Source organism: Xyrauchen texanus, chromosome 11 (assembly GCF_025860055.1).
Source record: "Xyrauchen texanus isolate HMW12.3.18 chromosome 11, RBS_HiC_50CHRs, whole genome shotgun sequence".
NCBI lineage: Eukaryota > Metazoa > Chordata > Actinopteri > Cypriniformes > Catostomidae > Xyrauchen > Xyrauchen texanus.
Window position 1 is genome coordinate 21,439,465 of NC_068286.1, and position 288,358 is coordinate 21,727,822.

The 288,358-nt window shown below is 38.1% G+C and overlaps 4 protein-coding genes across 16 annotated transcripts in view; 2 read left to right on the forward strand and 2 right to left on the reverse strand.

The window, feature by feature from the left end:
- LOC127651287 (uncharacterized) overlaps positions 1-6,520 on the forward strand; it is a 44,326-nt gene extending 37,806 nt beyond the window's left edge. For all 5 annotated transcript variants that reach the window (XM_052137055.1, XM_052137058.1, XM_052137060.1 and 2 more), the window contains one exon: positions 4,079-6,520. The gene's annotated coding sequence lies outside the window, so the exon portion shown is untranslated. The remainder of the gene's footprint in view (positions 1-4,078) is intronic.
- Positions 6,521-18,983: 12,463 nt separating this feature from the next.
- On the forward strand, positions 18,984-67,174 carry LOC127651284 (FRAS1-related extracellular matrix protein 2-like). Of its 3 annotated transcripts, XM_052137046.1 has the most exons (25): positions 18,984-24,012; positions 24,175-24,264; positions 38,309-38,455; positions 39,037-39,267; positions 39,475-39,600; positions 39,862-40,113; positions 42,025-42,174; positions 42,288-42,497; positions 42,716-42,913; positions 43,567-43,731; positions 43,864-44,046; positions 44,215-44,345; positions 51,089-51,247; positions 52,103-52,406; positions 52,668-52,799; positions 52,921-53,252; positions 53,454-53,646; positions 55,492-55,596; positions 61,749-61,757; positions 62,142-62,269; positions 62,415-62,549; positions 62,687-62,813; positions 63,045-63,232; positions 64,335-64,481; positions 64,576-67,174. In XM_052137046.1, the coding sequence occupies exons 1-25, from the start codon at positions 18,984-18,986 to the stop codon at positions 65,095-65,097; spliced, it is 9,393 nt and encodes a 3,130-aa protein (XP_051993006.1). In that variant the 3' UTR covers positions 65,098-67,174. The 3 variants fall into 3 exon arrangements, with proteins under 3 accessions (XP_051993006.1, XP_051993005.1, XP_051993004.1); XM_052137045.1 differs by lacking the exon at positions 61,749-61,757 and having other exon boundaries at positions 53,454-53,652; positions 55,489-55,596; XM_052137044.1 differs by lacking the exon at positions 61,749-61,757.
- Positions 67,175-67,207: 33 nt separating this feature from the next.
- LOC127651285 (GRB2-associated-binding protein 1-like) lies at positions 67,208-216,275 on the reverse strand. 7 transcript variants are annotated; one of them, XM_052137049.1, is made up of 12 exons: positions 215,811-216,275; positions 215,594-215,715; positions 111,653-111,950; positions 108,062-108,272; positions 97,971-98,602; positions 94,034-94,128; positions 92,322-92,625; positions 81,302-81,385; positions 78,801-78,894; positions 72,905-72,980; positions 71,682-71,825; positions 67,208-69,157 (listed from the first exon to the last, which is right to left on the reverse strand). In XM_052137049.1, exons 2-12 carry the CDS (start codon positions 215,663-215,665, stop codon positions 68,999-69,001), a joined length of 2,169 nt encoding a protein of 722 aa, XP_051993009.1. In that variant the 5' UTR covers positions 215,666-215,715; positions 215,811-216,275; the 3' UTR covers positions 67,208-68,998. The 7 variants fall into 7 exon arrangements, with proteins under 7 accessions (XP_051993009.1, XP_051993010.1, XP_051993014.1 ...); XM_052137047.1 differs by lacking the exon at positions 72,905-72,980 and adding an exon at positions 77,888-78,014 and having other exon boundaries at positions 67,213-69,157; XM_052137048.1 differs by lacking the exon at positions 72,905-72,980 and adding an exon at positions 77,888-78,014 and having other exon boundaries at positions 67,217-69,157; positions 71,694-71,825.
- Positions 216,276-218,051: 1,776 nt separating this feature from the next.
- Positions 218,052-234,358, reverse strand: LOC127651624 (ubiquitin carboxyl-terminal hydrolase 38-like). The gene is made up of 11 exons (XM_052137550.1): positions 234,213-234,358; positions 232,845-233,574; positions 230,095-230,230; positions 229,625-229,754; positions 226,719-226,820; positions 226,156-226,314; positions 225,712-225,905; positions 225,393-225,486; positions 225,128-225,234; positions 222,845-224,132; positions 218,052-220,760 (listed from the first exon to the last, which is right to left on the reverse strand). The coding sequence occupies exons 2-11, from the start codon at positions 233,524-233,526 to the stop codon at positions 220,599-220,601; spliced, it is 3,054 nt and encodes a 1,017-aa protein (XP_051993510.1). The 5' UTR covers positions 233,527-233,574; positions 234,213-234,358; the 3' UTR covers positions 218,052-220,598.
- Positions 234,359-288,358: the final 54,000 nt, after the last annotated feature.

Sequence of the window (288,358 nt, forward strand, 5' to 3'; positions counted from 1 at the left end):
ACAGGCACTGCTGTCGGACTTGTTTGTTTGTGTGTGTTGTTTCGTTATAAAGCATAGCGAATGTTGAAACAGTATTTGTGTGTATTCTTGTTGCTCATCCATCATTGCAAAACTGCTGAAAAAACTCTACAACAAATAAATACATTTATCAAATAACCATTTGCAAACTTCCTGGTTCATTCTCAAAGTTGTTACTTCTGACGGAGTCTCTCCCTCATCAGTGTCTGACACCGGTTCAAACATATAGGGCTGAACGTCTTGGTTACTGTCGTAATCTACGTTCCCTGATGGAAGAACTAGGGGTCGCTCTTGAGAGCCCCCGAACACCTCCCATTCTTTGAGAATTGATGAGTGGAATTTGCATGCCACTCCCCTGGACATACGGGTATAAAAGGAGCTGGAATGCGATTCCATTTCAGCTCTACAAACACAGTGACTGGGGCAGAGAGAGCCTGCCCAAGGGAGACTCGGATCTGACGACAGGGAGACCGTACTGCGGAATATACATCACAGGGGTTACCGGAGTAATCGGCACCTGTGGAGAACCTATCCCAGTACAGGGCATATTAGACCCCGTCGTGGGGCTGACTGCAAACTCCTCCGCTGAGTTCATGAACCATAGAGCTTGGGAGGAAGGACATTCAGGGTCCATCGCTTCGTGAACTTGACTAGGGGTAAAATCGCATGTTTATGCCTCAGGGGAGGGGAAAGGTGCAATACACAAGCGATACATCTGGCCAGGTGTTCCGTATTACCAAACACTACCTGTTCATATCTGAAAAAACACGGACAAAACCAGCTCAACCCGGAGATTGTAAAATCTTGCAAAGTTATTGGGTGTTGCCCAGTCCGCTGCTCTGCAGATGTCTGCTAGAGAGGTGCCATTGGCTAGTGCCCATGAGGACGCCACACTCCTTGTAGAGTGTGCTCGAACCCGCAAGGGGGCAGGCACGTCCTGGGTCTGGTAGGCAATAAAATGGCATCTACGATCCAGTGGGCAAGCCTCTGTTTAGAGTCAGCGTTCCCATAACACTGTCCACCAAAGCAGACAAAGAACTGCTCAGAGCGTATAAAGCTCTGCGTGTGATCCAAGTAGGTGCGCAAAGCACACACCGGGCACAGCAATAACAGGGCTGGGTCTGCCTCCTCCCGGGACAGTGCTTGCAGGTTCACCACCTGATCCCTGAAGGGAGTCATGGGAACCTTGAGCACATAGCCCGGTCAGGGTCTCAGAATCATGTGAGAATCTGCCGGAACGAACTCCAGGCAAGAGTCGCTGATAGAGAACACTTGCACGTCCCCCACCCTCTTGATGGAGGTGAGCGCAATCAGGAGGACCATGTTTAAGGAGAGGGCTTTCAGCTCGACTGACTTTAGTGGCTCAGAGCATACACCTCCTTGGAATTTATATATGCTACTGTTGCTGTGTTGTTGTATTGGACCAACACATGATTGCCCTGGATCAATGGCAATAGCCTCTGCAGGGCGAGTAGTACAGCCAGAAACTCTAGGCAGTTGATGTACCAACCCAGTCACGGTATTGACCATTATCCGGCGGCTGCATGCCTGTTGCACACGGCGCCCCAGACCAGTTTGGAGGGGTCTGTGGTAACCATGACACATCTGGACACCTGCTGTAGTGGAACTCCTGTCTGTAGAAATGCAAGTTCTGTCCAAGGGCTGAATAAGTAGCGGCAGAGCGGTATGGTAGCTATGCGAAGTGTGCCACGGCGCCATACCTGTCTTGGTACTCAAGTCTCATATGCATCAACCCGAGCAGAGTGACTGCCGCTGAGGAAGCCATATGCCCCAGGAGCCTCTGCATGTGTTTCAGTGGAACCACTGTCCTCCACCTAAATTACTTCAGGCAGTTCAGCACTGATTTTGAGAGCTCGCTTGTGAGATGCGCCATCATTGAGACCGAGTCTAACTCCATGCCGAGAAAAGAGATGCTCTGAAGCAGGGAGAGCTTGCTCTTTTCCCAGTTGACATGAAGCCCTAGACGGCTGAGGTGCCTACGCACCAAATCCCTGTGCGTACACAGCAACTCCCGAGAGTCTGCTAGAATCAGCCAGTAATCAAGGTAGTTGAGTATGCGGATGCACACTTCCCTTAATGGGGCAAGAGCTGCCTCTGCGACTTTCGTGAAGACGCGAGGGGAAAGGGACAGGCTGAAGGGGTGGACCTTGTACTGATATGCCTGGTCGTCGATGGAAAACCGTAGAAATGGTCTGTTGAGCTAGAACTGAGACGTGAAAGTACACGTCCTTCAGGTCTACAGCCGAACCAATCTTGATGCCAGACACACGTAAAAATGTGTTTCTGCGTCAGCATCTTGAACTGGAGTCTTTGTAAGGCACAGTTCAGAACTCACAGGTCCAAGATTGGCCGCAACACACTGCCTTTTTTTAGCACGTTAAAGTAAGGGCTGTAGTCCCCTTTCCCCATCTCGGCTGGAGGGACAGGCTCTATCGCGTCCTTGTGAAGAAGGGTTGCGATCTCCGCACGAAGGGTTGCGCCGTTCTCACCCTGCACCGAAGTGAAGTGGATGGTGCTGAACCGGGGCAGGTGCCTGGTGAACTGAATCGTGTAGCTGAGCCACCGCGACAGGTTGGAAAGCGTTAGTCCAACCACCAGGCAAGGAGCACTAAGGGGACCGGACGGGAGCAAAGAAGCGTGCTGGGGAACGGGGAGGTCCGCAGGGAATTATCCATCGAAACCGCACCAATTCAACTCCCCAAATCGCCTCCAGCGCCAGTCGGGCCGGCCTCATACCCGTGGGTAGAATCCGCAGCACAGGGGGGCCGGCTTGAGAACATGAACCATCCACAAACACTGCCTCAGTGTGATTGCTGTCCAGACACGTGAGGCAGCGCCCATGGCCATCGGAAGCGGAGAGATAACGACCACATCCAGGAATCACACAAAGACAGAAAGGCATCTTTATAAATACATGTCTTTAAAAAGATGTCAATGTGTGTGCTCTAATAGATAAAATATAGGAATATACACTCTTTTAGCACTGTCGAAGCACCCAGGGGCGAAATCTGCACTCCAGAACTTCTGGAAATGTGTTATATATCCAACAGCACATGCTTCTTAAGAGGTGAATGGAACAGCAGTAGTATTCAGTTCGCTGATAGTACAACCGCTCGGCTCCGAAGAAAAGATCTGAATGGAATCGCATTCCAGCTCCTTTTATACCCGTATGTCTGGGGGAGTGGCATACAAATTCCACTCACCAATTCTCATTGGCCTTTTCTCAAAGAGTGGAAGGTGTTTGGGGCTCTCAAGAGCGACCCCTAGTGTCACTATATCGACACAACGTCAAGTGAGTGACAGAAGGGAACACCACTATTTTCACGATCAGTCATATTGCTTATGATGTCTAGTTATCCAAAGCAGAGATGTCAAAGCTCAGCCCTATTCTGGATACGGGGTGGGGAGCACCAGCTCATTTGCATTTAAAGACACACAAACAAAAACAGCTAATTTTTATTCCCACCCAAATATTGGCATTTTCAACAATAATAAAATAATAAATTATCTGTAGGGTATTTTAAGATTAAACTTCACAGACACATTCTGGGGACACCAAATATTGAAATGACATCTTGTGAAAAGGGGCATTATAGGTGCCCTTTAAAGGTTCAAGGAAACATTAAGCATATCTATAGAAGTCTCATGAGTTTGGTATTTAATGCAATATTTCAACTCACTGAACTTATACCATACTGAAAAACTATGGCTGGTTTATACCAGGGATTGACACCTTTATAAATTGTAGGTGCCCAACTTTACTCCTGTCAAACAGATGTTTTAGTGTCATGTAAAATGTCATGCCAAAGGTTAAATAAATACAGGAAAAACAGAAGGTAAATCAATGGATGAGGTTATGAAAGCTGGCTTTACAACTAAAAACAAGTGAAACATAGAAAATGGCTTTGATCGTTTTAAAGCCAATTCTAATGCTTTGTCAGCTTATTTGTGTACTTTTTTCTTCTTACATTAACTGAATGGCAATGAATCATAACTACAAATTGTGTGAGTAAATAATAATCAATGCTTTGTTTAACAGATCTCTGAACCTGATAAATGGATTTTTGAACCTGGAAGTATGTAAATGAATGTCTGTTGCAACAAGGAAAAAATAACTCATTTTCATCATCATCATAACAATCATCAAAAATCATTCATTTGTAAGTTATGAGTCATTGTTTTAATTATGTTAGTTGCATATGTATCTTATCTGTTATATTTCAGTATTTTAAACATTTCAAATTAGTGGTCGACCAATATGGGTTTTTTATGGCTAATGCTGATATCCAGAAAGCAGGGTGGCAGATATATCACACAATTTCAAATAGTAAATAACATAAACATAATATTGCTGAAAAAAGTTATAAACTCTTATTTAGCACTATATTTACTCAATTTCACAAAAAAACTTTAACTTTGTAAAAAAATATCAAATAAAATAATATTGTATTTGAAACAGTAAATAGCAGTTCATATTAATAGCAGTTTCTTCTGATTTCTGTTTAGTCATCAGATTTTAGTATGTTAGTAATTTACTTGCACATTGTTCATATATTAGGAATAAGGAAATAACAGTACACACAGCAGTCCAGCAACCATGGATGACATGTCCAGAATCAAACCAATTGTACATACAGTAAATAAGATATTTACTTAAAGCACACGTGAAGTGCATTTACTTTGATGTTGCACTCATGCACTCGTGCAGATCCAGCATTAGCAGCAATCTCCTGACAGTTTAAACGGCCTGGATCGAATATTGGATTGTCACGGACTGACCTCATTATTTGTGAATCAGAATCAGCTTTATTGCCAAGTATGTTTACACATACAAGGAATTTGTCTTGGTGACAGGAGCTTCCAGTGTACAACAATACAAACAATACCAAAAACAGCAGCAAGACATAGGTAATTAAAACAAAAAAGAATACAAAAATAAATAATTATACATATACGTACACACACACACGTAGTGCAAATCTATTACAATCTGTTATATAAAGAACAAAAATACAGTATTTTATGTAGAGCACAATGTAAGTAATGGCAGAAGTGGATATGCTGGATAATATAAATAGACTTAAACTGTGTATTGCACATAATTATTGCTCAATGGGACAATTTAATTGTTCATTAGATGGATAGACTGAGGGAAAAAAACTGTTCCTGTGTCTGACGGTTCTGGTGTTCAGAGCTCTGAAGCGCCGGCCAGAAGGCAACAGTTTCCTCAATTTGATTCCTCAAATCAGAGGAACTTTTGCTCCGGATCCTGAAGTTTTGATTCTGCAGATGGTATATAATCTAAGTTTTATTTATATTTGCCTTTTATCATCATAAAATTTATTTAAAAGTGAACAAAACCCTCAAGAAACAAATCGGCCAAATGGGAAAATGTATCGGGCGATGCGATAATTAAAAAAGTCAATATATCAGCCGATTCAACAGACTTGCCGATATATCGGTCAACCACTATTTCAAATCTAATTCATGCAGCTTTAAAAAGTATTTTTTTCTCATTCCATTTAAGGTTACATTTTCATTATGTTTCACTCAATTTAATGTTGTTGTACATTTGAATACATTAATTAAAAAATGGATGTACATTTTAAGGTTATGTAAAGAATATCTCATAGTTTTGCACATCTGCCCACAGTGCTTACATTTTGCGAAGAGTTTAGAGTTCCTTTTTTGATGTCTGTTACATATGCCAGAACTATAATGTTTTGGTAGGCCATATAATTGGATGTACAGTAGGCTAATTCATCTTCCATCACTATGCTTATTGTGAATTTAAAGTAAAATTTGTCTACTGACTCTTTATGCATTATAAAATGCATGCTCGGTTTTAAATGGCCATTGCCATTTAAAACCAATGCATGCTCGGTTTTAAATGGCCATTATGTTTTATGAGCTGGTATCATTATGACTGGTTTTGTTAATTTGTAATAAACTGTGCTTTCTTAAGTTTGTGTATACACAGTCTTAAGGAAAATATTGTTGGCAGCAAAGTCTGTTTATAATTACTAGATTCTTCCATCCAATGTCATTATATCAGGTAATACTCAACAAAATGATCATGTGATTATAAATGGATTATATCATTCATTTTATTTCATATATACAGTATTTCTTTAAATTAAACAATACTTTATGTTTAAGCTATATTTTTGTATCTAATTGTAGATTTGTATTGTAATGTCATGCTCTTTTTTATTTTATTTAGCTTATTGCTGCAGATACAGTCCTACATTAACTATCACTACCACTGTTACTTATCTGTGCTGTTGGATCAAACTTTGTGTAATATTGATTTGAGCAAGAAGAGCATGTTCAGCCTGCATGTAATAAAACAAGTTTACCAATATTTTCACTTTGTGTTACATTTTGATCTCGATAGTTATTCAGTGCTTTACAAAATGAATTGCTCCAAGCAGATGTCAAAATAGATGGCTAGTTATGTCATATGCCATGCACAATAAAACTGCCTCTGTCTTATAATTCTGGTCGGAAGTTATTGGAATTGTATTTGATTAATTTCCTAACATGCTTTGATACCTGGTAAGAGAGCAACAGCTCTTCTTTAGTTAACTGCCTGTTAAGACTATTTCATCCTCAAAAAGTTTGTAATTTTGGGTATAATAAAATTCTCAGAATGTGTTTCTAATAAACATTTTTTTAAAAAAGGGCTGATGCAAACTTCCAGACTTCCAAAATTTGTGCCCCAGGTGAACACTGAAACACCTTGTACTGTGCGCTAAAAGACAAGAAGACAGGAATTAGTTGTCACCTCAGAAAAATTTTTCAAACACCTGAACATCGGAGGCCCCTTTAAAAAAAATTACCTGACATGTTCATGTAAACAAGAGGAAGAGGAATGTGAGGAAGTAGTAGATGACGCAATACAGTCATCCAAATAGTTTATACTACCTGTCCTATTTAGTATGTACTTGAAAGACCCTTCAGTTCAGAGTATTTGGTTTTTATTTGGGTTTTTCATCCATTATTCTTTCAAATCATTAGTTGAATATGTGAGAATTTTTTCAGCCAAACGTTGGGGGGTATTTTTTGTTTTAAAAATAAATTAGTATTAAAATATACAAATTATGTTAAAGGTAGAGTTTAAACTTTTTTTTGTGATCAACATACACTCATGAAGAAACATTACTGAGGGGACTTATTGCCTGCACCACCAAAACATCGCTCTTGGTCTGAATTTTAAATGCCACTCTGATGCTGTATTCAATTATATTGAAAATAATTTCAGAGCATTCCATTGCTTTACCCAAGGTTACATAAAGCACTCTAAAAATTATGCTTTCTTCTGATGCTGTGTGAGTGCCATGTGTGAGGAACAGATCTTACTTTAAGTCTTTATTGAATGACCAGTGTTCCCATCCACCATAACAATTTTACTCTGTTCCTTACACTGAGATTTCATGCAACTTCAGAGGACTTTGTTCATTGCAGTATTAGTCATTTAAAATAGATTTATTATGCTTTTTTGATATTTTTAATTAAAAACATATTGTGACTACGCTTGTATCTTCTTGTTATTGAGGAATAGTTCGGTTTAGCCATAAGGGTGGGTTAGGTGCTCAAAGATATCTGTGTTGTGTAAAAAAAATTATTGTGACTTAATTTACCTGTCATAAGTTTTATATTGTTGATTTGTGTCTGGTTTAAGACTGGTGTTCGGTTAGGGAATCTTAAATATCGATATGATAGTAAAATGTACCTAAAATAATGTTTTTCTAAGTATGATAAAACATAATGTGATTAATTAAATGAAAACACATAATAATCTAAAGATTCTGAGCCTGTAATGCAGGGATTCCCACACTTCTATGGCATGAGATCTACATTTTCATAATGTCGTTATAGTAAGATCTACAATGCATTATAGACAGTCTTGTCATAATATCAAAATATCAGTTTTCCACAACAATACTAGAAATATCTGATGATTCTCGACACCAAAATGAATATTTACAAACTTGTTAATTAAGTAAACATTTCTTTAAGTTCTTACGTAATTATTCAATACAAGGAAACAATCAGTAAAATAAATAAAGAAAAATAAGAAAATAAACAAATGAAGAAAACAGCAGTATCAAATATTCAAGTTAACATTTCGAAATAAAAATAAATTACATAAAACTATATACAGTAGATTACAAGTCTCCAATACATGATTATAATACATTCATATTAATATAATATATTAATATATAATACAATAATATAAGCTACATAAGTTATCCAGCCAAGAGTTATGAGGGGACTTATTGCCTGCACCACCAAAACATCGCTCTTGGTCTGAATATATTGAAATTATTCACAAATGCGTAAACGCTTATCCATCAATTCGATAAATGTTATACATGCATTTTATTATCCACACACAAATGCCTTTCAATTTGTGTCTGTGAAGTTCAGAATTAAATGACTGTGCACCTATTTTTACAAATAGAGATATATTTAATACAAATGTTCCCTTTTGTATAAATGTAACACAATTTGCATGTTTAACCAAAAGAAGACGTTCCAAATTAAAAACAAAATGGCCTTGTGAAGCACTGAACGTACATGTGTGGGTCAAGTGACACACGTGCATTCATTGACATGTTTTTGTGTTTTATTTCTTTGAATTTTGAGACTTTTGTTTAGCTGTTTTTACCATAGCTGACCCGCACACAGACAACTGCCAATGAATAAGTCCTAAATTCATCCATAATGTGGGCACATCTACCCACCAGTTTGGGAAAAATTCACAAATGCGTGTTATCTGCCTTATACATTTTTACTTGTGTATGTGTAATTTATTATTACATTTATGTGCAGCCTTTTGTACAAATAAATCACAGTTTGTGTATCCAATTAAATAAAGATGTTCTAAATTTAACACAAAATTACCTTTTGAAGCATCGAATGTGCATTTGTGGATCAAGTGACACGCATGCATTCATTGACATGTTTTTGTGTCTATACTGTTTTATTTCTTTGGATTTTGAGACTTCCTTTCTGCTGGTTTTGCCTTGCACGATCCACACGTAACTGTGTAATAAATTAAATAGCATCTGAGTTCAGCAGAAAGAACCAAAGGTTTGTCTCAATTTTTCTCATATACAACCAAGGATAATGTTCTGTCACATTGTAAAAGGCGACATTTTTTGAGTGTATGTCCTGGTGACAATATGTTTTTGTTACATGTCAGTAGTTTTTTAGATAATAGGATTCCAACACCTGGCTCACCAGGTCTTTGTTCCAGGTCAGCATTAGAATCAGCTACTTCAATGTTAACTAAGTTTCTAGACTGAAATTCCTGTCTACACAATGGGAAATATCTGTTTCTGTAGTCAAAGCATGAGTACAGTTCTTAATGTTTGTATCCAATAGAGCTGGGCAGAATGGATATATATATATATATATATATATATCATAGCGATGGAATAAAATGTCAATCGGAACAAATGTTTCTATATCGTGGTATGCAAATTTATGTGCATGCAGTGCTCTACTTGGCTGAAGGTGAGACTGATACTGAGACAAACAAACACAGAAATAGATAAACAAACAGAATGCAGGATGACTCCGAAACAAGTCAAACGTAGGAGGAATATATTTTTGCATTTAAGGTGTAGTCTCACGTTATTGGATGAGAGCCCTTTTTATCAGCTGTTGTTTATTACCATTGACACCTTCAAGCTTTGCTACCGACTGTTCTCCCGCAAGCACGGAGAGAGAGGAGATCGCAATTACATCAGGAATCAATAAATAACAACTCTGAAAACAGTGCATTTATATCAAGTAGACTATATTGTTACCAAAACTGTTTCCAGTATCTAATGGAAGGCAAAATCCAAAATAAAACAGTGATTGAGGGCTTTGATTCAAAATCAAAGCAAATGCTTATATTAAAATAGAAAAGAATATTTGTGGTTGTATTGAAAAGCAATGCAGAGTAGATAAAACAGATAAAATATTATTTTAATATTTATTTATTGATAAAGTTTTTCATTGTAATGGGCATGACAGGTCTTCCATTAGGTTACATTTGGGCATCATTTTAAATAAAAAAGGAACTTAATATTTTTTCACAAGTTTTTGAATCAATTCCATCAATTTGCAATCGCTTCCCTCTCCATGTTTGCAGGAGAACAGTCGGTATGAAAGCTTAAACGTGTCAATGGTAATTAATTAACAGCAGCTGAAGTGCACGCTCTGTCTACACGCATGTCATAAAAAGGGCTCTAATCCAATAACGTGAGACTGCACCTTTTAATGCAAAAATATATTCCTCCTCCTGCGTTTGACTTGTTTCGGAGTCATCCTTCTGTTTGTTTATCTATCTCCATGTTTGCTTGTTCGTCTCTCTAACTATCAGTCTCACCTTCAGCCAAGTGGAGCATTGCAAGCACAGATTTTACATACCATTATATAGAAGATTTAGAAACATTTCTACCGATTGACACTTTATTAAATCATCACAATACATTCCGCCCAGCCCTGTTGGATACTAGAGGTCAACCGATATATCAGTTTTGTCGGCACCGATAACAGATTTCTGGAACTATCGGTTATTGGCAAAAATCCACACTGATAGTTTTCCCCATTGCGTCCGGTACTGGAGCGGCTGGGAAGGGTCCACTGTTGTTATACAGTATGAGAGTGGCCTATAGAGGAGAAATAAAAACTTCAATGATGCCTTGTGGTGTTTGTTTTGACACGTGAGACTACACTGTGCATGGAGAACACTTCAGATGCAGATTTAAAACATCAACAACGGAAAGGTAAGTATACAGTACATTACAGTACATGTTGTCATATCATTATAAAGTAATTCATTTGTTGACTAGATGCTGCATTAGTAGAGAACAGCAGTATGTTTGCCGACAAGGCTGAGAGGACGCTAACAATAAAGCTAACCTCAAGTGGTTAGAACAATGTGGAAAAGTCCTACCTAAATTTATAAATTTCATCATTGTTACCATCTATTACATCTATTTGAATTAGTTTATATCCAGCTTGTCATGTTTATGCATTCTACTTAGCCTGCTAAGTTGCATATTTAAAGCTAGTGACATGAGAAAGCAAATGAATATCTTCAGACAGCTGAGAGAAACATATAAACAAATCAGACACATCTGATTTCAATAAAAAAAAATTATCCTCACTGTAATACGATGGCTTCAAAAGAAGTCCAATAACAGTGCGACAAATACAGTTTAACAGAACGAAGGTGTCTCAGTATGCTTTTAAAGTTATTTTTAATTAGACACGTCATCTAAAAAACAGCGCTCCTGCACGAGACGCTCAATAAAAAAAAACAAATATGTTCGTCAAGCGTGCGTTTACATAAAAAAAACAAATGGATGGTTGCAAAAGGATTCATGTGAACAGCCCGTTACAGTGGGTTGAGGTCTTTGTCCATTGTGTCTTGCTCTCTTATAAGCGTTTCCCAGATTAAGCATTGAGTTGTTTAAATGCTTTGTCAGGAAAGATGTTCAACTTGGAAATGTGTGTCTCAAGATCCTCGCGTTCGGTTCCAGTCTGTTATGTTCCATCTGTTTGAACAGCCCCTGGCCTGGGCTCTTAGTCTGAGCAGCTTCACTACTGAGTTCAGCCGAATACCACTGCTATCTGTGATATATTGCTACTCTACATACAACTGTACTAAATAAAAAACAATGTGGTATTTTGCAGATTTATGAAGCTTGAGACTGGAGTTGCAGGAATGATTGCAAGTGTAACACCAAGTGTAACACCATGTGAACTGTCTATTAAGATATATTAATATTTATATATTTATTTAATTAAAAATTTCAATACATTTTCATGGTTCAGTCAGTAGCCTACTGTTTATTTTTGTAATAAAGTTTTGCACTATTTTACTTTGTTATTTTTTCTTTCAGTATCAATTTTAAAAACTATTGGTTGATATAGTGGTGGTGGTGGTGTAGTGGTCTAAAGCACATAACTGGTAATTTGGTAATCAGAAGGATGCTGGTTCGCTCCCCACAGCCACCACCACCATTGTGTCCTTGAGCATGGCACTTAACTCCAGGTTGCTCCAGGGGGATTGTCCCTGTAATAATTGCACTGTAAGTCACTTTGGATAAAAGCGTCTGCCAAATGCATAAATGTAATGTAAATGTAATTAATCGGTTATAGACATCTGGGATGGCATGAGGGTGAGTAAATGATAAGATAATTTTTTCATTTTTGAGTGAACTATTTCTTTAAGTAGCACATGGGGGTGGGGGCACATTGTTCTCCTTTTGAGATCCAGTGTTCCACATTGATTTAGTTCTTGTATCTTTTAAGCCCAGAAATAGTTGTGTTCTAATTCGAATGCATGATGCAAAATTTACTGAAGTTTTTAACTGGTGGAATGTTCTGCCTGAAGTATTGCTGTACAAATGTTGATAATTTCTATCAGGTGTTTAAAAAAAAAAAAAAAAACGTGATAAAGGTTAAGCATAAATATAAAATATTTGATTATCTCTACTTTCCAGGTAATTTATTATATCAATTAACACACTCTCTACATCAAGGGTCGGTATTATTAAAAAACGAACAATATTTAAAAATATTATTATTAAAAATGTCACTGTTTTATTCTATTACATTAATACTTTTAAAGCTACTCAAGTTATTCAGCCAAAAGTTGTGAGTGGTTTTCTTGTTTCCTTGTTATTGTTGTTTGATTAATAGCCTTTACATGACATAGCCTACTAGACAATTCAGTTACATGTACACTTCAAGCCCAACATTTTGATGCAAATACACTTTTTGTCCCACTGTTTACATTCACTTTAGACCAAACCGACTGCGTTTACATTAATGCCTCACCAAAACGGGCACTGTTGGAATTATGAAGTGTATTTAGCACTCTCCGAGCACACGCGCATGTATTAGCCACCTGTCGATCAAACAGCATGCAGCTACAGACACCTGGAAATAAAGTTAATCTTTTATATTTTATCTAGATCAACCAACCAGTGGTTGTCTTGCTGTCATGATTGATGTAATAACAACCCCTGTTCTAGATGTAGAACATAGTCTAAGTATAGAAAATTACTCAAAAGTTTATCATCGATTTCGAGAACATCTTGATGCTATCAAATCAGGTAGAGCTTTCCTCATAAATATGAATGAGTATTCCCCTGCAATCCTACGTTACAGAAATCCATGCGCTGAGGAGCCTAAGTGAGGAAATAAAAAAATCTTGTTATTTGTTATCTTATTCTCTTTTCCATTTCCCCTTTGACCTCTCAACAGAATTGACCAGTGGTTTTCATGGTGGTGCACAAATATCATCGCTAGGTGATGCCTCGCTAATGCGAATGCCCAGTTGAAATAATTTATACTATTTCAGTTTAATGTGCAGTCAAATATAAGTGATAGATTTGTAGGCTGATTGCCCTAAAAAAGCTAACTGTAACTTTCTGGTGCTATCAAAACACTGCTCTTTTTGTTTGAGAATCCCAACCAGCCTGACACAGCAACACTGGCTCAACCAATAAAGTGAGTTTTGACCAATGGCAGATGGGGTGGGGGAGTGTTTGAGAAGCCTGTTTGAAAACTACACACTTCACCTTTAAGAAATCATAAATCATAACTTTTAGAAATCATACTGTCCCTGTGCGTACAGATGATGCTAATAAAATGATATTCCCTTGAACTTATCTTGCATTCATAAATAGAAAGGCAATAAAAACAGGGAGAGTGTGGTCCATCAGTTCACCTATGTAATGCTGTATGATTCCTGTGGTCAGCTGAAGGGTAGAGGGGAGTGTGGTTAGGACAGAGGGAGATGTGACCGCGGTGCAGGAGGAACGGTGCCACTGGGCAGGGCCAGGCAGAATGCCACCCCTCTCCCAGCTCACTCTGTGCTTGATGAAGAGGGGATATTATCCTAGGATCCTCTATTTATACTTTGAGTATATTTACAGCGGTGGATGATTGGGATGCTGCAATGTGTGAAAGCAATGTGAAAATGTTGCAGTCCTTTCTGGGAAAGAGTTATTCTAAGGTAGAGAGAGTTTTGGCTGATGCTGGCATAGCTGACTAACATAACTCCCATGACTTTGAGGGCTTGGTCTACTGAACCTGCCCTGAACTAAGCCAAAAAAAACTTGGATGAAATTAATTACAAGACATTCATGAAAAAATTTGCTTTCATAAGATTGTACTTGACAGTACATTTGAACTCTACACTGGTGTCTATTTTGTATAAAAAAGATATCTTATAAAAATGTAAAGCACAGCACATTCTTTTATAAACGGTTCACACAAAAATTTAAATTCAGTCATTATTTAGTGTCACTCCCATTTCTTTCTTTCTACTGTGGAACACAAATGGTGAATTTTTAAAAAGTCTTCACCATGTTTATTTGCCACAAGTGAATAGAGATTCTGTTTTGTCAAGCTTGAAAAAAAAAAAAAGGACAAGAAAAAACGTTATTCACTCTCAAATTAAAATTAAATTAAAATATTATAATATAAATGATATACAATACACTCTGTGAGGACTTTTTAAAAACACCCTTTGTTTTTCATGGAAGAAAGTAAGACATTCCGGTTTAGAACAACATGAAGGCGAGTGTATGATGTCTGAATTTTAATTGTAAGGTAAACTGTCCCTTTAAGTTCTCCTATAAAACACCACTATGTACAAAAGTTTGTCTGCTTTGCTTTTAAGTGACCTAATTTATATGCAAGTGCTGATTGACTAGCATATGGCTCTCAACATACTTGACAACATATCCACTTTATTGGAAGACATGTGGAGGCACAGTTCTTGTGCTTGACAATGACTGTATTAACATAGTGGCATGTTGTCTGTTACAATGCTTGACTATAGCTAAAGAGGTGAAGGGTTGAGTGCTGGTAGCGGTATTTGCCTGCAATCTATGTATCCCAAGACAGTGATGCATGACCACAACTGCTGTGCACAGCTGGATGCAGACATACTTTAACATGGCTATGGGTCATAAGGCTGGGAGATGTTAAAGTGTGATAAGGATACTGGACAAAAGAATAGGGATGTCAATAATGATTAATATTACTTTTTAATATGATTTTTTTTTCTCTAAGCAAATATAGATTGATACTCCTTGGTGCTAATATTTCACTCCTGAGGCCGATAGCATAAATCTCTTTTAGACTAGTCTTAGAAAGTAGTCTAACATTTTCTGTTGAGACTGGTCTTACCTTTAAAGTCAGTTGTAAAAGTTAATTGAATTTAAGTTTTAAATCTAATTAAAGACCAAAAAGCAAAACTGCAAGTTATTTCAAATGGCTCTCAACTTCGCGAATGGTTTGGCGACAACAAAATTACACAATTTGTGGCCCAACCCTTGTGTTTTTTAATATCATTGTAAGGAATTTGTTCAATAAAATGCATTTGGCTGCACTGTATTCCTCTAATGTGTCTTTCAGGGAAAACTGTGCCAACTGTTGGCACCATTTTGTTTTAAGTTGTTGCAACAAAAACAAATTGGTTGCTAAATTACATCAGATGGTGTAGCTTTTCTTTCATGCATTCTTAATCCCAAAGTATACTTAAGTTTTGACGTAAAAGCTTAGAGTCTGCAAAAACAAACAAAATGGAGAATAATTAATTACATTTTTTTTATTATTATTATTATCACAGCCTCTTCGTAAGTCTAACAAACTATATTATGCCTGAATGTAGTGGTTATAGTCTTGTGTCCTGTGCACAAAGTTCATATTAGGTTGATAGATCTGATATACACAGAAAGGGGTTGAAAGAGAGAAAGAAGAGAAAAAGTAAATACATTTTCTCTGTACAAAATGTGTGTACAAGACATGAGCTTGAAAGATGTAATTAAAAGAAGAAAAAGGAAGAGAGCAAGGAAGGTATTTTATTCTTAAAATATATGTAAAATATTACATCTCCTTCTAGCGCTTCTTCATGACAGCAACGGCTCAGCTGTGAGTGTTGCCACCTTGTGGAACCACTAATAAGTCAAAATAATTCCAGGCACATGATCATCCTGTGCATTCATGGTAAGCACAGTTTGAAAAATTGGGCAGTGTGAGTTCAGTGCTTGAACACTCTGAAAATTATGAAATTTGCATCACTCATGCTGTATGTAGACATCTAGTGTTCACGTCTAAACAAACTACAGTAGATGCATTGTTTGCTGTAATAAATTAACTGAATTTGAATTTGAGATATACATACAGTACATGTTTAGATGCATGTACATACATTTACATATATTGTACATACACAACATAATTTGATGGAATTTAATTTGATAGTGCTGTATGTACGGGCTCCTTTCCAATTAATCACTCAATACCTCACTAATTGTCCATTTTAGGTGCTTCACTGTGCATTAGTTACAAGTGCAACAAGGTTTATTTTAGCAAAGCAACATAATAGAAATTGAATCATCCAGCACCCATGGCATGCTGGGTATTCAGCGTACAGGGGTTTTTCACAAGTGTTGCTAAGATTGGTGTTGTGTTGTCCCAAACACGTGTCAGAATAAACAGTGTGCCCTTTATTTTGGTTCATATTTTTAAAGACATCATATAATAAATTAGCGGAATTGAGTTTCACAATTTTCAATAACTGATAAATCCTGTGTATTTTTACTATACAAGAAGATGTATGACCTTTGTGTTCTCAAAGAGATTTCTGGTTCACAGTGTGCTGATAGGCCTGGAACATATTAAATTCAATGAATCTATGCTTTGGTATTTTAGAACACTTCCTATTCATCCTGTTAAGGTCCATTGGATCAGAAAATAAATTGTAGAATTCATGACCTCTCCTTTAGTGTTTATATATGTAGAATTGTCTAAAGATTCTGTACTATTATTAAATAATATGTCTATTGTTTTCTAAACGTATAGTAATTCTGATTTAGAAATATTATTCTGTATACTGTGATGAACCAAGGCAAAATTAACCTCCAAAACATGTGTATTCTGTTACACATTTATTGAGTTCAGTTGAACTCAGTTTCTCAGTTCCCATAAACTAAGAAATGTCAAATATTTAAGAAAATGATGACCAAAACAAAAATATTATTGGTCATTTAATCGGATATGTAAGGTGGTATCAATTACCATATATCCATTTGAAACACTGCTCCATAAATGGAAAGAGGGTATTTATATCTAGATGCAACCACAAGGTTTCCATGCACAGTATGTAATCTCAAGTATCTACCCTGATTCTCACTTCAGCTGGGTCATGCTAAGCTGATGTCTCAACAAAAATACAAACAAATTGAAGTGGCTCTTCAATGCTCTCTTTTTCTTTTTTTAAATGGGATTCTTAGTGGCTCCACCACTAAGGTATAAAATGAAATATGTAAATAAATAAATGGGAATAAAAGCTATTTGTCCTTCTTTTTTTTAATTGATGTTGGATGCTTGTATTGTGCCTGAGCTCATGTTTCACATTAAGGGGTAAACTCGACATACTCCTGACAGCAATGGGGGATTTCCAAACCCCCGCAATATAATCGCAAAAGTTATATTTGGGCTCTCTAGAAATAAACTTATATGAGAGGATTTTTAGGCAGGAAGCAGGACATCACACCTCTTATGATCACTTCGAAGTATGCCATAAGTCAAACTGCTGATGTTCACAAATAAAGTGCCATTAAGAAATGTCTAAACACTCATATACTTTATATTTCAACAGTTTAGCCCTGCCGTTTATTTACACAGATTTTTGTTTAATTGGAATCCCATGAAATGGAAAAAATAACTAACAAACAAAATGGGTGAGGAATAGCAGCAAGAATTATTTTTATTATTTCATTTAATACAGGGTCATTGGGTGCCCTCTGTTAAACCAACTGGACAAAAATTTTGGGGCTTGACCTTTCAGCAGTCCCATAAGGTGACCCCCAAGTTACAAGCACATGAACGAGTATAGTAACTCAATAAACACATAATTTAATGCAAACAGAGCATGAGTTTATTGACTGTAAAATAATAATACAAAAATCAATTAATTACATCACATGTCATTGGAACTCTGGAACACATTGGAAAATGTAACAATTTAGAAATACTTTAGAAATGGCTACAAAATTTCTAAACTTTGTAGAAATCAGACAGGTGAATAAGATGGGAAACATTATTAATTTCAATCTCCAGATGACAGCCCCTAAAATGCCCTGAAATGATATTTAAGGGGCATTTTGTTTTTGCCACTCCAACAGAATGCGCTGTCTCTACTCTAATCAGCGATGTCTGCTGTTATTTTGTCTTTTGACAAAGTTCAAAACAAGTTAATATTTTTATGAAAAAAGTCATTTTTGTCACTTTGTCATTTTGAACAAAGAAATGCTCATGAAATAACTTATTCATGACAGTGGAAGTTTTGATGCCCTGGCCTTTATTCTTAAAGCATGAAAATAAAGCTCCACAAATCACAAATCAATAGCATGTAGAACTTTAGAATACGGTATGACAAAAGAACTGTGGCTTTCTCAGTTTTCTCAGTGAAGGTGTTTTTCCTTTTCTTTTTCTTTTTTTTTATCTTTCTTACAATTTTGGATCTCTAGAAAAGATAAGGGGCAGAGATTTCCTTACTCTGGTCCAAATTACGTTTATCCTCTAAGCCCCTACATTCAGTGGTTAAAGAGGCTATAGTGAATGTATTGCTTTAGGGGTAGGGGTGGGGGACTCTGCCTTAAATTAGCTGTGGGAGAGGTTGGACTGAGGGTGGAGCTTTGCAGTGTCACTATCTCCCTTGTTAAGTATTACCTGCAGTGTTTCAATAGGTTGGCTGCACTTGTGCTGTGTGTGGGGGGACAGAGAGAGAGAAGGGAGCATAGAACAAAGCCTTGAGAAATCAAGAGGACTCTCCTAAGTTTAACTTGGACATTGCAGTGCATCTGCTTTTGCAAGCTCCATTTAAAAGTGCAGTGCAACTAGCTGTAGATATGGCTGGTTGTCTGCAAATAGGAATGCTGCATGCTGCAGAAGCACATATGAAGTGCCTCTTTATATTGTATTCATTAGGATATTATCTCTCTATAGTGAATGCAGATCCTTCCAATGCAGCTTTTCACCACAGACTACAATCTGGACCTACTGCTGAAACAATCTTGGTAGCTAACAATGGGATTAGAGTTCCCTTTGGACGCTCTGTGTATCTGGACCCCATAAATGACCTTGTGACAGAAGTGCATGCAGGAGACCGATGTCACATTACAGTCCTGGACAATGACCCACTCGCCCAGAGACCTGGAATGCTAACTCCCAAGAAATTCCCGTGTGCTTTTGGAGCAGAAGAGGTGAAATACACTCACTTTGGTTCACGAAGCCCTAGCAAGGACCACATAAAACTACACTTGAGGTATGACTCCCACACAGACACTGTGGTGGTTCCTTTCCTTCTTGAAGTAGAAGTGGTATTTCAGCAACTGGAGATTCTCACTCGTAACATGCCTCTGGTTGTGGACAAGCTCAATGGGATAAGCAACCCAATTGACAAAAAAAACTTGGAGTTTGCTTATGAAGATGGTGTCACTAAATGCAAAGTGACTACCTTGGTTGGTGCAGGAAAATTTCCCAGGTATGGCACTCTTACAGATAACACAGTTAATGGCCAGATGATAAATTGCAATGATTTTCTCAGGAAGGGAATTCAGTATCAACACACTGCCACTACCAACTCTCCTAACAGAGACTACATTCCAATGCTAGTGGAAGTACAAGATAATGATGGTAATACTATTCAGCAGGAACATTTCCAAATTATGGTTAGAATAAAAGAGGGTACTGAAAATACACAACCAAAGCCTAGTTTTATATCTATGATGATGATGGAGATTGACCAATTTGTAATGACAGCCATTACGTCAGATATGCTGGCAGCTGAGGATGTTGAATCAAATTCTGATGAATTAATTTTTAACATAACATCTCCCCTGGGGTATCAGCAGGGCTATATAATCAGCACAGATGATCAAAACCAGCCAATCACCTCTTTTTATCAGAAAGACATGAAAGACCTGAAAATCGCTTACAAGCCTCCATCTGAGGATTCGGACGTAGAAAGAATTTTCCAGATCGAATTTGAAATTGTCGACACTGATGGAGCAGTTTCTGATCCTTTTGCTTTCATGATTGTTGTGAAGCCAATGAACACTTTAGCTCCAGTGGTGACCAAAAATACAGGACAGCTGCTTTTTGAAGGTCAATTAAGACCGCTATCCAGCTCACAAAATTTAGAGATTAGCGATGAGGACAATCTTGATGATGTGAAGATTACTGTAGTTGATGGATTGAAACATGGAGAGCTGACTGTGTTAGGGTCTCAAAGAAAGTTTTTCACACGAGCTGATCTGGATGCTGGCATTGTTGTCTACCAGCATGATGGAAGTGATACATACAGTGATAACATTATATTCAGAATGACTGATGGCAGTAACGATGTAGAGTTTTTATTCCCCATCACAATTGCTCCAATGGATGATGAACCTCCCATTATAAATGCAAACACTGGTATTGGGATTTTTAAGAATGAAGTAATGCAGATCTCCCCCTTTATACTGAGTGCCACTGACATTGACTCAGAGGATTCAAGCATTAAATTTATATTAGAAAAACCATACTCAACAATTGGTGAGCTGCTCCTCAAGCAGGTGGAGCCTCCTCCAAACCCATCTGTATGGAAGTTTAGTGCAACAGATGAGATGTTTGAACAGGTGGTGACAGAATGGTTTCAGCAAGATATTTTGGATGGGAAGCTGTTCTATCGTCACAAAGGACCTCACAGTATCACCACTGTGATCGACCAGTTTGTCTTTAGAGTCCAGGATGACAATGACCCACCAAATCAATCAGGAGAGAACTCGTTCACCATTAAAATCCATCCAGTGGATGACATACCTCCAGAGCTTTACCCTGGAACCACACTACACATGACAGTCAAAGAATATGAGCTGACATTTTTTAAGAAGAAGTTTATACGTTACACAGATCTAGACTGTGATGACAGGGACCTTAAGTACACCATCATTAAGCCTCCTACAGACACAGATGAAAACAATCCTGTTCCGCTTGGTGCCATTGTACTGACTGACACCCCTGACATTATCATTAGTGAGTTCACGCAAGCACAAGTCAACCACCATAAAATAGCATATAAACCCCCAGACCAAGAGCTTGGTATTACTCCAAAAGTAGTTCAGTTTACATTCACTGTAGAGGACACTGCTAGTAATTCAGTTGATGGACTTTTTACAATATTTTTACAGCCTGTTGACAACAAACCCCCAGTAATTACCAACACAGGTTTCACCGTTTTGGAGCATAACACCTTCATAATAACCAAAAATGAACTTGATGCCTCTGACCAGGACACTGAGGATGAGAATATTAAATTCACCGTGACACAGATTCCCAGATTTGGGCAGCTGCAATATCTAGGAATTGACATGTCTAATGGGGACACATTTGTGCTGGAGGACATTGAAAACAGTCGGCTGACCTACATCCATAGTGGTGAAGAATCTCTTCATGATGTCATTAAGCTGGACATTAGCGATGGCTTCCATGATGTGCCCATTGTTGTCAAGGTTAGCATCAAGCCTGTTGATGATGAAACCCCTACTATTATGTTACCAGCAGGTTTGTTAGGTGCCTCTATTGATGTACTTGAGAATGGTGCAACAGAAATCACCAGAAATGTCATCCAGGGTCGTGATGAAGACACAGATGACCTCATACTGACTTTCATAGTTGAGGAGCCTCCTAGACTAGGAGAAATAATGGTGAGGGGAGCCCCTGCTGAGCGCTTCACCCAGCAAGATATTATCAATGGCGTGGTTGTCTATGTTCACACTAGTGGTGAAATTGGCCCTATCAAAGAGCATGACTCCTTCAACCTCACCATATCGGACATGTCTGATGAATGGGTTGTTGGTGGAAACAAAGTCCAAGGGGTCCGTGTCTATGTTACCATCCTTCCTGTAGACAGTGTTCCACCTGTTATTAGTGTTGTTGGCCAGTTTGTAGTAGTAGAGGGTGAAAAAAATGTCATAACATTTGAGCACATTCAAACAGAGGATATTGATACTGATAATGATGATATCTTATGCACTATTATTGTTCAGTCCACATCTGGCTATGTGGAGAACATCTCCCCATTTCCAGGGTCTGAAAAATCCAGAGCAGGCACTGCCATTACTGCTTTCACTATTAAAGATGTTGGTCTTAACCACATCTATTATGTCCAAAGTATTCACAAAGGTGTGGAGCCAGTGGAGGACAGATTCACTTTCCGCTGCTCTGATGGCATTAACTTTTCAGAGAGGCACTTTTTTCCCATTGTAATCATTCCGACCAATGATGAAAAGCCAGAGATCTTTATCCATGAGTTTGTCGTCATGGAGGGGATGAGCTTGGTTATTGACACTCCTATTTTGAATGCAGCTGATGCAGACATCCCAGGTGATGAATTAGTTTTTGAAATAATTAAAAACCCCAAACATGGAAACATAGTTCAGCAGTTGAGCACTGGGGCAAATTCAGTGGTGAAGTTTTCCTTAGAGCTTATTAAGGAGTCCTCTAATATTGTTTATGAGCATGATGACTCTGAAACCAAGGAAGACAGTTTTAAAATTAGACTCACTGATGGGAAGCACACTGTTGAGGAGAAGATCCTCATAATGGTCATTCCTGTTGATGATGAAACCCCAAGAATGTCCATCAATGATGGACTGGAAGTATTGATTGGAGAAACCAAAGTTATTAGCAATAGAATCCTGAAGGCCACCGATTTGGATTCTGAGGACAAAGAGCTAATTTACATTGTCCGCTATGGCCCTGGCCAAGGATACCTCCAGCGAATTACCAAACATGGAGTCGTCATAGGCAACATTAGTGTTGGAATGAATTTCACTCAAGATGAACTTGACAAACAGTTGATTCAGTATGTTCACACAGGCCAGGAGGGTGTCCGTGACCTGCTAAAGTTTGACGTAACTGATGGAATCAATCCTCTCATTGATCGCTATTTCTACATTAATATTGGAAGCATTGATATGGTCTTCCCTGATGTCATAAACAAGGGTGTGACCCTCAAAGAGGGAGGTAAGGTCACCTTGACTACAGATCTTCTCAGCACATCTGATATCAACAGTCCAGATGAATATCTAAGTTTCAGCATCACTCGTGCCCCTAGCAGGGGTCACCTAGAAAGTACTGATCTCCCAGGTGTACCCATCTCTATCTTCACTCAGCTGCAGCTAGCTGGCAACAAGATCTATTACATTCACACATCTGATGATGAAGTGAAGATGGACAGCTTTGAGTTTGAGGTGACAGATGGCTACAACCCTGTGTTCCGCACCTTCCGTGTATCCATTACTGATGTAGATAACAAGAAGCCAGTCCTGACGATCAACAAGCTTGTGGTGGTGGAGGGAGAAACTAAGCTTATCACACCCTTTGAACTGACAGTAGAGGACCGTGACACACCAGACAACCTGCTGCGGTTTGTAGTAACTCAAGTGCCAGTTCATGGTCAGCTTCTGTTTAATGGAACTCAAGTCATTACAACATTTACCAAGCAGGACCTAAATGAGAACCTCATTACCTACAGACATGATAGTACAGAGACAAATGAAGACAGCTTCTCCTTCACAGTTACAGATGGAACTCATACAGACTTTTACGTTTTCCCTGATACTGTCTTTGAAACTCGCAAACCCCAGATGATGACAATTCACATCAACACTGTGGACAATGGGGTGCCTCAAATTGTTGTAAACAAAGCAGCACCCACCCTCAGGGTGCTTCAAACAGGGCACCTAGGATTTCTGATTACTAGTAAAGCTCTAAAGGCTGAGGACAGAGACAGCCCAAACAAAGTGCTTAAGTATTTTGTGGCTGAAAGCCCTCTTCATGGCTTTATCATGAATATTGCTTTGGGCAATGACAGCATCAAGTCCTTCTCACAGGGTAAGCTATGCTCATACTTATTTTTGTGGTCCAAACATATTAACAAAACAGCACATTTATTTTCTAATTGTGTGCAGTATTGACTAATGTATACAGTATATATCTGTCTTGTTATCTCAAATAATTATTCTCCAATTTATCATCTTTCCTCCCTATCATTAGCTGATATTGATGATATGAAGATTTGCTATGTGCTTCTTGATGGGTTCAATGCCACAAGTGACATATTCTACTTCACAGTGGAAGACAATGGTAAGAATGTCTGATATTTTTCTCTTCCTTGTCTCTCTCATTAACTGAAAGTGTCATGTGTCACTTAAGCTGGTGTTGGGATTCCAAAGCTTTCAGTTGATAATTTAAGTATATTTTACTGAAGGGGATTTTTAATTGTTAATTAGGAGAGTGTCTATGTAAAGTTTAGATTTAAAATGTATAGATATACATTTTACAATCTTTATTTGTGCAACCTGAAGACAGGACTCAAACTTATGTATGTATGGTCAAAATTGAACAGATGCAATTCTTCTTAATTATGCTATCTGGTCAAAATGCCTAACATGTTCTGAGTTTCTGGATTACATGACTCAAAGAGCTAAGCTTGAGCCCTAATATAAATTTATGAAACATATTCAGAAAACAAAATTATTAAATTATTGATCTGGTAAAAACAAATGCAGGTATGAATATGCTTTAGGGAAGGTTTCCAATAAATGTTTATAAGTAACCCTAATGGCAATGTTACTGCAACATTTATCCTTTGAAATCTCTCTTTGTAATTAAGTTTTGGCAAAGAAGATGGTTAAGGGCAGTCCAGCAAGAGAAAAGAACAACACATCTGTCTGAATGTATCTAAACGAACAAAGTGAAGGCACTGTGAATCCTTCAAATTTTAGATAGTCTATAAATTTGAATATGCATGGAGTAAAAATTAAGAATTTATTTAAACTCCTTTTGTATTGCTACAGTAGACACTCATTAGAGCCTAGGTGATCATTTGTGTAAGTAACTGTGTGAGGTTTGGATATGTTGCCTCAGCATGACAACTGTTCCTACAACAGAAGCTCTCACACACACACACACACACACAGAGAGAGAGAGAGAGAGAGAGAGAGAGAGACAAAGAAAACAATAATTAAACAAAGAATCATTTGTACTTGGATGAGTCTGGACAAGTTGGTAGAGCTTTGGTGGTCAGCAAATAAAAGCACTTGGCTGAAGTGCTTGGAGTGAGGATCAAGATTTTTTCTGACTGATGCGGTTTGAATTTCTGAGTGCTTCCCAGTAATTTCAAATGAGGCTGTAGTTTTGTTGTCTTGGATTTTATTTCACTTATTTTTCAAATTATTGTCAATGTCGTGATTCATATAATCAGCATAAATCAGTTTGATTGGTTAGAATTTGTTGATTGTAAATTGAAACAAGAGCTGATATTTCCTATTAGTAGTTTAATTGATGGCACATTAACTGCACAGGAACTGGAGCATGCACTAGGGCTGGCACTGCATTTCTTGGAAACATATCAGCTGGAGGCAGTCACTGCTATGAGAGCCAGGAAATTATACACAATACCAGAGGCCAAGCCAAGATGGTAGAGACAATACCATTCAGTGATAGAAAAGACTGAAAAGAAGCCACTATTCATGTATTTATGACTTTAATGAGGAGCAAGGGCCTAAGAAAATTATTATTGTTTGAGAGTACAATTTGCAAACCTCAGATATAATATAACTTCTGTATTGAAATATATGCTTAATGCAACAAGACATTTACTATGCCCAAAATTTTTATAGACTACAGTGAATGCAAAACAGGTTAGACATTTGAATTCTCAGATCTGACATCCTGTCTGGACATCCATTAAACTCACACTTATACAACTAACATGTTTACATGCAAACTGGGGCCTTGGAGAAAAACAAAAATATAAACAGGCACAATGGCTTATATGTTACAAAAGTATACATTAAAAAACATGTTCATGTATAGATCAGAGTTTCCAGGGCATGAGGTGTGAAGAGGGAGTTGGTGAAATGGATACTAGTAGAATGCTGTCCATAATATGAGAGTTGTACAGATGTACTGTCTATGTGCAGTGTGAAGCATATGTTAATATTTCAAACAGTGGCTAGTTTTTGAAAAGGTAACATTAATTATGGTGTTAATAGAGGGTAAGTCATGTGGCATTATTTAGTTAATTTCCCATTCAATTTGCGGCATTAAAACCAATAATACCTTAATTTGGACATCATTATATCTATAGTATACTACTTTATCATGTTTATTTATTTAAACAAATATTTTAAAGCAAGACCTACTTTCTGATTAGCTGAAAACATTTTATAATAATAATCATTAGTTTGGATTAAAGTTAGTAAAATAGTTAGGTCTCCAATTTGTTGACATTTTCAAATAATTATATATGAATAAAACTATGCATGTACTTACTTATCCCTATATATATATATATTAGGGCTGTCAATTGATAAAAAAATGTAAGCAAATTAATTACATGGTGTCCTGATTAATTAATCGTGATTAATCGCATATACAATTATTTGCTGAGAAAGCCCCTCATAGAAATATAATTCAATATATAATGATGAAATAATGATACATAGTTATCTTTAAATATAAAAATTATATATATATATATATATATATATATATATATATATATATATATATATATATATATATATATATATATATATATATAATTCACTTGTGAAATAGATTGCTGTGAACTGTATGACAATGATTGACTTATGATCAATAATATGGTAGTAAACAATACATTGTATTCTAAAGCCGCTTTTTGTATTGTCTTATCAATGATGAACTCTTGTGCCACAAGAATGTAATGCATTTTAATTATCTGATTATTTTTTTATATATATATATATATATATATATATATATATATATATATATATATATATATATATATATATATAATTTTAAATATTTAAAGATAACTATGTATAATTATATATTGATATAAATATGTATAATCATTATATATTGAATTATTGCTATATGAGGGGCTTTCTCAGCAAATATTTGTATATGCGATTAATCGTGATTAATTAATCGGGAGACCATGTAATTAATTCGATTAAAAATTTTAATCGATTGACAGCCCTAATTTAAAGATAACTATGTATCATCATTTCATCATTATATTTATATATATTTATATATATATAAATAAAATTAAAAAATATTCAGATAATTAAAATGCATTACATTCTTGTGGCAGAAGAGTTAATCATTGATAAGACTTTAGAACACAATGAATTGTTTACTACCATATTATTGATCATAAGTTAATCATTGGCATACAGTTCATAGCAATCCATTTCACAAGTGAATTTGTCAATCAGTTGGAGATTTATTATGAGGGCTTGTTTAAGGACCCGTCAATCTGCACCTGCGTCGGACATGCTTTTGTAACGTCTCGGGTGCGTTGCATCATAAACATACATTTTTAGGTCACTGTGTCAAGTTAAATATAGTTTAATATTTAGAACACATATTGAGATCCCTTAGTTTGGATTTGCTCTCCATCAAATGTTTTGAACGCAAGAATGTAACGCATGTCTGTGTTGTTCTGCGGCTGTAGGGTGTTTTTCTTCACTGTATAAACTGTACATTGCCACACAGCTGAAGTTTCACTTACTGCCCTCTGGAGTAAACAGGTGGTACTACAAGCTTGCATTTCTCAGGAATCTTCCATATTATTGTACGGGGGCATTGTGTTAATTTTAGTCAAATTAATTGCACTGAATTAACGCATTAAATTGACGTATATATATATATTCTGAGAATTGTCCCAAGCAAAGACAGGTCAATTACATTTGTAGAGGAGTAAAGCTTTAAATAGACCTTGCAAAAGTGCACGTAGAAGTCAACCTACGTTTTGGTTTGTTTTATTTCAATATCAATGAACATAATGTCTTTATGATTATTTGCTATAATAACAGCAACAGAAGTGTTTGGAGTTTTGAAGGTGCAGGTTATATTTTATGTTTTTAAAACTTCCATATGCTGTCAGCATTTTAATAATTTATTGGCCTATACAATACAAGATTAGGTATCATTAAAGGAGTTACATTGTATATTAGAGGCATAACTCATATGCAATGCAACAGTAAGCATGTAATATGATCTTTAGTTAGAAGGTGGAATGCATTTCCTCTGAGACTTGTGTCTCCAGCTACATTGACCTTGTGTTAGTGTGGAAGTTACTGCAGACAGGGATCTGTGTGTGTCAAGGAGAAGAAATCTGCAAACAGATCTCTTTTCAAAGTTCCCTCTATGCCAGGCTGTAACCCAAAGCCATCACAAGATATGTCAGAAACCTTGGGGCATTCCCTTGCCTAGTTCTTCTTTAGAGATGGAGTAGACCATGATGCTCAGTTGGTTTGGATTTTATTTCCCAATTTATCAGAAAATATGAAGACCAAAACTGTAAGTAAACAGTCAGGAAGCTTAAGCATAAATACGTTTTTGTTTTGGGTAAATCTAACAATATGAAAAAGAAAAAAGCTGTTAACCTTAGAGCCATGGAAATGGATTCAACAACTTTCTCTGGTTTAGCAGTTTCTTTTCATCTTCAATGTCAATCTTTGTGTTAGACATGTTAGCAGCCACCGAAAGATTTACTACTCTATGGTGCCAGTGACCACCACACCCACACTCAACACTGGAGTAACTTCTCTATAGGCCTAGTTCCTCCTCTGGATTACATGACTCAGATTTATGGGATTTTGTGAGAATGCTGGAGGATATGATGTATGGTTCTGGGGTTATTCTTATCTCTCACAGATGGCAAAGTTCTTCCTGTGCCCTGTGATCGGAGCTTTGAGATCACCCTATGGTGCCTTTCCCTCCTAGGAGTACTTTCTCTGAACTCTCTCTCTCTCTGCCTACCATAGACAAATTAGGCAACTGGTGTCAAAAGGGATGTGGCTGGTCTATCATGCCATATTTCATCTCTCTGCAGTTTGGGGATCAGGTGCCTGGCTTCCACAGATGTCAGTGGACAAGTACAGTACCTGACAGTGTCCAGTTGTCAAATATTTCCCTTGTGGAATGCCAAGAATTGCATGAGGCTCCTAACATACAGTTGAAGTCAGAAGTTTACATACACCTTTGCCAAATACATTTCAACACAGTTTTTCACAATTCCTGACATTTAATCGTAGAAAATATTCCCTGTCTTAGGTCAGTTAGAATCACTACTTTACTTTAAGAATGTGAAATGTCAGGATAATAGTAGAAAGAATTATTTATTTCATCACATTCCCAGTGGGTCAGAAGTTTACATACACTTTGTTAGTATTTGGTAGCATTGCCTGTAAATTGTTTAACTTGGGTCAAATGTTTTGCTGGTGTAACTGAGTCAGGATTGTAGGCCTTGCTCGTACATGCTTTTTCAGTTCTGCCCACAGATTTTCAATCGGATTGAGGTCAGAGCTTTGTGATGGCCACTCCAATACCTTGACTTTATTGTCCTTAAGCCATTTTGCCACAAATTTGGAGTTATGCTCAGGGTCATTGTCCATTTGGAAGACAAATTTCCGACTGACATTTAACTTCCTGGCTGATGTCTTGAGATGTTGCTTCAATATAAAAAAATTTTCCTTCCTCATGATGACATCTATTTTGTGAAGTGCACCAGTCCCTCCTGCAGCAAAGCACCTTCACAACATGATGCTGCCACCCCCATGATTCACGGTTGTGATGGTGTTCTTCAGCTTGCAAGCTTCACCCTTTTTTTCTCCAAATATAACGATGGAAATTATGGCCAAACAATTACATTTTTGTTTCATCAGACCAGAGAACATTTCTCCAAAGTAAGATCTTTGTCCCCATGTGCACTTGCAAACTGTAGTCTTTCTTTTTCATGGTGGTTTTGGAGCAGTGGCTTCTTCCTTGCTGAGCAGCCTTTCAGGTTATGTTGATATAGGACTCATTTTATTGTGGATATAGATACTTGTCTACCGGTTTCCTCCAGCATCTTCACAAGGTCCTTTGATGTTGTTCTAGGATTGATTTGCACTTTTCACACACAAACTCTGTTCATCTCTAGGAGAAGGAATGCATCTCCTTGCTGAGCAGTATGATGGTTGCATGGTCCCTTGGTGCTTGTACAGATTCAGGCATTTGGAAGTTGCTTCTAAGGACGAAGGTCCACATTTTTTTCTGAGCTCTTGGCTGATTTCTTTTGATTTCCCATGATGCACAGAGGCACTGAGTTTGAAAGTAGGCCTTAAAATGCATCCACAGGTACACCTCCAATTGACTCCAATTAGCCTATCAGAAGCTAATTGGCTAATTGCGTAAAGGCTTGACATAATTTTCTGGAATTTTCCAAGCTGCTTAAAGGCATTGTTATCTTAGTGCATGTAAACTTCTGACATAGTCAATTAAAAGTGAAACAGTCTGTCTGTAAACAATTGTTGGAAATGCCATGCACAAAGTAGATCTCATAAATTACTTGCAAAACTACAGCGTGCTAAGCAAGTATTCGTTTTAATGACTTCAACCTAAGTGTATGTAAACTTCTGACTTCAACTGTAAATTTCTAAGCTTGGATCACGCAAAAAGCCATTCATAGATGCAGAGGAAATGACCCAAGCATCTCAGGTCAGATATTAGATGTAAACCATTGTAAAGCGGTTAATGGGCAAGGAGGAGGCGAGAGCCGGCTTGGCAATATAAATAACAGTTTTAATAATAAACTGAATGAAAAACACACAAACATATATACACACAGAGCAGCTCATGTCATTCTCTCTCTCTCTCTCAAACCATCATCACAGGCCGCCTTTATCCCTCGCGTGCCCCATCAGGCTGATTCGGGACCGGGCGTGCGTTGTTCCAGCCCGGTCTCGCCCTCCTCCGCTCAACAACCATATTTGAATATCAGTTTGAATTGAATATTTTCAGAAGAATCAGAATCAGCTTTATTGCCAAGTATGCTTACGCATACAAGGAATTTGTCTAGGTGACAGGAGCTTCCAGTCAACAACAATACAAACAATACCAAAAACAGCAGCAAGACATAGGTAATTAAAACAAAAAAGAACACAAAATAAATAATTATACATATACGTACATACACTCACCTTCATACATACCCACATACACACACGTAGTGCAAATCTAATACAATCTGTTATATAAAGAACAAAAACCTGTATATTATGTACAGAGCAATGTAAGTAATGGCAGAAATGGATATGTTGGATAATATAAATTAAAATTAAAATTAAACTGTGTATTGCACATAATTATTGCTCAATGAGTAGTTTTTGAAGCATGGTCATGCATTAGGATGCTAGGCATTAGGGCTTGAGTTCAAACAGGGCAAGTTTAGACTTGCAATATCCCTCTGGTACTACATGTCCATCTCTTCTCAGCATTCTCTCCAATGCCTCAGGCTTTAAACATATTGCTATTTGGTTGACCTGTGGTGCTGAAGTGAGAATGGGCAGAACAATCATAATCTACTATATGATGACATCCTAAAATTTTGATAAAATGAATAGATTGTTGTAGACCAGAAATCATCAACACCAATTTGAATTTTGCATCCAAAAATTAGAAACAATGTAGTTATAATTTTGTTCCATTTTGGCCTTAACATTAGGAGATCAAGAAACATTGGCATCTTGAGAAAGAATATTGGCAAATCTCTTCTGAGGAGCTTTTAAAATGGCAGGGATAAAGCTGTCCAGGCCTGATGATAATAAAATTAGTGTTGTGTATGTGGCAAGATATTGCTCAAGTGTTTGAATAAAATGTTCAATTGTTTTAAAATGTTTAGACACAGCTGGGATTTGATCCAATTGTTTTCAGATTTATGAGACTGACAAATTAAGAATATACTTAAACAGATATACTGTATGGCCATTTTTGTGAGTCTAATGAAATTACATATTTAAGTATAATAGCAACAAACCTTTCTATCCTTGCAGAATAAATGTTGGCAATTTAAAACAGGTAGAATTGATGGTTGATAGAGTAAATGTTGGTTGTAAAGTCAGGAATACATTTTTTCAGAAGCCATAAAATGTTAGCTTCTATTAAGGTTAGTTCTGTTGTTCTAGCCTTTCTTCTTTTTTCCACAATATCAAAGGCTGGATTGACCCAAGTGGGAATGTGACCATTACTTAGCCCTGCATTCTTTCTGTGTAAAGGAGGTCATAAATAGTTCCAAAGCTTCAGACAACCAACTATTAAATTAGTTAGCACCACTCTTTGATGTCTTACTGGGCTTTACATATGCTTGGTTATCACAAAACTGGCATTATACTGCTATCTTTGAATCATAGTGAATAAAAAAATTTAATAAATAAGCATTCTGAGAAAACACTCTAAAAACTCATGAGATTACCTGCTGGTTTCACAGGGAGGCACTTTTGTGTTTTTTGTTAATCGTAGACACAAATTCCCCTTGAGTGTAGAATGAAGCAGAAAGAAACCATGACAGTGGGTTTGGGCCACCCAGACAATGCCTGCTGTCTGCCTCAGTTGTTGCTCCCATGCATAGATAAAAGTTGAAAAAGAGGACAACAAGGGAGGGCATGCGAGCAGGGAATGAGGATACACCTGTCAGTTCCCCGCTCTTAGAATCTGATAACCACAGATAAACTGGTGTGAGAAAGAAGAGGAAAAAAAGCACACAATCAGAGGACTGAGGTGGCCTCTATGGTTACTGCTAAACAGCACCTGCCTTCCAGAAATAGCAATAAAACAATTTAGAAAATGGCCCCAGGTTACGGTCAACTCAGACAGCTAAATTGACTCTGGAAACAACAGGATATCTTAGTGATAATGGGGATGTCCCAATGCCGATATCAGAATCGGATCTGATACCATAATAATGTACTCATTAGTGATGGCACCAATCTGATACCTGTATCGGTATCGGCTTCGATATTGGCGTTTTTAGACGGATCTGGTATCAGTCCGACGAGCCCTACTGTCAAGCTCCAAAGATGACATAAAAGAACAATAAAAACACCATAAATTTAGTTCATATGACACATGCATTTTATTCAAAGCCACATGCAGACGTGCGATAGTTCTGTGATTCACAAAAGCCTGTGTATAATAAGTACATATATAAAATGCATGTGCAGCGCTAAGCGTTAGTGAATGCCACTGCTCTGTTGACACACACACTTGCAGCTATTTTCAGCCTTCAGGTGGTGCGCAATATTTCAGCGCTACTCACGAACAACATCTCAGATGTAGATGCTCAACTGTTTGGTTCACTTATATGCATTTAGAACAGAGGAGCATTTTACCAGAATTTGAATAAGAAGCGAATTAAACTACTGTGATCTTGCCTACAAACAGACATATACAGGACTTCCTGGGGAGATGAGAATATCAAAGTAAATACCCTGAGGGTTTTAAAGTTAAATGTGCACGATTGAGAAATATTACTGTTGTTTTTAAAATTCTAAAAGTCAATGATAATTGTAATAATAATAATTTATTGATGAGCATCGCACGCTCCGTTTGTAGCAGATGACAGCGAACATAGACACATTCAATTTGTAGCGTGAGCACAATATTATGTTGACAATTATTAGTTGCATCTTCATTGGATAAAAGTTAATTTCATTTATTTAAACACCATTTTGATAAAATAATAATAATAATAATAATCTGTTGATATGGAGTTGTACAAAGCAATGTATCAGCGGAAAAAATAATAATAATTGTATCAGGACATCCATAATAATGTGTACTAGAACCAGACGCGGCGTCAGCCGATTTTGCCGGGGCTTCAGCCCCGAATGTTTTGAGTGTATCCACAAATGTATTTTGAAATGTTGACTGACAAATATGAAACCGGACAATAGCCTATGTAAACCCCCATAATCATAAATTGCCTTATTTCATTGTGCTTTGGCTTTGCACATACTGCATACAGACTGTAAAAATAGACATAGGTCTTAAAAATAATCTAGCCTATAGAATAAGTTTCTTTGCTGTCGGTAGCCTATGGTAAGAAGAGGTACTTCCTCTCTGTTGAATATGCAGCAGGTAGGGGAGGAGTTGACATCAACTAACGTTACTTATTGTCGAGTTAACAGCAGTTAGCAGGAAAGACAGCAAAAATGAAGCAAATGAGGCTATGGGGATTTTTCCAAAAGAAGTCGGTGGGTAGCCTGGAACACTAGTTTTATCCCACTGCACTTGTAACGAGAGCCAGCAGGTAGATAGCTGTGCCGTGTGTAAACCTCACTCTCCTGACCTCAAGAGGTGCACTACCGACTAACACTAAAGGCTGTAGCCTATAGACTCCTTGTAGTGCATACGCCTCTCACGCCGGGGACGTCAGTTCGAGTCATGTTCTGAGTGTACTTTTCTTGTTTATCATGTGTTGTTTTCTCTAAGGATAACCAATAAGCATTAACATAAAATGTATATGTGACTTGTTTTGTGATATTAGTTTGTAGTACATATACACTTTGATTTGATTAAATGGTTTTGTAGAGAGTAGCAAAGATGAGCTACAGACTGAGGAGCCAGCAGCAGCAGCTGTGCCAGAATCAGGCATGGAAACTGGTAACAATTAATAAGTCACTTTACTTTAGAGAAAGTTAAAAGTGAAACATCGTTTATCCAAATGCTCCTAATGAATGGATTTTGACAGATGAACATGGAGAATTATATACAGTTCGATGCCATGGTGTGTCAATGAACTTAGAATAAAGTCATTAATGTATTGCTTTAACGTAGGATCTTATACATCATTTTGACTATTTATGTCAAAAAATATCAATTATTTATATAAAAAAAAATTTTTTACCTCGCTTTACTCACTATAATATAACTCTTGTGATGACTTTATGGTAATGTACATGAAAATTCAAGAATCATGATAGATCTTAGGGCAATCCCACTGATCTGCTCTTCCCAATACATTTTCTTCAATGGTATTGGTCTACAATTTGAAATATGTAGCACTTGATGAATTAGTTGTTTGAAGCTGATTTGCAAGAAGTTATGTGCTGTATTTGTTCTTTTGCATCACAGATGATTCGGGGAGGAGAGAGGATGAGTTAGTCGAGGATAGTAATAGAATGGAAGATTTAGGAACTGTAGAAACAGGCCCCAGCCAGAGCAAAACTCAAAGAATACCCTCTCACCAGCTTTGGACTATGAGAAGTGGTTGCTAGTGTGAAAATACAATTGTCTGGGCTAAGCCCCGGATGTCCTTCAATGCTGGAAATGCCTCTGACTAGAGCAGTGACTAATTCAATGGAATAAGTATAGGAAATATTTTAGATACAATTGGAAAGATATCATACAAGACATCCTGTGGTACACTTCACTTTAGGCTGCAACATTTGTTTGTACACTGCAACTCCAAGAAATGGAGAACATATCTGCATCAGCTCTTTTACATATGCTTGGTTATTCAAATTTCTCAACACCTCTTGGGACAGCTGCTGCATTTAATTAAGGTAGTGTTAAAGGCTAAAGGAAATCATGCCACAGTTTTTGCATTACTTATATCCAACTGAGGTAGAGTGGTGGCTTATGGCAGCATATTTTCCTTCACATTCTTGCTATTCAGAAAAGGCTAAAACAAATTGCATTGTTAAACTTACAAGACCAAGTAAAAAAAAAATACTATAGTGTTTTTAAGCAACATTTATTTATTTTTTCTCACAATTATCCTTTCCTTCTAGGGAAGATACATGCTGAAGTGCTATTGAACACAGTATATTTCATCTACATCTAGATTTTTTGATGCTGCCACAGCTGTAGCGTCAATTTTCTCACGTTCTCTTCAAAGTGCAAAAACAGTTTGAGCTTGTTTGTGTTCCAACTCCCACTCAAGTGTATAGATGTATCAATTCATGAAAGAAACATGACTAAGAGGAGAATATGATACTCTTTAAGAAAATGTTTTTGGACCATTTTTCATGTGGTACAGACAGAATTGCAATATGAAAACGCAAGTTATTGATGCTAGTGATTGTTTCTTGATTCGTTTTTGTTCTTAGTTGTTCCTATTTAAATTGTGAAGTCATTATTATCACAGTATATGCTTGATAAATAATTTTTATACAGTATTTAAGGAATAAAAGGATATTGTCTTCATTGCAATTGGAACTATTTTCGATAAGCTTGTAGACAAAGTGCCCTTATCCAGGCCCAGAGAAATGTTACAAGGCCCTAGAATCTCACAGGTGACTGCTGGGTGCTTAACTGAAAAGGAGCTTTCTGTCTGCATGTTGTTCGTTTAATAATCCTCTGATACAGCTCCACTAAGCTCAATATCAGTTCATACTCAAACAGGGTAGTTTGCCTGAGAAAATTGTCTCCTGAAGACAGAGACACTTGGGCTGAGCTTCGATATACTTTACCATCCAAAGCCTTTGAAACATGCTTAATTTTCTTCAGCATGTAGATGTTGGGCCTTTGTGAGATATTTAATACAAAACTGTGCCCAGCTATATAGTTAAATCTTAGAAGTGGGGCATTACCTGTGTGCCTGAAGAAAAACTCTCCAATCTTACATGGAATGTTTTCATAATATATTAAATATTGTAGAATGTTCTTTGCACTTAATCTTACGTGAGTTCTCTTATATCTCTAATATAACATATATTGTGGTGTATTTTCCTTTGTATCACCTCTATTAATAAACAACAAGTTTTTTTCTTCACCAATTATTAATAACATTCCTATGTCTTTGTATCAGAATGCATTTGTATACCAAAAAAACATGTATTTCTGTGCAATTGTTAATGGTCGTTAGTATTATAGTATTTAATAATGGAATCTCTGGTTGAGCCACCTACTGTACCAGGGTAAAATGTCTTGTTGATTAAAGCCTCCTGTACTGAATGTACTAATGGCGGCCATGTGCATCGCTTTCTATGTGCAAGGGCCATTCGTCTTAAATTTGCCTCTCATAAACGCGTAGCCTTTGGTGTGAAAAGGCCTTGAGATGTACTGTATTTACACTTCTTTGAAAGCTTAACTGCAGGTAAAATATTTCATTTGTACGAGGCTCCCTTCTATGTCAATCTGCTTTAATGTGCTTGACGACACATCCGCAATCCAGGGCAAAGACATAAATAATAAACAAGTTCTATATTTTTAGCTAGAGCAGACACCTGAGCTTGGTCAAGGCCAATGCTGTCACATGAAGCTGAGCTACTTCCTAAACTGTGTATAGGAAAGCCAAAGAAGGATATGACGGTAATGCCACCATTTATTCCAATATTGTAATAAATCGATCACACAACATAGCTGCTATTTTGAATTGGTTTAAGCTGTGGCAGCTCTGTTGACTCCTTTGTCTGCTTTGAATAAAGTCTAAATTCAATGGCATATGAAGAAAATCTGAACAGTTGGTGTCAAGAAAATTTGTCCAGGAATGTTAAAGACCTTTTCTTTTTAGGGATAATCAGAGTCATGGGGTTGCACTACTGGATTATGGAAGGATGGGATTGAGAATCCTTTCAAAGTCATTACTTTTTTATCCTACTTAAATCAGCCCAGATTTGTGATTGTATCTCTGCTTTGCATTTAAATCATTTAGATTCTATGGACTTCAGGCATTAAGTGTTATAAATACTGCTTTTGATTCCTAATCTGTGTACTCTAATGTAATCTGATTAATCAAAAAAGATGACTGATCACAGATGTACTACATTATATGGAAGAAAAATGCTGAAATACTGTTGTGCTGAAATCATTATATATTTCAGGATATAGCTCTTTGTCTTGAAATCTGTACTTTTAATCTTGATTTTGGATCTGGTGGCAAGGCTCTGGGACAAAAGGTCAGGCTGACTTCTTCATGGTCCCTGCTGGTGTTTTAATAGCTAGTCATCACAGTGGTAACCAAACCATCCATTTTTTTTGTCTTATTCTGCACCAACCACAATACTCCACAACTCCAACTACTTTCTTTCACTGTCACAATCTGGGCTTTTGACACTAACCTGAAACCTGACTCGTCTTTACCATGATTTATCACCTAGCAATGAAAAACAGCAGCAAAAGACTGGGTGAACATGAGAAAATATTGTGTATTGGTTTCACAATAGTAATGAGGGAAAGAAAAAAAATAGATGGAGGGTATCAGTACAACAATAAACCAACCCAGGACATCTAAAACCAGGACTCAGGATCAAGTTAGGCTCATTTGGCCCCTTGTTAAAATGGTAATTCAATCAAGTTTTCCATGTAATCAAATACATACTTTGTCTGTTCTCATGAATTTTTCTTTATTCTGTTTGGGAAGGGGGCAACAAACTGAAGCCACAACCGTTCCGTCTGAACTGGGCCTGGATATCTCTGGAGAGGGAATACTACATAGTAGATGAGGATGCAAAGTTCCTTGAGGTCACCCTCAAACGCAGGGGATACTTAGGAGAGACATCATTTGTCAGTAAGTATTTTTCAAAGTTGAAGAGAAACTGTTACACTGAAGTTTGTTACAGTACAACAGAAAAAATAGCTTACAGTTCTCTGTTCTAAAATATTTTACTGAAATATTTGAAAGTTTAATTTAAATCAAGCATTGAAATCTCTTCAGATGAAACAAATAAGAGATCAACTGTGATTTGCGTGAACAAGATTTGACTGGCTACTTTTTGAGAAACAAATACAGGTCATGAAAAATTTGAACTCCAATAAAAATAATTTCAAACTTCTTTCATTGCCATGCTGGCATATAAAGAAAGATATGGGAACTTTATTTTGGAGCTGTTACAAGTTGTTGCCTCTGAGTTCGGTATTTTTACAACCCTGTAACTGGGACTTACAATGTCTTAAATTATACCTTAGTCTTTTTACTGTTACTGTTTCTTAAAAAGTATGGCTGTAAAGTAGCTTGCAGACATCTTTAAGCATTATAGAGTAATCCTCTCACAGCATTTGTCCTCTTAATTACCACACCACAAACTATTCAACCAATTTAAGCTAATTTTGTAGTTCAAGATATCTAAGCAGTGTTGTGCATTTCAAAAGGCATTGCCACCAAGGATGGCACAGCAAAAAAGGACAAAGACTTCCGTGGCAAAGCTCAGAAACAAGTGCAGTTTAACCCTGGCCAAACCACTGCCACCTGGAGGGTCAAGATATTCACTGACCAAGAGTTTGAAACTTCAGAGACTTTTGAAATCCATCTCTCAGAGCCAGTGATGGCCGTTCTTGAGTACCCTGATATCACCATAGTGGAAATTGTGGATCCTGATGATGGTAATTATACCATGACTTGAACAACACATTTTTCTACAGTATTGCTTTCAGAGCATGCACGAGAGCAGGCTTTTGATTTGCATTTCAGATGTGGCTGATATTTATATCCAGAGAAAAATCTTATAATCAAATATTTAGTAATACAAGCAACTTTGTTTTTACTGTATATATGTTTATGCTTAAGAATCTGGATTTATCTCTACTCAGAATCCACAGTGTTCATTCCTCAGGCAGAATATCATATAGAAGAAGATATAGGAGAACTGCTAGTACCTGTCCACAGGTCAGGAGATGTCAGCCAAGAACTCATGTTGATCTGTTATACACAGCAAGGTGAGATTTATGAAACAAATGAAATATTTTCTGCATTGCTTTATGAAATCATTGCAATCATGTGATTATCCAATTATCGTTATTCAAATATTGCCTGCCGGCTTGAACTTTTGAGTCCTAGCCAGTTAAAACTGAAGTACTTACATGACTGTACATCAGCTGTACTTTTGGTGTTGGCATCCTTCTATAAACCTGCATTATTTTTAACATGTTACTATTTAAAAGTTCACTTGTATGAAAATAAGCAATCTTTCAAAACAGGCAGTGCATCCGGCACCACCCCTAGCACTGTGCTCTCCTATTCTGACTACATCACAAGGCCTGAGGACCACACCAGTGTTCTGCGCTTTGACAAGGATGAGAGGGAGAAGTCCTGTCGCATTATTATAATTGATGACTCCCTATATGAGAAAGAGGAGAGCTTCAACGTGTCCCTCAGTATGCCTATGGGTGGCCAGGTTGGAGCCAAGTTCCCAAGCACTAAGGTGGTCATCTTGGCCGATAGTGATGATGGTAAGTTGGCTTTCATAAGAACTAATAGCTGTATTTATAGGATTCATAGGCATAGGTATGATTGTTCTCTTTAACAATTCCTTGGAATTTGTTCATTGTACATTAATTAATGTAATTATAATTTTTACAATACACATTTGTGATTAGTTAATAATTATGATCTGCTGAATTAACTAGTTTATTGAACAAGCTTAAAAGAAAGTAGCAGAATATGTCTTTAATGTGGGAACTCAGGAATCATGAAAACGGGTTGTTCCACCTTCTAGGCGGGGGTGGTGAAAAGGAGGACCTATACATAGTAGTGCGAGTCTATAATGCTCTAATAGATTTATAACCAACTATATTCTCTAGTTATTTTCCACAAACAAGTCTTTTCATGACCGTAGAAAATTAGAATCTAAAGAGTATCCTTTAATCCTCATAAAGACACAAAACTATCTCCTCCATGTTCTGTGGTTGTGTTGACATGTCAAATTTGGGTCTCACCTGTTCTTTCTTTCTTGCTGTTCTCTTTATTGCACATACTTTGAAAGGAGAGGTAGCCACAGAACAATCCATCTTTACTTTGTGGCCATACCACTTTTGTTCCTGGCTGTGTGGCAACATGATAACCCAAAACATGCTCAGAAAGCACAATTAAGGACCCATGACATCTGTAACGACCCGTAAATCTCAGTGAGGGCAGTGAAAGAGCTCTGTGAACATCCTCTCCATTCAAGCTCAAGATTTGTGTATTAAGGGATCAAGGCATTGTTCAAACAAAAGAAATAGTTTGCCATCTGTAAAATCGTTTCCTTCAAGACTTCACTAAGGGTTTCTTTTTAGAAGCTTATCCTGGAGATTTTTACAAAAGTAATTTTTTTTTTTTTTAACTTTTGAAAGATTAGCTTTATTTAGGAATAAACTGCATGTTTAGAAGAAAAAAAATTTTTGGTCAAATTTAGAATTAGAAGATTTTAAATAAATATCGTATAATAACATTTTTGCCAGCCAGTGGCTTCAGATAAACATTTATGTTTAGGAAGCTAAGAACAATTTAATTTATCAGTCTTATGAGTGGTGCTCATTCCAAAAACAAAAAAAAATAAACTTCAATAGTGGTAAAACCCACTTCACAACACCCTTCACAACAGCAATCACTTGCTCCACAATTTGCAGTTTAACCCCAAATATATTTATGTGTAAATAATGTATGATCATGTCTAGACCTTATTTGTCTGATGAAGCGAATTAAGATTCATGCGCACATTGTAGCTCAGCGTCTTGGTGGGTCTGGAAGGGCCCAGTAGTATATTTGTGTCTGGTTGCAGGAGGATGGGGACTCTGCTGGATTCACTTGTGGTCTGGATGCCAGCCAGAGTTGAAATCTTTTTGTTGTGTCTCTGACATGTTCTCGAAGGAGGTGTCACATTTCTCTTTCTCTTTGTGCCCCCCTTAAACTTACGGCCTCTAGTCCCTCCCTGGAAAGCCCTCTACCCTCCACATTAATTTATCATGAGCCAGATGATGCTGATATAGCTCTGGGAACCTCTAAGTCCCTCCAAACACACACAAAGAAACACTTACCCAAGTGCATTTTGACTGAGGTATTCGACTCAACTGTCTGGTTCCACCACACAGACAGGAAGTTGGAAATTATGTTATTTTTCCTGTGATCTTAAGGGGGTGATAACAGAGCCAACTCCGTGGGACAGATACAGCCTTTTGTAAGATAGAACATGACTCACTGTAACAATGCTTTAAACCTCATGTAGTGCTGGAAATGCATCTCTCTGCTTCTGATTGGTGTATACATTATGTTAGTGTAGCTTATACTATACTCTTGAAAAGGTGTTTCAGGAAAGTAAATAAAAAAAAACTTGAGTTTGAAAAAGTTGAGTCAGTTTATTAAAAATATTTCCTCTTGTACAGAGCCATCTTTCTATTTTGGAGAGACCGAGTACATGGTGGATGAGAGTGATGGATACGTGGAGGTGAAAGTGTGGAGGACTGGCACTGACCTTTCGAAGACAGCCACCATCACAGTCCGTTCCAGGAAGAGTGAACCTGTGTCAGCAGAAGGTAAGGAGAGTCAAAAACAGAATTACTTAAAAGCAAAATATCATTAATAATTTTGATATAGGACTTCACCTATCCTCTCTCACCCTACCTCTTGTTCTTTGCTCCTTTCCCAGCGGGCCTAGATTATGTGGGAATCAGCCATAACTTGGACTTTGCTCCAGGTGTGACAGTGCAGACTTTCCGGGTGACTATCCTGGATGACTTGGGCCAGCCAGAGCTGGAGGGACCAGAGACATTTGAGCTGGTGCTGCGTATGCCCATGAGCGCAGTTCTAGGAGAGCCAAGCAATACAGTCATTACTATCAATGACACTGTCACAGATTGTGAGTAATGGGTTAAAAACAAATCTAAAATGTTTTAACTTGGGCAAACAATTTCAGCTTATATTAAAAGATCTCATATGTTTTTACTTGAGTAGAGAGTGTAAGAGATTAAACAACAGATCAATTGATTATTAGAGCCAATGATAAATTCCATCCACTTTTCTTTATCAAATGAATGGTAGGCCTACAATTACTGTATCTTGGTTTTGTGCTTGCAGTGCCTAAAGTGCAGTTTAGGGAGGCAGAGTACAAGGTGGATGAGGCAGATGGAGAGTTGAGGGTGATGGTGTACCGTAGCGGTGACATCAGTCAGAGGTCCACGGTCCGCTGTTACACTCGCCAGGGATCTGCCCAAGTCATGATGGACTATGATGAGCGACCAAATACTGACGCTTCCATGATCGTGTTCCTACCAGGTCTGTTTTTTATTTTTTTATTTGTTCCTCAACGCACCCTTTCCTCGATCTACAGGATGCTCTCATGATCTTTTGTATCTAAGGGATACCATGGCTACTTGTCACATGGGGAAGTTTTCACAAAGGCTTTCAGTAATGATAAGATTTTCAGAGTCAGAAGTCCATTTGCACAAATGTTTGTTTTCTCTAGTCAAAGTTTTGTATGTTTAAAAATATCTAGTTCTTAATTTCTGTGAATTAATTACCCTTCAAATTAAATGTTTCCTATTACCATATTTTTTATGCAGCTCTTGGGTAAAGCGAACATAATGAAACTACACCGAAATTCATTATGAGAAGGGTCAGCTACACAATAAAGCAGATTTTCGCTGAAAGATTTAAATGTGTTCGCAAGGCAAAGGTATTTTTCATGAAAGTCGGATTTGGGGCAAGTTGTCATATAAGGTCAACCTGTGTTCAATGTATCCATGTGTATGTGTTGAACTGAATTTGTTTTCCTGTGCGATAATGCTAAAATATGTTTTAGCTTTTTGTAGCCAAGACTTTAAGGTATGTGGATATGCATGAATATAATTAAAAAAATAAATTATTGAGAAAAATATTGACCGGCGTAAAAAGTGCTAAAACTGTCTCCCCAATTTGTATGTTTACAGGTGAGATTGAGAAGCCATGTGTAGTGTCTTTAGTTGATGACTCAATTCATGAAGAGGATGAGGAGTTCCGCTTGGTTTTGGGCACCCCCAAGAGTAGATTACCGTATGGAGCTTCAGTGGGAGAACAGAAAGAGGCTTTGGTCACAGTCACTGACCAAAAGGACAGTGAGTATTTTATTATTGTTATATTTCTCCATGACAAACATCAGTAAAAAACCTTGCTGGGCATATCAAAGTATTGGTACTAATATTTTGATATTAATGTGTACTTGTTTTCTCTGATTCACATTCTCTCAGAATCCGTAATCAGGTTTGCTGAGATCAAATACAGCATTAGAGAGCCACAAGTTCCTGGAGAGATTGCAGTAGTGAAGATCCCTGTCCTACGCCAAGGTGATACCTCCAAGGTCTCTGTGGTGAGAATTCATACCAAGGACGGCTCTGCAACATCAGGAGAGGACTACAATCCACTTTCTCAAGGTCAACACAAGTCACAATACATGAAGGCTAAACTACAAATCCCATCACATGCCATAGTAATAGCATAAATTATTCTAAAACATGTAACACTACTACAGATTATTATTTTGATAAGCAGAACAGATGGATTACTCCTCTCTGTACTTCTTTGTTTGTTTGCCCTTATAGATGTGGAGTTTAAAGAGAGTGAGACAGAGCATGTGGTGGAGATCCAAGTTCTTTATGATGGACAAAGAGAGATCCGTGAAGCTTTCACCGTTCACATGAAGCCTGACGAGTATATGGTGGCTGAGACACAGGTCAGATACCATCATCTCTATAAATACCCCCAGAGACGCCACATCACACAGTCACATAGATGCACACTAACGTGCCTTGCTTGCTAAAATAGCCAAGCAGCAGCTGCCTCTGTCAGCAAGGGGCAATCACTGTCTCCAGTCTCTTTCAGAGGAGTCTGTATGATGCAGATTGGTCTCAATGGACACACTGACCTATAAAAAGAGTTATTCTATGAACATGTATACAGCCATGTTTTAAATGTGTTTGAATTGATCTATATTATTTATACAGGAGGTATACGGAAATTAAAGGCCCTGAATAAGCAATATCACCATTTTGTGTTAAACGTCTTGAGTGTTGGAGTCATGTGACGCTATGCGAGGATCGGATGTGTGAATGGTGAGCTCTGTGCAATTTGCTAGTTTTAACACTTTTAATTATAGAAACCAGTGAGATTCGATACACTCTGTTTCATAACTGTTCTAGGAGGACAATATGTCAAAGAATTCAAAATACTCAGGCTCTGGAGACATTAAAAACACTTACGTGCTCAAGTTGATACCCTCAAGAGGGCCATGAGCCAGGGAGCTGATTTAGTTGGAGAAATGCAGGAAGTGCTACGAGAGTTGCTGTGCATGTCGGCAATGCTGACGAAGGTCGTTGCTGACTTGGAGGATCTTGCTGTGGTACCTCAATCAATCACTGCCATGCAGGCAAAATTATCTGAGATGGTTACAAGAGTGGGGGATGTCGAGAAACGAATAGATTATCTGGAGTCATCAATATGTTCGTATTGTTGGAATTCCTGAGGATGAAGAGGGTCGGGATATGATGAAATTCCTGGATGGGCTGCTTCGGAATCTTCTCGACATAACAGTCCATAAGCTGGAAATCGAGCAAGCTCACATGGTTCTGTTGTGGAGATCCGTGGAGGGCGACAGGCCCAAATGAATTCTGGCCAAATTTCTGAGATCATCCAATAAAGATCTTGTGTTACGCGAGGTGAGGAGTAAATGAAGGCTTTCTTGGAAAAACCACAGCATTTGCTTTTTCCCAGACATTGTGAAGTCGACAAGAGAGAAACGTTATTGATTCAAGGAATGCAAGAAACTTTTACATCACGTCATCATTCTTTTTGCACTGATATTCCCGGCCAAATTAAGAATAGATGCTAAGGAGGGATGTAAAACATTCACATGCCCACAGCAACGATGTCCTTCATAAAGTCAAAGGATTGAGTAAGTAATTTTGGGGTACTCATTCTTTATAGTCGAATGAACCGGCTCACTGACCATTCACTTCGCTGTTTGAGGAAACTGAGCATTTCTTTTCTGCTGGCTCCGCCAAGCGGCTGGAGTTTATTTTGTAGAGTGGCACACCTTCTGGACAGTTTTATAGATGAATCTACACACTCTTTGAGTTTGTTCCGCCAATTGGCTGGATTTTTTTTATAGATTATATTTCACTGTGTAGTTTTGTCTCACAGGGTTTGTGTAGAAACACTGGATTGAGCAATCTGACGGCGAGGTTTTCGCAAGGGTCCTCGTAGGCATTCATGGACTGTTTGAGTTTGGAGGGATGGATGCCAGTTGGCATTGTCGTGCGTGGGGTTAAAACCTTTTGCTTTTTTCTGTTTATTTTGTTCCAGGGAATGTTCAGGTTTTAATGGTCGCACCGATGTTAAGAATGTGGTCATTATAATCTTGTTTTTACACACAATCTATTTTTTGATAGGGGTGGATTGTCTCTCTCCACTTGGAGTGTGGATGGGTTGGGGCACCTCATGGAAAGAAGGAAGGTTGTTTCTCTTCTTAAGCATAGGAGATGTGATATGGTTTTTCTTTGGGAGGTGTACCTTTCTCCGCAGGAATCAGATAAGTTTGGAGGGATATGGGCTGGACATTTTTTTTATGGTGCTGGCTCGAGTGAGAGCAGGGGAGTCATTGCAGTGATAGGGAGACATCTACAGTTCAAATGTCTCAGGTAGAGTGGAGATTGATTGGGAAGAGTCATTATTGTTTTGGCTGAAATTCAGGGGCAAAGTCTTATTTTGGCTAGTGTTTATGCACCTGGCACGGATGATCAGGGCTTTTTGTAGATCTTTAAAAGATGTTGCAAGCCGCTGGCACCCCTCGTGATGTAGTATTGGGAGGAGACTTTGGTCTTTTGATGGACCCGGTCCTTGATCATGTTGAGGCAAAGGTGTGCGGGCCCCCAGGAGCAGCGTTGATGCTTCACAGGATGTATGGATATCTTGGTCTTGCAGATATTTGGAGACTTTTGAACCCATCTTGTAGGGACTATAAAAAAATTTAGCGGTCCATAAGATTTGCTGTAGAATAGATTATTTTTTATAATAAGTCCCTCATTTCATCTGTTGTTGATTGCTCAATTGGAAACATTTTAGTCTCAGATCAGATGCCCTGGTGTGTTTTGAGGTGTTGCAACATACAGAGTAAGGGAAATCATATAGTCGGCATTTTGATGTGTCTTATGCAAAATCCTGACTTCCAACAGACACTGAAGTCTGAAATCAATGTCTATGTGGAGACCAACTGGGGGCCGGATCATGCAGTGTGCCTCATTCACCAGAAGGTCCGGGCACAAGAGCTCGTGAAATTGGAAGGGAATGTTAGGGGTGCCAAGGCGGAGCTGAAGTGCCGAGTGTCATCTGATGGCCTCGGAAAGTTGATCCGATTGAAATACAGATGTAGTGCTTGTAGCATCTGGACCAATCAGATACACATTTATTCATTATTTAATGAATAAGCCAACAGATGTCTCAAGACTGTAGCAAGGAGAGGCCCACGCAGGCTTCATTTATGTCTGATCCCCCACTGATTGTTATCAGCAAAGGAATGCAGAAAGTGTGATTCACTCCTTTCCCTGTATGAAATGGACACAAAGCCCAGAACAACTGACCTTTCATCATTAAATTATTTCACATATATATCCCCAGGACATTGTGTATTGGATCATTACTGTCTTGTAGAGTGTACTGTATACTGTTTTATGCATGACTTATGACAGGACTACCAGCTAATGTAAAATTATTTAGTATCATGTTTCCTACTAAATGCATCCTTGTGTGATACAATGGACAATGGTATATATATATATATATATATATATATATATATATATATATATATATATAAAATTCTGACAGCATTCATTGTATTCTTGCTATATTATTCAGAGCATAAAGGGGCTTAAACTAACCCCAATCATGCAATGAGTCAGCTTCCAAACAAAGGAACATTTCCCACTTGGAAATTGCGCCTTTCTCATTGGTCAAGCCAGACTCTGCAGGAGGGACCTCCAGCAGAAGTTAAAAGACACGTCCCGCCTCTTACTCACTCTCTTTCCCCTGGCTCTTTCCCCTGACTCTCTCTTCCCTCTGCTGCTGGTCGTGCTGACCACGAGGCCTGCGAGGCCGGCAGGTCTCAACTCCTCAATCCATGTGCAACTACCTCAACCATAGAGTCAATGAACATCCCAGTTCATTGTAATTTCTTCGTTCAACATGGAAGAAATCGATTGCAACTTTAACACGATCAATTCAAGGAACCATCAAGCCTTTCTCCTGCGACTGCATCCGGGCACTCTCTCAACAGCCAAAGCAATTGCAAGTACTGTACCAGTAGCTAACTACACCTATGTTTAGGATAAGAGGTAAACCCCTTTGTAACAAAAGGTGCTTTTAAAATAAGAGCGTGTGGTTCTCTCAGATGGTCAAAATGACTTTTCATAACTGCATTTCCCCTATTCTGATCCAGTTTCATTTTATTTTCCCTTTCCCATGTATGAGTGATTTTGTATGTATGTTTTTGTTTATATTAGTTATGTGTTCGTATTTTAGTTAAATAAACTTTTGTGTACATTCTTGCGAGTTGATTCTGGTCTGCTTGTAAATCAACGTAAATGTAACGATTCGATCTCAGCTCCATGCTAAGGAAGAGTTATTTTTGTGAGGCTATAAAAAATATCCTCCTTGAGAATTGATAGATGATCAATACAGAGTGTTCGCTGGACGAACAGATACATTGATTAATATTAATTCAGCTACATCAAGTTGATTCTATTAAGCAATCCAAATGTTCATAATTAATTATAATGTTTAATTAATTATTCATGTTTCCCTTTTAAAGATATTTTGGACTGTGGAATATTTTGATAAATAATCTCATCCCTGTTTCTAAATGATTTTGCTTCAAAGCTATACCTATATGTGTAATATTATTATCAATAAGCCATGAGAATAATATTACTCCAATAAGAGAGTTCATCATAATTCTCTTATTAAAGCTAATTCCCTACAGTAGAAATTGTGAGCTGATGCAACGAGACGTTGTATTACGATTCTAATGGTGGAGAATTTATTCAGACAAATAATCTAGTTATTTGTCATTTGTCTAAATTATAACGGTTGTCAAATGCGACTGATTCCATTATAAATTTCCTCACATAGTAATGTAGAAATAAAACAGTTTAATTTAATTCCTAGCTCCCACATACGGTTTCCCTTACAATGTTAATGTACACTACACTTTAAACTGTACAGTGTACATTTATCATACCAAATTCACTACATATATTGGTTTGAGAATCTGGGCACTTTAACTGATTACTGTTTATTTGTGCATTGCAGAACTTGTTTTTCATTAGTGTTGACCCAGATCCCAAATCACTGGTGTTGGTTGCTATGGCGACAACAGTTCAAGGGAAGTCCTAAAGAGACTCTTCCGGGGCAATCTACAGTGTATGCACAACCTGTCGATGCCATATTATAAACACAGTACAGCTAATCTAATAGCATGACACAACACCCCCAAATATGATACAGTGCTGTTTTGTCACATAGGGTGGAGTTTTGGCTATTCAGGGCAGGACGGTCATGCTTTGAGTCTGGGGTCAGAGCAGGAAGACTTCTGGCTAGATGTGTAAAACAGGGGGAGTCTTTTTCTACCATTCCTTCAGTGAAATATGCTGGTGGTGAAATGTTTACCTCCGCCATTGATATTGATAATGCTTTTAAAGGATTTTATCTTGATCTCTATAGTTCCACATCTTTGTCTACTGAAGAGGATATTCAAATCTTTGTGGAACCATTAGAACTTCCTAAACTAACGACTGATCAAAAATATTCTCTTGATTCTGAGATAACCTTGGAGGAGCTTGGCAAGATAATTAAGGCCTTGCCTACATGCAAGGCTCTGGGGCCAGATAGCTTTCCCGCTGAGATTTTTAGATCTTATGCTACACAGACTCCACTTTTGCTATAAGTTCATATGGAATCATAGAAGAATGGAACATTTCCGCCAACCATGACACAAGACCGGATCAGTCTGATTCTTAAAAAGGACAAAGATTCAAGTGAGTGTAAGAGTTTCCCTAATCCAGCTAGATGTTAGCACCAGTCAGGGTGGCCCTCTGTCCCCCTTATTGTTCTGTCTTTGCCCTGGAACCATTAGCAGCCGCGATAAGAAAGGAGGATGATTTTCCAGGGATGGTGGCAGGTGGCGTGGCGCATAAACTTTTGCTTTACGCAGATTATATTTTATTATTCGTCTCTGACCCTAGGAGATCTATGCCTTGCCAACACAGAATTATTCATTCCTTTTCTAAATTCTCAGGATACAGAGTGAATTGGTCTAAATCTGCAACTTTGCTCTGACATCGTACTGCCCGGTAACAGCTTTTCAACTGGGCGCCTTCCAGTGGCCCAATTAAGTATTTGGGTATTATATTTCCAGCAAATTTAGTTAGTTAATTTTGAACCTTTAATAGAAAGGTTTTTGAGTGATGTGGGCAGGTGGGCTTAATTACATTTATCTATGATTGGGAAGGTTAATGTTATTAAAATTCATTGTATTCCAAAATTCAATTACCTGCTAATCTCTCCCTATAGATGTCCTTCTCTCTTATTTCAAGCAATTTGGTATACAAGTCCTTCATTATGAATGGTAAAAATCCCAGATTACATTTCAGTAAATTCCGATCAACAAAGGTGGGCTAAGCCTACACAAGATTTTGTTTTATTATTATACATTCAGTCTCAGACATTTGGCTCATTGGTCACTTCCACCTGAGAGTGCCCCTCCCTGGTTTTGAATTAAACAGGAAGTTCTTGCACCTATTTTGCCATTGCAATCCTTTCTTTTAAACTAACCAGAGAAGTGAAGTTACACCCAGTGATCTTCTGGGTTTGCACTTGGTATGGACAAAACTGTCAAGAGTGTTTAATTCTGACATTTATTTAAATGTTTCCTCGAGCATATGGCTGAACCGAAAATTATGTATTAATAAGTCCCCTTTCTGCTGGTCAGAGTGGATTGTAAGGGAGCATAACACTCAGTGTCCTGTATGAGAGTGGAGTGTTGAGATTCTTTGAAAATATGGTTTAATATTTTGGGATTCCCAGGTTTCAGTTCTTTAGGTATTTACAGATGAGCCACCTGCTCTGTACTATTTTTGGGAATAGCATACACCCCCCTAAAGCGGCAGATACTATGGAAGTGGTGATTACAGCTTTTGGAAAAGCTGTAATATTCGGGGGAAAGGTTTAATTTTATACAATTTGATGTTGAATGGAATCAATAAAAATTGTTAATAATAAAAAACGTCTTGAAAGTATAACTTTCACAACATATGTTTTTACTTCCTCTTATGTTATTGTAGTATTGGTTCAGAGTTATCCCTTCTCACCTGAAATGGGATTGATGGTCTAAATGGTTGCCTTTTACTCTTCTACTTTCTTTAGATGAACAAGGCTATTGTCTACATCGAAGAGATGAATAGTATGGCTGATGTCACCTTCCCAGCTGTGCCTCAGGTGGTGTCATTGCTGTTGTATGATGATACAATTCGGGTTAAGGACAATCCCCACCCTCCAACTGGATATCCTGTTGTTTGTGTGACGGTGAGTGTCACCAATTACCACTTTTACATGCATACACTTTTTTACAGAAAGCAGCATTCTGAAACATCATGTAAACTAGAATGCCGGTTACATTAAATCCTTTAAGGGATTAAAAGCAGCTTAAAACACCAAGGTTTATCCCAGAGAATGCAGCTTAATGTGGGCATGTAAATGTATAAGCAGCAATCAAACGATTTTTCTGAGGAGTCTGCATGTGCGTGAACAGACCATATAACAAATGTTATAGGATGGAGCCCAATAACATGTCAACACAGCGGAAAGAAATTCAACATTTCTGGGAGTGCAGTGAGAAAATGACATACACTAAGTATACAAACACAGCAACAATTATGGAATGTCTGGAAATAAAGCAGGGAAAAAACTGAGAATAAAATATTCCTCGGATCCCATGTGTTATTTACTCCAGCGTCAAGGAGAAATTACACTGCTGTGGAGAAAGCTGCTTACTGAACAAGCCACATGTATATGGGAGTACAGAGAAAGCCGTTAACATAGCTCATGTAAACGCATACACTGATTTCGTGCATTAAGCAGCTTTCTCACAATAAACAGATTTCTGGTGTCCATGTAAACTAGCTCATTATTGCCCATTGGGCCTTTTCACAATTAATGACTTAAGTTTTTATGTCCCTATTCTTAATGTCACATGTTCATATGACCTCAACACATACAGTTAATAATAATAATAATAATAATAATAATAATAATAATAATAATAAAAAGTCTCAACAGAGTGTCTTCTGTCAAGTAATTGAAAGTTTGTTTTATTAGCCCCTCATTCTTCAAAAACACATCAACATTTCTGATTGCCTCCTTGTGTCTATGTTCCATCAGGCCTGCAACCCCAAATACTTTGACTTTGACAAGACCGGTTCCATTTGTGCAGTGGAGAACATCAACGATACACTAACTCAGTACCGCTGGCTGGTTAGTGCCCCCAGCGGGCCGGATGGAGTTACCAGCCCCATGCGTGAAGTCGACACCAACACCTTTTTCACAAACACAAAGTCAATCACCCTAGATTCAATCTATTTTCAGGCTGGCTCCCGCGTGCAATGTGCCGTCCGAGCCTTCAATGCCAATGGAGATGCGGGGCTGGAGCACAGCTCACCCATTGTGGTCATAAGCCGAGAGGAAGGTGAGGCTGATGTCACCTGCACAATTTGGCTTGCTGCTCAATAGAGTATAATTATTAGTACAACATTACAACTTCTTCTGTAGTGTCTTGGACAATACTTTAAAACTGCATTTGTTTTGCCAATAGAATGTGTTAAAAACAAATACAGTTAAGATAGAAAAAAACTTTCAGAAAAAAAAAACATTATGCAATACATCTGACAAGGAACAAACACTAATACTTGCAGATTTTATTTTATTTTATTTGCATTACTATGTGCAGGTCTGTGTCAGCCTCGTATACCTGGTACAGTGGGTGCTGAACCGTTCTCAGCTAAAATCCGTTACACTGGCCCAGATGACCCTGATTACCCCAATATGATCAAACTCACTGTCACTATGCCCCACATGGATGGTGAGTGAGCACTTCCATCACAATTAATGCAGCATTGAGTAAATGCCAACTTAAATGTAAAAAAATTACAGTATATTTTGTCCAATGAACCCTATTTTTTTGTGTTTATTTTTTTTACCAGGCATGCTGCCTGTAATCTCCACACGGCCCCTCTCCAACTTTGAGCTTACCCTGAGTCCAGATGGCACACGAGTAGGGAACCACCGCTGCTCTAACCTCCTGGATTTCAATGAGATTCAAACAGCACATGGCTTCATTACAGATTCCACAAAGAACCCAGAAATTATTGGAGAGACTTCGCCCTACCAGTACAGTGTGGCCATGCGTAGCGCCAATTCCCTTCGATTTTACCGCAACCTCAACCTGGAGGCATGTCTGTGGGAGTTCAGTAGCTACTATGACATGTCAGAACTTATAAATGACTGTGGGGGATCTATCGGCACAGATGGACAGGTAAGGAGTTCAGGAACTACAGGTTGTTAGGAATGTAATGATATATTTAGAAAAGCCTCTAAATAATGATCTTCATATAAAGATGAAATATCATAACCCTAGAAGAGGGGAAAACATATGCAGTTTCAACTCCAAAAACTCTGCTTGCTTATCCTTGTGTCTTGTGTGAAAATGTGTCTTCATGTGTACCTGTGTCTGCAGGTGCTGAATCTTGTTCAGTCCTATGTAACCCTGCGGGTGCCTCTGTTTGTGTCCTACGTCTTCCACTCTCCTGTTGCTGTTGGTGGCTGGCAACATTTTGACCTGAGGTCTGAGCTGCGGCTCACCTTTGTGTATGACACTGCCATATTTTGGCAAGATGGTATTGGAAGCCCACCAGAAGCCGAACTGCAAGGTAATATATAAGTACCATACTGCAAGTATTACAAACCCTGCTTTAACAACCAGTACAGTGATGCATCAGAAAATTATTGGTGAATTGAACCTTCGCTAAACTCCGCCCCTTGGTTATGTTTGCTCGCTCTGACAAGCTCTGCAGAACTCCCCATTGGAATGAAAGGGAGACTGCCGTGAAGGATGCAGTTTTTGGCCAAATATTCTTATAAATGTAATGAACAATATTTTTACGTGGGCTGGTATGAAGAGTGAAATTGTAATGCATACTTATCTGAAGTATTTTGTAAATGAAATTGTTAAATTACACAGTAGTTTCATAAAAAAAAAGAGACTGTGAATCAGAGTCAAGGCAAACAATTATTACAGTCACTTGAAAAGAGTAAAACTTAATTTAGTAGCATTTACATATCTAATAACATTAGTGTAAGTGAACAGAACTGTTTATAATGTTTCATAACACACTCATTTTGATGCTGTAAACGGTTTATTTGCTATTGCTTTTATTATCATCACAGTAGAGATGATAGTGGACTTTAGAAGGAACACCCAAACATTGACCCCGCTCACCATTCTGAACAGCACTGTGGCAGCAGTGGAGTCATTCAGGTACCTGGGCACTACCATCTCACAGGACTTTAAGTGGGAGAACGTCATTGACTCCATTGTGAAAAAGGCCCAGCAGCAGTTGTACTTCCTTCGCCAGTTGAGGAAGTTCAACCTGCCACAGGCGCTGCTGATACAGTTCTACACAGCAGTCATTGAGTCTGTCCTCTGCACTTCAATAACTGTCTGGTTTGGTTCAGCTACAAAATCAGACATCAGAAGATTACAAAAGACTTCCCTTCAAGAGCTGTACACTTCCAAAGTGAGGAAAAGGGCTGGAAAAATCACTCTGGACTCACCCAGCCCACTCCCTTTTTGAACTGTTGCCTTCTGGCAGGTGCTACAGAGCACTGAGCACCAGAACCATCAGGCACAGGAACAGTTTTTTTTCTCTCAGGCTATCCATCTCATGAACAGTTAAAACTGCCCCATTGAGCAATAATTATGAGCAATACACAGCTTAATCTATTTATATTTATCGAACATATCCTACCTCTTCTGCAATTACATTCCCTTGCACTATCTGTATATAACAGATTTGTATTGGTACATATGTGTATATATATATATCTTATTGTGCATTTCTAGATATACTTATATTTTCTATTCACTTTTTATTTTATTCTATTTTTTATTATCCCGGCCTTGTTTTTGTATTGTTTGTGCACTTGAAGCTTCTGTCACAGAGACAAATGCCTTGTATGTGTAAGCATACTTGGCAATAAAGCTCATTCTTATCATTACATAAATTAATTAACGTTCAGTTTTTAGCTTTCATTTGCCTATGAGCAAATGTAGGTGTCGTTGCAGATGTTATATGTTCATTTAGGAATGAGGGCTGATACAGTTTAATCCATAACATGCTGTTCTCCTGCTTTATTTAAAGATTATAATTTTTTACATAAAGAAAAATGCTGCAGGTATCATCTCTGGGTAACTCGTGTCAATTTTACAAATGACCCGGCAACAATGTGTTCTATTAAAATGAATGCAAGAGTGTTCCAAAGATGGCCGACGGTGGACTGACTTGCTAGAAAAACTTCGCGAACACAGGATTGGTCAGAAGCGCTTTTAAACAGGGGCTTAACAAAGGGTCAATTCAAGTACTCATTCATACATATTAGAGTTCCATAACAAAAGTTCCATAACTTTTAAAGCATTTCCTATGCATAAACCTGCAATCATAAGCAAAATCTTCTGTCATCTCTGATGTTATTATTTGTGCATTTATCATTTGTAGGTGCCATGTATCCCACCAGCATGAGGATCAATGAAGAAGGCCGTCTTGTTGTCAACTTCAAGACTGAGGCTCGATTCAGAGGACAGTTTGTAATGTCTCATCCAGGTAACCCTTAAAAAAAAAGCCTTTTACAGCCCTCTAGTGGTCATATTCTCTCAAATTATTTATATCCTTGCTAGTTGTCATGAGTGTCGGAATCCCCGCTCAGTACACTGGGAATGGGTACATATTTTCTTTGTTTGATTTGGTAGTTGGAATATATTTTTTTGCATACATTTTACATTGTCTCCGTTTGCATATCGGTCGCCTATAATAAGACTGTTTATTTTTGCGTGCTATTGAGGACTCTAATCACCATGTTGTCACAATCCTCAAACAAATATCTATGACGTGTTATTTATTTATTTTTAAATACCCGTCTTACAAATGACCTGATTCTGTGACACATTATCTGCCAGATAGCCACACTAAAACTGTGAAACTACAGATGTAGAATTCTTCAGCTAAAATTCATATTTTTGCTCCTCCATTTTCATCGTCCTCCTTATCTCTCTTCTCTGCAGTGCTCATAGTGATTTGTCGTCCATGAACAATTCGTTCATTTTGAACGAATCTTTTATATGACTGGGTATGCCCCATCGCACAAAAGAAGAAAATACAACAACCTTATACATGTGTACATAAAATCACCAAAATTATATGCACGAGGGACATACAGTTATGGCATAAAGGGAAAACAAAAAACAAACAAAACAAAAAACATATTAAAAGGAGGGAACCCTTATTCCAATATTGTATCTCTATTTATTATAGACTTCATAATCTTATTTAATATCTGGGATGTTTTAAAGGCTTTTTTTTAAGTTTGCACAGAGAATCAGCAAAACCTTTTATCTCAGAGCGAAATAAAATAAAGTTAGGTTTGGATGTTATTACTTTGGATTTGTGGATATTATATTTTCCCAACAAGCACAGGATTTTGGAGCAACACTGGTCGAAGTAAGTAATGTTTTTCTAATGTTGTTGCACTTACAATCTAAAAACATCTACTCCTATAATCAAACAAGGTGGTTCTTCCTTTAGCAGTGAGTACTGTAGCGATGATTTAATAAAATGAAGAAGTTTAATTGATATGCCATTAATCACCCTTGAAAACTCACTATGAGTGACATTAACATCATTATCTTTGATAAATTCTTCATAACTAATTGGATTCCTGCTATTCTCAATGAAGTTTGAGATAAAAAAATTGTTTTTTTAAATATGGTCCTGTTTCTATGCAAAACATACTGATTCTATGAGGTGAAAAGTTATGCTTGACTAATTCATAATTCATGGAAGCTAACTTCCATGAATTATGCTTGTGGAAATTATCTAGTTTGATGGGCAATTTGTTACCGTTCAAACTACAACCCAACAAAAATTTAAGCCACCACAACCATCAAATATTACATTTGGAATAAAAAAAACAGGGAGCATTACCACCTAACATGTTTAACCCAGTTGACTTTAAACACCTGGTTAAGGGTTGTGAAATCTATAGCATTAAAACCCCCATCGGCATAGTTTCTAATCATTGTCAAATGAGTCAAATGAAGCAGCTGTTTTAGAGTCAACATATAAAGATAGGGCAGGATAAACCATTCTTGAAACACCTTCAGCTTTGAGAGCAGTATCCTTCCCTTCATGGTTAGGTCCCTCAGAAGCCATCCATTGAAAATAGCCTTTGTTTTCTGCATCTTAGGAGAAAAGTTGTCATCCAGTCTTTCACAAGCCGTTTTGTTGATTGTGATTTCAAGATATTTCACTGATTGTTTGCCTTTCACTCCACAAAGAGAAGATTTGTTAGATTCATGAACAGTTAGTATCTCACACTTATCCATATTAATTAGAAGGCCGGAAGCTTTTGAAAAGATTTTCAGTCCATCCATAACACTCAGAACCTGGTTTTCATCTTTTAGAAAAATACATGTGTCATCTGCCAGCTGACTGATTAAGACAACATTTTCACCACTTCTTCTACCATCAGCACTAATACAATTCATTGTATAAAAGATTCAATAATTCTGCTGAAATCAAAAAGGGGAAATCGGGCAACCTTGTCGTATACTCCTAAGTACAAAACGTTTTGAATTTCCTCCTGCAAGGGCAACACTGCTATTTATACCTTTGCATATAGTTTGAACTATGGTTTAAAATTTTAATCCAAATCAAAATGTATCCAAAGCTGTATATATACAGGTGAAACTCGAAAAATTAGAATATCGTAAGTACTGAGTACATATGCATGATTATACTTTTCAGAGGGCCGACATTTCTGTATTTAAAATCCTTTTTTTTTATTGATTTCATGTAATATTCTAATTTTCTGAGATTCTGAATTTGGGGTTTTCATAAGCTGTAAGCCATAATCATAAAAATTATATCAAATAAAGGCTTGAAATATCTTACTTTGCTTGTAATGAGTCTATATAATATATTAGTTTCACCTTTTAAGTTGAATTACTGAAATTAATTAACTTTTGCACGATATTCAAATTTTTCGAGTTTCACCTGTAAATTCATCCTCAATAGAATCAAATGCCTTATAAAAGTCATAGAAACGAAATAATGGCACCATCTTCAACATGATCAGAATAGTCTAACATACTGTATCAACCCTTCATAAAACCTGACCTGAAATATTGAAATGATTTATTCCAGATAAGGCTTCAATCTTTTAGCAAAAAGAGAAGTTAATCATTTATAATCAGAATTTAGTAGTGTGATGGGACGCCAATTTTCTATATAAAGAATTTTTAATAAACATCTTTTAATAAGAGATCTTTATTTGGATTGTGTAAGAGAGTTTTGGATAATGTATGATCTAACTCTTCCAATGATAAGGGACTTTCACAAATATTTGAGAGATGAAAAATGTTTCACATGAATGAAGGTTTTGATAGAAGTTGGACTCATTTTATTTAGAATGAACTGAGCCATTTGGTTCTTGATCTTTTAATGGCTCCTCTCACTTTTTCTAAATACAGTTTGTCAAGATTCTCTTGTAGAACATGCTGTCTCATTAAGCAGTTTTCTGAGAATATTATTTTACTCAATATGTCTTTTTGAATATTTCTTTTTAGACTGTTCTTGACCATATTTAATTGAAAAGCTAATTCACTCATTTCTTAATAATTCCCATTTTAAATATATAGAGATATCAGTCATATCTTTGTACCTTTTATGATATCTTGTATTGCTACATAATAAGGGCTTTGATTTAAAAAGGAACAATTCAGTTTCCAATAACCTGAATATTTATTTTTTGCATTCTTAGCATTTGAAAGCAGCAAAGAAATTCCAGCATGGAGCTGGTTAGATTTCACAAGATTAGATGAAAGGAGTCAAAGAATTTGAAATCAACCAAAGGTCTATTTGTGATTTTTGTGACCTATTACTTTTAAATCAAGTAAATGAGTCTGTCAAGTAAGGGTGAAGAAACCGGTTATAAAAGGGGACTTTTCCTTTTAACTGAACAATCATACAGGAAAGTTCTAAGGAAAACAGTACTCCAAAAAATATCAAGCTATATCACAGTTACAATACATCTGCCCACTGATAAGAAATGAGATTCAAGTATATTTCCTTTAAAGTTTCTGTTAAATATAATTGCCATGCCACCAGAGTGATTAGTACAATGACAAAATAGAGCAACACCCCCCAATTGATTTTGCCAAAACTTTTTGTCCCTTTTACATGAGTCCATTGCATGAGGAAAGAAAGTATCCCTTTTTTGAGAATTACAAAATAAAAAATAATTCTTAGTAATGTCACGAGTCCCCATACATTAATTGAAAAACAAGAAGGTGAGAACATTAACATATCTAACTTTTAAATTATAAAGAGATCTGTTAAAGTGCAAAATCTCAATATTACACAGTACCATTTTACAATTAACTATGGTGCATAAGTGTACCATTATTACCTCCCACCCTTTTTGCTTCTTTAAACCCCTTCTTTCAGGACAAATAAATTAGGTATAGCAGCATCCAAGGATAAAACAAAACAAAATATTGGAAATAGTAGCTGCCCTTGAACGTTTTTGTCCAAAAGTTTCAACATTTTTAGATTGTATGCACATCCGGCATAAAATTTGTCCGTATTAAGAATGAATTAATGTTTTTCAACGTATTCAATGCCATCGGCTGTAAATGTTTTTCCATCGTTAATGACAAAGGGGCCTTTGAATCTTCTGCCGTCTGGCCTCTTCCAACAGAGGCTATAACTTACATTTACATTTATGCATTTGGCAGACGCTTTTATCCAAAGTGACTTACAGTGCACTTATTACAGGGCCAATTCCCCGGAGCAACCTGGAGTTAAGTGTCTTGCTCAAGGACACAATGGTGGTGGCTGTGGGAATCGAACCAGCGACCTTTTGATTACCAGATTACCAGTTATGTGCTTTAGACCACTACACCACCACCACTCTTGATATTGATCCTGTTTTGGTCTAAATTTAACAAACATCTATAAAAGATGTCCCGCACTTACAAGTTTAAGTTTTAAACAAGAACAAGTAGTCTAAGAGAGAGATTTGTTCATTTTGTCATAGCTGCACATGCGCAAATTTCGAGCTCGTGTTTAGATCATTTGACACGGGGACAGATGCATAGGCTCCGTAAAGGAAACAGATTAGTTCTCCGAGTCTTCGGGTAGGAGTCTTTCATTCATTTGACACATAACAGCCTCATAGGTACCTATAGGATCTGTACAGGAAACAGAATTGATTACTTCACCTCCCAAATCGGTCTCGGGTACAAGTCGTTCATTGACAGCTGCATAGGCTCTGTATTGCAAACAGAAGTTGCTTAATACCTCCCAAATTACTACTCCCAACAAGCGGTTTGTGATGCTTTATTTTTGACCTTACAGTTACACTTTAATTTTAGCTTCTTTATTTCTTACAATTTCAAAACTTTGTGAATATTTCTGTCATGATTATTTTTCCCCATAACATTGAATTTAGTAATAAAGAGTAATGTTTTAAACCTTGTATGACATTTATCTTCTCATCAGAAAATATCATAGACTCCAAGAGCCAAGAAAACCACATATTATTTACTTGTTTATAAATAAGTTGATTTGGAATAAACTGTCATTTATTTTTTCTTCATGATGCATCCCCTCGTTGTATTATTCATTTATTCTTATGTTCTTGTTGGGAACTGTAGACCCAAATCAAATATATATTATAGAATTTCCCTTTGAATTTACTGTTATTTATCTAAAACCATTTTACTTTAATTTTACACTTGGGAGAAAATATCGTGTCAACACTTCTTGCATTAAATACATGAAAATAATGAATTGTGACAATTCTTACGATTTTAAAATGTAATTTATTGCCATACTGACATGAACTGATCACGATAAACAACTGCAACACACTGACTGTGAGCTGTAAATAATAAAAAATAAATACAAAATAAAGAATGCTGAGTAGTAGTGATCACGTGACAACATAAAGAAGACCGACAAATCAATCTATTCATTTTTCTAAACTAGTCTCAAAGATCCAAGTCAGAGATCCGATCTTCCCATCAGTGCTCAGCATTGCTCACGCGCTTACCTTTATGCTCGCTGCCTTCTGATTGGTCGACAACAGTTCAGCAGAAGTTGCAGAAGGTGTAGATGTTTTTTGTTTTTGTTTTTATTTATCTAATTGTATAATAATATATATATATATATATTTATCTAATTGTATAATAATATATATATATATATATATATATATATATTTATCTAATTGTATAATAATATATATATATATATATATATATATATATATATATAACTGCATTACTGAACAATGACAAAGTCCAAAATTATCCTAGCAATAGCAACCAGGTGTAGTCAGAGATGTGGTGTTGGGGATGTTTTTTTTTATATAATATTTTATTTTTAAACATGGAACTATATGCCTTATAATGCCTCACGTGGAGCTGTGAAATATATCTTTTTTTCTTTTTACATTGATTTTTTTTTTTACATACGATTTTTACATATCTGTTGTGATTCTGAACCATCAGTGTGTAAAACTTGTGCCAGTGTTACGGTCACAATTACTTTTTGATAGTGACTTTTTGATAGCTCATCTGTTGATATCTTATCTCTACACTTTATTATTGATCAGGGGTTCATATCCTCTCTCGATGCTAGATACTTTCTCAATGTTCTTTCGCTGTAGGCTGAATATTCTTTTCTAAACGCAGAGCATGCACGTGAACTGAGGTTGAGATTGTCGCAACATACCAACAGCACGTAAACTCGCCAATCAATCGGTTTATAGAACATCCGTATGCACATAAATCCAACTGCTGATGGCAAGCGTGTCAGTCCTATTACTCAAAACACAGGGGGGCGCTAGAACATTTGTTTTGTGTCGCCAGAAAGCGTTTGAGTCACTTTTCAAATGACTCAAACGCAGGAGGAATAAATAATATTTATTTATTTATTTATAGATATTTTTTTTTGGTATTATTTTAAACATTATTTTACAGAAGTGTTGCTAAATCTAAAATAAAAAATAAATAAATAACATGTTTATTTGTAATACTAGTATAAAGTTTTTGTACAATAATAGTATTTGTGTTTTTGGCTTTCAGGAACCACTTTGTCCTCCATAATAATATCAGCTGACCACCCTGGACTCACGTTCACACTTTCCCTGGTCAGAACAGAGCCAACTTACAACCAGCCCATGCAACAATGGAGTTTCGTTTCTGACTTTGCTGTAAGTTCAATTTTTCTATGTAGTTTTTCATTTCGGAAATCATCAGTTTTCAGTTGGAAATAGACAAAAATGTTTACAACATTTTATGATTATAATTTATGAATATTAAAAATATACATATTTTTTTTTTCTTTCTGGGCATTAGGTCAGGGACTATTCCGGCACCTACACTGTGAAGCTGATTCCATGCAGTGCTTCACCTAATGGAGAGTTCAGCATTCCCCCTGTGTGTCATCCGAGAGAACCCATCACTTTTGACATGGACATTCGCTTCCAGCAGGTTGGTTACAGAGCCCTTATCGGCCATTTCATGAAACTGCAGATTACATGTTTATTATTGATTCAAGTAGCAAAATGTACTAAAAATGTAAGATATAAATAAAACGTAGCATTTGATACTGCTATGCTGTTTCTTAGGTGAGTGACCCTGTAGCAGCAGAGTTTAGTTTGAACACACAGATGGTACTGCTGTCAAAAAAGGAGCTGTGGCTTTCTGATGGCTCCATGGGGTTTGGAGAGGGCACTGACACAGCATTTGCTGAAGGTAATACTACTAGACATTCATGTACAATAATATGAATAGACATCATTTATATTTTATAAATACTATTATTAAATGCCATTTAAAGAACACTAAATACAGCAGTTCATTTATTTTTACCTACAGGATATGTATGCTATGGGTGAAATCAACTGAACTTAACATAACTGATTTAGTCATTATTATATAATGAAAACTACAAGATTGAGCTGATGCCTTTTGATCCCACTCTAGGTTCTAAAATCTATGGGCGTGTGATGGTGGACCCAGTGCAGAACCTTGGTGGCTCTTTCTCTTGCAGCATAGAGAAGGTGTTCCTCTGTACTGGCACTGACGGCTATGTGCCAAAGTACAGCCCAATCAATAAAGAGTATGGATGCCTGGCAGATGCTTCGTCTCTGCTTTACAGGCTCAAGATCTTGGTATGTGAGATATATATATATATATATATATATATAAAAACATCACATGTGAGCAAACTATCCTATCATTGGTCAGTATGTTTGTGTGCTGTTCCAGGATTTAGCGCATCCATTGATATACTGGTTAAAATGATATACCTGAAAAATTGGCAGTGGTCAAACTTTTCGACTACTGTTTATGCCACGGTTATTCAACACGTCACAACAGGTACAGAATGTGCATTCCAGTAAGAGGTTGCGCTGCAAATAAACATATCCTTCAGTTGTAGAATTAAAGTCATGGTTATTTTGATCTGTTATTTATTGTTTTTGCCTTATTTCTGCATTGAAAACTGCCTGAATTCACGGTCACAAAGCACTCTCTCTCCTGCACATGCGTGCGCGCGCACACACACAAACACACACACACACCCGAAAGAGTAAAGCCACGTTAAAATAGTTGAAGACATCCTACCTTTGTTCTGCTGCTGTCTGAAAGACAGAAGTGACCGTATTAAAAATTACCTCAGGAATTATGTATGCTATAACTCATATTTTAAACATACAATTACATTTAATATAGTCACCAAAATACTATATCCACATTTTGATTATGAATTACAGTGACCTTCTGACTCGCAGACCTACAGTCTTCTTTAAAGATTCATCAGGTATATTCATGGTTTTTATAGAGATATTGTTTGGTTCGTTGGTCCACTGGGTCGTGTTCATATGCCTAAACAAACCAAACTAAGGGAGAAAACGCACCAGGTTCCAAAACAAATGCTTCAAACAAGCCAGGTGTGAAAACAAGTGGTGCTCGGGAGGAGGTGGGTTTTAGTGTGAAAACTCTCATGACGTGTGGCAGTGTAACCAGCATACCTGCAAACAACTGAAGTAATTTACATGCTAGACAAAAAGGGTATATGCTAGTTGATTGCCAAACAGATACAAGTCAAAGGACCTATCAGCATGCACCATGCAAGCCATCTGGTTTACAGATTACACTTCCAGAGGCCCTAATAGCTTGCGCCATGCAGAGTTTCATGACTCTAATCAACTTACATCTCGAAATGGAAACAACAATGCTTAAGATGCTAACATGAGATTCTTTTAACTTTAGGACAAAGCCCAGCCAGAAACACAGGCTACGTCCTTTGGAAATGTACAGTTCGATGCCACGCTGGCTTTGGACACACCTGGAGCCCTGCCCTTAGTCCGACAACCTGGATCAGATGGCTTCACCCTGTCATCATCTCCTCTCTTTCAGGTCAGAGACAAGCCATTCTTTTAAAATCCTTGTGAAACCCAAAGAGAAATGTAGATTTTCTGAATCTTTAACCATTTTCACTCTGATTCTTCAGGTTGCTGCTGGCCGTGAATGGTTCATCCACATCATCTACACTGTCCGCTCTAGAGAGAATGCCAATCGTGGTAAAAGAAGCATTGAATACCACCATGGCTTATCCTCCGTCATACCTGACCCTGGCACACGTAGTCGACGTGCAGTGCCTGACCCAGAGGCTTTGGACATTAGTGCAGAGAACAACCGAGGCACCAACATCCAGCATATTGCCCTGGATCGCTCTAACCGACTCCGGGTGAGCCAGCCATGGGGTCGTGAAACCTACCTGGAGCACCCCCTGGTGGAGGGAAGCCTGGGTAAGGGGCCTGGCACAGATTACTCTCTTCCCGCCGGCATGTCCACACTGCTGGGGGTGGCTGGGCTTATCCTGGTGATATGTCTGGTGGTCATGCTGGTGGTTTTCTTACTGCGGTGCAAGAGGAAAGAGAAAAAGTATCCACCTTATTCCACTTCCTCCTCCACAGCATACAGCAAGGAGGCCACGGGCATGATGCACAACAGGGACAGCTCTGAGGTTTAAATAGCACCTCTTTCTAAAATCCTCCCCTGTTCTTTAAGACATTAACGCCTAAACTAACTTTCACCATGGTGCTTTCCTCCCAAGAAGCATAGCAGCTTAGGTTGAGGAGACAGATTGAATGAGAGACAATAACAATGCTGGGATCAGTTAAAATGACACCATCCCATGTGTGGATCTCAAGAAGGTTTCAACAGCTTCTGCCAAGTTACATTTACAATCTTAATTGTGAATTGCTAGATTGCTCATACAATCAGCTATGAAGATATCTTTCCTCCAAGATAAGTACTAGTGTTCATATAGCCTGGCCAAACCATGGGAGGTTGCTTGTTGCCTTTCTCCAAAGATTATTTTGAGCTTTGTAGTACTGATGTTACAGCATGTTCCCTTTGGCTTCCACAGGAAACCTGTGCTCAGACAAACAAGAGTGAATCAGTGGTTTGCTCTTACCACTTGCTTAGCTAGTGTCAAACTCAGATTATCTGAAAATGTAACATCAATTTTTCTGCATTATACATTAATCAAGTAAAATATAAAAAAAATTAAAAAAAAAGGTTACATAGTAAACAATAATGGCATGAATGACAGATTTAATGAGGATTATTGAGTGTAGTTTTAGTTTGTTGGTTTATCACAATGTTTGATTTTAATTAAATGTATAAACTTTTTCTGAGTGTGTTCGAGCGGTTTGGTAAGCAAATGAATGCAGAAACTGGCTTCTTCAAAGATTTCTGTAATAAATGTGTCTATTTTTATATGTTCTATAACATTAACTCCTATGTTCAAGAGCACAGATCAGTGTTCCCAGATGACTGATGTGTTGCTATGCAAAGGGAGTGTGATGTTTGATATTAATAATTCATAACTATTCAGAATGTACTTATTTTTATAAATTTTTCAGGACATGATTAAAAAGTGGTTCAGAATCACACAGAATTGTGTGTGTACATAGCTGCCTATTCTAGTGTCAACAAAAGGTGTTAGTGCACCCTGATAAAACTTGAAAAGTTATGAACCACACACATTTCAAGCATTGCTACATAGTAAATGCTACTTTCATGTTAAATAATTCTAAATTAAGCAACAAATGTTAAATATGCCAATTATACTTTGACTAAGGTGTTTGCTTTTTTTATTTTCCTAATGTTTATTGTCTAACATTGTTTATTGTACAACTATTAGTTCAAGTCATCTGATTGGACACTTGGCATTCCAAGTGTGCTGGTATTTGGTATGACAGTTTTGGGACATTTCACTCTTTGTGTCACTCCGCTTGTCTGAGTTCACACCATTCCAGACAGGCTGCCAGTTTGTGCATTGCTCTTCTCTGACTACTTTTGGAACCATTTTCAATATTAGAGCAAATATAGGCTAAATCGCTATCCATCTTGCCAGATGCAAACTTACACCTTTCAAAGACAGGCAGGAAACCAATCATAATCTATTATTCATATTTTTAATCAAGTTATTTAAAATTTTGGAAATAGCTAAACACAATGTCAATGTCATTATTTAATTTGTCTGAAATTGCTTCATTTCAAATGTACAAGAGATCCTACAGCCAAGAGATTTTTTATTGTTGTTGATGAAAATAACTGTTACTTGTTTCATTATAAAGTGCTTCTGAAGTGTTTAAAAGATAAAATGGCAACTTCTATTACCTGTGATGAGTTTTTGAGTTGAATTTTTGCACCATCTAGTGTACTCTACATGCAACAAACATGTTTCCTATATTGTTTCCCAAACTGCACTGGGAAACAACTTGCAGCAACAAAGCGATCAAGGTCAATCATTTTCAATGAAAGTTAGCAAAATGATCGATGGTGTTGCAACCAAATTGAGCAGAAATTAAATAAAACTACGCCTGTGTAAAGAAAAGCTAACAACAATATTGTATATGCCAGAGCTAGCTTCCATTCAGAAATAGGGTAAAGATGAGACTCTCCTGACTATCTACAGCATTGTTTAATTTTAAAGAGCTCACAAAGAAGTCATGTGAGGACACCATTTGTTTAGCAATACTAACCATTAATTCAGGTAAATAACAGATTGCAGCTCTGAGAAAAAAAAAAAAAATATGTATATATATATATCACAATAAAAAATACATTAAGTAAATTCCTGAAGTATCTTTTATTATATAGAGTTTATTTTAAAATGCAAATTTCTTTTGGATTCATTAAAAAAAGATGTAAAGCATCAGGTTCTGGGGTTTGCAAAGAAAAAAAAAATTAGTAGGAGGGAAACAAAAGAGGCACAGCTTTGAATCAAAAGAAGACATGCTTGAAAAGCCTATATAGATATATACAGCTAAAGCCACCAGTGGTGTTGCAACACATGAACTGTGTCTTCTTGGCTTATGAATGGTAGTAAGTAGAGCTTTTTTTATATATATATATATATATATATATATATATATATATATATATACACACACACACAGTTATGTTCTATTCTGATGTATTCTGACATGAGCAAAAATCACTTAACGGATGTTATTTACAACATTCAAAAAAGTTGCAATTGTAAGGCAATTAGTCTCCATGAGCTGTGGAACTCCATCTGCAATAAATTATGAAAGTGACAATAAAATGCTCTGATCCACCAGACACATACAGAATGTAGAAGAGAAGGAGAAAGAAAAAACATTCTGAAACTACTATTCCCCCCTCTGTGAAGGAATCTTATACAGCACAACACCTATAATATCTTGCATTGTAAGCAATTTCAAAAGGTTTCTGAGACCAAGTGAACTGCAAGACTAAAGATACTATCCATAGCTGCAAAATAAAATAAATGAAATCTGTGTTAAACTTTTCAGTAAGTACCTGACCTTAGCGCTTTTGTAAATTGATACCTTGGTTTGAAGAAAAAAAAAAAACATAAAATATGAAAAAACAAAAAACAAGAGAACTTATCTGTTAAAAAACAATCACAGTTCCTGATTCCACCATTAACATTTCATAGTTACTGATACCATCTTAGACCGTGTAGACTTCTATCCTGCAGAATCCACACTCTAGCCTTAACATACAAGATATTACATACAAATAATTTTTCCATGTACATAACACTTTATATAGTCTGTCTGCTGTCTGAAACGCAAATGAAATAAATTTTCAAACAAACTCTTTCACCTTAGTAGATTTGCTGTCCAAGCAATTCAAAACTTTTTGATTGTACTTCTGAATTACACGAGGCACAAAATTGAAAAGAAAAATGGAATAAAACGAAACCTAGATGTATTAAAATTTCAGATTATCATGGAATTATACACAAAGAATATTTAAAGGGCCATTCACATCGAATGCTTTCGAAAAGTGAGTATCGGAAAAGCTAGACACAGTGCAACGAAATTCAAGTTCTCATAACTTGACACGTTATCTTAAAAACATGCCATTCCTATGCATGTTTTCATGGAAAAATAATTAAAAAACTGTGCAGACTAATGTAAAAATGTTTTCTGTGTGAACGACCCCTAAGGCTCCTAAAAAGTATTACAAGAAACTCACCATGGCAGTTTTTGAACATCTTAAATAAAAGCAGTGGGGGGTATCAGTATTATGAATAATGCTGCTCTGTTAGAACAATTTTCACTTTCAAGGCTCGGCAAGTCCTTGAGCCCCTGTGCAGAGTACAGTCCATACAACTTAAGAGTCTGTCATCTTATACATGAGGTTCCCTCAGATCAGCTCTCCCTGGCATGGGTGCTGTCGTCTAGCAGGAAGCAGTGTAAACTAGCTGATCTGGGAGCTGTGACCTAGGCGCAGTCACACAGCTGTTTCTAAAAATCAAACCTGGAGGCGCAAAAGGGGAGGCTGGAGGTTCCAACTGTGTGCAGTGTCCTCCATTCCTCAGCCTACCGGGAGTCCTGATCGAGCCGAGAGGAGATAAGAGATGGGTGTCATTTGGGCCCTTTGGTCGGAGTGTCTGTCTCCGTTGACTGCCGTCCATCACTCCAGGCCTCGCGCGTGCTCTTCAGAGCTTGCGTTCGATGCTGATCCACCACCACGTAGTCGACCCGCTCATCTGACACAGAAATACCAGTCCCGTTACTCTTCTTCTGCAAGGTGGAGATATGGAAAAGTTGAAACAAAGAAACGTTGCAGACAACTATAAGTAAACCATAAATTTCCCTGAAAAGTGCAAGCACTGTGGCTCTCTTGCGTCGACATTTAAATGTCAACATTAATTGGAATTTAAAGAATACAGATATGAATATTTCTGCTGTTGAATAAATCAATCTACACTCAATACCCCATAATGACAAAGCAAATATATTTAATCAATATTGCAAGAGTACAATATGATTTAGGGCCATATAGCACGATTGCAAGTGTGATATTGCTTATATACATCACTTCAATGAACAAGTGCATTTTTAAAAAATTAGGAAAAATTGAGTAGTCATAAAAACGCATTTGTGCACGAAACTACATTCTTACGCGATGGACCAGAATCTGCCGTTTCTGGTTCAAACCAAATGATGCGTCCAAGCCTCCGTTAGTAATTCAAAAATGTCACTTCAGAAATAATATCATGGCTTGTGCTGTTTCTAACAAGTTATTGGATAAACAAGGATGTATGTGTGTGTGCATGCGAGTGTGAGAGAGAGAGAGCGAGAGAGAGAGAGAGAGTGTGTGTGATCACCTGTTGCCACACCTAAGCAGAGATGATGTCAGCTTTCTAAAGATCAGCTTTCACGGTGGAAATATAGCATCCAAGCGGGGGTATTTCTCCTTATTTCGCAGTACCCAGTGTGCAGGAGTCGATCACTATAGAATCGCCTCTGCCATTTTAAACAGCACCCATTGTGTAATTAATCAGTCTGTTGTTTCTCTCAGCTCTGCTGAGCAGTAATGCCAAAGTTGTTCATTTAAAGCCGGTTAAAGCACTTTCCTAGCTTTAATAGTAGTAATAAAAGTGACCACGAAGAGCTGTTTTATGTAAACACTAGCTGAAACGGATTCTCCTAACTGGCTCTTATTACACCAAAAAATATTATTTTGCCACCAACTGCTGTATTGCAACATATGAAGCTCATAACACATATGCACTTACACTATAGTTTAGAACGGCATGAACATAAGCGGAGTGATACACACAGTGAAGCATCGGAGTGCTGATGGTGTCAGACCATCAGTGCTCATGGAACGCCTTTCAAACTGTTGTGTGTATATATATATGTATATATATATATATATATATATATATATATATATATATATATATATATATTTATTCCACATTAGTAGATTGATGTGGAAAAAGTAAACAATTTAAATCATTTTAGCATAAGTCTGCAACCTACCAAATGTGAAAAAAAAAAAAATTAAGGGGTCTGAATACTTTATGAATGCACTGTATATCCAATACTTGCTCCAAAATTGCTCCAGTGACAAATCATCGGTAAGGACCATGACAAATCATTAGTATGATTTGTTTACCCTCTTTAGTATTTTTTGTTAAGTCACGTAAATCACTAATAACTGAGCAATTTCGAGAAGACGTCTTGGTGCTGTTGTTGAAGGTTAGCAGCAAAAATACATTATTACAGTTATCACGATGAACATACATCTCTGTTGAGCTTTAAATTTGGTTTTTCACAGAACAGCGATGAGTGACAAAAGGCTAATTTATACTTACTGTTCGCCTACAAATGATGACGCAATGCAGTGAATTTGTTGTTCTACCAATGTGTTCGTTTGGTGATATTTCTCCTGTTCGTACACATCTCTGAAATCCTTGTCCTAGGAGAACTTGGTTGGTCAAAGAGCATTGATGATTGGTTAAAACTAATCGTGGGTGTGGTTTGGAAGAGACGTTTTTTATTTACAATGGTGCGTGCCAGCTGAGGAGTTATCTAGGTAACTGCGCTAAAACGGATAACTTTGAAGCCCATCTCAGAGATTGTGCAGAAGTTTACTTTTTTACATGATTTGCAACACAAACTCAACCAAAACAGTGTGGACAAAAAAAAAAAAGAGTGGAGAGAGAAATTGAGTTTTTAAAAGTGGAAGGAGCCGTGAAAGTTTAATAAAGCAAAGAAGTGACACGGTGCTAAAAGCGGCAATCCATGGAGTGAAAGACATGCATTAATGCCATTATTTGTTGCTGGAACAGTACGTTAAAAACAGTGAATTCACCCCAAATTAAATAACTTTAAAATGACGTTGTGCATAGTATTAACGCTGGCTTTGTTTGCATAGGGTTCTTGAGTTTGTCCAGGAGAAAAAAGTTTGGCTTCTTCCATAGTATAAATCTGGCCTAAGCAGTGTGCATAAACTACACACACCGACTGACTGTTACATCAAGCATACTCATATTTATATTTGCAGCTTTTGATGTATTTTAATCCTTTATATGGTAGAGTTAGCGCAATTACTCTTGAAAATGGGCACATTGCTGTTCATATACATTAAATATTTATATTATTCATAAACCAGCATTAACACCTGAAACAGCAAGTCCCATCTGAATTGTAGAATTTGCAAAAGCGTTTTGGGAATTTTCTTATATTTCTTCAAAAATGTAATATTATTTGTTTGTATTCTGCATTAAAAGTCAAATAAAAGTTGACAACGTACATTTATCCTTACCTTCCGAGGAGGAGTTGATGATTTCCCAGGGTCTAAGTCTAGATCCAGATACTCCACCTGCTTATCTCCCTTAGGCTTTATCATGGGACTGCCACCTCCATCAGCATTCATTGGTGCACCTAGCTTCATGTTCTGAGACACCAGCAACAATAAATAAATACACAAAAAGACAGAATAATGTGAAGGGCAAAGTTAAAGGTCAACAATGCAGTCAGAATTAGTCAATGAAAATCTTATACTAGTGGTATATTAATCTACGACACTGCTACTGTGATGTCATTGAACAGTTTGAAAGATAGTTTAGTCTATCAATGACGTGGTTGTTCACCTAACACTTGTTCTGATGATTAGATCTGCATTGAGTTACGTCCACATTAGCACATCACCAGAACATGCAGAGAGAAATAGGCCTAGGTTCTCAGAAATGTTTAAAAATATACATTTACCTTTATTCATTTAGCAGATGCTTTTATCCAAAGTAACTTACAAAATGAGGAAGGATACAACTAAAGCAATTCATCTTAAGGAGACACTAACATAACAAATGCAGCAATACAAAGTTTCAATTGTATTTGAGAAGTACTAGCCAAGACAGAGTTAACAAAGGACATCATAAATCTGTATTATTTCTGCAGGAATTTGTTCAAAAACAACTTTCCCTTCTGTAAATTTGTATCCATCCTCTAGAAGTGTAATTTGCAAAGAAGACCTACAAGATTATGACTCTTGATTTTTTTTAAATGAATTTCTATGTCCATGAGTCATAAATGCAGTATAATAAACACAAATATAGTTTATTTGTATATGTTTATTACAATATTAAGATTTATTTCACTCTGCATGATTAACTCAATACAAACCAAATCATCAAGTGACTGTCAGGTAGTAACAGCTGATAAAACACTGATAAAAGTAATGCATACAAATTTGATTTTAAAAACAAACAAACAAACAAACAATACAAACTGGTCTACCAAATACAATCTATGCAAATTATTAGCTTTGAGATAAAACATCTGGACATAAACTTGAAAATAATTGTTTAGTTGAAATGCAACTGGATGAGTTTCACTTATGCTGGAATGAACATGAGTTTATTCCAATACATAGTCAAAAGTATTCCAATAAAAATTTATTTTCTGCCTAATGGTGTTCGCTGGTTAAATATAAAAACACATCCACGCAGTGTCCACTTCAGAAACCCTGCTCACCTCCTCCAGATGGTCTAGACATGACACTTCTCTTTTAATAGGAGTAATGGGAACTGTACAGTAGAAGGACTCCTCTCTGCAGAATGGAGGAACAAGGAGGAGTGGAGCAGCAAAAAAATTAAAAAGATTTCAAAGAGGAAAAGGAAACAAATGGCAAAGTCAAGGAGAGACTAGAAATTAAAAAGTGCAAACTACAGTACAGATGAGAGCTGAAAGTAGCCAGACAAAATGCTTCACAGAAGAATGCAATGAAAAGCTACTGTAAGTGCAGAAAAAGAAAACGGGACCCTTCAGTTATATAAATGTCCTTAAATATTTGTTGTCAAATGATGCATGCAAAGCAATAAAAGCCACACTGTGCAATGTTATCAACACAACAGATGTAAATGTGTTTGTTTAGCTATGTAATATTCTTGGCACAGACATTTGTGCTGCTGGCTTGACATGTTAGAAAGAAAAAAAACAAAAAATCCATGCGTTAAAACTTCATGCAAATTGTGCTTTAATACAGATAAGTATCACTTTAATAAAAACAAACAGGAAATTAGAGGCCCTTCATCTTCTGGGGAAACCATAAATCCAGAGAATGAAATGGAAGAAAGACACAGCGGAAAGAAATGAAAGATAACTGAAAAGCGAAGACAGGAAAAGCAGCGAGGGGTCCTTCTATTCACTCTTCTGACGGACCACAAAATGTCGCAACTTACATTAGTAGTTTTAGATACAGGTGAAACTCGAAAAATTAGAATATCGTGCAAAAGTTCATTAATATCAGTAATTCAACTTAAAAGGTGAAACTAATATATTATATAGACTCATTACAAGCAAAGTAAGATATTTCAAGCCTTTATTTGATATAATTTTGATGATTATGGCTTACAGCTATGAAAACCCCAAATTCAGAATCTCAGAAAATTAGAATATTACATGAAATCAATAAAACAAAAAAAGGATTTTAAATACAGAAATGTCGGCCCTCTGAAAAGTATAATCATGCATATGTACTCAGTACTTGGTTTGGGCCCCTTTTGCATTAATTACTGCCTCAATGCGGCGTGGCATGGATGCTATCAGCCTGTGGCACTGCTGAGGTGTTATGGAAGACCAAGATGCTTCAATAGCGGCCTTCAGCTCTTCTGCATTGTTTGGTCTCATGTCTCTCATCTTTCTCTTGGCAATTCCCCATAGATTCTCTATGGGGTTCAGGTCAGGTGAGTTTGCTGGCCAATCAAGCACAGTAATACCATGGTCATTGAACCAGGTTTTGGTACTTTTGGCAGTGTGGGCAGGTGCCAAGTCCTGCTGGAAAATGAAGTCAGCATCTCCATAAAGCTTGTCTGCTGAAGGAAGCATGAAGTGCTCTAAAATGTCCCGGTAGATGGCTGCGTTGACTCTGGACTTAATAAAGCACAGTGGACCAACACCAGCTGATGACATGGCTCCCCAAACCAACACAGACTGTGGAAACTTCACACTGGACTTCAAGCATCTTGGATTGTGTGCCTCTCCATTCTTCCTCCAGACTCTGGGACCTTGGTTTCCAAATGAGATGCAAAATTTGCTCTCATCAGAAAAGAGGACTTTGGACCACTGAGCAACAGACCAGTTCTTTTTTTATTTAGCCCAGGTAAGACGTTTGACATTTGAAGCCCATGTCCAGGACCCGTCTGTGTGTGGTGGCTCTTGATGCAGTAACTCCAGCCTCAGTCCACTCCTTGTGAAGCTCCCCCACACATTTGAATGGCCTTTTCCTGACAATCCTCTCCAGGCTACGGTCATCCCTGCTGCTTGTGCACCTTTTTCTTCCACACTTTTCCCTTCCACTTAACTTTCTATTAATGTGCTTTGATACAGCACTTTGAGAACATCCAACTTCTTTTGAAATTACCTTTTGAGGCTTTCCCTCCTTGTGGAGGGTGTCAATGATGGTTTTCTGCACAACTGTCAGGTCAGCAGTCTTCCCCATGATTGTGAATTCAACTGAACCAGACTGAGAGACCATTTAAAGGCTCAGGAACCCTTTGCAGGTGTTTTGGATTAATTAGATGATTAGAGTGTGACACTTTGAGCCTACAATACTGAACCTTTTCACAATATTCTAATTTTCTGAGATTCTGAATTTGGGGTTTTCATAAGCTGTAAGCCATAATCATCAAAATTATATCAAATAAAGGCTTGAAATATCTTACTTTGCTTGTAATGAGTCTATATAATATATTAGTTTCACCTTTTAAGTTGAATTACTGAAATTAATGAACTTTTGCACGATATTCTAATTTTTCGAGTTTCACCTGTATATGGGAAGTACAAACTTGCATTATTCTATCTAGTCTTGGACCCTGAAAAAAAAAAAAATGTACAAAAGTGGAAAGTAAAAATACTTAATAAGGGAACTTAAGAAAGAGAAAGATCAATGATAGATAGAGTTTATGTTTTCTTTTGAAAATATTACCTGGGAACACTTAAGAATTCTCTTAAAATATCTTCAAGGTCCACAGGAGGATCCCTTGTTTAATATTTTGTTAACTACAGTAAGGCTACAACAATGCTTTTGCATTCAGAGAGGTAGGGTACGACTTGGCAGAATATTGTAGGCTTCAATCATTTGTCCTTGCACTTTTACACAATGACCGCAAATGAAGTTCCGACTACTATGGCGCGTGTTATGCTACTTACTTGCTCTGGCCCCGTTTATACTGGTTTTAAGATGTGCTTTGGGTGATCCGTCTAAAACGGGACAACGTTTTGAGATTTTTCCCCTATCAACCACATTCGAAGGTGGTTGAATACGCATATGACCACGTTAGGCTCATAGATTAAATGATCAACAATTTGAATAGCAGCGAAGCACCACCCACTCACCTGTCAATCAACCACTACACTTAAAAGAAGTGTTTTAACTTTGCAAGTTATGCATGGGTTTTAAAAGATAATACCAAGTTCAGATCACTAAAAAATTCTGATTTTTTTGTGCTTTATTATCATGCAGTAATACCACTGACATAGTGATTTATGTACACTCACCGAGCATTTTATAAGAAACACCTGTAAAATTACTTATTCATGCGATTATCTAAACAGCCAATCGTGTGGCAGCAATGCAATGCATAAAATCATGCCGATACGGTCAGGAGCTTTAGTTAATCATAATGAGGAAAAAATTTGATCTCAGGGATTTCGATCATGGCATGATTGTTGAAAGGGCTGGTTTGAGTATTTCTGTAACTGCTGATCTCCTGGGATTATCATACACAACAGTCTCTAGAGTTTACTCAGAATGGTGCCAAAAACAAAATGGCAGTTCTGCAGACGGAAAGGCCTTGTTATTGAGAGAGGTCAACAGAGAATGGCCAAACTAGTTTGAGCTGACAGAAAGGCTATTGTAACTCAGATAACCACTCTGTACAATAGGGCTAAAAACGATTAGTCAACATTATTGACAACGGCGACAATAAAAAAATTGTCTACAAAAATTTTCGTAGTTTAATGTAATTTAATGTATCATGAAACAAATGATGGTGCACGAGAGAAGCACTAAAGCTCATGCCTGACTGAGGAGAGGAAGAAAACACAGCTCATAGTCCAGATGCACACTCAACTTTCACAGCTTCAGGTGATGTAGATCGCAAAGTATGGGAATTATACAAAAATACCAAAAAAGTAAATACAGAAGCACTCTCGTTGTGGAATAAGTGGAGCAGGAGCTGCTGCTCCGCTGAAGCAAAACTTGCATGCCGAGTGTCTTTGAAGGAAACACATGCGTTACATCTTTAATGCAGTTATATTTAATGCATTATAGCTTTATTAAAAGTTCAAATAATAAGCAGGTCATGTAAATAACTACAAACTCCAAAACTGGCAATTCTCTGCGCAGTCAGCGCCTCTTCTATATACCGTATCATAATACAGTATATATGTGTCTGTGCATTTCTTATCGTGAAGAAAATGGCAATATGCAGCTTTATTAATAAGAGCGAGGTTTTTTTTGGTGAGTTAAAGATGGATTGATGTGAACTAAAGGGTGAAAGAGGGAGTCTTCGCCCCATTATACACTGCAACAAAATACTTTTTGATTTGTTTTTGTTTTGGCTTGTTTTCCCATATAAATATCTAAATCTCCTTTAAAACAATGCACATCTAATTGAGCAGCTATAATACAGAAGAAAAAATTGCTGTCTGAGAATATTGAATATAATACAAAAAAATACAAATATTTTTAAATATCAAAAAATTCTTTAAAAAAGATGCATTTACCTAAGAAGCAGCATATAAGATATTTAGACATGCTTTTATTGTATTGTATTGTAGTGAGCAGAATAGCATCTCAGAATGCACAACATGTTGAACATTGAGGTGTATGGGCTACAAAAGCAGAATATCATGTCGGGCACTATATTAGGACCACAGTGTTCTTAATAAAGTGCTCAGTGACTGTATGTTGTCATGAAATCAGAGACCCTCCCCTTTAAATCCGAACACAAGTGGACAAAAGAGACGCATATAATGACCAGGTGTAAACAGTGATGTGTTTCGTCTGTCCACTTGTGATCGGATGGCCCAAAACACATTTTAATACCAGGTGTAAACAGGGCCTTACAATATATATTTCAGATATAGGTCTTATAGGACTTATAGGTTTTTACTATCAGTGACTCTTGGTGTAGCTAGTCCTTTCCACTCTGATATGATTGGTGATCACAAGTAACCATGGTTATATCTCAAACATCAGATTCATTCACGCAGATGAGCAGTGCTGAAGCACAACTGAAATTAAAAAACCATGTTCTCCTGCAAGTAACTAGCAATTTTATGTTGTATCCACAGCACAGAATTCTGTAGTGTTCCAATAATATTGTTGTTAACTTGTAATAATATATACATTCTGAAAGCAATATATAACGGCTCTTCTCTTTCCAAACCTGACTGCATATAATAGGATATAACTGGAGTGTAACAGTAGCTGTGGTGTTTGGTTTTACATACTGGTTCATCTGTAGACATATTAGGGTGTTGCATGGCTACGTAATGCTCATCACAGTCCTCAGAGTCGGTGCTGGAGGCAGTGCTATGCACCGAGGGCGGTCTGGGAGGGATGGCATACCTAGAAGGGCTGAGCAGCAGGACAACATTTACACTGCCGCTCTTGCGCACACACACAAAGAATAGCATCACAAACTCTCGTTGTCTGGATAAATGCATGGTCTTAGCTGAACATCCTTGGAGAGAAAGAGCCTGATTTAAAGTGCAGGTGATTCCACAACACACTGCCAGCAACAAGAATTTTACTGACACACACTCATGTGAACAGACAAGCACACACACTCACACAAATGCTTTCATCTGCTTTCTAAACAAATGGGCTTTGTGTCACCTACATCAACAACGTATAACAGATAGTTCACCTAAAAAGTAAAATTATGTCATCATTTAGTCACCCTCAAGTTGTTCCAAACCCGTTTGACATTCTTTTTTTCATGGAACACAAAAGGGGATGTTAGGCTGAATGATAGGTAATAACAATGAAAGTAAATGGTGAATGAGGCTAACATTCTAGAAGTAGGCCAAATGTGTCTCAAACAAATGAGGGTGACTACTAAATGACAGCATTTTTATCTTTGGGAGAACTATCCGTTTAATTTAATAAATAATTCAAGAACACAATTCATGGAATAATTTGATTGTCATCACTGCCAGTTTTATGTTTTTAGAGTTCTAGGTAGTGATGACAGTTCAAATCATTCATGAACACAATTCATAGTTATTTTATTTTACAATTATGGGATGCTAGAACAAGACTATAGAAATGCATGAGTGATTAGTTATTTAGCCTGTGGAAACCATGCAGTACCATGCCAGAATGCTAATTTTTTTCAGAGGAAACATGCCTGACACTTACTCTCTGGTGAAGGACCTGGTTACAGGAGAACGGATTGGTGCTTGAAACTCATCCAATTCAGGTAAGGGCTTGATCTCCAAAGGGGCAGGTTTTACTGCAAAAGAAGAACCAGTTTATTGCTGAAATAGTTTTTCTAGTGCTGTAATGACATCAAAAGTTCAGTCCAAGTACATAAATACTAGTCATTGTAAAACAAGGTTGTTGTGAATTCATTGGCTTTTGCTTCAAACTAAAAACATTAACCTTCACTGTCTATTTCAGAATTGTTAGGTTTGATTAATCAAGACAAACTTAGCATTATGGAAATAAACTGCATACTTTCGGCAGAGCACAGGTATCTCTGGAATTTATGATGCATGTTCCTGTGAGGCAAAATCTCAATGTGGAGAAAAAAATATTCCACTTTATTGGGGAATTCCATAAGCAGCTGATGTTAGTCACTTAGCCAGTAGAGGGCCATGTCTATCATTTCCTTTTAAAGACAGTCACACAGAAAAATTTTCGTCTGAGTTCAGAATGGCATACTACCATACTATTTGTATGTATAGATATATACAGCAAAAATAGTAAGAGTAGTAAGGAAGTATGTCTTCTGAACTAAACCAAAGTAAACTTCCTCAGCGGGACAAGTACACTTCACTCCATTTCATTGTTTTTGTTTCTAAAAACAGACTTGGATAAATAAGAATCAATGAAAATACATGACCAATGCATTAAAAATCACTCCTAAGGGAAAAGATGAATAGCAAGTGTGCTGTTCCATAAAGGGCAAAAATGAGTGATAATTACACACATTCTCTCTCTCATATCAACAGCATCTGATTTAGTTCTCGCAGCTGGCCCGAAACTCTGCTAAGCTGAGAAGTCCAATCTGGCAACCGAGGAGTAGCTGTAGCTGGCTAAATCACACACCAGCTGGTGCAAGTGTGTGAGGGAAGAGTGCAAAACTGGTATGCATTTCAAATCCTGACTGAACTTTTTGGCTGCATAACATGGCTTGTGGGATTTTAATCCAATTAAAACACATTCATCCACAGTTGTACTCCAAAACACTAGGTAGTAAATAATTAAACATCTATTTGGCACCACTACTGCATCACTATGCTTGTGAAAAATGTGTCTTGTGACTTTTGTATTCAGATTAATTCTTTTGGATTCGTGCTGTTTTTAAACATTAGAACGCATCCTTTATCTATGTCATGCAATACTGAATTGGTTGTTTAGGAAGAGAATACGAGCCAGCAAAACAAAAACAAGACGTTGATTAGTGCAACTTTAAGAAAATATCATAAAATGTATATATGATAAAGTCCAGAACCCTGTCAAGGGTGCTCACACCCATAAAAGGCAACCAGCAGTCCTTGGCAAAAATGCCCTGATGCTATTAGACAAAAGCAACATTAGGGGCTGTTCTCACATGACACGTTCATACATCAAAAAAGTGACAATGAAATTGATGATTGATTGCTCTACTGATTTAAAACAGACATTGATCTGTTGCAATTCATTTCAAACTATTTTTAAATACACTGACACAGAGCATTTAAAATGTGATGCTAATGGTGCGAGACATGCCATAACAGCTAAAGACGTCCGTACAGTGCATATTTACATAGACAAAAAATACAGCAGATGGTTGCAAGAAAGTGTCCTGTGTGAACGGCCCTTTGGGAAGCTACCAAGATTCACAGCAGACACCAGGTTTCCTCTTTCACACTGTCATGATAGGATTAATTCGCCTACAGTCAGCCCTTGTCAATATGAGTAAAAAATGCTTATGTAAATGGTGTTGGTTGAGTGTTTATGTTTGATAGTGAGAGGCGTTTGTAGAAACACAATGAAATTATGAGTGTGTCCAATCAAAAAAGTTAATTAGTAAGTTTGACCCGTAATTAAGCATAAGATTCCCTCCACAACCTAAAGTCAACATTGACCACATTTACTAACAGGACTAGTTCACATAAATGAAAATTATGTAATTATACATCAGTCATTCACGATACATTAGATTCCAGATTAATAAAATCAAAACCAACCTAACAAATTGTTGTTGAATATCCCGTTTCACTCAAATACTGTATGTCATATTGACAAGCTTCACTCTACCAGTGTCTATAATTTACTAACATAAACTGTATTTTCCATTAAAACAACCTGATCATCCTTTTTACAAACAAAACCCAAGTGTCTAAAGAAAGAAATCAATCTGTGTGCACAACAAAGACAACGAATAGACAGCATCAGTGGCTTAACTGTGAAATGAATTGAATTCCAATTTTGTCTCCACATACTGCAGGTAATTAACTTTTTTCATAATGTACGGTTCACTTGCATCAAGGTCATTTTACAGCTGCCAGGTATGCAATGGAGGCCACAATTTTTTTATTAAATATTCCTTTTGATATGTAGTTCTATAATACAATGTGTTGAAACCTTCAGAAGGTTGCACCTCAGTGCAGATAAGGTAGACAGTGAGAGAAGCGTTCCGTCGAGGTACATACCCTTACGTCGTCTTGAGAATTCACCTATGGTTTGGGAGTCGGTTCGCTCAAGACCGACAGCTCTGTTTATTTTAGGGCTCTGACCTGAATTGGTGAGAGAAAACTTTTTTGTTACATGAATTCTTTGAAAGATTTTTTTCCTAATCCTCACACCATGCAATGTAACAAAATCAGAACCACCTCCATCACAAATTTCTCTATTTTGCCACACAGATATGTGTTGGGCTGCTGTCATGGCAACAACTCTTCATGCATTTAATTCATGCAATGAACAAGACTCCCACACAAAGACGGACTTGGGCGAGACATGCACATTGGGTTAAACAGACAGACATGGGTGAGTACAGCGTTCACAGTAAACCAACCAACACCACAACACACCAGCATGTCACTCAGCCAGACAGCAGGGTACAGTCTTCTGAATTATAACAAAGACTGAACCGACTAGCTGCTTTTTTTTCTGCTAGTGTACCCACGTAGCCACAAAATGGCTACAAGTCAACAGTAATGATGGCTATAATTAAACAACAGACCCAAAACAAAAGAGCAAAACACCAAAAATTATTTTAGGATTGAATGAGAGGTGAATAGTCAGGGTTCAATACAGAGAGACACAAAGTTAGAAACCAGAGAGATTGGACATTTTAATTTAGCTGGAAAGTCAATATTAGAGCAGCGACTCAAAGGATATTGAGAGAGAACAACACAAACTAATACAGAAAATACCCAACAACTGTATTTATAATGTCACCAAAGCCATTTGAATCACACTATGAACATTGAAAACTTGAAAATACACAACAAATACAACAAGCTGAAGTGGAGGAAAGGACATAAACTCCATTAACAATAAGCTGGTATTGATCTGTGATGAGTGAACGGTGAGAATTGTGCTTGGCCCATGGTTAAAGTGGTTTTGCATTGCACTTGATTTTAAAGAAAAACTACAGTTGCTCAAAAAGAAGTTGGACACTTAAGCCAAATATTGCATTGACACTTTTCAAGAAAAAACTTTCATAAATAGAAATTTGTCTTTAATTTTTCATTAAGAGCTAGCAATTTCCAGCCACATGCCACAACAGTGACCATGGGCAATTTGAGGTGGGTGTGTCCTGCGACTGGACAAAGTTAAGGAAAGCTTAACTTCATGCTTATGAGTGACGTGACAGTAGCTACGTTTACTTCAGTGTTGGGGAGTAGCTAACTACAAGTAGCCACAAAACTAACTATACATTTTTCTGTAGCTTGACAGTAGCTCAGCTGCTTTTAAAGGGTCATGAAACACTAAACTACATTTTCTGAGATGTTACTAGATATTTAAGTATCCATTCATTTAATTTTAAGAAGAAAGTGGTTAATTTAGGGATTTTTTGTGCAATTTTCGTCTTACGGGTTTAAAATCAACATCGAGTCAACATCACATGATGCGACGTGTCCCTGTACTATAGTGTATCATCATGTCATCAGTGTCTCATAAATATTAATGAGATGTGTGGCCTTATCCTATGAGAAAAGGCTATCTCATGATTATTGATTAAACCACGTGACCGGTGCTTCAAACTCTCAAGTGAGAGTCTCAAATTGAGTTGATAGTACCGGGATGTACCCCATGCGCCACCCCTGCACACTGCTGACAGAGGGACAGAACAGTATTTAAATCATTGCCAAAATCTTTTAAATGTTTGTGTAGCACACATTTATTAACATGAGTGTTTTGAGATATGCGGTGAGGTGGACTGTCTATGAAAGGGGCTCATCTGAGACGCAAGTGTCCCAGACACAAACCATGTCGATTCATCCATCCATCATGTAAGTGTATAAACCAATCTAATCACTTATATTTGTGAATCAAAGTCTTGGATAAGTCTCAAAAGTTATTAAAGTGTAAAAAAAAAAAAATCATTTTTCAATACAGAGTACATGGCTTAGCATTTATTTGTGCATCAAATTACAGATATAAAATGACCAGTGTGTTTCTGTGCACAATATTGTGAGATTACAAAACAGTATATACATTATTTGAGCATTCTGCTATGAGCAATTTTGAGAATCTTTGATGTTAATTGCATTAATGAAATAAGAGTGACTAGATCAGACAGTTATTGTGTTCCTTCTTCCTTTAATCCAATGGCAGTATCTTTTGAAAATATGGTGAGAATTCAACTGTGCTGAAACAGGGGGTGTTGTGATCCTTCAAGAGAAAAAACGGATGGCCTTCAACATATTTAGTTAGACTTGAACTTTGCCAGCTTTACAAATCTTACAATTTGTCATACTTTATCCTGATATTTAGTTAGAGCCGGCATGGGCAACTGAGAAATAACAGATTGCTCCACTCTTTTTCCTCTGCCCCACCCCACACACAAGGGGAGGGAGGGGCCCTTGTTCTAATAGCTGTCCACGCCCAGTTGAGTTGGATTTTTCAAAACGGTTGTGAGGTGGACTTGAGCTGAAAGAGAGGTGTTTCCTTTAAAAGAGTGTAGCTTTTCCAGTAGCGAACAACATTTTCCAGCAAGTAGCGGTGTAGCTACATACTTTTTTGGTCAGATTATAACTAGAAGCCTTCTATACACTAGTACCCTTCTTCTACTAGTAGGCTCAACTGGATAATAAGAGGCTGTCTAATGGTTACATTAAGCAACCAACCACAGTTTGCTTTTTTTTTTTTTTTAGTTTTACAAGACGTACAGGAGTGGGCAAATCTGAAAATGATGAAAGGGCACCATTCTGTTCTTTGACATCTTCACTTAACTAATTCATAGGGACAGGCGGATCGATCCAAAAGTATCCACACACAAATTATATATTATAATATTGATTGTAAAAAAAATATATATTATTATTTGGTTACCATGAACACATATCACAAGCTTCAAATTGAAATAAAAATAATTAGGCTATATTAGCAAATACTTGTGCAGGATAGGAACTATTTCTTCTTCCGCTCATCTTAACGTGCATAAACACGGAAAGACACAAGTAGACAAGCACTTGCACCATCGTAACGCTCGTTCAAAAAAGAGGGAGCAGTGTCTTGTAGAGGTAATGAGAGATAACAGAGGTACTGCTTCTGGAGTAAATTCACACTAAATAAAAACATATCTAAAGGTGACATTTATTATAATGTGTTTGTGTGATATTTTTAAAAGTTTATTTAAATTAAAAGTTGTTAGAACTTTTGGTTCTATGCAGGAATGGTTCTCAGCAGGAAACCGATGGAGTGCGTACTCCAGGTAGGGAAGGAGGTTTTGCCCCAAGTGAAGGAGTTCAAGTACCTCGGGGTCTTGTTCACGAGTGAGGGGACAATGGAGCGGGAGGTTGGCCGGAGAATCGGGGCAGCGGGGGCGGTATTGCACTCGCTCTATCGCACCGTTGTCACGAAAAGAGAGCTGAGCCGAAAAGGCAAAGCTCTCGATCTACCGGTCAATTTTTGTTCCTACCAATTTTTAACACTAATGACTCAGACTTTGACTCGAGCATTGGGTGCATTTTGACTTTGAGGAGAGGACTCGTTAAACTGTTAACTTTTGCGTTGTGTCCTATTATGGCATCAGATCACATGCATGTCATGCCATGTACCGGTAGCGCGAGCGCGAATCTTTGCACTCGCATGCAGATTTCGCTTTCACTCAAAATTGGACGCGCACTCTCAAATCTCCCTGCTCTCGTTCAGAGTGCGTGTGTCACTCAAAACATGTCATGTGTACTCTGAAATCTATTATAACGCAAATTAAATCTGCCTCTGTTTATTCATACAAACATTCTTCTTCTGTAGACATGGTATAGCGAGGGAGACAACCGGAGTTTGAGGAATCAACTCACCATTTGGTCGGTGGTGCATAATACATGGTTAATGTTGTACTGTAAGAATGATATTCTGATGCTCACTTACAATGAAAGAGACATGAGCAAATCAAATGATAGAAACCGTTATCAAAGAACAGGTTTTCGACTTAAGTCGTCTCAACACTTTCACCACAGTCGAAAATTACCTGCACAAGTTTGTCTAGAACGCATAAAGGATTTTTCAGAATCTATGTGGTGGCACATACGTAGAACATTTTAAATGATGTGGAACAAAATCGCGAATCATTACTACGAGTTAGAATAATTCTAATGGGAACATAAGATCATGTCGACGTGTATGTTGACGAGAGTGGCTCGTGTGATGTGAGTTTATCACAAATGTAGGCTAAAAAGTTAAGTAATCCCATTGCTATAAGGACAAACATCCATCCATCCCTCCATCCATCCATGAAAAATCATGTGAATTTCTCCAATGCCTGAATTATAATGCATTTTGATAATATAACATTAGAGGACAATAACTGATAAAATAAATAAATTTCAGATAAATGGCATGAAGGCACTGATGTTTACAGTGGATAGTTATTTTTCTGACATCTCATTTTTTTATTCCCTTGATTATTGTATAGGCCTATATACAACATTGAGATAGAAGACAGGATTGTGATTTTTTTTTGCTTATTTTATGACATAGACAAGGACTCGTAACGACAGTTAGTGGTGACTCAACTAGGACACAATATTGGTGACTTGGACTTCAGAAGTGAGGACTCCGACTCGACTTGCTTACAATGCAAAGTCACATTTAATTGAACATTTTGACTATATTGAGACAACATCAAATAGCCTTTCCTTAGTCCATCAGATATTTGTAGCCCAACCTCTGTATTTGACCTGTAAAGCTGGCACAAGTCAGAAGATACAATGAACCATACAGATGAGGGCAGAAACAAGCCAGACTCTCTATTCATATATTATCCAGACTAAATATTGTGACAAAATGTCACGCCAAAGACAGTTTGTCATAAAAATGTGACCTTTAGGGAAGTAGGAGTGGGTAGGAGGATTGAAAAGTGTGAAGTATACCTGTAGAATAAAATACATATTTTTTTTAAATGGTGTTTAATGTCATTTTAATCTTTTCTGGTTTTTATTTTAATTTGTTTCATTTTATGGCCATTATAAAATGAATTATTGTTACTATTTATTACATGTTTATTGTATTTAATTAATACATTTATTGATTAATAAATGTTAGTGTAAATGTTGATATTATTATTATTGGTTTTATAGTAACATCACAAAAGTTTGCCTCATTAAGTAGCTTCAATGTATCTAGCTACTTTTTGAAAGTAGCTTGTAGTGTAGCTAACTACTTTTTCAAAAGAGTAGCTTGACTGTAGCTTAACTACTTTAAATTATGAGTAGCTAGTAGCTTTTCAAACTAGTTTCAAAGTGGCTTCCCAAACACTGGTTTACATGCAACCAAATAATCCGTTAATAATCTGACTGACAACTCAATCGGATTGAAAAGCCTTCAGTAAACACCTGAATCTGGGAAAAATTATCAGACTAAGCTTGATCCGAAATTGAAAGGTGTGGTGCAGATCTAAAATAATCTGTTTAAAAGAGGAATATTAGCCATGTAAATGTTTGAATCCGACAACTTTCTTATAGAGCCAGAATGATCTCAAAAACAATATATTTACTAAATACAATTCAGAAATGCACAGCAGAATTCACATTCACAAAATCTGATTCATAAATCCAAAATACAAGAACTAGAAAGATACATATTTGAAAAAATTATTGGAATTTACTTAAGTGAGAATTACTTTTTTGTGGGCAATTGGGGAAATATTTGTGCTCTTGACTTTTGTATTTATGAATTGTATTTTGGATTTATGAATCAGATTTGGTGAATGTGAATTGTGCTGTGCATTTCTGAATTGTATTTTTGTAAATATATTCTTTTTGAGATCATTTTGGCTCTATACCTTGTGCTCATGCGCAGTGCGTTTATTTGTTTATTACATGATACTCTTCGTAGGATCCTAATTTTTACAAAGCAATGACAAAACGCAAAGGGTATGGGGGCTCGTACTGAATATTCTGCAGTACACATACTGTATGTTCTTTCATGACATAATTTAACACTCCAAGTGCCCATTCACTTAGCAGTTTTAAATTACTTTTTACTTCTTGAATTATTAAATGCTCCATTCCTCTATCATTATCGCTCAGAGATTTTTGCATAGCATTCCGTCGGCAGCTATTGCTTTAAATCCCTTTAAATTTTTTTTTCCCACTACACATCTATACTCCTTTAATGACAACAAGGACAACACTCCCCTGCCTGTTTTTACTTTTTACTTGCATCCAGAGATGCCTGCGGTTATATTGGAGCAGGAATGGGCATGAGGCAAATATGGTTGAGCCAGACAGGATACTGGACTTTTTAGACACTTTTTCTAATTCTTCGTTTGCTGAGTAAAGTGAGAAACATAAGAAAAAAGCTTTTCTGGCATATTTTTAGATATCTCAACTTGTTCAGAATACATGGAATGGACATGTAAATTAATATTTGTATCGGATTGCAAAGTTTAGGGTACATATAAACAGTACATTCGGAATCTGCAATCAGATTGAATGTATTTCAATCATATGAAATACAGATTTCAGATTTATGAAAATTAGTGCATGCAAACACACTGACTACCATTAGGAGTGAAGAAAGTGGAAGACAGCTGTCAATTTGATGCATTATTTACAAAAGCTATGGGCAGTTATGCAGCACATGAATAATGTTAGTGACCAGCAGAAGAAATGCCTATTAGTGATCAACATTACAGCAACCCAGTTAATTCTGGAAAAGGTATGGCATCATTTGTTTGCAGATACATTTACATTTATTAATTTTGGCAGATGCTTTGATCCAAAGTGACTTATAAAGAGGAAACCGATGCCATTTGGTTTGATATTTTGCTGCAATTAGTTTAGATCAATAGTCCTTTCCAGCTGGCTGCTGATATTTCTGCCTGATTGTGCAAATTTCAGCACGTCCCCCTTTCTCTCTGACCAGACTGAAATTCCCCTCGCAGGTCCGGCTATCAAAGGGGTCTTTCACTAAAGCACAATGGGGACAGAGGTGACCGCTCCGGGCTTACAGCGCAGACAGTCTCCCTCATATGAAGGGCTCTAAGCCTGTAGACAATATCCTCTTTCATTAGTAAGGTCACATACTAAGAACTAAAAGGCAAAAGCCACCAAAACAGTGGTGCAGACTAGGTCTCCAAAGAAGTTGAAAGATCTTTCATACGTGTTATCATCCAATGATGACAGGCTAAGCACTCTGAGACAGAACTCGTCAACATTAGCAGATTAAAAAGTGTCAGGAATAAACGGAAGTGTAATATTCGAAAAGTGTTTTTTTTTTTTTTTTTTTTTTTATCAGCATGGGCCAGCACCTGTTGGTGAATAAGAATGTAATGAGCATTAAAAGATGTAAGCTGAATTTCAAAAGCATTTGGCAACATACACAACATGTATTCAATTCCACATAGAGCTGCACAATTAATAACCTAGTTTAGAATTATGGCTGCTGCAATTACATTTACTTGAAAATTGTTAACAACAGCATTTAAATTAGATCTAATCTTGTGAATCAAATCTATATTTTATATATATATATATACAGTGCATCCAGAAAGTATTCACAGCGCTTCACTTTTTCCACATTTTGTTATGTTATAGCCTTATTCCAAAATTGAATAAATTCATTATTTTCCTTAACATTCTACAAACAATATTCCATAATGACAATGTGAAAGAAGTATGTTTGAAATCTTTGCAAATTTATAAAAAAAATAAAATAAAATTTTAAATGTACATAAGTATTCACAACCTTTGCTCAATACTTTGTTGAAGCACCTTTGGCACCAATTACAGCCTCAAGTCTTTTGGAGTATGATGCTACAAGCTTGGAACACCTATTGTTTCTCCCATTCATCTTTGCAGGACCTCTCAAGCTCCATCAGGTTGGATCTCTCCAGAGATGTTCATTCGGGTTCAAGTCTGGGCTCTGGCTGGGCCACTCAAGGACATTCACAGAGTTGTCTTGTAGCCACTTCTTTATCATCTTGGCTGTGTGCTTGGGATTGTTGTCTTGTTGGAAGATGAATCTTCACCCCAGTCTGAGGTCCAGAGCGCTCTGGAGCAGGTTTTCATCAAGGATGTCTCTGTACATTGCTGCATTCATCTTTCCCTCGATCCTGACTAGTCTCCCAGTTCCTGCCACTGAAAAACATCCCCACAGCATGATGCTGCCACCACCATGCTTCACTTTAGGAATGGTATTGGCCAGGTGATGAGCAGTGCCTGGTTTCCTCCAGACATGACGCTTGCCATTCAGGCCAACGAGTTCAATCTTTGTTTCATCAGACCAGAGATTTTTGTTTCTCATGATCTGAGAGTCCTTCAAGTGCCTTTTGGCAAACTCCAGATGGGCTGTCATGCACCTTTTACTGAGGAGTGGCTTCCGTCTGGCCACTCTACCATACAGGCCTGATTGGTGGAGTGCTGCAGAGAAGGTTGTTCTTCTGGAAGGTTCTCCTTTCTCCACAGAGAAATGCTGGAGCTCTTTCAGAGTGACCATCAGGTTCTTGGTCACCTCCCTAACTAAGGCCCTTCTCCCCCGATCGCTCAGTTTGGCCAGGCGGCCAGCTCTAGGAAGAGTGCTGGTGGTTCCACACTTCTTCCTTTTACGGATGATGGAGGCCACTGTGCTCATTGGGACCTTCAATGCTGCAGACATTTTTCTGTACCCTTCCACAGATCTGTGCCTCGATACAATCTTGTCTCAGAGGTCTACAGACAATTCCTTGCACTTCATGGCTTGGTTTGTGCTCTTACATGCACTGTTAACTGTGGGGCCTTATATAGACAGGCGTGTGCCTTTCCAAATCATGTCCAATCAACTGAATTTACCACAGGTTGACTCCAATAAAGTTGTAGAAACATCAAGGATGATAAGTGGAAACAGGATGCACCTGAGCTAAATTTTGAGTGTCATGGCAAAGGCTGTGACTACATATGTACATGTGATTTTTTTTTTTTCATTTTATTTTTAATAAATTTGCTAAGATTTCAAAGAAACTTCTTTCACGTTGTTATTATGGTGTATTGTTTGTAGAATTGAGGAAAATAATGAATTTAATCAATTTTGGAATAAGGCTGTAACAACAAAATGTGGAAAAAGTGAAGCGCTGTGAATACTTTCCGGCTGCACTAAATATATATATATATATATATATATATATACACACACACAGGTCCTTCTCAAAAAATTAGCATATTGTGATAAAGGTCATTATTTTCCATAATGTAATGATAAAAATTAAACTTTCATATATTTTAGATTCATTGCACACCAACTGAAATATTTCAGGTCTTTTATTGTTTTAATACTGATGATTTTGGCATACAGCTCATGAAAACCCAAAATTCCTATCTCAAAAAATTAGCATATCATGAAAAGGGTCTCTAAACAAGCTATTAACCTAATCATCTGAATCAACTAATTAACTCTAAACACTTGCAAAAGATTCCTGAGGCTTTTAAAAACTCCCAGCCTGTTTCATTACTCAAAACCGCAATCATGGGTAAGACTGCCGACCTGACTGCTGTCCAGAAGGCCATCATTGACACCCTCAAGCAAGAGGGTAAGACACAGAAAGAAATTTCTGAACAAATAGGCTGTTCCCAGAGTGCTGTATCAAGGCACCTCAGTGGGAAGTCTGTGGGAAGGCAAAAGTGTGGCAAAAACGCTGCACAACGAGAAGAGGTGACCGGACCCTGAGGAAGATTGTGGAGAAGGACCGATTCCAGACCTTGGGGACCTCGCGGAAGCAGTGGACTGAGTCTGGAGTAGAAACATCCCGCGATTCCCCAGGTCAAGCCACTTTTGAACCAGAAACAGCGGCAGAAGCGCCTGACCTGGGCTACAGAGAAGCAGCACTGGACTGTTGCTCAGTGGTCCAAAGTACTTTTTCGGATGAAAGCAAATTTTGCATGTCATTCGAAATCAAGGTGCCAGAGTCTGGAGGAAGACTGGGGAGAAGGAAATGCCAAAATGCCTGAAGTCCAGTGTCAAGTACCCACAGTCAGTGATGGTCTGGGGTGCCATGTCAGCTGCTGGTGTTGGTCCACTGTGTTTTATCAAGGGCAGGGTCAATGCAGCTAGCTATCAGGAGATTTTGGAGCACTTCATGCTTCCATCTGCTGAAAAGCTTTATGGAGATGAAGATTTCATTTTTCAGCACGACCTGGCACCTGCTCACAGTGCCAAAACCACTGGTAAATGGTTTACTGACCATGGTATTACTGTGCTCAATTGGCCTGCCAACTCTCCTGACCTGAACCCCATAGAGAATCTGTGGGATATTGTGAAGAGAAAGTTGAGAGACGCAAGACCCAACACTCTGGATGAGCTTAAGGCCGCTATCGAAGCATCCTGGGCCTCCATAACACCTCAGCAGTGCCACAGGCTGATTGCCTCCATGCCACGCCGCATTGAAGCAGTCATTTCTGCAAAAGGATTACCGACCAAGTATTGAGTGCATAACTGAACATAATTATTTGAAGGTTGACTTTTTTTTGGTATTAAAAACACTTCTTTTATTGGTCGGATTAAATATGCTAATTTTTTGAGATAGGAATTTTGGGTTTTCATGAGCTGTATGCCAAAATCATCAGTATTAAAACAATAAAAGACCTGAAATATTTCAGTTGGTGTGCAATGAATCTAAAATATATGAAAGTTTAATTTTTATCATTACATTATGGAAAATAATGACCTTTATCACAATATGCTAATTTTTTGAGAAGGACCTGTATATATATTAGCAGTTAAGCATTGTAATCAATCACAGACATATTCGTAAGCAAATAATTATATCAGTAATGTTGAGACAAAACTAGAATGCTCCCATTATGAAATTACAAAAGTAATTAAGGAACATAGTTTTCAGTTTGTTTTTGGAAGTGTAGCCAATGCAAGAAAAGAACATGGCATGAAATAATTATTAACTGTGATTACAAATAATCAACCATTCTGATTAGTTATAATTGTGCTGCCCTAATTCCACATCCTATAAAACACATACATAGAGATGACACCCACCCCCCCATAAAAATAAAACCCCTCAGGGCTCACCTTTACGGTCAGGTTTGAGGTTGCGGTCAACAGGTGGCGGTTGGCATTCAGTTATGTGCATTGGTCTACGAGGCGGTGTCTTTGGACTGGAGCGGAAGCCCATGTGGGCTGGAGGGGGCACCTGTTTGCCGAGAGAGGAGAACTCCACAGTGCCTGGTGTCATAGGCACATAGTTGGGCTCTTGGATGGGCTCAGAAAGACTGCCAGAGCGGTGATGTGAAGAAGAATGGACACTCATGGGTACATAATTCTCATCCACCTCTTCAGTGGACACATTTCCTACTGGCATCATGCCTTTATTTTTCTACATGCATCAAAGAATAGAGAAAAACTGTTAGTGATCCTCAAGACACTTTCAATACAAGACATTCTAAATTTCATGAATTTTAGAACAAAATCTATCAATCCATTGAGAATCTTGTGTCTGTAAAAATCTGACAATTTTTACAAAGTAGTCAACATGGCCAATGTCATAAATTTGCTTATTTCGTGACCTAGGAAAAAGTGTAGAACCTTAAATCTTTCTTATTCTTTACATGTCATAATTCTTCTTTCTTTAAATTAGATTTTTTAGAAGTTAAATCCCAGATTTGCAATGTGGACTATTTGAATCCCATTGTATATAATATACACTGGCAGCCAAAAGTTTGGAATAATGTACAGATTTGGCTGTTTCTGAAGGAAATTGGTACTTCACCATAGTCATTCAACTGATCAAAAAGTATAGTCAGGACTTTACTGATATAAAAAAACAGCACTATCACTATTTGAAAAAAGTAATCTTTGATCAAATATAGACATGCCCCATTTCCAACAGCCATCACCTTATCCTTGAGTAATCATGCTAAATTGGTACTAGAAAATCACATGTCATTATATCAAACACAGCTGAAAGCTATTTGGTTTGTTAAATGAAGCTTACCATTGTCTTTGTATTTGTTTTTGAGTTGCCACAGTATGCAATAGACTGGCATGTCTTAAGGTCAATATTAGGTCAAAAATGGCAAAAGAAACCGCTTTCTCTTGCAACTCGTCAGTCAATAATTGTTTTGAGGAATGAAGGCTATACAATGCTTGAAATTACCAAAAAACTGAAGATTTCATACAAAAGGTGTACACTACAGTCTTCAAAGACAATGGACAACTGCTCTAACAAGGACAACAAGAGATGTGGAAAGCTAGGTGTACAACTAAACAAAAGGATAAGTACATTAGAGTCTTTAGTTTGAGAAATAGATGCCTCACATGTCCTCATTGAATTCTACCTGCTCAACACCAGTTTCATGTACAACAGTAAAGAGAAGACTCAGGGGTGCAGGCCATATGAGAAGAATTGCAAAGAAAAAGCCACTTTTGGAAGCATGGGGTGAAATGTCACCTGAGTATCTGGACAAACTGACAGCGAAAATGCCAAGGATCTTTAAAGCTGTCATTGCTGCAAGTGGAGGATTTTTTGATGAGAACTCTTTGAAGTAGTTCAAGTAGGATTTTTTTTTCCTTCAAATTGTAGTAATTTTTTTATGTTTTGAATGTCCTTACTATACATTGTGATAAGCTGAATGCCACTTTGGTTAATAAAAGTATACATTTCTTTCCATAAGAGCAAAATCTGTACTGTAAATATTAAGTGTGCTTTGTGCATCAATGTGATTTGCCTGCAAATATTTTTTAATTACTTCCTAATTCAATGGCATGGATTAAATAACACTTACAAAATAGCTGTTGAAGCTTTCATTAAAATCAAATGTGCAACTTTTGTCTGAGGGAAAGGGCCGGGGTATATCATAGCAGTCTTGAGATCCATAATCTGTGAAATAAATGCATCGATAAGCAAATGTTGAATACAGTCAAGAAAAAAAGATATGCATAATATATGCTGACATTATGCTCAGAAGTACAACAGAAATTCAGTATGTTTTCATTTTACTGTCAGTACAGATGGGTATCATTATGAAGACATTTGTGAGAAAGGGAGTGGATCTCTCACAAAAATACACTAGAGGAACCCACTCATGACCCTATTGTTGCAGCACAAACAGCGCTTGATGACCTAGTTAAACTATCCTGAGGCATTTTGCCACACGATAAGAAAGTGTGTAAAATCAAGATTTAAGGATAAAAAATGAAGATACCGATAGTACAGACATGTATTACGTATTGTTCACCATTAAACAGTTACTTGTAATCAAAGTAATTTGCAGTAGACTAAATTGCAATGAAGACCAACCTAGAGCAACCTATGCTTCAGAGCCATTTCAAAGGGCACAATGGTGACAGCACAATTGTACTTGGGATAGAACCTGCAACCTTTGTGATAGATGTCCAGACTCACTGGGCCTCCTCCACTTATGATTAACAGACTGAAATTTAAGTTTAGTTTTTACTCTCAATAAAATCAATCCTTATTGGTTCTTGCACATAACATTACTAAACATCATGAAGTCACGGCACATGAACATAAGTTTTATGTTACTGACATGTTACTGACATGTCACCATATCGGATTCAGCTCTGTTTACCTAGCTTATCAATTAATTGATTTGAAAAAGGAAAACAACTAAAATTTTGGTCTGTTTATGATTGTATCCTTTCAGAACTTCAGACCTGGAATATGACGCCTGGACCAAATCTATGACACTTGGGTGCTTATTAAGTGTTTAATTTAGTTACTGTCCACTGCCATTGTATTAAATCTAGCCAACAAGTACTGTATTCAATTATGAAATTATGTGTTCAGAGGAAAAAAAAAAATCAAATAGGTTTGGAAACGACATGAAGGTCAAACTATTCCTTTATTTATGAGGCTGAAATAGCTAGGGCTGTCACTCAGTGTTATTATAGTTAACGAAAACTAAAATAAAACTGAAATTATGTGAAAAACTAAACTAAAATACTTTTTCTTAACTCGAAAACTAACTAAAATAAAAATTATCTCGAATTCATTTCAGTTTTAGTTTATTTTTAGTTTTGGGCAAAGTAGGAGACGTTTGGAAATTGTACATTTCTTGGCACTTTTAATTATGATCCAAACACACATAACCTGACATTATGCCTTTGAAGAAAGGTTAGGATGAAAAAATTCTTAATACTGAGAAGTAGAACCTTTGAAGACCCTCTTTTGACCAAATCCCAGAGGAAAAATTATTGTCTAGAAAATATCTACAAAGTATTTAGAGATGTGTTTGACTTTCTTTCTTCTGCTGAACACAAGCAAAGACATTAGAAGGACATCTCAGCTCTGTAGGTCCATACAACACAAATCAACAGGGTCCAAAGCTTTAAAAAGCACTTAAAAGGTAACAAAGTAATTCTTAAGTGGTTTAATTCATGTCTTCTGAAGAAATCTAATTGGTTTTGTGTGAGAACAGACCAAAATGTAACTCCCTTTTCTCTATAAATCTTGCAATGCCAGTCTACAGGAAACATCGCCAATGATACTGCTGATGTCATGATTTACAGTAAAAAAAAGGATGCTGCCTTTGTGCTTTTTGGAGCTTCAAGGTTTTGTACCATGATGACTTGCATTGTATGGACCTACAGAGCTGCAATATTTTTCTAAATATCTTTCTGTGTTCAGCAGAAGAAAGTAAGTCATACACATCTGGGATGGCATAAGGGCAAGTAAATGAGAGAATTCTCATTTTTGGGTGAACTATACATTTAATTGTTTCCTTCCCAAAGATTAATAATAATCTAAGGAAATTAATGGATATAATGGGGATCAAGTTTAAATGTCTTTTATCACTTTACCCATATTCACCCTGCTATAAAATGTGCAACATTTAAAATCCAAATTAAACACAATAATACAAATAGATAGAGGTAACAACAAGACTGCCCTGAGAAATGTAATGATGCAAGACATTTTTTAATTATACCAGTAAATGCTTCTGCTTTGGCAGCAATGAAAAATAAAATAAAATAATTAAAATAAAAACAAACTAAACTGTAACTGAAAGAACAAAAATTAAACTAAAACTAAAAATCTGTGAAAACTAACGAAATCTAAAACTAATTTGGAATGACAGATTGATATAAAATAGAAATAAAAGAAAAAATTAAAAATCCAAAACAATAATAAAACTGCTGTCACTATCCATTAATTTGTTAATCTGATGATTGAGTAATCGTAAAATTATTTAAAAACTCATTAACGCATTCATTAGCCTAAATTTTCTGTATCCTACAACTGAATAATAACAACAAAACAATTGTGCAAACAACATCTAAAGCCAACAGACAAACAAACCAGATCTATAATATAAAAAAAATTACATATTAAAGTTGACATAGATTGGTGTGCCCAACTTTTTTTTTTTAACTAGTTCAACATGATCTACCCAGTTTAGTTTATAACTCAAATATGATAAAACTGGCCATGGAAATAAAATGTTTCATCTTTTCAGAAACCATGTCTGCCCACCAATTTTTTTGATTGAGGATGTTATATACATGGTTAAACAATTTTATATGGAGATAAAAGCAATTTTATTTGTTTGTTGCTTTTTTAACTATCACTTGCATGCAAATCGGAATACAACATTCACAGTATTCAAGTGAAAGATTTTCTCACTCGTGTCAACTGCAGCAGATGCGGGAATTGTTGCGCGTGTGCTACATGCAGATCGTAAAAGCTTGTAATTTGCCATGTACCATGTAAAATACCCTTAAGCATGTGAACATTCAGTTCCTTATTGAGTAAACACTGTAAATAATTTCACATGCAATGTATAGCCAGTTTTCCTTCAGGCAAGCCAAAGATTTATATTGCATCTGTGGGGTGCGAGATGCACTGCTGTGTCTTTAACAGCAGATTCACATTGAGCTTTGACTGACAGCAAACACAGCTGCGGTTTTATTCAGTAAAATAAGATCTCTAGATTACCACATTGAGTTTTACCTGTAATAATGGCCATACACTATAAAATATTAATCAGATGTGGGGCATTGTGATTATTTTTTAATCATAATCATTATGAAATCTAATTTACATGAGGAAAGATTGCATCTACATTCAAATGGTAATTAACAGAACTGAAACGATAATTTGCTGAAAATAACACTCTTCGTTCGCCTCGATTCGGTCAGATTTATTGAACATAACTTTTTTGTGCATCCGTAACTGCATGTGTAACTTTAATAAGCCTGAAGGATGTTTTTTTTGTGTATTTTATGTTGCTTCATTAAAGCCTTTATTGCAAATGATTGAGCATATAAAAAGGTTTAGATTGCATTCCAATGTTTGTTTGTTTTTTGCTAAGTTCAGTGAGTCCCGCGCAGCAATGAATAGCTCAATTTCTCTTGTACATCTGGATGCAGCACCACAAATTGCAAGCACTGAACCCACCGTGTGTGTTCAGTGGGTCTGTGAAAACTGTATATCATCTTTTAATTGCTGTTGCATTGCTGAAGTGATGTTTTTTTTTTAGGTCCTGTGTTGTTTTTCAAATCTAAAGTGAAGTGCTCTCACACAGCTGACACTTCTCATTGTTATGTGTTTGCACCATTGTCTGCGGACTGCATCACTTCCCATTATTTTTGATTTGTCGATTTAGCAATTTTGTAATTGAGGAATTTTTTTAATCGAGTAATAGGATTAAATTGCGTAATTGTGACAGCCCTAGAAACAGCACAGATGAAAGTCCCTACCTTTACGTAGCCGTGATGAATCCATTGTGCCAATTGTGTTGCTTCTCAGTGCTTTGGTACCTGCACTCGTTGGCACACAGTAGTTTCCATCAGTCTCAGACACTGACCGTGGTACCATATAAGTGTCCGTTGGTGACCGTTCAGGTGGGACTGATCCTGCAGTCAGTGAAGGCTTTGGCGGACGGGGAGGTGGTACCACATCTGTGGCCGCAGAAACAGGTTCCACACCAGCTGTACGGGGAACATGGTAGGTGCAGTTGCTACCAGGTGTGGGTGGGATATCATAGCTGACTGACAAGTTCCTAAACTGGGTTTCTATAGAGGGTTTGCGAGCAGGCGTGTTAAAGACATAGAGTTCACTGGTGTCACTGTCAGGCGCCGGGAGGGAGGATGCCGACTTGGGCAGCAGTACAGTGTCCTGAGAGTAACTTCGGGGCAGGCTTTGCAAATCGGCTGAAAAAGACTGTCCACGTGAAGGAGGGGAGTCGTAGAGCCCAGCAGCATGCTGGGAAGAGAAGAAGCCATTGACAGAGGCGTGTTTGGAGGAGGTGGATGTAGGCGTGAAGTGGGAAGGGAGGTTGTCATTACAGTCGGGCTCGGAGGAGGTAGACTTTGAGCAGTCGCCATGGGCCCTGCAGAGAAGTCAACTACATAACACTCATACAAATACAAAAGTATTCATAAACGCATTCCAGAATTATGCAGATAAAATTTGCTGTTCATACAAATCCACAAACGCATATGTCTTCATGCTGCCTGCTAATAGCCGTTATGAAATACAATACAAATGTATCTTATATGCACAATACAAATCTCGGTCTGAAGAGACAGATTATCCAAAACCCAAAATATAGTAATTGTTTTTCTTGTTATTCCAAAATTCCATGACCTTTTTTCTTCCGTAGAACACAAATTGAGATGTAAGGCAGAACATTAGGGACTGAAAGCCTTTTTTCTTTCAAATATATCCCCATGTTCCATAGAAAAAAGTCATACGAGTTTAAAAACAACATGATATAGTGAGTAAATGGTGACGGAACTGTATTTATTTATTTATTTTTGGGATTAAATTGCCCTTGAACTGACTGGTCCATAAAACACAACCATGCACACATCATCTAACTCAGTCCTTGTTAAATCAATCAGAGAATGTGAGTGCATTTTATACACACAAGTATGCAGAAAAGACAAAAAGCTCAGTAAATGAAGTTAAATATTTCTTATATGACTGCTTAAATGTTATTTCAGTAATTGTGCAAACACATTTTCAGGTAAAAAAAAATATTTGGCTGTTGGCCTTTAAGTATGTGGTTTAGTATTGCGTTCTTCACACTGGTGCTCTCCACTCACTGACTGTCAGGAGCACTCCTGGTCTCACACTCCTCCAAGAGCAGGTACTCCTGCTGCTCCTCCCCTTGAGCATGAGGAGCCACTGGACTACACCACACAGATATACACAATGAGACCCTTATCCAGGTCTTCACCCATAGCACAAAGTAGTAGCGATGGGTATACAAAACCTTATACACTTTTACCATGATATTTATCAATACAGTTATTTTGAATATAGTATAAAGTTATATTATACAATATTTAGTACAGTATAGAGGTCAACCGATATATCAGTTTTGCAGATTAATCGGCACAGATAACTGATTTCTGAAACTATCAGTAATTTTCCCCGTTGTGTCCGGTGCTGGAGTGGCTGGGAAGGGTCCGCTGTCATTATACAGAATGAGAGTGGCCTATAGAGGTGAAATAAAAATTATCACTTCACTGATGCCTTGTGGTGTTTGTTTTGACATGTGAGACTACACTCTGCATGGAGCACTTCATCAAGTATTACATGAAGTAAATAATTTGTTGGCTAGATGCTGCATTAGTAGAGAACAGCAGTATGTTTGCCAACAATGCTGAGAGGACGTTAACATTAAAGCTAACCTCAAGCCGTTCGAACAATGTGAAAAAATACACGCAAGTCCTACTTAAATGTTTAAATGTCATGATTGTTACCATCTAATAAAATCTATTTACATTAGTTAATATCCAGCTTGTCATGTTTATGCATTCGTTAGCAAGCTAAGTTGCATATTTAAAGCTAGTGATGTGAGAAAGCAAATTAAAATCTTCATGCAGCCGAGAGAAACTTATAAACAAATCAGAGGCGCATCTGATTTCAATTCAATTGTGTATCCTCACTGTAATACGATGACTTTTGATATATCACATTTTTGCGCTAAAAAAGGCTAGATACAGCACAACAAATACAGTTGATGTCTCAGAATGCTTTTGAAGTTCTTTTAATTAGACACATCATCTTAAAAAAATAAAAAGAGCGCTCCTGAATGAGTTGCCGAATAAACAAAAACAAAGGAAACAAAGAAGTTTGTCTAGAATGTGTTAACATAGAAAAACAAATGGATGGTTGCAAAAGCTTTCTGAGTGAACTGTGAACAGCCCCTTACAGTTGGTGGAGGTCTTTGGCCTCTTACAAGACGTCTTACTCTCTTATAAGCATTTCTCAGATTAAGCATCGAGTTGTTTAAATGCTTTGTCAGGAAAGATGTTCAACTTGGAAATGTGTGTCTCGAGATCCTCACGTTCAGTTCCAGTCTGTTATGTTCCATCTGTTTGAACAGCCCCTGGCTTAGGCTCTTAGTCTGAGCCGCTTCACAACCAAATTCAGCCGAATACCACTGCTATCTGTGATATATTGCTACTCTACATACTGTACAACTGTACTGAATAAAAAACAATGTGTCATTTCACTGTTTTTATGAAGCTTGAGACTGGAGTAGCTGGAATCAGTGCAAGTGTAACACCATGTGAACTATCTATTGAAGTGTTTTCCCCCCTCATTTTACTTTTAACATTTGAGAATATGGACCGACTAAATCTTTTTATTTATTTATTTTATGCACATTAGTTGAAAATGAAATGTTCTTTGCCAGTGTTTCCCAAACAGGGTTATGCATACCCCTGGGGGTACATGAGGTGAAAATGGGGGGTACGCAAATACAAATCTGAGATTTACCATTCTTTTAAGTTCATCACATTCTAAAATAACATTCAAACCCAGTTCATGTATTTCTCACTGCCAAAAAGTATTTTGTGTGCACTCTAGTGTAGAAACACCATAATAGTTGTGTCATAAGTGTCAGATAAATATGCAATGAAATAACCCTATTTTTTATTTGAAACATAATTTGTTTTTAAAGTTTGATGCAAAGGATGTTTTTATTCTAATCGTATAAGTTCATAAGCTTTGATAACAAGTGTCAGACATTCGGTGCGGCCAAATAATCTTTCACATCAACTCGCAGTAATTTTCACTCACATTTGCTTGCACGCTAGATACATAATAAAGCACCTTGAGCTGACCACACAATTTCACAGATCCTTACCCGCAATGTTCTAAGTTGGCCGGCAATGACGTCCCTGCAGTGATGCACAATTCCAGGCACAGAACCGAATGTTATTCTTGCGTACCGCAACGCCATGAGGGGGAGATTTCAAGTTATGCAGTAATATCATATCTAGCATACTCATCTCAATGTGTAAGCCATATATTTAATATGTATAAAACACATACAAACACAACATGTTTAATATAAGGGAGTTGTTTTACAAAGATAATTGTGTTAAATATACATAGTTTCAGAATGCCTTGTGTGAATGTTATCTATGCGTAAGAGAGAGGTACGCGAAAGGATGTTGTATGCTTCGAGGGGTACGCCACTGTAAAAAGTGTGGGAACCACGGTTCTATCCAATAATATAATGGTGCTGAATGGTGTATATATTTATTGCACCCTCTTGTGGACTAAGGTCTATTTAAAAATCAGCTGATTTCAAAATTTGAACATTAGTTCATATATAAAGTATATTGTGGAGCGGAGGGGGGCGGGGCCGGGCTAGAATGTTGCACGCCCGGTAACCGAATCGGCCTGATGGGGCGCGCGAGGGATAAAGGCGGCCGGTGACGATGGTTCGAGAGAGAGAGAATTACGGGAATGTCCGTCATGTGTGTGTTTATGTTTGTGTGTTTTGGTTTTTAGTTTAATTAAATATTATTTATATTGACAAGCCGGTTCTCGCCTCCTCCTTGCCCATCTTAACCCCTTACACATATATATATATATATATATATATATATATATATTCATATTTCTATATTTATTTAATTTAAAATAGTACAATACATTTTCATGGTTCAGTCAGTACTGTTTATTTTTGTAATAAAGTTTAGCACTATTTTAATTTGAGTGTTATTTTTTCATTCAGTATCAATATTTATCGGTTGATGAATTGGTTATCAGCAGGTACTGCCCAACTTCGGTATCGGTAAAATCCACTATCGGTCGACCTATAGTACAGTATATAAAATAACATAGAAATTCAACACCAAAAATGGTTTACATATTACAAAGCCTAACCAGTGATGCAGTAATGGCTATTTTTAATTCAGTGAATTAAATATTTTCTTAAGGTACTCAATCTCATTTGATTAATTTATTTTAAATGGAAACTAAAAGGCAAAATTAACAATCTCGCCATAAGTACAAAAAAAGCTGCTTCACATAACACTTTAGTTAAAAACAAGACATAGGGTACTATAGGCTTATTGTCATGAATCCCGCCTTTGTCGTTTCCCCGCTCACCACCAGTGGGCTCCATCACCTGCGGATTGGCTTTAACTCTCTGGACTCCATTTCCCATAATCCTCGTACCTGTCAATGATTACCTGCTCAGCTGTTTCTAATCCATTCAACTATTTAAGTCTCACTCTCACTCACTGTCATTGAGAAGTCCTATTTTGCCCTGGCTGACATTTCTGAGCGTTCTCTGTGTATTTCCTGTGTAAGACCCTTGACTGTTTACCCTGTTTTGACCCGTTGCTTGCCTGCCTACAATTACTGCCTTGTTTACCTGGATATTACCTGTGATTGTCTGCTGCCTGCCCTGACTTCTTGCCTGTTTATTGACTACCTTTCTGGATTACCTTGGATATTACTGTTGGACCCCCATCTGTATAACTACGCTTTTGTTATTAAGGCTGCACATGGATCTCAACTCCGTTGACTCCTCATTACACTTATATTCTAATTATGATTGGATGAGCCATGTTCAAAGGCATGTAAAAACAGGCAACCTGGTTGGTAACGCTTTCTATGAAGCTCAATTTTATAATGCATTTTAAAAGGCATTATACATGCATTAAACTGCATTCATAATGTCTCATAATACACTTTATAATACGTTATAACTTATAACTACAGTTATAATTATAATAAGACTTAACCAATTCATAGCTAAACTTCAAGATTATAATGCATTATAACACCAGCAACATCCAATTTGAATGCATCAGAAGCAAAAAAAAGTGAATTGTATAAGTGCTGTCATGCAAAAGCAGCATAGTGTAAACAGTTAAAAGGCTTTATTAAATGATTATATGTGCTCTGCATGCTTTACGTAAAGTACAAAAGCAATATCTTCTTATAAACAGCCATAAACTTGTAACATAAAATACAAGTCAAACTTATACAATTGAAGTGATTTATAAAATAAGTCTCCAAATAAGATCAACAAACATTGAAGTTATTGAATAGAGTGCAGTATAGAATCGGTTTCATTGTGTTTGTTTTTTTAATCTTGGGTGTGTTTACACCCAAGAAGATTGGCTACATGTGTGAACATACATACAGAGAGCGAGAGAGAGAGAGAGAGAGAGAGAGTGTTTCTGATATATTTTAGCCTTGTAGCTTCCCAAATGTTTTTCACAATATCTCAAAATTTACATTGAACGGATGCTATTTTTAATTTTGTGCATGTGTATTATAAACAACTTCCACCATGAGTTGTAATGACTTATAACCACTGAAAAATATCTTATGGATGTTTATAAGACATTGTTTTTGTCACTTAAAGATGATCTATTATATGTATATTACAAATATATATGACACATTATAACTTCTGCAGATAAAATTGGATGTTGCTGGTGTTTATACTGCATTATACTAATGTATTGTAATTGTGGTTACAATTATTTTTGCTAAATTATAACATAATGTGTATTATCAGACATTACTAATGCATTATAAATATGGGCTTCACAGAAAGTGTTAGCAAACACACTTTTCACTCTAAATCACACCACAGATATTAGGGCTGGGTGTTGATACAGATTTCCCTGTTTTAATTGGTTCCGATTCACAAGCTCTTATTTTGATTCTGATAAAAATATAGATTAATATGGGATTATTTCAGTTACAATATCCCTATTGTTTACATATGAAATACATTATCTCCCAGCTATGTTGTTAATTATGCAGGGGACCTAACTAGGTACATTAGGAAAATATAAATTTTACTAATTATATTTTATAATTTTTTTCATAATTTAGGTCATATTTTGGCTTTTTAAAAATGAACAAATCAATTAATTCAATCAATAAATAAGAAATTATATTTCATTTGTTATTTTTTGTTAAATATTTATTGTTTAATTGCATAATTAGTACCATTTACAAGCATTTGCATTGATTTGTTGAACATGTGCTAAAATCGGTCCTGTCTCTTTAACAAATCCAGTATGTCTGTAAAAAGCATCTGTAAATGAGCATGTTAACAACAGAGACTCCAATGGTTTTAGCTCATCTGTGCTATGTGTGATTAAAATTATATGTTGACTTTTTGTAGTTTGTTGTCAACAACCGAGCATGATCCAAGATGGCGGCATCCTCCGTATCCAAAATGGTGCTATTTTTATCACTTAGCCCGACTTTTACAGCACATGGACATCAGAGAAACCGGTGTTCGTGTCTACCATCGACACTGCAAAAATATAAGATTCATGCAACAACCAAGCTGCAAGATGATCTGCAGGAGAAGCTACACAAACTTGGCTTGCTGCGGAGACCAGGCCTCCAGTCCTCGGCGTCGCCTGATGCCGGTGACCGGGGGAGGGGACGTCGTAAGCGGTGTGCGAGGAAGCTAAAGCGTGCCAAGAGGGCGGGGGTCCATGCTAGGCTAAAAGCAAACCCTAGCCGGCCGGCTCTCCCATCTATCCTGCTCTCAAATGCTTGCTCCCTGTACAATAAAGTGGACTACATCCGACTCCAGCAGACTACGCAGCGTGAGCTTAGAGACTGCTGCGTCTTTGTTTTCATGGAGACGTGGCTCAGCGACAGGGTTCCGGAAGCCGCCATTCAGCTAGACAGGCTCGCCTCGTTTCGTGCCGACAGAAATGTAGCTCTGTGCAGTAAGACTCGCGGTACTGGCTTGTGTGTCTACATCAACACGGAATGGTGCAATAACTCTATGCTAGTCTCTAGTTACTGCTCATCGCTGGTGGAGCTTGTGACTGTTAGATGCAGACCTTTTTATTTACCACGGGAATTCACTAATGCAGCGCTCGGTGAACTGTATGGGGCTATTAGTGAACTGCAGAACGCTCACCCCGGCGGACTGTTTATTGTCGCCGGAGATTTCAACCATGCCAATCCTCAAGACAGTGCTCCCTAAATTCCATCAGTATGTGGACTTTGCAACGAGAGGGGTGAACACGCTTGATCTGGTTTAAATAAACATCCCAGGCACGCACCGGGAGGAGCCCTCCCCAACCTCTGCTACTCAGACCACATCTCTGTTATGTTAATTCCAGCATACAGACCACTTGTCAGATGCACAAAACCGATCCAGCAGCAGGTGAAAACCTGGCCAGCAGGAGCCATCTCTTCTCTTCAGGACTGTTTTGAGTGTACTGACTGGCACATGATCAGGGAGGCTGCAACATATGGCGACTCTACCAACTTGGAGGAATACACAGCATCAGTGACCAGCTACATCAGCAAGTGCATTGATGATGTCACCTTCTCCAAGACTATCACCACACGCTCCAACCAGAAGCCATGGATGACTGCGGAGGTGCATGTGCTGCTGAGGAGCTGAGACTCCGCCTTCAGAGCCGGCGACAAGGCTGCCCTAAGAACAGCAAGGGCCAAACTGTCCTGGGCCATCAGAGAGGCAAAGTGCGCACACGCCCAGAGAATCTATGGTCACTTCCAGGACAGCGGCGACATGCAGCACATGTGGCAGGGCATCCAGGCCATCACCAACTACAGGATAACATCAGTTGCCTGTGACAAAGATGCCTCCCTTCCAGATGCGCTGAACGACTTCTACAATCGGTTTGAGGCACAGAACGACATGGTGGCGAGGAAGACCACCCCCTCCTCCCAACGACCAGGTGCTCTGTCTTACCACGGCGGATGTGAGGAAAACTATACGTAGAGTCAACCCACGGAAGGCTGCTGGACCATACAACATTCCTGGCAGGGTGCTCAGAGGATGTGCAGACCAGCTGGCAGATGTTCTTACCGACATCTTCAACATCTCTCTGAGCAGCGCCGTCATTCCAACGTGCTTAAAGGCCACCACTATAGTCCCCATGCCAAAGAAGTCTTCATTGTCCTGCCTCAACGACTACCATCCTGTCGCACTCACACCCATCATCATGAAGTGCTTCGAGAGGCTTGTCATGAGGCACATTAAGACCCAGCTGCCCCCCCTCACTAGACCCACTGCAGTTTGCGTATCGTCCCAACCGTTCAACAGACGACGCCATTGCCACCACCCTCCATCTGGCCTTCACCCACCTAGATAAAAAGGACTCATACGTTCGAATGCTGTTCATAGACTTTATTTCAGCATTCAACACAATCATTCCTCAGCACCTGATTGGAAAAGTAAACCTGCTGGGCCTGGACATCTCCCTCTGCTACTGGATCCTGGACTTCCGGACTTGGAGACCTCAGTCAGTCCGGATTGGGAACAGCATGTCCACCACCACCACACCTCACCTGGTCCCTCAATACCAGCTCTATTGCAAAGAAAGCCCAGCAGCGTCTCTACTTTCTTCGAAGGCTGAGGAAAGCACATCTCCCACCCCCCATCCTCACTACATTCTATAGAGGGACTATTGAGAGCATCACTGCCTGGTTTGGGACTTGCACCGCTTCGGACCACAAAGCCCTGCAGAGGATAGTGAGAAGACCGCTGAGAAGATCATCGGGCTCTCTCTCCCCTCAAAGCAACCAGCATTGTGGATGACCCCACACACCCCTCACACAAACTCTTCACCCTCCTGCTGTCTGGCAAGAGGTACCGAAGCATTCAGGCCCTCACGGCCAGACTGTGTAACAGCTTCTTCCCCCAAACCATCAGACTCCTCAATACTCAGAGACTGGTCTGACACACACACACACACACACACACACACACACACACACACACACACACACACACGTGTCCTGAGTTCCACTTTTATTATTGTCACTTTATACCTGGCTGCTACCTCAATAACTGCTATGTCCATAGAACACTCATCTCCATCCATCCAGAACCATCTCATAATATGTTATGTTTACATTTGGCATTTTTAGATACTGTCATCTTCTTGCACTACCCATGTTGTTTTATGTAGCACCATGGTCCTGGAGGAATGTAGTCTCGTTTCACTGTGTAATGTACTAACTGTATATGGTTGAACGACAATAAAAACCACTTGACTTGACTTGTAAAGAACAGACAGAATATTAAAAGAGAAACTATTCAATGACAAATGAGTTGCATGGATCTTGTCTTTGGACACACATTACATGGAAAAACTTTTACTCTTAACACGCTGTTAAACTTCACTAATCTACGCAATTACTGGTGAGTGAAATGTAAACATTTAACAGCCAGATTTACATTTTAGTAGCATAGCGCAAAATGTTTTTGCAAATGCAAGTGATTTCCTCTCATTGTAGTATTAGAGTAAAAGATCGATCTTGGGATTTAAGAATCATTATTGAGATCATTCAAATGAAGATTGCGATGCTTTGGAAAATTAATATTTTACCATCCCCTAATGGATATACTGCTGAATAAACCATGTGGCAGAATCACTACCAGTTGATACATTTCTAATATTGCAAAGTATGATATCACCCAGCCCTACTTCTTAGTTTACCCACTTTCTAACAGTGTGTAAACACTACTTTATATCGCTGTCAGTCATTCCCCTCATTGTCATTGTTTTACCTGTTGGGCTCAGGTTTCTTGCTCTCACAGTTGACCAGCCAAAGGTAGTCCTGTGGCTCATCCAGACTGGAGTCGTCTAAGTGTTTGACGCTCACAGGATGGTAGGGAGGAGGCACGTTGGCTAGTGCAGAAGCTCCCAACCCTGCATTTGGGGCCACATCCACCACCAGACCCCCTCTCACATTTACTTGGTGCGAGACCTTCGCTGAGTCTGAAGGGAGAACATGAGACAGTAGGGGGAGAGAGAGAGAGAGAGAAGGCAAGAAGTTTACATTAAGATACTTTATGAGATCACAGACTTAGAGATAAAACTCAGTGTGTCATTGCTTTAATCAAAAGCTTTTACTGAAACCATCCATGTCCAAACCAATTACTATTGTGAAAGTGTCTCCACAGGCTGACTTCTGGTAAGCTAATGTACATTGGGGAAAAGGGGGAATAAACTAGAACAGCATGATTAATCATATCACAATCAACGATGTCAGCCTGTGTGATTATACGATGGCAAATGCTGTGATTTTTTTTTAAATAAATAAGTGCATGTGTGGACGTGACAGCCCATTCTCTCTGAGAGCTGTTTGCCCATTTTCTACAATGCTAATAAAAAGATGACCAGTCAGTCTCAGTTTAGGGAGTGGCTTGTGTGGTCATGAGAGTTTCAGGTGTTCAGCGTTGAAATCAGGTGAAGATAGATGATGAGCAGAACGACACTGAACTGTAGGTCAGAAAAATAACACAGAAACACAGATCACAGCTTGGCGATATGTCTTTATTTCATCAATAATTAAAGTTAATATAATATGGGAGCGTGCCATGTAAATAAACATACTCCAAAAATGTCATTCTCGGTGCGGTCAGAGCCGCTTCAACCAATCGCAGAAGAGACACAGTCTGAGCGGGAGTCGAGACGGGAGAGATTTAAAGTTCTGCCGGCGGATGCGTACTCTAACACGGAGACGCTTGTTTCTCATCCCCGCTGTCTGCAGCTTGCAACGTTTTCATAAGATCAATCTTATGTGAAAAATAAAATAAAAATTACAATAACAATAAAATGTGAGTGTGTGTGTGTATATATATATATATATATATATATATATATATAGTTAATTGACATAGTTATGACACACACACACACACACACACACACACACACACACACACACACACACACACACACACACACACACACACACACACAACACCCTCAAAATAAGACATTATTTTGATATATCTAATCCAATTCGGTCTCCAAAAGGGCTTAAAAAATTATATTCATCTATGATCACCCTCTTTGAAGACTTACTTTTAGGTTAGTTACACAAATCACTAATAATTAAAGATTTGGGAGGAGATGTCTCCACTTAGATTTTGCAGAATAAATCTTTTTCCTGTTATTACTGTTCACGCAGGGCATATACAGTATCTCTGTTGAGCTCTTCAAACGGGTTTGTCACTCGACACCTGTGGCAGTGATGAGTGGGCGTGGAAGAAAGACTCCCACACGATTCAGCAACATATCAATGCTGTAGAAAATAGACCTAAAAATTTATGCACATTAATATTTTTATGTGAGGAAAACATAACGCGGGTTACAAAAAGATGGTCCAGCCTGTTTAGTACCATACCATTAGAGTAATGCTAACATTTATTATGTTTTAGTATTGTGGCTATACTTTTGAAACTGTGTTTATTTAAAGGTGAATTTTAACATTTTGTGTTTGGAGCAGTTCCATTACACGTGTCTTACAGAACAAACTCATTTTCTTTAGAAAAAGAGTCTAAATTAATTGTCAAAATTGTGGTTATCAACATTACACCACAAATGCTTTCAATGGAGTTTAACTTATTTTAAGCCTGAAACACTCCTGGTAAGAATAAATATTCATACATTTATGTTAAGTCTCAAAGCAGTGCTGGTTTTGGTGGAGATGCCTGCTTGAGTGCTGTTCTCACTTAATTCTAAAAAGTTTAAACAAAACGTCAAAAACTTTGATTTGTAAATCGTCTTCACATGTTCACACGTTTGTCTCACGATTGATATTCAGCAAAGTGCTCCAAAATGATATGTTTTTGTCTCTCCACATTTTGATGTTCAGGCCATCTCTAACATGAGCGTGTTGTGGAAGTAAGTGTTTTCACTTTTTAAAAAATACTACTCTATTTCTGAGTGCACCCTTTAATATAAAATATCAAAAAAAATCATTGTAATCTTGGGCCAAATTTTTTAAAAGGTACAAATGAAGGTGAAGGCAGCCTTCCTATGCCGTGTGAAAGTGCAGAACTGCATAGAGAAGAACCTTGAACTAAAATCCTAATGAAAGCACCACTAATCCAGTTCTGGTCTCAGTTTTTATGCTCCATCTAGGATGCCCATCTTCTAAAGTGTTTTGTCTATGGTCTTTTAAAATAGCTTTTATTTCTAGCTTTTTATTTTTATCTCCATCTCTCTTTGAACAGCCTATTCTCAAGGTCAGCGGAATGCAGCTCACAGGGTGGTTGTGCATGTTTTAGTCTCTCTTCAAACTTTGCTTTTAGTTCCTCACAAAAAATGCAAACAAACATCACTTGTGCGCACACGCATTGACACCCTCACACACCCACTCACTCACTGGGTGCATTTGACATTCTAAGTGCAGGCAGCTCAAGGCTGAAGATTTTTATAAGAATATATCAGGTCTGTAGGTCCACTCAATTCAAGTGAATGGTGGCTAGAACTTTGAATCTCCAAAAAGTACTCCATAAGACTACACAGGTTAAATCCATATCTTCAGAAGTAATATGATAAGTGTGGGTGAGAAACAGATTTTATTAATATTTAAGTCGTCTTTTTCTTACAAACCTTTGACAAGCCCTGACCAGTAGGTGGTGATATGCACGAAGAATGCAAACAGGCGAAAAACAAAAGAAGAAAGTGAAAGTGGAGATATATAGATAAAAAGTACTGCAATATTGATTTGTTTCTCACTCACAACTATTACATTGCGTCATAGGATATGGATTTAACAAATGGAGTCTTATGGATTACTTTTATGCAGACTTTCAGATTTTTGGAGATTCAACATTCAATTCACCATTTACTTGCATTGTATGGCCCTACAGAGCATTTCATTTTGTATTCTGCAGGAACTATCCCTGTATTGCCTGAAACACTCAACTCTAATTGTGATAAAGCCTATTTGGGTTTGTGTGCTTTTTAGGGTAGGATACAAGTATACTGGAGTTATGTATAATGAACTTTCTAATTAAGTGCAACTGGTTAACATTTAGGCTGCACTTTATTTAAGAGTATGTGTACTTTCAGTATACTTACAGTGTACTTACCCAAGAAAGTACTGTAAGTCCACAGTGAACTGGTACCTTCTGAGATCAAAATGCAATTTTGAGTACTTAATAATTCTACTATGTTTTAACCACTTTATAAAAGCAATATGGCAGCCTTGACTTCTAACACATCCTGTTGTACCCTTTTGCTTAAATATATAGAAACATAACATAAAACTAGAAGCTGCTGTAAACATCCAAGCATTATTTATGACAGTGTCTGTCAGTATGCACGGGTGTACATGTGTGTGTGTATATGACGTGATTTACCTTCCGTATCGGTGGGGTTGAAGCCACAGATGTCACATATGCAGCGTACCCACTTGTTCATCTCCTCTTCAGTGTCGGCCACCAGGTAAAAGATCCGATCGATAGTCTTTATGTCAAAGATGAAGCTGTGCTCCAGGTCCTTTTTGTTGAAGGTGAGACCTGCGTCCACCTGCTCGCACAGGTTCAGATCAATCACACGGATGGGTTTCTTGGCATGGTCATTCTTGTAGTACTCCAGCACATCTGGATCTCCTGTCAGCCTCCCACTGCGCAGAACAAACCATCGCTTCTTCCATGCCTGAAAGGAGAAAGAGAAACCATTTTATTCATGTTGCATGTACTGCAAAATCACTTCAAGTCAAGTCAGTTCACTCTGTAACCATCTTAATAATCTTAATAAATGCCCCAGGGAAGTATTTTGTGTGTCGATAATCAGCATACAAGTACAGCTACTATGCAGTTGAATGGAAATAGATGCTAAAAATGTATATAATCAATATGGTCTAGCTAATGCACATGCACATTTTAGAGTAAACAAACAATATCTCTGTCAAAAAGGTGATTGGCTCTTTCAACTGAAAGGTGGGACATCCATTCATACAGTCACATATGAGCATTACATTTTCTCCATATTTTTTGTACAAGTGACCCATAGAAGAATGGTTCCTTTGATGTTCTGCCACATATTCAAAGAGAACACAGTCACATGACTTGATGGAGAAGCCACCTACTGGTTAAGAGAACTCTTCAATTGCTCTAAAATGCTCATCTCACCAACATGTACAATGCTCATCAACTGGAAGTGGTTTAGACAGAGCTTCCAAGATGCTCACATCCTTACTAAACTGACTGCTTGGCAGACACAAAGTTCATTAATCACACTGGGTTGTCAGGAATAAATAAATCGCTGTTTTGTAATAAGAATATAAGATAATAATAAGATAATTACATCAAATAAACAAACTAACTGTATGGAGAGCATTGTGAAAGGTTTTAGTCCTACAAAAGTCATTGCAGGTCATTTTGTAGCATTTGATCCTGTTGATCCAGCACAATGCAGTGGACACTGTAGGTTCTAACCATCTCACTTTGGCAAAACTTTACTTAAAACTCTTTCTGGAAATACAGCTTAAACCCTGAGCAGACAGACTTTGGTGTAACATCCCACAAAAGCATGCAAAGCACTCACGCTAAAAGAGGTAACTGACAATTAAATTGTGAATCTGCATGCTTTTCTCATTTAAAATGGAGGGGAAAAATGCAAATGCATCTATCGCATATAAAGCTGAGTTTAAAATGCCACACTGTGACAAAGCAATGAGGGCAGCAGAGTACATGACCTCTACATCAAAGGGGTGGAAACACTGCGGTAACAAAACAAAATAGGAAAGGATGATGTAAAAAATAAAAAGTACCACAAGAATGAAGTTACATTTAACAGTTAGAGAAAAAGTGAACAGGCATCACTTCAAACCAAAAGAAGCATTGCGTTGCACAAATACATATTTGTATAGTATATAGTATAGTAATGGTCAGTCTCTAAAGCCAAGTAAAAAAATAAATAAAATACATTATAGATAGGCTATATGTACATTATCAGATGTGATTAATTTGCCAATATTGACCATTTTGGCCAATTTGGATTTAACAGTGTCAGCCAATAACTCAGTCCACTTGGCCCATAAGTAGAAGTTGTTTTTCACTCGTGTGACTGTCCCGAATGCTACTGACAACTTTCTCAATGGATTATGTTTTTTTTAATTATTATTTTCTTTTTCTATTTTTAGTGGCAATTATAATTTTTTAGTTAATTTTAAGTAAATATTGGAAAATATGTTAGAATTCTGCAATTTTGTGTACATTACATTTGCTGCCACAGACAGACAAACAAACAGATAGATAGATACTGTAGATACAGGGCCCGAAATTAACTTGTTATCCCACCAGCCAAGGTGGCTGGTAGTTGAAAGAAATAATACTGTATTTATGTTTAAATGTGAACTGCATTTTTAAAGAATTTTATTGTTTTATAATTTATGAATTACAGTATTTAATTGCCAGATAGTCAAATTAGAATAATATTTAAGATTATTCAATTATTACAACAAAACTAAATTTGTATTCACTATAAAGAACTGGCTCAAGAATCATTCGTTTGTGAATCGGTCTACTGGTAGTGCTTTATGTCTTGTCTTGCACTGTAGATTCAGTAGCAGTGTTGCTGTGGCACTTAATAGTAATACAGGAAACACTGAGAATTTTAGTCCGGTTTTCCGTCCGCATCACCAGAATAATGCATGTTTAAGAAACATTAACGATACCGAACATGATGAAAATCATTCGGTTTGTATTATAGGGCAGTCATTACCAGATGGGTGATTCTCACGAAATCCAGATTTAGAAGGTGTCCAGCATCAGAATTTTTAAAATGCCCTTAAAGCCAATTTTCTTTTTGCACATATAAGATTAAGGTCTGAACTTACTATAACCATTATTTTTAGAAGATTTAAAAAAATATTTCCTACATAATTATTTACATTTTTAGATGACGTCCATAAAACATTATCATTACCGCAACATGACATTACATTAAATATATGGTTCAAAATGTGTATTTTTGGCTAATGTTAAAGTAGACTCTTATTACTCATGCTCAAAGCTATGTAAAACTCTGGAGAGATTACTTTTTCATATTTATTATTTTTTGTAATTTCCTTATTTTCTCTCATTACCGAAACATACGTGATGATTTACAATTTATTTTATTTAACTGTTTAACTAAAAGATAACATACAGATTTGTTATGTAGCAGACCTTAAATAAGTAGTGTTGTATAATATGTATATACATTTTAAAACAAAATATGATTATCTAATTATTACTTAATTTGTAAAAAAGATACATGTTGCAGTAATGAAAATGCCATTTCGGTAATGAGGATCAATGTTTCGGAAATGAGATTTAGCTCACACATTCACTGTTGACAAAGGGGTTTGATGCCTAACCATATTTTACATTTAAAACGCAATATGTCTCTGGCCTCCTCCCAGCTGGACGTGCCTGAAACACCTCCCTAGGCAGGCGGCCAGGGGGCATCCTTACCAGATGCCCAAACCACCTCAACTGACTCCTTTCGACGCAAAGGAGCAGCGGCTCAACTCCGAGCTCCTCACGGATGACTCAGCTCCTCACCCTATCTCTAAGGGAGAAGCCCACCACCCTTCTGAGGAAGTCCATTTCGGCCGCTTATACTTGCGACCTAGTTCTTTCGGTCATGACACAGCCTTCATGACCATAGGTGAGGGTAGGAACAAAAATTGACCGGTAGATCGAGAGCTTTGCCTTCCGGCTCAGCTCTCTTTTTGTGACAACGGTGCGATAGAGCGAGTGCAATACCGCCCCCGGTGTCCCGATTCTCCGGCCAACCTCCCGCTCCATTGTCCCCTCACTCGTGAGCAAGACCCCGAGGTACTTGAACTCCTTCATTTGGGGCAATACCTCCTTCCCTACCTGGAGTACGCACTCAATCGGTTTCCTGCTGAGAACCATGGTCTCAGATTTAGAGGTGCTAATCCTCATCCCAGCCGCTTCACACTCGACTGCCAAGCGATCCAGTGAGAGCTGAAGATCACGGACCGATGATGACATGAAGACAACATCATCTGCAAAAAGCAGCGATGAGATCCCCAACCCACCGAACCGCACACCTTCCCCACCCCGACTACGCCTCGACATCCTGTACATGAATATCACAAACAGGATTGGTGACAAAGCGCAGCCTTGGCAGAGACCAACCCCCACATGGAATGAACTTGACTTCGTGCCGAGGACACGGACACAGCTCCCGCTTTGGACGTACAGGGATTGGATCGCCCTAAGAAGGGACCTCCTCACCCCGTACTCCCGCAGCACCTCCCACAGTCTCTCCCGGGGGACCCGGTCATACGCCTTCTCCAGATCCACAAAACACATGTAGGATGGGCATACTCCCAGGCCCCCTCCAGGATCCTTGCGAGAGTAAAGATCTGGTCCGTCGTTCCACGGCCAGGACGAAAAACGCATTGTTCCTCTTCAATCCGAGGTTCGACAATCGGCCGAACCCTCCTCTCCAGCACCTTGGAGTAAACTTTACCAGGGAGGCTGAGAAGTGTGATACCCCTGTAGTTGGCATTCACTCTCTGATCCCCCTTTTTGAAGAGGGGAATCACCACCCCGTTCTGCCCTCTTTCTTCAGTTGGACGGCTTCCCTAACCACCAGTGTCCACCACGGTGTTCGAGGGTTACCACCCCTTGCGGCACCTAAAACATTGAGGCCACAGCTCTCCACCGTGGCTTCGGCAATGGAAGCTTTGAACATTGCCCACTCCGGTTCAATGTCCCCAACCTCCGCAGGGATGCCTGAAAAGCTCCGCCGGAGGTGCGAGTTGAAGATTTCACGGACAGGGACCTCCTCCAAACGTTCCCAGTTCACCCGCACTACTCGCTTGGGCTTCCCAGGTCTGTCCAGAGTCTTTCCCAACCCCCTGACCCAACTCGCCACCAGATGGTGATCGGTTGACAGCTCTGCCCCCCTTCGGCGCTCTGGTACCACGTACACTTATGAGCATCCTTATGTTCGAACATGGTGTTTGTTATAGATAATCCATGACTAGCACAGAAGTCTAACAATAAACATCCACTTGAGTTACTGTTTCACAGTAAAAATATTAAATAATATTAGATTTATAGTAGGTGGCCTATACTGCATTCATACTGCTTTTTGTGGAAGCACTTCATAACAATGAAAAATGAGTGACCCTTGCTGGGGGGGGTTGTAATAGCTATTTTGTTTACGCAATCTGTTCAAGAAGTGTTTAAGGCAAATATCAAGTTATATTGAAATGAGCAAGAGCTATAGTGCACGTCGCTCCTTCATAAGTCTGTTTCTCATCACCGAAACATTGAGTATCTCCACCGCAACAGGCCTTCAATTGTTGCGGTGAATGATAATGGTGTTGCGGAGGATGAGCGACCTTAAACATTCTTGCTAACTGTGGAAGCTAAATGAGGGTTAGCTAAACTTTCCCTCTCTTTTTATATTTAGACCATAATGGGGTATATAGTAATCAAAAAATTTAAACGGCAACATTTTTTAAAACTTCACAGACTCATGTTTCAGTAATGAGAACTAAAAAGTTGTGTAGGTACTATGACAAACAAAATTGTAACTTTTAAATGGAGAGAAAAAATAAGAGCTGCTTACATGGTAGCCATCTTGAGTGTCACAGTCAATTATGTCCCTTCCAACAAAATTTCTTGAAAATGTTAGTTCTTGAGGACTTAAACAATGATTGAAAATTGTTGCGGAGGATGAGAAAATTGGTCTTGGACACATTTATATTCCTTATTATTGTCACTACATTTACCAATGATCACCAAATACCACATGTTTCTTTACTGTAAATGTTTATAGTATAACATGCACTGAAGCTTTTTATTTTTTATATTTTTTAATTATAAATATTTCCATCTCAAAGAACACAAATCCAGTCATGGACACGTTGCGGTAATGAAACATTTCCCCTTAAATGTGGAAAAAACAACTAAATTGGTATTTATGATGTCATTTGAATTCATGTGCAAAATAGTACATGAAGAGATGTTTATAACTGTATCCTTCTTATTTTTATAGCATTTACTTTTATCATCAAAATGTTTCATGACACCTCATATGTCTAATTTCATGAGAATCACCCAGATAAGTTTTATGTGTGGTTAATCAAAACTTACTCGCACATCCACTGTAAACCCAAGAGTGGTATTCCCTTCATCACAATGGCATGAATGCTCCTAAACATTGCTTTCATTTTGCATCAAGGTGTACTGCTAACAGTATGTGCCCACTGGCGCAGAAGAAATCCACTCACCACACCAGATAACTTTATGGTGTGTTTGCAGTATACAAAGCCACTGTGTATTTTCTATTAGCTTTCAGTATACGAGCAATGACATCATCTTAAATAAGCGAAATTACAGTTGGAAAAATGCCAACATTTTCAAATGACCAAAGTATACATACAGTGTTGATTTATTAAACGTTTGCTTACCCAGCTATAGCATTGCGACAAAGAATGTGTGCAATAATAATTTGAATTCTGGAATAAAAGCACTGAATCCAGTTACCCCCATCACGCACCAATGGACACAGCGTTTGAGGCTTTTGATGAGCTGCGGGACTACAAGCTAATAAGAGCCATTTTATGTAAACCTCTGTGTTACTGACTGTACTGTAGGCCTACAGATGCCCCTAGAGGACAAAACTAGTAGGTGTTTAAATTTATTTTACAAGCTGACATAAACTTATAGAAAGCAAAAACCACCCACCAGAGTGGCCTGAGATGCTGCAAAATTCACCAGTCAAACAGAACATATACCCGAATTTGGCACATGGCGGGTGTTCATTTCTGACCCTGGATATATTGATAGGCCACCCTGCTCTCCATTTATTGGTGTCAGTCGGCCACTAGCAACAGTACAAGGCATAAACAACAGCTGAGAAAGTTACAAATGCATTCCCACTAGGGGAAAAGGTTTTTGCTTAACTTTGCCCTTAAACTTCAACAGAACACTTGCCATAAACAAGATAAAGAAATAAACCCTGAGGAAAAGATCACAGGCTACTATCATTAAACTGCCAGACTACCAGGAATGCTCAATCGGTATTGTTGTTGTTTATTTTTTACCATCATGTTTGAAGGGGATTAAAAATGCTGTACTTTAACCCCTCTCAGCTGTTTTTCCATCCACAGGGTTTTCTTTGTTAGAGAGCCAAGCTCTGGCCCTCTGGATATCACCCCACTGTACTACACCACAAGAGGCAAAAGCCCTGCCATGCCAAACGAAACACACACACACACATTATAACAGTATGTGACATAACCTACATTTTCCAATGAAATATCATCAGAGCATCATGCCACCCAAAAGGAGTTTGACACGCTCAGGTCAAATTTTTTTTTTTTTTATTGCAGTATAGATTCAACCTAAATAACAAAGACTTTAAAAAAAAAAAAATAATAATAAGAGTTAACGCTAAGAAAATTAAAACTAAAAACACATTTTTTTTAGGCTCACAGAAATAAACTAACATAACTGAAAAACATAAACTAAACGGAAATACATTTACATTAGAGGTTGACAGATTGTGAATTTTGCCGATACCAATAACTAATGTGGTGGGAAAGGCAGATAACCGATTAATCGGACAATAGTTTTTAAACCATTTGTAGAATCTCAATAAAAAAAAAATTGTATTCTTTCCTTACAAAGATGGGCACAGACAAAGAGTCCTAAATTAATTAAATCTCAGATCCAGTTCATTGTTCAATCAAAATCCCCCAAATAAGCAGACAAAATAAAGATTTGGTTAATAAATGTGGACATTTAAGTATAAACAAGCCCTAAATACACCACAGACTCTTTATTTTGAAATGAAGAAATTATGAAAACAATATTGGCAACTATTGGAACAGATTTTTTGCTGATATTGATAGTTCCATAAAGCAACTATCGGCACCAATTAATCGGTAAAACTGATTTATCGGTCTACATTAAAATTTACATCACACCAAAACTGACTGGCTAGAGTTAAAATGTCCACAGTTTAATATTAGTTTTTGATACATGGTATATTATACAATTTTAAATACTTTTACCACCCACCCTCAATACAATGAAAATGGCACGAGATAGTGATAACACTAGACAGCCCGGTGATATTTAACAACATTTAAATGATTTAAATCAGGTAATTTAATGCAATTTTGGCAGCCATAAAATACAATAACTAAAATAAAACTGACAGAGGGATTCAGAGGAACTGCTGTTTTTTATGACAGCAAAAGCCTTATAATTAACATAATAGCATTAGCTTTGTTTGTCTGATGTGGCTAAACCAACACAGAGACCTCTTTATCCAACGCTTCAAAACAAAGCACTCGCAGCTCAAATTACACAGATAGAGTGTGCATGTGTACGTTTACTGTCTGAAGAGAGCCCTGGCTAATCCATCACACGGATCCTCTTATGTGGGTTCAGTGACAGAGGTAAAGATCTTACAGAGAATTGTTTTGAGAACCGTCCATTCAGAGGACAGGATTTCTCATACAAAAGGAAAGCTGATGAAAAAGTATGTCAACAAAACATAGGGGAAAACAGTAATAAATGTATGTTTTACGAAGTAAACAAAACAAATATCTTATAGGCAGACCTATAAAAACATTGGTACAACCGATTACTGGTCAATCTCTAATGGTAATACCTTAGTACTTGATATACCAACTGAAATTCAAGTACCATGGTATTTAAATGGTACACCAAGTTGCTTCCAACAACACCATAGTAATAAAAACCTGTCCAAACTATACAAAGATTTCTATAATGTACCATGTCCACAAAAAACATGGCAATGCCAGGGCACTTCTTGTAAATGAAGTGTTTTAAAATACCAGAACAGGAAAATCATGGCACTGCAGCTGTAGTAGAGACATCAGAAGGGAAGACATGGTTAAAATGCATTTCAATTTTGAGAGCCATTTCTTAATTTTGGATTAAAGTGGCCAAGGATGACAAGTTGAGTGAGCCATAAGCACCACTTTCCCATTTGTGCATAAACACTTTCTATCTCTTTCTCTCACACAAACGCGCGCAACACTGCTGGTATCTAGCAGACACACTCACCTTTGTCAGTTAAGCAAGACGCCCCAATTTCAGAAAAACAAAAAAAAAACAACACCAATCCTGCTACGTCAACCTTATCTTAAGTTGAGGCTCCTGAATGCAGTGCAGGCACAGAGAGCATAGTGTTTAGCCACCTGTTGTGAGTGACTGCTCCAATGTGTTTGATGACAAAAAGTCAGCAGAAGTTCATATAGTCAAAAACCCTCGAAAGAAGAATGATCTGAAAATAGGTCCAAGAATGAACACACTGGAGACGCTCCGTTTACCAAAAATAAAAAATGCCCTCATACAAGTTTAAATGTAAGTCTGCCTGTCACAGAGTTACACAGTGGGCTGCTGCAATTCAAGACTCAAGGAGAAGTACGTAAAATGGGTGTGTTTGTGTATAAGGAGGGAAAGGGAGTGGGGACAGGGTAGGATGAAATTGAAGAGGCCCCTTCAAGTGTGGCAGCAGCTGTCTGCCTCTCTCTCTCTCTCTCTCTCTCTCTCTCTCTCACACACACACACACACACACACACACACACACACACACACACACACACGCAAGTGTGATGCATACAGGGGCATAGGGCCACAGTGTCACTGTCTTGGCTTAACAGAGTTGCCATTGAGGCTCAAACTATAGGGGAATACCATCTGAACTGAATCACTGCTTGTCAGTCTCTCTGTGGATAATTGACGCAATCAGGCTCAACAAGGAAGAGGAGATAGAAAGAAATAATGTTTCTCAAAAATGTGAAGCAATGCGAGACCACAAACTGTTGCTGCTGAACAAAACTTTGGCAAAATGCACAACTTGCATATTCTGTTATGCATCAGCACTTCTTTCCCTTTCATTTATCTCATGCCTTAAATTCCAAGTGAATTATCCTGCACTGTATTTTAAATAAGGTGCACAATCAGACAGAGCTTTCTGGGGCATCTGGGCATGCATCATTTTTGTGTTTCTCTCCTCTGTCTGATAGGAGTTCAAAAACCACAAGACAGAATGTCCCACTCCACACATTCTCTATAACATTTCTCAACACCACTGTCCTTCAAGGTTATTTATTTTTTATTTGAAATGTCTGAGACTTTGTCATCGAAATCACTTGCTTTTCACCATTTAGGGTTTTGAATATGGCATTTTTAGGTAGGACAAATAACAACTTAGTTCATTAAATTAGGTTAACTGTTAGGTCAACTTGAAGCTGCTGTGTAATTTCTTCCAATGTTAAAATACTTTCTCCTATCCCAGTTTAATATATAGACACATCTGAGGTTGTCTTTTTCAAAAAAGTTAATTTCCCTCTAAGGTGTAAACATTGAAGCTCTTCAGCACTTTCAACATTTGAGCGGGAGACAGGGAGTCATCAGAAAACCAGATCTTAAATCCGAATTTTTTGCATCTCTACAGAAAAGATATTTGTTGTTCTTCCACTCAAATAATTCAAGTAATGTCTATATTTCCTCATTGTTCGTAGGGGTCACACAAACTTCAGCTGTCACAAAACGCAAGCAGATGAACATATTAGATGTCCTTCATATATAATATTATTTTAGAAATATGTGTAATCAACGAAAAGTAATTAACTTAATTGAAAGTCAATAAATGTAATCTGATTACAATAATTTAAAATGTAATAAGCAATACTACTTTTTGTGCTAAAATGTAATTACAGTAATGATTTACTTAGTAATGAGATTACACCCAACACTGATTATGATCTACCAAGCATTTTATAATATGCTTAATGTAAATGTTTGTCACATGTTATTAATGTATATAAATAATCAATTCATGTGTTGCCTTCTCTTTTATTCCCTATTTATACATGATAATTTTATAAAATATTTGTTCTGTTTAATCACTATTTCCATCAATGATTATAAGGATTAGGCATAGAAATACACATATAGGCTATACTGGGATGAAACTAAAATTGGCAGAGAAATGTAAATAATACAGTTTAAAAACAGTGTACTGTACATCATGCCTCCTCCTAAATGCAGGATTTCAAATATTAGGTTGAGTTTTGAGATAAAATTGATATTTAAACAATATTGCTATTGCTCTTAAGAAAACCTGAATGGAAACGCTTGATATGTGCATAAACTCTCAATTTTGTTATAACTTTATGCGCTAGGTAGAGGTGGCTTTTCTAGAGTTCCGTGTAAATTAAAACGTGCTTTAAGGTGATAGAAAAGATGTGATTTGACCATTTGTGCATGTGTTGTGGGTGTGTAATAGCTTGATATGACTCTCTCAACGATTGGTCCAACCTTAACACAAAATTCTTTGAACATAGCCTTTGACATTCGGAAGTGTTTTACCCAAAGCTAGTCGTTAAAGTGGATCCTCACAATCCACCAGAACAGTTTCTGTGCTGCCACTCCCAGGTATAGGGAGGCTGGCGGCGTATTTGCGTAGCAGTCATTTCAGCCTTCATTACCTTTCCCCGCCAAACACGTAATTTTCCGGGTTTTATGAAAAAACGCTTCCCCGCCAAACACGGAATTTTCCGGGTATCCGTGTTTTAGGTGGTATACCGTAAGGAAGACCCGTGCGCATATTTTGAGAGAGTACGCAACTCTTTGATCAAAGAAACAGACTGCGATCGTCTCAAACGTGAAGTGGAACACCATACTAATACTAAAGCACTTGTTTGATAAAAATGCCTTTTTCCCAGCTTTTTGTCCGAAATGTTGTTTTTGACAAAACCTACCTCTGTTCAAGTGGCAATAAATAAAGAACAAATAAAGATAACATTAAATCGTTTTTTTTTGCCTAAAAGCAGAGGCTCAGATCTTTATTTTGATATATAGCATCTTCATATATTCATGGAAGAAAATATTCTGCGGGCCATTAAAGTTTAGCGAAAATCGTCAAAAACCCTGGCTGTGGCTGGCAATTTTTTTTAAAAACGCTGGCGGGGAAAGAGTTAAACTAGAAAATAGACTGCAGTTTCTCCTGGCAGCATTTCATAAAACAGTGTGTTGGCTCCATCAAGAAAAGGCACATGATGTAGTGGATGGGAATGCAAAATGATTAGAAGTTTCTTTAGTCAAAGTTATTGAAATGCCCTTAAAAATGCTAATAATTTGAATGGACATCCAGCTAGTGTTGTCAATCATAGCCAAATACAAATAATTTTCATACAGCAAAGATCTATTGTTCCCACGTGAATTCTACCCACATTGTTATACGTGTTATCAATATTACAATATGCAAAATCTTGTAAAAAATACTTTTTCCAATACATTTCCAGGACATATCACCCACCAGTATGTGAAAGTTGAGATGATTCTGTATTTGTGAACACTAGAAGACAGCACAGATTAGAACAGTGGTCTCTAAGGAGACCAGAGCTGGAGGGAGCGAGAGAACTGACAGTTGGATCATTTGTAAGTGTGAGATCGATCAGAGATGGAGGAAAAGCAATATGCGTTGCATCTGCCTGACAAAGCCACTCCATCCTGACTGTACACTGAAGAGCTCTGTACACCATATGTGTGCTCAGAACCCTCTCGTAAACAGACATAGGATCAGCTTTGCCAGAGAAAATAAAAACCGATCAGAGAAAAAAAAAAACATATCTAACAACTGTCTTTAGTGAGTGCACCTAAAGACCAAAACCTCTCCTCTCCACCAATATAGCTGGTGTGTGGTGGGCGTTATGGCGCACTATGGCTGCCGTTGCATCATCCAGGTGGATGCTGCACACTGGTGGTGGTTGAGGAGATTCCCCCCTATACTATGTAAAGCGCTTTGAGTGCCTAGAAAAGCGCTATATAAATGCAAGGAATTATTATTATTATTATTATTATTAAAACATATTCTATGCAAACAAGTTAACGCAGAAACATCTAGCTATGTAAGCTTGAGTTCATGTGTCAGTGTTTTGAAAAGTGTCAGAACTACGCATTCACAACATTGCCTCAAGATATTGCAGTCAGAACTGTGACCTGTCAGCTTCTAGGGGTGTAAATTGGACGTTTCCTCATGATACGATCTTACATAGATTCTCTTGGCCTGCGATCCGATATTTGCCGATACTTCAATGTCTGCAGAGTGCAGACTTGATTTTGATTCGATTCAGGGCCCTGCGATCAACATTCTGATATGATGTGCCTATTTTACATAATCATTTAAAAAATGTTTGTCCTCAAATGCAACCAAAATATAATTTTTATATTTTGAGCTCTCAGAAAAGTGCAAACTTAGTATCCACATTTGTACATCCACAACAAAATAAGTTACTTCAAATGTTGAAAAAAATAAATAAAAATAAAGATAATAATATAAAATATAATGTCACACACAAGTGAAAATCAATCATTTGATTACAGCTTATTTTTCAGTTTAAACCCAATTCAAAGTACTTACATACCCATGACTTGTTTCCACCTATCCGTGCTATACATGGTTTTCTTGGCTACATCTTCCACAGATGTTATGAAAAATGTTGTTGCTGTTAAATGTAAGGGTGTAAGGGATGAACAGGTGTTTCTCTTTCCCTCATTAGTGCTATTCAGAATGTCGGCATTGTCAAGACTGCATGAACTGCTCCATGGAACTTTTAAATAGCAAATTATCATGTAAATTTCAAATGGGTCGCATGTGCAAAGATTTCGATGGAAGCCAGAATTAATTGCACAAGTGAGCCGCTCTACGTTTGTCACAGAGCTCTCATTTTAAGGAACGCCTGGTTGATGTGCTCGCACTGATCCTGTCACTGGTCTGGAGCTTGCGTTTCACGGGAAGCTCAGTCGATGCACGCATGGATAGCAGAGTGCAAATATAGCTTCACGGACCCTGCACACATCCTTGTCCCACATGAAAAGCATATTTAGCACTCAAAGTGAAATAAATGTAATATGGTAGTGTCATCGCCTGACGGAAATGCGTACGGACGTGGCTGACATGAGAGTATTAAAATAAAGGTGCATCTTAAAAAAAAATTCTATATCGATATTTACGTGTTCCATTGATAACATTGGATCGATGCATGAATTGTTACCCCCCTATCGAATTCTAAGGTTTTTCTCTTTCAATTCAACAACTACGATGGCAGAGCAAAAGTTTGAGTAGAATACAGCCGAACCAAAAGTTCAAGACAATATACGTATTTACAGAAACTTATGTGAATAATGATTAATCTGATTTTATAGCACAATTTTTGGAAGAGAACTCCACCGCCCCCTAGGGAAGTAAGATTTCAGAATTGCAAGAATGCTAGAATGCATGTTGGCAATGCATACTTGTGCAAAGTATATAAATCGTATAAAGCCTGAATTTCTTTATGGGGGCCAAAAAAGGAGGAGAGAGGAATTTGATTTGTGGAACAACTTCTATAGGTTAAAATAATGGCTGAAACACTTATTTATTTCAGTGTTTCCCCTAGGATTTCTTTTCAGTAGCGGTGCTGTTGTGTCCAGTATTAATGCATGTTGGTCGAAGAATAGATTAAAACTGGGGTGTCAAATTCAATATCAGCCTGGGTCACATCAGAGTTTATTTTTGCCTTCAACGGGCCTGTTGAAAATGTGCCACCAGCACCTGCTTTGGAAGCACACATGTAAATAATAATACATTAAAATGCACATTGGACAATACCGCAATGATTTTGAGGTTGGGATGCAGACGATATCCAGAGAGCAGGGTGGCCAATTGGCAGATACACCATACAATTTAATATAGTAAATAACATATACATAAAATTGCTAATAAATTAATAAACTCTTATTTCGCACTATATATACTCAATTTCACACTAATCTAACTTTGTAAAATATTAATAATAATAATATTGAATTTCAAATAGTAGATAGCAGATTCTTCTGATTTCTGTTTAGTCATAATATTTTAGTAATTTATTTGCACAGGAAGAAATTGTTAATTTATTAGGAAGAAGGATATAACAGTAAATAAAGCAACCATGGATGGAATATCCACGTTAGCAATCGCATTTTCTCCAAAAATACAGAATCGAACCAATTGTATATAGTGAAAATGACATTTAATTATAGCACACGTGAAGCACTTTTACCTTAAATTTGCACACACACTCGTGCGGATCCAATGCAAGCAGCAATCTCCTGACAGTTTAAACTGCCTTGATTGCCTCCTTGGATTGTCACAAACTGACCGCCATGATTTGTGAATCAGAGCAACTTTTGATCCTGATCCTGAAGTTTTGGATTGTGGATGATGGAATACACGCTTCAGAGAAAGATATTAGATAAGCGCTCAAATTAGTGTTGTAGTAGTGTCTGAAGAGGTGAATTTATGAAGGACAAAAAAATCTCAATTCTAAATCAATGCTAAAATTATACATTTACCAGAATCTAATACATTTTAATGAAAGAATGTAATACTAAACTCTTAATTATAGGGGGAAATATAGAAATCCAATGATTTAGCACTTATTTTTGTAAAATATATTTGACACACAGTTTTGGGAACATGAGTAAATGGCACAGCGCAAAAGTTCAAAAGGATTTCAGTTATTTAAAATTTAGCTTTTAAGCCCACAGAAGTGTGAGACATTATAAAAACTCTTTATTCATTTTTAACAAGCCTATTAAAATAGTAATCAGTTTCAATTAAACAATATAAATACCACACACACTTGTACTGGGGACTTAAATGTCACCGAATTGTGAAATGACCCATTTTATAAAAGCGCTCCTTTACCTTGAAAAATAGCGAAGACGGACGAAAAAAACAAAACATGTTCAGTTTGAACGTAAACTACTAAACTTAAAATGAAAAACTCTTTTTAATACAATGACTAGGAAGATGAGAGAAAGAGAGAGAAATGGCTTAACGTGAAAATAGTGTATTTCTCATTGGATTAGTGCCATTGTTTTGGCAGTACAAAGGAAATGAAAGAAAATCATGAAATGTTTTAAATTAATAGTGCCCCCACACAAAAAAGAAATTTGATTTAATTACGGGACGCAGTTGTCCAGCATCTGCTATGAGCATCAAAAACAAATATCCAACTGCATCTGAAATGAATGTTCTGATTGGTGGATCAGCTTAGTCTGACTATTTGTCTTGCCTGTGCCATCAGTTATGCTTCTGCCTCCCACAGCTCTATGCATGGTTAGAGAGAATCTATGTACACTTTTTTCAATAATAATAATTAAAATCAAAACACAATTCACTCAACGGTGCCGCTGCATTGTGTTATTTGACTAGAAAAAGTTCCCGGGTCAAACGTCTACTCCTAGAATATGTGCTCCCAAGAATATGAGCTTCAGAGGAAGATTTATGAGCACTCCACAAGATGCTGGATCTGCTGAAGTTGTGTGAGGTTGGTTTATTACATCTGTTTAAATGAGATATGTGCATATTTGCAGAGAGTATATGATATTAGTTTGATTGATATTTGCCTTTTTATCATTAGACAGTTTAAAGTTAACAAGACGGTTTAAAGTTACAGGGAACTGTTGAGGAGAGAGAGAGGGAGAATGAAACAGATGAGCACTTTAAAATGATGTGCTCAAACGTGTCTGCTGCTGCTCTTTATGTGAACCGTTTAAATGAGACTGTGTTGCACACCAGTCTATTATTTTAGAAATATGATGGCACAATAAAACTTACCGTGACTGGTCGTTTACAAGTCTCAATTGCTTCGCATGCAAGAAGGCGATTCTCAGCACCAAACAGGCCAAACGCAAAAATGTATCATGCGATGCAATAGGTGATATATCGGTCGACCATATATATATAAACTACAGCAATGTCTTGGAGTTTCTGAAGGCAAACAAAACATTTTTGTAAGTGTTGTGATCTGTGATTTGAAAAGCCTTCTAATTTGTGTTTTATGTCAGTGCCGTTTTAAAGGTGGGGGCTGTTTGTTTTAAACTAGTTTCATCACTGAGACATAAGAGTTTTGCAAAAAGACAATTCTGCACCATATTCAAACGGGTTTTGCAATCCCTGCAGCGCATCTCACTGGTTCACAAGCGCATTTAAAATAGTCTGTGCGGTTGAGTCCGCAAATTATCGCACCTGCTCTGTCCTCGTGCTGCTATGATTAAGCAATGTTGATATTTGATTCATGTAGCGCCGTTTCATTCCACTTTAGAAACAAGCAAAATGCACTCCAAAAAATACAGATGACGGGAAGGCTCATATATATTCACGAGGAAAGCGCTTACTGATTGTTCAGTGAAACGTTGTGATCCACTGTCATCTTACAGAATGACAGTGGATAGAAATGTGTTAGAAATGAGCTATTAGGCCACTTGAAATGAAGCAAGTCTGACGTGTGTTGAAATGCAGTGATCTCACTGTGAGTAAGTGCATATATTTGTGGTGGGGTCTCTTTTGCAGTGTTCAAAGCATACAGCTGACTGGGGCTGGCACACGTTATGTTGCGTCAATGATATGAAATGAACCATGTGAAATCCCAACAGCGGCGCAGCACCACTGCAAAATGCATTATGGGGAAACACTGTATTTACCTACTTGATAGATCAGTGGTCAGGTGTAACCCAAAAATGCAAGTTTGGCTAATATGGCTAAGGCTACAAGGCTGATTCTAATATAATATTTGGTCTAGGTGTTTGTTCCATGAGTTAGACCATATTTCTGCTGTTGTTTATGCAAGTCCAAAATTGTCAGTTTGACTATTCACTATTTAACTATATTATTTTAATAATTTTGCATATAGTTGAGCCCAAGCAATTCATGGTAACATCTTCAATTTTAAATGTATCTTTGTTAATTTTGACAATTAAAACATTTTGGAACTGTATTGGGACATGACTTGATGCACACTCACTGGCATAATGCTGAATAGATATATAGAATTTATTGAAATATCGCAAATGTACATGTCACAATATGCATATTGCAAGGGCTTGCGATAACAGAATGAGTTTTCACATATGGAGCATGTCACATATGTGCATATGTAGCTGTAACCAGCTCTATCCTGTGATTCCACATTGTGAGTGAAGGTAATAGCAAGACCAGACGCCAATATACACACTTAAACTTGGCTTGTTTTTTGGCCACTGTGGATCTGTGTGGATATGTCAATGGATTAATATATTTTTTCAATGAATAAATCGGCCGTTAAAATCATTGCTCTTGGACTCATGTTCAGCGCAGACTGAGAACAAGCACATTAAACCAAAGCAGAAAGCGAATGTCTATGGGAAGCTCACCTGGACATATTTATTTGTCAAAATAAGAGTCCCATTTTGAATGAATGAATTATTAAATCAATTAGAAAATGAATTACAGTGTAAAAATAAACTAAAATATTTCCCAACACAGATTATTTAATATCCCACAAAATGGTGAAATTAACTTTATATTCATATGCTTTTTACAAAATAATATAAATATTTTAATATTAATTTTAATATCTCCTATAGCTAGAATAGAATCCTTTAGAACAGAATCCTTTATTTTTGGTCACACATTATACACATATTTTTTTTTGCATATATATAGTGAAATTTATTAGTTTTCACATATCCCAGCTAAGCTGGGGTCAGAGTGCAGGGTCAGCCATGATACGGCGCCCATGGAGCAGATAGGGTTAAGGGTCTTGCTCAAGGGCCCAACAGTGGCATCTTGGTGGAGCTGGGGCTTGAACCCCCGACCTTCTGGTCAGTAACCCTGAGCCTCAACCAGAGAGTTAAAAAAAGAGAGTACAGCCCTGTGTGTTTGGGTAGAAGACAGCAAAGTGCATAATAATAGAACTGCGCTGTCCAGACATGAAGACATGCATGTGCCACTTCCCCCTCACTGCCTACTGGCAATTTAAGAACTCTGCATGACATCATCCTCTCAAGCCTCAGCCCCATCCATCTCATCATGCTAAAGCCCCGTCTTTATTTCATACTGTGCACAGTAACTAGAGTCAGTACAAACATATTTAAATGTGATTTGAACAAAGAACAAAGTCAATTTTACACTCATTAAACGTGCAAATGAATAATGGAATCTAACCGGACGGCATTACATGAGTGACCTCCAGCAGATATATTGATGTACAGTGACCCCAAAAGTATTTAGACACTTAAGTCAGACTTAAAAATGTCTGAATATCATTGCATTAGATACTTTATAGTTAACCAAGTGGCATCTGCAAACAAATTATGCTACAGGAGATGTACTTCACTTTTCTAAGCCCTTTTTGCACTCTGCTAATACCAATTGCTATGTCAAAGTCATTTTAAGTAGATGTAGAAGTCAATTTCCCACCAGTTCACATAGGTGTTTTAGCAGTTACAACAGTTGGTCTGACAATCACAAAGCATCCAACATATCTGTGATTATTTGTCTTCATTTTGAACATTATACATTTGAAGTCATAAGCTTACATACACTTATGTTGAAGTCATTAAAACAAATGCTTTAACCACACCACAGATTTAATATTAGCAAACTATAGATTTGGCAAGTCGTTATGGACATCTACTTTGTGCATGACAAGTCATTTTCCAACAAATGTTCATAGACAGATTGCTTCAGATTATTTTACAGATTGTTGTGGGCGGCTGTGGCTCAGGTGGTAGAGCGGTCAGCTGCCAATCGAAGGGTTGGCGGTTCGATTCCCAGCCCACACATGCCGAAGTGCCTTGGGCAAGACACGGAACTCCAAGTTGCTCCCAATGGTAGGCTAGCGCCTTGCATGGCAGCTCTGCCACCATTGGAGTGTGAGTGTGAATGTGTGTGAATGGGTGATTGGGACACAGTGTAAAGCACTTCGGTAGCCTTCACTTTTTGGAGAAATCTTCTCTGGTCTAATGAAACAAAAACTGAACTGTTTGGCCATAATGACCATTGTTATGTTTGGAGGAAAAGGGTGAGGCTTGCAAGCCAAAGAACACCATCCCAACCGTGAAGCAAGGGGGTGGCAGCATCATGTTTTGGGAGTGGTTTGTTGCAGCAGGGACTGGTGCACTTAACAAAATAGATGGCATCATGAGGAATGAAATTCATGTGAATATATTGAACATCTCAAGACATCAGACAGGAAGTTAAAGCTTGGTCGCAAATGGGTCTTCCAAATGGACAATGAACCCAAGCATACCTCTAAAGTTGTAGCAAAATGCCTTAAGGACAACAAAGTCAAGGTATTGGTGTGACCATCACAAAGCCCTGGCCTCAATATGATAGCAACTTTGTGGGCAGAACTGAAAAAGCGTGTGTGAGCAAGGAGGCCTACAAACCTGACTCAGTTACACCAGTTCTGTCTGAAGGAATGGGCCAAAATTCCAGCAACTTATATTAACAAGCTTTTGGAAGGCTAAAACATTTGACCCAAGTTAAGCTATTTAAAGGCAATGCTACCAAATACTAACAAAGTGTATTTAAACATCTGACCCACTGGGAATGTAATAAAATAAAAGCTGAAATATATAATTCTCTCTATTATTCTGACATTTCCCATTCTTAAAATAAAGTAGTGATCCTAACTGACCTAATACAGGGAATGTTTTCTACGATTCAATTTTAGGAACTAAGGTGTTTGTAAACTTATGACTACAACTGTATTTATAATTTTATCTTTATAAAAAAAGTGGTCTTCAACATTTAAATAAGGGTCTGTGAACTCAATGGAATCACTAGCAGTAACAAAGGCTATCATGCTATCTATCTTTAAAATAAATGGCACTTGATTTTATTATTTTTGTTTATATAAAGCAAAGACATTTATACATTTAAAAGTGTGGCTTAATGTGTGGTGAGTCACTGTATGTGTGGGTGTTATGGTGACATTGGCCTGCAGTCAGTTTGTCAGCTTGTTAGTGTTAGATATCATGACGTTTACAATAACTGCTCAGATCTGAACCGTTTTGCTGCCAGATGTGGGAGATAAGAGGAAGTGTGCGCTATCAGATTTGGTCACAGAAATGACAAATGGTATGAGAGCATGTGCAAGTATGCATGTGTCGCAGTTCAAACACTCTAGCATAGACAGGGGTGTGTCGGGATGCCTTTCTGCCGAGAACACGCTGTCGGCTACATGTTAGGGCAAAGCCCAGGTTGGGTCACACCTGCCACTTGTCTGTTCATCAACTTCGACAGTACGAAACTACAAAACAGCCTGGATTACTTACTCTATAATGACAATTCAGATTTTTATAAGAAAGAAAGGAAACCTCAGTTAGAATGCTCTTTCCCCATTTCTTCCTCTACCAATTTTAAAAATAACAAACCTGAGAGGAATGCTTCGCTAATGAATGTAGTACTTTGCACAAAAGAGACCTGCAAGTTTTCATAAACATTTTAGTGACTAAAAGAAAACATAGAAATATATAAGGCTATTATTACATAATTTTCTAATTTCAAAATAGTAATAATCCATCCATCCATCTTCTAAAGCCGTTTGTTCTATGTTTGGTTATGGGTAGTGCTGAAGCCTTTCCCAGCTGTCTCGGACAGGTGGGCAGTCATTCACAGGGCAACACACACAGACATACACATTCACACTCTCACTCACACCAACAGCCAATTTAAAGACCCCAATTAACTTAACCTGCATGTCTTATGGATTATGGAGGAAACCAGAGCACCCGGATGACACCCACGCAAACCCTGGGACAACATAAACTCCACACAGGAAGGCCTTGAACCCAGGACCTTCTTGCACAGTGCCGCTCTATTAGTACTAATTATAAATATTAAGTTACTATAAGGTAATATTCAAAAAACACAACCTTGTGAAAGGGAAATGGGCAAAAGTGTAATACTTCAAAATTATTAACTTTTATAAATGTAATTCTACGCTAGTGCAATATTTGTTTAGAAAGTTACATTCATACACAAATTCTTAAGGTGTATGTGTATTGAGCTTATATTGTAAGTGACGTGAACAAATCATTAAATCCTCAATCATGATTATTTTTAACAAATTAATTATCAGCTAGAATGCTATGACCACGAAAGACGTTAATAGACATTTATTTTATATTTTGAACAATAGTGTGTTTGGGTTGCAGTGTAGAACCCAAAGTGTGCAGATTTGCTTTGTATTGTTTTTACTGTAATGCTGTGACAAAACATTCATCCATGCTGTTAGAAATGTTTATGAAAATCCAGAAACAACATACAGAGGAAAAAACAAATTAACACTACAGACAGGTATTAAACTGGTTTAAACAGAAACAAGTCTTTAACTGCAACATTTGCCTTTCAGAACAAGTCTTTCTTGCTCGGTGATCTCTGAAGCATCATATTGGAACAAGAACAATGTAAAACAACTTTGTGCTTGATGGCCTTATTTTGGCCTCAGCATTAATGGTTTTTCTAAAACATTTCTAATGGTGACCACATGACTCTCTCTTCCAAGCGCTTAAAAGCATGAGGGGAAAAAAGGAAAAACAACATCACATTCTATATTTTCAGCAAAGAGAAGAGAGGAAATAATCACTAGACACTTCACATATTAGACTCAAAATTATTCTACTACAAAAAGACTGACATAACAGGTGCAGAAAATAAAAGACCAAGAACGCTTGGTCTGCTAAATATGATTTTTTTCCCCATACAACTCTACAGATCATTTAAAACAAGAGATGTGGAGTGAATGAAAAATAATGAACAAACTATGAACACGCCAATAACAATAAAATTATGTTTCATTTATATAGTGCCTTTCTACAAACTCAAGAGAAATTAATGAGTGAAAAAAACCCACATAGATAAGAAAGAAATGACCAAATAACAACCCACTTACTTGCCATTAAAGCCTAGCTTTATATTATTAAAGACACTGAGTCTTGAGGATTGAGTAAAATTAAAAAATAAACAAAAAAACAATGCATCAATGTTGATGTGCTTCAGAATATTCTCTGGGGGTGCAGTGTGTAACCCTTCTCTTCTGATTTTATACTCTCCTGTAGCCAGAGTTACCTTGAAGCAAATTATGACAGTCAATATATGTTTTATAATATATTATGATGACCATTATGAATGCATGGATTAGCAATTTACAAATGAACTAAAAAAAGGTAAACGTTTCAAACGTTTTTGCTTCTATGCATGATTTTAAGTGTGCAAACGTGCACAAAAATATTACTGTGTACATCAAAAATGTTTGTTTACAAAAAAGTACAGACATACTCCATGAATAAGTCTATAAATAAATAATAGTTCAGCACAACTGGATTGCAAGTCACCCTAAAGTGGCACACTTGTTTTACTTCATTTTTGTTTCTCCGTCCAAAACTAGAAAAATTCCAAAAAGAGAACTGAGAGGCGCAGATTTGACAGTGCTTCTATTTTCTCCCATATTACACAAACTGTTTTGAATCGGTGACTTTGGTAAATCGCTATGTGGCATCCGTTCATTGTTGACATGATTTTGGTCTGGCCTCTTCTCTAGTGTCTATTACAAGAAGCCATCCAAGCTTAAATCTAAGATAATCTAGCACAATGGTTCTTAAACTTTTTTTGATGAACGCCCCTCTACAATACTCCAAGTCTAGATAAAGTTTTAATGCAAAGAGGATAAACACCCCCCATTTGTAACCTAACATCTCCCTCTCTACTAATTTGCGCTCAGCGCCCCCGGCATCCTTTGAACACCTCCATTGAGAAACCCTGATCTAGCATAACAAAGATGTCATAATACTCTCATAGGAAACCTTGTTAATCTAAATGTGTGTGCAACGTGAGATTGACTTGTGCGAGTTAATGTAAATGAACTGACTGTTAAATATACTGTTGTCATTTTCACAGATAGCATTTTTGCTAACTTAATTTCCAAATCAAATTTGATCGTCCACCCTCATCCTGCCTCTGCTGGTCTGATTTTACATACTTTTGCTTTTCTGAACTGCAGTATGGTTTGCAAATCCTTTCATCATCAACGTGAAAATCCTGGAAGATGTTCAACACCACAAATTGTAAAGTAATCAATAACGATTCCAGATTGTGTTTACATTAATCCCACATTTACTTAACTGGTACTGTGGTTCACATAAACCGAACCCAGATCTCCATGACCAAAGCGTTCCTAGGTGTTCACTAGTGGTCGGCCGATATGGCCAATACATTTTCCCCTTGGCCGATTTGTTTCTTAGGGGCGCTGAGAATCGCCTGCTTGTATGTGAAGCAACTGAGACATGTAAACGACAAGTCACGGTTCATTTTGTTGTTACATGCCATCATGTTACTACAATAATAGACCATTGTGCAACAGCGCCATTTAAACGGTCTGTATATCAGAGCCACGGCTGACGCGTTTGAGCTCATAATGTTAACTCTCTGGGGTTGCCGGACGCGCCAGTGCGTCCTGCTAGATTTTTCCGTCATTACAGCGGAAACAACAAAATTCTCCGTCATTTTGGGGCATACAGATAAGTGTAAGACATCATTAGAGACTATAAAGAGTCTACTTTTATTTGTGTACACTCACAATAACAACAAAACCTTGTGTTTTTGTAAAATGAAGAAAATAAAAAGGGTGAGCTGTCAGCAGTCTCTGGGTCCACGAATACTGATCACAAAAACATGAAACCATATGTCTAAAGAAAGCTTAAAATGTCTACTTTTAAATAAAACAATTCAAATTTAAAACAAATATTCTCCTGGAATGTAATCTGTATGAAACAAAGTGATGTACAGTTTTTACTGGCTCAGCTCATTTTCTCTAATGTGATCACACCCACGGGCAGAGGGCGCTATTCATACGATAATGTGCCTTAAAAACAAAGTCATTCACTTTTCTGCGCATTTGAAAGACAGCATGATACACAAGTGAGAAAACTCCTGGATAGTGACGAAGAGTTACAATTTTCCTCAGAAGAAGAGCGGGACTCCGATGAACGTTTGTATTTTGAAGAGAGACTTGATCCAGCTGAGGATACAATTTCGGACGAGTAAGTCATTTAGTTTTCATTAGTTGACATGCTATTTTATATAAACATATTTTACTAGTGGGACTGTTTCCAGACTCGCCAGCCAGGATTCAGAGTATTAAAATTTGAAATATGTCCTAATAAGCAAGTTTTAGTAACAAGGAAATGCTGTTTCGGCTAAAGCAGGTATTTAAATTGTATGCTGCATGATATAAATATGATATGTAATATGATATAAAATAATATGAATGTTTAGATTATATTTTATCTAGTGTTTATGCTGCCTCATTATCATCAACAAAGCTTGTGCTTGCAAATATGTGTTCAGGTTAAATGAGTAAAAATGCACTTTAAATATGCCCATATTAGAAAACTAGCATATTATAATGATTTCTGAAGTATCATGTGACACTGAAGACTGCAGTAATGATGCTGAAAATTCAGCTTTGATCACAAATGCATTTAACAATATATTCAAATAGAAAACTGTTCTTTTAATTAAAAGTTCAAAATATCACTGTTTTTACTGTGTTCTGAATCAAATGCTTGGTGAGCAGAAGAGACTTCTTTTAACAGTAGTGTAGGTCTAAAATTAAGTAATGTCTTTATGTAAAGAAAATGTATAGTCAGATTTCTTTTAACTTGAAACTTGATTTTGATCATTAAGTCACCTCACATTCATTCTCTTTCTGTCACATTCCTCATTGATAGGCCCAGGGGAGGGGTCTTTTGTCTCCTCAGGTGTGAATAACAATAAATATTCATTATAGTTCACGCCTCCTTGCATATGACCTAACACTAAAAGTGTCTTACAAAAGTTAAATTACTATATTGTTAATATATAGTATATTGAGTGATCAGGATGGTTTTCACATAATTTTGTACCAAAAACTCTAGGCTACAAGATCAAGTTCTCAAAAGGCTTGTGGACAAATGTTTAGTATGTGTTATATGACCTTATTTCAATGACTTAAATATTTTGTTTTTTCAAAAACCATGCATAAACATTATTTTCTTAAAAATACAAACATGTACACACATGTTGCTCACATATTATTTTAGCCCAGTTTGTGCTGAATACAGTGTTATCAGACTTTAGCCATTAATGTGTTTTTAAGCAACTGAAAAAAACCACAAATGCCAAGGCATGTCAAAACTTCTACAGGGCCCAAAACACCCTCAGACCCCAGAGTGTTAAAGTGCTCACCTGTGTCACTCTTCCTCTCTCTCAACAGTTCCCTTTTAAACAGATGTAATAAACCAACCTCACACAACTCGAGCAGATCCAGCATCCCCTGGAGTGCTAATTTATTTACCTCTAAAGCAATGATAATGATAAAAGGTAAATATCAATAAAACTTCCATTGTATACACTACTGTTCAAAAGTTTGGGGTCACTTGCCTGAAATGTTTCTCGTGATCAAGAAAACGTTTTGATCTGAAGGCATATGCTTAAATGTTTGAAATTAGTTTTGTAGACAAAAATATAATTGTGCCACTATATGAATTTATTTCATTATAAAACAAAAATTTTGTTTAAAAAAAAAACAAAGGTTTTTGAAATGTATTACTTGGACCGAATAATGAAGAAAAACAGCCACTAAGTAACCAGAATAGACGGGAACTCCTTCAATACTGTTTAAAAATCATTTTAAAAGGCCTTGGTTGAGAAAATGACAAGAGAACATTTCTGCAAAATCTAGACAAAATGTGGCCATTTTGAAGATGCTAAAATATTACGTTTTTTTTTCAATTTCTATTATTTCATAGTTGTGATGACTACAATTATTCTAAAATGTGGAAAAAAATAAAATTAAGAATGATTAAGTGACCCTGAACTTTTGAACGCTAGTGTACCATCTGCAAATATGTAGATATCTCATTTAAAAAGATGTAATTCACGAACCTCACGAAAATCCAGTGTTTTCTTCCCGCCGAGCGCTCATCTAATATCTTCCTCTGAAGCACATATTCTACCTGCCAGAATCCAAACTTTAGGATCAGGATCAAAAGTTCCTCTGATTCACAAATCATGGCAATCAGTCTGTGACAGGGGGTTGTTATGAGCCTACCTCTTCATGCTGTAAGAGGTAGGCTCATGCTGTTAAGTGTACTGCACGTGTTAAGTGTATTATTTACATTGCAATACCCATAAATGAAAACATAACTTAATTTATTAATATTTCTTAATTTTTTTATTTGTCATTTTATTACAACAAAACATCACAGTTTTTAACACTGGTACAAACACATAACACTGTGGTACAAACTAATTTAACACATTTATTTACAGTTCATTCCTTGAGCATCAATAACTGTCTCTCTTTTGTAAACATAAGTACAGTATGTTTTGTAAACATGAATATTGTGCTCACTTTTTTTTTGAAGTGTTGTAATTGTATGTGGCAGATTTTGCTGCTCTCAGTGCCCTCTTGGACGGAGTGTATTTTGAAACCAAACCGGTGTGGTTTATTTTGCAGGATAGGAGAGAGCAAAGAGTGCTGTTATTCATGCTCATGCGATTTTCTGTAACTCTCTGTCTGTCCTTTCGTGATGAAGGATGAGATCGCCTGTGTGCCCTTACTTGCCTCTTCTGCGCGATGGTGCCGCTGTGTTTTAATGTGCTGGCTAATGTCATTTTTCCCGCCGTGGCCTACATTAAAATCAATGCGACATATCTTACAAAAAGCGTGGAGGTTGTCTATATGACTGGGTAAGATGCACGTACATTGTTAGCGTCCAACATTGTTGAAATTTACAATTGTACTTCAGTTTCTTTGTGGGGACACCGCCTTCACCTGCCATCATGTCTATCGGCTCGCTTTGGGTTAAACTTTCCGCGACTGCGCAACTGGGTTATACTAGGTTGCCAGGTTGAGGTGACAAATGGGTTGAAATTGTAAATGGTGTGTGGATGTGTGAATATAATGCATTTAATACAATCTGGCAACTGATCAACATTAGACAAACATATTGGTCCGATTAATAATAATAATAATCGGCGATTATTCATAAAGGAGTTTGGGCCATGCAAATTACGGGAGTTTCCCGGGAGAAATAACAAACCGGGAGGGTTCCGGGAGATAGGGCTAAAAAAACGGGAGAAACCCGGGAAAAACGGGAGTGTTGACAGGTATGTTTTAAACTGTCAGGAGATTGCTGCTCGCGCTGGATCCGCATGATTGCAACTCAAAGTAAAAGCACTTCACATGTGCTGTAAGTAAATGTCTTATTCACTCAGAGTTGTGCCGCCTCTACTGTCGTGACATCATCTTAAACACAACACAAACTAAGCAAAACAATTACACGACCGCTAGCTGTTAGCTACTAGCTCATAGTGCTGCATAAATTGGTTGCATGGGGATTTTACACAAGTGTAACAGTTAAATTGGCCTGGTTGTTTTAGAAGCAAGCTTGCGGTAGCTGGTCAACTAAATAAAGTGAAGCTTTCAAGCAGAGTATAGAGTTAACATAACAAAACATACTATCCTCCAATGTGGATCAACAGATGTCCAGGGCACTCACCCTTCAATTTCTCACCAGTCTAGATAGCATCCATTGGTCGAACCACTTCCACTTTTCCTTCATAGTTCTATAGTCTCTTAAGCACTTTTCTCTACACTGTTGGTAGGTCCGTTGATAGCCGTGTGTGGCCAAAAGCTGATACACTTCCTGAGAGACTTTATCATTTCGCTCATCGCTAACGAGTGGACCGTCTGCACCTCGTTTATTGACCACGGCGTGGTTTTGCGCACAGCCATTTCTTTTTCACAATTCGAAAGTCGCGTGAACAAATGATACTGTTATCGCTGTTGCTAACTTTAAAACTAGCGAGTTGATGTCACATGTCGGAAATCCAGTCACGATGGTAGTGACGATTCTCCCTGAACAATCAGTGATCTGCAGGATTTTTACGTCACATTTAGTATCTGCTCGGCTCGCTTGGAACCTCGACCGAGGTGGTATTAAAAAAAAGTATCAGTTACCAGGTACTATCCACAGTGGAATACCCACAAAAAAGTGATCGGAGTCGAATTGAGTCGAGTCGTGCAGTGCAGTGGAAAAGCGCCATTATTTCCTTCTTCCTAATATATTGCCAATTTCATCGTGCAAATAAATTACTAAAAGTTAATGACTAATCGCATTAAAAAAACATTTATCGGTCAATCACTAGTGCTCAACGAGGTTCAGAAGGATTTCCCACTATTTCAATCAACCGAAATAATGATTCCACACCAAAAGCAACTTTTTTGATATAAACAAGCATTTGAAAGAATTCAAATGTGATACAAGTGGGCCACTATCTTTAAAAAAAACAATGACGTTTAAAAAATGTAAATCAATTAAATGTCTTCTAGCTTCTTAGAAACACCATACAATTTCCTGAGGAGTTTTAGGTTGCATAAAAGCTCTAGGGTGAGTCTCAGTACTGTCTCTCCTAAGCATTCTGAGCATGATCGCATGGTTTTAATGGTTGTAATTCCACATTATAACGATGCAAATCATGGTTTGTCAATAACTTGTATGGGCATAGAACTGTTGTTGAAGGAGTTTTACTCTGGAGTGATTTTTGGCCACCATGCCTTGGCAACACGGTGCTTGAAGAGAGGAAGACAGGAAAGAGGGAATCAACAAAGACCCTCTATGTTGGACCAATGGCTCTAGAAAAAACTGCCTTTGTTATCTGTGAGAAGGACAAAAAAAAAAAAAAACATTGCTGTTGTATTTGTAACAGATAATGATGGACAATTGATGTGCCTTACTATTGTCACAAAGCAACATCATAATTTCTGTCGTCATTTATGGCACAAAGGATGAGACCTTTAATTTACCATACTTATGCACCCTTGTGATGACTTCAAAAGCCAGTGTTCTGAAAGACACTGCTGGCCTTGTGGAATGAATAGTTGTGCAGACACTTCTTATAAAAACCTACACAGTATCGTTAAGGAGGGGAGAAGAGTTCCCAAGGTCTTTCTTGCTGCATTCCAACTGATAAAATATCTTTCAGTCTGCATTTCGATTGGGATGTTTTATGCTTAAAGACTTGCATACCTTTTTTAATTTTTTTATTTTTATTTACTTTTTTCAAAACGACCTGAAGGCAAAACGATAAATAAGAAAAAAAAAATAGTGACCAGTCACAGTATCTAAAAAGCACACATGCATTTTTTTCAGGTATGAGCTTTATTTACATAATCGCTGGCAAAGCTTAGAGAGACTAAACATGCATTAGCATCTGTTTGTGGGAAGTTGTTAAGCACTTGACTGTCAGGACTCCCTGAAGAGTTCATGGTTTCAGCAATGAGAAAAAAGATCCAACATGACAGAAATCAATGAGCTTTAACTGAAGAACTGAAAAAACAACAAGCCGATCTGTGATCACATTCAGCTGTAGTGCTGAGTAATAGGACTATATCCTATATCGTGGCGACAACATAAAGTTTCTATCGATTGAGATTTTGCTATATTGTGCTACATAAATCATGATATGTAAATATCCATGTGCACAGTGTGGGCTTATCAGCGAGCAGGACATCAGGAGACTGAAACATGAACGGGATTTTTATAGCATAAATATTTTATGGCAGCTATCAAGCAAATTTCATGACATTGTAAGTGTAATATGCTTCTCATCAGACACATCTCATCTTGTTTCATTTGAGTCTTGCGTGCGCTATCTCTGGAGCCCGCATGGTATTACAGAGTGAAGATTGGGATTCCTCACAGTACTCAATAATTTTTGACCCTGTAAAAAAACCTGTAAATACATCTCCACAAAATGGAATGACTCCCAAACAAGTCAAAAAAGTGAAGAGTAGCTTGTTATTAAAACGTGCGACATCTGTGGGGGCCTGGGTAGCTGAGTATTGGCGCTGACTACCACCACTGGAGTCGCAAGTTCGAATCCAGGGCATTCTGAGTGACTCCAGCCAGGTCTCCCAAGCAACCAAATTGGCCCAGTTGCAAGGGAGGGTAGAGTCACATGGGGAAAGTTCCTTGTGGTCACTATAATGTGTGGTTCTCACTCTCAGTGGGGCGTGTGGTGAGTTGTGTATGGATGCCATGGAGAATAGTATGAAGACTCCACACGCGCTACGTCTCCGTGGTAATGCACTCAACAAGCCACCTGATAAGATACGTAGATTGACGGCCTCAGACATGGAGGCAACTGAGATTAGTCCATGAGCGTCAGTGCACAGCCATTTTCAGATCTCTCCAGAGATGTTCAATCGGGTTCAAGTCTGGGCCAATCAAGGACATTCACATAGTTATCCCGTAGCCACTCCTTTGTTACCTTGGCTGTGTGCTTAGGGTCATTGTCCTGTTGGGAGATTAACCTTCAGCCCAGTCTGAGGTCCAGAGCGCTCTGGAGCAGGTTTTCATCAAGGATGTCTCTGTACATTGCTGCATTCATCTTTGCCTCGATCCGGACTAGTCTCCCAGTTCCTGCCGCTGAAAAACATCCCCACAGCATGACACTGCCACCACCATGCTTCACTGTAGGGATGGTATTGGCCAGATGATGAGCAGTGCCTGGTTTCCTCCAGACATGACGCTTGCCATTCAGGCCAAAGAGTTCAATCTTTGATTCATCAGACCAGATAATTTTGTTTCTCGTGGTATTAGAGTCCTTCAGGTGCCTTTTGGCAAACACCAGGCAGGCTGTCATGTGCCTTTTACTGAGGAGTGGCTTCCGTCTGGCCACTCTACAATACAGACCTTATTGGTGGAGTGCTGCAGAGATGGTTGTTCTTCTGGAAGGTTCTCCTCTCTCCACAGAGAAATGCTGGAGCTCTGTCAGAGTGACCATCAGGTTCTTGGTCACCTCTCTGACTAAGGCCCTTGTCCCCCAATCGCTCAGTTTGGCCGGGTGGCCAGCTCTAGGAAGAGTCCTGGTGGTTCCAAACTTCTTCCATTTATGGATGGAGGCCACTGTGCTCATTGGGACCTTTAATGCTGCAGAAATGTTTCTGTACCCTTCCCCAGATCTGTGCCTCGATACAATCTAGTCTCAGAGGTCTACAGACAATTCCTTGGACTTCATGGCTTGGTTTGTGCATTGACATGCAGTGTTAACTGTGGGACCTTATATAGACAGGTGTGTGCCTTTCCAAATCATGTCCAATCAACTGAATTTACCACAGGTGGACTCCAATCAACTTGTAGAAACATCAAGGATGATCATTGGAAACAGGATGCACCTGAGCTCAATTGTGAGTGTCATGGCAAAGGCTGTGAATACTTATGTACATGTGATTTTTTTTTTTCCTGTTTTATTTTTAATACATTTGCAAAGATTTCAAACAAAATTATTTCACCTTTTCATTATGGGGTATTTTTTGTAGAATTGTGAGGAAAATAATGAATTTAATAAATTTTGGAACCTGGTGCATTTTTCCCCATGGTTTGGTTTGTATAGTCATATATGAACTAGGGCTATAACATGCAAAATAAAATCGAAACCAGGATATGACCTTATGCGATTATTAATTGGCAAAGGGCTGTGATTTAATTAAATAAATAAATAGTCTTCTCCCTTCAAAGTGTATTTGCGCTGCTCTGTCCTGTCTATATTAAGTCGTAGCATTGTTACAGTGTTTTCAGAGCGGTTCTGTGCTGCACAACTCCCTCTCATGCTTGGAGTAACAGATCACCTTTGCACTTACAGTTTACCCCTAAACCAATACTGACAGCATAAGGGTAATAAACATATATAAATTCAGACTATACATAAAAGCTATCACATATGTATAATTTCACATCTTTGTTTAAAATAAAAAAACAAGTGTGAAAATTGGCTTTTTAGAAAATGCACTCTGCCTGTGTGCAGATTTCAAGCACATACAGGTTTGATAAGCTTCTGAGCTTCTCGTACTGCTTCGCATTTTCTTTACACCATAAATTCAGATTCTCAAAGTTGGTATGCATGACTCTAACAAGAACTGAATACCAATAAAGAATCAAAATTTTTCCACTCTTGGCTTATCATGAAAACACATGCCGTCATCTCTCAACCAATAACTCAACAATATCCGCACAACAACCACACCCCTCCCCCCAGGCAAATGTGTAAAGTTAAATAAATTTGCGATATTCAAGTAGTGTTATTAATAGTCGACAAGTTGGTGCAGAAAGTGTAATAGATTGACTATTCCTTCACATCCCACCTTAGAACTTGTTCTTTATACAGGCCAAAAACAGGCTTGTTCAATCGAACAACTGCTTCGCCACAACATTTTCTCAGTTCATAAAAAAAAATTTACCCAATACCTAAACATTTTTTTTTATTCAAACATCAAACAAGCTTTAGAAAATGAGCTGCTATTTAGACAGGAGAAAACAATTAGAAAGGTTTAGCCTTTCAGGTGCACCTCCATCCATTTGACAATCAACAAATCTAAGAATGTATACGAGTCTAATGTGCCAAAGCAGTGACTACTACCTGACTAGAGGACACTGCCTCAGCTGAAGAAAACAACTTCAACCAGCGTGTCCACAATGCACCTATAAAAGGTTTTTATTCAAAAGTAAGGCACCAAAAGCAAGCGAGCACACAACATTGAGTAAAATCATTCTTTACTCCAAAGAATTCATATAGAATGACCCCAGATCCCTAAACAACGCTTCCTTGGTCAACTTTAATGACTAGCAGTGAGCTTACATTTCTAGTGCCATTTCAAATGGCAGTAAAGGCAGAGCCGAGAGGGATGTGTCTGTTATACATAGCATGATTAAGTTTTTTATCAAGAATACCAGTCATTTTGCATGGATCTCAAAAGGGACCTCTCCCACCACTGACTTCCTGTGTATGGGTAATCAGGCCCTCTCAGAATCAAAATCACTAAATCAGAGGGGCTGTGTTGGACTCAACGCAGAAGAGAAAGGGTGTGTGTGTAAATAAACAAACACATGCACTCATGCTGAAAGAATACTTCAGAGAGGTAACAAAAGAAAGTGAAAGGAAAATAAACTCTCCCAAAAACTCATTGGGAATTGTCCTAGAGGCAGAACAATTAATTTGCACTGTATAAAAAAGGCTTAAATCTGAAGTGTGCAACTTCAGTACCACAAGTGTCACCAAACAGAATCGCAAAAATGATGATTGTATTCAAACAGGTTTCCAGAACACTCGCTTCGTCTGGTATTGGTCAAACAAACAGATTATCCAGCCCCGAGCTTGCACCATTTGTTGAGTCAATGTTGCAGTGTTAAGCAAGTTGGGATGCCCAAACAAATAGAAATTATTTGAAAGCACCACAGAACAACACTGTTTACACATTCGGAAAAATGTCTTACCGTCTCTGCAAAACACTTTCCTCTATTCCAGCTGAATACTCAATTAACAAAAAATGACACACTTGAGTTTTAAGGTAATATTCTATACAAGAAATAGCTGCCACTTTGCATTATCAATAATTAAAATCTAGACTTCAAACCAGAATCATTTTAAATATTTGCATCTCAGCACATTATAAAATGTAATGTTATTTTACTGGCTGCCTTTATAAATATTTGGCACAGAAACATGAAGCTCTTTTCAAAGCAGGGAACCCTCAATTGTTGCAGTCTTGGGAGATTCGCATGTGACATTGTGTAAATTGTGTTTATTTGTCCAACAAAAACCCTTCATATACCCCTAAAATAAACGTAACCCCTACCTTAAGCCTACAGCCAATTAAACAACCCAAGCTTGTCTTCTTTGATGGTTTGAGTCAGCAACAAGTTGGCAACTAATCTGCGACTAGGGCTGCATTTGATCATATCTGATTTTTGTTCAGAACCACATTTGGAAGTGGCTCAAATCGGATGCCAAAAAAAAAAAAAAAAAACATCACTGTAACTGGAGTCAAGAAGTCTCATATTGCAGCGTTTGGCCGTTATCAACTTGCTCCGAATAGTCATAGCTGCTACAATGGATTTTAAACCTGCTTGAAACCTGCCCAACAAGTGACCTGGTGTGTGCACTGCAACGGCGTGCAAGAGACTGGGAATGAACAAAAGTCAATAAAACATAGAGAGAGCATGAGTGGAGATCAATGCTTTGGGAATCAGGAGCAAAAAAACTAATATTTTGGAACTCAACTTTGGAAGGTGAATTTTTATTATTTAATTTTTAATGGGATAGTTCACCCAAAAATGAAAATCATCTGATTTACTCACCCTTATGATAAGAGGTCGACCGATTAATTGGTCGGTCCGATTTTTTGAATTTTTTTAACATAATCCGCATCGGCCAATATCCAAGTATATCAAGCCGATTATTAGGCAGGCGCATCTGTGGGCAGCCTAGTGTTGTTGTGGATTACGTGTTCGACGCACGCTGCCCCTAGAGTCATTTTCCAGCAGAGTGAGCAGACCTCCTCCAGTGCCTAAGGAAGGAGCTAAGTTCCTTGGAGAAAACGGTAAGGATTAAATTCTTATAACTCCTTTATATTTAATTTAAAACTTTTGATATGTTACTGCCAACTTCGAGAAAAAACGCGACAAACGCGATAGGTGACATGCTGTTCGCTACTTTGGATATTGATAGTGTAGTTGAAGTTGCATTATCACAGCAGAAGGGTTGCTATCATGTCACAATAAGTAAGCAAGAATGTTGCAATTACAGACAGTGACTCTGAGACTTTTATTTGTTCTGTTTGTGTGTCTTATATTTGAGAGGGTTGTCACTCAATGCAGATAAATATGTAATAAAAAAGATACCAACGCACTATTGGCTAGTGAAGGACTGGCTTTGGTAAGCTCGGACGTTACCGGTTCTGCTGTCAGTACTGGAGAAATTAAGAAAATACATTTATTATTGCTATAAAGAGAAAGTTATTTTATCTCGCCAGCCATATCTATGTATAATAGTATTAAACCATTTGTCTGTGATGCAATTTAGCCATTCGCAGTCAGAGAGGGAGAGAGAGAGAGAGAGATCTCTCTCACGCGGTGCCACAGCGAGCACAACACGAGCCCTGCTTAATGAGCGATGACAGAGGACAGAACTGGTTACACTTTAGATCTGTGATATTAGTCTGATTTTATTTTAGATTTCGCCTTTCAAAGATTATAAAAATAATATTTATACATAAGCCGCATTCTGTCTAGCACAACTTCCTTCCCTTCACAGCGGTGCACTGACATTTCTCCCTAAAACTCAAACTTAACGTCAGAATCAGCACGATTGGTGATTGTTGTAAAATGCAGTCTAGCTACTGTTGCTAAATTGCGGGACGCTTTTAATAATAAAAAGAGCGCAAGAGATACCGTTCCCAAGGCGGCGCGCGCTCTGCTTGTCTCGTTGCGGTCTGTTTCAAAGTATAGTCTACTTTGGGTTTCATGTGGGCGTGCGTCTAAACGATCAACTATACACAAAAATATGTCAAAACGACCGGCTTGGAGATTCACTTAAACACAGTTTATGTCTTAAATGGATGTAGTTATGGAAATAGTTGGGAGAAGATATGGTGCAACAGGAGCCTATTAGATCTGCACCGTAAAGGGGAACCAGTCTAATCAACATGCTGACGTTTGAGCCATTACTGCGAATCAAACAACAAAAGGCAAAGAGAAAATCACTTACAGCTCCTGAATGAATAACTTCTGCATTAATAAGCATTAATCTATCTACGATAAACTATGCAGTGTTATTTTACAATTGATTACTTTATTAGATTTCTTTTTAGACCACACCTGAACAGTAATGTTAGTAGACCTTCCTGAAATTAAATCACTGTGCCTATATAATGTTTATCTTTGTGTAATTGTTTATCTTTTGTTGCTCTATTGTTTAATATATATATATATATATATATATATATATATATATATACAAAAAGAACTGTTAAGAATACCGTTAAAGTACCGGATCGATAAACAGTATCGGTAAGATTGTAATACCATTAAAACCTTAACGATACCCATCCCTAGTTATGCCTGTGCTTCTCTTTGATGCTCTGAATATTGGATTACGTGTCTGGATTGCCCCTTAATTAAAGCTGCATTTGGATCTCAACCTTCGTGTCTCGGAAGTTTGTAACACCTGCTTCGTTTATTTAATATATTTGTTATACATTTTTTATACAATATGTTTATACATTATACATTTTTAATTTAAGTGTACAAGTGCAGATTGGTCAAGTGTTCAATAAATGTTTTTGTTGAGAAATTTTGTCTGAAGTAATTATTTGTGTTACATTTTATCTTTCAAATAAAAGGTTCAAATAAGAGGTTAAAAACAAGCACATATTGGGCAAAATAAATCGGCAGTATTTATCGGCCATCACCGACCCGGATTTCAAAAGATCGGCATCGGCATGAAAAAAACCCATATCGGTCGACCTCTACTCATGATATCCCAGGTGTGTACGACTTTTCTTCACCAGACCACATTTAAAGAAATTTAGAAACAAATCGTAGCTTATTAGGTCCTTGAAATGCAAGATAATTGAGCTTTCTCATTTGATGCTCCATAAATCACAGACAGAAAGCATAAACTTCATCCGTTTGGACTCCACCCTCTCATGTAGTGTTGGATTATAGTTATAGTTATAGTTATAGTAAATAGTTATCTTTCACACCAAAATTAATCGTGTCACTTTGGAAGAGATTCATTTAACCGCTCGTATGGATGAAGTTTTTGCTGACTGTCTGTGATTACTGGAGCATCAAAAGAGAAATCTCCATTAACTTGCATTTTAAGGGCATACTGAGCCAAGAAAATGTTTTCTGGTGAAGAAAGTCATACACACCTGAGATATCATGAGGGTGAATAAATAATTTCAATTTTTTTTTTGGTGAACTATCCCTTTAAGAATGATAATGTTTTTAATTGAAATATTTACATATTATATATATATATATATATATATATATATATATATATATATATATATATATATATATATATATATATATATATATATACACACACAACCATATGAAACAGCATCCTCAAAAAATTGTAACACTTTAAAGTAGTGCAATTCAGCACTAATTCATTTTTATTTTATTTTTTTTAAGACATTCATTAATAAAATACTTCCAAACTTTCACAGATTGAGGCATACCTTTCACACAAGACAAAAGTAGACAAGACTTGCCTTAGTTTTAGTTGCTTAGGAATAGCATTACATTTCGTTCACAACAACCCTAAAACATTTTCAGTTGCAATCATTTGTTCTGGACACAAACTAGTTTGGGCACACCAACTCTCATATTATTACTATTTTTCAAAACTTTAAATAATAGAAAAGTCGTCAAAACTATGAAAAAAAACAAATACTACAGGATGTAGTAAAACTAGCTCAAAGGGTAAATATTAACAATTAATTATGATTAATTGTAAATATTTGTATCTGATGCTAGAATTAGCTGATGTAGCAGAATTAGCATTAACGATCAACGATTAATGATTGTTTCATCCGCCGAATGTCAGGGCTCCAAACAACAAAAATGACTTGGGAGCCTTTGGCACATAAACTGTTATATTAAGGAGCCAAATGGCTGTCTTAAGTAGACAAATAACAGATTTTCTCAATTTAGAATGCTGTTAAAAAAAAAAAAGATAGAAAGCCAAAAGGAAGCCAGCTAATAACCCATTAATCAGAGGTTGAATATATATAAAAAATAAGTTTTTGAAATGGACCAAATTATTAAGAAAAGCAGCCACTAATTGCCCAGCATATATATGGGAACTCCTTCAATACTGTTTAAAAAGCATACCAGTGTGATACCTCAAGAAGTTGGTTTGACAAAATACCAAGAGTACATTTCTACAAAATATAGGCAAAGTGTGGCCACTTTGAAGATGCAAAAAAATAACATGGTTTTGATTTATTTTGGATTTTTTTTAGTCACAACATAATTCCCATTTCTATTACTTTTCTATTATTCTAAAATGTGATTTAAAAAAATAAAAAATGAATAAGTGACTCTTTGACACTTTTGAACAGTAGTGTGTATGTATGTATGTATGTATGTATGTATGTATGTATAGAGAGAGAGAGAGAGAGAGAGAGAGAGAGAGAGAGAGAGAGAGAGAGAGAGAGAGAGATTTAACCATTTTAAACCAGATGGCTACGGACACAGAGACTACAAGAGTGCAAACCAAATTAAATCCAATCAATAATTACCAGAAGAAAAAAAAGTGGTACACAATACAGGACATTTAATTATAATGAAATCCAAAATACACATGGTACTCTTATTTTGAAATATCTGTGCCCAGTTGTGAGCTCACAGACGGCTGGATTCGCTGAGAAAGTGAATCTGATTCAAACTGCTATCCTGAGCTCCTCAAACCCTCAGTTCTTTTCGGGTGATCATGAAAAAGATCCAGTTCAGAACTGGAATGAATTTAATTTGTTCACGCCTCTCACACACTGGGTTTGTTGTTGTGTGCGGTGCATCAAACTCGTCAGAAACAGAACGGTTGAAAAGTGCTGCGAGACACACTGGTTATATCTGACGAAAATGCATATGAACGCACACAACCCGATTGTCGGGTTTGAAATTATTGTCACAATCAATTATTTGCACCTCTGCTTGGTTTTGTGGCCCGGTTGTGGTGAGGGTCAGATTGGACCATTTGGCCCAAAAATCCTGGCATGAGGTTGAAGCTTTGATCTTTGGTCTGTGTGTTTTAGGAGGGGCCTTCCTTGTTGGGTGAGCTGGCTAGCTTAGGGGTGTTTTATGAGTGGGTTGTTTACAAGGCTCGTGGTAATGTTCAGGTTGCATTGATAAGCCTTGAACATAGTCCAGAGAGGAGGCTGATCTAATTTGCACTTCTTAGGGCTGTTTGGCTCAGCAAAAAAATTAAGATGCCCCCGTTTGTTTTAATGTGGGGACTTTGTTCTATTGATTAATGGGGTGAGGGATAAACTCATTTTGTTCAGTGAGGCCGTACATATTTCCCCCCCTTTTGGATGTCGATGCTCAGTATGCAAGCATCAACAGGCGATGGTCAACAGAATCAGTATGGGCAGGTCTCAGTTCACTATTGGTCATCTTCAGTGGTTCAGCACACAGGTAGAGGAGTGATTTTGATGGGGTTGTTGGAGTTTTCCAGCGCCTGTACCTTGGTCTCATCTGAACACCCATTGAAGGGCTGCCGTGCGCTTGGTCAAGGATTCCTGCATCCCATCAATTCTCCTGGAATATGACGAGAGTAAAAGAAAGTTCCTGCAGAGCAATGAGAATGGTAGTTGGGTCAGTTACTCTTGGACTGTGTGTTCCAGGTAGGGATCCAGGGCACAGACACCTTGGGCCATAGCTAGGTTTGTTAGGCATGGGTACAGAGGGAATTGTATTCCCATCATTATTTGGGGGAAGTATGAATTTTATCCTCTGGTTGACTGAGAGGAGGACAACAACAGGGCCTGGGCCTTGTCTGAATGCTGTGGAAGCCATGTTGTAGTCCCTGTTGTTGGGCTATCTTTGATTTCTGGAACTTCACAGTTCAATTCATGTGGGTTGGCAAAATGGACAGGCAAAGGTTCTAGCTTTACATGGTGTTCAATAGTGATTGCCAGATAGAGCTTTTGGCCACCCCCCTTTCGATCAGATCACCATGGAACTGAGAGACAAGGGCCTGTGTTGTGACTGCTAGCGATTCAGAGTCTGTCTCTTGTTGGTCATTAAGGAGGCAGATGGCTACGATGGCACTTTCTAGTATTTTGGGGCCCCGGTTGGTGGTCACTTGTGGTGTATCCACCTGGTTGGGGTTGCTTGATGCTGTAGAACACTGGCTGTGTACTCTGATCACCTGATGAAGTGGTTATTGTTTCCTTGTTGATGGTTTTCAGGGCTTGGTTGACTGCATACTGAGGTTGAGGGTTCCTGGCAGGGAGGTGTTCCAGGCAGTCGTGGGTCATCTGCTTCACTCCAAGTCATAAAGTGTCAGGTTTATCCTCAGTCCTCTGTGGATGGTTTCAGTTTAAAGAATTCCCTGAGGATTTTTAGCAGTTTTTATGCCTTGGACATGGATGGTTCATCTTGCTCTCTTGTGGGCTCAGCTTTGGTGCATGGGCCAGTTATCTTTAGGCCACCAGTTAGGTTCCCAGGAAGCTCCGCCCTTTGGGTTACCTGATGGGAAAGGCTTGTTCCACGATTTCTCCCAGCAAACGGTGCTTGGGCCAGGCTATGCTGTGGTGGCCCCTTTCTCGATCGGCCAGGAATTCTCCTGGTCTAACATTGAAGGGTCTGGTGTCATGCCTTAAATTGTCAGTACATGGTGTGGCATAACACTGGCCATGACAGCAGGTATTTTGGAGTCTTTTCTGAAGCTTCCTTTTGTTTGCCATATGCCTTGTGTGTAAGGACACATAGCTGTTGCATGGTCAGTCCCTAATGAGTAATTCATGGAGCAACTAGTAGTTAGTCTTGACATGATCTGTTTGTCAGTCTAAGAAGCTCCCACATCAAGGATGTAGGTTATCCTCAGTAAGTAAAGTCTGTCTCAGGTGACTGCTTGTGTTACTGCATGCTAATTAAAGTATATGACCTGCAGTTGAGCATGGATCTCGTGGCCCCAGCAGGGTTAGGATTAAACATGCTAATGTTTCTAGCCAGCTTGTCAAGGTCTTTGAGAGCCAAAGGGGGGCTTCTCTTTGTGGCAAGAGTTTCTCAGGAGCCAGCTGGTGAGGCTTTGATTGGCAGACTTCCAATCCATGTTTTGTGTGTCACCTCCCAGCTGGGGGTTCTGGGCTGGCTAGCTGAAGGAGATCCAGTGGAATCTGTCTCTTGTTTGGGCTCTGTTCATAGTTCATACAAGTGTTTTAACTCTCCTCTGACCAAGTCGAGTTTGACATTGTCACAGTACAATTTATCAGCCATGTTTTTTCCTCAGCTCTGGTTGACTCTAGGTGACCTTCAAGGGCCTTGAAATTTGATTTCTTATCCATAAATTCATCCCTGACCTTCTTTAACAATAATTCCGCTTCTTGGAGTTGGTTCTACAGATGCTCTCGGCATTCTTTAGACAGCTGCTCTTGGTGCTCTGCGTCCTTCTGGAAGGTCTCCAGGGCTCCTCGGACAGTCTTTATCTCTTCACTTGCTTCCTGCTCCTTTTGTCAGCCTCTTTATGCAGGTCTTGGGATTTAGTGGCTTGGCGTTGCAGGTCGTCCCTCTCTTGTTATAGGTGTTCTGGTCACTGAGTCTAAGCTGGGCAATGAGGATGTGGGCCAAGAAACCAGTGAGCTTGGCTGTGTCTTTGTGGTTGTAGCTTGGGTTTGGTCTTGGGTCATGCGCCTTGTCAAGTCATCATCCAGCTGCTCTCGTCTTTACTTCCATAGATCATCGGAGGCCTCGGGTAGGAGACTGCCCATCAGGGTAGTAAGCCGGGTTTCAAAATCCCAGTAGAAGGTAGGGCTGGACATCTGAGACACATTGGCACACTCGTTGCAAAAAAGAGAGAGCGGGCAGAGAGGGCAAGAAGCTGTACAGAGTTAGTAAGCTAACGGGTGGTGTGCACCTATGTGGGCTGTATAGGCTGTATCTAACTAGTACAGGAAGATAGTAGGGTGAGAGTTCTATAATTATTGATTTGGCCGTGAATGGCTGGGTGCAGGAAGAGGGTCTGAGTCAATTACTGACGGGCTGTTTGTATCATCAAAATAGTACTCGGAATTTACTGGTGGTTTTCAACAGGCTTTGGTCTCAGAGTTTGATGAAGTTAGTGAAAGAAAAGATAGAACAGATGGATAGAGGCAAGTGAGAGTGGTTAAATGCCACTGTTTGTGTTGTTGGCTTTATTGGGGGTGTTGGTTTTTATTGACAATGGCTATGTAACAGTCTCAAAAAGACATAATTAAAATGTCAGAACCACTAAAATTTTGTGAAAATGAGAGAGAGAGAGAGAGAGAGAGAGAGAGAGAGAGAGAGAGAGAGAGAGAGAGAGAGAGAGAGAGAGGGTGCCTGGGTAACTCAGCAAGATAAGACACTGACTACCACACCAAGTTCGAATCCAGGGCATGTTAAGTGACTCCATTAGGCTTCCCAAGCAACCAATTGGCCCGGTTTCTAGGGTGGGCAGAGTCACGTTGGGTTAACCCTTGCACTTTAATGTTATAGGGTAATAGGCCTTACAAGGAATTGTGTAGAGACCAATAAATCAAACCTATATTTTAGCTTCTTAAATAAATGAATCCATTATTATCTAAAAAAATGTTTTTAAGAAATAAATATGTAGCCACATGGCATAATGTGTATATTTGTCTACAAAACTACTTTCAAGAACTTTAGCATAAGCCTTTAGACCAAATTAGACCAAAAGACTTGTGAGATCATATGAAACCAATTTGGACAATTTTGTTCAAACTTTGACTGGTGTACATGCAAATGTTCAAGCATTTTCTAAACTCAAATCAAGGCAAGTATGTGCATGTTCACAACACTGATGTTGCCGGGAGTCTGGCCAAAGTAGCTAAAGAAATGTTTGTGTGAATACAATCAGACTGTAAAACCTGGAACTATAATGTCTCTTTTTCACCAACCATTTCAGTGCAGAGATTTATTTATTTTTTCTCCCAATTTGGAATGCCCAATTCCCACAACTTAGTAGGTCCTCGTGGTGGAACGGTTACTCACCTCAATCTGGGTGGCAGAGGACAAGTCCTAGTTGCCACCACTTCTGAGACGTCAATCCACACATTTTATCAAGTGGCTCGCTGTGCATGGTACCGCAGAGACTCCCAGCATGTGGAGACTCATGCTACTCTCCGCGATCCACACACAAATTACCACGCACCTCATTGAGAGCGAGAAAATCACGACCAAGAGGATGTTACCACATGTGACTATACCCTCCCTAGCAACCAGGCCAATTTGTTTGCTTAGGAGACCGGGCGCCACTCAGCACACCCTGGATTCAAACTCACGACTCCAGGGTTTGTAATCAGCGTCAATACTCGCTGAGCTACTCAGGCACCCAATGCAGAGATTTTTTTGCAGTAAAGTGAAAGCAGAGTTAAGTTTCTGTCAACACCTGGCACAGTTTGGTACATTTTATTATGTCTTTTTAAATAGTTCTTCAGAACATCTGAGAAAATGTATTGCACAGATGAGAAAATGGTAGATATAACCTTTTGTGAAGTTTAGACTAAATTCTAATTTAGTATAGTGGTCTGAAAGACAAAAGTGAGGTCCAGTGTTGGAATACAATGTCTTGCTCCCTCTGTTCATGGATAAATTCCTCAGACTCCCTCGTCTTCATGCTCTCTGACCTGGACTCTACATGGAAAGTAGCAAGCTTGAAGTTTAGAGAGATCTGAGGGGAAATCCAAAAAAAAAACCTCTCTGTCAGGACATTATGTGAGAGAAAGTGAAAAAGATAGTTTGCATATAAGAAGGAATAGGCCTGCTGACTGACCTTGATTTAAATAATTTTGGGAATGATTCAGGCAGCTGTGTAGACCTGCCCTCACTGAACACCCATCCTCATTCATTGTATTGTATAACAAGCCAAGCCTTCAGTAAGTTTATCCAGAAAGCTAACATGTTATTTTTCAACCCACACACACTCAAGAATAAACTAACTTGGACTATAAGATGGTAAATGTGCAAATACACTTTTAAACGTCACTGTCAGCTGAACATTTTATTGATTAAAGGAACGGTTCACCTAAAAAATTTAAATCTCACTCAAACGTGCATTTTCAAGGTGCCTTGATATCATTAACAACAATACAGCTGCAAGCCCAAGCACCATGGGTCCATTTCCACCCGGTGGCTTTCGGAAAACAATGTAAGGTGGACATTAGAGCTGCACGATTCAGGATATATTGAGATTCAAAAATTTTTTTGCTTAGAATAAAGATCACGATTCTCTCATGATTCTGAAGAAAAATGCCTATTTCAGTGATTTGCAAAACCAGGACAGAACGGTATTAAACAAAGTAATATATAATTTACTAGAGGTTCTAACAGTGTTCTCTGCTTCAAAGTTGTTAATCAAATATATAAATTCAAAATGTCCTAAGTCCACAAGGGGGCACAACAAAGACACTATAAACCAAACAGCACCTTGTGATTATTGCAAAAAAATAAAATAAATAAAAGATAAAAAATGCATAATAAATAAAAAACTTATTTGACCTGTTTCTCACATGCTAAGTAAAAAGCAAATCGAGCTGACAAAAAGCTTCATTAACAGTTCTATGTTAACTTTGTATTGCACGTGTAAGCAAATATGCAATAAAACACTGTTATTTTACAAAAAAAGGTTTAATAAATATTAACAATTTAAAATAAAACAATGAGGCCTTCAGTGTTTCTCTTATAAAACTTGCTTCAAGCTTGTCAAGGAATCATTCAAGAGCCAGTAATTATAGAGAACAGAGTAAGTGCTTTAATTTTTTTTAGCAACAGTAGCAATTAATCATTAAAATAAATATAATATAAAAACATTAAAAAGGTAATTTAATGCAAATGAATGTACTTAAATATATGACACTCTTTAATGTGATTATTAATGCCTATAACAGACATCAAGCAGCTTATATAAATTTAGACATCGCACAAATCTGACATTTTGAAGAATTTGTCCTGTCTGCTTATACATTAATGGCTGTGTTTGCTTTAATATCTCATCAAAACAGATTTAAGTACCACCAATTTAATACTGTCTGTATACACTGGTAATTTATTAACAGCTGTGTTAACATTAATATCACCTAAAGAGGGCTATTCTGATTCAAAACAGTGCACAGGATTATGGGAGAAAGATTTAAACTTGGTATTGTAGGAGGGAGTGTGGGCTAGGATTAAAAAAAAAAATGTCAAGTCTGCATATAGAGATGCAATTAAGCAATTCAAGATTTTACATAGATTTTATTGGACCCCCCTCTAGATTGTATAGACTTTGTCTTAAAGACACACCCACTTGCTGGCGATGCCGATTGGAGGTGTTTTTTTGTGTTTGTTTGCTTTTTTGCATATATATTCCTATGTGACCACAGGGACTTTTGTTGGGAGTCAGGGCGGGGTTGAGGATTGTGAGGGGTGTTTGTGGGGTTTAAATGTTGACTCCATCTATGTCATATATGTTCTGCTATTCTTTATTTAACGTAGGAATCAATAAAACAATTTAAATAAAAAGAAAAAACAGATCAGTCCCATACAGGAGCACTGCATTCATCACAAGTGCATGGGCAGACACACATGTGAGTTTTAAAAGCAGCCAGCTGTGATCAAACGGTGCACAGGTAGCAAATTTAGTCAGATCCTGGTAATGCCGGTATTTTTGTTGCATCGGTGGCTACTAAAATATTTAATTGAACAGAGATTATGTCACACTCCTAGCTAATCGTGGCTGCACCCTGCAGTTTGTAAACCACTGTGCTGGACAAACATCTTTGGCCATTGCGTTTTGGTTTATTCAGTGTCTTTTAACAAAATGATTGCTTGTACTATGTAAAAAATGCAGTGTAGCTGTCTGAATGTGACACTTGTCTGATTTACCTCCATGCTTGTGGGATTGATTAACATTCAGAAAACACCCCAATTACATTTTCACGAGTTGCACGAATACATGGATCGGCTTCTTTCAGCTCGTTGTTGAAAACGCATTTTTGCATTATTTTGGGCATTTGCGCTGACTGACAGGATGACATGGAACGCTAAGCACATGACGTCATTACCATGGTAACCAGACACATTTCAGCTGATTTGCTGAAGACCAGAATTCATGTATTGTCAAATCAAAGTGCAACGCAACAAAAATGTATTTTCTTCTCCGCAAACTATACCAGAGACAATAGCAAGAAGGACAATGAGGAGATTTAATTTAAGAATCAAAAAAAATCAGTGCCCCTACCAAAAACCAGGACTGTCCCATGTAATAAACCGGGACGTCTGGTCACCCAGTCTATAATTAAATTATAAACAAAACATTTTGCTGCCCAAAATAACGGTACTTCCAGCGCACAATCCCAAATCAATGCGTTTGCAGCGTTCTCCGATACAGCGTTAACTCAATATGTAGGTGCCCGTCGGCTAATTAATGCATTTTAGCCAAATGTGACTTCACCTCAACAACTTCAGAATGCAATCTGAGCTATTCAATTTTATTTTTTTTAAACTAAAATAAATCGAAAGTGTCAGCCCTAGTTAAAAAAAATAAATAAAAAAACATTAGCATGGAGCTTTTAGAGGTATGGTGAAGGGCAAGCCTTTCAGTTTATAGCAACTGAAATTTGTTCATCACTGAAAGATATCATACAGCTTTTTTGCAGCTCTGATACTCTTTAAAATATCTTATTTTGCATTCCACAGAAGAAAGCTTGGAATACAGTTTTGGCACAACATGAGGAGTAAATATTGTAAGAATATCTATTTTTGGGCTAACTATTCCTTTAAGGGAAACTGGCTGGTATTTCAAGCTTTCAGTAAAGACGCTTCTAAGTTCCTCTCTCAACAAAACAGCTGAATCTACAATAACACATCACATAAAGAAGACCATGACATCATACACAATGCATAGGATCTTTGAAAAACAAAACACCAGCACGGAGTCAGCAGAAACGGAAGACTAGATAGATGGCAGATCTATGTTAATGGTGAACAACAGGAGTATCTTATCCAGTCTTAAGAACAGGTCCAGCTGTATAAATAGTTTGTAGTTTAGCAAAATAACACCAGTAGCAGCTGTCAGAAGCTATGGCCTCAACTTGGAATAAGTCACTTTTAGGGCTGCAACTAACGATTATTTGAAAATCGATTAATGTAACGATTATTTGACCGATTATTTGACTATTCTGCGATTATTACACCACTTAACCATTAGCTCTTAACCGATTATTCAGATTGCATTAAACATGCTTACAATAAAGAGGACAAAATCATCTTTTAAAAATACCTCTAAAATGACATTTACTGAAAAGGACAATTTTCTTCACGATAAGGAATGCACATTGACACATATATTATGATTCAATAAGTCGCGAGCTTTCGCGTTATAATCTAGCTGCATTAAGTGTGCGCACTCGAGGGATGAGCACCGATCGGTGCCTAAATTTAGGGCCGCTATTTTGTGCAGCATGCAGGGAATCACACATACACTGCTACTCTAATGAATGAGTGCTTGCTCAGCCCTTCATGCATGACAGAATTGAGTTGTTTGCAATTCTAAGCATTCACGACTTTAAACTTTCAGACATGATTAATACAGATGAATATACCAGTTTGTTTTTAAAAATGTTTAATTACATGTATATGAATATTAATTTGCCCATTTTCTAGAGTCGTTACGGTACTAATTCTGACTCATTGCACAGTGAGCAGGAATAGGATTAAAGAGACAGTTAACGGGTATAAAAACAAATTACACAACAAATAAACACGCAAATATATGCCATGAGTTGTGACTATCAGATGTTGTGTTGAGCTATAAAGACTGTTTGAGCGATCATAATAGCTTTTAGCTTTACTCCCTTCAACATGAGCGCTCACTGTGTCAATCAAACATGCGCGCTCTGCGGGTGCTCTCAATATATCATCAGTCTCTCATCTCAGCGCTATTCTGTGAGGATTCCAATTTAAATCAGATGAATATTTGTCACAATACCACTAATAACAGATGTAACTGTTTAACCTTCAATAACAAAACTGTGTCTTCATGCATTTGCTTAGTTTGTGATTTTACAACAAGACACCAAAAGACAGTAAACAAATCATAGATATTAATGATTTCTCTATTTTTGAAATAGCCTTTCATAGCCGTCACAATGGCCTTTTGATATTGACATCAGAACTAATAATAACTGTTTTCAATACAAATAAATGTTAGCAATTCACAATTATGTAATTTTAAATGTAATTTTGGTAACTTCATTCATTAATGCATTAGGTATCATGAATAAACAATGAACAATATATTTTTACACAGTTGTTCATTGTTAGTTCATAGTGCTTTAATGTTACTAATACAAATTTTGATTTTAAAAATGTATTAGTATATGTTGTAACTACAATTAAGTTCATTAGCTTATGTTAACTACTGTAATGTTGTTAAATAATATTTAAAAAATTTAACCATTTGTAAAGTGCTACTGTAATTTTACTGTGTGGGGCATAAATGTAACAGCAGCATATAACTTGCAAAACTTTGGCAGAGGGCACTTTAAAAAAAAAAAATGTATCTGCCGATATTAGTGTTAAAAAATAGGAGATTGTATCGGACTCAAATTTCCTGATCGGTGCACCACTAGTGCTTAATATGCAGTTGTTGCCTCTAATTTCACATAGCTATGGATATTTTTTCATTTAAGGCCAATTTGGCATGTAAAATAGCAAATAAACATCATTTTTGATTAACTCTTTCATTCTTTCTTGTCTGCTGCTTAAAGAAAATCATCAGCAATCAGTATCGGAATTGGCCCATTTGCTTGAGGAAAAAAAAAAAAAAAAAGGCAAACTGAATCGGTCGTAACAAATCATGATCGGTGCATCCCTAGTTTCAATCTCTCCCCATTAGATCAGAACATTCGCGCAACTCATAGACGAGGCATTGACCGCACAGAGAAATGCCAGTTTCGGAGTTTGTAATTATTTACATGATCTGCTTCGTATTATTTGAACTTTAATAAAGCTATAATGCATTACATATAATTGCATTTAAGATGTAATGCAGGGGTGTTTCCTTTAAAGAGCTCTGGCTCTGCTTATTCCACAATGAGAGTGCTTCTGTCTTTACTTGTTCTGTATTTTTGCATTATAATTCCCTCAAACTTTGCGATCTGCATCACCTGAAGCTTTTTGGAAAGTTTAGAGTGCATCTGGACTGTGAGCGGTGTAATTCTTCCTCTCAACAGTCAGATGCAAACTGCAGTGCTGATCTCACGCGTCATCATTAGAGTTTAATGTGATCTCATGTTACACTAAATGAGATCAAATGACTATTCAACAATTACATTTTTATCGACAATATTTTTTATTGTCGGCATTGTTGATAACTTTGACTAATCGTTCCAGCCCTACTCACTTTACATACAAAGCATGTACAACAAGTCTCTGCAATGCTTTTGACCACTTGGCACAAGCATGTTGTTTTTGGACAGTGGCAAGGACTTTCATTACTGTACATATACTTGTTGAAAACATCACAAATCAAAAGTGACAATGAGAAGTGACAAGCTGAAATAAAGCAAAACAATAAAATTTCTCACCTTGAGCCTGGAGTTGTGGCGTCTTCTCAGTGAAAATGCAATATCTTGAAACTTTGCCTATTGATCCAGTGCCAGAAGTATGTAAGATGACAACATGGAGCTTGAGAGTCCCGAAACTCTTCAGCTGTAAAATTCACTCCTAACAAAACAGCACATGCTCCAACTTCTGGCACCAGATTCGCTGTCAACTAAAATTTCTGGAGACGAGTTAATCTAGGAGACCCACAATCAGATATCCATAAAAACATCCTGGGCTGTCCTTGATGCCTGTGATGAACTGTTTGTGCGGGCCTCTCTCTTATTCCACATTGCTCTCTTTCCAGATCTCTGCCAATGTAACAGATATGTAGCACACGAACAGCAGCATGTTTTCAAGCCGAGGTCATTCCATTTCAATCATTACGGTAGAGAGAGAGAGAGAGAGAGAGAGAGAGAGAGAGAGAGAGAGAGAGAGAGAGAGAGAGAGAGAGAGAGGAGAGAGAGAGAGAGATCAATAGCCTTTCACAGTAATCCCAGGGGAATGGCCTGGTTTCATATCCTCTCTACAGTTGGTTCAGTTTCTTTATCTCTCCTACAGCAGGAGAAATGTGAGATCAGAGTCAGTCCAGAGGCAGCAACTGCCCATCTAAAAAACTGAAGAACTAATCGCATGTAGATGCGATTCAAACAGGACTAAGTGAAGCATTAACCAAGCAATAAAACAGTGTGGAACAGGGAAAAAAGTAAGCGAGAGAAAAAGAGAAGGGTTTAATAATTTACGGGACAACAGATGAGCAACCAGTCTCAACCAAGCAAAAATACTGAGAAACAAAGTGGAAGTTTCCACTTCGCTAGCAATTTTCATCTTCCTGATCATCTGTTCCCAACACACACTTTGAGAAAAAGACTTCCTGTTTTTCCTCCACTTTCACTCGCTGTGCTACATGGCTGGTCATGTCTAAGTTTATGCTCTTACATTGGTAAGAGGGGGAGAGGGTCTTCCTTAAACTGTTCAAACTCAGGAGGGTGTCCTTTGCTCCTTAAACATTATGAACAACACTGGTTGACATGTGGTCACAAATGGAACACTGGCTCTGTGAAAGAGTTACTGTATAACGTTTATAGAAAGATTCTTATTTAAATTGCACAGATGTCAGAAATAGAGTAAGATACAGTATCTCACAAAAGTGAGAACACCCCTCACATTTTTGTAAATATTTGATTATACCTTTTCATGTGACAACACTGAAGAAATGACACTTTGCTACAATGTAAAGTAGTGAGTGTACAGCTTGTACAAGTGTAAATTTGCTGTCCCCTCAAAATAAGTGAACACACAGCTAGGGTTGCAACTGTATGAGATTTTCACAGTATGATAACAGTCTCAGAAAATATCACGGTATCATCGTATTACACAATTATTATCAGTGAAAACGGAAGGGTTATTTTATTTATTTATTTATTTTTGAGCAAACACTTTATTATAATTGAATCTTGAAACCATTTATTTTATTGAAGTATGTGTAAAAAAAGTCTCCCTTTGAAAATAAAATAAATTGAAAAAATAAGAAAGCTAACAGAATTATAATAATAAATCGAATTATAAAACATGATAAAAACAAATAGCATGTAACTATAACATGTTATTTAACTAAAGCATGTTAGTTTACATGTTAAATTAACTACTAAATGAAAAATAACATCAGCTGTGTGAGCTTTTGTAATGTCCTATGATTATTAACTGTTAACATATACTGTAGGTGCACGATAGCACAGCCAGACTACTCCTGTCTGTAACTTTAACTCAGCGCTTCTCAACTGGTTTTGCTTCAGGACCAGATTTTACATTGGACATCAAGAGTCAACCTGCCATAGATTAAACATAACCTGCATTTATTTTATCCTGGGTTGCATTTCCTTTTATGTTGCATTGTTTTTTTCATGATTTTCAGGAACAAAGACATGCATCAAGTGACATTATGTTTGTTGTTGATGTCAACGTTTGACTTTCAGCACACAACTGAATAACACAGGCTGCATGACTATGATAAATGATTACTGCAAGAGTTAGATTAACATACAGGCGCAAAGGGACTTCAATATTTCTAAATTGCACAAATAAAAAATACATATACATATTCATCTCTGGCTTGCTTTTGCTCGCATGTCAATGATGCCGAGATCTACGTTTATATTTAATTTAATCACTGAGGTTTACCTGCAAAATTAGTAGCACCAAACATCACAAGCACCCTTAAGAATGGACACAGAGCAGCCGTATAACACATTGCACTACAGATTGCCAAGTTTGTTCAAAGGGGAAAGTGCAGAAAAGTGACAGAAAAAGTGCACTCACGTGCATGGTTGCCAGATTGCACAAAATAAGTTTAACATTAGGCAGAATATTTCCAATTTGCGCACGTATAAATCTCAAACTGGGTGTGTTGAGTCTCTTATCTGGCAACTCTGAACTTGTTAAATGCTTGTGGAGATGCGTTAGGTCCCAATGCATGTTAACTGAAATATCCAATGATAAAGAAATGCTTTTACAATAAATGAGCCGCGGGCCACATTAAACCAAGTGGAGGGCCTGATCCAGCCCGTGGGCCATAAATTGCACGTCTGCTTTAGCTGTTTGCGAGATTATCATTAAATCTGCCTCGGCAGTCCTAAATAGTCGATCACTTGGGTGGCTGCCGAAATATCTTCAATGGGAGAACCATGGCATTTCTCTTTCCCTGCTGTCGGAATAGACCAGTTGAAAAACATGGCTTTAACTCACACACTCATGTCAGACCCCCTCACCTCGCTTCTCTCTGACATTTTCTCTGCTGCATGCGTGTGTGTGTGTGTCGCAAGTTGACGAGCCTGGCAGGCAGACAAGGAGGAAAAAAGATGCGCATGTGAGATTCTCCATCCGGTTGCATTTTTTTCTCAATACCGTAGATAAGCAAATTTACATGGTATGATAACCATCGATTTTCAAACCGTGGTATACCGTGAAACCAGTATACCGCTGCAACCCTACACATAGCCATTAATGTCTAAACTGCTGGCAACAAAAGTGAGTAAACCCCTAAGTGAAAATGTCCAGATTGGAACCAACGTGTCAATATTTTGTGTGGCCACCATTATTTTCCAGCACTGCTTTAAGCCTCTTGGGCATGGAGTTCACCAGAGCTTCACAGGTTGCCACTGGAGTCCTCTTCCACTCCTCTATGATGACATCACAGAATTGGTGGATGTTAGAGACCTTGTGCTCCTCCACCTTCCATTTGAGGATGCCCCACAGATGTTCAATAGGGTTTAGGTTTGGAGACATGCTTGGCCAGTCCATCACCTTCACTCTCAGCTTCTTTAGCAAGGCAGTGGTCATCTTGAAAGTGTGTTTGGGGTCGTTATCATTCTGGAATGCTGCCCTGCAGCCCAGTCTCCGAAGGGAGGGGATCATGCTCTGCTTCAGTATGTCACAGAACATGTTGGCATTCATGGTTCCCTCAATGAACATGACACTCCCACCACAATGCTTGACTGTAGGCAAGACAATTGTCTTTGTACTCCTCACCTGGTTTCCGCCAAACACACTTGACACCATCTGAACCAAATAAGTTTATCTTGGCCTCATCAGACCACAGGACATGGTTCCAGTAATGCTTGTTTTCAGCAAACTGTTTGCAGGCTTTCTTGTGCATCATCTTTAGAAGAGGCTTCCTTCTGGGACGACAGCCATGCAGACCAATTTGATGCAGTGAGCGGCGTATGGTCTGAGCACTGACAGGCTGACCCCCCACCCCTTCAACCTCTGCAGAAATGCTGGCAGCACTCATACATCTATTTCCCAAAGACAACCTCTAGATATGACGTGGAGCACATGCACTCAACTTCTTTGGTCGACCATGGCGAGGCCTGTTCTAAGTGGAACCTGTCCTGTTAAACCGCAGTATGGTCTTGGCCACCATGCTGAAGCTCAGTGTCAGGGTCTTGGCAATCTTCTTATAGCCTAGGCCATATCCAGTTTGAGGGAGTGTGAGAGCGATGACACCCAATTTAACACACCTGCTTCCCATTCACACCAGAGACCTTGTAACACTAACGAGTCACATGACACCAGGGAGGGAAAATGGCTAATTGGGCCGAATTTGGACATTTTCACTTAGGGGTGTACTCACTTTTGTTTCCAGCAGTTTAGACATTAATGGCTGTGTGCTGAGTTAGTTATTTTTATTTATACAAGCTGTACACTCACTATTTTAAAAATGTCATGTTACTTAAACTGGTGCTATTTTATTGCATTTATGCCTTTATGTTGTGGAATATTTTAGAAAATGTTAAAAAAAAAAAATATTTTATGTTGTGTGTGCTCTATAAAAAATGCTCATGTGTGGTAATACTGCTGTGCACGTAAACAGTCAAATGCACTTCTTGGTCAAAATGCCCATCTTGGCAAAGTATTGATGTAAACAAAGTCTTAAGTGAATGCAAACAGTTGGGACAATAATCTGATGCGAGTCAAACTATTGAATTTGTGCATCAGGTCTTACAGTGTAAATGCATCCTAAAAGCCCACCGCTGCCTAATATGTTGTTCAAATTAATCAAAAAACAATATTTAAAGTGAGAAAACCAATCACTGCGCTCAGCTGGTAAACTTTTGTACTAAAATAAGCATTATACATAATAATAGGCTAATAATAATAATAATAATAATAATAATAATGCAGTGAAGACAATCAATAATTTAAAGAATTTTATTTTACAGTACATTTACAGGTGGATTCAGTAATTTTTAGGGGTGTAGGGGTGTAAACAGAGTTTTCAGTTACAGATGCCATTGTAGAATTTCACAATTCACAGTCAGCCATGTTTAATTTAATGAGTGAAAGTGTTCAATGAGAGGGCAGTTGTTGAGATTAAGGGTCTAATTCAATTCCTGTGCAATATGCAAATAACACAAGATTTCACTTCCGTGATTATCCTTATGCTGGGCAGAAAATGTAAAAGATGCAATTTATTATTTGATTCCAAATGACTTAAACGTGTTTCTGTTTGTATGCACGTTGTGTACTTCCCCCACTCTGGGCTTCGAGTAGGAAAGATGTTTCATGTAGGGCTAGGCAATATGGACCAAAAATCATGTCTGTATTTTTAGGCTGAATGGCGATACACGATGTATATCTCTGACTAAATGTTCAGCTGTAAGTCAAAGCCACATATGAGATGGTAAATTAAGCTTGCAACGTGCTTCGTTTTCGGGGCAGAAAACTTTTCAGGCTGCGAAGGCTTCGTGGACAGAGTCGCAGCAGCAGCACGAAGTTTAACATACTACAGTTTATGGCACTGTTGTAAATGCTGGAAGAGATTTTAAGTGCTTCCACTTTTGGAAGCAACCTGTTTATGGCATTCTCTACTGATGATTTTCGGTCAAGTAAATTGGTCATTCACTTCTCAGAGTAAAAAATAGTTACTTGCCCAGAGAGAAAAAAGGACATGTATTGGTTAGTTTCTGTTGTATGTTTTCTAAAACTACAACATGGCCAACCTAATAGTATTATGCCTATGCAATAAACTATTCTTTGGGACAGAAAGGTAAACTGCGTACGTACGGAAAGCATCCATTGCCATCATTTACAGCAGGGGTGCTCACATTCCTATGGAATAAGATCTACTTTTCCATCATGTTATTGCAGCAAGATCTACCATACACAATTAGATATGTCTTGATCGATTGGCCGCCTATCAAAATTGGCTGATATTAGTCTTAAATCTGTGATCGGTCGATCGTACCTAGATTTAGGGCCGATCTTTTTTGCAGTATGTAAGCAATCACACGAATGAGTGCTTTCTCAGCCCTTGAAGCATGACAGAGTGGCCTATGGAGGGCGAGTTGTTGGAATTCTAAGCATTCACAAATTTAAACATTCAGATATGATGTAATTGTGATGAATATGCCGGTTTGTTTTTAAAAATGTGTAAGAATAACGTGTGTTTTCTAGAGTCGTTACAGTAGTTATTCAGACTTGTTGCACAGTGAACAGGAAGAGAAAATTGTATTTGTTAATATTTACATAAATATACAACTTTTAATTGCTGTGGCAATCAAACTAGTATTGAGAATTGTGAAACTATTGGTACTGACTACTGAAATTTTGTTTTTATGTCAATCCTTGTATAGAGTAAAACTGCACAGATTTTATTTCAAGAAACAAACCTCATATGCCACTTATAATCGGCCAGTTTAAAACATGTTTAATAGGTAATGCAGTGCAAGAGAAGCAAACAGATGCAACATCAGCAACAAAAGCCGCTAAACCGGCACCTTATAAAATCACCCAAAAAAAATTGCATTCAGTTCCAAGACACCAAATCATGCCATTAATGCAATAAAAAAAATGCTTTCACCAACCTGTTTTCCTATCCTCAGTCATATTGAATGACCCAAGACTCTAGAGGTGAAGTAGGCTTGAGGAGACCAAAAGTGTGTTTGGTTTGCATTTTGCCCTGCAGTGCCTGCAGTCCAGCGCTAATGTGATTTGGCCATGGCCATATTGGCTAATGGCAGGAGAGATTCCCTCTCTCCATTAACGAGGCTCTAATAAGGTTGCTCTCAGGAAGCCAACGTGTTACATAAGAGAGGTTTCAAAAACAATCCCAACCTCTTCCGATCTGTTTCATGTCTGGTCACGGGACTGCAAAGCCAGTAAACACGACGATATGCACACTAATGCACAGACAAAACCACAAACGCTCTTAAGTGGACTTCAAAACAAGAGAGAGTCCTCTTTGTAAGGGAAGTGCAAAACATCGTAGATAATTTTTTTTATATATATATTTACTAAAGCTGTTACAAAACAGTATATCATCTTGAAGCTCATGGAACACGTGGCATGCTGGACCTGGAAAAACTAGTGAAGGCACAAAATAGCATCCCTCTACTGACTTAACTTGCATTTACCTGTTGAGGTTGATTGTTGGTAGTCCTGAAGTTTAAGCAAACCGATCTTGCCTTTAAACTGTTGATGTTCTCAGTCTATGCAAGTTTGGTCTCACATTTGCTCAGCTAATCTGCAACTCCCTACTCCAATAACCCCTGACCTACAGGAAGTAGACACAATGGACTGAAAATAACGAAAGGCCACCCCTCCTCCCTCTCTTCTTTTTCCTACACTCCACCTTCCCTTGGATGACAACAACACCATTTACTACACTGTGCTGAAGAAAGGTTGCATGTCAGCCCAAAAATACCTGTCAATGCTGCACCCTGTACATCCACCAGGATTGCACAAGAGCTAATTGGGTATTTCCATGCACGTCAAGGCAATACACAAGCTATCAGAGCATTTTAATTCGGTTTCCGTCCGCATCTGTGGAATACTGCATATACAAGAACCATTCCTGGAAACCAAAATTCTAAAGATGTTATCATTATATTTTTTATAAATTACCCAGTTCAGTATAATAACTGGTTCATCATTCCCAACCCTAGTTATGACCGATCACAGGATAATTCATACTGCTCTGCAAGTGTGTGTTCCTCACTTCACACCTGTAGCCTCTTATAATAGCCTCTTATTAAATAATACATAATGTCATCCCAGTCACCATGCATAATCCAATCTCGGGCCAAAGCAAATCACATTTAGTGCTCATGCAAGAATGTATTTGGGATAAATCTAATCAGCCTATATGCCTTAAGAAGAAAGAGGTACAGGAAATGGAGCCATGATATAGTAAAGATAAGTAAAATGTGACCAAATCCCAGAGTGATCTTCACACGCTTCTCTTGCACTGATTAGAGAAATCCCAAGCAAAACCAGCTCTAATATTTGCCACTCAGTTTTTTACAACAGCCATATAACTCTGCAGAAAACAAAGAATCCTTAAGTGGTGATAAGATGCATGCCACACTGTCAATTTGTTCAACAATAAACATTACTGTCCCTAAGAGAGTTGGCAAAAGTACTGGTACTTCGGTAGAGAATCAGATAAGACATTGAGAATCATTCACGTTATATCAGATGACATTGCTGAGCACTAATCCACTGTAGAGTCTGTATTACATGTAGACTATATATTTGCATAGAGTAATTAATGCACAACATTTTCATTTTAATAATCAACACAGCTTTATATGGCATATAAAACAACAGAGTTGACCACAGTGCTTCACAGTAATAACATTTAAAACATTACATTTCAAAATGACCACTTACACAAACACCAGTAATCTAAAATACATTTAATTTGTTAGACTCAAAGGCCAGTGTAAAGAGATGAGATTTCAGACGTGACTTAAATGTCTTCAATGATCACACTGGAGCGGTGTCCGAAATTGGCCCCTATCCACTATATAGTGCACCATTTTGTAGAAGTGCCCGAATTTGTTCCCTACATTTGTTCACTCATTCTTACCCACAATGCAATCTGATTAAGGGCACAGTCGATGTACACTCGCTGATGCTATCTTGCTCATAATCCAACACGGGGAGCACGGAGAACTGACGTGCAGGGATAGAGCACGTGAGCGGAAGAGAGACAGCGAGTGTTTGAGTAAGATATAAGATGCCAGTTTACAGCTTCATTTCATTTCATTCCTAGCATTTTAATTTTTTCCATATCAAAACTTGATCAAAAATGGGATAGTGTCAAGATGGTGAAATAATACAAATAAATACAATAATGTACACTCGTACAAATGTTTTGATTCTTGATGTCAGTTTTTAGCAGTGCTAATATTTGAACCATTATGGAAATAAATATGAATGGTTAAACATGACAGATTAATTGCATATGATTAAAATATGTTTTATATACCATTTTATATGAATATAAAGTATTATTACTGTTATTATGATGATTATTATTATTATTCTACATGTCAGATAAAAGTTCATAAGTGACGAAGGTGTTTCTGCATCACTTCCAGTGCTCTCTCCGACACAGTTTATATGTCAGCAACTGAATCCACTCACTCATTTTGTTCACTCCTTGCCTGATATAGGGAACTCACAGACATCCACTATATAAGAGTGAATGAGTGAACAAGTGAGCCATTTCTGACAAAACTTGTCAAACTTTTTTTTATCAAGAAAAGTGTAGCTTCCCACAAAAAACATGCATATTTTATTTTGAATCGTGCTTTTTCATAATAAAAGCACGATTCAAAATAAAATCTAGACTCCTGAAATTGAAGACATTTTTACAAATATATTACTACTTTATAGTAATATGTGTGATAACAATAATAATAATGATAATTATTATTATTATTATTATTATTATTATTATTATTAGGCAAGGCAAGTTTATTTATATGGCACATTTCATACACAATGGTAATTCAAAGTGCTTTACATATAAGAATTTAAAAAAAAATAAGAATAATTGAAACAGTTTAGAATATAAAACAAAATACAGTACAAACAGTCAGACAACACAGTGGCACAGTGCTCATTCAGTAAATGCACAGCTAAACAGATGTGTTTTGAGTCTGGATTTGAATGTGACTACTGTAGGAGCACATCTGATCTCTTCTGGAAGCTGGTTCCAGCTGCGGCTGGCATAAAAGCTAAAAGCAGACTCTCCTTGCTTAGAGTGAACCCTTGGTATTTCTAGCTGATGTGATCCTAATGAGCTGAGTGATCTGTTGGGTTTATATTCAGTGACCATATCTGCAATATATTGAGGTCCTAGCCCATTGAGTGATTTATATACCAGTAATAATACTTTAAAATCAATCCTAAATGTAACTGGGAGCCAGTGTAAAGACCTGAGGACTGGTGTGATATGTTCATATTATCTGGTTCTGCTCAGAATCCTGGCAGCAGCATTCTGTATGAGCTGCAACTGTCTTATGGTCTTTTTGGGAAGGCCAGTGAGGAGTCCATTACAATAATCCAACCTGCTGGTGATGAAAGCATGCACAAGTTTCTCTAGGTCTTGACTGGAAACAAAGCATCTAATTCTTGCAATATTTTTCAGATGATAGTATGCTGATTTAGTTATTGCTTTGACATGACTACTGAAACTAAGGTCTGACTCTAGAGACACACCAAGATTCCTGACTTGATTTTTAGTTGATTGACCCCTAGCGTCAAGGTATGCATTCACCTTGAGAACTTCATCTTTGTTTCCAAACGCAATGACTTCAGTTTTGTCTTTGTTTAACTGAAGAAAGTTTTGGCACATCCAACCGTTTACTTCATCAATGCATTTGCACAGGGATTCAATGGGGCTGCAATCATTAGGTAATAGGGCTAAGTACATCTGTGTGTTGTCTGCATAGCTTTGGTAAGCAATTTGGTTCTTTTTCATTATTTGGCTCATTGGGAGCATATACAGGTTGAATAGGAGTGGCGCAAGAATTGAGCCTTGAGGGACTCCGGCTCAATTAAAAGTAGCAGTAGTGGTATAATTAAGCAATAATGACAAGCAAGGCTGCTGTTGATTAAACTTTTGGCAAGAAAATGCAAAGACTTGTAGAACATTTTCACTTGTTAAACAATTTAAGAATTAATTGATTACACACCATTTTGATGATGAAATTAAATTTAAATTTAAAACATGGAGATCTGGAAAAATTATTATTAAAAGAATTATTAAATAATTAAAAATCACTGAACTGGTGTGTTTAATAGCACATTATCATATCATATTTTTGCTGTGGTATCAAGAACAGTGAAATTGCACTGGTATCGGTACCACTTACTGAAATTTTGGTACTGTGACAACAGGACTGTGCAATGTCTAGGCACCAAAACAGATGACTTGCGACCAGCTTTTTATCACTAATCTGATCACATCTGCACAGCAGAGCTGGATATGGATGACTGCTGGACACAGTCAGACACCCTTAAATGCAAATTGCCATCAGGAGAACCAACTAAACAGTACATGTGTAAATGGGGTACAGGGAGTTCTGTGTTCCAATACCTTAAATTACATTTGGAGGTAGTCAGAAATGCATACGATCACATCACATTTGTAGAATCAACGCTAATGCGTCCTAATGCATTCACAACAGTTTAAATTATTAACAGTAAAAAATTAAATTATATTTACATACTCACCAGTCAATAAACCACTGCAAACCAAATTTGTCTTTAAAAGAAATTGAAAGTACTTTCAAGGGGTGGGTCAAAAAATACAAACAGGCCTATATGCATAAGACTACTCTGAACATCTTCAGTATGCCTGATGTCAACAGGTAGTGAAAATACACATAATACACGTAAATATCAGGTATAAATGGAAATCTGGGTCGGCTGCAAACTTGTTATTGGATCACCAGAAACAAATACCAGGTGTAACAGAGCGTGTGTGCTGTGCCAGATCTTTCAATGTTGCATTATGGTTATATTTTTTAAAATACACTTTATATACACTTCCTTCAAGGTAATGAAGGTAATCAAAACCACCAATAGCATTTCTCTTGTGGCTTGTGCACACACATATTTTACAGTCTTTTCTTAACTCTGAGCAGGTGGTGAGGGGTGAGAAGTGTGTACAATGCATGATTTCAGCCCATTAGAGCAGTGACCCTCTACAGGAGAACATCATGTTCATGAGCAGACTGGGAGAAAGTTTGCCTGCAAGTCACTTGTTAGTTTAAAAACCAATGTGTCCTTCTAATGAAGTCCTGAGAAAGGAAAGCTGAGCCTGAACGTGGAATTGTGATTAGGTTTGTCAGCAGGGTCGGAAATTAACCAGGTTCTTGGGAAAAAAAATGCCACTAAAAAAAGACAGATATTGCATGTTCTAAACTGATGTGTGATTAGAATATTACAAAATATCCCTGTAGTGAATGCATTGTACATTGTTGTTTTACTATGACATCTAACATTTAATTTATTTAATTCATGCTATTGATTTCTAGGCCTATGTATTTATAGGTTTAGCGTAGACTAGGGATGCAGAGGTACAACGTTTTCTCTCCCAGTCCGATTCAGATACCTGAACTCTGTTGTTGTTATTATCTGTTGTCTTAATCAGTTTAGAATATATTTATCTAACTCTGTGGAACTGTTTGTGGATATTTTTTTATATGTATATATATAAATTAATTAATAAAAAACTGTTTGGGTTCAGACCTCTTTGGAAAAATGTGTTAACTAGTCTACTGGACAATAAAGCAGCAATATTGACTGTAATTCCAGTGAAAGTCTTCAGTAGAAAAGAACTATTGTCTTTGCCAGTGGTTTTTTTTTTCCCCAACTTGATTGACTTTTTTTTTTTTTTTCATTCACTTTAGATGTAATGTCTGTCTGTCTGTCACTTTCAGGCTGTCAAGCCAATAATTCTAGTTACTATTGTATAATACAATTTTAAGTTAATAAAAATAATACATTTTATTTGTAATTTTTTAACATTTGACAGTCAGAACAGTTAGGCTAGTTCACAGTAGTTTCTGTTGCTTCTTATTCAAAATCTGGTGATGTTACATATGAGATGTAGCTCATGTGGAGTGTTCACATTTTGTGCGCAGCTGAGATCAGCAGTGCGTCTAGAGACGTATGCGTGCACTTTGAGGGTGTCAAAAGAGCAGCGTGCATTCAGTGAAGTGTGATGCGCCTACAAACTATACTTATACTTATTAAACACAGTCTTTTGCGATTCACAAATCTATAATTTGTTATCAAGAGACTTTGAATAGAATGCATGAGTCATATGGACCACTTTAATTGTGCTATTATGAAGTCATTATTGGAGCTTGAAAGTAACGATCATGACTAACACAGTGTCGGACTTGGATCGGACTTGTCAAAATGATACCCCATTCATCTAAAAATATCAGCATCGGAGCTGATACCAATCCAGGTATCAGATGGTGCACCCCTAGTCCGGACACTGTAGTGATGATTTCAGTTACAGATAATGGATTCAACTGAAGTATCTGGCATCAATGGACAACGTGCCATGTGTATTACTATGGGTGCACGATTGATCAACCACTTATCAAAATCGGCCGATCTTCATATTAAATCAGTGATCGGCCGATCGTGCCTAGAATCAGGGCTGATCTATTTTGCAGCACGCAGGGAATCGCACATACACTGCTACTCTAATGAATGAGTGCTTACTGACATGACATTACATGACAGAGTGGCCTTTGGAAGTTGAGTTGTTGGCAATTCTAAGCATTCACAAATTGAAACTTTCAGACATCATGTAATTCAAATGAATATGCCGTCTTTGTTTTTTTTTTAATTGCAAGAAATACATGTATATGAATATTAATTTGCCCATTTTTGTAATTACGGTAGTAATTCTGACTCGCTGCACTGTGAGCAGGAAGAGGATAAAGAGGCTGTTAACAACAAATAAACATGCAATGTACACATGACAATTAGATGCTGTGTGGAGCGATAGAGACTGTTTGAGCGATAATGTGCGCTTTTAGCTTTACTCTCTTGAACATGAGCGCTCTCTCTAGGTGCTCTCAATATCTCATCAGTCACTCATCCAAGCACTACTCTGTGATCCCAATTAAAATCCGATTAATATTAGTCACAATACCACCAATAACAGATATAACTGTATATAACCATCAATAACGGCACTGCGTCTTCACGCATTTGCTTAATTAGTGATATGTGTTCAGGTTTGGGGAGTAACGAAATACATGTAACAGAATTACGTATTTAAATTCAAAATATAAGTAACTGCTTTCAATTACAGTTACAATTTAAATCATTGGTATTTAAAATACAGTTACATTCAAAAAGTATTTTGATTACTGAAGAGATTACTTTACATTTTATTGTAATTTTTTATTTAATATTTAGTCGTTTCAGATGGAAAACACTTATACATAGAAATTAAATGATGTGATCCAATATGCATTTGAACAGTGGTGAAACAGTTTCTTATGATGTATTACATTCATACAAGCAGACAGAGAAATTTGAAGTAAGTTTGGGGCAGAAGAAATAGAAATACAAATCGTGTAAATTGTCAACTTTACAATTTTTTTTTAACTTTTAGCAATTTTACATGCACATGTTATCAGGAACGTTGGATCATAATTTCTTATTTTTTCTAGTAAGACCTTCGATATTAGGGCAAAAATTGTATTCTTGATGATCATTTTTGTTTTCCTGTAAAAATATCAAAATATCATTAAAAACATGATCAATTTGATTTATCTTGTTTTGGAAACAGCACTGCACAAGATATTTAGGTTTTTCAGAGAATGTATTTTTAAAATGTGTATTTTGTCTTAGTTTTTATAGTCAAATCAAGTGAAAAAAAAAAATCTACCAGTGTTGATGAAGTAATCCAAAGTATTTAGAATGTTACTGACCTTGAGTAATCTAACGGAAATACGTTACAAATTACATTTTACAGCATGTATTCTGTAATATGTAGTGGAATACATTTCAAAAGTAACCCTCCCAACCCTGTTTGTGTTACAACAAGACGCCAAAGACAGTAAACAAATCATAGATATTAATGATTTCTCACTGGAGCAGTTTAAGAGCTTGTAATGGATCTATTTTTCTTATTTTTGAAAGTATCTCTCCTGTGTGTGATGCTCTCATGGTTTTTACTGGTTGCCAGTATGTAACAATGACCTTTTGATATTGACAACAGACCTATTCATAACGGTTACAAAACAAAGTTTAGTGATTCACAATTAATGTAATTTTGGTAACACTTAATAAAAAGGTTTAATTTCTTGAACATTTTGTTTATGCATTAGGTATCACGAACAAACAATGAACAATATTTATTTTTTCAGCATTTATTAATCAATGTTTGTTAATAAATACAGTTGTTCATTGTTAGTTCATGTTAGTTCATAGTGCATTAATGCTAATTAATGCTAATACACTAATACAACTTTTGATTTAAAAAATGGACTAAATGTTAGTTACAACATATACATTAGTTCATGTTAACTACAGTAAATAATGTTAACAAATGGAAACTTTTATTAAATTGTTACTGTAATTTTACTGTGTGGGGCATAAATATTTAACTGCAGCACACAACTTGTAAAGTGTGGTAAAGGACACATTTAAAAAAAAAAAAAAAAAAAAATCAGTATCGGCTGATCAAAGTGTAAAAAAAAAAAAAAAAAAAATCAGAGATGTGTCTCAAATTTCCTGATCGGTACACCACTATGTATTACAGAATGTTCTAAACACATGCTTTCATAAAGTATTTTACTTAAAAAAAAAAATATATATATATATAAAAAAAAAAAAAAAACTTTCAGGGGGCAAATATCACTCCTTAATAATGCATATGAATTATTAATGTGTCAGTATGAAGTTTGCTGACAGAAGGGACCACAAGGGGTCACAATGGACGACTAATCGAATATTCGTCCAATAACTGACTAGTGAGGTTGACTAGTTTTTGTGTTTTGATATCTTTAGTAGTGATGCTTTAACTAAACAGCACACTGCCATACAAGATAAAAATAGTCTAATTCAAGGCTGCACGATTTGGGGAAAATGTCATATTGCGATTATTGAGGTTAATATTGCGATATGCAATTGCGATATAATAAACAAATGGTATCATGAGTCAACTTGCTTGGTTATCAAGGAAAATGCACAAATAGATAACTGATAATGCTGAAATGTGTATTTCTCAACTCAAACATACAAACTAGCAACAACAACAACTATATATGCAGTGTTTTCAAATAAAAAAAATTGTACAAAATTAAATAATATCTTTGCATTACTGCAAACTTGTTATTTTCTCAATGTTACACCTAAATAAAATAGAACATTAAATAAGAACATACAACTTTTCACGAAAATAAGATTGTCCAAACAAACAGGGACATTCAAGCAGGATGTAACATGTACTTTCTACAAATTATTTTGAAAAGGAAACTGGATATAAAAGTGTGGTTCACTCAAACCACTAAAACTGTTGTTGTTTTGTGTGTGTGTGTGTATATATATATATGTGTGTGTGTGTGTGTGTGTGTGTGTGTGTGTGTGTGTGTGTGTGTGTGTGTATATAGTATATATATATATATATATATATATATATATATATATATATATATATATATATATATATATATATATATATATATATATATATATATATATATATTATACACACACATACAGTCAGGTCCCATAAATATTGGGACATCAACACAATTCTAATCTTTTTGGTTCTATACACCACCACAATGGATTTGAAATGAAATGAACAAGATGTGCTTTAACTGCAGACTTTCATTACAACAGTTTGTATATGTGCCTCCCACTTTTTTAGGGACCAAAAGTAATGAGACAGATTAACAATCATAAATCAAACTTTCACTTTTTAATACTTGGTTGCAAATCCTTTGCAGTCAATTACAGCCTGAAGTCTGGAACGCATAGACATCACCAGACGATGGGTTTCATCCCTGGTGATGTTCTGCCAGGCCTCTACTGCAACTGTCTTCAGTTCCTGCTTGTTCTTGGGGCATTTTCCCTTCAGTTTTGTCTTCAGCAAGTGAAATGCATGCTCAATCAGATTCAGGTCAGGTGACTGACTTGGCCATTGCATAACATTCCACTTCTTTCCCTTAAACTCTTTGGTTGCTTTCACAGTATGCTTCGGGTCATTGTCCATCTGTACTGTGAAGCGCCGTCCAATGAGTTCTGAAGCACTTGGCTGAATATGAGCAGATAATATTGCCTGAAACACTTCAGAATTCATCCTGCTGCTTTTGTCAGCAGTCACATCATCAATAAATACAAGAGAACCAGTTCCATTGGCAGCCATACATGCCCACGCCATGACACTACCACCACCATGCTTCACTGATGAGGTGGTATGCTTTGGATCATGAGCAGTTCCTTTCCTTCTCCATACTCTTCTCTTCCCATCACTCTGGTATAAGTTGATCTTTGTCTCATCTGTCCATAGGATGTTGTTCTAGAACTGTGAATGCTTTTTTAGATGTTGTTTGGCAAACTCTAATCTGGCCTTCCTGTTTTGAGGCTCACCAATGGTTTACATCTTGTAGTGAACCCTCTGTATTCACTCTGGTGAAGTCTTCTCTTGATTGTTGACTTTGACACATACACCTACCTCCTGGAGAGTGTTCTTGATCTGGCCAACTGTTGTGAAGGGTGTTTTCTTCACCAGGGAAACAATTCTTCGGTCATCCACCACATTAGTTTTCCGTGGTCTTCCGGGACTTTTGGTGTTGCTGAGCTCACAGGTGCGTTCTTTCTTTTTAAGAATGTTCCTAACAGTTGATTTGGCCACACCTAATGTTTTTGCTATCTCTCTGATGGGTTTGTTTAGATTTTTCAGCCTAATGATGACTTGCTTCACTGATAGTGACAGCTCTTTGGATCTCATATTCAGAGTTGACAGCAACAGATTCCAAATGCAAATAGCACACTTGAAATGAACTCTGGACCTTTTATCTGCTCCTTGTAAATGGGATAATGAAGGAATAACACACACCTGGCCATGGAACAGCTGAGCAGCCAATTGTCCCATTACTTTTGGTCCCTTAAAAAGTGGGAGGCACATATACAAACTGTTGTAATTCCTACACCGTTCACCTGATTTGGATGTAAATATCCTCAAATTAAAGCTTGAAGCATTATTGTTATATGAGGGGTTTTCTCAGCAAATATTTGTATATGCGATTAATTAATCGGGACACCATGTAATTAATTCGATTAAAATGTTTAATCGATTGACAGCCCCAATATATATATATATTTTACACACACATTTTATTGTTGTTGTGATTTTAATGTTATTTTTCACATAAGATTGATCTTATGATGATCTCATCAATGATGCTACACGTTTCAAGCTGCAGACAGCAGGGGTGAGAGACGAGCATCTCCGTGTTAGAGCACGCATCAGCCTCTTCCTGTCTCGACTCCCGCTCAGACTGTGCCTCTTCCGCGACTGAGGCGGCTTCGACCGCACAGAGAATGACAGTTTTGGAGTTTATGTTTATTTACATGGCACGCTCCATATTATTTGAACTTTAATTAAGGTTAAAATAAAGATATATCGCAAAGCTGTGATCTGTGTTTCTATCAGACACTCGAGCTGCAGACAGCGGGGGTGAGAGACGAGCATCTACGTGTTAAGAGTGCGCATCAGCCGGCGGAACTTTAAATCTCTCCCGTCTGGACTCCCGCTAAGATTGGGTCTATTCTGCGACTGGTTGAACCAGCTTTGACCGCACAGAGAATGACAGTTTTTGCTTATTTACATGTCACGCTCCCGTATTATATTAACTTGAATTATTGATGAAATAAAGACATATTGGCAAACCGTGTTCTGTGTTTGTGTTATTTTTTCTGGCCAACAGTTCAGTGTCGGTCTGCACGGCATCCATCTTCACCTGATTTCCACGCTGCACACCGAAACTCACATGACCACACGTGCCACTCCCTAAACTGAGACTGGCTGGTCATCTTTATTAGCAATGTATAAAATGGGCAAACAGCTCTCAGAGAAAATGGGCTGAAATGTCCACACATCACATGCACTTTTTTATTTAATAAAATCGCAGCATTTGCCGTCATATTAGCACAGGCTGACATTGCGATTGCGATATGATTAATCGTGCAGCACTACTTTAAAATAATTCCCTTTAAAACAGATTTATATTTTTTAATGTCCCACCATGAGCAGTGTTTTTAAGTATGACAAGAGAAAAACAGTAAAAACTTTTTAAAACACATTCCACAGCATTGTATTCCACTTCTAGCTGTTATGAATGAAGAACACAAGTAAGCGCCCCCTCCCCCTATTTATGGACAGGTAAATCTGAAACAAGCATAATTATACAGGGCTTAAAACTGATAAGCCAAAATCATTCAGGCAACCCGTTTTGAAAATATTTAACTGACGTGTTTCAAAATAACTATCACATCCATCACTACTGTAACGATATCGGAGCTGTTAATGAAGACAATGGAACCTACACTTTTTACAGGATAAGTCAGCGCAGGGCCTGTGCTAAACATAGACTCTATTTGGCTTTCTTTTTCTGCGGATTCTATACATAGAAACAGTGAAGGTCACCACAGCCTGGTGTGTCACGGCTGCCTTTCCCATGAGCCACTGAAATGACCTTGCCACAAATGATAGTTAGTTTAATTCAAAGACTGTTTAATGTAATACTGTGATTCAGTCTCATTCACATTGAAGAATTAAAGGGAAATTAACTTAAGACACTTCTGAATGACAACTAAACAGCAAGCGCTGAACTATTGTGCTTGTCAAATTAGAAACCAGGCCACTGATCAATAGCTTATTACCCAATGCAAAGGTCACTTATGTCTCTGTTAGCTACACTTACACTTCAGTTCAGCTAGTTCACAAATTCACTCAAATGTACTAGAAATGATCAATTAACTAATTGTATTTATTTATATACCACAATAATAATAAAATAACAAAAAATAAATACATTTTAATTACATTTGATTTAAACACTTGTAAAAAGAATAATTATGTATATAAACAAAAAAAATATATTCAATAGCAAGACATTTATTGATGGACTACACTGAACTTGAACATTTTCAAAAGCATTTTAAATTTGATAATTGAAATTTGACAATATGATATAAAAAACTAATAAAAATATAATTTGTAAATGTAATATTTTAGAATTGTACCCAGAAGAGTAACCTAGAAGTTTAAAAAGACCATTCATAATTAAAAGATTTAGCTAAGAAAGAACTTCTTCATATTTCAGCAAAATGGACAATGTAACCAAAATATTCCCTAATGAATCTACTCTAGCGGTCAAAAGATTTGAAACACATGACTGAAATGTTTTTCATGATCTTAAAAATCTTTTGATCTAAAAGGCATATGCTAAAATGTTTGAAGTTAATTTTGTAGACAAAAGTATATCTGTGCCACCATATTAATTTATTTCATTATAAAACTAAAATGTAATAAAAAAAGTTTTGAAATTGATGTCTTGGACCAAATAATAAAGAAAAGCAGCCAATAAGTGCCCAACATAGATGGGAACTCCTTCAATACTGTTTAAAAAGCATCCCAGGGTTATTGAGGGATACCTCAAGAAGTTGGTTGAGAAACTGTCAAGAGTACATGTCTGCAAATTCTAGGCAAAGGGTGACTACTATGAAGATGCTAAAATATAACATAGTTTTGATTTATTTGGATTTTGTTTAGTCACAACATAATTCCCATAGTTCCATTAATGTTATTCCATAGTTTTAATGACTTCACTTTTATTCTAAAATGTGAAAAGAAATTATAATAAAGAAGTGTTTCAAAACTTTTGACTTGTAGTGTATATCAAATCGAGAGCTTGTGAATCGGAATCAAATAGGGAAATCTGTATCAAAACCTAGCCCTAACATTTATTATAAATATTACAGCTAGGCTGATGACCATATAATAATAATAATAATAATAATATACAGTATAAGCCATGATGCGTTTATGATATAGCCTAATACAATTTAATGATACCAAATGAGATGTACACAGAACTTCTGAAATGAAATGTAACTTTGGTCAAGCAGACACAACACACTTACAGCCTAACAGACATGACACAGCCAATAAACTTGTCAAATATAAAAATGTTAAATATCAGCCAATAAAATTACCAGTTGAAATTATAGGTTCATATAGGCATGCCTGACCACTTGCTAAATTTTAATGACTGAGCTTCTATAAGGCCATCCAAAAAGACACTTCAAAGTTTACGTATTACGTCTAAGCACTAGCTGTAGAATACAAAATGGTACAGCATGGGCTGGTCATCTGACCAACATGGAAAAACAAAACAAAAAAGGCATGACATCACCAAGCTTAGAGATACGTAAACAGAGCAAGCATTTTCACTGCCTCTTTCTTCTTCAGTTCCCTCTATCCTTGCCTCTGCCCTCATAATTCCTGCTCTTTGTTGCATCCTAGGGTGCGATAGTTACGCTAGCATAAAAAGGTCAGCGGGGTGGCACTTTGCCTGCATGAATCAACCAGCCTCTTCCCCATTCCAATTTCTTCTCTCTCTATCGCTCTCAATGTCACATGTCTTCGTCAAAGCTGCGTCATTCGCATTCAACACATTCTTCTGGCCTGGGTAGCTCATTCACATGACGGGAGCACTGCTTGGGTCTGCTTGACACCCTGCCCAAACAATCCCCTCTTTTTCAGTACCAAGCACTCTATGCACAGGGCAGCAGGGTCCAAAAGGACAGCGCCATGACCCAAATATCAGGATTCAGTAAGAAAATACAAACAATTCTGAAAAGAATTTCTGTGAGTTTTTTTAGTATACATAGCTACATGTAGTACAATTTAAAAGCTTGAAAAAGTGAGGGATGCCATTATCAAAATGCAACCACAGACAAAAGCAAAAATAACAGCTAGAGAAAAAGGCTGTAAATGTACATTCAACAAAGTCAGTAAAGGCCCTTCAAAAAAATATTTCTATAGGCTACAGTAGACATACATGCTAGCAGCTGCTTATGCTTTAAAGGGATACTTCAATTAAAAAAAACAAGTCTACAATAGCTTTGTATGAGAAACAGAATAAAATTTAAGTCATCATTCACTAAGAACCTTCCCCTCTATCTGCAATAGAGTACAAAAAAATGATGCATCAACGACATTGACCCCAAATGCCATTGGTTCTTGCATCAAACCTGCACCACATTAAAGAGTATCTTGAGCTCGTTATTTTGTGCACACAGGCACTCTTTAAAGAAATGCTGGTTTTCTTAAAGAGACAGTACTGGTTTTAAACACGTGTTCAACAATCCAATGTAAATATTTTTAATTCCTTCAGACAGAACTGGAGTGAGGTTAGAAGGCCTCCTTGCTCGCTCACGCTTTTTCAGTTCTGCCCACAAAATTTCTGTCGGAATGAGGGGAGGTGAGCGTTTTCAATGAATTCCTATGAAAGCAGAGTGTCATGCTCACAAGGTGGATCACAGGATTGATAGTGGGGCGGAGCAAGCTCTCTCCTAGCGCTGTGAAGGCCTTTGAGTGGATTTCGTACACCCCAGTGGAAACGCAGCCTGAGAAAGCCGAACTGCTTGTGTTTTAGCAACATGCAGTAAATATCGAAAATTCCTCAAAAGCTTTTCGTGGATTTTCTTTATCAAGATAAATATAAATATAGTTTTATCGCCCAGCCCTATCTTAAGCCATTTTGCCACAACATTGTAGGTATGTTTGGGGTCATTGTTAATTTGTAAGGTCCATTTGTAAGACCCATTTGCGACCAAGTTTTAACTTCCTGGCTGAAGTCTTGATGTTGCTTCAATATATCCACATAATTTTCCGTTCTTATGATGCTATATATTTTGTATAGTGCACCAGTCCCCCTGGCAGCAAAACATCCCCACAACATTATTGTTTGTACAGATGAATGTGGTACCTTCAGGCATTTGGAAATTTCATCAATGATGAAACAGACTTGTGGAGTCCACAATTTTCTTCCCTGAGGTCTTGGCTGATTTATTTTGATTTTCACCTAATGTCAAGCAATGAGGCACTGAGTTTGAAGGTAGGCCTTACCACACATCCACAGGTACCCCTCCAATTCAGTACTCCTCCTATCAGAAGCTAATTAGCTAATTGCCTTAAGGCTTGACATTATTTTCTGGAATTTTTCTAGCTGCTTAAAAGGTGCAGATAACTTGGTGTATGTAAACTTCTGACCCACTGGAATTGTGATAAATTCAATTAAAAGTGAAACAATCTGTCTGTAAACAATTGTTGGAAAAATTACTTGTGTCATGCACAAAGTAGATGTCCTAAATAACTTGCCAAAACTATAGTTTGCTAATATGAAATCTGAGTGGTTAAAACATAAATTTTAATGACTTCAACCTAAGTGTATGTAAACCTTTGACTTAAACTATACATGGATTTATTCATTTTTTTAAAGATAAAGTGTGACCAAAATGATGAAAAACAAAGAAAATATAATTAGTAAAATTTATATTTTCATAGTGTACCTAGTACAAAAGGTCCCCTGTATAATTAACAGCATGAGAGAATTTCTTACTTACTGTATGTAAGCAAAATGGACAAGTTAAATATACCCATATGAATCGCTATCGAAATGGAATTGGGAAATCTGTATCAATACCTAGCCTTATTCCCCTGGTTCGGACTTTCTACCAAACTTTTTTCTTTATTTTTTTTTTAAAAGTAGCAGGGAAATATTGGGCTGGAATGCCATGAGGGTGAGAAAATTTGAAAAATTGCAATTTTACCTTAAAGGGAAACATGTGTGAACTTCAACAAATGAACAATATGACAACAGCTTTCATTATGCAGAGAACATAGCAACCTAATAAACTCAAGCATTTACTCTTAGCATTTACAGTTAAAACACCTGCTGACTGCCAGCACCTGCTCATATCAAGACTCCAACAGACATTTTGGAGCCACTAACCTCCAGGTGTCTTTCTCCAAATCCAGTAAGTTCAACACATAACATGCAATTAGGAAATGAAAGGAATCCATACTGACCTTGTGCAATGAGCAGATTTACTGGAGTGAAACTTAAATCAAAAGTTAGATGAAAAAAGATGATGAAGCTGACTGATAACTAATTATCAGAGTAGGTAGTTCAAAATGAAGACTCATTAAGGCTGGAGAAAAGATTCTTAAAGATTTCCAGGAGCAGGACTACCAGTGGAGAGAGAAGCTCACACTACTTTCTGCTTTCGCGGCTACACACGGACAGTATCTCTGTTGGCACAGTGCCAGGCTGGAGATATGAAGCCACATTGAGCAGCCCCTCTAATGCAATCAGGAGAGAGAGAGCACTCTCACATAAGACCGCCACTGAGAGCTCTCACACACTCACAGTGAGGGGGGAAAAGTAGTCCAATGTGAACCAGGCCTCAACAGACTCACAGTAACCTGAGAAATTACACGTGGAGGCGGTGGCATTTTACAGCTTGTATCCAGTATGACCCGACCAACAGACTAGAAGCCTACTGTGATCCAGAGTAGGGACAGGTTCGAGATGTTGTTTGGCCTGATCCACAACCAAATCAAAAGGGAAAAAATCTGCCTTTATTTACTAATGGCACAGCAACAAACCCCTGTGACTTACTTTCTTCCACACAAAAACAAAAACACAACAAAAGCAAGATACATCTCTGAATAGACATGTGCCAGCATTCAGTAATACGGTATACTGTAATAATTAACATGCACAATTGTTATGGCAATTAAAAATAATATGTTTTATTAAATTGATAATTTTAATAGATTTTTCTGAATGCACCGTAGCCAGAGGATCATAGCTTCCATACACAAGTAAGATTCACAACCAGGGACTAAAAGGAAGAATTGGCAAGTGCCAAATGCAAGTAATTATTTGCTTTAGCAAGTAAATAAAACAGAATTGCTAGCCAATGAATGGTAAATTTATTCTGAAAAACAGGGCTGCACTATATATAGGATATTGAGGAAAAGTAGCAGATGCAATAGGATGTTGGATAATGCATTAAGCGATGAGCCTATGATGATGTCATAAGAGAAAGTGGAACATCAGAACCCCCACCGCCCAAATATACTGATGGATTTTGAGGAAAAAAAAAAAGGACTTTCTATTCCAGAGATCCCATACATACAGGGCTCAATCAAAAAATCAATAAAATAACAAAGTGATCAAAATTATTTGATCTTATTCAACCATCTCCCCAAATCCAAACCCTTACCTTCTCCAACGGCTCCATTTGCCAAAGACAAAAGGTGGAAAATTACTAATAGCCTACAGATTTAGAACTAAAAGACAATTATAAATTTAAAGATAATATAATCATAAAGCATAATATATTTCCTTTTTGTGTTCCCATATGTGTGTTTTATCGGATTTGTGTTTGCCACCTCTGGAGTCGCGAGTTCGATTCCAGGGCATGCTGACTCCAGCCAGGTCTCCTAAGCAACCAAATTGGCACAGTAACCTTTTCTTTTTGTTATTCTGTTTCAAAAGTGGCTTGCACCCCTGAGTCTTCTCTTTACTGTTGTACATGAAACTGGTGTTGAGCGGGTAGAATTCAATGAAGCTGTCAGCTTAGGACATATGATTTGGTCTGAGACTCTGATGAACTCCGAGCCAGTTGTCCTTTGTCATTGATGACTGTAGTAAACCTTTATATGATATTTTCCATTTTTTGGCAATTTCAAGCATTGTATAGCCTTCATTCCTCAAAACAATGATTGACTAATATTGACCTTAAGACATGCAAGTCTACTGCATACTGTGGCAACTCAAAAACAAACATAAAGACAGTATTTGATATACCAAGTCGATACCAGTGTTGTTTTTTCACATAATCAGTTTAGAATATCTTTACATTATTGTGTGGAATTAATTGGGAGTACACTTAAATATGTAAAGAAACGCAAACCTCTAACTACACATTAATTCAATATGTATAGCTTATTAAGAAACACTTTATTATTACTAGTATACTACATAATGTAGCAGCAAACTTAACAGTAATTCCAGTCTTCAGCAGAAAATAATTATTTTTATTATGAAAGTTTTATTTTTGATGTTTTTTTTTTTTAAAATGTTGAACTTGCATCTGGACTTTAAAGGATTAAGATCTCTATTTTGTTCAATTTTGTTGTAAGATATCAGTCCACTTTTCATTCACAGTTATACTTTTTTATTGTAAAATACTAATGATGACAATAATAATACATTATTATTAATATTATTATTGACTTTTAATTTTAAATACAACCATAATATATTCAAATTGTGCACTTTTTAAACCCTCACACTTTTATATTGACATTCTAAACTCTCCAGGAAGTCCTGTATGTGTTTGTTTGTAGGAAAGTTCACAGTAGTTTAATTAGCTTCTTATTCAAATTCTGGTATAAATGCACCTCAATTCCTCTTAACTGATTATTCAGCTTGTGGCCCGACTTGAAAGGTTGGATTAAATGTGCTTACAAACAATAAAGTGGACAAAATCATCTTTCAAAAATACCTGTAAAAGGCATCCACTGAATTAATGGGGAAAAAACTTTTTATTAAGATGAATTCAGTAAATAAATGTTCTATACATTTACTTGAGAAAGCAACATTTAACCTCTTAAGAACCTTGCCATTTTTGGGGATTTCCGCCTGGATTTGGCCTACCCAAATTAAAAAGATTCCCATTCCCACATACTTTGGCCTAAATACACAGTTTTGGTGTCATTTTACAGGAAACCCTTTGAAGTTGCATAAAACACTGCTAAAAATAAAAAACAAATTAAATATATGTTGTCTGAACAGTAATAACCCTCCTAAAAAAAGAGGCGCTTTTTGATTTTTTTTATATAAATTCATTTTTGAAAGTGTATAACTCAAGCCCTGTAAACCCTAGCAGCAAGCAGACAGTTTTGGCTGTTTCCACTAGATGTCAGCAAATACCTGAAAAAGGAATTTTGTCTGCATCATGTTTTATTTAATATCTATTTCAATTTATTTGAAGGGAGGAATATTACCTTTTTTGGTGTACTTTCCGCCTACCCAAATCTAAAGTCTCCCCATACCCATATACAGTGCTATAAATGCAAAATCCCAGTGTAATTTTACAGAAAACCCTTTGTCATTACATAAAACACTGTTGAAAGTGGTAAATATGCGCTCAGTTGTCTGGTGAGACGCTGTCTGTGTGTTTTGGGCACGTAACCTACCCAGTGATCACTTCACAGTCTGGATGCAATATCACAGCCCCTGATTGGTCTATTTGATCTTGAGAGACATTGCCGGAAAGCAGAGGGTCTAAGCTTTACGGCAATATATGCTTTATCCGGATCGGATGTTTACATATTTTCCTGGATTGTTGAATATCATATAACATTACTTTGTGGTGTTTCTGCACTCGTGTGACATATCGAGGGATTACTTGGGCACACAACCACAGAAAACACTGAAAAACAGCTCATTTTGCAGAGAATAACCTAAGGTAAAAGATTATGTAGCATTTGTGGCTAACTGTGCTGTCTAGTGCGAGTAGCACGGCAAATATTCAATAATTTCACTTGTATGATTGTATACTTCATGATTCATTCAAGTATATTAGATATGTGATTATACCTCAATAAAAAGACTTATTGGAACTTCTTACTGGCAATGAGAGCTTTCATTTGATACATGGTTTGTACATGTGCGTCATATTTGAGCTGATATGAGACATATGTATTCAAAAACACACATAATTATGACACGACTTTTGATGGGTGGAACTATGTAATTTATTGTAAATAAGTTACTTAGTGTAAAACAAATGCCAAAGTGATGCATATCTCAAGAAAGTAGACATTCTAAGCTTTCAAATGGTACCAGATATGAGCTCATAACTCCTCCGCATACATTTAAAATTGGAAGTACATTATTACTGACGTAATTTTAAATCCCGGAACCGGGATCGTGGATTTTAAGACGATATTTGGACTTTCTTTACATGAATGTATCTTAAATATAAGTGTATTTTGTATATACGTGTATTTTTTCACTTGGTTATAATACTGCGAGTGCAGGAAAGACAAAATATACTTATATTCAAGATCTATTCTCTAAAAGCAAGTCTAAATATCTTATACGCTGCTTCTCGGGTGAATGCATATTTTATAAAAGATTGAGATATCTTTTTTATATTTGTGTTATTAATATTATATTCAACATTCTCAGATGACAATTTAATCTTCTGCAGTATAGCTGCTAAAGAAAATGTACATTGTTTTAAAAGGAGTTTTAGATATTTATATTGGAAAACAAGCCAAAACAAAAACAAATCAAAAACATATTTTGTTGCAGTTTTGGGGTGAAGACTTCCCTCTTTCACCTTTCTGTTCACTTCAATCCAACTTTAACTCACAAAAAAACAAACAAAAAAAAACTCACTCTTATTAATAAAGCTGTATATTGCCAATGTTCTTTACGATAAGAAATGCACAATGACATGTATTATGATTCAATAAGTCGCAAGCCATCAAGTTCTAATCTATCTGCATTAAGCGTGTGCCCTCGAGGAACGAGTGTCCCCGTGACAGCGTGTGCATCAGTCGGGTTCAATCGCTCCCCCTTAGATCAGGACATTTGCGCAACTTATAGAAGAGGCGCTGACCGCACAGAAAAATGCCAGTTTCAGAGTTTGTAGTTATTTTACGTTATAAAAATTAAATATGTTACATTAAATGAGATCAAACGACTATTCGACAACTAAAATTTGTTGGCACTTTTTTATTGTCGACGTTGCCGATAATGTCGACTAATCGTTTCAGCTCTAGTTGCATTGTGAGGAATAAAATAATATCATAAATAGCTTTCATTTATCAATTAACATCATACAAAGTCCAATAAATACAAAAAAGCTATCAATGTGGACAGTTTTTATTGGTTGTTGGCAGACAGAATGTACCAAGCTTCTTGGAGAATTCACCACAGTTCTTCAGTCTATTTAGGCTGTCTCAATTGCTTCTGTCTCGTCATGTAATCACAGACTGACATGATGTTCAGTGAGGGGCACTGTGGGGGCAAAGCCATATCTTGCAGAGTGCCCTGTTCTTCTATTCTAATCTTTTCTATTTGCAAAAGTTATGTTTGGGAGTCTAAAATTTATTTTCCTATTGATACATTAAAGCTGAAGATATAAACAACAATCTTAAGACAAATGTTTTTTGTGAAACACCTTAAATGCCTAAAACTTTTGCACAGTACTATATATTCTCCCACTTTTATAGAATGAGATCTACAATTTCATCATGTTATTTCAGCAAGATCTACATTGTACAATAAAGGCTATACATTATTACAATACCAAAAATGTTTTCGGTAGTGAAATTTGACGATTCTCAATACCAGCTTATATAACTAATATGTTAATAATGGAAGAATGGTTTAAAGTTCTTAAGAATTATTCAATAATAGTAAACCGTCAAAAAATTGAATATTAACAATATAATAGAGATAATTTTGCTGACAATGTAAAATTGACCAATATCGTGATTTAAAGACTTTGTGTGCGATTCAGAACAAACCGGTGACGCGCTGATCTGCGTGTACGTGCATGGTGGTGCTCTCAGATCAGTTCACATGCACTGTGAAATTAAGTAATGCAGGTTCAAGCATTTGCACAATTCCAAACATCAGTAAAAGTCACAAACTAGTACAAAAATCTACAAACGCAGCACAGAATAACAGAAAAGGAGGAGATTACAGTGTTTCATGAAATGCAGAACATTGTAAACTGTTAAATACACTTAGACCTTTTTCACAGACTGTGATGTCGCGTTTCCGCTTTATTTAGATCTAGCAAATTTTGTATATGTTTGTTTTTAAATATTGAGTGTAAGTTTATAACATTAGGATTTGTGTTATAATACCCTGGAAGCTGTGAGGGGGTTTCGATTACAGTTGCTGAGAGAGTGACAGTAAATTTGGCATCTTCTCTCATTTTACGCTGCTCTCAATTTTTTTCCTCTTCTGGAAAGTCATTTAAATGTAGAGATGCAACGATTGCAATTTTCTTGGCCGATTTTGATTTCCGATTTTTGGCAAGTGTGACCTGCCGATACCAATTTTTTACGATTCCGATTTTCTTTCTAAGAAATAATTATTGACCACATATACAAAAAAAAATCTACCTTTCTTCAATGCTAAATTTTATTTTCATAATAAAATAAATTATTAAACATTATTAAACAATTTCCCCCAAACTGCACTAAGTCACAGGATCTTCTCTCACTTAAACAACTCTCAAAATAAAGTGCTCTGTGACTGGAAAGAGGTAGAAATAACAATTAACTGCAAATGAGTTGCTTTATATAACAGATGTCATTTCCCACTATTTTTATAAATGGACCTTTTTCTCTTTATTACTCATCTAACAAAACAAATTCCAAAGATCTGAAAAACTGAAGTGTCCAATATGCTCAACTTGCGTTAGATGTCCAAATATCAGTTGTAAAACTGAGCACGGCTTCGGGAACGGCTTGTAACCATACATGTCAACACTCCCGGTTTTCCCGGGAGTCTCCCGTTTTGTTATTTCTCCCAAAAAAACTCCTGTAATTTGTATGGCCCAAACCACGTTATATGAATAATCACATCAATATATTATTCCAAGGTGGTCCAGTTGCCAGATCTTGAATGAAATGCATCCTACTCACACAATCGACACATCATACAGATTACAAATCATTTATGACCACAATCTGGCAACCTACAACCCTTTTGCGCTGATGATATCTGCGCAGGCAGTAGACGCATCACTGGTAGATGGGAGGAGAAGACTCAGCTGGTGCTCCGGCGAAAAAAACAAAATATACATGTACATTTAACAACAGCTGGATGGAAGAATTTAATTTCATATCCCGAAACCATATCGACAATGCCCACGCCTTTTGCAATGTGTGTCGCACTGATTTTAATATCGGACACGGTGGGAAAAATTAAGTTAAATCACAACGGCACAAATTGTATGCATTTAGACTGCCTCTGCCATCCAGCACCCCCCTTCCCCTCTCCCGGATTTGTGTACCCAAATGTTGACAGATTACAGGCTGCGTGTGTGACAGGACACGAGATTAAACAACTCGGGCAACGCGACGTAGGAAAAAGTACCTCATACTCTGTATCGAGGAAATGTATCAGATTTCTGAACCCTCTGTCCTCAACTATGGAGATGACGGCTGGTCATCCAGGGCCATCAATTCCATAATTTTCCTCGTAATTGCTTTGGTATTTTCATTGCTCATACCAAGGAATGATAGGAGAGGCTGCTGACTTGTGACTGGCTCTGAGCTCTGGCTAGCTTTAGCCGCTTTCACTTTTTAGCTTCTTTTTTAAAATGGGCCTTTTCAGCTGGGTGAATATATGGGTGAATATATGTTATAAATGTCTAATTAGGTTTGTTGATCCAAAAGTTATTGTGGTGGTTCCCCCACGGTTTACTTTGGCCTTACAATTATTTCACATTTCGAACTATGTATTCTTCACTCACACAGTGAAGATCTTCCACGCCAATGACGTTTACATGCGGCTGTGACGTTATTGCCTGTGCCGCTGGCAACAAAACGGACCGATTTGGAATCGGTAAGACGTGAGGCTGACCGGCCGATCACCGGTCTGGGCCGAGCATGCGTAAAATAATATATATTTTGTTTTAAATATTATATTCAACATTCTCCGATAAAAAAAAATGTTCTTCAGCAGTATAGCTTGTAAAGTAAATGTATGTTGTTTTAAATATTATTTTGGAAAACAAGCCAAAAAAGACTAATCAAAAACTTATTTTGTTCCAGTGAATAATGAGTTCAATTGCTTCTCTCTCTTTATGTAATCTCAGACTGACATGATGTTCAGTGGGGGGCACTGTGGGATGTTCACTTCGATCCATCTTTAACTCACAAAAAACAAACATTCTCTTCTAAATATAGGAGCTGTGTATCTCCAATGTTCTTCATCATATGATACACACAGTGAACGTGACACATATATTATGATTCACTACATCACAAGACATCATATTATAATCTAGCTTCAGTAAATGACCGCGAGTGACAAGTGTCCCCACGCCAGAGTGTGCATCAGCCGGGAGAAGATTCTATCTCTTCCCAGGTCACTTCACGCAACTCATAGACGTGGCGCTGACAACAAAGAGAAATGCCAGTTTCGGAGTTTATCTTCATAACCCACTTCCTTATTATTTGAACTTTAATAAAGGATGCTTTAATTATATAACGCCAGGGTGTTTCATTGCGAAACGGAATGTGGCACAATAAACGTTTTCTCTCAATTATCTTGTTTTCATAATCGTTGAAAGCCAAAATCTTAATCAAATCATAAAATTAATCACCCAGACCTACAATGCACTCAGCCATGTAGTGTATGAATTTCAAAGTGTAGTATCATCCCAAATGGAACACAGACGGAAGTGGCATTTCAAACCCAAGCTTTGTGTTGCCTCTAGCTTTGGTGTGCAATCCACCCTCAGTTCAACAATTATATCTCAATAATATACAAAAATATGGTATGACAGTACAGTGTTTGTAACGTAGTTCAATGGAAAGGAGGAGGCGAGAACCGGCTTGATAATGTAAACAATATTTTAATTATAAACTTAAAAAGACAAAACACACACACACACGACAGACATGTCCGTAAAATAACTCTCTCTGCCGCACAATCCTCCGCAGACAGCCTTTATCCCTCTCAGAGGCTTGATTAGCCTGATAAGGGACCGGGTGTGTATGATCACGACCCGCCCTCTGCCCTGCCACAGTGTTTAACTCACATTTGTAAGGTGCTGTCTTCACAGAAGTGCATCATCAGGGTACTTGAAGTACAGTTCTTTTTGTCGCAATGTTTTTCAGTGTAAACATACTACTCGCACTTATTACACTTCAAAATGACATAAAATAGTGCGGTTGTGCGGAAGTGTGCGGTTTGGGACGCACCTAAGTTTCAAAAGAGTCATTTGATCACGACTGTCTCACACTGGGTTTGTTGTGGCATAAGATGCAGCAAGGTCGTCATCGCAACAGAACGGCTGAAAAGCGGCACGAGACACACTGGTGTACGCTCTAAAATGTATTCAATAACTCACAAAATGATATCTGACGAAACCGCATATGAAAGCACACAACCTGACTGTCGCCAATGGCGACTAGATTTTAAATGATTGTCACAAATTATTTTTGGTTGCATTTGTGACCATTTTAGTTGCAGTCTGGAGCCCTGATTTTATAACTTTCATCTTTGTTTCTTTTACAGAAAGATATTCATTACTGAATCTGCAGAGTTCCGCTCACAATGCATGTAACCCATGATCTGCTCCATGGAAATAAAGCGAACTAAACTCACAGCATCTCCTGAGATGATCGGAGAACATTTGCAGCATTCTCATAGACATTATACTTGCAAACAGTTTTCAGACGAATGAAACAGACAAAAGAGTGAGGACTCTTTACATGCGCGTTCCATAAGACTGGCTCGTCGTGCTGCACGCCTCCGAACAAACAGCGAATCAGACAAAAGCACTGACGGCTTTTCTTTTGACTGTTAAAAATATAATAGTGTTTCTTCAAGCACATGTCTTCATGTCTAACAGCATTTCTAGTCACGTGTAATTCCAAGACATCTTACAGTTCACCCGCCTGTTGCAGCAAGATGAGCAAAATTACCCGCTAATGAAATACATTTGGACAAGGAGCTTACAAACTGGCTTCATCCTTGTCGCATTTTGCGGTCTACAGTTAAATATATTTGCTCAATTCCCAGATCCATGGTTTTGCCATTTCCCAATATTGTTGATCATCGTCTGTCAATTGAGTGTTGCAAACGGCATCTTTGTAAGATATCATCGATATCCAATAACATCGTCCTATCGCCCAGCCCTAATAAGAATCAATATATTAAAAGTATTGCAACACTTTTCTTTCAAAAGCACAGATGCCATTATATCTTCTCTCATCCAACATCTTTCGATGACATACATTTAGTGGATTCAACTGTAACTGCGAAATTTGGTGAGAGATTCAGAGGATATTTAAAGTGCAGCACACAATACTCAAGTAGAGTTTTTAATTTGAGTAGCTAGTGTAGAACAAGTACTTGATTACTCATACACATCCCTACTAATAAGATGCCAAACCTGCTTAGATGCCATATTTCATATGTAATAGTTGATTGAATAATAACATTTCAGTATGTTAATCACACAAAGCTTTAGAAGCTTTCTTTCTTTTAAGGCAGGGATGGGCACAGCCATTCACAAGGAAAATTATAAATGGCACTCCATGTCAAAAAGGCTGACTACCCTTGTCTTAATGCCACTCCCAATTTGATCAGCTGCACGTGTGTGGCACGCTCCAAATGAACATGACAGGTTAACAATGCAGAGACCGATATAAAAGACAGCAGCAATGTTCCCAGCATAATTGTACACAGAGTGATTATAGCTCAAATTCAGGCTTCAGACCATAACTGTCCTCGGCGTGTGCATGTTGATAAACTGTCTCCTTTCTTTTTCCCCATAATAAACCGTTAGTTATGTGACAGTTATGGGTGCTTCATTTCAAATCAAACTGATAGGCTATATATGGGAGAATCATACATCCGCCATTCCTTTTACCATGGTAATTCAGATTGATCAGCAATTATTGCTTTGTTCTGTGACGTGTTTCAAGTGTATTGCATCTCTAGTCAACATTTGGCAACCGATGATATAGACAAACTTTGTGAGTTGAATTGTAATGATAAATAATGTCATATTGCTGCGCTGCTCAGTGTGAACCGCTAGAGATTGCGTCTCTATCAGCAGGGGTTTATGATTACACGCACAAATTGTTTGATATACAAAGAGTACTTTCTAGCTAAACTTGATAATCGATATTGATTTCTAGATACATTTCCAGAAAGACTTGGTTTACATAAAATTAATACCTACACTGGCTAGGGTATTTTGCATTATTCTTATTTAATTCTAGTTTTTCTGAACATCTGGGTTTATTAGATTTTAATGTATTTTGCATTTACATTCTGTTGACAACTTCCCCCTGTGATGCATTTGGGGTGTTTGTATTTTTTTCTTGCACACCATTGTTTCCTATAATGAACAAAACTTGGATTTCTCTAATCAGGTTGCCTTGCATTATAATAAATAACATGCAATTTAAATTATGTTAAAAGTTGAAAGATTGCATCATCCATAAGTTTTTTTTTTTTTTTTTTTGCCATATCTCCCAACCGTAGCATGCCACATGTGTTTTCTATGAAAGTAATTTGTATTAATATGGCAGGCAGAGTCAATCTAGCGTGTCACTACAACCAAAACTAAGTCTTTATTCCCACACTCCTCTGTTCTTGCAGGTCCTACAGCCTACTCATATCACTCTCTTTCAAACACCTCCTCTTAATGTACTCCGGCAGTCACTAGGCTGTATTCCAAACAAAGAAGGAAGTGAGAGAGAGAGAGAGAGAGAGAGAGAGAGAGAGAGATCTACAGCCATCTGGGATCCATCAGCAATGGTAACACAGCAGTACAGGAAATAGAGGGGGGTGTCATTCAATCAGCACCCTAGTTTAGTAGTCAGTGCACTGGCAAGAGAGATATCCAAGTCTTATCATTTTATCATTTCAAAAATGCCACATATGTTTTGAAGTACAGCCTCATAATTGTGTTGCAGGTATTTGAGTCATCATCAGTATCCCAATGTTTAATGGACCTAGGCATTTGGGTTTCTTGGCATACTTAATCACCACATAGGGACTAGGGAGCAAAATGAGAGACAGCCATAAATAGAAAGAGAAAGAGAGAGAAAGCTGAGGAGCCCTGAAAGTTTGCATTCCTGGGCAGCATTTACCTCTGGTAAAAAATAACACTGAGTTTATGAGGATGGCTCTATGACCACACTAGGGCATTCAAATATATGGCGCTAAATCTGTAAACTTTTTTACTATTTTCAAACTATATTTGTTTTGGCCCAAAGTTAGTCCAACATTATACTGTATTTGAACTAGAGTCCCTAAGGTTCAACATTAAGAACAAAGGCTGCAACTAATGATTATTTTGATAATCGATTAATCTAACTATTATTAGAATGATTATATTCTGCAATTAATGCAACGATTAATCATTAGCTCTTAACCGATTATTCAGCTTGTGCCCAGACTTAAAAGGTTGTATTAAATGCACTTACAAATACTTATATACATATACTTATTTCAAGATTTATTCTATAAAAGCAAGTCTAAATATCTTATATGCTGCTTCTCAGGTAAATGCATCCTTTTTTAAAGGATTTTTGGATATTTTTAAATAATTGTATTTTTGATATTATATTCCACATTCTCAGATGAAAATAAGTATTTAACTTTAAATTTGAACTTATATGTATTTAGAATGGCACCAGAGGTGCATTTTTACCAGAATTTGAATAAGAAGCTAATTAAACTACTGTAAACTTTCCTACAAACAGAAACATACAGGACCTGGAGAATTTAGACAGACAGAGAGAGAGAGAGAGAGAGAGAGAGAGAGAGAGAGAGAGAGAGAGAGAGAGACACCCCGGTGGATCTGTGACAAAAGGTACACGGTTGAGATCTTTTACTATACATTACTATTATAATATATTATTATTTCTTTACAAATTATAATAATATTTAAGTTGAATGGGTTCCAAAAAATAACTGTGTGAATGAAAATGAGCTGATATCTTACAACTACATTGAACAAAAAAAGAGATCTGAATCATTTAAAGTCCAGATAAAAGTTGAAAAGTTTTTGCAAAAAAAAAACAGCTTCTTTTCTACTGATGACTTATAATGGAATTACTGTTAATTTTGTGGCTACATTATCCAGTATACTAGTTAACAATAAAAGTTTTTCTAAATAAGCTATACATTAAAGAGTACATCCAATTAGTTTCACACAATAATGTCAATATATTCTAAATTAATTATGCAAAAAAAAAAAAAAAACACTGGAATCGGATCGGCCGATACTGAGATTTCCGATAACGGAAGAGAAAAAGTGGTATCGGTGCATCCCTAAATATAATATGATATTTATATTGTAAAACAAGCTAAAACAAAAACAAATCAAAAACATATTTGGTTGCATTTTATAATGGGGCGAAGACTACCCTCTTTCACTATTTTGTTCACATCAGTCCATCTTTAACTTACAAAAAAAAAACCTCTCTCTTATTAATAACTCTGCGTATTGCCAATTTTCTTCATGATAAGAAATGAACAGTGACACATGTATTATAATTCAACAAGTCGCAAGTCATCATGTTATAATCTAGCTGCATCAAGCGTGTGTGCTCCAGGGATGAGTGTCCCTGCGACAGCGTGTGCCTCAGCCGGTTGAAGTTTCAATCTCTCCCCCTTAGATTGGGACATTCGTGCAACTCATAGAGGAGGTGGTGACTGCACAGAGAAATGCCAGTTTCAGAGTTTGTGGTTATTTGCATGATCTTTAAGAATCTATTCTTAAACAAATCTTTCCAAGGAACCGACCATCACAAGATTCAGTACACTTCAAAAACAAAATGCTTTTCTAGGGCTGGGCAAATCTTTCCAAGGAACCGACCATCACAAGATTCAGTACACTTCAAAAACAAAATGCCCTTCTAGGGCTGGGCGATATGTAATAAATATTTGATCGATAAATCGCCTTAAGAAATATTGCGGTATACGATTATATTGTTAACCCCCCTGCCGAGGGTCGTGAATATTTTTGCTTTATTGATTTTGCTTTAAAAAAAAATATTAATTTAATGAAACATAAGTAATATCTAAATTCAAACTTAACTTTAAATTGAAAAAAAGCAATTAAAATAATTAATTGATCAAAGAAATCTTATAAACCACCTCCCCAAATCCAAACATTTACAGTCTTCAACTGCCCAGTTTGCAATCACACAAGCATCAGTCAACGACAACAGGTAGAAAATTACTAGTAGCCTACAGATTAAGAACTAAAGACAATGGGGGGGGCCTGGGTAGCTCAGAGGTAAAGATGCTGGCTACCACCGCTGGAGTTCTCTAGTTCGAATCCCAGTGCTGAGTGACTCCAGCTATGAGTAAACCATATTGGCCAAGCTGCTAGGGAGGGTAGAGTCACATGGGTAACATCCTCATGGTTACTATAATGTGGTTCGTTTTAGATGGGGCGCATGGTGAGTTGAGCGTGGATGGCGTGAAGCCTCCACAAGCGCTATGTCTCCGTTGCAAAGCGCTCAACAAGTCATGTGATAAGATGTGCAGGTTGACGATCTCACACAAGGCAGCTGGGATTCGTTCTCCGCCACCCGGATTGAGGCAAATCACTACGCGTCCACGAGGACTTAAAAAGCACTTTGGGAATTGGACATTGCCTGTGCATGAAATAGGCTCCCTGCATTTGGATGAGGAGCTTGCAAACTGAATTCAGCTTCGTCACAGGTGGTGGATGATAGTTTCACACCCTGTCCATGGTTTAATATATTTGGCGACTTCCAAGATCCATAGTTTTGCAATTTCCCAATATTGTCGATCATGGTCTGTCAATTGAGTGTCACAATAGGCATGTGATATGGATCTTTATAAGATATCTTCGATACATTATAACATCGCCCGATTGCCCAACCCTAGTCCTTTCCTTAAGTCTTTAATCTCCTCATTCCATTCAGAAATCAAAGCATAAAAGTAAAATATTAAAGTATACTCTCCAAAATTAATGGCACTTACAAATTCAATCGATATTGGAATCTGGGCCAACTGCATTCAATTTAATCAATTGACTTCAAAGCTGTATGCACAGCAGTGTGCATGTACAGTGTGTTTGAACAATGCTGTATGAAGTCCAGGAGACATAGAATTATAGAGTTGAGAAAATGAAAGTGGGAGGCTTCCATTTTTAAACTTATCTAGTCTCTGCATGGGAAAGAACGTGACTGAACAAATACCCATGCATATTAAAACACACATCTGTTTACAAACCGATCCTTTGCCAGATGACAATTTGCAAACAGGCTCTGTGTATTTAAGGAGGAACAGTCTTTTCCTGTAAGACTCTCATTGCCGTGCATGCTTTCGTGGTTCACTGCTCAGGCCAAAGGCTAATTTGAGATCAGATGGCCAAACAACAACACTTGCCTAGATATGCAGACGATGAAACATTCACGAATAAAAGCTAATCTAATTTATGGTGAATCAGATGCTGAAGGCTTTGAGAGCCAAGGCCTACTGACCACTTCAGCAGTTATAATTAGCAAAGCTTGTCATGCTCAAAGACGGAGCACTTCAATCAAACAAATAAATAAATACGGATAACACTAGCACGTGACTGCGGCAGGCTCTGGAAGTAGATGTCAAATTGTAAAACAAACACAACTTGAAACACTGACCAAGAGACACATAGGTGCCAGCTGGAAAGATGCATTACATAATTCAAGATCAGATCATGAGCAACCAGGCTAAGTCTATTAAACACTGCAAACACTAGTTAAAACAATAATAAAAGCAAAAGTCAAATGCAACTCTGTTTCCAAAAAGTTTCCCACCAATAAGAAATGCAATTAGTACTTAAAAGTTCTGTGCTCTCATTTCTGGTTTAAACTAATAATGGTGCCCTTGTGAATAATAAAAAACTCTTCAGCTTCACAGCAAAAATAGAAAGGTCAGAGAGCAGGGAGATGCTATGTATGGTTGTGTTTATGTGTGTGTGTTTAAAGGGGCAGGTCTCCTTCTCTGCTCCCAGACAGAGGCTGCCTTTGGAGGCCATCTAGAGAGCAGACTGTGTGAATGAGTTAAGACAGCTGAGGCCTGTTCCCTCACCACTGGAATTCTAAAACACACACCATCCAGCAAATAAAATAAAATCAACCAAGCAACTAATGCTTTTCCAATGTTAAATGTAATGTTCTCACAAGAATCAGCGTACAAGACAACAAACCTGAAACACTAAAGCTGGCTTGTTTACCCACTGCACAGGTTGCATTTTAACAGCCAGAAATGTCTCCAAAAATGTCAGCATCATACCAGCTGTTTCCCATAAGGACTCTGAGGCAATTAGATAGGACATTTTTGTATATAGTACATGAATCTTGTAAGACGCCCCTTTACAATTTGGATGATATGCCGGCTGTAATAAAAAGCTTCCTATAAACTGTAAACCCATTTAGCACTTCAAGTATAATTTTGATTTAGCTACAGTGCTTCCGGAAAGTATTCACAGCGTTTCACTTTTTCCAAATTTGATTATGTTACAGCCTTATTCCAAAATGGATTAAATTAATTATTTTCCTCAAAATTCTACAAACAATACCCCATAATGACAACATGAAAGAAGTTTGTTTGAAATCTTTGCAAATTTATAAAAATAAAAACAACGAAAAAAATAAGATAAAAATCACATGTACCCAAGTATTCACAGCCTTTGCCATGACACTCAAAATTGAACTCAGGTGCATCATGTTTCCACTGATCATCCTTGAGATGTTTCTACAACTTGATTGGAGTCCACCTGTGGTAAATTCAGTTGATTGGACATGATTTGGAAAGGCACACACCTGTCTATATAAGGCCCCACAGTTAACAGTGCATTTCAGAGCACAAACCAAGCCATGAAGTCCAAGAACTGTCTGTAGACCTCTGAGACAAGATTGTATCGAGGAACAGATCTGGGGAAGGGTACAGAAAAATTTCTGCAGCATTGAAGGTCCCAATGAGCACAGTGACCTCCATCATCCATAAATGGAAGTTTGGAACCACCAGGACTCTTCCTAGAGCTGGCCGCCCGGACAAGCTGAGCGATCGGGGAGAAGGGCCTTAGTCAGGGAGGTGACCAAGAACCCAATGGTCACTCTGAAAGAGCTCCAGCGTTTCTCTGTGGAGAGAGGAGAACGTTCCAGCAGAACAACCATCTTTGCAGCACTCCACCAATCAGGCCTGTATGGTAGAGTGGCCAGACGGAAGCCACTCCTCTGTAGCCGTCTGGAGTTTGCCAAAAGGCACCTGAAGGACTCTCAGATCATGAGAAACAATATTCTCTGGTCTGATGAAACAAAGATTGAATACTTTGGCCTGAATGGCAAGCATCATGTCTGGAGGAAACCAGGCACCGCTCATCACCTGGCCAATACCATTCCTACATTGAAGCATGGTGGTGGCAGCATCATGCTGTGAGGATGTTTTTCAGCAGCAGGAACTGGGAGACTAGTCAGGATCGAGGGAAAGATGAATGCAGAATTATACAGAGACAGCCTTGATGAAAACCTGCTCCAGAGCGCTCTGGACCTCAGACTGGTGCGAAGGTTCATCTTCCAACAGGACAACAACCAAGCACACAGCCAAGATAACAAAAGTGTGGCTACGGGACAACTCTGTGAATCTCCTTGAGTGGCCCAGCTAGAGCCCAGACTTGAACCCGATTGAACATCTCTGGAGAGATCTGAAAATGGCTGTGCACCGATGCTCCCCATCCAACCTGATGGAACTTGAGAGGTCCTGCAAAGAAGAATGGGAGAAACTGCCCAAAAATAGGTGTCCCAAGCTTGTAGCATCATCCTCAAAAAGACTTGAGGCTGTAATTGGTGCCAAAGGTGCTTCAACAAAGTATTGAGCAAAGGATGTGAATTCTTATGTACATGTGATTTTTTTTTTTTGTATTGATATTTTTTATAAATTTGCAAAGATTTCAAACAAACTTCTTTCACGTTGTCATTATGGGGTATTGTTTGTAGAATTTTGAGGAAAATAATTAATTTAATCCATTTTGGAATAAGGCTGTAACGTAACAACAAAATGTGGAAAAAGTGAAGCGCTGTGAATACTTTCCAGATGCAGTGTATGTATACATTTAATAAATCCAGTGGAAATGCTTTAATTAAAACTTGTGCAAAATCTTCTGGCATTTTCCAGTAGATGTTTTTGTAATAATAGCATTAAATGGGCAGATTGAATTTATATCAAGCTTTATTGACAAGATAAATATAAGTGTACATTGCCAATGCATTATTAGGCACTATACATACAACAAATTGAAAGCTGAAGTTCATTTTGCTGACATTTTAAATCTCAAATCCATTTCAAAATAAAATAAAATTCTGGCTGCTGCTCAGTCTCTTTCGCACACATGCTGAGTCTGTCTTGTGCGTTTGTTTGTTTTTTTTCAAAACTGGTTCAGGTGAAAGAGAGCGTTTTTTAGGCAATGCAAAGAGATACAGCAGCATGCCAATATCTCTCCCACACCTCGCAGGTGGGGTCTATATTATCCAGACATTAAATCCACTCTAATGTTTATTATACCTGGGTAATGCATTGCGCGTAATTAGGGCTGGGCGATATGGCCAAAATTGTTATCACGACACACTTTTTCATATTGTTCGATATCGATATTTATCACAATATACATTTACACATTGCACTTTCTTTTTTTTTTAATTCAAAGTAAAAAAAAAATATATATATATACTAAAAATAGTCTCTACAAAACGGCACATGGGGTCCAGAGATGGCCAAAGCAGTGGGGTCTGCGGGATCTTTTACCAATTTTACCATTTATCAATTTAAAATGAATGTTAGAAGATCATCTGTTTGTTCTGAAAGCATAGTGACAGCAGTCCAGTATTTGTTGGAATATTTTTACATTAAAATGAAATATGTTTTATATTTCTTTAGATTCAGATACCCAAGTATGGGGCATAGAAGCCCGTGTGACTGTGGAATGATGCTGAATGTGGGTTCACGGGTTGTCCTGAGAGAAAATTTAGAAAGCTTTTTTTTTTTTTATTAAAAAACATTTGTATATTTTCATTAAAGTGAAAGACTAGTCTACCAACTGGTAATTTTAGTCTTTCCTTACCCATTCCAGACATCTAAGAAATATTCACAAAATCAGAATAGAAATCGATTTGTTTATTTGAATTGTTTATTCGATTTGTTTATCATTAAAGGCTTGTAACTGATTAATAAAGATACATTTAGAAGGGAAAACCTTATGGTCTAAAAGGTGCTTTGAAACCCCGTTAACTCCTGCAACGCTTCATGTCTACACACATGCAGGAAAAGAGGCAACACGTGCGGAGCGTGACAGGGCAGATATTTAAGATTACAGCGCAGAAAGATCAGAGCTGTTGTCCACATATCTGTTGTTCTGTCGCGCTCTTCACTAGAAACGATGAGAGGGCGCAACCGTTGTCATGAAGTCTTGCAGTGCGGATGGAATCAATCCAGTGTCTGACGTAACTTAATTGTTAGCAAGGCAGCTAGCATTAGCAAGTTCATCCAGTCTGACCCTACGTTACCACTGGCGCATTGTGAGCGAAGCTGAGTGTGTTTTCAATTAATTCCTATTAGGGTTGCAGCGGTATACCGGTTTCACGGTATACCACGGTTTGAAAATTAACGGTTATCATACCATGTACATTTGCTTATCTACAGTATTGAGAAAAAAATGCAACCGGATGGAGAATCTCACATGCGCATCTCCTTTCCTCCTTGTCTGCCTGTCAGACTCGTCAACTTGCGACGCATGCACGCACGCGCAGCAGAGAAAATGTCTGAGAGAAGCGAGGCGAGGGGGTCTGACATGAGTGTGCGTGTGAGTTAAAGCAGTGTTTCTCAACTGGTCTATTCGGACTGGGTCGTGGACAGCAGGGAAAGAGCAATGCCATGGTTCTCCCATTGAAGATATTTTGGTGGCCGCCCAAGTGATCGACTATTTAGGACTGCCGACGTAGATTTAATGATAATCTCGCTAACAGCTAAAGCAGACATGGGCAACATGAATCAGGCCCTAAACATGGTTTAATGTGGCCGGCGGCTCATTTATCGTAAAAGTGTTTTAAAAAATATAATTAATCTGTAATGGATATCATGAACATGGGCTTGGGATTACTTTAGTAAACCTTTGTTTGTCAACACCATTCACCACTGCATCCACAGATGCAGGTTAAGAATTTACTATGCAAAGCAGAAGCCCTACATCAACAATGTCCAGAAGCGCTGCCAACTTCTCTGGGCACGGTCTCATCTTAGATGGAAAGTGCGTCCACATTTCAAATCGTTTTTGAAAAACACAGCCATCATGTTCTCTGGGACAAAGAGGAAAAGGATCATCCAAGCTGTTATCAGCATCAGGTCCAAAAGCCAGTGTCTGTATGGGCCAGGGGTGTGTCAGTGCCCATAGCATGGATAACTCGCACATCTGTGAGAACATCATAAATGCAGACAGATATGTACAAACTTTGGAGCAACATATATTGCCATCCAGCACAGTCTTTTCCAGGGACATCGCTGCATTTTCCAGCAGGACAACTTCAAACCACAAACTGCCCGGTTACAAGTGCATGGCTGTGTAAGCAGAGAGTGTAGGTGCTTGATTGGCCTCCCTGCAGTCCTGACCTGTCTCCAATTGAGAATGTGTGGTGCATTATTAAGCACACCATCCAGAAATGAAGACCTCGTACAACTGTGCAGCTAAAGACCTACATAACGAATGATTGGGAAAAAATTCAAATTTCTAAACTTAAACTTGTGTCTTCAATGCCCAAATGCTTAATGCGTGTTATTAGAAGGAATGGTGATGTTTCACAGTGGTAAATACTCGACTATCCCAACTTTTTGGAGCATGTTGCAATCATCTGATTTGAAATTACTTTACTTTTTTTTTTAAACTGAAATTCACAAGGAAAGACATCATATAATGTGTAGTTGTAGTGCTTTTAATATAGCAAAAGGTAAATATAATTTACAAAATCAGTCCTTTCTGTTTTTATTAGCAATTTTCATACGGTCCCAACTTTTTCAGAATTGGGGTTGTAATATTAGCCACTCCATGGCTCCTCCAAAAATCCAGACAGACCTAGTATTTGTACTTTTCCCATTTCATGAAAAATTTCAATTACATCCTCTCTAAAACCCATTCAACAAATAATCACAGCCATTATTACAAAGAGATGTGCATGCTTTTTATATCCCAAGACCTTGATATAACTGAAATGCACTTTACTAAATCAATGTTTATATAAGCCCTTATTTTTCTTTTCAAAATTGCTTAGTGCATCAAGTGTAAAAATAAAAAAATTAAAAATCTATTCAGATTATAATTACAACAGCTAGCGATGGACATTATTTTATCAGCACCACTATTGCATAGTACTGTCTACCTTCTGAAGATTCTCTGACAAAGATATGACACTATCAAATGCAGAACAAACCAAGCTAAGTTTGACAGTGAATACCTATAGTGGTTAGGAGAGTAGCACCATCCATCCATCCATCCATCGTCAACCGCTTATCCTGTGTACAGGGTCGCGGGGGGCTGGAGCCTATCCCAGCTAACATTGGGCGAAAGGCGGGGGACACCCTGGACAGGTCGCCAGTGGAGAGTAGCACATTAACGTAAAAGTTCTTATTTGTTACTGTTAATAACTGATAGCAGAGGCAATCACTTTCAGGGACCTTCTCAGCCCTGACAGAACTACTCTGGACACAAATGACCAGTCAGGCAGGGAGGGAGACCGGTATGAAGAGGGGGAGGGGGAAAGAGTTAGAGGGAGACAGAGGAATGAGCAAAAATGTCTGCACCAGCACCTAGCTAAGCAGATAACCCCAGCCACAAACACTGTTTGTTTCTGTTCTCTGTGCATGTTTGTTTCAGCAATGAGTTGTGTGATTATGTTTCCCACCACCTAAGCAGAATTAAAGAATACTTACTAAAATAAATAATTCAATCACTATGTAAAAAAATACATAAAATAAAAAAAGATTTTGTTCTTCGGAGCGCTCCAATGAATTTAGAGCTGCAAGCTGTTAAAATGCAAATGCATGCTTGTAGGCAGTGAGTGAGGGTAGCCATAGCACTGCATGGGTAATGGCTTTCTGACTAATGGTGCGTTCATAGTGCATTCAGACCAGAGGCGTCGAGAGCGTCAAATCGACCGGAAGTTATTCATTTTCTATGGCAGCCAGCATCTCTCAGTGACGAGAAGCGGCGCAGCTATGAGTAGCGTGTCTTGGGCGGTGTGGGCATCAGAGGAAAGTTCAAGTGCGGGCAACATTATGGTAATGAGCTTTGATGTGCTTCGCTCTAGCGAAGTCTAGAGAACACAACAGTGTAAACTTAGTTCCCACCAAACATTAGTTCCAAAGACAAAATATATTGCCCGTAATATATGATCTGTCCCTTTTTGCTTACAGTAATATAAATAAAAACAAAAAACGATGCGTGGACAAAGGTGTCTGAAATATTTGGTGTGCAAGGTGAGATGATGAAGTGGATATTATGGTTTATATAATATTATATAATAATATATTAAAAGATTTCATGAGGATATACGGTACTTGTGATATGTCTGCAAAAGGATACCGATGTCTGGCCCCTTTAAATATAGTTCACAAAACCAAGCATTCTGAACGAATGTTGCCACCTATTTCATCTACGTAAGAGCGTCCATGAATCTTCGATAGCGTTGTTGGCAGGGCAGCCAGAGCAAATTTTTACGCTCTCACCGAATCTGGTCTGAATGCACGGTAACTGGGCTTTGTAAGTGGTTAGAGCACCTAGTAGCTTGCTATGCTGCATTAAAAGAAAAGGGTAGAGGGTGTTCTTAATTAGATCACTAGAGTCCCAAGATTCATGCATTTTCCCCTCGGGCTCTTTATGCTCTGTTTTGCCCCAATCTCCCAATTTCTAGACACTTGTTGCACAGTGGAAATCCACACTGTGTGCAACCATAAACAATAATTTCACAATCTTAGACACAAATGTGGTGGCAGGGGCGTGGTCGATCATCGTCTGGAGAGAGAGAAAGCGATAAGGGTGCACACACCTGAGCGCTATAATGTCTAACACCTGTTTCTGATTGCGGTAAGCACTAGTAAGATTGATATAAGGAGGAAACACCCCAGAGGCGAGGAGAGAGAGGCACGCTTAAAGTGCCAAAGTTCGCTGTTTATGTTGAAGCTGAAAAGCTATTTTTGGAGTGATGCATTATTAAGACCAACCTTTTGAGTTGAAGCTTCATGTTTCCCGTTTCCTCCTTTCACCCCACAACGAACCCCATTACAATAAGCTACCACAAAACCGAACCAAAAAGCAACAGTTACAGACCTCTACATTTCTGCAGTTGGGACATTTCAATCAATACAATTGTCATACTAAGATTTGAAGCTGCCATCCAAATGTGCTGTAGTATTAAACAATGATAAAAGTTAACTTTACACTGAGCAAATGATTACAATTTACAATTAAAATTACAATTTTGCAAGTAGAACCCTGGGTTAGAATTCATATCGTTAAAATGACAAAATCAAAAAGTTGAGGTAAAATATGATACAATGGTCTCAATAACAGAAGTGAGGATTAACACTCGCAAGACTTCAATGCGAACTGCCACATTACTGTACCATACATGTGTTCCCAACTTAATTTGGCTGTTTCACAATCAGTCTCTACAAGCAGGGTGTGAAAGAGGAAGTTGACAAAAAAAATAGAGGATGAGTGCCAATGGAAAATGCTAAGACACTTAAAATGAGCCCACCGGCACATTTCTAACTACGTCATGGTCCAGTTTGAGCAATATGGTGTGGTTATTAGGAGAAGTAATAGTATATGATGTTCTAATGCCACAAGTCAAATAGGGCTGAAATGATTAGTCGACAACAAAAAATTAGTCATCGAATAGCCGTCTGATTTCATTTAACACAACATGAGATCTTTTGAAAAGATAACGTTGATGTGGGAGAGCAGCAATTCAGCTCGCAATTGACTGAGGATAGGAAGAAAGAACAGCTCACAGTCCAGATGCACTCTAAACTTTCCAAGCAGATTAAGGTGATATAGATCGCAGAGAATTATAATACAAAAATGCAAAATAAGTAAATACAGAAGCAGTGTCGTCGTGAAATAAAGCAGAGCCATACCTGGTGATCCGATTGAGCAAAACTGGCCTGTCAGAGCGTCTAAAAGGAAACACTGCGCTGATATATACTGTATTTAATGCATCCTTTATTTAAGTTCAAATAATAAGGAAGTGGGCTGAATAAATAAGCAAAAACTCTGAAACTGGCATTTGTCTGTGCGGTCAGAGTCGTGAGAGCCGCTTATGAGTCGTGAGAGTTTCAAAATTCTCCCGGCTGATACACTGTCTCGTGCGGAAACACTCATCACTTGCTGCAGATAGATTTAGTTTCTAGTGATTGCTCGTGACAGTGAATTCTAATATGAGTGTCACGTGTGTATCTTATGGTAAAGAAAATTGGTGATAAGCAGCTCTATAAAGAAGAAATCATTTTTATTTTGTGAGTTAAAGATGGATCGAAATCAATTGAACAAATAGGCAAAAGGGTGTAGTCTTAGCCCATTATACGATGCAAATTGTTTTATTTTTTTTTATTTGTCTTTTTTGGTTTGTTTTCCAATATAAATTTCTAAAACTCCATATGTATATTTACTTTAGCAGCTATACTGCAGAAGAAAACATTGTTATTGGAGAATTTGGAATACAATATTTAATTAATTTTTAATTAAGTAATTAAAATATCGGAAAATCCTTAAAACAAGATACATTTACACGAGAAGCAATATATAAGTTAATTAGACTTGCTTTTAGAGCATTTAGGTTGAATAGGAGTACATTTGTTCTTTACTGCACTGGCAGAAGTATTGAAGAAATACACATTAAAATACACTTATATTCAATTTATATTCTCTTAAAGCAAGTCTAAATATCTTATATGTTGCTTCTCAAGTAAATGTATCTTGTTTTAAGGGTTTTTAGACAATTTTAAATGGAAAACAAGACAAAAACTTAACAATACGATTTTTTGCAGTGAAATTTTTATTAATTAAGTTTTCCCCCTTTAATTCAATGAATGTCATTTAGAGGTATTTATAAAAGATGATTTTGTCCTCTTTATTGTTAGGAAGCACATTTAATACAAACTTTTAAGTCTGGCACAAGTTGAATAATCAGTTAAAAGCTAATAATTAATCGTTGCAATAATCGCCCAAATAGTCGAATAATCATTTGATTAATCGATTATAAAAATGTTTGTTAGTTGCAGCCCTTAAGTCAAATGACTCACAAAAGGCTGGTTTACATGAACACCAGAAAGCCATTTATAGAGAGAAAGCTGCTTAAGATACATAAGTGGGATTTGTGTTTACATGCACTGTGCTAGTGGGCTTAATCTTTACCCCCACACACTGAACATGCGCCATGGGTCAGTAAGTAGATTACTTCCCAACTTTCACAGCAAAAGGGATATAACATTATCATCTCCCATATTTTAAAATTCCACAGCGTACTTGAATACATTGTATACATGAAAATAAGGAACAGTAGTCGATATTTTAAATTGGTGTGTTCTAGTTGATTGTGTGTGTGTGTGTGTGTGTGTGTGTGTGTGTGGCTGTTTAGCTATAGTTTGGCCAACGCGCTACATCCGGTGATGGTCCTTTAGTTTTTCAGTCTTTCCACACACATGCGCACTCTTCACGTGCATTTGCATGGCCACATAAATCTAGTTTAAGCATCTTTCTCTTAATCCCTTATGTGTCATAAGGAAAATACCATTCACATTTATATGATGTTTATGGATACTGCTTTCTGGAAAAAGTTGTTTTCTTAAGTGCATGTAAATGGTGTCATAGAAACGTCTAAAAAAACAAGACATTCTACACTCTTAAGGCTGATTTATCCTTTTGCATTGAACCTATGCCAAAGGCTATGCATAGCTACAATGCTTACGGCGCAGGCTACGGCATAACGTGACGTGCACCTCTTAAATTTGTAAGTGTACGTTGCGTCAATGTAGACGTCAACAGCTGCGATTAGTCCACTATGTTACCAGAGACCGCCCCCAGTATGACAAGAAATTATCTGAGGTAGCATTGCATCATATTTTCTACAAGATGATTTTATCTATGCATCTTTATCCACTGATCAGTGATCGTGTCACATTGTGTTTGGACCCGTTTGGTTTTTTTGTGAGTATCTGCTGGTTTTTTATTCTGTTTTATTTGAACAAGCAAAAACACAACAAGAGACACATCTGTTTACAACTAATAAACTATGTGATTTTTTTCTCGGGTCTTTTACTCTCTATATATCAGGTATGTGAGTGAAATAATGCTTGCCTTATTCTAATCCAGACCTTTCTGATCTGTATTATGTTTTGACCATATGTTTGAATGTATGGTGTGAAATAAATAATCATATTTCATAAATTATGACAAGGGAACACTTCCAATTTGTCAGCAGATTAAAAAGCAACTGTTAAGAGTTGGTAAAGATTTTAAGCTTAAGAACGGCACCCATTGTGTGTTGGTCAAGCAAGCAGTTATTGATTAATTTGATAATTTTTTTTCAGCACAGAACAAAGTGTGCCAAAATATTTATTATTCAAGCGATTCAAAAGCAAGCATACAGTCTAGTACTGATTTATTGTCACTCTTCATGGCAGGCAACATGTATAATTAATAATATGTACCTAAATAGAACAAAAACATATTTTGAACAACTTGTTTTTAATGCTTCAACCATTTAATAAATACTTGTGAATCCGCAAATACCATTGCATTGCATTAGGCATTTTTGTCTCAAAACAATGGTATTTTGGCTGTGTACTCACAAAACGACTCATACACACGAACGCAGAACTATAAAAGCAAACCAACGCGTTGGCCACTACACAGACCATACACTGTAGGTTCGATGCAGAAGTAAAAAATAAGCCTTTAAATGCATTAATCACAACAATAAAAAAAGGTTTGGGTTTATGCACCGTACTCATCCCTCTTTTTATACCCTGGCTGCCCCTTTTTCCTTTTCATCTACTTATGCTTTCCTAGCTAGTTACCTGTCAGAGAGAGCCCGTAGAAAAGCACTGATTGTGCACTTTAAGCCTTAAATAATCTTCTCTTGAACTGTTGCCAAACCATCAAGAACAAAACAGACTTTTGACCCTGTGCCACTAAAAGCTCTACTCTACACTGCTAGAGGATCCAAAGCATGCTGCAGTGAACTTCTCAAATGAATCAGCTGATTTGGTATCAGTGTGCTTTGGTCCTTACAATGGTGCGATTAAGAACACTTAATACACAAACTAAGAATTGTTCGGCAAACTTATTGCAAAGAGCTAGACAGAACTCCAGGTCAATCTGCATGTAAAACTATTGTGTCATCTCCACCATTATGGTATTAAAGAAATATGTTCAAAGCACATAACCATGTTTCTATGCGGTTTAAACACAAATGACAGTTTTCAGCTTACTATTGAAAACTGAGTCTTTCTAGTTTTGAGAATGTAAGATGCATGTCATTTTTTTATGTTTCAAGGCTTAAGAGGAGCTCAATTTAATTTAGATACAACACAGCACAGCATGAGGGCCCACTCGCCAGTACACAGCATGCCTCTCACAGCTACCATTAAAAAAAACTATGGATTTTGAATGAGACATTTTTGGAGAACATCTACAAGTGACAGCCATTGCAGCAGATAAAAATTACAGGGTCTGAAGAGATCTGAAATTTCCCAGTGTTCTCCAAGACACTTTGAAATATACACCTTAAATTAGATTAAAATACCTTATGCTGATAAAAGCATGCATCTTGTACAGATGTACAATGTGTAAATAGGCCTGTACACATGGTATGGACTCTGTTGAGGAAGGAGCATTTTAGTTATTAGCCACTCAGCTGCAGTAAAGATAGTTTGGTACTAATCCACCAATTTTAAAGCACTACATGTGATACTTTGAGACCACTCAACCTCTATGCTCCAGGAAAGAGGTAAAGAATGGCCACTGATTTTGAGAGGACAGACTTCAAGAATTCAGTTAACCCATACTCATGACAACTCACTGCACAAAGAAAGGTGGGACAAAGGAAAGGAAGTTTCTCGGTTCATTCTAAGGGCCAAACTAAGGGCAAAAGCCCTTGCCACTAGAACAAAACCAAAGTCTATTTAGCAAGTCAGTTCACTCTGCGGCCATCTTTTGGAATGCTCATGAGGAGCTATTTTTCAAGGTAAACAACAGCAGCTCATATCTACTTGAGTGGGAAGACTGAAATCTCTAAAACAGTTTATCAAGATTCCATTTAAAGAAAGTTTTCAAACCAGCAGTAAAATCTGACTATGCTGGTGCCATAAATTGTGCTTCTTTAACTCAGATTACGCAATAAAAAAAAAAATGCCCCGGCTTGTATAGCTAATGCGCATGTGTGTTCTCAAGTTGTTTGACAGGCAATGTCTGAAATCTAAAAGATGATTGTCTCTTTTACCTGTAAGGCGGGACTTCCTTTCTACATCTGTTGACCATTGAGCGTTCCAATTTCTCCCATTTGTTTTAATAGAAGTGACCAGTATCTGCTAAAAAAGTATCTGCTTAAACATCACTCAAGCAAAAGGAACTCTATAAATTACTTCTAAGAATGCACTGTGATACTATAAAGCCCTGCATTCTTGCTTGAATCTAATCTTATTATAACATTGTGTGGATGAGCTCAGTAATCATTTTAATTAGATTTAGAGCCATGATACACAGTGTCCATCACATTCAACAGACTTTACTTAGGACACCCTATAGTGTGTGCCAGTGTGTTCTTGTCACTCAAAACTAAGCAATTTCATGCATCAGCTACAAGGACAGATGTACAATAATCATATCAGTCTTGCTAATCAAACAATCCATCTAAACAACTGCAAAATATTCAAAATCTTTTGCCACATACTTTGCTCAGTCAGTCTAAAACGTGTTGTTGATTAGGGAAGGAGATAAAACCGTGAATTCAACAGCAATATTCCTAGCAGATCACCACTAAATCAAAGGAATTCAATAAAAAAGCATCATATCAGCCTAGAAGAGATTTCTTACATGTTTGGTTGGAGCTTGATAGCAGGCAGAGCTGTGAGTGAGTGATTACATTACAGATTATTGGTGTATATTACCACTAAGAGGAAGGGAAGACCCCATGGTACACATACAATGTGTGAAAGACTAAATGCATTGACTCATCCCATATAGACAGAATGGAGATTTGTGTTCTGTTGTCTTGGAAATCAAAGTATCAAAAGCATTTCATAGAATTAAGTGAAAAAATATTTTAAAAGCATTATGGCACACAATGTTTTTGAATGCAAAACTAAAGAAAGCAAGGCATAAGACAATGAATAGAGTAATCATCAGAAAGCTAATTTCTTTAGTCAAATTATTAATAATATTACCATTTAAATATGTTTAATCGTTGTATGGAAATATAAGCCAGCCAGAACTACACATTGGACACTGCATTATGATCTAGAACTCGAACCCTACACATGTTTATAAAAAATTAAACATTCGCTTTTGGATTAAAACATTAAAAATAACATTTAAACATGGTCATGTCTAAATGGAAACTATGATGGGGATACATTGCCTCCCTAGATTTTGTTTGTCAGAAGGCAAAACCCCTGGTGTGCAATACTTAGCTGTCTATATATATATATATATATATATATATATATATATATTTATTTATTTAACATATCCTACCTCTTCTACACATTACAATCCCTTGCACATCAATGCATATCTGTATATAACAGATTTGTATTTGTACATACATTGTACTTTTTGTCTTATTGTGTATTTTTATATATATTTTATATTCACTTATTTGTATACTATTTTGTATTATCTGTCTTGTTGTTGTATTGTTTGTGCACTGGAAGCTTCTGTCACCAATCAAAACAAATACCTTGTATGTGTAAGCGTACTGTGCAATAAAGCTCATTCTGAATCGACGAAGAAAACCTATTGCCCACCCTAAAGCCAAAGTGCCCCTCCAAAAATTATATCCAATTACCGGTGTTCTGACAATCTGTGCCACCTGCTCAGGATGTGCTACAAACAGTAAAAAAAACCAGTGATTTGTGAAGTTAAAACATGGGTAGCACAAGTCAGGGCCACGAGAGAACCTGTGGGTATGTACTAAAACAGCATGAAATGTGTTAAAAACCTAGGTAGCACATCTTGTCAGGCAGATAATTCCTATCAGGATGTGCTACCAGCAGAACTATCAGATAGTGTAATATGGTGTGGGGCTGTACTAACCCAAACCCAATCCCTAAAACTATGCGAATATAGCCTTGGCAACACATCCTGATAGGTAGTATATTTTCAAAACACCGGCCCTGTCGATTTCCAAAGACACATACCTTGACCAAACAATTTTGGTTATACAGAAGTAGAATATTAAAATAAAAGTAGGTTGGCAACTTTTGCACGAGTAACTACATCATGCACTTTTAGATTCGACATATTTCACTGCTGTGTTAGCAGGTCAAAGGTCACTTTCCATCAAAACAACAGACATCATTTAAATTTATATTCACTAACTCCCCCAAAACACACACAAACAAAACCAAAGTTCTCGCATAACACAGGGAGGCGTGCCACAAAGAACTGATTATGACGCCACAAGAAAATCTTGCACATTCGCTGCGTTCTCGAAAACAACAATTAGAGTGCCATCGCCAAACAAACCGCGAAAGAAACCAAAGACTCTGTTCACACACACGCACGCATATATATATATATATATATATATATATATATATAGGGGAACTGAACCATATCTGACTATTCGGGTTGTCAGCATTTCAGAAAAAACACGAAGCAATGGCTAAAGCTTTAACAGACTGCTCCTGGGCAGTTATAAACCTGCGGTTGTTGGAAAGCACAGATTTGCATAAATCTTGCGCAAACAGTTCTGCGTTGGCAACAGTATCGGTCCATTTGATTAAGACAATGTTACTACTTACATAACGCCGTAACTTTTTTTCAGGTGGAGACTTTCTGAGCCACCCCGAGTACACCACATCTCCTCCGCTCATTTTTGTGTCGCCTTTCGGGAAAAGACGCGCCTTAAGTTTCTACTTTCCACCTGCAAAACATCAAAGCAAAGTACCAAAACATGAGGTGGGAGCTGCGCCGAAGTGATTTACGAGTAATAATGTTAAAACAACATGAAAATAATACCGTCACTCCTGGTTTCCAGCACGTCCACACGGGAATCGCTTCCCCACAGCGACGCGGCTCCTATAAACTCTTCTGGGTTAAATCCTCTCCTCTAGCGAGATAAATCAATCACAGTGTTTTTAAACACAGCAATATCCGTCTATGGTTTAGTCCCCTTTAAGTTTACACACTTTGCTGTTGTAAATAATCCGCTGTTTTCGTTTCCTTTCCACACTAAACGCAACGAGGCAGCGAGTGACACTCGCCAAGTTCGGCGCAGTGAAATTTTTGCTCGACTACCTTATTTTAAAGTAAAAGAAAACATTTTCCTTGGAAATGTACTTGTTTTTCCACCACATTATGGTCGCATCAGCGCTGAAGTGCTTTTTGAACTGGAAATCCTCCCCGGTCGACGACCTTCCCTCCAGTTTTACTCCCCACGGTTCCTTGATGATTGACAAGCATAAACGACGCTACTTTCCCTAAACTCAGCCTCCTCTGGCCTGTGGAGGCAGGGAGAAGTCGGACAAGACGGAGAATAAAAGCACATTACATCATGGGAAATGTAGTCTTGGAGTGTTGCCCCGTCAGAAGGAAAACACTGGCACCGTGGCTCGTGTTACACAGGGGTCTGAATCGGAGTAAACGAATCCCTTATGCATGCTTGTAATAAAATTAGCTTGAGGTGGGATTAAGACTGTGATAAAGTGCATTGCGGAAGACTAAACGTCTCGATGCCTAATAGGCATGTGCAGACTACACTTACCAGAAAACACTCACAATTCCACCGACCATATATCAAGTGGCAAAGAGAAAGTTGAGTCTATTACTTTAACTATCCAATTTAGAAATATCAAACTGTGTACATTTTGAATTCGGTGTACTCTTAGCCATATATGTTACATCCAAAGATAGAAAGGTAATTTCTTCCATTCTGTTCCTATGTCATCAGGACAATTTATGGTATTTATAGCATTTCATTTGAACCGATTATGCCTTTAATGAACCATTTGAAGACTATTTATAATTTTACACATTGCTGTGGATCTAAAAGTCATTTTCATTTATACATTTTTTTTAACATTAATTTGTACTAAATAATCAGATTTATCATGCAATCATTTGTAATTAATGTGTCAAATTAACACTGAAAATGGAGGGGTTTTATGTGTCCTTTCACTTATTGTCCACCCTGATATGTCATGATACTGTGATCTTGAATTGAAGATCTGTTATTAAATGACATCACACTCTGGAGGAGACTTTAGCCTTTCAGCAAAATCATTTTTCAGTTCTTAAAGTGCGTAACGCACCTGTTTCATTTATTTTGTGATGATGCTCATATGTAGACAATTCTCTCTGTTCTAGGAATATACAGTATATAGAAATAATACAACTATTATGCTTAAAGAAAAAAATATTATGGTCAGTTAAATATCAGTTTAGCTAGATATCATTGACAGTCATTGGCTTATTTTACACTATGATTGTCCACCCTGTTATTGTCCACCAGCCAGGGTGTTGTTATCCACCCTTACTCAACTCACATAGGAGGACTGTCATCTGAATTTTATCTATAATTTTGTTTATGACCTGTATGATTTATAAAATCGTTAAAGATACTTGTAAAAGTACTGTGTTTAATTTTTCAAGTTTCAAAACTGAATGGTGTGTGAGAGAGATAGATTGTGTATCTAAAAGTGTAGTACACGGTACTAAAGTTTATATCAGAGAATTACCAGCAATATAATGCGGAAATGTGAAAAGCAGTTTCAGAAAAGAACTTACAAGTTTGTGGGATTGGTATCTTTGGAATGTAATTGTAATGCTAAATGCCTTACTCAGTTATCTCTGAAGCTTTGTGCCTACTCAGAGCTCTGATTTGCAACTCTGTGCTAAAGATGGATTTAGTCAGCTTTTTAGCCTATAATCTTTTGCATGATTTCAAGATTTGGATAAAAATAGTTTACAGATAGAGGTGCATTGACATTCCAGTCTGCTGGAGGAAGTACAAACAAAGAAGACTGCAAATCAAGATAAAAACCCTGGGCAGAAAAAAAATGCAAGGAAGGAACATTCTAGAGAGAAACAACTATTCATCTCTATGGAAAATAAATATTTTAACTATAATTAACAGTAGAGCACATAAAAAGGAAATTCAGTACTTAACACATGCATTACATCTTAGGTTAAGGTTCACTGATTCTTGAGATAAGGGACAAAAAAATGTATAACATACAAAAGTCTTTATTTGATCTTTATTTTAAAAATGAAGAAATTCAGTATAATAAAAATACTGGAAAAGTTCAATCTAAAGGAAATGTGCATACATGAGGCATTCATTACTTATATATATTTTTTATCATTTTCATTATATTTTTTTTAAAAGCATGCTCTATACCTGGAAGCACATGTAACTTAACCTGTCCTCAGCAAGAGTGTTTAAAAATGCTACAAATTCATAAATATAAATATCAAATGATGATGACATGAAGTTCACCAATAGTGGCTCTTCCAGGAGCAATGACCAATAAACATGTAGAGACAGTGCTCAGAGTCACTCACACAAACACTAAAGACCATCAGGGTAACACATGTGAAATTTAAATAATGCATTAAACATTAACTACATTAAATATAAAACAGAACACCCCAATGTACGTAACTGATATTAAAAATAAGAAGAAACATAACTATTCCCATAAAATATAATGAAATATGTTGGGTCTTACAGGGAATTGTGGGAATGCCCGATTATTGTAATTGTAACACTGTAATTTTAACAATAATTTACTGTAAAAAGTACATGTACTCTTTTGTTAAACATAATGTACATTTTTACCATAAATTATACAGGAAAATCGTACTTTTACATCTAAAAACTTTTAATTTGTTACAACATTTTATTGTAAAAACTACTGTACTGTCTTTTAAAATATATTAAAATACTGTATATTTTCCTGTTAATATTCCTGTACAAATTTTACAGTATTTTACCATTAAAATTACAGACATTTAAAATGACTAATCATACAGCTTAAGTTGTAAGGAAACCACTTAGAGCCAAAAAGAAAGGGTATGAATTGTTTACAGTTGTGGATTTAACACTTTATGATGGCATTTCACAGTGACATTCAATGTAACCATAATTTACATTAAACAGATGGACTCAAATACATGATGTTATAACTAAATAATAAATTTGTCAACTTTTGTTTACATTTTATAATACCATTATCGGCTAACATTATTATAATATAATTATTATTATTAACAAATTTACCACCCCCACCTTGTAACATAATAAATTGTCACACGTCAGTGGGAGTGGTCTAAATTGTAGCAAAGATATGTGTAGGTCTCAGTTGTTGAATAATTGAGGGTCATTGATTTTACCAAATGGTCTTAGAGACAGTATGAGTGGTACAACACTGCAGTGCCCATGTTGTAAAGCTAATGGCTCTAGATAAGATTGAAGAGCTAAAGGTACCCCCATTTGCAAACCGCAAGGCAGGCTTTGCAACATACATGTAATTCTCCAAATAAGAAATGTGCATCTACAGGAAAAAGTACTGAACCACATCCTTAAGTGTCTGCGCAGTTTGGACAGGAAAGTCACAAGCTGATGTAGTAGAGCAATGATGTTGTACTGAGTTTATCTGGACTGTGCTGAAGAGCAGAAGTATTGTGCCAGGGTTCACCCAAGGACAGGAGCGTTCTGAGTGTGGTGGTTCAAACAGAGGACACAAAGAGTGGAGGAGGGAGGCTTATGGATTGATGGCCACAAGGTGACTGACAAAGGTCTCCTGCTTTGATAGTAAAAACAGACCTCAGCTAGATTACATAGTCTCAGAACATGCTTGTGCTATTGATTTCCCGTACCATATTACCAGGCATAACACTTGTTTAAATGCTGCTTTGGTGATCAACTAAAGCCACTGTGTGAATGCCTCTCTCTTAGTGTATTTGTCCTGAAATCAAATGTTATTATACAACCCATTTCTCTCCAGTAACTAATTATACCATGAATCTTTTTTAATATATTAGAGATCTTTTTTTATATACTGAAATTACATGTTTGATTTAAGCCAAATGTTCTGTGATAGGGACTATGGTTAATCAAAACAATATATTTATATTCGATAATAAAATTAGACACTGTTCAATGATATGTCTTTACTATAGGGCAAAACATCATAGTGACATTTTAACACTGTACAGCAAGATCAAAGTTTTTTTTCTTCTATCCAGTCAAATAATTCTGTATAATCTGAAGTATTAAAAGGCACATCAAATCAGCTAAAATGTTAATTGTAAAATGTAAAAGTCAAAACTAAATTCCCTGAAATAATAAAATACCAATTATATAATTTATTAAAAAATAGCTGTAACTGTAATTCACAATTCCCAAACCAAAAATTGGAGAACGTCCAAAAAATATTCATGCAAATAGTTATTTGTATAGTTTGATTCAAAAAATATTATTTTATTTTCCTATAATGATGTTTTATGTAGAAGTGGAACCATTCAGATTCCAAGATGAGACCAAAATCATTACTGTACAAATGTATTGCATGACTGTTTCAGACCAGTAGTATTGAAAGTGCTCCACATAATGTAAAATCAACAAATAATTAGATATAAAGAGGAAAATGCATGCACACCAGAAAAAAATTAAGACTAATCTGTTCTGAGATGGCACACTTATCCAAATTGTGGGCAATTAAGACACAAAATGGAGTCCAGTGTGGTCAGTGAGACTGTTCAGTGCTCTGAGGGTATGTCTATGACTCTTTTTTTTTTTTTTTTTTAGAAGACGAGTCTGCTGATGGTATTGAAGCCTCCACCTCCACCCCCACCTGAGGGTCCACAGCTGCCAGGAGGCTCATTGTCATCAGAACCATTGGGCCGAAATGAGCAGGAAGCTGAGGTCGCTTGGAGAGCCCGAGTTCTAGCATTAAGCTCCTGCTCCTGAAGAAAAAGGAACAAAATTTAGTTCTTCACTTACTCTGACTACATTGATGATTGAATTGCTCGCCAAACAGGTCCTCTGTGGGATGGGTTTATAGACCATTTCAAGAACTGTTCATTGGTAATATCAAGTGACATCATTGTTCCATGAACATTTCCTGCTTATCAAAACAGAGATTATTTAGCGTAGACAGGCCACTAATATTAAAATAAATGGGACAAACTGGAATGCCCAATGGCAGCCAATGGTCAACAGATGTATAAAGGAAGTCTCACCTCACAAGTAAAACAGTTATCGCTTTTAAGATACAGAAATCACCTGTCAATCAACTCGAGAACGCATGTAGCTATACAAGACAGTAAAACTGTGTTTTTTACCTTAATCTGAGTTAAAGAAGCACAATTTATTATACTAGTTGTGATGGCACGACACGCCCATCCCGTGGATCATCGCCGCCCGCGGTGACTTTTCCCCGTTTGGCGGCACATGATGGGGCTCACCTGGGGCCGGTTGCACCAGCTATACGTAAGTTACAACTTAGCCTATTTGTAGCATAAATGGGCACTAAGACACAATTTACACAATACTTATTATTTGAACATTGCCATTGAACTTAGGTAGAATATAACCCTACGTATAAACTAAATATTTACGGAAGACTCCAGGAGTAACGAATGGAATAAAAAAGCAGACTGATATTTTATGACATCAATTAGCTCATGTTTTGCGTGACAGGCATAAATCCTTTCGACATACAGTATGATGTTGTCATTTACACGCGTTTACATTTATGAGGGAAAAAACCATTCAAACGGTGCAGTATTCAAGTTTCAACACATTCAAAATATATATAGGATATTAAAATGAATACATGTCTATTTTTTCAGCCTGCATTTATTAGAATATTCATTTATCAGGTATAGAAGGTATAGCACACCGGCCCGGGAAGCCAGGCTGCTCGAGTGAAGCTGCAGCCCCACCATGCCTTGAACCAAGGAGGGGAGCGTGTCGTGGCCGTTGTGACCCCGCACACTATAACCAGGACCTTCACCTGTCTTCACTACTCTTCCTTCACATAGCCCTTTCCACTACAAAGGCCCCAGATTCCCCTTTGTTTTAGACATATTAAATAAATGCCTTTCCGAGGCCTGACGCCACACCCACTGTGTCTGTCTCTGGTTCACCCCGACACGTGTTCTCAGCGTTTACTGCTTATTTGAAATATGTTCTTTTATTGTAATCTTGACCAACTGTTTTGGAGATTTCGGTCTTTCCCCATTCAAGTAGATAGGAGCTGCACTTTCATGACACTTGTTTAAATAGAAAAATAGTTGCCCAAACCACCCAAGAGCGTTCCAAATAAGGCCGCCGAGTGGACTGACTTACCTTGAAAAAAAGAGACATTTTTGAAAGGATCTAGAAATACGTTTGGACCATACTATCCCTTTGTTTTTGTTTACATTCTTGAAATGGTCTATTGAACCCTGAAAGGAATATTCCGGGTTCAATACAAGTTAAGCTCAATCGACAGCATATGTGTTATAATGTTGATTATAACAAAAATGAATTTTGAATCATCCCTCCTTTTCTTCTGGGTTACAGTGAGGCACTTTCAATGGAAGTGAATGGGGCAAATTTTTTTTATGTTAAAAAACTCACTGTTTCAAAAGTATAGCCACAAGAGTCAAGACATAAACAATTTGAGTTATGAGACATGATTTTTTACAGAATCAATCTGTGCTTTTCTAAAATTATATTTCTGAGAATCACATTTCTGCCTTTAAACACTACAAAAAATTGGCCCCCATTCACTTCCATTATAAGGGCCTTACTGTAACCTCGATTGTTTTCTTTTTTTAAATAAATAAATACAAATTCTTAATATATATAAAATAACACATTTAATTCTATAAACAAGGATAAACTAAAAAAAATAGAGGCATCAGAAGTTTAAGCAGTGGCAATTAGAGCCAAACAAATTATACTTTCAACTGAATTAACCAGGGAAAAGAACACAGGACAGTGAGTGTCTGTTTGATGACTGTTGCTTTATCCAGCATGCATAAAGGTAGAATATTCCCACCTGTAAGAAGAGTTTGTTGTCTTTGGTTATGGCATCCATCAGCTCTTTCTGCAAGGGTGGCTCTCCACTTAGTCTTGAGCCATTTATGACTGTTCCTGCATTGCTAGGTTGTCCACTTACTTCTTGTTTCTTATAGATCAGGACATAGGCTGTGTCCTTAGGGAAGTGACTTGTGACATTCTGCAATGACTGAAAGTTTGTAAAAGTCACTCGGCTGTCATTAAACAAGAACCAGTCCATTGACTTGCGGTCAGCACACCCTATGTCTTCCTGAGGGACTGTTGAGACCTCAGATAAGCTGGAGTTTCCTAGAGCCTTAGGACACAGCTGAGCTACAAAACCATCAGTACTACTCACATTCCTTCCATATGAGTAGTAATGACCACTCTCGGAGGACATACCAGAATGCATCACAACAGAACTCAGAACATACGGCACTGACAGCACCTCAGAATCGCAGCAGTTTTTCTCACTTTTAGTCCTGCTGTCTTTTTCCCCCTCCTCTTTCAGAGAAGGCTTGAGCTTCTTGGCTAGATTCTCACCACTTTCAGGAGAGTCCGATAATGAGGATGCGGCTGAAGTTGAGGAAGATGATGAAGCAGAGCTACCATGTTGGCATAGAGGCAGGCACATGTGCAGCGGGATGCCTACATTGTCCAGGATCTTGCGACGCACATGGCACGTGGCATCATACGAGAAGCGTAGCAGAGTCAGAATAAGATACTCAGGTGCTTCCACCACTCGCATGACCTTCTCAGCCCTCTGCAGTGAGCCGCAGCATTCACAGAAGTAGCAGTTGTCATTCTCCAGGGTTTCTGGAGCCAGAAAATAGTCTACTAAATCTGGCACAGACAGGGTGGGCTCCACCACTGGCCTTTCCATCCTTGTTCCGGCACCTTCTTTTAAAGAGCCCTCAGAGCATTCACTGCCTCCATTCACGGCCCCTTGGCAGGGCCCCACAGTGGAGGAGCCTTTGTATTCATCAGTGGGGCCCTGTGGCTGTGACATAGAGGGGCAGAAGGCAAGGGAGAGGTCTGTAAATGGTTCCTCTTTTTCTGATAGGCTGCAGCACTGCAGGCAACGGATGGCTGTTGAGAGTCTACCACCAAACATACGCTCCACTAGAGTGTGACCGTCTCCCTCTGCTACTACAGGATCTGAGTGTGATGGGGCATCAGCAACCTGCTGACTTACAGCATTGTGAACAATTTCAGCAGAAGGGGGTGCAGGTGCAGGTTTTGGGCTGGTCACCTGAAGGGCTGAGAGGGTCTTCTCTTCTTCATGCAACCTTAACATCACAAAAGTAGACATAGCAAAACTTTATGGATTGTGTTATAGTATGAATAACAAACAACTCCCCCTGCTGTTGTAAATAAGAAATGCATTGAGTATTTTATTGTTTTCTGGTTGCTGTTTTTACCTTGTTTTGAGAGAGTAATCTAAAAACGACCTCAGTTTAATGTTAAGCTTTTAGAGAAAAACAGTATGTCTAGAGCAATGAAAACAACTCTTACACAAAAAAATAGATCAAGTTTTTTCCTCCCTAGGTAACCATAATGAAAGAAAATAGTCATGTTTCCATCCAAGTTACAAATTTAATTTATGCGCAAAATTTGATTATTGCAAAAACAAGACAAGCTCAATTCCATCCCATGCGTTTAAGAGAACAAGATATTCACTTCTGGTGAAATAGGTGCAAATTAAAAATTAAAATGCAAGTTGAAGCCACTGTGACTCTTTTATTAAATGTAATGAATTAACCAGGGGTTTAGAATGCACCGACAAAATGCTGTGACAAATTTCATATTTGTTAGCATTATGTTTGGAAGCAGATGCGTGCCAGACAGTTCTTGGAGGTAATAGTAGCCAATCATTTTGAAGATTTGTGTTGATGGCTTGGTGTCTGGTATTTCAAAATAACCAGAGTAACATTTGAAATACTATGCGATGATATTCGCTGAGTGAATTGAGGCAAAGTCACAGGACTTTTTTGATGCACATCTACAGTATATTCCTATATAAATTCTATAGTAATATATTCTGTATATAAGTTACCATCTAAGTTTATGCACGTCTTCTTATCGAATGCAAAATTATTTACCTCAAGCAAACGTTTGTTTTAAATGTAATTTTTTATGCGCATTTTGGAGATTTTATTTGCATCTTGATATTTCCATTCAGCGTTTTTTTATGAAACATACCAAAATGTGTGTAAACATATGGGGATGGAAACCCAACTAATGAATGAAGGGATGACGACCTGTAGCAATTTTCTGAATTTACCTGTCCAAAAGAAATCGCAAGTACTCTGAGCAGTCTTGCTGGGATCCAGCAGTAAACCAGGGTGGTCGAGACACCTCCAAGAAACTCCTTGGTGAATATGCTGCTCTCTGGTGGATAGACATACATACATACATATATATATATATATATATATATATAAAAAGATGATAAACAATTACCAGGAGACATTCCTCATACTCCCATTCTGGGCACACATACCCAGAAGTTCTTAGAGCACAACATTCGGAAAAAAAGAAATACAAACCTGTGTGTGGCCTAAGAAGGCAAACAAAAGCTGAAGTTTCTTCATAAGAGTGTTGCTGCCATTCAAAGGCAGTGACAGAACATGTCGTCTGAAACTTTTAATGAGATATAATGCTCAGTTGTCAGAAAAGAGAAACATCTTCAATTATAAGCACCAATTAAAATGTGAACATGTTACAACATTGTGTTTACATGCCATCATTAAAATCATGTAATTACCAAGTACTGTCAAATGCATATGGATGGCTTACATTCCAGTTGGAAATCAGAAATCAGCTAATAGACAATAGATCTCAGAATACAAAACAGTACGATCTTACTCTGTAGCCATGAATAACATCTGGATGATACTGTTCATGTAGCAAGTGTTGCCCAGATTCACAAGTCCTGTCTTCCCTGTTTCTGATTTGCCTGTGAGCTGGAGCAGACCCGAGGCAATTGAGTTTGATTGTGAGGTCCAGGCACTTTGGTTGAGAACAAATTTGATTTTTTCCTCACTAGGTTTAGGTAGGTCCTAAACAGAACCATCAATGGATTAAGTATAGAAACATTATCACTGATACTAGAATAAGATAATGCATAGAAAAATAGATTAATATAATTACAATTATAATTTATAATATTAGGAGTAATCACATACAGTACAAGGAGACAAAAATCTTAATCAATTGAATGATATTAAAACTAATATTCCTTTGTTTTATAGACTTTTAAGTTAGTTCATGAGAGATTCCCTGCAAACACTTTTTCTGTCTATATCTTACTTTAATGGATTCAAGAATGCTGTCATAGAGATCTGGAAAGCCAGAATATTGGTACATCATGCAGTGGATGAGTTCTGTGAACTGCAGAAGAAAGGTTTTGCTGTTGGAAATGCCATCATTTTTCAAGGACTGCACCAGTGGGACTATATGGGGAACTACCTGTTTTAAAAGTAAGGAGAGATATAATTAACAACACAGTCACATTTAAATAATTACAAAGTAATGTTATTAAAAGGCTGAAAAAGTACTGAAAACTGCAAAGATACTACATGCCTTTAGAAAGTTTTAACTCATTTGATTTCATTTAGCAACATGTGTCAACAGTAAAAAATATTTATAGATGTTTGACAAAAGAAATACAAATTGAGAGTGTCTAATAATATTGCAAAAAGCAACTTTAAATTGCTTTTTGCATAAGACTAATCTATGAAAGCTTTATGAAGCTTTGAGCCCTTGCAATGGGAAAATCTCTCTTTTTGGCACAAATGAGGTTTAAAGCTAGGGAATTGAGGAAGGAACAGAGAAGCAATGCTTTGATAAGTTCCAGTTTATGGTGGCCTTACTAAGTGGAATGCTTCAGGAGAGTGCTGGAAACTAAGCAGCATGTGTGAAAGAACCACCAGTGCTCCCTGTCTCACAATGGGATACCAGAGACGATTAAAGACCTGTAAACAAACAAACACACACACTCATACACATAAACACATATGGTTAGAAGTAGGAATGGACATTTTTTTGGTATTATCTTAGATACGTACTCTTAACGCTTAAAGGAACAGTTCAGCCAAAGAAAAACAAGAACAAAAAAAGAGGTCTTATTTACTTACACTAATGTTGCCCCAAAGCCAAATTACTTTTTTTGTTGTTGCATGGAACACAATAGGTTAATTTTGTAAATGTCTTCACATTATATATTTGTGAATCGTGACAACAAGCTCATTTCAAGCTCGAAAAAGGACCACAAAAAAAGTAACAAGTAATCCATATTCATGCCCTATATACTGTTTATATACATAATTACAGTAATGTGTATAAGTTTTAGTTAGTTATTTGCAAAATGTGTAATGAGGATGTTTCCAAGAAGAATGTCATGAATAATAGTTATTTATCAATTGACTGCCATTTTCAAGGTTGTTGGCAGCAAGTTCTCCAAGATGCTTGGAACAAACTATCTGCCAACAACCTTGAAAAAGTTGTATGTATTTAGGCTGTCTCAATTGTTTCTGTCTCTTCATGCAATCCCAGACCCAATGATGTTGACATCGGGCTCTGTGGGGGCCATAATATCTGTTGTTTTACTCCTTGTTCTATTCTATTCATGTCTTTTTTTTTTTTTTTTGGTCTTTCGAGGTTGACAAACCAGAATCACTTATTCACTTGCATTATATGACAAATAAACCCTGTGAAGACTTCTTAAAACATAATCCATTGGTGTTCCACAAAAAAAGTTATAAGAGTTTGAAGTGAAAATATAGATAGTAAATAAAGATAAGATTTTCATTTTTGTGTGACGCGTTCCTTTAACACTTACAAATTTAAATGCAAGTTAAAATACAAGTTAAAAAAGTTTATGTGAAATTATGTTTTAGGCACAAAAGTCACCCTTATAAATTAATGGTTCAAAATAAACTACATTTAATAGCGTGCTTTTATTTAGAAATGAATGACAATATACATTAATAATAATTAAAAAAAACATTTCACAAACAATTATTGCACTCACCTGGGGCTTACTGTACATAGAAACCAATTAGAAAAGTATATTGCCTCAAATAGGTTAATGTACATATAAGAACTCTGTGTTTATATTTACTATTATGTCTTTTTTTATTACACATGTTCGTATTCAGACAAACAAATGGTGCAAGTCAGCTTTTTAGCTTGTTAACAACAAGCAAAGCCTGTCGTTAAAATAAAAAGCATTATGGCAACACAGAGGTTACAGGAACACACAGATTGTAGTTTGATAAGTGAAATAGTTTCAATTCGAATCCATTTTCTAAGTTTGTTGTGTTTTATTGGTTGACTAATTTGTTGCAGAGCAAGTACTCGACTAGTCGATTACTCGTGCACAACATTAGACAGAAGCAAATCTTTGGCAGGTTTAACCAACTGATTCTTTGGTATCAAAGATTACATTCTGTTCTGCACAACTTTCAAATACCTAAAACTAGGGCTGAAACGATTAGTCGACATTATCGCAATTTCCGTTGTCGAATAGTCTGTAACATGAGATCAAACTATAAAACTAATGATAGTGTACGAGAGGAGCACTGCAGCTCATGCCTGATTGAGGAGAGGAAGAAAACAGCTCATAGTCCAGACACACTACAAACAGCTTCAGGTGATGTAAATCACAAAGTATGAGGGACTTATGCAAACATACAAAATAATACAGAGGTACTCTCAATGTGAAATAAAGCGGAGCCAGAGCAATAAGTCTGTAAGTCACTTGAAGTGACCAGATCTCAGTGGGAGAGATTGAAACTGCATCCCGGGTGATGCACACTCTGGCGCGGAGATGCTCGTCCCTCGCGTGCGCACACTTGTTGCAGCTAGATTATAAGGTGATGGCTTAAGCCGTATTGAATAATATATGTGTCACTGTGTGTTTCTTATCGTAAAGAAAATCAGCAATACGCAGCTTTATCAATAAAGAGAGTTTGTTTTTTGTGAGTTAAAGATGGATTTGATCGAAAGACAAAATATGTTTTTACATTGAATACAAGTATATTTAGTCTTCACTGCACTGGCAAAAGTATGTAAATAAATGTATTGTTAGTAAGCATGTTTAATAAAACATTTTAACTAGGGGCACTGTTACGTTTGGCAGACGAGGAGTGAGGATCTATAAGCGGGTTTATAGAGCAATAGTGGAAATAAACAGACAGGAACAAATGAAACAACCACGATGGGAAAACTGAAACTAAAACATGAAAACAACGAAGGAACACGGACTGGGTAAACACGGCAGGATGAACACGGCAAGTCAGGAAACAGAGTAAACATCGGGACCTTCAGAGACATCAAAACAGTCAGAACAACGAACGACAAGGGAATGGAGCAACAGCGGGGTTTAAGTACACAGACACATGATGATACAAACGACAATCAGGTGCGAACAATGACAGAATGATGAGGACCGGGAAACATGGTGACGGTGACACGGAAAACACGGGGCAGACAACCAGGGATCGTAACAGGCACAAGTTGAATAGTCAGTTAAGAGCTAATGATTAATCGTTGCAATAATCGCCTGAATAGTCAAATAATCTTTCTAATAATCGTTAGATGAATCGATTATCAAAATAATCATTAGTTGCAGCCCTACCTAAAACAGAAAATTATATTTAAATAAAAAAAACAAACGTCTTATTCTCCTTCTTTTACACTCTAATGTGGTTATTGCTGATTTTTCTATCAATTTCGAACTCCAAAGCTCCTTTTTAATGAGCAAATATTCACAAACCTGCTCAATTTTGAGTAGTGTGACATCTATGAGGATGGTAAATTTTTGAACAGCAGCCAGTCCCTTTAATAAAGCAATGACCCAGGTGTCCACATGATTGGCCAGAGGCCAAGACAACCAGTCAATCATCCTAAAAGCGAAAACCACAGAGAGAGAGAAAAAAACAGGGTCAGGGCAGGCAACAAATAAGATAAAAGACTTATACATGTAAAAGCATCACACTGAATAAATAGTCAACACGTTGACCCCAGCACTCAACCTACAATACTACACAATAACAGCCCATTTAAAAGTTGTCAAGCCATTATGAGCCTTGCACTCACCAAATTATTTGCATAAATGCAATTACAACACACTTAAAACGTACAAGAAGGGGTGAAAACAACATTACGGCAGATTGATCAAGGACTCTTTTAAACACAGACACACAAAATACTATTCACATGCTTCACACACACACACCGTCTGACCTGCAGAGTGCTTGTGTCATACTGGCATCTTTGACGTTCTGGTCAGTGGTGAGGCTTTTGATGAGGACTGTGATCATTTGCAGAGGGATGTGCTGAACCAGGCTTGCTAGAGCAATTGAGGGTTCAAATGAAGGATCTGCAATAACAACAAAAACATCAATCAATGATTGTTTGCGAACATTAAATTTTGCTTTGAGGTTTTTTTATTTGCTAACTCATCGCTTCTGTCAACTTAGCTCAAGTTATTAGTGCCACAAGAAACATATCTATGCAAGCAAGATACAAAATAATCCAGAATAACAATTGTGAAATGTAACTGATACATAGCAACAAATTATATATTTGAAAGGAGCACAACAGAATGGGTCAATCTCGATAAATGCTTTTCAAAATTTAACTACATTCCTGCCACAGCGTTTTGAAACACAATCTTTAAGGGAAGTGACCCAGTTAAGCCCACCCAAATCTAAGTTTTACATGTTTTCTTATAGAAATGTTAACATCCTTCAGAAACAGAAAGTGAGTATTAAATCAAAGATTAATCCCTCACCTAAACACTCATGTTATGTTTTGTCATAAACTGACAAAATTAAGTAAATTCATTTAATTGGAAACGTGAAAAGTCTGAAGTGTTCTTTTCGGAAACATGTGAACCATTTAAACCAAAGAGTTTTCTTGATAAGCCCACTATGCTTAATATCTGAAATAAAATAAACATCTTAATTTTTAAAACTTTTTAAATTTGGACCTCAAACATACCCACACGAAACTCACGACAAGCTTTAATTATATTTGGACAGTTCTTATTTTTTCTCTGCCTATTTTCTCCCTGCAATGAAAATAGATTCAGTAATTATTCAGGGGTTAATGGGAAAAAACAACAACAAAAAAACAACAACTATATTTGACCGCGAGTGCTGCATGACTCAGCTATTTGTTTATGACTCCCTCTTGTTTGGATGTTTTATTATCTTGCTTGCTTGCTCTCATTCTGTTTGGAATGTCTGTTGGATCACACTCCTACTGATACCGTCACTCTGGACTATACAGTGTTGACTTGGGCTCTGTTGTTAATTGTAGTAAGTATTGTGTTTGTTGTTTTGCTTGTTTAGTTTACATGTACTTTTATGTTTGAGCACTGGCTGAATGCGCTATATGAAGTAAACATGTTTTTATTATATTAACTTGGTCACAGTGTCATGCGATGTCATCGTAGTGCCCATGAGGGGGTAACCTTCTCCAAGCTTTTATTTGGTTACTGATATGACTGGAGTCTTCATCTCATGTGAGTGTACATTATTTTCAACATATTTCTCAAAAATGCTATTCATATCTTTGTGTAAAATTTTTTAATAAGCAAAAACTTAGTGCACGTTTAATGACATATTAAGCTACAAGATCTCAATCTTGTAACCAATCAATATTAGCCCATTTATAAGACTTGATCCTCAATCCATGTGAATAATGACAAATGCACAAGTATTTATCATCATAATGCTGGTTATACTGCTATTTTTTAGGAATGGGCATTGTCGAGTAATTTTGTAGTCAGGTACTCTAAACTCTAACCTACAAAAAATTAGAAATCGATAACTCGTAAATTAACATAGAAGATAAAAATAAAAGGTACGACATGAAATTAAATATATATATATATATATATATATATATATATATATATATATATATACATTTTTTCATGAATGTAACCAAGAATGGTTTCAGAATAAGTTAACTTCAACAAAATTTGCATATCTATAACTTTATAAACTATAATCACGTGGTCTGCGCGTTCACTGGCTTGTTCTATCCTCTGCGCTTCCGCGTTCGTCACTTCTCACCGGTGCTTACACTACGCCTACGTCATGCGCCGGAACTGGACTCTCTCATGAATGTTTGGAAGGCTGTTACAGGAAGCCAGTGATTATAGTTTATAAAGTTATAAATATGGATAATTTACTTACGCATCGTTTCGCTTCAGAAGGACTTTATTAACCCCCTGGAGATGTATGGATTACTTTTTTGATGGATGGATGCATTTTTTTTTTTGCTTCAAAATCTAAGATACCATTCATTCCGAATATAAAGCTTTGAAGAGCCAGAATATTTTTTTGTATAACTCAGATTGTGTTTGGCTGAAAGAAGAAAGTCATTTACAACTAGGATGGCTTGAGGGTGAGTAAATTATTTATTAAAATTTGTGGGTGAACTAACCCTTTAGTTGGAGCTGCAATTTTAATCTTGAAATATCCACTTGTCTTGGTGTTAAATGAAGGCATTGCATGACAAAACTATCATTTTTTCACTGTGCAGAGTGAAAATGTGTTTCACTTAGTTTGAAGAGCATAATGTTGCAGCAGTGACAGACTCGACATGAGTGAGAGTCTGTGACAGCGTGCGCAGCTGTGTGAACTTCCGCTGTCGTAAAAGTCCCAATCAATAATATCTAAATTACGCATGAATTAAAATAAACCCAGTAATGTAACAACAGAAACACTGTCCATTGTGACAAAGTAAAAAAAAAAAAATCATTAGAAATGTACTTGAGTGAGTAAAAAGTACCCTCTTTAAAACCTACTCTAAAGTTATTTAAGTAATTGTTCGGAGTTTATGTAGTGTGTTTCTACCCACCTCTGCCCAGATGTAATCACATTATGCCACAAATGCTGTTGATTGAGCTTAATTTGTATTGAACTTGAATATAACTTTGAATTGGATATGTTGTATTGGATATGTTGGAGCATCTTGACCTGTGGAGGAGATGATAGCAAACACTTCCTGCAGTGAGGGCAGCAGCATGGTTGGCTCAGACTTCCAGATGCCCTGCAGTAGTGCGCTCACCCTGGACACCTGGGTCACATATTCCCGCAACTCTCGCTCTTCGGTGGCAGTACAGTGGAAATATGCGAAGGTGCGCACAAGCTGATGACAGAAGAGAACTCCTGCCTTCTCTCGTGGAACACACTGAGGGAAGTCCGTCAGTATAATGGCTAACTTAGCACAGATTGCTGGTTCTGGTCGCTCACAGATGATGCGCAAGACCTCCGTTTGAAGCTGAGGTGCAAGATCTAACACAGCCGGGCAGCTGATGAGCAACCGTAAGGAACCGTGAAGAAAGTCCAAGATGACAGGATCTCTTCTGTCCAAAGAGCCGTAGCCCTGCTGAAGGAGTCCAAACACATACTCTTTGCTGAAGAAGCGGGCAAACTCATCGCGGTGGTAACGTGCATAGGCCTCCTGCACTTGTAAGCCAACCTGTCGCTGAAAAGCATCCTCCCCCAGGAGAATAAGGCGGGTGGTGAGATGGTACAAGGCCTGGCACTGCTCGTCTGTCACCTCCTTTTCCGCAGCCTCCATCACTTTTTTCACTATGGCCCGCTTGACGGTCACGGGGTGGGAGGAGCTGACCAGAGCCTCCAAAATCTTATCCATGATTGGAATGTATTGCACCACAGAAAGGTTAAAGGGATGGAGCTGTAACTACAGAAGAAACATGAGTGAAGCACTGGAATATATATTTCAATTAAGTGGAAATAACGTTCAAGTTAAAAATAATACCTCTATAACAATCCTAAAAATAACAATTTCGTGTATATGAGCGGAAATGTCAACTTGCATAAATCTGTAATCTATCTTACCTATGTAAACAGTGTCTGACTAGATGTGATGGAGAAGCTCTGCAGATAAAAAATAGCAACGGAGTTCTAACAGATACGTGTTACTTATATGTTATTAGCCTAATCAGAGTGTTATATAAAACAGTAATAACGTGTCGTTCACACTCAACGAACAACAGCGCAACATCTTTCTCTGAAGCTGTTTTTAATACCAAACTGTTCTGCTAACTACCTTGCTAGCTAGCTACCTTTGCTAATAGAAACAGGAGCAATGAATTCAACAAAACCTCTGGTAACACGACACATTAAAGAAAATAAATAATCGCTACTGTTAATAGGTTAAATCATTTGTTTGTTTCTATCGCTTGTAAAACAATATCACTATCTGACTGACTCAGGAATCGAAACAAAGCACAAAGGTGTAACAGCACTGACTTAGCAAAAACAAATGTCTCCCTTTCCTGTCCATATTAAAAGAGCACAACAATCACAGACACTCACCAAAGCTAAGCCATTCCGAAATGTATCGGTGTAGAACTGGAAATAAGTCACAACAAACGCCGTAGTTTATTTATTTTTTAATCACAATAATGTTGTGAGCTTCTTGATAAACGCGACCTTTTACAATCAGCTGTTGGAAAAACAAACGTAATCTTCGCGCGCGCTGAAGCTGTCAGGACCCAAAATATGCGTCTAACACATTGCCATAAAAACACCTCTGCACTAAATTCACCACCATACTGTTTAACCGCTTTGTCTTGATGGCTTAATGTAGAGATTTAAAGTTTGCATTGACTGGAAAACATACGTTATGTAAAACATCACTTACGAACATAGGGAAAATGGCAACATTTGTTCTAACCAAAGAAGCTAAATAATTTAAACCTCATACGTACGTATTCTTCGTTGTGACAATGTGATAAAAATTGACTAATCAAATAAAATATTTTAAAATTATCACTCTAATATCTCCAATATTTTAAAACATGTGATATGTACATAGAAATGTATGCTATGTGTTGCACTGTAGATAGAATGTTTTTTGTTGTTGTTGTTTTTACTGTCTCTTTTATAATAGTTTCAAAACATTCATGATTTGTCCTCAATATCACTGTCCATAGTCTTTTGTACTATAACGAACAAAAGCCAGCTTCTTTGCATCATATTTGGTTGGAAAACAATAGCACAAACATCAGTACAATTTCATTGAATTCATTCTGTGATGTGTTTTTGTTGTATTTGGTTTGTCTCACATTACACCCTGTAAATAAAATGACAGAAATAAGGTTGATAACTTTCAGAACATGGTTACAATATCAAAATCAAATTTTGACACCCTCAAGTATCAGTAGGTTAATTCCCAGTCCCTTCCTCACTGAGAAATATTTTATTCCATTCTTTTAGCTTGGAATAAGCATCCTTTTAAATTCTTTATTTCCAATCTGTTAAGTTCCATCCTATTATAGACATCTTAGTCTTTGGCTACAATTGTGCAAATAATCAAGTTATATGTAGTATAAAAGTGCCTGAGCTTAACCAGAGCATACGTCTAAAAGTCTTGTTAGGTGTGCACAATTGAAACACTACCTTACATTTAACACATATTCACTTAAAAGTTAAAAGTTAGGGCTTAAAACGTAATGGCCCACCTATTATTCATTTATTTTCTGAAAGACAATAGATCTTCCCCCGAGGGGATCTATAGATATAGTTTAGAGATTCTTATGAGAAACTTAAAAATAGAATTCTCTTTATTCTGGAAAACAGATGTTATACACAGTTCCCCTACTAAGAAAAATACATAAAAGCAAAAAGTATGTATAAATAAATAAATTATTAATTTGAGTTTATTGAATATAAATATTAAATATAATTGAAATAATTAGAATAAATACATTTTGTCAAATTAATAAATTGTTTAATTGTGACTTCGCTTTAAGTCAGTACAGATTGCATCCTATAACATGCTGTATCTTGTGTTCTGTTTTTTTTTTACCATAGGGCCTGTTGCCAAAGACGATCAGCAATCTTGATCAATGGGCAGCCCGAGGGGTCAATATTTGGCTGGATAGATTATCCATTTATGCCTGACTTGTACATGATGTAACATCATTCTGCTGACAAAAAGCATCTCTCTCCATTGTCGTCCATTGAAAGGTAGCCGTGTATTCTGACACAATAACATTATTTGATTCATATATATCATAATGTAAGCATGTAAACATAAAATCGCTAATGTTAATGCATTTGAGAGAACGCACAATGGTCAACAAGGCTCAGCTTGGATCATGTGCACCTCATAATGTCTATGACATAATTTAAACGCTTTCAGGGTTTTATGGCAAGTCAGTCATCATTTGCAGATACCATAGAGAAGAATGTGTAGTGCTGAAAACTAACTGCACCCGCCGCAAAGTTTTCTGTGATTTTACTCAATAAACAGCTATTTTTCATAACTAAATCCCAATATAACTCATTCCAAAATTGATATGTTGTGGCAAACTTGATTATTAGAGACCGGGCAATCAATTTATTGTGTGTCAAACTCTTTCCACAGAAATGCATTTACAGTCTCTGGACTGGGAGTGCTGAGTTACTGAGTATACTGGGGGATTTCCTCCTTTTACTCATTCAAATAGAACTACCTCTGTATTATTATTTAAATATATTAATTCCAATTATTGGTACTGTAAATGACAAGCCACCCCGACAATCAAAAATATTTATTTTTAAATGCCTCATCTAATCACAAAGACCGTTATTCCTGACTAATTAGAAGAATAGTACCATGTAGGTTATCCATATGTATGTGCTGCTTCAGCAGCAATTTGGACAGTAATTTGCACCTCAATAATGAAACTGAGAAACTTTTTATTATTTCTCTTTATGCTATTTGCCATTCTACCCACTCTATTTCTGTGGTGTGTCATGGGTTAGTCGAAACAAAGAATCAGCAAAAGTAGTATCAAAGACTCTGGAGGCTTCAGTAGTAAATGCAGAATATAGGTTTATTGTAGAGTTAGGTCCAATACACCACAACACACCGAGTTGGTCTAGAGAACAACTGAACTGAGGCTTCATCTTTTATAGTCTAGTTGCCCCTCTTTCTTATTGTTGCTTTCTTAGAGTGATGTATTTCTAAAAACTGTCTGCGTCATCATATTATTGCTTTCTTAGATTGACGTATATCTAAAAACTGTTTGCGTCATCATAATCGCACCATTGTTTTTGTTGATCGGCCTCTTGTATCTATTTTAATATAATGGGAGTTGGCAAATGTGCGTATGTTACTCCCGCCTCTTACACAATCGTTGTTCACTCTCCACCACTCATTCTGGGTCATATGAGGCTATGCATAAGTTAATTGGGTTATGTGAGGTTATAATGATCACGTGATTATACATTTTGGTTCAACTTTCTCTCCCACATTTTCCTCCTTTGAGACTTTATAAAGTTCTACTCTTTTGCCACTTTGCTGCAGATAATAATCTTCTATAACTAATGTTGTTAGTCCATATTAGCCCATCATAAATTGATACATTGTTTATTATACATGTGTAACGGTGTAAAAGGGTTAGGAGGAGGCCAGAACCGGATGAAGCATCAAAGTAATATTTAATTAAACAAAAATAAACAAAAACGCATACAGGGCAGCTGCCTGTTACTCTCTCTCTCTCTCCCGAACTGCCACCTCCAGCCTCCTTTATCCCTCTTGTCAGCTTGATTAGGGGCCGGGAGTGTGTCATCACGGCCTGGTCCGCCCTCCTCCTTGCCACAACATGGTTGCACAAAAATCATATTTTTATATCAGGTGTTTTTATGATTGGTGGTAACAAATTAAAGTCCTCCTGCACCCTAAATACACAATCATGTTGATGTATGATTATTCGATGATTATATGTTTTACATTGTATTATCTTATGTTCGAGTATATTTATCTTAATTGTCTCCGATATCCAGGTAACTGATGTTCCTGGTTGCATGGGTTCTTTATCTATGCAGCTCCTGCTGTCTGAGTTCAAATGGTAGTTTTAAGACAGCACAGCTCTTATTCATCTTTTTCAGTAAAGTCCTCATCCAGTTTTTCAATTTCCAAATCACTTCCCAGTAAGCTTATTCCTTCCATTGCAAATTGTCCATGTGCCACTGTCATCTTTGTATACACTGACACAGGGCTCTACAGTGCGAGTATTTCACTCGCATTTGCCCCTAAAAGTAGATGTGTGCGAACTGGAAAAATGATTTACGAGCACAGTGTGCGAATAAAAATTACAAAAATATCTTTTAAGATATTTGTTTAAAAATTACAAAACCCACATTCCACAAGCAGCTTGCGCCAACTACAGTATACTTTTCTGTGATGACGCGGTCCAGTAAGAGAGAGAAAGGTGAACAATGGAAAAAAAAAAAAACCTATCGGTATAGGCGACATCGCATTTTATTTTAAGCGAAAAAGAGATGAGGAGAAAGAGGAATTTGGCGAGGGGGATTCGCAAGGTTCAACTAATGAAGTCTTTTCACAAGGTTTACCGGAGACGGCTAACGTTCGGGATGCTGAGAGCAAAACTACCGTGACCACAGCTGTCACTTCAACGTCCACTGTAGCCGGTGAAGGGAGAACATATAGATTCAATGCAAATTGTCTCAAAATGTTCCCATGGCTAGAGTTCGAAAACAACGTCATGTTCTGCAAATATTGTAGAGGGCAGAAACAGGTGGGCATCTCGTCCTTCCTGTCAGGAAACCCGCATCTGAAATAGTGATGTGTAATTTGCGAACGAGTCTGCTCTTGTAGGTGAACGTTGGGAGCCGGCTCGCATATCAGAATCTATTTAATAAAAATATATATAAAAAATAAGATATGAATAATCAAAAGATTTAAAAATAACGAAAAAAAACTAATGAAATAATATAGGCCTAAATGCTCAAGCGCGCACATTAGTTCTGACTGTCTGCTCAGACTAAAAGCGTCACCTGTTGTTCCTGTCAATCAGACAAGCACTGTCAACCAATGAACCAAAGATGTGTGAGGGAGGGCGGAGCCAACTTATGTCGTTCAGATTGTATTTGAATTGTTACATTTATAGGCACTTTGTTTATATACATTGAAAAGTTATACTTTAAATGCACACGTGAAATAACATCCTTCTTTTTTACATTTATTTCAATTTGTGGGATGCTGCAGTTTTGCAAATTATAAATTTTTCTTTGATATGGTGCATTATTCTTTTATCAGTAGCCTACCGCCGCTACCAACATGCATACTACGCAGATTGCGTAGGGCATCAACTCCCTAGGGGGGCACCATCTTACCCTAGGATGGCACCAGAAGTCCACCGGCTGCCCTTAGGCTACTCGTTTGCTATACGTTATTCAAGGACCCGAAAGCAGTTGCGGAACACAGACAATCGCTTCACGCTCATATCACACGTAGGGCATCAATTTGGCCAGCGGTGGCCCTGTCTATTATGCAGTTCAGACTGTATTAGTTTTGATTGGTTTATATGCACTTTGTTTATATACAATAAGTTATACTTTATGTTTAATAGTATTATTTTTCTTAACAAATCAATGCATTTTTAGATAAATTGTGGTTAAGGTAGAGTGTAATTCAGGGGCGATTCTAGGGTCAGAGCTTTAGGGGTGCTGAGCACCCAATGAGCCCCACTGCCACCACCCACACTCTTTTCACACAAAAACCAAAAATATGTCTATTGAAAAATAACTTTATCATTTTAACATTGGTTCAACTAACTCCAAAATCCAGATTTTTTTTTTTTTTAGACCTTTTCAGAGCACCAGCTTAATTGTGAGAGTTCACACAGACAGCCCCCTGTAACAAACACAAAACCTTCTTCACTCAGCTGGTTTTTCTGACCGTTAACTCCATGTGCCTCCTTTTGTATCAACAGTCATCAGATTGGTTAGATTAGATTCAACTTTATTGTCATTGAACAAAGTAACAGGTACTTGGACAACAAAATGTAATTCATCTTCTGTAAATTATTTACAAAAAATGGTTCTTGAAAGGCTCTTTTTAGTGTGCCAAACTGATTATGAGGGTATTGAGACAGCTTTAACTGTTTAGGACCAGTGTCCTTATCCCCTAAGTCTGAACAGCTCTCTTCTGTCTCTGCTGCTTTGGCTTGGTGGTCTCTATGTTGCACTCCCTCTGTCTCTTCATTTCTTTCACTAGTCAGTTCCCTCTCATCCCTTATGGACTCTCCCTGTTGTTTTCCTCCTCCTTTATTATGAAAAAATGTGGTGTAAAATAATGTTACAAAAAGTAAATGTAATATAGGCTACTTAATGCCAATAAGTTAGTATAGGAGTATGAGTAGTTACTGTTTTGCTTGCCACTATTCACTATATGTCAATTTATTGTTGTTGTTTCCTCACCTGGTTCTTCCTGCATGCTCTCCCTTTCCCTTTATCCCTCTCTTTCTCTTTCTCCTTCTCCATCTCCCTCTCTTTCCCTTTCTCCTTCTCCATCTCCCTGACTTGGCACTGACAATCATACACAAATATATTGTAGGCAGGAGAGTTGAGGTCAGTTTGTCATGTCACAAAAATGTTATGGAGACCATTTACTGATTCTAAGGATATGATCAAAAGGCACACAGAGGCGTGCCATTTTAAATGTCTTTATTATTATTATTATTATTGGGCTTAGAAACTTTTTTAAATCACAAATTCCTTTCACAAGAGAAACTGTATTCTCCATTGTAGGTTTGAAATAAAAAAATAAATAATAAAAGCAGGGGACCATTGCCTAGATAAGTAATTTGATACAACAACAGATAGCTGGTTTGCATAATCTGTTGCTTTAGCTTAACACTTTTCAGAAGAACAAAAAAAAACAAAAAACAAGACAGAGGTCATTATGGACTGTCCCTAGTCTCTCACCTGATCTGTCTTTTTTCTTTTAAAGAACTGTCGTATGTCCATTGCTCACTGGCAGGCCCCACACACACACAGAGAGAGAGAGAGAGAGAGAGAGAGAGAGAGAGTAATGCTAGGAGTTCAGGAGTTAAGCCTGGTTCAGGTTAAATCCTCTGTGTGTGAGGAATGAATAAATACAGCAAAAGAAAAACATTAAACTTTCTTTTATTGTCTAGTTTGATAGTCAGCCACAACTGAAAAATAACAGATATAAATCTAGGAATGAATAACAATTCATTTAAAAAGCCACAGTGAGTGTTTTCACACATCCTGGTGGTATACAGTGATATGTTTGTTTTACTCTGGTCCAAACGCCAGGGCTTCATGTTTCCATGACGACTGACCAGAAAAGACGCACGTGATGTCATGTTTACATGACTCCCGATTGTTAAAATGAGTATTAAATTAACGATAAACTTTACCAACAGAGACACACGTACGCACTACACAGGTACGCAGTTTATTTGTCGCGCTGCTGTTTTTGTTTCACGCTCTAGCAGTTAATAAACAGAACTGCATGCGTCTTGCGGAAGAACATTGTAACCGGCGCTACTTCTCTCCGTTTATGACTATGGACAAGTCACCCAGGTCCTGTGCTACTCCACAGCGGCGGCGACCCGCTGGACTAAAATAGTCCGAAAATAAACACTTATTATAGGTGTACCATGGTGATTCAGGATACTGACTCCAGTACTCACCGATATGGTTTCGGAATCGGAACAACTCTAGGTAAAAGGAAAGAAGTGTGAGAAACAGCTTTGGAGCAACTAAGTTGATTCACAACGCTACATAACGGGTTCTCCCTCTGCGTGTGTTTCGCGCTGGATGACAGTCGTGCTGAGCGGTGCAGGTACAGAGGAGAAGTAGAAGAAGAGAAGAGGATGACACCATTTAACGCATCCGCCTCTCACGCCGGAGACCGTGGTTCCAGTCCTGTTCGGAGCGTAATTTTCTTGTTTATCAGGTGTTGTTTTGTCTAAGGATAACCAATAAGCATTAGCATAAAATGTATGTGTGACTTGTTTTGTGATATTACATTGTAGTAAATATACACTTTGAGGGTAGCAAAGATGTGCCAGAATCAGGCATGGAAACTGGTAAAAATTAATCAGTCACTTTACTTTAGAGAAAGTTAAAAGTGAAACATTGTTTATCCCAATAATCCTAATGAAAGGATTTTGACAGATGAACGTTGAGAATTATATACAGTTCGATGCCATGGTGTGTCAATGAACTTAGACTAAAGTCATTAATGTATTGCTTTAACTTAGGATCTTATACATCATTTTGACTATTTATGTCAACAATAGAAATTATTTATATTAAAAAAAAATTTTTACTTCACTTTACTCACTATAATATAACTCTTTTGTGATGACTTTATGTTAATGTACATGACAATTCAAGAATCATGATAGATATTAGGGCAATCCCACTGATCTGCTCTTCTTCAATGGTATTGGTCTACAATTTGAAATATGTAGCACTTGATGAATTAGTTGTTTGAAGCTGATTTGCAATAAGTTATGTGCTGTATCTGTTCTTTTGCATCACAGATGATTCAGGGAGGAGAGAGGATAAGTTAGTCGAGGATATACTAGAGTGGAAGGTTTAGGAACTGTAGAAACAGGCCCCAGCCAGAGCAAAACTCAAAGAATACCCTCTCACCAGCTTTGGACTACAGAGAAGTGGTTGCTAGTGTGAAAATAAAATGGTCTGGGCTAAGCCCCGGATGTCCTTCAATGCTGGAAACGCCTCTGACTCTTACCAACTTTACCAAATATAGTTATTAATGATTGTACTTTAGTTGACAAAAAATTTAATAATAAATATATTAATGATGCTTTGAAATCTAAATTGTTTTTTGATTATAACAGAGGATTATGTGTACAGATTCCAAATATGGCTGCATTGTCCATAGAAAAAAAAACATTTTAAATTCATTAAATGGCCCATTTTCCCAAAAGTCAAAGAGACTCATTTTAAAATAATATATAAGATATATCCGGTTGCTGACTTTCTTAGAAAAAGATTCAAATTTGATGTAGACCCTTGTGTTTTTTGTGCGATGGCTGATGAGACTCTGGAACACAGGTTTTTTCTTTGCCCCGTGTCCAACAGCTTCTGGTCTGAGCTACATAATTGGCTGTCACTTAAGATTGATAATATCCCTACTCTCATCTTGCCACACATCCTCTTTTATATGGATAATGTAGATTCATCAGTATCAGATTTAGTCAATATGATTATTCTTATGGGTAAATATCATATTCATTGCAGTAAGTGGAGATGTTCTAAGCCTTCCTTTGTTTGGTTTATAAATGATTTTAAATTGTTTTTTACCTCACTGAAAAAGATCAAATCTAATAAAATCGCAAGGAAAATGTGTAGAGACATATCTAGGAAATTACTTTTTTGATTAATCTCCCCCTGTGTGCCGCTCCAAATGTTATTTTTATTTTCTTTAGCCTTTTTGCTTTTGACTTGTGTATTTTGAAATAGCGCCCCCTCTTTGGTTTGTTTTTGTTGTTTTATGCTTGGGTTAATACTTTTGTAGGCCCTATATTGACAACATTTGTGCATGTATATTCTCTTTTCCCTACCAAGAGTTTGTATGTTGATATTTTTGTTAATAAAAAAAAAACAAAAAAACATCCTTCCTACTTTCTGTCTGTTCTCGTCCAACAACAGCCAATCACGAGAGATTCGAAGAGATGAAGCCAATCAATACAGTATTTGGTAAGCAGCCAATAGCATTTGATAACAGAAAGGATTGGGCCCCGCCCCTGAGTAAACCGACTTGTGTGCAGAAAATAACTCGCGCGTGTGTATACAGATCTGCGCGCGCGTGTGCAGAAAAGAACTCGTGCGTGTGTACAGTTCTGCGCGCGTGCAGAAAATAACTCGTGCGTGTGTGGGACTTGTTAATTTGTGTGCACAATCATATTTTTTGTGCTCGAGTTTGTGATTTGCAAATTCTGCAGGTTTAAATTTTACGTGCGAGCTGTGTCATGGTGCTCACACTGTTGAAATTCACTTGCGCGCTGTGTTTTTGCGCTTGTGCTGTTTTGTCCAACTTCTAACGCCATAGATAACTTTTTTTTTTGAGTTACAAAAATTAGTCAGACACATACAAACACAAACAGAATTCAAAAAATTAACACATTTCTCATATCACAAACGTATAAGTATAAAAAAAATATATATAAAATATAAAGTATCTATCTATCTATCTATCTATCTATCTATCTATCTATATATATATATATATATATATATATATATATATATATATATATATATATATATATATATACACACACACACACACATAAGCATACATATACAGTACAATTATTCAAGATAGATGAAATAAAAAAATAAATAGCTAGCCAGGGAATACATGAATAGTAAATTCATCTTACATAAACAATACATAGAGGGTAAATTAATCACTATAATATCAGGGAAACTGACCAAGTATATTTTTATAACACTCTATAAGTCTATTATTTTTCTTATTGTCTATCAAGGTAAGAGAATTAAACAGTAGTTTAAATTCCACTAAATATAATGGGAATGAGGGTTGAGACCCTAAGAATTTCTGTTTATGAATGAAAAATTTCCCCAGTAAAATAAAAACATTAACCACATGAATTAGAGACTGATCCTTACTATTATCATAGTAACATATTACATCCTTGAGATAAAAGTTATAAATTATCATGGGAGGATGGAATATGAAATCATTTAAATCAGACCAAAACTTCTTTGTAGAATCACAATGAAAGAAAAGATGAATAAAAGTTTCATCAGCGAGTCCACAAAAGGAGCAGGAGCTATCAACATCCACATATTTGGATATTATAGAATTTACAGGATACATTTTATGTAAGATTTTAAAATGAACTTCTTTTACCTTGTTGGAAATGCAAAATTTATGAGGTAAAAGCCATGTTTTTTTTCCAATTTATATCATCCAACTGTGAATTCCAGTAAAACTTTCCTCTTGGAACAACTTTTTTTTTACTTTGCAAAATTCAACGAATATATTTATTGTTACATTTTTTATCAAGTAATTGAATGCCGTTCAAAGACAATGTAGGTTGAGCATATGAGGTATTTACTTTATTAAAATGAACATAACTCCTAATAAGATGGATCAAACCAGAAGGGATGGCTTTAATGACCGCATTGTATTCCTTAAAAGGAATGGGAAAACTGTGCATTATCATGAAGTTCTCATATGACAGTATGGAGCCATGTTCATCAACCAACGATAAGATATTTACGATATTTCTTTGGAACCACTTTGGATAGAAGAGAGAGGAATTTCTAATAGTTATATCAATATTATTCCATAAGAAAGTTCTGTGAGGGGAAAAATTGTGGACAAAACATAGCTTCCATGCAAGAAGTGACTGCTGATGAAACTTAGATAATGCAACAGGAAGTTTGTTTGGATATAATTACATATCAAGACAAAAGAGAGGCCACCAATATTTTCAAAAATGTAGTTGGGGATAAAAAACCATACAGAATTAAGGTTTGCCAGGCATCTTTTAAGCCAGTTAATTTTAAAAGTATTAACAGTATCAATGAAGTTTAAAACTTCAAGACCTCCTTCCGCTCTGCTATTAGATAGCACAGCTTTTTTAAGTTTGTGAGTTTTATTTCTCCAAATAAAATCAAGTAATAACTTATTAATGTTATTGGCCATGGATTCATTAACAAAAAGAGAAAGTGAAGGGTAAACAAAACGAGACAGACCCTCGGCTTTTGATAAAAGCACTCTACCATATATCGTTAAGTCTCTTTGAAGCCAGAGGTTAAATATATTCTTGTTTTTTTTCATTCTCTCATTAAAGTTCAAATGTTGCCTGGCTGAAAGATTCCTGGATATATAAATACCTAAATGTTTCACTACATTTTTTACAGGAACACTTCCTATCGAGGTATCTTCACAATCATGCACAGGCAATAATTCACATTTAGATATATTAAGCTTTAAACCTGAGGCTGCAGAAAACTGTTCAACTAGCTCAATAGCTTTTGGTAGCTGATCTTTTTATCTTTAAGGAAAAGTGTTGTGTCATCCGCCAGACGCCATAGATAACTTTCATTTATTCTTCAAAGGCAATTAATGTCAAAGTCTGTGCTGCCATCTACTGGAAAATGTATAACTTGTCACCTAACTGAACTTTCGGATGGGTTGGGTGAAGACGAATTTCCGATTATTTGTAATGCCATCTAGTGGAAACACGGCGGTACTGTGCCAGGCAGTCGGAATTAGGCACAAAACCGGCATGCGCTTAATTATTAAAAAAATAAAATCCCATATTGAACGAATTAATTTTAAAATTAATACGAAAATTAATTGCAATGTAAAAATAAAACGTTTTAAACAGATTATTTTAGGATATCCTTCAATATAGTGAAATTAACATTATATTCATATGCTTTACAAAAATACATAAACAAAATAATTTATGCTACACTATGTAACTTTTTTTTTTGTTAAAAAACAACAAAAGGTTATTAATGAGAGAGTGCAACAAAAATCCATCTTCCAAACTATGTCTTTACCCAAATACATTTAGTTAAACCTCTAATAATAATTTATATTTGAGAGCTGTTGGGACTGATTTCGAGGGAAATTGCATACATATGTCATTCGCCCGTGCGTGTCACGTCATATCTATACACAGAGAAAATAATATCCAGCTACTGGAGTATCCCTGTATGATGTGAGAGTAATGTGAACCTGAAAGTTTGTTGGCACAACGAAAGAGAAAAACTGACCATGGATCATTCAAAACCGCAAAACTCCATAATAAAACCCGAATCAACATCAGCTTGGCTTTTCAGAGGTGGTGACAACTCAAGAGACCTAGAAGGATTTAAAAGCGACCCAGAGATGACTTTTTTCTTACTCAACCAGTAAGAGATTTTATTGATATGGTTTATGTGAAGCTGTGTAAACACACGTATGTGTGTGTGTGTGTGTGTTTACTCTCACATATCAATTGTGTGTGTGTGTGTGTGTTTTGTGAAATACAATAATTATACTGTTATCAGTGCAGAACATTTCATTTGCAAGCACACGTGTGTATTTGTCTTTATAACAGCAATAATTTATATCAATAAATCCTTTAGTCCTAGGCTTGCCAAGGACATGTGAGTCTTGAAATTATGTTGACCACTGTTTGGAAACAATAACAATCTATATATTAGTTACTGCCATGGTCTATTTGGCCAGAATATCTTGCAGTTATAAAACCTTTACAATGTTTGACCTTATCAGACTAGCAATCATTGTGTCTAATGTTAACAAAAATTACCTAAATATTTTAATGTCATTTATTTCAAAACATGTTTCCATTAAGTCAAAAGGACAACATAAGATATGGCACTTACCTGCTCAGAAGACATGTTTTCAGATATCAATTTGTTTTGTATTTCTTTCATTATTTATTTGTCTATTTGCTCTAGGACAGGGGTGCCCACACTTTTTTGTGTGATGATCTACTTTTAAATGATCAACTCAATAAGATCTACCATCTAAAAAAACACAGTTTCATTTAAAATAAGAAAATACTTGTTGGGACTTGATGTATCCCTACATGGAATTCATCTTCTAATTAATAAAAAAAATATATAATAATGTTCAATGTTGATATCATTCTGTTTTAAAACTAAACCCAAAACACCTACAGCACAATAGATTACAATAGCCAGGGCATTTACCTTATTCTGATGACTTGCACTGAATGGAATCAGACAGTTTTGCCTAATCTGGGCAGTAGCATAGCAATTTCGCGCTCTGTTCTCAGAAGTCTTGGAAGGCGTATGCGCAAACCTAGTTGTCATGGCAACTGAATAAACAAAACCTCGCCTGGTCAATATTTACTCGTCAAGTGCAAGTCAGACAGAAACTAAAAGAAGGAAAGACATTATATTTATTTTTATTAAAATGTATCGAAAGTACATTTACATTTTGTGCGATCTACCAGCATTGCCTTTGCGATCGACTGGTAGATCGCGATCGACATATTGGGCACCCCTGCTCTAAGATGTCCTGTATCCTTGTGTACACCAGTGCCCCAAGCCACCTTCATCCGCTCAGAGGAGCTGAGCCGAAGCACGACTTGCGTCATTACCATAGCATTGTTCTTCTGCAAGACACATGCAGTTTTATTTTTTGGCCACCTGCTGCATTAAGTACTGCAGTGCATCTCTTCCTCATGGACCACACCAGATTGGCCAGTTCTTAATGTGAGATGTTACCCCACTCTTCCACCAAAGCACTTGCAAGTTCCCAAACATTTCTGGGGGGAATGTACCTAACCCTCACCCATGGCCATAGCAGAACACTGACATTCCTGTCTTGCAGGAAATTACGCACAGAACGAGCAGTATGGCTGGTTGCATTGTCATACTGGAGGGTTATGTCAGGATGAGCCTGCAGGAAGGGTACCACATGAAGGAGGAGGATGTATTCCCTTTAACGCACAGCATTGAGATTGCCTGCAATGACAACAAGCTCAGTCCGATGATGCAGACCATGACAGACCCGCCACCTCCAAATCGATCCCGCTCCAGAGTACAGGCCTCTGTATAGGGCTCATTCCTTCGATATATATGTGAATCGACCATCACCCTTGGTGAGACAAAACTGCGACTCATCAGTTTTTTTTTCTTCTTTTTGCTAATACAGTCTGGTCCAGTGAAGGTGGGTTTGGGCCCATAGGTGACGTTGTTGCCAGTGATGTCTGGTTAGGACGTGCCTTACAACAAGCCTACAAGCCCTCAGTCCAGCCTCTCTCAGACTATTGTGGCAGTCTGAGCACCGATGGAGGGATTGTGCGTTCCTGGTGTATCTTGTGCAGTTGTTGTTGCCATCCTGTACTTGTCCCACAGGTGTGATATTCGGATGTACCGATCCTGTGCAGGTGTTACACGTGGTCTGCCACTGCGAGGATGATCAGCTGTCCTTCCTGTCTCCCTGTAGCACTGTCTTAGGTGTCTCACAGTACAGACATTGCAATTTATTGCCCTGGCCACATCTGCAGTCCTCATGCCTCCATGCAGCATGCCTAAGGCACGTTTATGCTGATGAGCATGGACCCTGGGCATCTTTCTTTTGGTGTTTTTCAGAGTCAGTAGAAAGGTCTCTTTAGTGTCTTACATTTTTATAACTGTGATCTTAATTGCCTACCAAGCTGTTAGTGTCTTAACGACTGTTCCACAGGTGCATGTTCATTTATTGTTAATTGAACAAGCATGGAAAACATTGTTTAAACCCTTTACAATAAAGATCTGCAAAGTTATTTGGATTTTTACAAAATTATCTTTAAAATACAGTGTCCTGAAAAAGGGGGATTCACGTGAAGCAATCATCTGTGTTCCACTGTTTTGGGGTCCTTGAATAACGTATAACGTGTGAATAAGGGCAGCCGGTGGACTTTCTGGTGCACTCCTAGGGAGGTGGTGCCCTATGCAGACTGCATAGTCTGCTTATAGGGAGTGGCGGTACTGCATACATGCCTCTTACTATCCACACACAAATGCCTTTCAACTTGTTTCTGTGAAATTCCAAATTAAATTAATGTGCACCTATTTGCACAAATAGAGACATTTGTGAATACAAATGCTCCCTTTCACATAAATGTAACACAATTTGCATGTCTAACCAAATGCAGATGTTCCAAATTAAACAGAAAATTGCCTTGTGAAGCACTGAACGTACATTTGTGGGTCAAGTGACACACATGCATTCATTGACATTGATCAAGTTGACTATATAGTTACCAAAACGTTTTCCAGTATCTAATGGAAGACAAAATCCAAAATAAAACAGTGCTTGTATTGAAAAGTGATGCAGAGAACATAAAGCAGATCAGATATTATTTTTTATATTTATTTATTGACAAAGTTTTTCCATTGAAATGGACATGACAGATCTTTCATATTAGAACTTGTTTAGAATGTTGAATCTTTGGGACAATGTAATGAAAACAATCTAGACATAGCACAATGTTTTGTTCTTTTTAGTTTGACATGGTGTTTAAAATATGCCGGTCCTGCGCGAGATGCTGAAGAAAAAGCGAGCAAATGTCAAACAAGTGTTTAAACAACTGGAACCCCAACTCGTCCATTCACACGTGTCTGTGAGAGAGCGTGCGTGTGCGTGAAACAAGTTTGGTAAGCCTGTTTAGTTTTTCATAAATTGCAAACCTGAACCTGAAGTCCTATTTGAAAAACTGACCCGCACCCAGCCTGAAACCTGTCGGTTCCAATTCGGATTGCAGACCTGTAATGCTGCCTTCAAAAATCGATCAGATGAAGGTATTTCAGTAGACAGGATGGGATATGAACATTGGATTCGGACATGCCTTGGTCCTTTCCTACCTCTGTATACAGCCTCTTGAGGCAGCATTTTCCTGGTTTCAGATGTAGCCACCTCTTTAAATGATAATTAAGACTTTTGTTATATTAAGATATAAGATTTTTTATGACCTTTAATTTGAGAAAACTGAATTTAAGTCTTTTTAAGACCTGCCAGAACCCTGCAAAAGGAGATGTCAGGCAGAATTTTAGGGTCTGACAGCTATAGTCCCCATTTCCTTTAATTGTATGAAATAAAGAGGTGTGTTAACATTTGCAATTTCTTCTCATACACACAAGAAAGTCATTCAGGTTTTGAATGACATGAGGCAGTGTAAATTATAGAAGACTTTTCATTTTAGGGTGAACTAATCTAATGTTCTCAGTTCAGAAACTTACCGAATGATGCCTGGACTTCAAACAACACAGCCATATGTCTTAGGCACAGCCTAGGTGGCCAGTTAAGGTTGGTTTTAACTGGCCTTTTCAGCAAAGTGCTGTAAACAGGACTTTCACTTTTAAAACAAAATATTTTCAACTTAGATAATTTGATGTGACACAACTCTTAGTTTAAATGAGAGAAGAGACAAACCATAAGATTTTCTCAGTTGTCTTAACAAGCCAGGGGCTTCACTGGAGTGAAACTCCCCAATTTAATTGATTGGTTAGAGAATTAGCCCTTTTCACACTGTCGTGTTTGTCGCTTCCAGGGGTGACATCGCAGGATAAATCAAATTATTCCAATAATAACAATGGCCATTGAATCGTGAGCCAGATCAGCCAGGACAAGAACATTCTGACACCTTTAAGGAAGGCGTAAAGCGACTGAATCGAGCATATTCACTGAGTAAAACGAGCTGCTAGTCCCAGACTCCACCAGTAATAAATAACTTTTATAAATAACTTTCTGTCATCATTATTTTGTGTCTGTTTGTGTAGGCTCTGCATTGTCGCTAGTAAAACCAGCCTATTGTCTTCAGAGAAAATCTTAATCTGCATCTCTTTTCCCTCACACACCTGTACAGCTCCAGAATGAGAAGCAGGGCAGGGAAAATCACTTGCACCATGGAAACTTTCATAAACTGAGACACTTCTGTCATCTCCCTTTCAGATATTTATTCTCATTCACATGCTCCTGTCATCATCATGAAACCGAGTGCGGTAATGTTTAACATTCGGGATAAATTTCATTAAAACTTGTGTATTTTAGATGAAGCCAAACCAACTCAAAATACATATCTTTCTTTTGAAATATCATGCAGTTCAACTTTTAAAATAAGATTTTCTCGTAGTAATTGTTATTGTCGCCATAAAGAATGTAATTATATCTTGATTGTGAAATGTAAAAAAATGTGTAATGTTTGTAGTTAATGATCTTTCTCTGTTAAACTGATTGCTTTTATGGCTGCTCATAAGATGCAATGTAGTGCTTATGCCACTTTGCACACATAAGTGCTGGTTATATATATAGCTTTTTCAAATTAATTTCTCGTGATATGGTTATGTGAGGAGGGAAACGGTTGAACGAATATTCCTGATAACGAGATGGGCGCTGGCAATGAAACCACACCAGTGCTGCATTTGAGCAAATAAAGTAAAAAGAGGCTGCAGCCTGAGTAGCCAAATAATTTGGGAAAAGATGCTGAATAATTTCTGTGTAAAATGGATTATGACTAATTGGAAAACAGACCAGACACAAGAGGTAAGAAGCATTATGCGGCACAAATGTATATTCAATTAATGCCGCAAAACCATAGCGGAAGTAACTTTACCCTGCGGTGACGTAGTTTACGATTCTTTTGAAAAAGGCTAGAACAAGTGGACCAATGGGGACATGCATGGAATTCTACATGCAAAATTTGGAAGTGCAAGTGAAGAATGAAGTGAAAAAACGTGATGATAAATGATAAAATAACAAAATTCCAAAATCTTATGCACAGAAGGAAATAAACTCACTATTGGCTGAAAAACTTTGCCCACATTAGTCACAACTAACCCACAGCTAAATTATCCAGTCAGAATCACACTGTCACAGTCTGTCTCCAGTTTTCCACCACACTTCAGTTCCCTGAATTCACTGCCCTAATCACTTCCATCTGTTCATCAACATCCTCACCTGCCTTCAATTCCCTCATTAGTTTTCTGTGTACAAATACCCTCTAGTTTTGGTCATCATTTGTCAGTCCTTGAAATGTTACATTGAGTTATTGGTATATTGTTTAATTGGTTTGCTATTTTGTTATGTTCCACTCCAGCGTTTGTTCCACTCCAGCGTTTGTTATTAAAGGATTTAAATAATCTACTCCTGCATTTCCTCTCTTCCTTTTCCACTCCTAGACATCCAACATTACAGATGGACTGACCCCACAAAGAGTACGGATTTACTTGCCTGCTCTCTCAAACATCCACCTCTACTCAAGTGATTCCTCTAATCCTCCTCGTCAAGACCCACATGAGCATGGAGCCAATAGAGTTATTCATGGAGCTGTTTGGGTAGGATCTTCCCCTCTTGGTGTACTCAGCCAAATTTCTTAACCTCGCTGCTTCAACATCAATACCGGACATTTACCTCAAGCCCATTTATGGAATGGGATTAAACTATCACAGACCCACTGCACTTTGAGGGGCGGAAAATCTTTCCTTGGCAAATTACATCCTAGCCACCTTGAATATCAATTACCCTTCACTTTCATCACATTTGTTAGAGATGTTGACTCCTCCCTCCACGCCTTCCACAGCCCCTGTCTCCAAGGTAAATCCTCTCCATTCAATTTCCCTAAATAATGTTTTAGGGGGCTCATCCTCTCCAGGTTCCGGTGGTCGATTCCCTGCAGAAGTTACTTTTCCCCCATATGCTGTAAATTTGGCAGGAACCCCTGACCACAACCTGTGCCGGTAACACGCTTGACAAGCCACATGATAAGATACACGGTTTTAGCAAAAGATGCCAGTCTCCATCTACATTGCTGTTCACTGTGTCTCTGCTGCTGTTGTTAAAATTACCGCTCCTGGAACTCTACATAGAATAATCAGGCTTTATGCGACACACCTTGTGTATATCAGGAGTGAGAGAGGCAACACGCATGGAAATTAAGCATGTTTGGCCCTTCAGAAAAAGATTATATAGCGCTGATCATCCCCTATGTGCTTGTGGTGTGTATAGCTCCATTGTTTTGATGTACTGATCACTAAAACTGTAGAAACGTTAAGATAGGACAACTGTTTACATTATCTTGCTGATGGAACCAAGCCGGTGTCCTCAGTCTGCTATTTGGTGACCTCTGCCCTAAACTATCAGCACTATGGTACCACATGCTTTTTGACAATTTGAAGGTTTTTATCTAAATGTATTTTCATTGTATGAAGAAAAAGCAGAGACATTCTTTAAAATATCTTCTCCTGTGCTATGTAGAAGAAAGAAAGTCCTATGTTGGATTTAGGATAGACCTCACTAAAATTACCAGCTGGTTGAATTGCGATACACCTCACCAATCTCTGCCTGCATCACCTTGGTCTAATGATGGACTACACTCTTAAATGGAATTGCCAACAAAACACTTCATCAGCCAACTAACAAAGGACAATTGCATCTATGTGAACTTATGCAGTTTATCCAGGATGAACTTCAAAGACAATAGTCATTAATCTTACAGTTCATACAAAATCATTGTTTAAACACTAAATTAGTTTACTAATTTTAAACCATGACTTGCAATATACATAGGTAATATTGGCATTATAGTCATGATGTTAGTCAGAGGGGAACTAGCCAACACTGTGAGTCTGGTTTCTCCCAAGATTATTTTTCTCCATTAACCAACATCTTCTTGAGTTTTGTGTTCCTTGCCACAGATGCCTTCGGCTTGCTCACTGGGGTTATAAATACAATTATTATATATTTATTTTTAAACACAATTCACAATCGTATTTTATCAAACTACACAATGATTACTCTTAGACATTAGATTTTACAGTTTCATTTTCTGGTAAAGCATAATCTTCTGTAAAGCTGCTTTGAAAGAGTGTGTGTTGTGAAAGAAGCTATACAAAGAAGCTATACTTGTCTTGATATGGGGTTGGAACAGCATTAGGGTGAGGAAATGATGACATCATTTTCGTTGATGGGTGAACAATTTCTTTAAATTTTAATTGCTCCTTTGTAATGCACTGGTTCAAAATTACTTGGACAAGAACCAAACAAATGTTGCAGCAGTTTGCATGTTCTGCCCATTTCAACAAACAAGCTGCTGTTTGCATGTTTTTTTTTTTTTTCTCCAAAATTAGAAATCCCTTTGTATACAAAAACACATACAAATGGACTAGGACAAAAAGTTATTTTTTTCCTTTCTTTTTTACAAACTTGTAAAATGATATCCCAACATACTCTATATAGCAGAATGACACTGCAGAATGAATGAAGAATGAAGCATGTGTTTCCATATTACTCCATATAGCTACAGTATTTTTGTTGTTGGGACTGGTGAGGCATACTGAAAAAAAAGAAAAGTTGCAGATTGCAGGTTCTAATAGGCTGAAGTTTTCCACTAAGATGTATGATCATGTTGCCCATCAAACCTAAGGTTTCTCCATGAGGACTGTCCCTGTAATGTGTGTAATGTCAAGCACTTTGGAGATAAGCACAGGCTGAATGTCAGCGTTCTGTACTTCCATACTACACATAAATATAAATGTTTACATGGTATTTAACATACATATAATTCAGTGGCGGGCCGTGCATTTAAAGTCTAGGCCTTCGGTGTGATTCATGCCATTAAGAAAACACAGTTTCACAATGAATAAGACAATATGTCGCAGCTAACTAGAAATACCAATTGACATTTTAAAAACACATCCACGAAAGCCAAAACTTGACACGACACTCAAAAACAGACATTCAAAAATTATATTTTTTCATATGAATCTACCAAGGAGACCTATAATACCGGGAAAAATATATCTAATAATATTTGCTTTTAAATTTTTGCTTGCAATTTCATCAGGGTAAATGGTTATGCTGCATTCCATTTGATATCTCCGACCATAAATGCATTCCATTCCCCGATATTCGGAAGATGACGTTTAAAGGGTAACTAAACACCTGCTCAGAGTCTGACTCCACCCACTAGAAATATTTGAAAATGCTGGAAAAGTGGGCAGACCCCGGCGGGGATAGAGGGAACGAACTGAGTGCGGGGCTGAGCGAGGGGAGGGGGGGGGGCACCTGAGACTCCTAGTGACAGATTAATTGACAGCTGCTGTCAGACTCTATGTTATTATTATTCCTCACACGGTCGCAAGACGACATGTACATGAATCTGGCGTGGTGAGCTGGAACCTGCTTACGTCAGCTGTCACCGCTTACGTCACGAAGTACCGCAACAGCCAATAGGAAAATTCAACTGCAGTAGCCACCGTTCAACCTGAAGACGTTTTTACACCATATATTGTAGAATTAAAACACTTTATACACAAATGTCAAAAAAATTACTTAAATCAATGACCAGTACTAATAAAGCCCCATGCTTACAGATCATTAACTAAAAAAAGTTGGTTTAGGGTTTAGTTACCGTTTAAGGAAACCAAATTGCAAGGGGTTTGAAGCTTTGCAGGGGTTTGAGATGTCTCCTAACAACCCAACTGATAAACAATGCTGCAGCGCTAGCATTTGTGCTTCAGGTGTATGATTATCAAAAGAGATTATAATTTACCATGTTTTATTCACCTGTTTCTGCAGGCGTTTGATAAACAAGATTTAATATCATGTAATGTGGAAACAAACTAATTTATTGATATTGCTTAATAAAGTTAAAGTTTATCACTTACTTTGTATATCTCCCTGACAATGTTGACATGACTTTGTGTCGCTGTAGTGACACTAGGGGTCGCTCTTGAGAGCCCTTAACACCTCCCATTCTTTGAGAAAAGGCCAATGAGGATTGGAGAGTGGAATTTGTATGCCACTCCCCCGGACATGTGTGTATAAAAGGAGCTGGAATGCCAACACCACTGCCTGCCACCCTGTGTGCGGAGATCAAGACCCATTGCGGCCAATCTTGGACCTGCGAGTTCTGAATCGGGCCTTACACAGACTCCTGTTCAAGATGCTGAAGCAGAAACACATTTTGACGAGCATCCGGCATCAAGATTAGTTTGTGGCGATAGACCTGAAGGACGCATACTTTCACATCTCGGTTCTACCTCGACACAGACCCTTCCTACGGTTTGCTTTCGATGGCCAGGCATATCAGTACAAGGTCCTCCCCTTCGGCCTGTCCCTGTCTCCCCGTGTCTTCACGAAAGTCGCAGAGACAGCTCTTGCCCCATTAAGGGAAGTGGGCATCTGCATACTACCTCGATGACTGGCTGAATCTAGCACACTCTCGAGAGTTGCTGTGCATGCACAGGTATTTGGTGCTCAGGCACCTCAATCGACTAGGGCTTCTGGTCAGCTGGGAAAGAGCAAGCTCTCCCCGGTTCAGGGCGTCTCTTTTTTCTGATAGCACCTGACAAGCGAGCACGTGCAGCCGGTGCTGAACTACCTGAAGTTATTCAAGTTGAGGACAGCAGTTCCACTGAAACACTTTCAGAGTCTCCTGGGGCATATGGCTTCCTCAGCAGCAGTCACGCTGCTTGGGTTGATGCATATGAGACCGCTTCAGCTCTGAATTCAGACTTGCATCCCAAAATGGGCATGGCACGAGGCACACTTTGCATAGCTATCACACCAATCTGCTGCCACTTATTCAGCTCTTGGACAGACCTTGCATTTCTATAGGCAGGAGCTCCCCTACAGCAAGTGTCCAGACGTGTCATGGTCACCACAGATGCCTCCAAACTGGGCTGGGGTGCCGTGTGCAAGCCGATGGTTCCTGGTCAGGACTGCGACTGGGTTGGCACATCAACTGAGTTGCTGGCTGTACTTCTCGCCCTGCGGAGGCTTTTGCAATTAATCCAGGGCAAGCATGTGTTGGTTTGGTCCAACAATACAGCGACAGTAGCATATATAATTTGGCAATGCGGTGTACGCTTTCGTCTCATGTCACTCGCCTGCCATCTCCTCCTCTGGTGACAGCAGTGGTTGAGGTCGCTGTGGGCCACTCATATCCCGGATAGCCTCAATGCCACAGCGGACATGCTGTTGCGGCAGGCAATGCTCAGTGGAGAGTGGAGACTCCACCCCTAGGTGGTCCAGCTGATTTGGAGTCGATTCGGCAAAGCACCGGTAGACCTGTTCGCTTGCCAGGAATCCTCCCACTGCCCGCTCTGGTATTCCCTGATGGGAGCCCACCTTGGGACAGACGCGCTGGCTCACAGCTGGCCCCGGGGGCTGTGCAAATGGGCGTTCCCCCCAGTGAGCCTGTTTGCACAGACCCTGTGCAAAGTCAGGGAGTACGAAGAAAGAATCACCCTTGTGACCCCATATTTTGCCCACACAGACTTGATTCTCGGCCTGATGGGGTGGAGCTCAGACTCTTGTGTTGCTTTGGAACAGTTGTCACACTTTGCTTGTTAGCATCAAGGAATACATTCTGACTGAATAAACATTTCATTTGTATCTATTTGTTTGTAGAATAATTAAGAGTGGAAAGCAATTTAAAAATACATAAGCAAAAAAGGTAATGAAAAATATTTATTTATTTGGCATGTTAGGCCAGCAGAGAAGGCTTTGCTGGCCCTAAGAATTTGCCACTGATTTAATTACAAAACAAATAGAAACTGAAAGCAATCCATGTTTTGTAAAGATAATTCCAGTGTTAAATGCATTGAACGCCATTGTACACATACAGTATATGGCTCATATAAGACCCATATGCATTCTAGGTTTAGTGATGCAAAATATCTTAAATATTAAACTAAACTAAGTCACTTCACATGATAAAAAGACATCTTAATTGATGAATATTTGGAGTGGCAGATCAAAAAGACCACATCATGTAAAAATGATTTACTAAAAACTAGATACAAAGTCATTTTTGACCCACATATGTGTTCTAGTGTTGAAGATTGTAACTTTTTTTTTATTTTTCAGATTACATTTTTTATTGTTTGACTCTCAAAAACAATACAGATCAAAGCAAAACACAGATGCACAGAGTCAATCATTATCCCCATTTTAACCCCCATTAACCCCCCAACAAAATAAATTCTCTCCACTTGACCCTCACAAAGAGCCTTACAGAAAGGTCATGTATATTTCCCATTTCTTACCATATGCATCTATTCTGCCAAGCTGTTTATATGATATCTTTTTGAATGCTGCCACCCTGCACAATTCGGTGAACCATTCTTGAAATGGAGTGCCAACTGACTTCCATCCTGTCAGAATTATTTGTCTGCCAATCATTAAACTAGTTTGGACCCAGCTTTTTGTTTATGTGTCACCTACTTTAATAACTGCCCCATCATCCAATATACATATGTGGCAGCGGGGGCGTGGTCAAGCGCCCGTCCGGGAGAGAAAAGCGGTAAGGGCGCCCACACCTGAGCTAAAATGATGACTAACACCTGTGTCTAATTTCAGTAACATGAGGAGAGCGGCATAAAAGTGCAGCAGTGACAGAGCATGGAGACAGAGAACCCGACCAAGGAAAATCCTTCAACACTGTTCTATATGACAAGAGAAATAAAAAGCTTACCCCTTAAGCTGACACCTGTTTCCGTCTCTTCCTTGGCGGCTGTCACAGTGGTGCCGAAACCCGGGAACATTTTTTCCTTTGTGTTATGGAGCAAGGTCGTCCCATAGAGTCCTCCCAGCTGGCAGAAATCATCCAGTCCCTCGCTACTCTCCATCAAGGCCACCAACAATCCCTGCTTGAGCTCCGGTAGGATCAAGATCGGCGGTTCTTCGAGATCATGCGGGCTCAGGCAGAGGACCGACTTGCTATCCGGAGCCTCCTCAGCCAGGAGGCTGCGCCGGCCCCAGCCGCGACCCCGGACATTCACGCTACGCTGCCCCTGCCCACGTTACAGAAGATGGGGGTAGCCGATGATCCTGAGGCCTTCATCGATTTGTTTGAGAAGACGGCTGAAATCTGGAGCTGGCCGCCCGAACAGTGGGCAGCCTGCCTAATTCCTCTCCTGTCCGGGGAAGCCCAACTCGCGGCACAACAACTGCCGGCGACTAACCTCCTGGCGTACTCTGACCTAAAGAAGGCCATTTTGCAACAGGTTGGTCGGAGCCCGGAGGAGAATCGCCAGCTCTTCCGGAGCATGAAGCTTGAGAAGTCCAACCGCCCGTTTGCGTTTGCTCAACGGCTCCGGGACGCCTGTCGGCGGTGGCTGCTCGCGGGGGACCGCGACATCGAGGGAGTCATCGATCAGGTGGTACTGGAGCAATTCGCGCAACGACTGCCCAGGAGAACGGCGGAATGGGTCCAGTGCCACCGCCCAGCGTCGCTGGAGGCAGCTGTTCAGCTCGCGGAGGACCACTTGGTGGCGATACCGAGGGCGGATGAGCCCTCCCCCTCTCTCTCTCTTTCCCCTTCCCCTGTGTCTTCCCCTGCTTCCCCCCCCGCTCCCTCTCGCTCTGCTCTCTCCCCAGGGCCCGTTCCTGCCCCCCGCAGGCGTGGAGGATACACCAGGCCAACTTCCCAGCCGTGGGAGAACCCGCCTAACCCTTCCCCGTCCTTCAGCCGCTCTCCTCCTCAGGTGGTGGCGCCCGCCAGCACGGGTGCGGCCGTGGCGCCTGGGCCGGTCTGCTGGAGGTGCGGAGACCCGGACCACTTCCGGGATCAGTGTCCGCTGATGGAGGTGGTGACGGTGGTGCGGGTCTCCGATGTCCCGCAGGCTGCCCCCAGTCGGGCTGGAGCGTACCGGGTCCCGGTAAGGATCCAGGGGGGTACATACCAAGCATTGATGGATACCGGCTGTAATCAGACCACCATCCACCAACGCTTGGTTCAACCCGGGGCTTTGGGCACAGCTAAACGGGTGAGGGTGAGGTGTGTGCATGGGGATATTCACAAGTACCCCTGGTGACTTTAGCGATCAAATTCCGGGGAGAAAAACATAGTGTGGAGGCAGCGGTTAGTTCCCGCCTCACCCATCCGCTAATCTTGGGTACTGATTGGCCGAATTTTAGAAGTGTATTAGAGGGAGTTTGTGCGGATGGGTCCTGCATGAAAATGAAGAGGTGTGCGATGTGCGATGCTTTGGCGGGGGAGGCGGAGCCGGGGCCGTCCTCGGCTGCTCCGAGTGACGAGGCAAGGGGCGAGGGGGTCGCCCCTCTCAGGGAGTTCCCTGAGGGGGACTTTCCCTTGGAGCAGTCGAGGGATGAAACCCTTAAGCACGCTTTTGACCAAGTGAGAGTAATCGATGGTCAACAACTCCGGCCGGGTATCGCCATTTCATATCCGTATTTTTCAGTTATTAAAGATCGGTTGTACAGAGTGACGCAGGACGCTCAAACAAAGGAGGAAGTGACTCAATTATTGATTCCACGGAGCCGCCGGGAAATGGTTTTCCAGGCGGCTCACTATAATCCTATGGCCGGTCACCTAGGGGAAAGAAAGACACTTCTCCGTCTAATAGCCCGTTTCTATTGGCCAGGCATTGGCGGTGACGTCCGCAGGTGGTGTGCGGCGTGCCGTGAATGTCAGTTGGTAAACCCACCGGCCACCCCAAAAGCGCCTTTGCGCCCCCTTCCATTGATCGAGGTCCCCTTCGAAAGAATTGGAATGGACCTCGTCGGGCCATTAGAACGGACAGCACGCGGACATCGCTTTGTGTTAGTCCTAGTGGATTACGCAACGCGATATCCAGAAGCAGTGCCCCTGAGCAACATCTCCGCACGTAGTGTTGCAGGGGCACTCTTCAAAATAATCTCCCGGGTGGGGATTCCGAAAGAAATCGTCACCGATCAGGGCACAACGTTTATGTCACGCATACACTTCGCGAGCTTTACGAACTATTGGGCATTAAGTCGATTCAGCACTAGCGTTTACCATCCGCAGACTGATGGCCTAGTGGAGCGATTTAATAAAACACTAAAAAATATGATTCGTAAGTTCGCATACCCGAAGACGCTAGGAATTGGGATAGGTGGCTTGACCCCTGTTATTCGCAGTACGGGAGGTCCCACAAGCCTCCACGGGGTTCTCACCGTTCGAGCTGCTGTACGGGCGACGCTCACGCGGGGTCCTTGACGTCATCCGCTGAGCTTGGGAGGAGGGACCTTCTAATAGTAAAACGAAATTCAATACGTTCTTGATCTTCGAGCAAAACTCCACACACTGGGGAAATTAACACAAGAGAATTTGCTCCAGGCTCAAGAACGCCAACGCCGGCTGTATGACAGGGGTGCCCAGCTACGGAATTCGCGACCGGAGATAAAGTACTTGTATTACTCCCAACATCGAAGCTCGAAATTACTCGCCAAGTGGCAAGGACCCTTTGAGGTCACACGACCAGTAGGGGATCTCGATTATGAGGTTAAACGTACCGATAGAGGGGCACGCGTCAAATATATCACCTCAACCTCCTGAAATTGTGGAGAGAAGAGGCGGCCTCTGTGACGTTGGCAACGGTAGTTCCGAGAGGGCGGAGCTCGGGCCGGAGGTAAACAAAGCCCGCAATCTCAACACCCGGTTCCGTGTGGAGACCACCTCTCACCGCGCCAACTCGCAGAGGTTTCCGAATTACAAAAGGAGTTTGCAGACGTGTTCTCTCCTCTACCGGGCCGCACAAACATCATACATCACCATATCGAGACTGAGCCGGGCGTGGTGGTTCGTTGTCGCCTCTATCGCTTGTCCGAACATAAAAAGAAAGTAGTTCGAGAAGAATTGGACACGATGCTTGAGATGGGAGTAATAGAAGAATCCCACAGCGATTGGTCCAGCCCGGTCGTTCTTGTTCCCAAGAGCGATGGGTCTGTACGTTTCTGTGTGGATTATAGGAAAGTCAACGCGGTGTCTAAATTTGACGCGTACCCAATGCCCCGTGTTGATGAACTGCTCGATCGGTTAGGTACGGCTCGATTTTATTCGACCTTGGGTCTAACGAAGGGTTATTGGCAGATCCCCTTGACACCAATTTCCCGTGAAAAAACGGCCTTCACCACGCCGTTCGGATTACACCAATTCGTGATGCTTCCTTTCGGTTTGTTCGGGGCACCAGCCACGTTTCAGCGCCTCATGGATCGGATCCTCAGACCGCACACTGCTTACGCCGCTGCCTATCTAGACGATATCATCATTTATAGCAATGATTGGCAGCGGCACATGCAACATCTGAGGGCCGTCCTGAGATCGCTGCGGCGGCGGGCTCACGGCAAACCCAAAAAGTGTGCGGTTGAGCGTGTGGAGGTACGGTATCTGGGGTTCCACTTGGGTCATGGCCAGGTGCGTCCCCAAATTGACAAGACCGCGGCGATTGCGACTTGCCCTAGACCCAAGACCAAAAAGGGGGTGAGGCAGTTCCTGGGGCTGGCTGGCTATTACAGAAGATTTGTGCCTAATTATTCGGATGTCACCAGCCCGCTGACTGACCTCACTAAAAAGGGGGCTCCAGATCCGGTCCAATGGTCGGAGCAGTGCCAACAGGCATTTATACAGATTAAAGCTGCACTTTGTGGGGCACCTGACTTCTCTCTCCCTTTTGTTTTGCAGACGGACGCTTCAGACAGGGGGCTGGGGGCAGTACTCTCGCAGGTGGTGGAGGGAGAGGAACGCCCGGTGCTGTACATTAGCCGGAAGCTCTCTTTGAGGGAAACTAAGTACAGCACCGTAGAGAAGGAGTGTCTGGCCATCAAGTGGGCGGTCCTCACCCTCCGATACTACCTGCTGGGGCGGGCCTTCACCCTCTGCTCGGATCACGCCCCACTCCAGTGGCTCCACCGCATGAAGGATACTAACGCCCGGATCACCCGTTGGTATCTGGCTCTCCAGCCCTTTAAATTCAAGGTGGTCCACAGACCGGGGGTGCAAATGGCTGCCGCTGACTTCCTCTCCAGAAATGGGAGGGAGTGGTAGGCAGGCCGGATGACGCCCCGGCCTGAGTCGGGCGGTGGGGGTATGTGGCAGCGGGGGCGTGGTCAAGCGCCCGTCCGGGAGAGAAAAGCGGTAAGGGCGCCCACACCTGAGCTAAAATGATGACTAACACCTGTGTCTAATTTCAGTAACATGAGGAGAGCGGCATAAAAGGGCAGCAGTGACAGAGCATGGAGACAGAGAACCCGACCAAGGAAAATCCTTCAACACTGTTCTATATGACAAGAGAAATAAAAAGCTTACCCCTTAAGCTGACACCTGTTTCCGTCTCTTCCTTGGCGGCTGTCACAACATAGTTTAGGGGAAAATGAATTTTGAGTATCTAAAACCTCTGGACTCTTAACCAATTCTTGAATCTTAGCGCAGAACCAAAGAGCATGGGCTATATCTCATCCTCCAACTGACATCGCCAGCAGGTAGGTGTGCCCTTTAAACCAAGCCTAAACAATCTAGAGGGAGTCCCGCAGAAACTATACAAAATCTTATACTGAATAAAGCATACCCTTGCATCCCTGGACATAGCTGACTTTTTTTTTTAATTCTTTCCCACTCCTCATCTTCCACTACCAAGTTCAAATCTCTTTCCCATAACCTCTTATGAGATGTTAAGGCCCCATCACCAAGACTCTGAATCAATGAGGAATAATACACTGATGCTTCATGCCCCTTTCCAAGGCTGTGAGCACCATACAGAGAGTGTCTGCAGCTTTAGGGGGCTGTGTACTTCCACCAAAAATAGTACAAAGTAAATGGCACAACTGTAAATACCTGAAAAATTGAGCCCTAAAAATCCCAAATTGTTGTGTTATGTTTTCAAATAATCTCAAAGCTCCATTTTCATAAAGGCTACCAAGTGTTGCAACACCCCTCTCCAGCCATTATTTCTAGCAAAAGGGAGACTTATTAATACATAATTTTGGGTTCAGCCATATACTTGAAACATTTAGGTAAGTATCAAAATTGAAAATACAGGAAACCTTTGTCCTTACTGAATGTAAATGTGAAATAATTTGCACTTATATAGGCAATTTAATAGAAAGATTTTGCAATGGTGATATTGAGGGCAAGGACCGATTGTTCAATATTGTACCAGGGGCCATCTCAGGTGGAAGAGACCAATGGGCCAAGTGTCTAAGATTAAAAGCATAGTAATACTACATTTTGGGGAGGCCTAAACCTCCTTTGTCAATTGATCTACATAACTTATTGAAATGTAACCAAGGTCGTTTCCCATTCCAAATAAAAACTTAAGTGTCACAATGTGTGCAGAGAGTTGAGGACATAAACGCATCTCAAAAAAACTAAAATACTTTATTAATAAAAATAAACAAAATCCCATGAGGAGGAAAATAACATAAACAACCCCATAGGGGAAATATGCAATCAAGGGCTGGAGCAGAGGGTAACAGGACCAACTGGACCGGAACAGGAACCAGGTAGGGGAGACAGGACTGACGGAATAAACAAGACCAACCGACAAGACTGACAGGAACACAAGACCGACTGGGAAACAAGACGAGTTCAGCAGCACACAAGAGGAGAGAAATCAACAGGATAGGTGTGTAATGGGTAATAATGGCAAGGGTAATAAAGAGCAAACAAGAAGACCGAGAAGCACGCAGCGCTACATAATCCATAACAAAGCATGTTCTCACAAGCAGGCAAAACATCCGAAGAAAATGAGGCGATATATCCAGATGAGCACTTTTTCTTACCTAACAATTTTTTGTAACAAACTGTTATTAATAGGCATTTATTTACATAAACATTTTATTTAATTGCATTAAAAGAGGTATATAATGACTTCCCTCATCAACAAGGCATTTCTGTCCGCAGAACTGCTGCTCACTGGATGTTTTTCTGAGTGGCCCCATTCTGAGTAAATTCTAGAGACTGTTGTGCATAAAAATACCAGGAGATCAGTAATTCCAGAAATACTCAAACCACCCCATCTGGTGAGAAGAATAGCATCTCCGATTGCTATTCTGAGATGCGGGTTGGTGCTGTTTTGGCAGTACGAGGGGGACCTACACAATATTAGGTAGGTGGTTTTAATGATGTAGCTGATCGGTGTATATATATATATATATATATATATATATATAGTGTTTAAAATGGAAGAAAAAGTGCAGTCCTTGTTGTTATTATTAAACTTGAGACTGTTTTGAAACTGAGAGATGTTTTTGTTCACAACACATGTTTATAAAAAATTAAATACACTTTTATACCAGGTTTTATACTACACAGAAGGGCTCTTCAAATACTTTCTTGCAGGGGCCAGATTATCCAGATGAACACTCAACAAGGCCCAAATTTCTTTTTCTACTAAACAGTTTTTTTGTAACTGAATTTATGAAAAACTAAATATATATATGTGGCCTGGTGTGAGTGTTAGTGACAACACCGGACACAGGAATTTAAATTATTTAAGGGGGTCGTTTATTCCAGACTGCACTTGGAACAGCGCAGCATTAACTATGCAGATCTTTAGGTTTTTAAACAGGAAAGCTTGTTACAGTGGTTGAAATCAATAAAGATGTTTTTTATTATCAAACTGAGTCTCTCTTGTCTTTCTGTTCTCAGTCACCACATTAACAAATCAATTACAGGAATCTAACTAACATAGACAACTAACATAGACCACTAACATAGACAACTAACATTGACCACTAACATAGACAACGATAGTGGATTCTCGTTCTGGAAAACAAATACACAGATTATTACAAGATCAAATAAAGCTGCTTATGTTACATAAAACATGCATAAAAATAAAATCAGAAGTCACATTTACCAGTAACATTGATACATTCCAAACATTACACTGGCTAATATTCACTCAATGTCAATCACAGTGAATTAACACTTGTACACTTCAAACAAAAATCAAATGATCCAAACTTACTGTTCATCACCACCCTCTATATCATGTACACACTTCCACAGCAAATGATGAACTCCATTTCCCTTCTATTAACAGTAATAGACACAATACAACACTATTCCTTAACATTTGGACCACATGACGCCAGAACAACTGTAACAATCTACTGGTTGCAATAAAACACACATATATGAGAAATAAACACTTTGTTAGAATTGGTTAGTTAATAACACTCACTTCTGTTGCTTCACACTCTGCCCGAATACACACAGAAGGCCTACAGAGTACTCCTCTCCCCTCTTTAATCAATCAAAATGACCACCAATCACTTAATGTTCAAATCACATCACGCAAAACAAAATAATCTCAATGATAAACTGGCATTGGTGATGGTTAAACACTTACGCTTCGAGATCTATTGTCGAACGGAGTTCTCACATAAGTATGCGTCTTGACGAAAGTTACGGTCACTCAGCACAATATACAGCCATGCACAAAACACTAAGTAAGACTTTCAAGTCACTATATGTGCATATTTCTTGTTATTTTGATAATAACACGGACTTTAGTTTCATGGCTTCGACTCTCCACCGCATGAGCAGCATTTCAATCACGTTGTGTAAAACGCGCTGTTCACAGGCGACTCTCGCGACACTTCCAGAACATCACACAGTCACATTTCTTAAAGGGCTAGAGTATTGTTACGTCAATGAGTGAAAATACACTGAAACATGCTATCATGTAATTTCCCTTAACCCAGAGCGTTAATTTATCAGTACAGTGATTAGTTTGGTAACTTTTGACCTGGTTACATATATATTAAGGGGGAGCTGTGGCTCAGGTGGTAGAGCAGGTCGGACACCAATCGCAGGGTTGGTGGTTCGAATCCTGGCCCACATGAGTCCACATGCCGAGGTGTCCTTGGGCAAGACACTGAACCCCAAGTTGCTCCCAATGGCAGGCTAGCGCCTTGCATGTGATGTGAATGTGAGTGTGGATGGGTGATTGGGACACAGTGTAAAGTGCTTTGGTATCTCTAAGGTTAACACAAAAAAAATATATAAGTGCAGACCATTTATATTTTTAAGGTCTGGATGTAAATTCCATCTTTAGATGTGGCTGAATAACAAACAAGACCTCACACCCTCAAATAACAAAAAGGTTTTGCTGAGGCAAGAACTGAGGAAGAACATTTAGATTAAGTCTATGCCTTTGAGAATATGAGCCAACCCACATAAGGAAAAAATGACAATTTAATGTTGAACTGTCTTTTACCAGGGGAGGAAAGAGTACTGAAAAATCCTACTCAAGTAGAAGTACTGTTACTTCCCAAACAATTTAGTATGAGTAGAGTAAAAGTAGCTGTCCTAAAAACTACTCAAGTAAGAGTAAAAGATTAGCTCATTTAAAAGTACTCATGAGTAGTGAGTATTGAGTGCCGAGTTGCAAAACCTATGCCCCATTATAATGAACACTGTATGCCAACATTTAAAATACATCACTTATCTATGATAATCACTAGGGATGTGCATGAGTAGTCGACTATTTGAATATTCGTTATACAATAATTATTCGAATTGTAAAATTACTATTCGTATTTCGCAAAGTTGTGCTTTGCTGGCCATATACAGTGAGATGTAGGTTAAAGCCTGAACACACAAACTAAAACTGGCAGTTATAACAAAATGCACTGGGTAGCGCTGTTGAGTGTGGACACAAGTTGGTCACATTTGTTGAGCAAACGGTTCTGTCAGTTTGTTCAAATGGATACCAGAAAAGGGGGTTATTGTGAGAATGTATCTTACTGTGAGAAAGCTGGGTTCCTGTTTAAATGTACTGGGTAAGCGTTGTACACTTTACTCTCATATATGTGCACCTTGTCAGAAAGCAGAGTCCCCATAGCAACATAATCCCTGTGACACTTCTGTAAACATCAAACATGGCATCTGAGAAAGACTATGCTAGCTGAGGTAAGGGACATTCCATCATTTAAACTGGTGTTTAAATACGAGTATAGTTTACAGAGCACATATATATGCTTGTTTTTCTCAACAAAAAAATGAGGTACAATATAAACATAACTATTATATGTCAAGTGTTATATTCATCCTGTATGTTTACTGTGTCAGTCTACTTCATTAGCGGTTTATTTTTCTTCACTTTGCGTGAGCTTAAATGCTTTCATCCTATTCTTTTTTGTTTTCACGCATTGCTCGTTTAAATATTTTTTTTAAAAACACAGGACATGATATAAGCTTGTTTTGAATATAATCTGAAGCTTGTTTTTTTTTTAAATTAATATACATTTTTATAATTAAAAATAATTATATTACAATGTCTCTTTCTCATTAATTACCTTCATTTAAATAATAGATGTTTTGTTATGAGTAATAAAATTTAAGCATTAAGTTTTAAGTTACAGAAGATAAACATGTTTTTCATTTATTCAGCATTTCAGAATGCTAATGTTTTCCAGGAATATTCATTTCCTAATGTGATCCGATTCTAATTGTCCTATTACATTACCCGTAGTAGGGAAGTAATCATTCGTGCATTTCTAGCGCATTTTTCCCATTTTGTTTAATTCTCTTATATGCATCGCATCCATCTAATCTGTCTACTCCTTGTGTCTGGCATAGCATCGTTGGTATGTATATTTTGTTTTTGTGAGATTGTCTGGAGGAATTAATTAATTATTACTAATTAATTATTTACTACGACTATGCAAATGCTAGCTCACGTGTGTAGTTTGCTAATGAGTTGCACGTTAAAGGTGTCATAATGACCTGTATGTTATTAAAATGTATTTCTTCTCACTTAAATGAGTACAAACGAAATTCAGCAGTTATAGTGCAAATAAGCCTTTATTCATGTTGAGTTGAGGTTTGATAAGTCGGCGTGACTCTGATTTGTCATTATTCTTTTGTATTGCAGTTTCACTTTTTTCTCTGTATCTCCAATAAACCTGTGGAAGAAGTCTTGGTGTGGGGAAAAAGTTTAGCTGGCTGTCAGGATATTAAGCAGACATATCGAGGACGGCACAGTGAAACAACGACTATCAAGCAAGCGAGATAAAGCAGAGCGAGTTGGAAGCTAGCCGACATGTCGTCGCCACACGCATCCAGTGGACGATCAGCGGACCATACTCTAAAGTCAAGTGCTACTGGAGCAGCGCGCGCCACCGAGCTTCAGGCTACAGAGGAGAGCGCGCATGGAAGTACAGCAGCACAGGATAACCCACACTGTGCATCGTTAAGGACGCGCTCGCAAGTGTGTTGTTCGGCGAGATCCAGTTCATCGTCACAGGGGTCTGCAGCAGTCAGAGCGAGAGCGAGAGCGGAAGCAGCAAAGACACGCCTATGCTATGCTGAAGAGGAAGCTAATCGGAGGCTACAACAAGCTAAGTTGGAAGTGTCTTTAGAAATGCTAAAACATAAAAAAGAGGCTGCAGCAGCCATTGCCGAAGCAGAGGCATTTGAAGCTGCTGCTGATGTAAAGAGTGAGAAAAATAGCTATGACCTGAATATAGACTCTGTTCCTTTAGAAGCTTCACAACGCACAAGGCAGTATGTGCTTGATCAACAAAGAGAAAGGGATTTAGAATTCCAGTCATGTGAAAACGGTGACACACAAGCAAAGACAGCGCCAGTCCCTAATCACAACGTGTCACCTCCACCACTAAAGCCTGAAGCCAGTCCCTTCTATCCGCACCAGAACAATACTGATCCACATCGTCTCATCTCACAGCAGCTTTACATCAGCACATACGAGGACAGCTACAAGCCATTCAACATGACGCCTGGAGACGTTCGGCTACCTCATATCAAGTCCAGTGGTGAGCATGCTTCTCCTGCACATCACGACACTCAGCCTCCTCCCGCACACCATGTCATAGCGCCAGACTCAAATGACAGCAGCTCATACACAAATGACTTTGTCAGGTATCTAGCCCGCCGCGAGCTTGTGGCTACAGGCTTGCTTCAATTCAACGACAAACCCCAAAGCTACAGAGCATGGAAGCGTTCCTTTTTGACTGTCATTAGAGGCCTAAACCTGGAACCGAGTGAGGAGATGGATCTTCTGCTAAAGTGGCTCGGAAAGGAGTCAGCAGAGCATATTGAACAGATAAGAGCAATACACATCAATCGGCCAGAAGCAGGACTGGCCATGGCATGGGAAAGGCTCGAGCTAACTTATGGCTCCGCTGAAGCAATAGAAAATGCTCTGTTCAAACGCATTGACAGCTTTCCAAGAATAATAAACCGAGATGGACCGAAGCTGACTAAGCTGGGTGATCTGCTAATGGAGCTGCAGGCCGCTAAGGCTGAGGGAGACCTACCAGGCCTGGCTTTCCTTGACACAGCGAGAGGCGTCAACCCAATTGTACAGAAACTACCGTCTCGTCTCCAGGACAAGTGGGTGATAGCTGGTGCAGCCTTCAAGCGTCAAAACCAGGTGAACTATCTTCCCTTTGGCTTCTTTGTCAATTTTGTCAGCCAAGAGGCACGCATTGCAAATGACCCAAGCTTCAACCTCATCGGTAACACAGACATGACCCTCAGGACAGAGAGGACAGCGTGGAAGCCGAACAGACAGCGGGAAGTCTCCGTCCACAAGACAGAGGTGTCACCCAGAGCCACATCTGACACGGGTGAGTCTCCAACAAAATCTGGCGATGGCGATAAACTTTGTTGCATAAAAATCCACACCCTCTCCGTAAGTACCGGGCATTCAGAGAGAAGCACATTGATGAGCGCAAAACACTCCTCAAAGAAAACAATGTGTGCTTTAAATGTCTTTCTTCCTCGTCTCACATAGCAAAGCATTGCAAGCTCAATGTCCAGTGTTTTGAATGTAAGAGCAACAGGCACAACACAGCACTTCACCCTGGACCCGCACCTTGGCAGCAGGAGGCTGGCCCTGCTTCTGAGCACGGCGGGGAGGAGGATGAAGCTTCACAGCAGTCTCAGGTCACCAGCAAATGCACAAAAGTCTGAGGAGGGGAACTCACCGATCGCTCCTGCTCGAAAATATGCCTCGTCAAAGTGTTCCCAGCCAGCCACAGAGAAAAAGCTGTGAAACTGTATGCAATCATGGACCGAGCAGAGCAACAGGTCACTGGTTCGCTCACAGTTCTTCGACATGTTCAACGACCAAAGTCCCAGTGCTCCTTACACACTGAGAACATGCGCTGGAGTGAAACAATCAGCAGGCAGAAGGGCCAGTGGCTATGAAGTGGAGTCTCTGGATGGAACTGTTCGCGTCGCGTTGCCAAGCCTCATAGAGTGCAACGACATACCGAACAACAGAGAGGAGATTCCGACCCCTGAAGTAGCCCTTCATCATGCTCATCTTAGGTCAGTGGCACACCTCATTCCGGACATTGACCCGCAAGCCCCCATTATGCTTCTCTTAGGACGGGACATTATCAGAGCGCATAAAGTCCGCAAACAGGTGAATGGCCCTCACAACCTGCCTTACGCACAGAAGTTGGACCTGGGGTGGGTCACTGTTGGAAATGTGTGTCTAGGTAATGTTCACAGGCCACTGACAATTAGCACGTTCCACACGAACACCACAGAGCTGCAACGGCCCACTCTCTTTGACGCGTGCCCCAACGTGTTCCATATGAAGGAGAGGTTCAGCGACACCCAGACCACCAGTGAGCCTCAAGCTTATCCTGAGGGCCAGCCTATCTGTGAAACCGACCACCTAGGATGCACGGTGTTCAGGCGGACCAGGGATGACAACCAGGTGGCTCCCTCCATTCAAGATACAACGTTCATGGAGATAATGGATGAAGGACTACAAAAGGACTCAAACAACAGTTGAGTGGCGCCATTACCCTTCAAGAGCCCACGCCCACGGCTCCCTGACAACAGGTCACAGGCGCCGAGGCGTCTCATGACTCTCAAGCGTAACTTTGAGAAAAAGCCTGAGATGAGAGACCACTTTCTAGCCTTCATGGGCAACATGTTTCGGAACGGTCATGCAGAGTTAGCCCCCCCTCTCGGCCCGGATGAAGAGAAGTGGTACTTACCAACGTTCGGGGTGTATCATCCAAAGAAACCAAAGAAAATCCGGGTGGTATTTGATTCCAGTGCCCAATACGACGGCGTATCACTCAACAACGTGCTGTTAACGGGATCTGACCTGAACAACACACTACTGGGAGTGCTGATTCGGTTCAGAAGAGAGGCCATCGCCTTCACAGCCGACATAGAACAGATGTTCTATTGCTTCCTGGTAAGAGAAAAAGACCGTGATTTCTTACGTTTTCTCTGGTTCCAGGACAATGACCTCTCCAAGGCCATCGTGGATTATCGCATGAGCGTCCACGTCTTCGGCAACAGCCCTTCACCTCGCGGTGGCTATTTACGGTCTACACAAGTCTGTTCAAAGCAACAAGTTCCCGGTCGACCCAGACGTGCAGCACTTCGTGTTGCATGACTTCTATGTCGATGATGGGCTGAAGTCCCTGCCCACAGTTCAAGCTGCTATCAGCCTGTTAAAAAGGACACAGGATGTGCTCTCCAAGTCGAATCTGAGACTTCACAAGATTGCAGCGAACAACAAAGAGGTCATGGACGCCTTTCCATCCAGTGACCACGCGAGTGACCTCAAAGACCTTGACCTCGCCATTGCAGCGCAGCCTCGGGCTTGACTGGAATCTCAAGACAGACTGTTTCCTTTTTAATGTCTCCAGTGAGACCAAGCCCTACACCCGGCGGGGTGTCTTGTCCACTATCAATAGCCTCTACGACCCACTTGGATTTGTTGCACCCGTCACAGTCCAAGGCAAGGCTATAATGCGAGAGCTCACGGCGGAGAACGGTGACTGGGACGCGCCCTTACCTCCAGCGATGGAAGATGCCTGGGCGTCATGGAGAGCCTCTCTGTCCGAGCTCGCTGAGCTTTCCATCCCAAGGCGCTACACAGAAGCCTCACCGTCAGCAGCGGTAAGAAGAGAACTGTGTGTGTTCTGTGATGCGTCAGTTAAAGCTATCGGCGTCTGTGCTACCTGAAAGTGACAGACAGCAATGGCAACAACCAGATTGGATTTGTTATGGGCAAAGCCAAGCTGGCCCCCGCCCTGAACACACAGTGCCAAGACTTGAACTCTGCGCAGCAGTGCTTGCTGTTGAGTTAGCAGACCTGGTCTCAGCAGAACTAGACCTACAGCTTGATGTCGTAACCTACTACTCAGACAGTAAAGTAGTCCTGGGCTATATTTGCAATGAGACCAGGCGCTTTTATGTCTATGTCAGCAACCGGGTGTTACGCATCCGTAGATCCAGCCGACCAGACCAGTGGCGCTACGTGCCAACAGACCTGAACCCTGCAGATCATGCAACACGTTCTGTCCCTGCTGGCCAACTGAAACACACCAACTGGCTGAGTGGGCCCAAATTTCTCTCAAAGCCGGAGCCCAGCATTTCTGAGAGCACTTATGACCTTGTTGACCCAAACACAGACTCAGACATCCGCCTTTGGCCTTTGGATAGTCGGAGGGAAGAAAAGAGTAAGCAGCATCATCCACCAATGCATAATATGCAGAAGGCTCAAAGCTCCACTCAGCCTCCAGAAAATGGCTAACCTGCCAGCCGATCGTCTTTCAACAGATCCACCGTTCTCCAGTGTGGGTCTTGATGTGTTCGACCCATGGAACGTCTCCTCACGCCAAGACCAGAGGTGGCTTCGGCTCAAAGTAAAAGATGGGCAGTGATCTTTACGTGCATGAGCATAAGAGCTGTGCACATTGAAGTCATAGAATCCCTCGACACCTCTAGCTTCATCAACGCGCTACGGCTTTCTTTCACTGCGTGGGCGGTCAAGCACATCCGTTCTGACCGCGGCACCGAACTTCACTGGCGCCTGTAAGGAATTGAAGATAGCCTCAAACATCGACAGCACTGCCGTAAAGACTTACCTCTCAGACAAGGGTTGCATCTGGTCCTTTAATCCCCCACATGCATCCCATTGGGGTGGATCATGGGAGAGAATGATAGGGCTGGCGAGGAGGATTCTGGACGCAATGTTCCTCCAACTGAAAGACAAGCTCACCCACGAAGTGCTGGTGACTTTCATGACAGAAGTGGCAGCAATCATCAACGCCAGGCCACTTGTTCCAGTGACTATGGACCCTGATAACTCGTTCATACTTACGCCAGCTGCTCTTCTCACACAAAAGACTAACATTGTGCCTGCTCCTGCCGGTGAGTTTGGAGTTGCAGACCTCTACAAGTCCCAGTGGCGACAGGTTCAGCACCTGTCCAATACCTTCTGGGACCGCTGGAGGAAACAATTCCTCCCAACACTGCAGGCTCGCAAGAAATGGCAGTCCACTCAGCCAAACATTCAGTCTGGGAGCGTTGTTCTCCTTAAGAACAGCCAAGCACCGAGGAATGAATGGCCTCTTGGACTGATTACACAGGCCTTCCCTAGCAAAGATGGGAAAGTGCGCCAAGTCGAGGTGAAGATTATCAAACCAGGTGGGACTAGCCTCTTTCTCAGGCCAGTCAATGAAATAGTTCACCTTCTACCTCCAGAGGCAAAGTAATGGACTGTTTAGTAAATGGACTGTTTAAAAAAAAAAAAAAAGGACTGTGCATGGACTGTGGGGTGGCGTGTCTCCACGTCAGGCGAGGAGTGTTTTGTTATGAGTAAGAAAATTTAAGCATTAAGTTTTAAGTTACAGAAGATAAACATGTTTTTCATTTATTCAGCATTTCAGAATGCTAATGTTTTCCAGGAATATTCATTTCCTAATGTGATCCGATTTAGGTCATGGTCACTTTAAGATCGCGCAGTTCTAATTGTCCTATTACGTTACCCGTAGTAGGGAAGTAATCATTCAGCGCATTTCTAGCGCATTTTTCCCATTTTGTTTAATTCTCTTATATGCATCGCATCCATCTTATCTGTCTACTCCTTGTGTCTGGCATAGCATCGTTGGTATGTATATTTTGTTTTTGTGAGATTGTCTGGAGGAATTAATTCATTATTAATGAATTAATTATTTTATCAATATTTTAAGTTTGTAAAGTGTAATCTGAGGACGGTTTGAATTTACTACGACTATGCAAATGCTAGCTCACGTGTGTAGTTTGCTAATGAGTTGCACGTTAAAGGTGTCATAATGACCTGTATGTTATTAAAATGTATTTCTTCTCACTTAAATGAGTACAAACGAAATTCAGCAGTTATAGTGCAAATAAGCCTTTATTCACGTTGAGTTGAGGTTTGATAAGTCGGCGTGACTCTGATTTGTCATTATTCTTTTGTATTGCAGTTTCACTTTTTTCTCTGTATCTCCAATAAACCTGTGGAAGAATTAATCTTCAGAGTCTTGGTGTGGGGGAAACGTTTAGCTGGCTGTCAGGATATATATCGAGGACGGCACAATAGAATGTAAATTTTTATGAGCTTAAATATTCGAATACCAAATTATTGATGAATGCCCATCCCTAATTAACACTACATGAATCTGATTCCAAAAAATAATAGGGAGACATGATAACAGAAATGAAAAGATTCAATACACTGATCACCATTTTAAATCATAATGTAGGAAACAATTACATTAAAATCAGTTTATGTGTAGGGTCTAAATTTCCCTTAATGCTGACAGAGCGTTATTGTTGTGCATAAAACTTGTTCAAACAATGCAAGGAATGCAAAAAAATGCTAAATAAGCAGGATCACTTGGCATGTCATGTCCTGCACAATAGAGGAGGTAGAGCAGGCATGGGAAAAGTTGTTTGGTACAGGGGCTACATCACGCTCATAAAGGAATAATTCCCACAAAAATTAAAATTCTCTCATAATTTACTCACACTCATGCCATCCTGGATGTGTAGGACTTTCTTTCTTCTGCAGAACACAAATTAAGATTTTTAGAAGAATATTTCAGATCTTTTCGTCCATACATTGAAATTAAATCAGTGCTAAAATATTGAAGCTCATAAAATCACATAAATCAGCATAAAATTAGTCTAATCCATGTGATTCCAGTGGTTTAATCCAGGTCTTCAGAAGCGATATGATAAATGTGGTGAGAAACAGATCAATATTTAATAATTTTTCCTCCCTGCTCAGTGAATCTCCACTTTATATTTCATATTGTTCTTGTGTTTTTGGTGATTCACATTCTTCATGAATATCGCCACCTACTGGGCAGAGAGAAGAATTTATAGCAAAAAATGACTTAAATATTGATCTGTTTCTCACCCACACCTGTCATACCAATTCTGAAGTCATGGATTAAACCACTGGAGTTGTATGTATTACTTTTATGTGCTTTTTGGAGCTTCAGAGTTCTGGTCACCATTCACTTGCATTTTATGAACCTACAGAGCTAAAATATTCTTCTAAAAACCTTCATTTGTGCTCTGCAGAAAACTTTTTATACAAATCTGGGATGGCATGAGAGTGAGAAAATTATGAGAGAACTTACATTTTTGTGGGAATTATTTCAAGTAGCATATTTCTTTAAGTCTCATGCATGATGCACAATGTTCTGAAGTTTGTGACAGGTGGAATATTCTGCCTGAAGTATTGCTGTACAAACGTTGATCTTTATAAAGGCTAAGCATAATTATAAATTATTTTCAAATGCATAAATCATCTCTACTTTCCTGGTAATTTATTATACCAATTAACACTCTCTACATCTGCGGTCGGTATTATTAAAAAACAATATTTAAAAAAAATATTTTATTATTAAAAATATAAATGTTTAATTCTATTACATTAATACTTTTAAAGCTCCTCGAGTTATTCAGCCAAAAGTAGTGAGTGGTTTTCTTGTTTCCTTGTTATTGTTGTTTGATTAATAGCCTTGTTATGATATATATACCACAGTTAGTTCCGGTCCTCGAATCTGATTGGAAGAGAGATGTTCCATGAGCACTGACTTCACTGTGTGTGTATCACTCCGCTTGTGTTCATGCTGTTCTAAACTAAAGTGTAAGAGCAGTGCAGATGTGTTAGGAGTTATTGTCTTTATTTTTGAAATTACATATGTTAGCCAGCAGGTGGTGGCAAAAGATAATTTTTTGTGTGTAATATGAGCCTGTTCGTGAGGTGAAGTGAATCTGTTAGTCATTGTTTACATTGTTTTACGTTCCTAACAGATCACTTGTATTACTAATACTTTACCAAAGCTAGGAAATAGTTTTAAATGGCTTTAAATGGACAACATCAGGATTAAGGCTCATGCTGAGAGACACAAGAGACTGATTTATTACAGAAGTGACGTGCTTACCTTTTATCGGAGTTTCCACATTGGATACATACTGTTTAAAATGGCAGAGGACATTGCTGTTTCTATAGTGAATGACACTTGTGCACCAGCTACTGCGAAATAGAGAGAAATACCCCCGCTTGGACGTCTGTTTTCCACTGAGAAAGCTGACAGCATCTCTGATTGGGTGTGGCAACAGGTGACCGCACATGCTCGCTCTCTCTCTCTCTCTCTCTCTCACACACACACACACACACACACACACACACACACACACTCTCACACTCTCACACTCACTCACTCACTCACACACACTTACACAGCCGTCAATCCTTGTTTATCCAATGACTTGTTAGAAACAGCACAAGTCGTGATACTATTTCTGAAGTGAAAGGAGGCTTGGACACATACTTTGTTTTGAACCAGCAATGGCAGATTCTGATCCGTCGCGTAAGAAAGTAGCTCCATGCACAAATGCGTTTTTATGACCGTACTCTGTTTTTCCAATTTTTTTAAATGTACTTGTTCATTGAACTGTTCATTGAACCTATTCGCCGAATCACAGCTGTGCTGATGTAGGGCCATATCGCCCTCTTGCTCACGTGACATTGCTTAACCCTCTGGGGTCTGAGGGTGTTTTGGGCCCTGGAGAAGTTTTGACATGCCTTGACATTTGTGCTTTTTTCAGTTGCTTAAAAACATATTAATGTCTAAAGTCTGATAACACTGTCTTCAGCACAAACTGGGCTACAATAATATGTGAGCAACATGTATGTACAGGTTTGTATTTTTGAGAAAATAATGTTTATGCATGGTTTTTGAAAAAACGAAAATTTTAAGTCACTGAAATAAGGCCATGTAACACATACTAAACATACTAAACATTTTACTTTTGAGAACTGGATCTTGTAGCCTAGAGTTTTGCTACAAAATGATGTGAAAATCATCCTGATCACTCATTCATACAAAACAATATAGTCATTTAACTTTTGTGTGACAATTTTAGAGCTGAATGGTAATATGCGAGGAGGCGTGAACGATCATGAATATTGATGAGATTCACACCTGAGGACACAAAGACCACTCCTCTGGGCCTATCAATGAGGAATGTGACAGAGAGAGAATTAATGTGAGGAGACTTAATGATCAAAATCAAGTTTTAAGTTAAAAGAAGTAATCTGACTATATATTTTCTTTACATAAAGACTTTACTTAATTTTAGACCTACACTACCATTAAAAGAAGTCTCTTCTGCTCACCAAGACTACATTTATTTGATCCAAAATACATATGATAATATGCTGATTTTCTAATATGGGCATATTTAAAGTGCATTTTAACCTGAACAGATATTTGCAAGCACAAGCTTTGTTGATGATAACGAGTCAGCATAAACACATTAAAATATAATCTAACATTCATATTATTTTTATATCATATTACATATCATATTTATATCATACAGCATACAATGTAAATAACAACATTTACATGTAACTAAAACTTGCCTATTAGGACATGTCAATATTTTGAATGTCAAATGTCAAACTTTGAATCCTGTCTGGAAACAGTCCCACTAGTAAAATATGTACATGTTTATATAAAATAGCATGTCAGCTAATGAAAACTAAATGACTTACTCGTTTGAAATTGTATCCTCTGCTGGAACAAATCTCTCTTCAAAATACAAATGTCCACCTCTTCGTCTGAGAAAAATGTTAACTCTTCCTTAATAGCCAAGAGTTTGATCGCCTGTGTATCCTTACAAGCACGCAGAAAAGTTTAGTTGTGTTTGTTTACATCAAATCTCGCAGTCGGGGCGTGTACTTTTCCCTTGATCGCCTCAGCACATTAGCGTATGAATGGCGCGCTCTGCTGGTGGGTGGGATCACATTACAGATAATGAGATGGACCGGTAAAAACTGTACATCGCTTTGTTTCAAACAGATTGCATTGCAGGAGAATATTTGTTTTAAATTTGAATTGTTTTATTTAAAAGTAGACATTTTAAGCTTTCTTTAGACATATGTTTCATGTTTGTGTGAGAAGAATTCGCGGAGTTTAAGTTAATTTTAGTGACGTGTTTCTGAAATATGATCGTGAACACAGAGACTGCTGAAAGCTTACCCTTTTTATTTTATTTAGTTAAAAAAAAAAAAACAAGGTTTTGATGTTAATATGAGTGTACACAAAAAAGAAGACCCTCTATAGTTTATAATCATGTATTGATTGTATTTATATGACCATAAATGACGGAGTATTTTAAGTCTATGTTACTGCTATGTGAAAAAAAAACAGCATATGAACATTAACTGCCTGTCAATCAAACAGTGTGCAGCAACAGACGTCAGGAAATAAAAAGTAAATATTTTATATTTCATATAGGCTAAATATAGAACACAATAAGTTTGATCGAGAACATTTCTCTTTTTTCCGATAAATATCAAGATCATTTTAATCTCTCACAGCAGCCCAATATTCTCAGTGATAGATAGTTAAATTACAGTTTACGTTATAGACACAAAATTTAGTAAGCAGAAATTTGAAATGAACCTCAACATGTTTCTTCAAATTGTTACGATCCCGTGTTGTCCGTCCCGTGTTTTCCGTTTTCACTTATCACGCTCCGTGTCACGATCCCTTGTTGTCTGTACCGTGTTTTCTGTTTCACCCGTCACTAGTCACTTTCCATGTGCTCCCTTGTTGTCCGCCCGTGTTTTCTGTTTTACCGTTCACGCTCCCTGTCATGTCTTCCTTGTTGTCCGCCCGTGTTTCACTGTCTCTGTGAAAACTACACTTCCCTTCTTCCCGTTGTTTCCGGCCCTGTCTGCGTGTTGTTGTCCGCACCTGTCTGTCATTTTGTCATTACCGTGTCTCTTTATTTAAACCCCGCTGTTTTCCCTTCCCGTTGTTGTGCGTTAACGTTTCGTGTTTCATGGTTACATTCTAAGCTCATTCTCGTATTTGTCCATGCTCTGTATGCCCTTTGTTCTTGTTCCCTGCAGCCTCCAGCCGTTCGTGTTTTCCCTGTTGTGTCGCCCGTTCGAGGACTACCCTCCCCTTCGTGGAAGTTGTCTGCCTGCACCCCTGCCTGTGTCTTACCCAGCACTTTCCTATATTTTCCCATCGTGGACTTTCTATTTGTTCCAGCGTTTGTTTGTTTTCGTGTTCCTTCTCAATAAACTGCATTTGGATCCCAATCACCCTTCTGCCTTCTCCCACTTCCTCAGTTCATTACACAAATAAACTCACATGGCACAGTCAAGCAATTTGCCTTTTTCACTGAGAAAATCCCTTTTTACTACGGCCGTGATGTTCAGGTGTTAAACTGTGTTTAAGGCAGTCCACGTCCATTACAGATGCCACCAAATCTGCAGCTGCTGTTCAAATTTGTTACGTGTGATTTGATTTGACAGGAGTCACGAGACGAGACGGGAATCACGTTGATGTATAAAAATATATTCACTCTTTGGAGCCCAAGACACCTTCTGATCTTTGACAAAAGGCCAATGGGAATTGGTGAGTGGTATTTGCATGCCACTCCCTCACACATACGGGTCAAAGGAGCTGGCGTGCAAACTGCTCAGTCAGGTTTTGTGCTGAGGAGCCGAGAGAGAATATCCTGCCCATTTTAGCGGGTAGTCCAGCATTGTAGTAGGAGGGACACAACGTCTCGTTCCCTCCATCAGGGAACGGAGGTTACAGAAGTAACCAGGACGTTCCCTATCTGTCACTTACTCGACAATGTGTTGGTGAAGTGACACTAGGGGGTCCCCTATGCCACAACTAGCTGGACTGTGTTACGTGAACTGGTGGTGCGAGATGGGCAAACTACTGTGTGCCTCGTAGCCAGCGCACCAGGATGACACGTAACCTCCCCTGACACTTTTATGAGCGTCGAACGGCCCTTCGGAGACAAGTCGACTGCCCAAAGAAAGAATAGGAGCAGGCTAGCCCAGTCTTGCCTTTTCCCTCTTTTTTTTGTTTTTCTTTCAGAAAAGAGTGAACTTTTTCAACCGACTGGGACCACCAGTGTTCACCTCCGGGGGTGCGTCACTCCCAAGGGGAAGACACCTAGGAGACCCCTCCCAGGGTCCTCTGCCCAAGGAAGACACAGTTTTCCAACAGGGAAATTATTTAGTGGAAGATACACGTTGCATGGGGTTACCCATGGGGAACCAGCACCAGCACCTACACCAGTACAGGGCTTAGTTAGCATGTGTACTTAGCCAGCAGCGAGTTTCTCCGCAAACTTTTCTGACACAGGGCTAGGAGGAAGTCATCCAGGGAACTCATCTTGTGAACACTGCTGGGAGTCAACAGAGCACGTCTTCAGCTCCGTGGAGGTGAAAGGCGCTATGCGCAAGCGATAAATCTGGCCAACTGTCCCGGACTTACCTGTTCCTTCCAGCTAAGACACAGGATGGGTTAGGGAAACCCTGCCAAAAGGGAATGGTAGACAGTGGTCGTAATGACGGCCGTACACACCGGTTATGGGACCCAGGGAATAAGGAAACCAGTCTTTTGTTAAACCTTTTGGGTACCGCAGCTACTTGAGCATGCGGCAAAATTAAATGAAAAGGGAACAAAAGATTCTCCTACCAGCCTTCCACCAGGGAATGGAGTGGTCTGTTAACCGGCTCCGGAACAGTGGGTCTCCTGGTCCCTGGGTTGCCCGCTTCGAAGCCTTATTCTTGGAGGCTGGCCATGAGACAGGTGGTGCCTGCTGCCTGCGGGAGCCAGTGCAGCTGCCGCAGGGGGACGCCCTTGGCGAGGAGCAGACGGGGTACGAGTTCTTGAGCCACGGTGCTTTCCGAACAGGAGGTCGAGGAGTCGAGCTGGCGCACTCATCCGGAAGCCTGATTGGGGCAAACAAGTATGCTGGTGAATGGGAGATTTACCGTCCCATTGAGGTCCCCAAATATCCCCCAGTCTAGCTGTACTGGCCTCAAACCCATAGGTAGAAGGACCGAGGCAGGGAGCCGCTGGGGTGGCTTGCTTTCTTACGAAGGCAAGCCGCGACCGCAACATTGCCAGTCACAGTGAGAACATGATGCATCAATGAACGATGTCTCCGCATGGGCAGTGCCCAGACACGAAAGACGAAAGAGTGATCGTGGCCATCAGAAATCGAGAGATAACGAGCACAACCAGGAATAACACACAAACGTAAAGGTGTCTTTAAAAAGAAGTTTCCGTGTGTGCCTCTCTTTTAGAATATAATCTTTTAGGAATTATACTCTTTTAGAATATACTCTTTTAGTTTTTTTGACGACGCACCCAGGGGCAATCTCTGTAGTGCATCAGTGCAGAGAGGGGAGGAGCCACTGTAATGCACCTTCAGAATCCAGCAGAGGTGAATGGAAGCCGTGAAAATTCAGCTCGCTTATTTCTCAATGAAATAGCTACTGCTCGGCTCCGAAGAGAAAATCTGAATGAGCGGTTCACACGCCAGCTCCTTTGTACCCATATGTACGGGGGAGTGGCATGCAAATACCACTCACCAATTCCCATTGGCCTTTTGTCAAAGATTAGAAGGTGTCTCAAGCTCCCAAGAGTGACCCCTAGTGTCACTTCATCGACACAATGTCGAGTGAGTGACAGATATGGAACTAAAAATAAAGAGCATTAAGTTTTTTTTTTCTTTATTAACCTCCCATTCAATGAGGGCAAATTTAGCCTTTCCTTGTCCTGCACATATGGTGAATTTGCAAGTCAAGTAAAGTCAAGTCATTTTTATTTGTATAGCGCTTTTCAAAACACACATTGTTTCAAAGCAGATTTACAGAAAAATCATGTCTTAACAGACAGTGCAACTGTAACATCTATAAAGTCTTAGAACACATCATTGTGTAGTTTGATTAAATGTGATTGTTAATTGTGTATAAAAATAAACAATTAAAAAATAATTGTATTTAGAACCCCTGTGAGCAAGACAAAGGCAACTGTGGCAGGGAACACAAAACTCTTAAGTTGTTGGTGAATGGAGGAAAAATAACCTTGGGAGAAACCATGCTCACTTTGGGGGCTAGTTTGCCTCAGGCTAAACAACATGAATATAATGCCAATATTAGTTTTTTATGTGCAGTGCAAGTCATGGTTTAAAATTTGTAAACTAAATAAGTGTTAAGGTCCAGTGTTTAAACAAAGATTTTGTATGAACTGTAAGATTAATGACTAATGTCTATAACTGTAGAGGTCGACCGATATATCGGTTTTGCTGATTAATCGGCACTGATAACAGATTTCTGGAACTATCAGTTATCTGCAAACATACACACCGATAGTTTTTTCCTTTGCGTCTGGTTCTGGAGTAGCTGGGAAGGGTCTGCTGTTGTTATACAGTAAGAGAGTGGCTTCTAGAGGCTAAATAAATCACTTCACTGATGTCTTGTGGTGTTTGTTTTGACACGTGAGACTACAATCTGCATGGAGTGGAAGGTTGTACTTCAGATGCAGATTTAAAACATCAACAACAAAAAGTTATTTATACAGTACATTACAGTATGCATTTTTGTATCATTATAAAGTAATTCATTTGTTGACTAGATGCTGCATTAGTAGAGATAAGCAGTATGTTTGCCCAAAAGGCTGAGAGGACACTAGTTAACCTCGGTTAGAACAATATTATAAGAAATCACTTCCTGCCAATGTTTAAATGTCACGATTGTTACCATCTAATACCATCTATTTGCATTAGTTTGTATCCAGCTCAGGGGCATAGATTCCAGGGGGATGGGGGAGGTAACCCCCCAATAAATAAAAACAAGCAAGTACAACACCCCCAATACCATGATCAATGGAAATATGTGAATTCTTCACACTGTAACGCTGTAATGTTCAAGCCAAATCTACACCCTTGATACAGCTGGTCACGTTTATGCATTTGTTTGCCAACTTGCATATTTGCCAAGTTGCATATATAAAGCTAGTGACGTGAGAAAGCAAAAATAAATAATTCTTCATGCAGCCAAGAGAAACGTATAAACAAATCACTAATGCACCTGATTTCAGCAAAACTTTTTTATCCTTACTGTTATACGATGACTTCAGATCACATTCTTGGTCTCTTGTAAGCATTTCTCAGATTAAGAAATTAGTTGTTTATATGCTTTGTCATGAATCATATTCAATGTGGAAATGTGTCTCGAGATCCTCACGTTCGGTTCCAGTCTGTTATGTTCCATCTGTTTGAACAGTCCCTGGCCTGGGCTCTTAGTCTGAGCCGCTTCACTGCTGAGTTCAGCTGAATACCACTGCTATCTGTAAATATTGCTACTCTAAATACAACTGTACTAAATAAAAAACAATGTGGTAATTTTATAACATTTTAATACTGGCTAGGACCCAATTTTAAATGCATTTATCCCCTATATTAATGACTGCCCCATCGCCTAAAATACAGTCTGGGGCTAAATGAAATTTGAGTGTCCAATACATCACACATAAAACTCTGAATCCTCAACCAAAAAACTTGGATATTAACACACCACCAAAAAACATGGATGTGAGAAATTGAAGCTCCATCCCTCAGACTCTGAATTAGCAGGGAGTAATACACTGATGCCTCATGGCCTTTTCCACTCCCAGAGTATCCGCCACTATAAGGGGGTGTATGCTACTCCCAAAAATAGTACAGAGAAGGTGGCGCAGCTGTAAATACCTAAAGAATTGAGACCTGGAATCCCAAAATGTTGAAACATATTTTCAAAGGATGTCAAAAATACAATCTCATATAGGTCACCGAGAGTATTAACCTCCCTCACAATTCACTCTGTCCAGGGGACTTAATACATAATTTTGGGTTCAGCCATATGCTCGAAGCAACATTTAAATAAATGTCTGAATCAAACACTCTGGATACTTTTTTCCATACCACGTGCAAATGCAAGATAATAGGCTTGAACTTCTCCGGTTAGTTTGATAAAAAGGCTTTGCAATGGTGAAATAAGTGCAAGAAATTCCTGTTCAATACAAAGCCAGGGAGGGGCTCTCTCAAGTGGAAGTGACCAATGAGCCAAATATCTGAGACCGAATGCATAATAATAAAACAAAATCTTATGTAGGCTTAGCCCACCTTTGTCAATCGGCAGTGTAACTTACTTACATTTACATTTACATTTACATTTATTCATTTGGCAGACGCTTTTATCCAAAGCGACTTACAAAAGAGGAGGAACATCAGCGAATCATCTTAGGGAGACAGTGGTACAAAAAGTGCCATATTACAAAGTTTCACTATCATCATAACAGTATACAAAACAGATTTAAGTGCAAAAATAAATGTAAATAATTATTATTTTTTTTTTTTTTTTTTTTAGTGACCGGTTAAGTGCTTTTGGAAAAGATGTGTTTTTAGCTGTTTTTTGAAGATAGAGAGTGAGTTAGCGTCCCGGATTGAGTTGGGAAGGTCATTCCACCACCGTGGTATGATGAAATTGAAAGTCCGGGAAAGTGTTTTGGTGCCTCTTTGTTTTGGTACGACAAGGCGACGTTCCTTAGCCGGGTTGAGTTGAAGGTGGTGTTCCTTCATCCTGGCTGAGATGTCTGCCAGACAGGCAGCGATTCGAGCAGTCACTGTGGTGTCTTTGGGCTGGAAAGACAAGTAGAGTTGCGTGTCATCAGCGTAGCAGTGGTAAGAGAAACCATGTGACTGGATGATGGGTCCCAGTGATGTTGTGTATATGGAGAAGAGAAGTGGCCCAAGCACTGATCCCTGAGGTACCCCAGTAAGTAACTGGTGTGGCTTGGATACTTCCCCTCTCCATGCTACCTCAAAGGACCTTTCTGAGAGATAAGAGTTGAACCAGTCAAGCACAGTTCCAGTGATACCAAGTTTAGAGAGGGTGGAGAGAAGGATCTGATGGTTGACTGTGTCAAAGGCAGCAGAAAGGTCAAGCAGAATCAGAACGGATGATTTCGATTCAGCTCTCGCCTGTCTCAGCGACTCAATGACAGACAGCAGGGCAGTCTCAGTGGAGTGTCCACTTTTGAAGCCCGACTGATTGTCATCCAGCAGCTTGTTCTGTGAGAGATAGGCGGAGATCTGATTGAAAACTGCCCTTTCAAGTGTTTTTGCCATGAATAGGATGAGAGAGACTAGTCTGTAGTGTTCTATCTGTGTGGGGTTAAGTGCAGGTTTTTTCAGCAGTGGGGTTACTCGAGCCTGCTTATATTTAGTGGGAAATGTGCCTGCAAGAAGGGATGTGTTAATTATGTGTGTAAGTGCCGGTAGGATGGACGGAGAGATGGCCTGGAGAAGGTGTGATGGAATGGGGTACTTAAGTGTAATCTGGGACGTTTACTGTTCCAAATGAAGGACTATGCTATGCCATCAAATAGGGATGTCGTGATTACCCAATTTCACAATTAACCATGATTAAAATGATCATGGTTATTAAACCGTAAGAATTTGGAAGCTATGGTTAAAAACCGGAAAAAACAACCACGTTGTTAACTACTTAAGCGGTGCGTGTGCCCTGCCCTCAGTCTGGCTGGTCTGTGAGTTCACGAGGTGATTGTCTAGGCAAGGCGGGGCGTGTGCAGAATGCAAACTTTCTGCGCATGTCAAACTCTCAAGATTAAAACATGGTGGAACAACGCAATCTCCCGGAGTTGTATCCGCCGAAGAAGCTAATTAAATCAGCTATTTGGGAGCATTTTGGCTATCTAAAAAATGACAGATGAGTTGTTAAAGATGGGTATCCAGTATGCAAAACACACAGACGAAAAGTGCCAGCAAAAGTGGTGAACACATCTAATATGTTCCAGCACCTGAGGGATCACCATCCAGAGATTCATGCCCAGATGAAGGTAGTAATTTTACAAACACAGCAAATATTATATGTAGTGTACTACTTACCTTTTGGTAAAGTCAAACACTGAATTGAAACCGTAAATCTGAAGAGTTGTACATTTTAAGTTTAAAATGCTTCCATGCTTTCAAATAGTTTTTCCTACTTTTTTTTATCCTATCGTGGCTGCTAATGGTTCCAGGGCAAGACAAAACAATAATGGGGAAATACTGAAATCCTACCGTGTGCCCCTATCCAAATAATCTGAAATTAATCAATTTGTTTGTACCGCCGCTACCGGGTGTTATAACTTAATCCATCCAATAAAAGTATTCCTGACCCCGTATATTTCCAAAATTTTAAAAAGATATTCCCATTCTACCATATCAAACACCTTTCTGCATCAAGTGAGATGGCAGCAACCGGAGTCTGATCATTCGCCACTGACCACTGATATTGATGAAACGCCAAATGTTATCAAAGAGCTATGACCTCTAATAAACCCTATCTGATCTATAAGAGATGTCATAACTTAATCGGTTAGCCAAAATTTTTGACAATATTTTAACGTCTAGCTGGATCAGGGAAATTGGATGGTAACTCTTACACTCGCTTGGATCTTTGCCCTTTTTAAGAATCAGACTGATCCGGGCCTGTGTCATGGCTTCAATTCTTAACAATTCTGTATAAACTTCTAATAAAAGTGAAGCCAGTTCTGTAGCAAAAGATCTAAAAATTCAGCTGCAAATCCATCTGCCTTTAGGCAAGGCCATAATTACCTCTACAAGCTCCTCCAAGGTTTTCTTAGAATCAAGAGAATTTCTTTTGCTCAGTCTTCAGTTTAGGGAGATCTAATGGTTCCACAAAGTTTCTAATATCTTCATCAGTAGACGAAGACGTAGAACTATAAAGATCAAGATATAATTCTTTAAAAGCATTATCAATATCAATGGCTGAGGTAAATATTTCACCACCAGCAGCTTTCACTGAGGGAGACTCGGAGATGTGGTGGTACGCAAGAAAAACTGCTAGTACTCTGTAGACTAAATTATAGAAGTGTGAGTTCCCGCCCACTTCAAGCACTGTATATAATGTGTATATATAAATGTAGCCAAGTGGAGAAATTTAATGTAATTTAACTCTAGTCATAAATTGGACGAGGCCCCTTTAAGAGTGTTGCTACTCTTGCTTTCCGGCACTCTCTGTTAGAGACTTGAGAAACATGTGTGAAAGATAGCTCCAGGTTTTGTTCATCATTTGAGAATGCATTGGTTAAATATAAAAATTCTACACAAAATGTTATTAATTTGCATTAAACATGTGTTAGTCATACACTCACCTAAAGGATTGTTAGGAACACCTGTTCTATTTCTCAATAATGCAATTATCTAATCAACCAATCACAT

Excerpts from the sequence above, each read along its gene's own strand:
- LOC127651284 (XM_052137045.1), top strand. The coding sequence starts at position 18,984 with ATGGCTGGTTGTCTGCAAATAGGAATGCTGCATGCTGCAGAAGCACAT. Across the intron at positions 39,268-39,474 it reads AATTGTGGATCCTGATGATG|AATCCACAGTGTTCATTCCT; the intron begins GTAATTATACCA and ends ATCTCTACTCAG. Across the intron at positions 42,914-43,566 it reads CATGATCGTGTTCCTACCAG|GTGAGATTGAGAAGCCATGT; the intron begins GTCTGTTTTTTA and ends GTATGTTTACAG.
- LOC127651624 (XM_052137550.1), bottom strand. The coding sequence starts at position 233,526 with ATGGATAAGATTTTGGAGGCTCTGGTCAGCTCCTCCCACCCCGTGACC. Across the intron at positions 226,315-226,718 it reads CTCCTGAAGCATTCCACTTA|GTAGTTCCCCATATAGTCCC; the intron begins GTAAGGCCACCA and ends CTTTTAAAACAG. Across the intron at positions 225,235-225,392 it reads CCTTCTTAGGCCACACACAG|AGAGCAGCATATTCACCAAG; the intron begins GTTTGTATTTCT and ends TCTATCCACCAG.
- LOC127651285 (XM_052137047.1), bottom strand. The coding sequence starts at position 215,665 with ATGAGCGGAGGAGATGTGGTGTACTCGGGGTGGCTCAGAAAGTCTCCA. Across the intron at positions 111,951-215,593 it reads AAAAAAAGTTACGGCGTTAT|GCATGGAAGAAGCGATGGTT; the intron begins GTAAGTAGTAAC and ends TTCTCCTTTCAG. Across the intron at positions 94,129-97,970 it reads TTCATCACGGCTACGTAAAG|ATTATGGATCTCAAGACTGC; the intron begins GTAGGGACTTTC and ends TTTATTTCACAG.